The 237129-nt window shown below is 40.2% G+C and overlaps 7 protein-coding genes and 1 long non-coding RNA gene across 15 annotated transcripts; 3 read left to right on the top strand and 5 right to left on the bottom strand.

Annotated features, from left to right (window-relative positions):
* Positions 1 to 12533: 12533 nt before the first annotated feature.
* On the bottom strand, positions 12534 to 14031 carry LOC121630120. Its single transcript, XM_041970206.1, has 2 exons — positions 12792 to 14031; positions 12534 to 12719 (listed from the first exon to the last, which is right to left on the bottom strand). Exons 1-2 carry the CDS (start codon positions 13409 to 13411, stop codon positions 12710 to 12712), a joined length of 630 nt encoding a protein of 209 aa, XP_041826140.1. The 5' UTR covers positions 13412 to 14031; the 3' UTR covers positions 12534 to 12709.
* A 1186-nt stretch (positions 14032 to 15217) lies between these two features.
* On the top strand, positions 15218 to 16243 carry brcc3 (BRCA1/BRCA2-containing complex, subunit 3). Its single transcript, XM_041970859.1, has one exon. It carries the CDS (start codon positions 15299 to 15301, stop codon positions 16079 to 16081), a length of 783 nt encoding a protein of 260 aa, XP_041826793.1. The 5' UTR covers positions 15218 to 15298; the 3' UTR covers positions 16082 to 16243.
* Positions 16244 to 22762: 6519 nt separating this feature from the next.
* On the bottom strand, positions 22763 to 64639 carry LOC121629914 (cilia- and flagella-associated protein 44). 2 transcript variants are annotated; one of them, XM_041969829.1, is made up of 34 exons: positions 64549 to 64639; positions 64063 to 64216; positions 63631 to 63793; positions 62015 to 62117; positions 61711 to 61927; positions 58939 to 59053; positions 58300 to 58464; positions 58024 to 58173; positions 57877 to 57924; positions 57385 to 57484; positions 57192 to 57286; positions 56898 to 57107; positions 54915 to 55025; positions 54672 to 54827; positions 54365 to 54571; positions 51778 to 51920; positions 49453 to 49732; positions 49278 to 49333; positions 48967 to 49129; positions 38291 to 38421; positions 37390 to 37601; positions 37168 to 37312; positions 36877 to 37030; positions 35800 to 36041; positions 35448 to 35676; positions 35135 to 35338; positions 31595 to 31790; positions 31412 to 31513; positions 31141 to 31271; positions 29325 to 29441; positions 26635 to 26836; positions 26396 to 26556; positions 26166 to 26300; positions 22763 to 24154 (listed from the first exon to the last, which is right to left on the bottom strand). In XM_041969829.1, the coding sequence occupies exons 2-34, from the start codon at positions 64191 to 64193 to the stop codon at positions 23909 to 23911; spliced, it is 5220 nt and encodes a 1739-aa protein (XP_041825763.1). In that variant the 5' UTR covers positions 64194 to 64216; positions 64549 to 64639; the 3' UTR covers positions 22763 to 23908. The 2 variants fall into 2 exon arrangements, with proteins under 2 accessions (XP_041825763.1, XP_041825762.1); XM_041969828.1 differs by having other exon boundaries at positions 23691 to 24154; positions 31412 to 31516.
* A 487-nt stretch (positions 64640 to 65126) lies between these two features.
* On the top strand, positions 65127 to 80343 carry pum3 (pumilio RNA-binding family member 3). The gene is made up of 18 exons (XM_041969830.1): positions 65127 to 65230; positions 65621 to 65711; positions 65791 to 65985; positions 66136 to 66322; positions 68506 to 68581; positions 68782 to 68875; positions 68977 to 69043; positions 69139 to 69313; positions 69449 to 69552; positions 69852 to 69930; positions 70034 to 70132; positions 71793 to 71846; positions 71933 to 72013; positions 72124 to 72266; positions 72597 to 72819; positions 76896 to 76983; positions 79687 to 79777; positions 79863 to 80343. The coding sequence occupies exons 2-18, from the start codon at positions 65645 to 65647 to the stop codon at positions 79990 to 79992; spliced, it is 1953 nt and encodes a 650-aa protein (XP_041825764.1). The 5' UTR covers positions 65127 to 65230; positions 65621 to 65644; the 3' UTR covers positions 79993 to 80343.
* Positions 80344 to 83899: 3556 nt separating this feature from the next.
* Positions 83900 to 91308, bottom strand: kcnv2a (potassium channel, subfamily V, member 2a). The gene is made up of 9 exons (XM_041970722.1): positions 91171 to 91308; positions 90102 to 90239; positions 88558 to 88736; positions 88300 to 88471; positions 86212 to 86403; positions 85885 to 86139; positions 84530 to 84646; positions 84318 to 84443; positions 83900 to 84232 (listed from the first exon to the last, which is right to left on the bottom strand). Exons 1-9 carry the CDS (start codon positions 91306 to 91308, stop codon positions 83900 to 83902), a joined length of 1650 nt encoding a protein of 549 aa, XP_041826656.1.
* Positions 91309 to 94112: 2804 nt separating this feature from the next.
* Positions 94113 to 149274, bottom strand: vldlr (very low density lipoprotein receptor). 4 transcript variants are annotated; one of them, XM_041970384.1, is made up of 20 exons: positions 148758 to 149274; positions 141563 to 141682; positions 138035 to 138157; positions 131766 to 131888; positions 126189 to 126397; positions 119558 to 119720; positions 119265 to 119390; positions 117103 to 117225; positions 113767 to 113886; positions 112829 to 112954; positions 112412 to 112583; positions 111800 to 112024; positions 111600 to 111718; positions 111131 to 111270; positions 108343 to 108484; positions 107962 to 108111; positions 99170 to 99229; positions 95764 to 95841; positions 95518 to 95687; positions 94113 to 95138 (listed from the first exon to the last, which is right to left on the bottom strand). In XM_041970384.1, the coding sequence occupies exons 1-20, from the start codon at positions 148828 to 148830 to the stop codon at positions 95103 to 95105; spliced, it is 2598 nt and encodes an 865-aa protein (XP_041826318.1). In that variant the 5' UTR covers positions 148831 to 149274; the 3' UTR covers positions 94113 to 95102. The 4 variants fall into 4 exon arrangements, with proteins under 4 accessions (XP_041826318.1, XP_041826319.1, XP_041826320.1 ...); XM_041970385.1 differs by having other exon boundaries at positions 119265 to 119387; XM_041970386.1 differs by lacking the exon at positions 99170 to 99229 and having other exon boundaries at positions 148758 to 149272.
* LOC121630229 lies at positions 95848 to 96230 on the top strand. Its single transcript, XR_006008494.1, has 2 exons — positions 95848 to 96105; positions 96169 to 96230. It is a non-coding gene; the product is annotated as an uncharacterized LOC121630229 (long non-coding RNA).
* A 10489-nt stretch (positions 149275 to 159763) lies between the features above and the next one.
* On the bottom strand, positions 159764 to 201833 carry sh3bp2 (SH3-domain binding protein 2). 4 transcript variants are annotated; one of them, XM_041970330.1, is made up of 13 exons: positions 201535 to 201833; positions 167654 to 167793; positions 167419 to 167521; positions 166024 to 166141; positions 165390 to 165457; positions 164141 to 164226; positions 163367 to 163438; positions 162572 to 163268; positions 162304 to 162427; positions 162012 to 162067; positions 161633 to 161708; positions 160386 to 160445; positions 159764 to 160277 (listed from the first exon to the last, which is right to left on the bottom strand). In XM_041970330.1, the coding sequence occupies exons 2-13, from the start codon at positions 167787 to 167789 to the stop codon at positions 160149 to 160151; spliced, it is 1725 nt and encodes a 574-aa protein (XP_041826264.1). In that variant the 5' UTR covers positions 167790 to 167793; positions 201535 to 201833; the 3' UTR covers positions 159764 to 160148. The 4 variants fall into 4 exon arrangements, with proteins under 4 accessions (XP_041826264.1, XP_041826263.1, XP_041826262.1 ...); XM_041970329.1 differs by lacking the exon at positions 201535 to 201833 and adding an exon at positions 179682 to 180054; XM_041970328.1 differs by lacking the exon at positions 201535 to 201833 and adding an exon at positions 168157 to 168442 and having other exon boundaries at positions 162304 to 162424.
* Positions 201834 to 237129: the final 35296 nt, after the last annotated feature.

Here is a 237129-nt window from a genome sequence, read left to right as displayed (position 1 = left end):
GCTAATGTTACTGTAGTTAGTTAGAATTCTTTATTTTGAACAAAAAAACAAAACATAAAAAAACATCATTGTAATAAAAGAAAAGTATCACATTGATACGATAATGATCAACAAAAGGAGGAAGTAAATGCTTATCTAATCCTACCTTGGGCCGTTTGCTGCATGTCATTCTCTGTGCTCTCTGATCCCCTTTCCTGTCAAACTATTGTCAATTAAAGGCCACTAGAGTACAAAATCTTATCATTGGAAAATCCAAACATTTTTTCATTGTGTTTTTCCTTGTGGGAACATTCAAGGGTTAAACTTTGTAGTGTTTCAACAAACGGAAAAATACAGATATACATGGACAGTTTGTACCAACACATGCGGTGAAGAAAAACTAATTAATCTACATCAACATATACACAGTAAACAGAATAAATAAAATGGTGAAGACAAATGGTGTTTTAGGAGGATGTGTAGGATGTAAAGCAGATATTTTGGATAAAATAAATTCTACTTTCATGGCTTGAAACGTGTATGTCTGTAGTCAAAATATGAAAATATGGACCAGTTTAAAATCCCAAATCTATGAAAATTTAGACTCTGCGTAAAATGTAAATAAAAATCAATCATTTGCTGATCTCATAAACTCATATTTTATTCCCAATAAAACATAAATAAGCTTAAAGCACTAAGAGCTGTCCGATTGTAGTTCAGAATGAATTTGTTAAACTTTAAGCAGCATAAATGTTCATTACATAAAACACACCCCTAAACAAGGTTTAGAAATGGTAAAGTAATTATTTTAAAGGTTTCATTACCATATTTGTGATGAAATGCTTTTTTTCTATAAAAATTAATGCTTTCTTCTATAAATTTTCAAGCAACGACAGAAAAAATTTAGGAAGCTGAAAATTCTCGCAGCATTTGAAGGCACCACGCTATGAGCGTGGCGGACACACATTTACCCAACCTTTAAAAGACACGTCTTCTGGGTCCTAAAGCCGCAAGCTTTCGTCCTCATTCACACCCTCAACAGGTGGAAACACAACCGGCTGTTTTCATTCTTTTCATGAATAATTACAAACTGAGACAATAAATAAATAAATGAATAAATAAACGAACATGTTTGGAGCAGCTGTTAATGACGCAGCATGTTAATGTTAATGACCCCCGCTAGTGATGCAGCACATTTCAACATCCACTGAGTCTAATTTAAATGGAAACAGATTACAACATCAAAAACAACGAAATGACAATATGAGCAACATATGAACCAGAGAAAAAGGTCTGAAGAGTAAGAGTTAGTAAACACCTTCATTTCCTGTAACTACTTAAAAGTAATAAAACACATTAAAGGAAATAATTGTTGACTTGTTGTCACAGACAGTTGCTGGGAAACCACACCAAGACCTGTTGTTTTTGGAAAGAAAGGGCAACATTTCCAAATCATTAGTAACAGAATATCAGCCTCTCTTTGTTTTGTGTAAGGGACATTTACAAAAGTCAAACACAATAAATGAAGTGAAAGTGAATGTCAGAGCTTTCATATTATGTAGTAGAAGTGGTAAAGTTAAAGTAAAGTGGAACCTTTGTGGGAAGCTGAAGCCTATCCCAACAATTAGCAGGTGAGAGGCAGGTACACCTGGACAGGTTACTAGTCCATCACAGAGAGACAAACAACCACCGTTTGGTTTGACTTGCCTTCAAACTGCACTTAACTCAGGTGGACCCAACTGCATGGACAACGCCACATAGTGAAAACAATTGTTCTCCAGGGGGTGATCCCACTGATCAATAATTAAAAAGCAGAAAGAAGAAGAAAACCGGGTTCCTTGATTGGCCCTGACCAGACGAAGAAATCTTTCTGCTTTTGCCGACTCCAAAGGAGCCAAACATGCAGTCTTGGGCAGAATCCTGCATAGGTTCGGGTACCGACAGGTAACCTGCAAAAATGCTGTTTTGCAGGGGTGATTTACATAGATTAAATATCACGACTGCGACTGACTGAAGACCTGTCCAGGTGTACTCTGCCTTTCACCTGCTGAATGCAGGGTTGGGCTCCTTAATGAACGAAGTGTTGTAGATAATGGATGGATGGATAAATATCATGAGTACAGATACAGGCGGATATTTTAATGCAGGCGTGTGACAGAAGGATGTTTTTTCCACCTTTTCTCTCCTATTTTTGAGGAGAAGAAAAATGTTGGGGTCACCTTCATTGTGAAGCCCTGCAAGAGTATTTCCAACCTTTGTGTTTATTGTGAAGAATTTTCTCGCCATCCTGGAGTCCAGTTCAACCAGTTAGAGAGATTGTTCCACTGCTAGTTATGTGATTCAGGAATGGAGAACACAGCTAAAACCAGGGATGATGGATGATATCTTGTTTATGCAGCAATCTCCCAATCAAAAGAATGAAGCCTTCTAGTGGCAACATGACAGACTATAGGGAGGCAGCCTCGTGGTTCAGTGCAATATGCAAGTAAAAACATGTTAGAAGTAAGTTCTGCTTTAAATAAACCTTCAAATATATTTACTGTGTTATCTTTTCCTTTTTTATTGTAAATGAAAATGATGATGAAAAAACAGCATCACATTAAAAATATGAACAAATAAAGAAAAGTAAAGTAAAAGGACGAGGGGTGTAATGTGTTAATGTGCAGGCTGGGGGTCGGGTCGCGAGTTAGACATCAGCGGGTCGTTTTTGGTCATCCTAACGGACTCTGGTCTTGAGGTTTCTAATTTTACTGTTTACTGTTAACACGCTGTTGGCTTTGTTTTTCCTTCTAACCAAATAATACTCTGCATCACTTCCTTCTTCTTCTTCTTGATGAGTTATTGCGGTTGGCATATGGCACTTTCCTTTTGGTCCACTGGGCTTTTGCAAGTGAACCTAGACCCCCAGACCAGAGATCTCTTCTTTGGTTTGCGGTTGGTGTTCACACTGAGCCAAACGAATTGTTCTATCGGTGGAAGCGGACCAAGGCCCGTTTAAATCAGCCTTTATGATTTGAATCCTGGCAGCTCTGGACGGGAGAAATAGCTTGTAGCCGAACGTGGAAGAATTCAGTGAAAGTTTTAAAAGAAATCTAATCAACCCAAGACAGCTATGCAGCTCCATATTTAGCTGTTATGTACTAGAAACCGAAGATGTCCTTCATTATCCAGCAGAGTTTTCTTCTTCGTTGTAAATCTCATTTTTTCCAGCTGTAATTTTTGTGGCAGCGCCGCCTCTGGCGGAGAGTGGAACTCGTTATTTAAAAGGTCCAATACGTTTGAGTAGTGCAGTGTGAACGCAGTCTCAGTCCGGAGGAATATTGCACCCCCAAACTGAACTGAGTCCCCAATCAGCCCGAGTTTAGCGGACTATCCTGGTGTGAATGCACCCAGGACTGGATAGTTTTTACACACTGTTTCTGCATTTTGATGCAGTATTTTTTTTAATAATGACAGTAATATGTTGTGTTTTGCTTCTGAAATATTTACCTGCTTTTTCAGAGGTGGTCACAGAATGAATTATGTAAATTATTAGTGATTAGATGGTAGGTATGTATTTGAACCAGATTTCACATTGCTGAAGATGTTTTTTGGTCAGTTATGATTTTTAGAAAAAATAAAGCATCTTTTTGACATCCTGACTATTTCATACAGAAATTCCTTCATATATCAACCTACTCTTGAATGTTTTGCTTATAATTTACCGGCAGAAGAATCGAGTCAGAGTAGAACAGGTAGAACTCTCTGCTATAAATTCAACTTGAAATCACACTGAACTTTAGTTAATCCTTCAATCAATTCTTATTGGTTCCTGTTTTTGTCGTCATGGAAACTACACATCACTGCAAACAGGTGCGGTGCCAGAGGTATATTCTTTGTTTAATACCTGTTATACAAGGCTGTAGTAACTAAAGATGACTTGGTGCACGTGTGTTGTATGTGTATTATGCGGATTTGATGTAAGCATTCTTAATTGAATTTAATTCATATGCATCAGTTGTGTGTGTGTGTGCATGACATTGTAAATGTGCAGAAGTAGCCGTGTGCAGGCTAAAACTTTTATCACTGCATAGTGTTGCCATGGAGACATGAAAGTGAAATTGGCGTGTCATGTTCCCCTTTTTAATTAGTAGGGAAATATGGAGACTGCTGGAACCAGGCCAGTGCTAAAGAGAAAAAGAGGCTGAGTCAGATATGAGCCGGAACAACTGTAAATGTGGATGAAAAGACAACAGACTCAACTTTAATTCACAACATCAGTTCCAGAGCCGGCTCTAGCCACTTTGGTGCCCTGGGCAAGATCATGGTTAGCCGCAAACGAACAAGCAAGAGACGCAGCAAAGGTGAGCCCAGGTAAATCAAAGGAAGAGTTTTTAAACTGGAACCACAGACTTTTCTCTCAGAGAAAAAAAAACATGAGAAATGTTTACGATGACGAGAAGAGTTTCTTCATGCTGGCTGTTATTACATGAAGCAGCTCTACTGAGACAAACCGACATCCAGCAGCCTGAGCTTAGAGTCCATGATTTTCTCTTTAGTATTTTATTCCTTTAAATTTCATTTCATTTGTTAGATCTAATGTTCACTTTTATTATGAAGAACTAAACGTGCTCAGGTCCTTTGAAAAGGAACATATTTTACCTGTTTTATTTTTAAAAAGTAGTGGAATAATTACTTTCCAGAGTCATTATTTATTTTTATATGATGGAAGTCAGTTCTGAATTTTAGGAATTTACTTATTCCAGACTCTTAGTCATTTTTCTACAACACTCAACTGGGATGAATAAAGTAAAATATGTTGTCATCATTATCATGTTGTTCATAAAGTCGTGCTGTGTAACCTTCCGACCTCATAACTCAGCGTTTCTTACTCATTTGATGAGGCACTGACATTTATAATGCACATTTCTGGAGCCATCGCAGCCCAGCAGCATCACTATGCTGAGAAACTGCACCTCACACCCGTTTTTCCAGGACGTCGCGTGACTTTACAGCCGAGTTTTGTTTTACACACTGACTCACCGTGTAGTGGGACATGTACACCACCTCAAAAATAATCACAGATCCATCCTGGCCACCTCAATGAAACATTTCTGGCTCCACCATTGCTTAGGAGCGCACTACCTCAAGTTTCTCATATGAGGGTTGCGTCAGAAAGACTTTGTGGGACAAAAATGGAAATTTGGAAAAAGGGCGCCACCTGGTGGTAAAACACTGACTTTACATAAATGCTTTACCACATGAAGCACTGACGTGAAACCAAAAATTTGCAATTTGACCTTATGATTTGCTCCATGGCTGACATGTTTCAGGAGAAATGTTAGTCGGTATGAAGTAAAACTTTAATGAGTGAGTTATTTACTCAACAAATCTTTAATAATCAGCGAGTCTGGAAAAGATAATGAAGTTATCGTGTCCTGCTGTGATAAAAAACTTAAATCAAAACCTTACTTTGCTAATTCAGTGTAGTACTTGTCATAAATAGTAAAATAACTACGTTTTCTTACCACAAAACATCATTTTTGTTCATCATTTTGAACACATAAAATAATAATTTTGTTTCTAAACAAAATCCTGTTAAAGTACCCTCCAGATAATCGACATGACAAAGCTGCTAAAAATGTAGTAACATTACAGCATCAATAGTCGGTTAATCCACTGACGCCTGGTGTCACAGATTTGTGACAAACCACTTCTGGCCTTTGTTTAGCAAAGCATGTCAGGACTTCATGAAACATCAGTCTAATGGCCAAGCAACAAAATTTAGAATTTAATTTTTTAAGATCGTTTAAATTGTTTTTGTTTTTTTTTTGTTTGTTTGTTTTTCATTTTTCTCATTTTCAATTTCTCCTTATTGGAATAAAAAATTGTTTAAAGATAGCCTGTTACTGGTAGAGATATTGCGGTTCTGTTTGCAAATGATCCTTCATATATAGCAGATTTTATTAGACAGTCGCAGGTTTTCAGCAACATGTTCAAGATTTCATTTAATACATTTTCACGACTGTCTCTAATGTAGGACCTGAAATGCATAACGCTGCTGTCAGGCGCAAACCTCCTACGTCCAAAACTGTTATTTTTCAAGAAATGAATAAAACTGTCTGGTTTTTGTAATAATTGGACATAATGTCACCAATCTTGGAATTATGTTTTACATTATATATCTTTGGTTAAATATTTGTAAAACTACAGACATGAAGGATGACCAATAGCACTGATTTATGAAGGAAAAAAAAAATCACGAATTTTGGACATTGGAGGTTTGTGCCCGACAGCAATGATAAGCAGAGTAGTGGTTACAGAGGTGGGCTTGAGTCTGCACCTGGGTTCAGGTCCCCAGGCTTGCAATAGGCCCTTAACCTGCTCCTGGTACCAGAAAAATGGCAACCCATTTTTCTTAATTAAACTAGTTTTGGGTTCAAATCTAAGGACTAATTTTGGTGTGTTTCCCAAGATATATACTGACAAATAAAGATTTCTTCTTCTAGACAATCCTCCCGACAAGACTTCACATCCTCAAAGGGACCTGCAGCCTCAAGAGGACTACTGTGTCCCATAATGCACCTACATGAGGCTTTTTATACACACTTTGTAGTAGCCTTAAGGGGTAAGATTAGGGTTAGGTAAATGTAAATGTAAAAGATAAACTGTAAAGGGGGAAAAAAAAGAAAAACTGTGATTATATTAGCTTCCTTGAAACAGAAAACCAAACATGCCTCCTTACTGAGGAGGTGTGGGCATAGTTATTGCTCCCCAACTTGGAACCTGAATGTTGCGGTTTACCTCAGTGGACGAGAGGGTAGCCTCCCTCCAACTTTTGGTTGGGGGGACGGGTCCTGAGTGTTGTTTGTGCTTATGCACCAAAGAGCTGTTCAGAGTACCACCCTTTTTGGAGTCTTTGGATGGGGTGTTGGAGAGCACTCCTTCCGGGTACTCCCCCGTTCTTCTAGGTGGACTTCATGCTAGTGTGCAATGACAGTGAGACTTGGAGGGGTGTGATAGGGAGGGACAACCCCCCTGATCTGAATCTGAGTGGTATGTCATTATTGGACTGCTGTCTTTGTAAAGTAGTTGGGCCAGTGGAAGAAACAAACTCAGCAGTATTTCTTCATGAAGAGCGATTTATGAATCCAATTTGCATCCAGAGTATAATCCAAAAAGCGAACACACATTCTCCTCTTTCTTACTCTCTAGTGCTCTCTCTCTCTAAACACACTCTAAACCATTTTCCTCCCACTTGGTCTACTCTGGGAAATTACCCACACCTGTAGTTCTGAAGTGTTGGGTTGGCCACTCCCAAACTTCTAGCCTGTAATATGGGTTCAAACACAGAACAATGTTAAACATGAGTATAATGACAGATGCCACACACTGTCTACACAAATAACCCCCGGATATCATATATTGCAGGGTTGCATAAGAGAAAAAGAAGAAATAAAGTCTAAACAAATCGTAGGGACAAGTGGTGAACAACTACAGACTCACCCACTTTGTCATAGTCGTCATCGTGGATCGTCCATAACGAATACCACGTTCAGGCATGAGTGTCCACATGTCCACTTGGCACCAGGACCGACTTTGTAGTCATATCATTGAACTTGTGGCTCATGTCTTGGACACTCGAGTACCCTGTTGGAAAAAGTTTCAACTCCCATCTCCGGCAAAGCTTCAAGCACCTCCTGGTTGAAGCAGGGGACATTGAGTCCGAGTAGGCTGAAAAAAAATCACCTGTAGAGCAGAGGGGGAGACAGAGACGGAGAGACAAGCACTTACAGGAAATGAGAGAGACAGAAACAGCAGAGAAGCACCGAGAGACAGACGGGACAGGAGGAGAGAGACCCTGCTGAGAGACAGTCAGGTGGTAAACGGTACTGTTTAACCATGGCCGACTGCAGGGTGGGTCCCCTTAAAAATCATAATAAAAGGTCTTATTGTCTTCTAGTTTACAATTTCAAAATAGTTAATAATCAGTCAGTTTGCCTGAAAGAAGGCGCAGAGAGAACATCTGCAGTAACAACAATGATGGATGGTCTTTGAGGACCCTTTCACTCCTCTGAAACTGTGCAGTATGGTTTAGTCCACACCCACACCGACTTGATCAACAGTTAAACAGAGAAGCCAGAGGACAAAGTCATGTATTTCAGAGAGAGAAAGAACATCGCGTAAGAAAATGAAGTAAGGGGGCAGCAGCTTCTTGTTTATTTCTTATAGAAGAGAGGTGAGCAGTACATTAACTAAGACAGTTTGAGCTCATATCAGCATGTTAGGGTTAATTTAGGGAGAACACAGATTGATTATGATCAGAAATTCATCAAAGTTAATACTGCAAATCATTTTACTTTTACTTTTTCAGACCAATAAAAAACAATTCAACTTTAAATCGATATTTTAGTGTCAATGTATTCACTGTAATTTCAGGATTGTGAAGATGCCCCTGACATCATGTTATCTGAAAAACTGGATGCACCAGACCCCAAAATCTGAAATGTAATGACTAACTGTCATTTTTAAATTTATCAAAAGAAACAGAGGAGAATACTCCTTATTTAAGGCCATAACGAATTATAAATTAGTCAGCACCCCTACTGTTGGTGCTTTTGAGTCAGATTTAATACCTTATAAAATATATAACCTGGAAAAAGTGTTGTCTTATAATTATTACTGAATTACTTCATTTACCTCATTAACTAGAAAATAAGGCTGTGACATTAATCAGAAAGATGTCCAGTCTACATGTTTTAAGTCACCGAGTAGAATAAGTTTACAGTCAAACAAGAGGTACAATATAAAACATGACTCGTGTGTTTACTGGTGTAGCCTAACAAAAGGTTTATTGCATAACAATCATATAAATTGAACCTTTCGGTACCATTTTAACATTGTAACATCAGTATTAGCAAAGCTTGACATCGTGAACCACATGGTTCTCAGTTTCAGACACAGCAGGTCCATCATATGAGCTCATGCAGGCAGATAAGTTATTTAGTTTACAATCAATCATCTGTAGCTGATTCAACTGACAGAATCTCAGTAACTCTTACGTCTAGTAGCTTTTATTCTATTGTATGTCATCCAATAAGCATGTTCAAATAATCTTGTATCTATTTAGCTTTTATGGGGTCCGTTCTCCTTGTAGCAGAGTGAGACATTAAAGATGCGAGTGAAGAAATGGGAAGTGAAGGTAGTGACTGGACGTCAGACCGAATTAAAAGTGCTGCATGTCAACGCAGCTAGTGACAAGCGGAGCAGTTCATATTTACTATCTTTGTCTTATTCGATGGGAAAAGAATGCATGAGAACTAATAACCATGTCAGCATAGGGCCCAGAATTTTGTGCCCACCCAGCACAAGTCTATTGAAAAGATAATCTAATCAACACTGTGATTTAGTTGAAAAGAGAAAGGTATAAAGACGTCTTTTTCATGACGTAGAAAAGATGTTTGTATAAAAACCAGCATATTCCAACACAGTGTTGCAGAGCCTATCCTGAAGCAGTCACCAGGAAATTTCACATCAGCAGTTAACCCAGAGAGAACCCACACATTACTAGAACATGAGGGCATGCACAACCGAGCTGAGGCTCCAACCTGCAACTTTCTATGTGACAACAGTGCTAACCACTACACCACCATGTACCGGGTCTAATTGTGAAAGGTGAGGACATATTTTCACAACCAAGAAAAATGGTCCTCTTAAGGCTTTTTCAGTAAATCAATGATCATAAAATATAATGCATTTAAAATATTTCAAAACATTTTATACAACTTATCATGACAAACTTTTTTGTTCCACGTGAGACTGACAGTTTTCATTCAGCTGACTGCATCCTCCTCTTCTATATGTCAATAATGTTCAACTGGAACCAGGTCACGTTGGCTGGAGGGGACTCTTCTCACCAGCTGGGATTTCCATGCTGAGGAAAGAACCTGCAGTCATTCTCAAAGTGGCCCAAAGCAGCTGTCTGAGGTCCACTCCTGATAGCTTGCTCTGCTTATTGTTGTTTGCAAAGTATAAGCTGCCGTTTGCAGAAACCCAGAACTCCAGTTCTGAACCTGAATGACAGCAGGACTCTGGGAGAGGAGCAGCCCAGTGGCCGGGATTGTCGGTGAGGCTGGAGATAGGTTAGCTGGGCAGAGGTAGAGATCTGGCTGAGGGTGACATGTTGGTGAAGCAAACATACAAGACTCCTTGTAAAGAGACAAACCTTTCTGTACTCTCAGACAAATTCTCTCCTGGATCTTCACTGGGTGGCTGCTAAATACCAGCCCATACCATTCTTGAATGTTTTCTTTTCCCTCTCAGGACAAGGGGAGCAAAATCTGTGTTGAATCTTGAGGAGCAAGGCATGTATTCATGAGGTAGATTTCTAAAATTCAGATTTATAAAGATATAATTTTCACAAAGATCAACATCAGCATTACCTTGAAGGCCAAATGGTGCCTAACTGAGTCCTGGTCATTGGGCCTGTTTACATGTCGACAGCATAATCTGATGCTTTATCAGACAACGGCAGATTTATCTAATTTATCTGATTTATTTCTTTTGTGGGGAAAAAACAGGTCTTCCGTTAAAAAGACTAAAGTAGCCTCATCACAACATGAGTGGAGCACAAAAGGAAATTATGATGGTGTTACGACCCCTTCTTCTTTTGTGGCTTTGTTAATTATGTTTGTGTGCAGGTGCAGCTGGAGTATTCGGCGGGGCGTATATAAGACCCGCCTACAATCGGCCTGGGCTTCTTTCTTTGCTCCGCTCCCAGGCCGGACCTGCGCCGTTGCACCTCGCGTTTGTGTTTGGTTTAGTTCTACATCATACAACACTGCCTGCATTATATTTGTACACACAACCAAGCACGCCCTGACATTACTGATATTGCAGACAATCACACTTCATAATTATATTATTTTGTCTTAAGTTTTGGTTTAATAAATAATTATAATTGGTTTTCTTGGTTGTTCGGCGTTGTTTTGTTATAACCGTACGGCTGGTTGTAACAAATGGGGGCTCGTCCTTCTTGTTCTCGGGTTTTTGTGTTCTCGTTGGGTGCGCCGTGGTTGTTCTTTTGAGTGTGCGTTGGGTGGTTTGTTTTGGTTGTTCTTTGTTTGGTGTTTGGCGCCTGCGGCTGTCTTTGTTGGCGGAGGGAAGAGCCCGCGGTGACGTCGTTGGCTGGGAGTGGAGTTTCGTTTGGCCGGGGTGAGTTGATTGCTTTTTGCGGCTTAGCCGGTCGGTTGCAGGCTCGGTGCCCCGGTTAGGTGTGGAGACGTTGCTCCTTTGGGCTTCGTCTGTGTTTTTTTTTTGTTAGTGTCGCGGGGACGCGGTTAGTGTTCGCTGCGCCAGCAGTGATCTCGGGGGCACGTCCGCGGGGTTTGAGGGGGTGATCTGTGTAGATTGCCTCGCGTCCCCGCTGGTTTTCAGTGCGTAAGTACCCGCCGCTGGCCTGCGTGAAGACTAGGGTTGAGCTTGGTGTTAGGTTAGGTAAGTTTTGTTAGGCAGGTGTGGTAGCGGGGCATTGGGTCTGCTGCTGTTTGTTGGTGCCGTTTTTGCCGTTTGGCCTGCGGTGTTTGTGTTGTGTGGGGAAATCATGGTGACTGTGTCGGAGTTTTTTCGCTCTCCTTCGCTGGAATTTTTGGAGGAGTGTACAAAGGATCAGCTGCTGGAGATTGGTCGTTATTATGGCGTTGAGATTGATAGCAAACGTCTTAAGGAGAATTTTAAGGCCATCCTGATTGCCAATTTGACGGAGAAAGGTGTTTTTTTGGCTAAGCCTCCGTCGGATTCTTTGCCGGGTGCAGCTTCGCTGACGCCGGGTGCGGTTTCGTTACCGCCGGGTTTGACGTTTGAGCAGCAAAGGGAATTGCTGCACTTACAGTTTGAGATTGAACGCGTGAAGTTGGAGTCAATAAGGGAAAGCAGGCACAGTGACGCTGCGGTGCGCTCGTTGTCGGGTTCCTCTGCTGCCGACACTTTTGATGTTCTTGGTAACTTGCGCCTTTTGCCTCAGTTTCAGGAGAACGATCCGGACTCTTTTTTCCTGATTTTCGAGCGGTTGGCCGACGCACGTAAGTGGGACAGTTCGGCGCGCGCTCTGTTGTTGCAGTGCGTTCTGGTGGGCCGCGCTCAGGAGGCGTTTTCTGTGCTGTCCGTGTCGGATAGCCAGGATTATGTTAAGGTGAAGGCGGCTGTTTTGCAGGCTTATGAGCTGGTGCCTGAGGCATACCGACAGCGGTTTCGGTCTTGCGGAAAGGCCGCTGGGCAGAGTTATCTCGAGTTTGCTCGAGATTTGAAGTTGCATTTCACGCGCTGGTGCTCAGCTGCGAAAGTGGCTGATTTTGAGCGGCTGTGTGAGTTGATTCTCTTGGAACAGCTGAAGGATTCGGTGCCGTGTGTGGTTGCCACGTACATCTGTGAGCAAAAGGCCGAGACGGTGGCTGTGGCTGCGGCGCTGGCGGATGACTATGTTTTGACTCATAAGTCCCAGTTTCTGTATAGTGATGGGCCTTCTCCGGGTAGTGGGCGTGGTGAGTGCCGAGCTGCGTCCGTGCGTCTTGGGGATGTGTCGTCTGACGCGCGTGCCGGGGCGGACGTGTGCCACTACTGCCGTGAGAGGGGCCACTGGAAGGGGGATTGTCCTGTGTTGTCATCTAGGGGGAAAACCTCGGCACAGAATGTTAATCCGACCGCGTTTGCAGATCCGGGTGGTTCTCCTGTTGCCGCTGCTGGAGTGTGCACTTCATTTCCTTTGCATGTCCCCGACGCGCTGGATTCGTATGCCCCTTTTATTCGGACTGGGTTCGTGTCCTTGACAGGTGGCGCGAAGACTCCTATTCGGATTCTGAGAGACACGGGTGCGTATGATTCGTATGTCGTGGGTTCGGTCCTCCCGTTCTCTTCCCGTTCGGCTACTGGTGATTATGTTGTGGGTCGTGGCATGGGCTTGACGACGTTGCCTACTCCGTTGCATAGAGTGGTTTTGGACTGTGAGCTGGTGCGTGGGGAAGTGTCTGTGGGCGTGCGGGCCGCGTTGCCCGTGGATGGAATTCATTTTATTTTGGGGAATGGCCTGGCGGGCGGCCGTGTTTGGTCTGCTGATCCCTTCTTGCTGCGCGCTGCCGGTTCGCTTGTTGGTGACAGTGGTGTTCGTGTGACAGCCTCCCCTGTGGTTGCGCTGTGTCCGTCTGTTCAGGGGGGTGGGTTGTCTCCGCCTCCTAGGGTGTTTCCAGCGTGTGCCGATATGCGTGCTATGTGCGCGGCTTCGCAGGATGCGGTCGCTGTGAGGGAGGACGTTGCTTTGTCTGTGGCAGATTTTCCTCTTGAGGTGTCTCACGAGGAGTTGGTCCGGGAACAGCGTGCTGATCCGTCTTTGACAGTGGCCTTTGGTCTGGCTGTCCCAGGGGCGGCAATAGCAAGCGTGGCGAGTGGGTACTTTGTGCATGATGGTTTATTGTTTCGGAAGTGGACATTTGGGGGCGACCGGGCGCGTGAGGTTGTGTTTCAGCTGGTGGTTCCATCTATATTTCGCACTGTTGTCCTCGGAGTTGCTCATGACGACTCTGGTCATTTTGGTGTGCGGAAAACATATTTGCATCTCCGCAGGCATTTTTTCTGGCCGGGGGCGAAAAAAGATGTGTCTGCTTTTCTTAAAACGTGCCGGGTCGTCCGTTCCGGTGCCGGATGACCCCTGCTGTGTTCGGTCGGGGCGTGACATTGCTAGAGCTGATGCGTTGTCGAGGGCTCCTGTGGTTCGGTCTGTGGGTTCCCTGGTGTGTGGTGGTTGCCCTGTTTCTCACCTTCTCTTCCCCTTTAGGTGCCGGTGGAGGTGATGGTGAGGGTAAATTTGGTTGGGTGTTTGTACACGTTTGTTTTTGTTTTGGTTTTGTTTCGGTGGTTCACGGGGATGACTCCCCATGACCCCCGTTTTTATGGGGGGTGGTGTTACGACCCCTTCTTCTTTTGTGGCTTTGTTAATTATGTTTGTGTGCAGGTGCAGCTGGAGTATTCGGCGGGGCGTATATAAGACCCGCCTACAATCGGCCTGGGCTTCTTTCTTTGCTCCGCTCCCAGGCCGGACCTGCGCCGTTGCACCTCGCGTTTGTGTTTGGTTTAGTTCTACATCATACAACACTGCCTGCATTATATTTGTACACACAACCAAGCACGCCCTGACATTACTGATATTGCAGACAATCACACTTCATAATTATATTATTTTGTCTTAAGTTTTGGTTTAATAAATAATTATAATTGGTTTTCTTGGTTGTTCGGCGTTGTTTTGTTATAACCGTACGGCTGGTTGTAACAATGGCGTGCAGCAGCTGGACATTGGAGTATAAACGGAGTAAAGTAATGATTTCTCCATTAAATGGGAAAATATGATTTGTGTTTTAATTTTTTACTAGACTGATTGTGATCAATTTTACATTATGAATCTTGTCATTTTCTTTGCAAAGTTCCACATTCAGTAATATAAATTCCTACAAAGTAAGATACTTTTTCTTGTTTTGGTTAAATAAATAGAATCATATATTTCAATCATTTCTAAAAACACGAATCCCAAGCAATGAGATCCTATAATGCATATTGTAATGTCTCTTTTTGAGCTGTAGCCATGTTCTCATCTGGTATTTGTTTGCTCTGGTTTTTTTTCCACACACACACACACACACACACACACACACACACACACATATATATCTCATAAAAATACTCTTACCAGGCCAGTCATTGCATATCATTGCATATTAGGACAACATGCTGAAAGTTTGTTGCACTAAGTTATAACTTTGAGGTATTTTTAGTAATTTTGAGGTTTGTATTGTTGTTAAGAAAAGCACTGCACATCCTAATGTCCTATCATATAATTACCAGATGTGATGACTGGAAAGTTAAGTGACCATACACAAAAAACTCTGAAAAAACTTCGGATTGACCTCAAAGCTGTTGTTTTGATGTTACCAATAAAGTATCACAAGTGTTTTCCCCAAATAATGTACATCTTGACATATAATGGCTTTCAGAGTATTTGTCTTTTTTATTAATCCTAAACGTCATTTGAATTAAACGATTAATCAAGAAATAGTATTATATAATTTTTCAAATACAAATAAAGCTATTTATATTCTGTCATTTTATACTAAATATTACACATGATAACAGAAACATCGCCCTCGAACAAATAACTTGGAAGGCGGAACTAAAGAGCGGCTGCACCAACACGGAATATTTTTGTGTAGGACTTCAGAATACGGAAGTGAAGCACCGTTCCTCTTCTGTTTATGTTTTCATCCTTGTTTGGATAAGAAACGTTTCTCTTTTGAAGAAAATGGCAGTAAGCGCAGTTCACCTTGAGTCAGACGCCTTTCTGGTGTGCATGAACCACGCGCTGAGCACAGAGAAGGAGGAAGTGATGGGTTTGTGTATCGGAGAGGTAGAAGTCACCCGCATCGTCCACATCCACTCCGTCATCATTCTCCGCCGCTCGGACAAGAGGAAAGATCGGGTAGAGATCTCCCCGGAGCAGCTCTCGGCAGCCTCCACGGAGGCGGAACGACTGGCCGACATAACCGGCAGGCCGATGCGGGTGGTCGGCTGGTATCACTCCCACCCGCACATCACGGTGTGGCCCTCCCACGTCGACGTGCGGACCCAGGCTATGTACCAGATGCTGGACCAGGGTTTCGTCGGTCTCATCTTCTCCTGCTTCATCGAAGACAAAAACACAAAGACGGGCCGGGTGCTGTACACTTGCTTCCAGTCCGTCCAAGGCCAGAAGGGCTCCGAGTACGAGCGGGTGGAGATCCCGATTCACGTCGTGCCCCGCGAAGCCATCGGGAAGGTGTGCCTGGAGTCGGCCGTGGAGCTGCCGCGGATCCTGTGTCAAGAAGAGCAGGACACTTACCGTAAAATCCACAGCTTGGCGCACCTGGACCCCGTCACCAAGATCCACAACGGCTCGGTGTTCACCAAGAACTTGTGCAGCCAGATGTCGGCGGTGAGCGGGCCGCTGCTGCAGTGGCTGGAGGACCGGCTGGAGCAGAACAAGCAGAGCATCGTGGAGCTCCAGCAGGAGAAGGAGAAGCTGCTACAGGAGCTGGCTGCTCTGTGAGCAGGAGGTTTAATCCTGGATGATATGTTCGGCTTGTTTTTCGCTCTGGACAGTTTTCTTACTCCTCTTTCTGGTGACGGACTTCTTTATTTTTTGCAAACTATAAAAAGCCCCTGAAGTGTGAAGAACAGTTGACATCAGACTTCCAGTCTTTATAAAAATCTATTCATAAAGTATATTATTTTATTTTAAATTGTTTATTTGCAAGAGGAATTTGGTAAATATCTTGTTCAAATGTAAAAAAAAAAAAAGTTTGAGATTTCCTGTAATAAATAATCTTATTATTCTGTTAATGAATCTGTGACCGGCTCTTGTAATCGGAGGTTCGACTCTTCTCAAAGATTCGACTCGTCCGAGTCGTCTCCTTTGCCCGCCAAATGGCTCTTTATTTGGTATCACAGTAGCTATATTTTTATTTACATAAAAATCTACCTACTGTCTAATATATATATATATATATGTATATATGTAAAATCTTTAACAAGCAACTGAACACAGAGCCACACCAAGCAAATCGAGTAAATAAAGGCTGAAACACTAAAGTCTGAACATTAAGACACTTAGGATTTACGAATTTCTCCACTTTTTCTTGGCACACTTGTAATAATCGTCTGGCTCTCTGGTCTGTACCACTACGCTTCCTGTTCTCTGAGAGGAAGAGAGAACTCTTTTATTACTCCAAACGAACCAATAACCAACCAGCCAATAACTTTGCATGTTTCGTCTTCATTACATCATGGTACAGTCTTTCCTCGCATGTAATTAAACGCATGGTGTGCCAATCAAAATAAAGTTCTTCTAAAGATTCGGCTCTCTTAGACAGGGACAATTTCTTCTCTTTCACAACTCTTAGAGCCGGTTCATTCATGAACAGCACATCACCACCAGTGGCAAAAGTCTGAATGCAACCCCTCAGAAAATCTTTGGTCCAAAAGTCTAAAAGTATTTGAAAGAGAAAAAACAAAAGAATTGTTATTTGCAAAACTTTGGTATTATTACTGTAACTAATCATTTTTCTAAATTTCAAACCCTTTGAGCTTTTTTTTTTTTTTTTTTAATTTATTTCGCCCAGTCTGCATGTGCAAACAAGAAATTTGACTCCAGTGAATTTAGCTCTCATACTTTCATCACAAAAAGTGAAGAATAAATTAAAATAAAAGCAAATATAAAACAGACATAGATAAAAACAGAACATTAACATAGTATTTACAGGCTGAGGTAGTGCAGGTATGTGTAAATATGCCTCAGCGTGTTATTCATCAGGATAAAGGCCTGGTGGAAGAAACTGTCTGTTTCTGGTGGTTTTGGCGTGCAGTGCTTTGTAGAGCCTACCAGACGGGAGGAGTTTAAAACGTTTGTGTGCAGGGTGTGAGGGGTCTGACGAGATGTCACTGGCCTGTTTCCTGACTTTGGGCAGGTACAAGACCTGGATGGAGGGAAGGTGAATCCAGTTGTCTTCGCTGCAGACTTGATTGTCCTTTACAGTCTGCGTCTGTCCAGTTTGGTGGCTGATCCAGACCAGACCGTGATGCAGAGTACAGACGGGATGATGGCGGTGTAAATGGTGATCCTGTGGCAGGCTGGGTGAAATGAGTGGTTTCGGCATGGTGTAAAAAGTAGTTCCAAGGTGATGTTCGGCACGGTGTAAAAAGTAGTTCCAGGGTGATGTTCAGCATGGTGTAGCATCCCCTCTTTTTCTAACAACTGTTTGGAAACATCTGGGATGTGAGGAGACCAGTTGGAGTTTTAGGAGAGGAATATTGTCCCATTCTGGTCTGATGCAGGATTCTAGCTGCTCTCCAGTCCTGGACCTTGGTTGCTGGATTTCTGCTTCCATGATGCTCCAGATGTTGTGTACTGGTGAAAGGTCTGGACTGCAGGCAGGCCAGTTCAGCAGCCGGACTCTTCTCCTGTGAAGCCATGCTGCTGTGATGGATGCAGGATGTGGTTCAGCATCGTCTTGCTGAAATCTGCAAGGCCTTCCATGAAAGAGACGTCTGGATGGGAGCAGATGTTGCTCTAAAACCTCCATGTACTTTTCAGCATTGATGGAGCTTCACAGATGTGGAAGCTGCCCACGCCATAGGCACTAATGCAGCCCCATCCCATCAGAGATGCAGCTTTTCACCTGTCCACTGATAACAAGCTGGATGCTCCCTCTCCTCTTTAGTCTGCAGGACACACCGTCCATGCTTTCCATAAACTAGTTCACATCTTCATCCAGGTTTCTGCTTTGCCTCAAACCATTTTAAATGAGCTTTGGTCCAGAGAAGACGGCACTGGTTCTGGATCCTGTTTACATCTGGCTTCTTCGTTGCATGATGGAGCTTTAACCTGCATTTGTGGATTTCAGGGTGAACTGTGTTCACAGACAGTGATTCCTGGAGGTCTTCCTGAGCCCATGCTGTGGTTTTCAGTAGAGTCATGTCTGATTTTAATGCAGTGCTGCTGGATGACCCCAAGATCACCAGCATCTAGTTTGACTTTTGGCCTTGTCCCATGTGTACAGAGATTCTTTTTTATTATCTGAATCTTTTAGATGATATTATACACAAAGAAGTGGAAACTTTAAAGTCTTCACAATTCTATGTTGAGGAACTTTTTCCTGAAATTATTTCACAATTTTTAGACCCATTTTGTCTCAAGTTAATGAACGTCTGTCCATCTCTGAAGACTCTGAAGACTCTGCTTCTCTGAAATGCTCCTTTTACTTGTCATGTTACTGATCTCTTGCCAATTTACCTAATTAGTTGTCAAAAGCTCCTCCAGGCATTTTTATTTGTTCCAGTTACTTTATCAGCCTTTTGTGGCTCTTGTTAAAACATTTTTGAGAAGTGTTTCTGCTACCATATCCAAAATGACCTCACATTTTCCATGAAATATTAAAATGTCTCAGTTTAGTGCCCTGAACCCCAGGACACCACACCAACCTATCAGGGTCTGAATGTCTATACAAGCACTTAAATATATACTTAGAATGCTGTGTTAATGTGTGAACGTGGCATGTTCTGGTAAAGTTGTTTGAGTGATCAGATAAGACATCATCAGGAAGTGTTTCCATGACAACAGCCTCCTCTGGGACTTCCTGTAGTCTGAATTTCTGTGTTGTTTTGTTTTTAACATGCAAATAAGAACAAGGACCGAAAACAATTTGAATACCTGAAGGGTTTCCATATCACATCCACCGTCAGCCAGGAGGAGAAAATCTGGAAATAATTTTACCACTTTTCATCTTGGGTGACTCATTACCTGTCATGTCCATGTTTTACCACCGGGTGTCCATCTTGGTTCAGTAGCAGTTGTTATCTGACACAAGTATGTTTGAATTCTTGAGATTCTTTCATTTTCACCCTGAACAAAGACCCAATCAGATTAATGGATTATGGTAATAATGTATTTATTGATCAGAAAATGGTTACACTGTATCTTTAAATCACTTTTATGAAAATATTCACATTTAAAAAGTCTTTAAAACAAAACAGACTGTAGCCTATGAAAGAGTATTTGGCTGAAATCAACACTTCCATCTCAATGCAGCAGAGAATAAAAATAAATGAAGAAAAACACAGAAAATTTTAATCTACTCAAATTACAATGAGGTTACCCCCTTTTTGGAGTAACAGGTGGGGTTGATCTGATAACAGTTTAATATATATATATATATACATATATATATATATATATATATGACACAAACAAATGCAATAGATACTGTAGATATCATAACAGCAAACAAGCAATAACCTTGTATTAATAATAATGATAATAGTAATAATAATATATAATATATAATTCCTTTGTGTGACTCATACCAAAACACAAAAGCCAAAAAGCTGCATGAGGAACAAGGATGAGTATCGAGGATCTGAAATCAGAGTCAGCTTCGACTGCAACAACTGCAGCTTACGTAAGCTAACTAAACAAAACTGTGGATCCTAAACCTAAGAAATAATATGCTCTAAAACCAGCGTAGAGCGGCTCAGTGAACGTGGTCTGGACTCTGTGGAGGAGAGTCATGGTGTCAGCGACGGTGTAAAAGGAGAGAAGACCTGCCCTGTGGTCCAGATACACTCCTATTCTGGAGCACTCTGGACCTGAGAAGGAAGTGCTGATGCTGTCATAAGTAAATTCATATTTATTATCTAAACACAACAACACCCAGGACTGACCATTGTTTCCAAATTCACTGTCATCTCCTGCTCTGCTTATACTATTGTATGCCACTGCTATGTAAGCACCCAGCCCGCTCCACTCCACCTCCCAGTAATGACGTCCAGTCAGAGCTTCTCTACTCAGGACTTGAGACCGGTTCATAAACCTCTCAGAGTGCTTTGGATGCATTTGTTTTTTACTCACATACGCTGCTTTTCTGTCTCCTTCAGACAATAAAAGCTTCATGTTTACAGTGTTTGGATCCAGCGTGATATGCTGGGCATGCTGTAGGAACTCATCTCTGGTCTTGGGCTCTGGTTGAGGCAGTAACACATCCACATTGGTCAGTGTGTGTACAACTCCCGGCCATTCTTCTCTGAGGATGCTGTGCAGCTTAGCTTTCACTCCTGACACAGTCTTTGTCACGTCCTCAAAGTACTGCAGAGTACGATGTTTGTGGAGGAACAACTCTGCAGACTCATTCGGTTCTGAAAGAAAAGGGAGCATGCGCAGGAACTGGGTGTGATCCTCTGTTTGAAAAAGCTGCTGCAGTTCAGCTTCGTTTGTTTTCAGCTCAGCGATTTCCTGCTTCAGCTGTTGCAGAAGCTCTCTGACTCGACTGACCTCAGTTTTCTGTTGGTTTCTGATCTGCTGCTTAATATCAGAACGTTTGCTTTCAATGAGATGAATCAGCTCGGTGAAGATTATATCATTGTCCCCCACAGCTTTATCAGCAGAGAGATTGATGGCTTCTATTTCCTGCTGCAGCACGTTCACGTCTTTCTCTTTGTGCTGAATTTGTTGCTTGATTTTTTGAAAATTTGGCTCCAGCTGTTCTTGCTTGTCTGTCCTCTCTGCTGCAGCTGAGGCTGTTTTATGGCCATTGTGTTCATTCAAGGAGCACAGAGAACAGATACACTGCTGATCGGTGCAGCAGAAAAGCCTCATCACCTCACCATGGTGAGGGCAGATGCTCTCCTGAAAATTCTTGGAAGGATTGACCAGCTGGTGCTTCTTTAATGCAGGTGTATTATAGTGAGGCTGAAGGTGCTGCTCACAAAAAGAAACCACACACTGCAGACAGGACTTGACGGCTTTCAGTTTCCTCCCAGTGCAGAAATCACAGGCCACATCTCCAGCTCTGGTGTAGCAGTGATCAGGCGGTGCAGCCTGGAGTCTTGTCCTCTTCATTTCCTCCACCAGTTCAGCCAGCATGGTGTTTTTTACCAAATTCGGCCTCAGTGTGAAGGTCTGTCTGCACTGAGGACAGCTGTAAATGTCCTTCCTACTTTCCTCATCCCAATGTCTGTTAATACACCTCATGCAGTAGTTGTGTCCACAGGGAATCGTCACTGGATCCTTCAGTGGATCCAAACATATTGAACAGCAGAGCGCTTCCCAGCTGAACGCTGAATCTTCCATCTCACTGCTCGAACAACGTGAGTGACTGCTGGCAAATGTTAGAGCGATATAAAACAAAGAAGGAAGAACTCCCAGCTTATACTAATTCCAGAAAGAGGAGTGGTTTCTAATAAATCATTTTACTTCCTGCTTTATTAGGGCACCAACAAACTCCACTCCACCATTTTCTTTCTTTCTTTCTGTCTTTCTTTCTTTCTTTCTGTCTTTCTTTCTTTTTCTTTCTCTCTTTCTTTCTTTTTAGTAAAGGTGACAGAAACTGTGGATGGGACGAGTCCTCACTGACGTTGCTAGACTTTTTGCATATCAGCAGGCATTTAATTACATCATCACAAAGTTTTGTTTATCTGTTGAACCAGCTTGGCAAGTTTTCTAAAAAGATACAGTTTCGATTTGCTATCTTTACCATGAGAAGTAATGGAAGACTATGTGCCCATTCATCCATTTTCTATACCACTTAGTCCAGTTTATGTTTGCAGGGAAGCTGGAGCCTATACCAGCAATTAGTAGTGAGAGGCAGGTACACCTGGACAGGTCTCCAGTCCATTGCATGGCAACTATATGACCTTTTGCTCAGAAATAATCTATCTGAAGAGCTTCAGTCAGGATTTAGAGCACATTAGAGCACAGAAACAGCACTGGTTTTAAAACTTGTTCTGTTCAGCATTGTAGCAAACAGAATGATGGTCTGGCTGCTGTGTTATGCAGAACAAATTTGCTGTGCCAAGACAGGCTTTATGGGTATAAGACTCCTCTTGATAATCTCCTTTTTTAATTTCTTTATTTGTATAAATATATTGTTTTAACTTATTTGTTTGGTATTATGGAATTTGTGTAATCTTGCTGGGCCTGACAGTAGGGGACAGAAGAAAGACAAAAAAGGACAGAAGTAAAAAGGAAAGTGAAAAAAGGAAGTAGAGACAAAGATACAGCGAATAGAAGCAATGACCCTTTAATCCAACGTAACACCAGACAACCAGCTGCTACACTTCTACAGAACAACAACAACAGCAAGGTGTATCACAGCAAAAACCAAAGTACCAAAGACACACCAAAATAAATAAGGAAATAAAGAAATAAAAACCCTAAACAAAAATAGCTTGTGTATAAATCCACTGGACTCCAAGATCGGTTATTACATTCTTTGTAATACATAATAGATACTGCATCTAAAAATACATTGTACACTCTTTGACAGTGGTGGAGACACTCCTCACCCGCTTCTGGTCCCTGGCTCTGAGGGAGTCTCTGGTCGAGATGCTCCTCACCCGCTTCTGGTCCCTGGCTCTACTGTAATGGTTTATGGTTTTGGTTCTGACTTTGTGTTTAGTTTTGGTCATGTTTCTAGTTTTTGTTCTTGGTTTTTAGTGTTCAGGGCTTAGTTTTGTGTTTCTTTGGTTTCTGTTAATCTGTTCATGACTCATGTACGTCCCCTGTGTTTAATTTGTCAGTCTGTGTTTTTAAGCCCTGGCTTTTCAGTTACTCCTTGTCAGATCCTTATTTGGTTAACTCCCTGTTATGTGTGGTTCCCTGTGCTGCGGTTTGTAAATAAACCCTTTACTTGCACCGATCCTGCCTTCTGCCCGATTCTGCCTGCATTCGGGTCCTCATCTCCGCTGCCATTCCAATGGCTCGCTGTCAAACGTGGAAGACCTTTGTAAAACAGGGGTGTAAAGCTACAGTCCTTGCGAGCCACAATCCTGCAGGTTTTTGATGTTTCCCTGCACCAAAACCACCTGACTCATATTAATGAGTCATTGTGCAAAACTTCACAGGCTGTTGGATCCATTTAATTTGAGTCTTGTGTGTTGAAGCAGGAAACTGTGAAAACCTGCAGGACAAAGTGGACCGACTTTGGACAACCCTGATGTAAAACTTCTGATAGAAATACAGTCAGTCCAACACCCTTTAGATTCAATGTAGCTTGATGTTTTGCTCTTTTATGTTGGAAACAGAAGTTGTCCTTCATTAACCCTGAGATGAGCAGGTTTTATTAATTGTTGTGTTTCTCGTTTTCTCAAACCCTAAAATGAAAGTATCAAGAAAAACTATTATAACTGTTTTTATTGTATGAGGAATTTTACGAACATAAATTAATCCTTTTTTTCTGGAACTTTCAATCATTTTTCATGAACAATTCAGCAAATTAATATTAATACATCCATGTGTAATAAATATTTGTTTAATTTTAAAATTTTAAATGCATATGAAGTGCATATATTTTCTACTTCTATCCTTGATGAATCCACTCTTTGTCTACTGGGTGAGTTTTGACGGATTTTCTTTCCCAACATCGATGTCGCTCATTGGGGTTGGCAGACGCGTGATCGGGGGCAGTCGTCTGTGGCTGGGGGGCAAGACGTGGCCTCCCTGGTAAGACAAAAGGCAGATCTCTCTCTTAAGAGCCTCAATGTTTTGCGACTGTCGTTTCACCAGTTTCTGGAGCTTCGGTATCTCTTCCTGGTCCATACGTCTCCTGTGGCTGTGGGACTGCTGTCTGCCCTGCACACAAATGGGGAAAATACCTATTCAGTCTTTTCTTACTGTACCATCATGAAAATTAGTCTCCATACAGAATATACATTGTCAAATCAAAGCTGTGTCTGAGTAAAAGCGCACTAAAGTGTTTTGAATACGCACCTGATATTTAACTTAAAACAATGATGTGAAGGAATTAGAATTAGTCTTTTGGTTAAGTCTTTAAAGGTCTTTAACATAAACACAAATCAACAGAGGGGCACTCAACTTCAAGCAGCAGGCAGCCACGAGTTAGCTGCTAGCTGGTGAAGAAAGATGGATTAAAGAAAAGGATTTTTCCAGATTTTTGTCAGGAGTTGGTGGAGCTTAAATTAGAGCTGAAAAGAGTAACACTGGACTAATAAAATGGAAAGAAACACAATTTAAGTGTCTCTAGTTTTATGGATACATACGAAATTACTAACTTGTTAACAACTGAAAACATTCAGTCCAACGTCAGCAGTTATTAATCCCCTAAAAACCCATGTTTAAGTCTTAAACATTTAAAATGTTTGTCTCTAAATAAACTGAATCCGCCTATGTTATGGTTTTAAATCCCAATGATAGCCAAACGCAACAAGTTTCTTTTCCTCCTTTCTCTGTCCTTTCCGCCTACTTTCTGCTACTGTCATTTAGCTTGCTGGCATCAGTTCCTCACAGTATATGCAAATATCTGTACAGACCCACCCAGCACATAGTTAAGGATGCTTCCCAGATGTTCTCCATGAAACTTTCTGAGGTGATGTACTGCTAAATGAAAACAGAGATCCCAGCCTAGGCCCTGATGGCCGTTTGTTCATGATATGTCCTCCGCCATGTAAAAACAGCTTAAGAACATTAAACAAGGTTTAAAACTTGTTTTTCTCAGACAAGGAGTTTAACTTACAGCGAAGTCAGATGGTAAATGTTACTAATGAGTGTTGTGAACAATGTGTCTCGTGTTCTTTGCAAGAAAAATTAATTCCTCCCTCATTCATTCATCCTTTCATCCATCCACCCATCCATCCATCCATCCTTCTAGCCTCTCTCCAGCACCATCACCTGTCCATTTCTACTTTGTCAATCATTCATCTCTGTCATTCATTTATCCAGCTTTCTATTTTCCTCTTCATCCCTCATCCTTCATCCCATCTCAGCTTTTTATTCTCCTTAATTTCTTTCATCCAGGTTCCAACCAGGGGGTCCTAATTTAGTTTGGGTAACTGACATCCTGAGACGGGGGGACAGGGGTGCCCTGGTGGTGGTTAGACTGTGAAAGGAAATAGCCCTCACATTAAGTGGCTGATCATGCGATCAGGATCTCAGTCTCTTCAGCCTTGCCCTTGCTTAATGATGACTCCTCTTTAAACGTGTCCCTGCAGCATTCTGTGTGCCAGTCTTGCAGCAGCTAATAAAATGCTGAGCCCTCAGGTTGCATCCAGCCATCCTTGGCTTGGCAGCATTTCTTGGAGGTGTCTCGTTGTGGGCTGTGAGCTGTAGCTCGTGTGCATGGGGCTAGTCATAAGACACTGCAGGCGTGGAAGACAGCCCACCAGTTAGTTAAAGAGAGGCACAGAGTGGAAAACCTAAATGTTTTTTCTTTTTTAGTTTATTTTGGGAGAGAACCTGGGTGGGAGTTTCATAGGGCGTCGCCACAGTAGAAAGTGGGAGGAACATAAGGATTTTACTATTACTACATCCTCACTATTACACAAGTAAATTTGTATGTTTGTGATGACTATGTAGGGAGGGTGTAAAGAGGGGAAAACTATGTACATGATGTGTATGCATTTACATTTTTTACATCCTTACAAAACAACAACAAAAAGAACAAATTCGGAGAAACTGAGGTCGAATCTGACAGGAATATATCTCTGAATGACTTAAAGGTTGTACTGAGGCGCTGATCTCTGGAAGTACATTTGACAGATGGAAAAGCATGCTAGCACATCAGTTTAATTTAGAATTCATTTCCAAGTTTCCTCCACTTGGAAAGAAGCTACTTCACAGACGTTACCATTTTCTTCTGCCTGTCATTGAGTTTAAGCTTCAGTTCCCCCTCCTGGTCGTAGAGGTCGGTCATCCTGCGAAGAAGCTCTGTGTTTCTCCTGGTCACCTCCATCAGGGCATCCTGCGCCTCCTTAATCTTTGCCTGAATGATAATATAAAACCACACAATCAGATAACAAATAAAAAATAATGATTTTCAGTATTCTAAATGAGCAGGTGAACACACAGCTAACGTACATCCCACTGTTTGATCTCCTTGGCATTGGCTTTTTCTATGAGGAGTTTTTCCATTCTCAGCTCCTCCAGCCTTCTGTTCCCTGACTGCGTCTGCAAAGCGTCCAGATCCACTAGCTTCCCAAACTTGTTCATCATCAACTCATCGCACTGCAGCTCCATCTCTGCATTGACCCAACAAAGTAAATCAGTTGAGATGTGAGTGAATATATGAACATACACAAGCTGTATGTGGCTCTTACTCTGGATCTTGGCGGCCATGTCTTTGTTTTCCTGTATGAGTCTGATGTGTTGCTTGTGCGTCTGACGGGTCAGATCTTTCTGAATGAGCTTCTCCTCCTCCAGCTCCTCGATGCGTTTATGCAGCCTCTGCTGCTCCGTCTCGTCCAGCACCAACGCCTGGCTCAGGTCTGATGGCACTGAGCCGTCAACGACAAACTCAATCTGGTGAACACATGAAGGATTTCTGCTGCAGTAATCTGTTTTTCTGATTGGTCAAATCACCTTCTGTTCCAGGTTTTGAAGCACTGCTTCCCTGTTAAGAATCAATTGTGTGTGTCTGTTTGCTCATGTAATGTTGACTGATATGTTTTTGAGCATTCATGCATTTTTAACGTGAGCGACAGCATCCTTGAACTGTAAGGAATATAATGTATTTTACCATATAATGTACATAATGTCATTCAGTAGACATCAGAAGTATCTGTAGCTTCATGACTTAATAATGAATACTCAGAGTGTACCTAAGTATGATATAATTGCAACGATGTGTACAAATGCTACCTCACATACACTCAGCCACTTTATCAGCGCCACTTGTTTGATTGCATTTTAACACAAATAGCTTATCAGCCAATTACATGGCAGCAACTGAGTCCATTCAATAATGTAGACGTGGTCATGACTGACTTCAGTGCTCATGTGGGCAATGACAGCAAGACCTGGAGAGGTATGATTGGGAGAAATGGAACTCCTGATCTGAATCCAAGTGGTGTTTTGTTACTGGACTTCTGTGCTCGTCATGGACTGTCCATAACGAACACCATGTTCAGACATACGAGTGTCCACGTGTGCACTGGGTACCAGGACACTCGAGGTCGCAGTTCCATGATTGTCTTTGTAGTTGTATCATTAGACTTGCGGTCGCATGTCTTGGACACTCGGGTGAAGAGAGGGGCGGAGCTGTCAACTGATCACCACCTGGTGTTGAGTTGGCTCAGATGGTGGGGGAGGATGCCGGTCAGGCCTAGTAGACCCAAGCGTGTTGTGAGGGTCTGCTGGGAACATCTGGCAGAGTCCCCTGTCAGAAAGAGTTTAAACCCCATCTCCAGCAGAGCTTCACCCATGTCCCAGGTGAGGCAGGGGACTTGAGTCAGAGTGGGCTGTGTTCAGTGCCTCTATTGTTGAGGCGGCCAACTGGAGCTTTGGCTGTCGTGGGGGAAATCCCCGAATTTGTTGGTGGACACCAGCATTGAGGGATGCTGTCAAGCTGAAGACTGAGTACTATCGGGTCTTTTGGGCTTGTGGGACTCCATAGGCAGCTGATGGGTATCAGCAGGCTAAACGGAACATGGTTTCAGCGGTTGCTGAGCCAAAAACGTGGGTCTCTGCTTTTTGCAGATGATGTGGTTCTGTTGGCTTCATCAGCCTGTGATTGCCAGCTCTCGCTGGAGTTATTCAGAGCCGAGTGGGAAGCGGCTGGGATGAGAATCAGCACCTCCAAATCCGAGACCAAGGTCCTCAGGTGGAAAAGGGTGTAGTGCTTTCTCTAACCCGGGTCAGGAATGAGGTCCTGACCCAGGTGGAAGAGTTCAAGTATCTTGGGGTCTTGTTCACGAGTGAAGGAAGGATGGAGCATGAGATTGAAAGGTGGATCGGTGCGGCGTCTGCAGTGATGCGGACTCTGCATCGGTCTGTCGTGGTGAAGAAGGAGCTGAGCCAAAAGGTAAAGCTCTGCGTTCCTACTCTCACCTATGGTCACGACCTGTGGCTAGTGACCGAAGAAACAAGATCGTGAATACAAGTGATGATGGAAACGCATCAGGATCACCCCGGACAAGCTGGTGAATGTTGCCGGGGAGTCTGGGCTTCCCTGCTTAGGCAGCTGCCCCCTCGACCTGACCCTGGATAAGGGGTAGAAAATGGATGGATGGACATGGTCATGACAACTTGCTGAAGTTCAAACTGAGCAACAGACTGAGCAAGAAAGGGGATTTAAGAGACTATGAATGTAGCATGGTTGTTTGAGTATTTCAGAAGCTGCTGATCTACTGGGATTTTTACACACAACTAGGGTTTACAGAGAATGGCAAAAAAGAGAAAATATGTAGTAAGCAGCAGTAGTCTGGACCAAAATGTTTTGGGCAATCCTTTTCCCTTCAAAGGTCTCCTGGTAGCACAGCCAGACTGGCTTTAGACAGCACTTATGCTGGGGAGAAAGATCATTGTAACAGAATGGAAGTCAGCCACTTTGCCCCGTCAGAATAAGGTTCTCTGAGCTAGGCATCATAGCGGCACATGAAGGTATGCATATTAGAATTTTAATCAACTTTCTTTCCTATATTGGTAACCCCGGACACTTATTGCATCTATTTAGATAGAAAATTTACTATTGATACATGTTAATTAATTTCTCTGAAAAGGTATTTCACATGTTTTCTAATTTTGTTGCACTTGTTGCAATGATAGTAAAGTTCTATTCTATTCCATGTCCTCTCTTTTTTCTCTTCTCCATGTACCTTGTTTCCTGGTATTGCCTCAGTCAGCTGCTCATTTTGTTTTCCATTGTCAAGAATTTTGCACATTACTAATTATTGACTCTCTGTTGTTGTCTACGTTCTGTTGGCTTATATAAAATAATAAACGTTTAATCATAAAAAAGAACTGTGAATATATGCTTTCAGTTATGTTGATTCAGTGGACCTCCATTTACCTGGTCCAGTCTCAGAGGAATCACCACATCCAGTTCGTCTATTTTCTGCTGTTTCTCCTTGTTGATCAACTCCAAGTCATTTTCTACTACCTGACGACTCTTCTTTACCATTTTTTCCTGCAAGCATACACACACACACACACACAAATATATATATATATATATATATATATATATATACAATTTCTTAAATGATTAAAATTTTTTTGCACGTTAATTCCAGCTTTCAAATGAATTTATAATAACAACTTGTAACACAAAAATGCCTGCTGCTACTGTACTGTACCAACAGAAAGATATATCTATATCCAGACAGACAGACAGACAGACAGACAGACAGACAGACAGACAGACAGATAGATAGATAGATAGATAGATAGATAGATAGATAGATAGATAGATAGATAGATAGATAGATAGATAGATAGATAGATAGATAGATAGATAGATAGATAGATAGATAGATAGGTTTATCCTTCTCAGATTTAACATCACAGACAGCTGATAGATTTCTTGTGTTTCATTCCGTCTGCTATGGAGACTTTGTGCTGCTATGCAGCTATGGTTTGTGTGCAGTGGTCATGTGACAACAAAACTACATTTGATTGATGAATACACGGCAAATGTAACAATGCCGTAAAAAGGTGTGTTTGAGAAAAATCCACTAACACTAAACTTTGATGTAAAGTAGGGGGGCAGAAAATATCGCTGCGAGTTTGAGACCCATAATCTACTACAGTGTCATTATGTGGAAACTTGCTTCATTCCAGCTTAGCTAGCATGTGGCTGGTACAGATTAAAACTTTTACTGTCAGATAAAACCACATCAACACTGGAACCTTTCCTTCCTCCACTTTTCTGAACTTTCTGCAAGCCGCTCCTGAGCGCTTCGACAGTTGTTAACCTCTGTTGTTAACCACCATAACTTGTCTCTCCCCCTCTCTCATAGCACACGTCGGCTCTGATGGTACATGAACAGCTTTGGTGAAAGTGAAACTCCTTGCAGATTGTGCAGATCGCTTTTCATTTATTGGATGTTCCATCAATGTTCTTTTTATACTCTCTTGTTATATCTTCCATATCCATATGCAGACTTTCATATTGGTATAAATTTATCTATAGATCCATTGTTGGCCTCTATACCTCTTACCTTTGTAATTATATTTCATTTAAGTAACTATTGTCTGCGCTCTAATAATTTCCTTTCAAAGGCAGTCCCCAAAGCTCACACTGAACTTGGCAAAAAACTTTTAAGTTCTCTGCCCCTGCAGCCTGGAACAGCTTACAAACACTTAAAACTGCAAGAGCTGATCTCAGTTAGTTAAAAAAGAGCTTAAAGAGCTGGGAGGCTGACTCAGTAGGTGTCTGTAACTGCTTGTCCAGCCAACTATGCTTTTCCTTTTCTATTGCCCTCTTAGATTTATATTTTATGTTTCATACTGTATGTTTTATGATTTTTTTTAATGGTTTTAATGATTACTGTCTGTAATGAAATTTTTAGCTGCTGGCTCATTTGAAAAACAGGTTTGTGATCAGTGGGAATTCCCTGGTAAAATAAAGGTTAAATAAATAAATAAAAATCTTCCTTCTAAACTTCAAAAACTTTCATTCTCTGCTGTTATAACAGAGCAATAATAGGTCTGGGGTGTGTCATGCTGCACAAGCGTTAAATACGTTAAAAATATTAATGCAATTAATAACCTAAACTGGTTACAGCTGCTAATGCATTATTTTTTACAGCCTTATGCAAAGAGGTGTGTTTAAAATCATAAAGTCATGTTCCAGTGATGAAAACAGAGATGAAGCAGAGTATGACCTTCTTCATGAGGGTATCGCTCTCCTTGTTCAGAGCCTCAGCGCTCTTTTTCTCCTCCGCCAGCAGTTCCTCCAACTCCAGCCGACGCTTGCGCAGCTGCAGAGTGTTTTCAAACAGCTCTGGCTCACAGCCTGAGAGATGAAAACACACAGATCTGAATGAATTCATGCAAGAAGTAAAAATGTTAACGCAGACATTCCAAAATGAGGCAGATCCAACTGATGAGGGCAAAGCTTTGTTCTTAAAGTTCAGAAAAGTTGATTTTGCTGACCTGCTGGGCAAACACTGTCATCCAGAACAACGTCTTCTTCCTCTGTGCTGCTGTCATAATTATCATCCCAGTCATCATCAGAGTCTTCGTCACTGTCCGTCTCTTCTTCAGAAACAAAACAGGCATGAAAAAAGGCACAAATAAAATAACATATTGTGAAAATGCTGAGTTACTGTTCCGTACCATCGCTTCCCGTCTGCTCTTTCTGCTTGATATGTTTGATCTTCTTCTTGAAGACTCTGGTCAGAAATTCTTCAAAATGATTGTGTTCTCCCAGCGAAGCCTGAAAGGCAGCAGTTAGAGCCTTCACTCTCTCCTGCAGCTTGGCTATCTCTCTTTTCTTTTGTTCCAGCTCTTTGTTGCACTGCTCCAGCTTTGACTGTCAGGAAAGAGAAAAGGATGGATGTTCAGTGTCAGTCAAGTGTAAACACCCCCTGTTTTTGTAATGTTAAAAAAGAAGAGACCCCAATAAATAATTTAAGAGCTTTTCCCTCCTTTAATGTGACCTATAACCTGTAAAATTCAACTGAAAAACAAACAAATCTGTTGATTTCAGTGTATGTTTGGGCTCATTGTCCTGTGGAAAAGTAAAATTCCTCTTCCGCTTCAGCTTTCTAGCAAACATTGGAAGTTTTTCTGACAAGTGTTCCAGCTAAAGAAAAGCAACCCCAAAGCATGATACTGCCACCATCGTGCTTCCGTTTGGGTATGTTTTTTAAACCCCTTCTTGATCAAATTCGTTCCAGTGCTGGAGCTCAAGCCAGTTCTAAGTTGGTTCCAGTTCCTCCAATAAATGGTGCATTTTCTGTTTGGACTGAAGTGCAGGTAGACAGTTTGTCTTTTCCCTACAAACGGATGTTACATCACCAGTCCAGTTTTGTTTCAGTCCTTGTGAACTTTCTGTTGACCAGATGTAATTTCAGCATCATTACAGGGTCAAAATAGAGGTCTAACTGTTACGGCTGTCAACTGAGCAACTAATTATTCCATCTTGTGTGAAAAACACCCTGTGTCATCTCCTGGCTGGGATTGGCTGCTCTCCGTCACACCTTCCTCACCTGCTCCTTTGTTCGCTGCCCTCTGGACCAATTGCTGCTGCTGAGGCTTTCTTCCTAGGATAAAAGGTGCTGCATCCCATCATTCAATGGTGGCTGTGTTTTTGTTATGACAGCTTACCTACTTGGTAGAGACTTTGCTGGCTGTTTGACTGACTTTAATAGTAATTTCAAACATTGTATGGTGTCTAACCTCTCAGATCTGCCTTTAAGGCTTTTTGCTTACGGTTTTGTACGGCCTTTGGAATTGTTTGTTGGATATTGGGCTAGTTGGTTCTGTCTACTTTCAGTTTTGGATTGTTATCATGTTTAGTTAGCAGTGCTGCTGTCTGTTGTGTTTTGTTTAGGAGTCAGTGCAGTCAGTTAGGATTTGTTTCTCTGTTTTGACAACTAGTTAAATAGACTGATCGTTATTTTCCACTTATTTAGTTTATTCTGTTTTGTTTGTTTCTTTGATTTGAGCAGCACCACCCGCCCCTTGTCTGATCCTATTTCTTTATATCCACCAGCCACATAGAGAAATAAATTCTCTATTACTCCACTTTACATCTGAGCATTTTTATTTTATGTTGCGTCCTCTTTCCCGAGCCAAGCCATGGTCATAACATTAACATAATATTTTTTTTTCTTCTTTTTTTTTTGCGAAAATGTGATAAATAAGTCTCAGAATAAACACTACTTTTTGTGGCTTGATTGTAAACTACCTGGAGGTGATATAAATGCCTGGACTGTACAGTGATATAAATGGGACCAATACTGAGTGGAATTTACCGCCAGCTGACTATTAAAACAAGCAGCAACATTAAAGCCCTACTACATAACTTTCTGTCCTTAAAAATGTCTTTGATGGCACACTAACATTCATTATGTGTATTTCTAGAGATGCTTTACAGCCGCCTGATTAGGGCTGGGCGATATGACCTCAAATCTAATCACATTTAATTAAACATGCTACTGCGATTACAATTAATTAGCAATTATTTTAGTATTGTTTTATTTACAGCCCTCATAGCTAACTGAAACTTTTTGTTGCAATATGTTCATAATTGAAGAGCAGATAGTGATTTTATAAGAAGTGAAAGGAAGCACACAGTTATATGGTCATTTAATTAATATTTTTAAATATATTTAAGAGATCATAAATAATTGACATGAGCAAGATTACATCGATTATTGGTTCTGACTGTGATGAATTTGATTAAATTTTTGATTAATTACCCAGCCCTAGGCCTGAGCTAAGAAACCGTACTTCACATCTTTGTGTTCAAGGCCGTAGTATCATGTACAGCTGTGTTTTATTTTAGGGCACTGCGTTACACATGAGCTAATAGATATCAACACACTGGTCATTTTAAGCGCACACCCTGATTCATCAAAGAAATGCAAGAAGACATTACTGGAGGAAGAGAGGAAAAGGAAAAGAGAAAGAGAAAGGGACAGAGCAATTAGACAAGAGTCAACATCAGATTGACTTTAAATGGCTGAAGAGATCTGAAAGAAGAGACAAGATGCTAAACGGATGCTAAGACACTGCAGACAATGCACGAGTATAAGTGCAGCTTAAGGAGGAGCTCTAAAAATAGTCCACTTTTAGGTTATGTTTAAGTTTGTTTTCCATAAGGTTCCTGATGTTTCTACAATGAAAATAATAGCATTTATTTGTCAGCATTGTGTGTTTACTCATATTGAATTTTCCAAATGACACAGGTGATCCGTTGCAGTTATTTGATCACCGTGGGCAGCTGCATTAATGGTTGCGCGCTATGACCACTTAATGTGCTGGTTTATAAAAGAACTTTCTGACCCTCTATGAGATGCTTCTGATTATATGCGCTGCATGTAGTAGCAGAATGATTTGGGGAGCAGCCCTGTTTTTGACTGTGTGCTAATAATACTGTATCTGAACCAGCACTGGAACCAGTTCAGTGGAAAAACACCATTCATATAAAATGCAGGTCTACGGGCAAATTGTGAAGCAATTTTACTCCATAAAATCATGACAAATCCTTTTTTGGACCATAACAATTTAAAGAGAAATGTCTTTTTTTCTTATTCTGGTATTACTGAGTGTGAACTTGTAGTTTTGTAGTTTGTTTTCTTCCCTTTTTTCATTTTGTTTCTCTAAATTAAACTTAATAAACGAAACTAAAATAAAATGTGTAATGAATAAATAAAAATCTAATTTTGAAATCACTAAATTGAATGCCTTCAAGAGGAATCTGCCCTGTCTGACTGTGGCCAAACTTGCAGATGAGGGAAAAGTAAATAATAAAAAGTATACTATGGTGTGTGCTAGTGTGAGCTCCGAGCTGGCTGCTAAATGATCTGTGATAGTAATAATCTAAATAATAAGTAAAAGTAAAAGTAAACATTTACTTTCAGGGTGATTTACATTTGTATGGTTATGCAAAGCTGTTCAACTGATCTCAAATAAGCACACCCAGATGAGAGGGGTGGAGTTAAGTGGCTTACTCCATCTCCTTGACTGGCTGCCATAACACAGCTGTAAAGACATGACTGAAAACTGCTGTTGGACTGTTTCTCTGTGGTATTGTTACCAAAACATGACACAACTAATTTACATTCACCTCAATCAGCAAGCAATGGAAATTAAATGGTAAAAGCAACAGAATCGGCTAAATTATTATTTGTTTTGTTTTTTCCTCACCGCGATGTTCTTCTCCTCCTGAATGCATCCACAGAGTTTCTCCTCCAGGAGGCCCTCCCTCGTCTCAAACTGTTTGAGGAGCAGAATCTCCTGGGAGAGCGTCACCAGGCGGAGGTCGGCCATCTTCAGCTGGCGGTCCAGACACAGCTTCTGGCTGTGCAGACTCGATAGGGCCGCATCAAACTGACTAATTGAGCTCTTCATCTACAGATATAAATAAATAAATATTAGCATAAAGATGTTGATTCCTTGTTATTACCCGGTTATTCAACTTCTTGGTTTGATTGAGGATTCATTATTTAAGGAAGATAACCTGTTCCAGCAAACAGTCCTGCTCCTGCAGCAGCAGGATCTCCTCCTCCTTCTGTAGTTCCTTCTCCAGCTTGCTCAGCTCTGCTTCTTTCTCCACTCCTGCCTCTCCTTCTCTTTTTACAGACAAAACAGCCTCTTTTTTTTTCTTCTCCTCTGCTTCCATTTCTTTTTCTAGCTGCTCCAGTAAACTGACAACTCCCGCCTGTTCCTCCTTGTCACCATTCATAAACCTGTTTTAAAAAAAAACATACCTGTACTTTCATTTGGAAAATCTAAAATAAGAAACAATTCAGAAGTTGTTAAATATGAATAAAAAAACATTTACTATCTGCTTTGATTTGAGTCCTCTGTACCTCTGCTCCCTGAGTATCCGGTATCGCTCCAAGGTGGCACGGCTGCACTGCAGCCTTTTCTCTGGGGTTTCCTCACGTAACATGGTGGGCAGGGAGGGTGGAGGGTGGCGGAGATGTGCTGCTAGACGCTGCTGGACCTTCTGCAGCTGCTTAGCCTGAGCAGCCAGCCAAGACACCAGCTGAACCTTAGAGTCGCGCAGTGCAACGATCCATCCATTCATCTCAATCTGTTTCTCATGCATCTGAGGAGTCATATAAAATAAATATCAGTGGCCACGCCAATTCTGATCGGTAGCTCATCAAGTTTGGAAAAAAGTTGCCTTGTTTTATGTGTCTCTATTTCAGCGGCTAAATTCAGATGGTCAAAATTTGGTACCAACTAACCCGATACTGGCAAGGTGTCTCTAAACAAAAGTGGCTGATGAGTGTGAAATGTTCCGTTTAGGTAAAATTAATAAAATATATTGAGAAAGAAAGTATTCCCTCCAATACTAACTGCTTATTTTAAACTAATTGAAACACAACCTATTTTGTGCGATCCTTCAGGACAGTATAGTTATCAATACTTTATCACATTCCTGCTAATACATTGCTCTAAATGTTATTAACACTGGACCTTCGACGTAAGATTATCTAAGTACCTCAGTGGGAATCAGACTGTAAGAAACTGGAAATTTTAGTAAAAAAAAAAACCTGAAATCATCATTTTAATAAGAATAAAATGCATATACATTAAATTATTAAATGATCAAATTATTGATGCACCAGGTTGTGTCTTTTGTTCTGGTCCAGTTTTACTTTTTCACTTTTAAAAATATGTAAATGGGACATATTCCACTTTTTTTTACAGGTCAGATTCGGCCAGATGCACTTACAGAAACTTTTCATCATTTTTACCAGAAAAACAATAAAAAGATTAAGAAATGATGGTATGGAAAAATGGCTGACTTGACATGGAATATTAATTTTTTTATGTTAAACTTAAAACAGGAGTAATGTTAAACTAACAGATTGTGTGTGTCTGTGTGTGTGTGTGTGTGGGTGTGTGTGTGTGTGTGTGTGTGTGTGTGTTTGTACTTTTTCTTCCAGGGCTGTCCTCTCTTCTTTCTTCCTCTCAGCATTCACCTTCAGCTTTTTCTCTTTGAAGACATCCCCGATGTTCTGCCTGGCTTCATGGATGGCCTGTACATCCTCTGGATCCTCCTGGTCCTTGTCTGGTTTCTCTGCGTAACTGAGACATCAACAATCCAGCTTGGTACCAGCATCCAAACAGTTATCACTGATCTGAACTCCTCCAGCAGTTTAAATGAATAACACTGTTATTATGGGATGATTTTGAAGAGAAGAACTATATTTGGTAGGTCTTACATTTGGGCCCATTCCTTCTTCCTCCTCTCTATTTTGGCTCGTGCTTCATCAGCTTTCTTTGAAACCTTTTGGAGTCTCTCTTCCTGACGATATCCCAGCTTAACCATTCTTGGGCGAACCACCGGGGAAGGCAGCACCTCATCCTCTGGAAAACACAGACAGGTGTCAGTGTGGGGCAAGATGTGTCTGACAGGTCAAGTAAGCACACAAATACTTCCCTACCCACTGTTTTGTAGCTGTCTTTAGCAGACTCTTCTCTGGTTTTCTTGCTTTCTAGTGCAGCCTCTTTGTCTCCGTCAGACTGCCTGGCCGTGCTCTGAGGTCTGACCCGAGTATGAGACTTGGCAGATGGCGGCAGATGGTAGGTAGAGATTTTGTGGTTGGAGTGGATAGCAACCACAGTGATGATATTAATCTCCAGGGAGTCCTTGAACCTATAGATAAATAAATAAGTAAGTAATTAAGTAAGTGAATGAAGGAACGAACAAACCAAATAAAAGTCAGGGCTGGAGTCTGAATGGAGGCAGTGTCAAACATAATATACTGTAAAATCTTAGCTTTTTAGTCTGTAAAAATCTTTAACTCGCCCATAAATATCCAGCAGCTCTTCTGTTGACGCTAACAAAGATTAAACAAATACTCAGTTTCATTGGCTAAAAGAAAAAAAGATGATTCCATGAAATTGTTCTCAGTATGTGTACCTGTTCATGGCACAAATATTTAAATTCTTTCCTCTTCTTCTTGTCAACGTGTGACAAGTTAGGACTGCAGATTGGATGGTCTACATAAACATAAATGCATTTTCAATTTCTTTAAAGGAAAGAGGACTAGAGTAGAAATTAAATCCTATATATATATATACCATTTAAACAACACTTCCCACACTGACACCAGGAAGCACTCCTTTCATAACTACATGTTTAATCATCTTGGTTCATCTGAAAATGAATAAAAGTCTGAAATTGCTTTTATGTTTTTAGGGGCAAGTTTGGATCTTTTCTTAACTTCAGTTAGCTTTACTCTATTACAAATTGCATAATCTTTTCCTTAAAGGTCATTCATTCATACTTGGATGCAGCCAGTGTGTGTGTGTGTGTGTGTGTGTGTGTGTGTGTGTGTGTACCATTCCTGCAGTTTTCTAAGTGCTATGGTGCTGCGCTCCTGCTCCCAGGCCATTTCCCGTCTGACCTCCATCACCTTCTGGGCCTTTAGCTTCTCTGCATTTTCATAAAAACGGCGGTCCAACTGCAGCTCCTAAAATACAGACACACACACACACAGGGGAGGAAATGGGAACCACATATCCACAGAAAATGATCAAATATACATGTATATAAATGAAAATAATATAAAAAGAAATGTCCCATCTGTCAATCCTGGTTTAATGTTTGGGTAAATATTTTCATGGTTTTATATGGTCCATCAGGGTCAAACAAAATCTGGGGGAGAGTTTCAGAACTTTCCAATGAAGCTGACAGCAGGCTGATGTAGCTGAGTAAATTTGCTATATAAATTTAATAATCATTTAATTGTATGAACGTTCTCAAAACCTGTATCCTTTATTGTGAAGTTATTATTGTCATGTAGATAGCATTTGCTTGTTTGGTACTGTTGCCAAGGTTCCTAGTTGGCTGTTGTAGCAAGGGGGGGGCTTAATTAGCGACGCACCGTAGCAGTATGTGTGACGTTTTTCAGCCTCGCGGCAAAAGCTGGAAGACCATTGTGCGGGTAAGACGTGTTGAAACACTGTCTCTCTCTTTGTAAGCTAATTACTTGAAAAAGCAGCTTATTTTGGTTTAAACTCCTTATAAAAGTTATTAAATAGCTGCCGAACTGTATTTTGAGTTCTTTTCTTTGCATTAAGTTTTGTTAATGTTATTAAATCCGTCTGGAACTTTCCCTCGCTGCTTTCTGGCCTGCTGTAGGGAATGAGGGGAGACCGTGTTGATGTCTGACCGTGCTGCTGTTTGTATCTAACTGCCCCTCCTGCTATTTGCAGGTGTGTGTTTTATAAAACTGTTATTTTTTTAAATGTTAGCTTACTTGTTGTATTGTGGACTGCACTCTAACCGGAGCTAAATATTTGCGTGGAGAATTAAGAGGTTAACAGGGATCTTCATCTGACCCAAAAATACTAACTATCATTGTATGTTAAGAGGAAAATAAGTACATATTTCTTTCTGTATAACATTTTGATTTACTTCCATATTGACATTTGTTTATGATGGATTAATTAACATTGTTTAAAGTGTACTGACAACTTGAAAGCCATTTTTTTATTGTAGTTTTATTTGTAAAAAAAAAAAAAGAAAAAGCTGGAAGACCATTGTGCGGGGAATGAGGGGAGACCGTGTTGATGTCTGACCGTGCTGCTGTTTGTATCTAACTGCCCCTCCTGCTATTTGCAGGTGTGTGTCTTTAATAAAAGTGCAGATCCTGATCCCTGCTGTAACATCATTCGTCAGCAACCATTCAAGAGCCGCTACATAAACTGGTGCCGTGACCCGGATTCATTGGTCAGCCGCTGCCGATCTCCGAGGGCTCAGCTGTGTGCTTGTGACGTCTGGGATGCCAAGTTGGTCGACCTGTGGATCCTAGGCTATTGAAGTGATTGCTGACATTCCGTACAGATGTATATGTTTAATATCATTATTCAAGAGGACATATAAGTGGTGTAATAAGTTTCTGTGAGATCTGTATTACTGTTTCAATTTAATTTAATTTAAACACTGCCACCTGTGTTGTATGCAAAATGGCAGGTAGAGGTCACAATACTTTCAATGTTTTCACACCGGTTATGGCAAGAGGGAGGGTTTTGTTCAACCCAGACAGTTTAATCCAGGTTAGGGGTCCAGTGACAAATAGTGGTGGACTATTAGAATCAGATGACGTTCCCCCACTTGAACCCCAGTTCTCTACCCCCGTTGCAAACAATGAAAGCACCATTCAGCAGTTACGTGATCTCATTGGTGAGTTAGGGGACCAGATAGGTGAATCAGTAGCCAGTCGCCTGTTAGCAAGTCAGTCCCAGCTCACCTCAGAAAAGCCTTCTGTGACTAAACCAGTTAAAGTTGAGGCATCAGATGCAACAGTTGACTTTTCTAAAATGAGTCTAGTAGTGAGACCTGACATTAAAGAGCCTCCTATGTATCGTGGAGATGGAGATGACAAGTGTTCAGTCCAGGAGTGGATTGAAATGATGGAGCTGTACTTGCAAAAGAAAGGTTCATCAGCCGAGGAGCAGAGGGACGAGGTTCTGGGACATCTTCTTGGCAGGGCCAAAAGTATTGTCAAAATTGGACTAAAGAGCTGCCCATCAGTCAACCCTGAAGTGATTTATGGCATATTGAGACGCTATTTTAGCGAGACACCTGGATCTTGTTTACCACTGGCCGACTTTTATGCCACTCAACCAATAACAAATGAGTCACCAGTAGACTACTGGGTAAGGCTTAATGCAGCCGCTGATGTAGCCGACAGACACTTGGAAAATCGAGGAAACAGAATGAGTCAAATGGATGCTGAGGTGGCCATGATGTTTATCAGAAACTGCCCGGACCCCAACCTTGCTTGTGTGTTTAAGTGCAAACCCATAAGTAAGTGGACTCTTACCGAGGTGCAGGAAGCTATTGATGAGCATCAAAGAGAACACCGGGTCAAATAACCGGCAGCAAACACAGCTAAACCAAGGGTTCTCCAGATGGCGACTGCTGTACCAGTAATCACTTCTCCAGAACCTGAGATTGATCAAGTCCATGTAAATACAGCCAAAACCTCTGCAGCCAGTCCACCCCTGTCAAATGATGCAACCGCTTCAGAACCAAACGCTCTGGAACGTGTGCTAAGCATGTTGGAGAGAGTGTTGGAACGCACCAACCAGCCTGTTCATTCCTCGAACCCTCATCATCTCAGTCCAGCTCGTTTCACCCCTTGCCAAGTCTGTGGTAATAACACTCACTCAACACGAACACACTGTATGAGGGAAAGGAGGTGTTTGGCCTGCTTAGAAGTAGGACATCAAAAAAGGTACTGCCCACAAGCCACCAACATCCAGAGGGGGGCCGATCCATCTGATCAGGGAAACTAATTCACTCACGCTTGGGAGGGCACTGTGTGAGTGATGATGATGAGACCCTCAGTGAAGATATGCAATCAGTTTATGCAGAAAGCCAAAAGTCTGCTCCACCTGGATCAGTTGTACTGTTTCAGAACTTAACAAGGCTTGAGAAAGCTGACAGCCTTTTTTACACTGATGCACGAGTGAACAATAAAGTCACATTGCAAGCCCTTCTTGACACTGGTTCCATGGCCTGCACTATTAGTGAGGAGGCTGAGCTGCTGCTTAAGAATGCAGGATTAGCCTCAGAGCCCAACTGTAGCCACAGTGATATCGTGCTTGTTGGCTGTGGTGGTCTACAGGTCAGGCCTAAGTGCATTCATGAACTTAAGATGGAGGTGTATGGATTCACCTTCAGCGTACCTGTCTTAGTTGTTCCAGGGCAGAAAGATCAGCTAATCCTGGGCACAAATGTTATAAAGTACCTCCTGAAGCAGTTTAAGCAGTCCCCACACTTTTGGAATGTTCTGAGTAAGCCCGAGCCCACAGACACACCTGAGATCGTTCAGTTCGTTAACATGTTGTCTGGCATCCACAGATGGAGGGGCGACACCATACCAGATTCCATTGGGACTGTCAAACTGACCCAGGCAGTAACTCTTCTTCCAAAACAGGAGCACCTTGTCTGGGGTCGGCTGCCTAGCACATCTCCCCTTTCTGAAGGCAGCGCCATTTTGGTTGAACCATCAAAAGCACAAATCCACAAGAAAGACATCATTGTCTGCAGGTCAGTATCCTCCATGAACAGTGACAGGTGGGTCCCAGTCCGCATCCTTAACACCTCTGATAAAGCCATCACTTTAAAGCGCCACACAAAGGTAGCAGATGTGTCCCCCTGCATAGCCCTTGAAGATCTGGAGGTGACTCCTGAGCAACATGCTCCTGCAAAAGTTGGTGCACACCAGCAATCTGTGGACTGTGAAAAAAACAGTAACCCCAGTCCCCCTAGTTTGTCTAGTTTCCACAGCAATCTACAAGACTTAGGACTGAGTGATCTTGATATAGATTCATGCGAAGTGTCAGATCATTGGAAATCACAACTACTGCAACTGATCCAGGAATATGAAGATGTTTTCTCTAGGAGCAAGCTCGATTGTGGATTAGCCAAAGATTTTGTGCACCGCATTCACCTGTCTGATGAGCGGCCATTCAGACTTCCATACCGGCGTGTCCCACCAGGGCAATACCACAAACTGCGACAAGTTCTCACAGAGATGGAGGAGCGTGAGATTATTCGCAAGTCCAACAGTGAGTGGGCGTCTCCACTGGTACTGGTGTGGAAGAAGAACGGAGATCTTAGGATCTGCGTGGACTACCGCTGGCTGAATGCTCGCACAGTCAAAGACGCTCATCCTCTGCCTCACCAGTCAGACTGCTTGGCAGCTCTGGGAGGAAGTGCCATATTCAGTGCCATGGATCTCACCTCTGGTTTTTATAACATTGCCATGGCAGAAGAGGACAAAAAACTGACAGCTTTCACGACACCGATGGGGCTATATGAGTTCAACAGGCTTCCTCAAGGCCTCTGCAATAGCCCTGCAGATTTCATGCGGCTCATGATGAGTATATTCGGCGACCAAAACTTTTTGACCCTGCTCTGTTATCTGGATGATTTGCTGGTGTATGCCCCGAATGAGACAGAAGCACTTAAGAGACTTGAGACTGTTTTCAGTAGGCTTCGTGCTCATGGACTAAAACTGGCTCCCAAAAAATGCCAGCTGCTCAGGAGAAGTGTGAGATTCCTGGGGCATATTGTGGATGAAAGTGGTGTGTCGACTGATCCGGAAAAGGTCCAGGCAGTTTCTTCAATGACAGAAGCTGATGTTATGATGGAGGATGGTGTCACGCCCTCTCAGAAAAAGATCAAGTCATTCCTAGGCATGGTCATGTACTATCAGCAGTTCATACCAGATTGTTCCCGTATAGCCAAACCACTGTTCGCATTGACTGCTGCCCCCAAGGGAGGCCGAGGAAATGTGCGTGGTGCTGCTGCATTCAAAAAACTACACCCAAATGACTGGCAGGAGGAGCATCGTGACGCATTCGAACAACTGAAAAGTGCCCTCCTGGAGACTGTTGTTCTTGCACATCCTGACTTCAGTCGCCCATTCGTTCTGTCAACAGATGCTTCCCAGGATGGCTTAGGTGCAGTGTTATCCCAGGTCCAAGAGGGTGAAAGCAAAGCACGCCCCATTGCGTTTGCAAGCAAAACACTCACCCGTGCCCAAAGCAACTATCCTGCACACCGTTTAGAGTTCCTGGCATTGAAATGGTCTGTGTGTGACAAATTCAGCCATTGGTTAAAAGGACACGCTTTCACTGTTTGGACGGATAATAATCCGTTAACGTATATTCTCACTAAACCCAAACTTGACGCGTGCGAGCAGAGATGGGTAGCAAAGTTATCCCCATACAACTTTAGCATCAAGTACATACCTGGCAGTAAGAATATTGTCGCTGATGCCTTGAGTAGGCCACCCTTTGTTCAAAATCGTGTCTGCCAGAGGCTCCTGAAAGAATCATATGAGATGCTTCTGAAGGAGTCACAACAAGTCCAAGAGGGTTCAGTCCAAGAAGTGTTCAGAGTGAGTGCCAATCACCAGAGTATTCAATGTCCTTCTCCATCGCAGGACTTGGAGTGCTGCTCTCTGAATGATGGTGAAGTGTCTGCAGTTCTGGCTGGCCACACTGAGTGGGATCAGGGGCCCAAACAAAGAGTGATTTCATGGCTTACTCAAGGCTTGGAACAGCTAATTCCACCAGGCCAAGACACTCTACCTGTTTTTTCACTCCAAGAACTCCAGGATGCGCAGAGAGGAGATGGCACTTTGTCTCAGGTTATCCCATTTGTCATACGTGGGAGGCGGCCATCACGACGAGAGAGAGATAAACTGTCATTAAAAGCGCTTAAAACCCTGAAACAGTGGGACAAATTGAAGATGCTTGATGACATTCTGTACAGGGTGTGTAAAGACCCATTAACGGGGAGGAAACGCCATCAGTATGTGACACCTTCCTCTCTGGTCAGTCATGTGCTGCAGGGTGTCCATAACAATGCAGGGCACCAAGGGCAGAGCCGAACTCTGTACTTGACAAGACAGAGATTCTTCTGGACTGAAATGGAACGAGACGTCAGAGAACACGTTAAATGCTGCAAGCGCTGTGTTGTCAGCAAGACACCTGAGCCTGAAGGCAGAGCCCAACTTGTGAGTATCAAAACCACTGCACCCCTTGAGCTCGTCTGCTTGGATTTTTGGTCTGCGGAGGATTCTGGAGGAAAGAGTGTGGACGTGCTTGTGATAACAGACCATTTCACTAAAATGGCCCATGCTTTCAGATGCCCAAACCAGTCAGCTAAGCAGGTTGCACGCCAGTTGTGGGATAAATATTTCTGTGTATATGGGTTCCCTCAGAGAATCCATTCAGACCAAGGTGCAAACTTTGAGAGCCAGTTGATTCAGGAGTTGTTGCATATTTCTGGTGTAAAAAAGTCAAGAACAACACCTTATCATCCCATGGGAAATGGCCACACCGAGAGGTTCAATAGAACTTTAGGTAACATGATCAGAGCATTACCCCCTAGGGAGAAGCAGAGTTGGCCTCAGATGCTGCAGACGCTGACTTTTGCCTATAACTGCACTGCTCATGAATCGACTGGGTACGCACCCTTTTATCTCATGTTTGGACGGATCCCCAGATTGCCAGTCGATGTTATGTTCCATAGCATTGAAAGAGACAATGACATCACAGATTATGACAGCTATGTCAGGAAAATGAGAGATGATCTCAAGGAAGCTCTTAAGCTGGCGCAAGCTAGCGCCACTTCTAGCCAGCAGCGGCAGGCAGAACTGTTTAACAGGAGGTTAAAGGGTGCAGACATTGAGGAAGGCGACCAGGTTCTTCTGGCAAACAAAGGTGAACGTGGTCGCAGGAAACTTGCTGACCGGTGGGAATCCACTCTCTATACTGTGGTTTCCAAAGACTCAAGGTGCCACACTTACCGTATCAGAAATCCCATCACTGGTCAGGAGAAGGTTGTCCACAGAAACCTGCTTTTGCAGGCTAACTTTCTGCCGGTGGATTTGGATCACGAAACGGAGTCCTCTTTTGTCAGTGGTCCTGAATTGAGTCAGGAAGAGGAAGGAGATGTTGAAAGCCTTCTGCTGCCTGACTCTGAGTTTGATAGATCACAACGAACTGCTAGTTGGGTAGCAGAGGTTGCCTCTTCAAATGGCTCTGCTGAGGTTCGTGAATCCAGTCCAGAACCTCTTAATGACCCTGGAGTAACTAACCCAGATTCACAAACTGGTGACATTGCTGGAGAAAACACAAGGGTTAATGCTGAACCAGACGTCTGTGATGGAGAGGGTGCCAGTTATAAATTAGGCTCTCACAGTGAGGCAGACAAAGACTGCGACGGTATAGTGGATGATGTGTGCAGTAAGGGACAGCTGAAACCAAATAGTCATCCAGCAAATCAAGTGACTACAGGGGGCACCACTAGGGAGACCCTGAAGCTAGACAGACCACCAGCGAATAGTTCTGTAGGTCACATTAGAACAAGAGTTGGCAGGATTGTGAGGCCAGTCAACAGACTAATCCAGAATATGACGCAGAAGAACATACAAGGCAGTCGCCTGGTCGGTGGATTTGCCAAAATTATTTCTGTGTAGAGCTGTAGCAGTTGTGTGAAGCTATTTTGCAAATGAGTAAATATATACATTCTTTTTTGAGTAAGTTGAGTATAAGGGTAACAGTTATGTAATCATCAGTATGAGACTGTGTATACGGCACTTTCTTCAGCAAGCAGACTTTTGAAGTCCGGCCAGCTTCTTCATGTCACTTTCCATTTTGTTTTGGAGACACTTTTGTTGCATTTGTGGATGATTGTCATCAGAAATAACAAGTTTTACTGATGTTACCCTCAACTCGTACTCTAACTCACCCAGCAACTGTTTGAGAAGTTCTGGGGGGAGTATGTAGCTGAGTAAATTTGCTATATAAATTTAATAATCATTTAATTGTATGAACGTTCTCAAAACCTGTATCCTTTATTGTGAAGTTATTATTGTCATGTAGATAGCATTTGCTTGTTTGGTACTGTTGCCAAGGTTCCTAGTTGGCTGTTGTAGCAAGGGGGGGGCTTAATTAGCGACGCACCGTAGCAGTATGTGTGACGTTTTTCAGCCTCGCGGCAAAAGCTGGAAGACCATTGTGCGGGTAAGACGTGTTGAAACACTGTCTCTCTCTTTGTAAGCTAATTACTTGAAAAAGCAGCTTATTTTGGTTTAAACTCCTTATAAAAGTTATTAAATAGCTGCCGAACTGTATTTTGAGTTCTTTTCTTTGCATTAAGTTTTGTTAATGTTATTAAATCCGTCTGGAACTTTCCCTCGCTGCTTTCTGGCCTGCTGTAGGGAATGAGGGGAGACCGTGTTGATGTCTGACCGTGCTGCTGTTTGTATCTAACTGCCCCTCCTGCTATTTGCAGGTGTGTGTTTTATAAAACTGTTATTTTTTTAAATGTTAGCTTACTTGTTGTATTGTGGACTGCACTCTAACCGGAGCTAAATATTTGCGTGGCGAATTAAGAGGTTAACAGGGATCTTCATCTGACCCAAAAATACTAACTATCATTGTATGTTAAGAGGAAAATAAGTACATATTTCTTTCTGTATAACATTTTGATTTACTTCCATATTGACATTTGTTTATGATGGATTAATTAACATTGTTTAAAGTGTACTGACAACTTGAAAGCCATTTTTTTATTGTAGTTTTATTTGTAAAAAAAAAAAAAGAAAAAGCTGGAAGACCATTGTGCGGGGAATGAGGGGAGACCGTGTTGATGTCTGACCGTGCTGCTGTTTGTATCTAACTGCCCCTCCTGCTATTTGCAGGTGTGTGTCTTTAATAAAAGTGCAGATCCTGATCCCTGCTGTAACATCATTCGTCAGCAACCATTCAAGAGCCGCTACACTGACATACTTTTCTGTTGCGGCACATTGAAAATGATCCGATCCGATTACAGTGGTCCCTCGACATGTCATGGTTCATCTTCTGTGGTCTCGCTGTTTCACGGATTTTTTTGCATGCAGCACTGCAGTATATGTAAAAATCCTTTTTCAACTACTCAATGTCCAAATTTTACTGTAGGAATCACTGTACTTTGTTTCTTGATTGGGTCGGTAAACATGGTCCATGTACATTCAGGCAATTCATTTTTTGTTTTAAATCAAAGTCGAAAACATTGAAGTACCATAGTTTTTGTTTTTTTTCTTTTCTTTTTACAATCAAAATGGTAAAAATAGAAAAACAGAACCGATTTACTTTTCCTATACTCAGAAACCAAAAATGAAAAACAAAGAAAACCCTAATTAAAAACCTGCCGTTTTTGGGATTTTGACAATTCCCATTTTTTATTTTTGTTGTTAGAATTGAAAGATAAAGACGAAGATATACAGGCGGCCCGGAAGTTGGAATAAATATTTCAAAATAAAAGCCAAGATAAACTCGTAACATGCAAGCACATTGAATATTATAATATACATAAATAACTGTGTTGGTCTATATATAACAGCATTAATATGTTCTTTCAGGCAGACAGTGTATCTGTACTAAGCTGCCATATTACATGGTGGATGAGTCAATGAAATAATATTGAACTTCAATGCTCATGTTTTCTCGAGAACTGTTTAGCCGGTAGCGATCACACTTTGCCCTGTACTGTTTGCACTAGGATGTGATCTCGACTTCTTGAGAAAATATGAGCACTTAAGTTCAATATTATTTCATTGACTCATCCACCGTGTAATATGGCAGGTTAGTACAGATAAATTCTGGGAGTTAAATGTAACTTAGCAGTTTACAGCACTTTGATTACAGAAACGTGTTGTGTTCTTGGTTACTTGTTATCCACTAGGCTTTCATTTTTAGATTTTTTTAATACCTCGGAGTCACTGGCTGCCTGAAAGAATATAAAAATGGTGTTTTATATGGACCAATACAGTTATTTATGTATGTATATTATATTATCCAATTTGCTTGCATGATGCTACGCATTTATCTGTCATGGTTTATGGTTTCGGTTCTGACTTTGTGTTTAGTTTTGGTCATGTTTCTAGTTTTTGTTCTTGGTGTTTTGGTGTTCAGGGCTTAGTTTTATGTTTCTTTGGTTTCTGTTCGTTAGTGCACCTTGTCTGATTACTCATGCATGTCGCCTGTGTTTAATTAGTCAGTCTGTGTATTTAAGTCCTGGCTTTTCAGTTACTCCTTGTCAGATCCTTATTTGGTTAACTCCCTGTTATGTGTGGTTCCCTGTGCTGCGGTTTGTAAATAAACCCTTTACCTGCACCGATTCTGCCTCCTGCCTGATTCTGCCTGCATTTGGGTCCTCACCTCCGCCACCACCCATGACATTATCTTGGCTTTTATTTTGAAAGATAAAAAGATATATACACTACCGTACAAAAGTTTGGGGTCACTTTGCCATGGGAATCAATAGGGAAGTGACCCCAAACTTTTGAACGGTAGTGTATGTATATATATATATATATATATATATATATATATATATATATTATTAAATAAGAAATTAATTTGTTCATATATCATTTTCTCATCTTTACTGAAAAGTCTAGGGAGGGCTAAGCCCTGTTATACCAGCTGGTCCTGGTCTTTACCTCAGGCTTCAGGCGAACGTGCTCTGGCAGACTCTGGTTGACCTTCAGTACTTCTAGAAACGTCTTCTGGAGTTCAGCCAGCTGCTTCTGCGTTTCCATTATTTTTAGTTCAGCCTCCTGATGCAGGTGGTCATTTTCCAGCTTCTGCTTGGCCGTCTCTATGCTGGAGGAAGTCAGAGCGAGTGTTAAACTGATGCATTATCTCGGGTCACAGTGAGAATACGCTGCATCTTCTAGTGTTCTTCAAAAGCACACTGATTTAAAAACGCAATGAAAATTCATTTTGACAGTACAAAAACAAAAAATCTCACCTGTAGGCTGCTGGGTCAACAATGTCTACAGCCAGTGCTTCTTTTTCAAGGGCACCCTGAATGTAATGTTAACAAGATATTATTTCACAACTATTTCTTTTTTATTCTGTTCATTCTATTTTAAATTATCAATAATCTTTTTGTCTTTTGTCTTTTTTGTCTTTTGTGGACTGACCCTGGGTGAGGGAATCTTGGCCCTCTTCCTCTGCAGGCTTTTCTGCAGCTCTTCTGGAGGAAGCAAAGAGAAGGTGAAGATGTTTCTGTCGTCTCCTGCTGTCAGCACGAAGAGATCGTCGTAACTGCAGCGGATGTGTCGCAGGTGTCCGTAGTGGTTGTCGTGAACACTCAGAGCCCAGTAGGCCTGCATAGAGGTGAGCCTGTGGTCTCCAGGCTGCAGAGGGTAAACCCTGATGGATCCTGAGTTCATGCCACAGAGCAACAGCTGCCTGTTGGAGCTATTAAACAGCAAGAAGAGCACTTTGAATATAACCTTAAACAGGTAACGTCACCTTGTTCTATACATACAGTGCTTTTAAACTGATGAATGTAAGTCTGTTGTTCACTCCTTTTTACAAAGTGTGGTTACCTTTCCACCAGTACTGAGGAATACATTTAGCTTCAGAATGCTTCAATACATCCATCCATCTCCACTACAGGAACTAGAGGCTGGTTATTGTCCATCTCTGGCCTCTAGTGAGCCCATCAATGGACCTGTTACAGTTCGCCTATCAGCCTGGTATTGGGTTGGATGACCAATACCAGGCTGACCTAAATCCTACAGAGATCCCTCTCTCAACTACAAAAGGCTGGGGGCACTGTGAGAATCAGCGCTTAAACACCATACAGCCCACGCTTCTGAGAGACAAACTGGAAATCACAGGGGTAGACCTCCATCTCACAACATGGATCCTGGACTACTTCACCAACCGACCACAGTGTGTGAGGACACGAGACTGTGAGTACGACAGGGTCGTCTGCAGTACGGAGGCGTCACAAGGAACAGTTCTGGCTCCCTTCCTCTTCACCCTCTACACTGCAGACTTCACACACAAATCAGCAAACTGCCACCTACAAAAGTTCTCAGATGACTCTGCAGTCGTCGGCCTCCTCGCAGACAGAGATGATAGAGAGTACAGAGAACTGATCCAGGGCTTTGTGGGCTGGTGTCAGCGGAATCGCCTCCAGATCAATGCAGGGAAAACCAAAGAGCTGGTGGTGGACTGTCGCAGGTGTAAACACTCTCCTCCGACACTAGTGAACATCCAGGGAATGGACATCAAGAGGGTACCATCTTACAAGTACCTGGATATTCACCTGAACAACAAACTGGACTGGACAGACAACTCTAACGTACTGTGCAAGAAAGGACAGAATAGGCTGTAACTCCTAAGGTCAGTTCTTTTGGAGTGCAGAGGACACTGCTGAGATCCTTTTTTGACTCTGTGGTGGCATCAGCCACCTATTATGGTGTGGGCAGCAGCGTCTCGACTGACAGGAAGAGACTGAAGGCCAGTACTGTCCTGGGATGCCCCCACGATCCAGTGGAGGTGGTGACAGAGCGGAGAATGATGGCTAAGCCTTCATCTCTGATGGAGAAAATGTCCCACCCCATGCAGGAATTTTTAACAACACTGAATAGCTCCTTTAGTGACTACTTCACCCGCGGTGTGTGAAGGAGAGATATCGCAGGTCCTTCCTTCCTGCTGCTGTCAGACTCTACAGTCTGCACTGTTACCAGTAGCCACAACAGAAAACTACGTATCTATACAGTCGTGCAATTACTTGTGCAATACTGTAAATTCATTCTGTATTTAAGTCTGTACACAGACTTCTATACAGATTTTTTTATATAGCCTTTTTTATATAGATTTTGTTCTGTACAGTTTTTTGTTCTTATCTCTAATGCTGTTTTTTTTACACTGGTTTTGCACTTTGCTGATGTAACAACGAAATTTCTCCACTGTGGAACAAATAAAGAATTATCTTAGCTTATCTTATCTTATCTTATCTTATCTTATCTTATCTTATCTTAGCTTAGCTTAGCTTACATTATCTTATCTTATCTTATCTTAAATGGGGACATATTTTACCCCCAATACAGTATTTTTAAGAGTTTTTGGTACTTTCGGGTTGGGACTGCAGTACACAAAACTTCTGATAGGTTGAGTATTTTCAGCATTTTATTTATTCCACCTTTTCTGGTTTATGTAACTTTTCAGACATAAAATGTTACATAACATTATTTCATTGTGATTTCTTTCTAAAATTTGATTTTGAAAGCAGCTGAAGTGCATTTCATAGCATTCCCAGAATCGTCTAACTCAGATCTGAACAAACTAAGCACCTTGTAAAAAGTCCACTGGTGGTGAAATGTTATGCACTTTAGGTCAAAATGAGACTCAGCGTCCCACTTAGTTGGTGGCTTAAACTAGTTCTGACACCTACAAGCTGAAAATTATTGATATGAAACACACTAATTTAATCATTTGCCTGTGGTTACCTGAAAGTCATGGAGCAAATGGGGTCGTCATCTGATTCACTGACAGGCAGGAAGTCAAAGGGTTCATCCTGCCGCTGGTTCGGATCCTCATCCTGATTCTCAGAGAACTTACAGTGATACAAGAAACCCGAGTCAAAGCCTCCCTGCAGGACAGACAAGACAAAAATTCATCCAGAAAGAAAACAAAATTAATCCTGAGCTTAATGAAACCTGTTTCATAAGCTTAAATTCAATTCAGCTTTATCTGTATAGCACCAATTCTCAAAAAAATTTAATTTCAGGGCACTTTACAGACAAATCAATTCAAGCCAATTCGTAATAAATAACGGTTTAGTTAAGGAAAACCAACGGAATCTTTTCAATCCAATCCCCCATCCTGAGCATGCAAAGGGCGACAGTGGGAAGAAAAAACTCCCTTTTAACAGGAAGGAAAAATCTACCAGCAGAACCCGGTTCAGGGAGGGCAGCCATCTGCCCCGACCAGCTGGGGTGGAGAGGACAGGAAAGAGAGACCAAAAGAGACCAGAAAGACTTGCTGAGAGAGGAGAAATATGTTAATGATGCTGTTAAATGTTTAAACATGGAAGATAAGAAGCAGAGAGATGAAAAGGAAGAACTCAGTGCATCATGGGACACAGCCTCAGCAGTCGAAGCCTATGGCACCATAACAAAGAGATGGGTAGACCACCCCTAACTATAAGATTTATCAAAAAGGAAGGTTTTAAGCCTGATCTCAAAGGTAGAGAGGGTGTCTGCCTCCCAAACCGGGAGCTGGTTCCATAAGAGGTGGGCCTGATAGCTGAAGCCTCTTCCTCCCATTGTACTATTAGAGACTCAGGGAACCACAAGTTAAACCTGCAGTCTGACAGCGAAGTTGAGAATATATTGAACTATAAGATCTTTAATATACAATGGAGCCTGGTCACAGAGAGGTTTAGATGTGAGGAGAAGAATTTTAAATTCTATCCTAGATTTAACAGGGATCTTCAAGCTCAGCTTCCAACTTTTTTTTACCAGAATCTATTGAGGGAATTATACTGGAGATGACAAACCTGGAGGGGAAGCGTGTGTTTGGGGACAGCTGGATAGAATTAGACCTAGTAGACCTCCAAGCCTACATGAGTCTGTTGATTCTATCAGAAAAGGAAGCGCTGTGAGCTCTGTGCCCCTAGAGACAACAAACAAGCCTGCGATGCTGCTTGCAAGTGTGATGCCTATGTTTGCAAGGCCGACTCTGACCTGTGTGTCAAATGTCATGTGCATCAATTCACATACAGACAAGCACACACACAGAGAAACTTCTTTACATTACATGTTCATTTTAGAAAACATTTTCAGTGCTTATTTGTATTTTCACTGCAGTTTTGTATGTTGTTGTTCACTTATATACTATTAAACTTCCTTTCCATACTACATGAGACTCTTCTTGACCAGATGAATGCCATTTCCTTTCCAATCGCCTGGAGGTTTGTTTTTAAGCCCAAAGATGTGATTTAAACCAATTTTTGTAAGTTGTTTTCTTCTGACTGGTTATCTTCTTTTTTAGTGTTGTACGCAATAAAGCTGTCATCAGTAAATGGATTAACCTGTCGGAGTAGAGCTTGGATGGATGTTCTCTGTCATACTGACAAATTGTAGGGAATGCTGATGAAATTGATTTCTTAAATTTGCTAACAACACTAAACTTCTTCTCAGGCGTTGTGTAGTCCAGTAGTTCTGAAACTTTTTGTGCCACGACCCCGAAGATTACATACGTTGGCGTTCGCGACCCCTTGTGATGATTTAGTGATTATTTGTGTGATGTATCAAATGCGTCATTCGTCATGCGAGCATCCTCGAAATGTAAGGCTGGAAAACTAAGGAGGATAAAATGGTTTTATGGTTCATTGTTACAAGGCACCAACATGGCCAAAATCAGCTTTTTTCGTGGTGATAATGTCAAATTATGATTTTTAATATAACATGTGTACTAACTTTTTTCTTTATGCATTAGGAGCTAATTTCAAAGATTTATCTCTTCATTAATGGTTTAATTTTGACAGCATTAGTAAAAATTCCTAATTTATTTGATAAATGTAGGATATATATTTTTTACAATTATCTTGCGACCCCTATCATGGGTGGCCCGATCCCCCGTTTGAGAGCGACTGGTGTAGTTGAGTAAAGTAAGCTCACAAGTTATTAAGAAATGATCAGACAGAACAGGGTTATAAGAAAAATCTGTTAGTTCTATCAATGCCTCATGTCAGAACAAGATCAGGAGTATGATTATGAGAATGAGTTGGTCTGTAAACCAACTGACTTTATTATGGAGTCAAAGCAATATTTAAGCTGCCGTTTTTTATCGTCAGCATGAACGTTAAAGTCATCCAGTACAATGACCTTCAGTATTTAGCACCAAGTCCATTTCCATTTATGTTCTCAGCATAAAGAAAACACACTTGATGGTTTCTGCTTAAACATTTTGATACTGCTGTAGGTTGAATACAGATACCAAAACATAAATTTAGATTCTGTTTTTGTGACCCTTGTGTATGACTAATGAATTACTCTGCAAGAAGTCCATGGTGTGTAGCTCTGTGTGTACCATGGAGAGCCAGAACTGGCCCGGCTCTGCGTAGAAGCCACAGCAGAGTGGACTTGGAGGATCTGGGATGTGGATGGGTGGTAATTCTTTCTCTTGATCCTCTTCTTCCTGCTCTCCACCTAGCAGCTTTAGTTCTTCAGGTTGGTTTTCTCTCTCTTTTCTCTTCTTTTCCTTTAAGACTTCTCGTCTTGCAATTTCCTCGTCTCTCTGAAACACTCAAACATATCAATTAAACTTTTAACCATCTGTTAATGAAATGGTTGCATGTGTTGAACCAAACAAAAGTGTAGTTGGAGCATGCTCAGACTTTGATTTGAGATTTGATGCTTTTGAACCGGAAGGATCTGCTGGGCAGATCAGGTAGCTGGAAGGTTTTGACTGGCTTCTCATGAGCTTCTGGATCAGGACTCTGGACCTCCACCACATGACCGCTTTGACACAAGATGAGCAGCCTGTTTTCAGGCTGAGAAAAATGTAAAACAGGGTTAAATGTATAACTTTGAATGAATATTTGTGTAAATGCTGCAATTATAAATATTTCCATCCTTACATGGGAGTGAGGTGACCACTCTAGTGCCTGTACCGGCCCAGGAACCTGGATAAAACCGATGGGCTTGTATGTTTCCCCGACCGTGAAGAAGAACACAGTGCAGTCTGAACTCTGGAGGTGATGAAAAGAACAATTAAACAAACAGCAAAAACAAAATTAAGGACTAAAGTGCCTCAGAAAAAAGAGCAAATCAACACTCTGAGCAGCAATATTAACATCTCCCATACTGAGCTGTACTTAAAATAACAAATACAGTAAATAAAATCCGGATTTTTGCACCATATTTGATATTTGCACCAAACCAAGCAATTTGCTAAATTACTGAGTTTGTACTTCTTATCTAACTAACTAATGAAGCAACTAAATCTGACGCTGTCAGTGAAACTCATCATAACTCCACATAAACAGACGGAAATCATTTTATGTTCTTTGTCTTGGATTAAAATGGATTAGAAGCACAACGTTATTACTGTGTGTTCATAGCTGTCCAGATGCATGACTACATTTGTTGTCCTCTAACGTTTTCACACAACAAATGAAAAGGAAAAGAGTCATAAAAAGTTTTGAAACTACTGTGAGGTGAATATAACATCAGCTGTTGTAACATTTCCTTCCAGATTAGCTTTTAAAATCGGCACATTTGCTGCAAGTTAACAATAAAACATAAGAGCTAAATGACTTCATCATCTCATGTGCAAACTAAGCAAAAGTAAATATGACGGATGTTGTAGAAGAGGTTTAACATTGTGAGAGAAAAGAAAGTGACTAAAAAACATCAGAATTAAAAGAATCAATGTTATGGTGTGACATATGTTTTGACCTATAAATCAACCTTTTAATTTAATTCTTGTTTTTTTTTTTTTTTTTGTTTAATGTCACAATTCCAACATGGGGGGGCAGCAATTAAAAAAAACTAGAAGCACTTAGAGAGGGCAGACCTATGCCAAGCCACTGTAATTTTTCTTTTATTTATTTATGATTCTGGGCATACGTTTTGAGTTAGTAGCTCTAAAGGCAAAATAATCCCAAGCTCCCCATGGGCAGGCGCAAACCTATGTCACAACCCGGTGGTCACGTGACCATAAACAGCTTGCCAGTGAAACCAAAACCTGCATCATACCAGCATCCGTGTTGTATCATGATAAAAGTTTTATTCAGCAGTCAAATAAATGAACTGGACAAACACGACATGCTTGATAGCCAGTTATTGTGTCTTTTTGGGCTTTTATGTCTTTTCAGTAGTTCAAAGAACCCTCTCTTGTTGTCTGTGGAACAACTAAGTTTATGGCAGTCAACCACGACACGACTATTCAGTATATTTACAGGAAACTCTGGGAACATCAAAGAAAAATCTATGGGGATCGACGCTGAAAATCAAACGGTGTTAGTTTAGCGACCTGTTATTTTTCTGGCAAAAGTCCCAGAGGTGACAAAGTTTACAGATGTTCCCAGATGTTTGTGCCTGCCCTGCACCTGTTAAGAGTCCTTTAAAAAAATTCCTGGATCCAGGCGGTGATCCGGATCATCCCCAAAATCTAATCACTTGTTCCTTATTCCATTTTAGAGATTTTCTGAAAATGCAATCAAAATCTATCCATTACTTTTGAGATATGCTGCAAAAAGACAGATGCCACAGAAAACATAACCTCCTTTTTAGATAAAACTAAAAAGTGGTTAGAGGGGTCTGAATACTCGCTAAATATAATGACAAAGTCGCTACGTTGGTAAAAATTACTCGTTACATTACTGCCACCAACCAGTGTGGAACCCCACAGGTGTTCAGATCACCGGATGGAATAGAGTCTTTCCTGGAAACTAAAACATGTAAACCTACTCTTGCAGATCTTGAAATTAAATTCCTAACGTTTCATTTAGTGTGTATGAGAAATATTTTAATTGGCATGTGTGCTGACTAACATGGTTTTTTGTTTAAACTGTGGAGTTGTACCCATATAAATGAGTGCCATCATTCAGAAAATTTACCCCCGTGGCTAGGATCTCTCCGTTTCGCTCGTATGCCACAGCAGTTACAGGAGCATTATGAGGTTTGAAGGCCTTCTTGAGGCACAGATTGGCGTTCCCTTCAGGGCTGGGACCCGTGTCCACATGAAGGCTCTGAGGGTTGTACAACTCCAGTAAGCGGACCACACCGTCCTCGAAGCCCGCCACCAGTAAACCTCCACTCTGGTTGACCTAAAGGCAAACGTCACAGCAGTCAGCATTCTGCCATCATGCTGTCTGTGAAAGACTAATGCACTTTTTCATCATCACATTTACCAAAGATGGAGCCCAGCAGAGAGTGGTTCCACCCTGATTGAAGTGGATGCTGCTCAGTTCTCTTTTTGCCAGGAAGTCAAAAACTCGCACTGTGCCTAAACAGCATCCAGGAGGCAAATCAAATGTTGTAATTGCTGAGAGTTGTTGCAAAGACTGTAAGTTAGGTGTGAAGGAGACGGGAGTGTGAGCTCACAGTCCATAGAGGTTGTGGCCATCAGATGTGATTTCTTTGACACATCCAGGCCCTTGATTTCCCCGGCATGGAAGGAAAACAGGCGCTCTGGATCAGAAGCCTAAACACATACATTAATAGACAAGAGAAAGCATGGTTAAACAACAATCAGCTCCCCTGAAAATGAAATAAAATGTAAATAACAACAAACTCTACTAATGCCAGATTTTAAAATCATTAAATGCCTGGTGGAGAGGAATTATGACCCTTTTGGTTTTCCATAACAAAAAAAAAAAAAAAAAAAATCCCTTAAAACAAAGGCACCTTTCAATAAGAAGTAGACAATATTACTATTATATATCACTAGCATGAACATAAATGCACACATTCAACTCCATGAAAATAAATATATTGGTATAATATTTTGTCTTATCAAATCAAATTCATCATGTTTTATGTCTGTGGTTTGGAAATGTTTCTATAAAAACTAAAGAGAAGCTGGAAGAAACTCACTGTGTTGGTAAACGAAAGATCCAGTTTCCAGATGGCTCCCTTGGAATCCTGCAAGACCACACAGTAAATAAACCAGGATCTAGCTGAGTCTGAGTCATCTTTTACAAATACTTCTATATAGAGACCTTCAGCGTTTTGCCTTCTGACCTGAGCAAACCAGATAAAAGAGTCGGGTAGAGAGCTCCGGACCACGGAGGAGAGGCAAACATTGTGTCCCACCACCAACTTATTAATAGGATCCATCTCAAACCTGCGACTGTCACTGTTAGTTGTGTTGATTCTCTCAAAGTCCCATCCCTAGAGGAAGGGTTGCACAGTCATAGTGTATATTAAAACATTATATATTACAATAATAATAAACATTACATTCCTTGTTGTTTAAAGTTCACATTTCTGTAAAAATAAGTGTTTATTTCACGTTACCAGGACCACTCCATCGGAGCCAAATGTCCTAAGCTGACCATCTTCCAGGGAAAATGGCTGGACTGTCCCCACATGGCAGGTCTGTTCTTCAGTGCGGGAAATCTCCACCGTGACAGTATTTCCATCCCAGAGCAGCAAGTTCCCCCTCTCTGTGCCTGATATTACCTAGCAGAAAAGGATTAGGTAAGATGGAATCATTAACTATTATTAAGTTTTCTTTATGCTTAGAGAGGATTTTTTTAATAAAATATGTATTTAACCCCTTAATGCCTGAAATTATTTGCAATTATATAAACATGAAATAAATAGAAAAAACAATGGAAAAAAACTGGAAAAAATAATATAGTTTTTAATATAAAAAAATACCAACAAATAAATAAAAATAAATACAAAAATAACAGTAAATGAAAGAAATAAAAGGCCAGAAGTCTTGTGACAATAGGCATCACGGAGGTTAAGGTTAACCTTTGACAGTTACATTAAGATATGTCTTCTGTGAGCACTGTACATATTCAATATTAGCATGTTAGCATTGACAGTATTCATGTTAGCTTGCAGTGTGTAACCTTAAAGAGGAGTAAACAGCTGTTGACTCTGTGTTGTTGTTGACATTTTTAGGTTTTCAGGGTTTAAACACACCTTTCCATCAGGAAGCTCCACGTAGCCCTCAATATCTGTTTCTACAGTCGACTCAAAATTACAACTGACTCCTTGGAGTTTGAGACCTGTGAACGTGGTGGTAATTTTCCAGAACCTGACAGAAGGAAGGAGAGAGTGTTTTCATATTAGGTGACAGCAAGAAAGATCTACTTGTAAATTCAGACATTACATTTGGTTGTTTTTTTTTCTATCTACGTATTATTGCAATGCAACAGGACTCAGTAACAACAGTAACTGGGCTGGAAAAGAAAACTACAACAATGCACTTTAGCATCTCTAACAGAAGGTGTAAGACTACAAAAAGATGATAAATTTGTTGTTAACTTTCAAGTCGAGCCAGAAGCTCAGCTAGTCTTCTTATCAAACTAGCTAACAAGCTAAGTCCCCCCAAAAAAGAATTATGTGATTAATAGAGATAATTTGTTTGAGTTCACACAGCTTTTCGGTGATGTGCTGTCTTTGGTTTGAAATGTTTTTTCAAAATATGCATGTGTCACAAAACTTTGATCTCGACCTCTTCTTGAGAAGGTCTATTTTTTCTGCTTCCTGTCTGAAATGACACCCAAATAAATGAGATATATATTCACAACTACAAGGGCTGTATGTGTAATCTTTGTCTCAAAAGAAAGCTCAAACATAGGAGATTACTACAGAAGTGTCAGAATCAAAATATGTGTTACTGTATCAGGGTGGTTTGACCTAGAACACAACAGAAAATGTAAATGGTTGTCATGATTGCTGCTCTGCAGTGATCACTGTCCTGCAGGAACCTCCACTGCCTCATTAAGCTCATCTGCTCCACCTTGGCATCCCTGATTGCACTCCAGCTTCATCTGCTCCCCGCACTACTTAAACTGTCTCCTGTTTCTGCTTCCCTGCCAGATGGTCAACATTATGCACCCTGTTGATATCTAGTGTTTGTCTCTTGTTTCCAGATTCCTGTTACTGACCTTGCTTAGTCTCCTGGATTTCCTTGTGCCTGTCTCCACGTTGGATTTCTCCGGCCCATTGCCTGTCTGGATTTGACCCATGTTTGGACTGAGCCCTGCCCAGCCCTGATAAGTAGTCTGATCTGTCTTTTTGTGAATGACCCTTGTCTGCCTCATTACTACACCTTTGGATTGTGGATCTCCCCTGTTCATGTATTCTATCCTACAGTCATTTAGCAGACGCTTTTATCCAAAGCGACTTACATTTGAGAGTAAGAACACAAGCAAGAATTCGAACAAGATGGGACATCATCAGGAGACTAAGCAAGGTCGGTAACAGGAATCTAGAAACGAGACAAAATGCTGGATCTCATCTCCTGGAGCCTTTTTCAGGATTCTGTGTCCCAGTGTTTCAGGAACCCGCTGCCATTCTGTCAGGCTGCATCTGGATCTTTCCCTGCTTCCCCCAGTTCCACTAAAATGCGTGTTAAGTCATCACTGTGGGGCTGAATTTCCAGGTCCTCTGTGATAACTCATTAGAAATGGTTTCTTCTAAAAGGAAAAACTCATTGCTGTCAGTGAAAAACATAATGTAGAAATTAGTCATTTCTGAGAAACTGTGCTACAGTAGAAGGTAAAAAGTGAACCTGAGCAGTTTTCCAGATGTTTTAATGGAGGTATTACGCAAGGAAAAGAAACCATTGGCTGATGATGATGGACACCTCTATCAATGGTCAGTCAGGAGAATCCAGGGGTGGCCCCCAAATTCACCTGAGAAACACCATGAGGATCCAGAAAGAAGTGAAGCCCAAGATAGTCTATGATATGACGTGTGAAAACTTCACTATAAAACCTTCATCTCCATTGAAACTAACAGGACCTTCGTGATTCATTTCAAAGTCATAGGAGAACACATTAGATTTTTTTTTTTTTTTTTTTTTTTTTGTTTTAGTGCTGGAATCGGACTTGTCATCACAAAGCAAAAGTAAGACATGATTTCTGATTCTGGCTGCTAGCTCCGAGTTTTTGTCCCACAATGATCTTTGTAATCAGCAGTCTCTGCTTTCATGACACCTTGTTTGTTGGGTTTGCTTGTAGTGGAGAAATTAGCAGAAGCTCTAAAGTGCCGTTCTCATGTTTTTGTTACATTTCCATATAATCTGTTATAATTTGGTTGCCAATGTTTGGTAGAGCCTTTTAGCTGAGTTTCTCCCTGTGATTTTTGGTATGTTACATGTTAGGTTTGACACTTTCTACTGTGTGCAAAGATCTTCTGTACTGCATGTGCCTCATGCTGCTCCCTGTACAGGGGGCTGCCGTCAAGAAGAGGTTAATAGGGGTGTCAGTCACAGGTTTGATTAAGACACAATATTCTAATTCAGTGGATAAAGACTCAATGTTCAAACGTTCAAATCAGGATCCAGCTATCAATAAAAGACGATATCACAAGCTGATTTAAATCACTTCCATTCATGTCAACTCAGAGAAATCTGATTTTCTTCCTGAGGTCAGACATTTAAATAAACTCTGTTCTTTTAACAAAAATAGAGTAAACCACATTCTGTAGCTTGAACTTTAAAATATAAAAGCAAACTGAAGGAATAAATTTCTGTTTGTAGACGTCAAAGCAGAAAATGTGTAAACCTTACTCCAATTCAGAATCTCACTCAGTATACTTTTATAACTTAGTTATGATAACCAGTTAGTACAGTCTGACTTTTTCATACACAGACTACACCGTTTCTATTGCAGTAATTTCCCTATGAAATCAAAATAAGAAATGTTGTAATGACTGAGTTCTAGGAGTCAGTTGGCCCTTCACCTGATGTGTCCCAATCCGGAAGTGGTGAGCAGTTCTGGGTTGTACGGGGAAAAGCTGACCCGGTACACCTCCTTAGAAATTGCCTTGCAGGTCTGCATGACCTCTTCCTGCCTCCAGTCCCACAGAGTCAGTAAGTATTCAGGTGCACTGTCCACACTTGCCAGCAGGTTCCCGTCATAGCTAAAGTCTACAGAGACATACTTCTGCTCTGTGCCATCTACAGACATAAAAATTAAAACAACATCAAATAAAACAATAATGATAAACAACAAAACATTGCTCAGTGAAACTTGGTCACATTTACCTCTGAGGACGCGGTAAGGTCTTAATGAAGGGTATTCGTAGACTATGATGCTAGGCTTGTTTCCCTTCTCTGCCACAGCAAAGTACTTCTTGGTGGGATGCATCTTTACAAACAGCAACACAAAGACAAAAAACTAGGAATACATTTTGGTAGTAGCCTGTATTAACTCCATTAAAACACTAAAACTAAAACATGTTTCATAAACAGTATGGTTCATGACAGCCAGGAGAGAACAGAAGCATTTATGATCAATTTAGCATCAAAAATATAATTTTTATAAAACATATTGTACAACTGATTAATGTATCTACATTGAGATATGTGACACGGAGCCTGTAGAAACTAAAAATATTTAAACTAACGGATTCAGAATCAGTTTCACCGGCTGTTGTACAAATGCAACAGAAATAAAAAGCAATAGCAAGTCAATCCCTATAAAGGAATGGTCCTGCAGGTGGAGGCCACAGACCATTTCCCTGTGTTCATCCTTTTTGGCTGATTTTTGGTCATATTTGCGTTTTAGTAGTGCCCTCATCGCTGGAGGTAACATGAGGTGGTGTCTGCAACCCACAGAAGTTGCTTAGGTTGCGCAACAGGATGGCACATCAATGCACACAGTGGCGAGAAGGTTTGCTGTGTCTCCCAGGACACCAGGAGGACAACAACCCAGCAGCAGGACCGCTATCTGCCCCTTTGTGCAAGGAGGAACAGAGCCCTGCCAGAGCCCTACAAAATGACCCCAGCAGGCCACTAATGTGAACATTTCTGCTCAACCTGTTAGAAACAGACTCCATGAGGGTGGTGTGAAGGACCGACATCCATGAGTGGGGCCTGTGCTCATAGCATCTGTGCTCTGGGAGTAATCATTTTTTTCTTTTAAACTTTATTTAGTCAAATAATGCCAACAAGAAGTAATGTTTGACTGACATTTTCAGTCTCACACACCAGGTAGAGGAATTTAAATCATCTCTTCTTTACAATCTTACTTAAGTTCATTGAGGTTTGAGGCAGCCCTGTGAAGGCCATGTCACAGCATTTCATTCAGGATGAGCCTGGACTTTGACTGACCATGTCAACATTCTGTTGTGGATCTGCTGTGTGTTTGGGATCATTGTCCTGTTTCATGGACAAGCTTTAGCTGTCAGGCAGATGGTCTAGCAATCGACTCTAGAATATTTTGGTATCCAGAGTTCATGGTCCACTCTGACTGCAAGGTTTTCAAGTCCTGTGGCCGCTTAACAAGCCCAAATCATAAGCCCTCCCCCACCGTACTCAGCTGTTTGTATGAAGTCTTTTATCTCATGTAAAATATTGGGGTTGCTGTGCATTATGACCAAACATCTCACCAGAAGAGTACAATATAAGACAAAATGGTAAAAGTTTTAACTTCCAGAGGTTTTTACTTGAAAATTAGTAGAATTGTCTAGAATACATTCTCACAGTGTATCACTGTATTTAACCTTGCTATAATCTTTTCTATTAAACAATTTCCCTGTAAAAGACATCATCTTTAAACATCGTCACAGTTGTCGGCGTGTAGATGTAAAGTCACTGCTGAGTCAAACACATTGGATCCAGATCCTTTCTTACATAACATGATTTAGTAGCTGCCTTACCGCAATGGCTCCAATTCCTCCTCCACTGCAGGAGCGCAAGAATCTCTGCTCCTTAGTGGAAATATCCAGCAGGACGAGCAGGTTACCTGCTATAAAAATCAGGGTCTTTTCATCCAGCAGCTTTAGGTTTCCTCTGCGCCCGCTGTCATACCCAAAGGAGTGACTGGGTGTATGATGAAGGATCAAGATTCACTGACACAAAAGATTCACTTCAGATAATTCTATTATATCGCCAAATAATAATAATAATAATAAACATTTTCTCATTTAGTCGTGAAATCTGAGGTAGAACAACAAGATTAACATTTGCAGAATGTTGTTTAGATCTGTTTTACTGGTATTAAGAGAGAAAGTACAACATTTTTAACAGAAGTATTTGACAATGAATGAATGAATGAATGAATAAATAAATAAATAAATAAATAAGGATACGAGAGGTGCAGGAGGTTCACTGGGATTTCAGAGTCAGGTGTGATAAACGGTCTGGAGTGAAGATCCTCATATTTGTAGTACATGTCTGTAGGGAGCTGTTTCTTTGCTTTGTCATCAAACTCTTGCTGCATTGCTGAGGGTTTGTCAGTACCTCCTGTTAGGAAGGAAACCATTTAAAGCTGTTCTTAATACTTCCACGTTATCAAAAATGCAACTGTTCTACCAGTTGCATCTTAACTGACACATTTTTTAGCTTTACGTCTTTTTAATGTTTTAAATGCACACCTTGATTTAAAAAGTACGTAATTACTTTCCGTGTTTTTCTGTGAAGGTCTTTGTGTTCTCTTAGTCTTCTTTTTAGCCGACATTTTCTAGTATCATTTGTTGATCTGGCTTATTACCGGTCAACGGTATTTTAAACTTAGCCAAACTTTCGTTAAACTCCAAATGGCAGTAAATGTGACATAAAATTAAGTTTAATGTTACCAGTTGTATTTTCTGGTAGTCTGTATCCCAATACTCACCTGAACCGTTTTTAGGTGCAAATAAAGTTGTGGTAAACGCAAGCCAGTTATTTTTCACATAGTTTAACAGTCCGTTTGGTATGTTGCCTGGCAACTTGTATCAGCCATTCACTGCAAAGCATTGCGGATAATGTAGTTTCTGCGTATGTGTGGCCTCTATTTAAAGTGGATTGCACGGGTGTAAACAAAACTAAACAAATACACAAATAAATAAATAGAACAAGAATTTAATAATTTAACTCCAAAAAGTATTTTAAAACAATTTAATTTGAGATTTACTTTAGCAATTTAGTTTAAGTTTACCTCGTAACAAGGGCAACGAAGTCTGTCCCTTTAAATGTCACTTGTAAACAAATATGGCGTCTCCAGAAATCGACAGAAACAGAAGAACATTGTGCTCGCAATGTTGCATTCTGTATATATTGATTGTATTGCGGTGGCATCATCTATACAATTATCGGAATATTTAAATGTGATTATTTATAAACGTTTCAAATTAACATCACGCTATTTTTCATAAGTAAAGCGTTGTCGTAAAACCACGCGGTTTGTGGTAGCAAAGTTTCAATCCGATTGGACGCTGTGCGCCGTAAACCGTGGTGGTATTAGAACACATGGGCGCTAGGACAGCGTGCTGCTGAAACGTAAGTTAGTCCTGGAAAAATGTCCTTTACGTGTTTATTTTTCTATATAATGTATCGTATTGTTCATTGATAGTATCTACTATTAATTATTTATGTTAGCTTGCCAGCTTTGGATAATTAGCCCGAACCAAGCTAAACAACACTAAAATAAACTAAAAGAAAATGTCGCAGTTGATTGTCAACATGAAAACACCTCCAAATAAACTACTTTGCTGATGAATACATTACTACTCAAGTTACCTGATCCTGAAATTGACAATAATGAAATGTTTTTGTGCATCCACGGCTCAGCCATACAAATAAGCCTGTAGTTACATGGTTTAAGGGGTATGTAAAGGTTTTTGTGACCAAGGTTTCTTTATCCGTTTCTTTTCGATGTCTTCGTTCCAGTATTTCTTTGAATCACAGATTAATATGGAAGCCAAACACAAGAAGACTTTCTCTCCTAAAACTGGAAAGAATCTTACCCAGAAAGGAAAAGGTAAAGTATGTGTCACATCAATCAGCTTTACATACGATGTCGCATTAAAGAAGCTTCATTAATGTTTCACTCTGTCCAGATTCCACAGGGACCAAATTTGGTGGGAAACAAAGCAGTAAACCAGGTGGCAAAAGACCTTTCAAATCACACAACAACACAGAGAAGAAAAGCAAACCTGGGAAGGCCAGAGATGGTGGAAAGAAAGAACACAAACCAGCTTTTCAGAAAGCTGGGAAAAGACCACAGGGGAAGCGAAAACATCCAGGAGATGAAGGTGAGGAAAATATCAATATTGCCCACAATGAATCATTTAATTGTTGTTGATTTAGTTATAGTTGCTGCTCTGTGGGTCATTTTGTTACATGCTGACCTCACAGGTGTATGCAGAAGTTGTGACTCCTGTTGTTTTTGCATCTGTGATCAGGTCCGATGGCTAAGAAGGTGAAGAAAGGTGAGTTTAAAGGAGAGAAGAAGAAGTTGACAAAGGAGGAGCTTAAGTTGAACAGGCAGCAGAGGAAGAAGGACCTGAAGAAGAGCAGGCAGCAAGCAGAGAGGAAGGACATGTTTGAGATCATTTCTCAGTCCAAACATGTGTGGGAAAACCTCAGGAGGTACAAACGTGTCTTAAATACACATAACTTTAATTTTATTGTGTGATGTTTACAGGCTCACATATCTCTGATAGACATGGTGGTGGTCAAACAAACTAAGAGAGCTGCTGTTGTCCAAGACATCTGAGTATTTCCAAGTTTAGAAACAAATTCATGCACTAGATAAGTTGAAAAATGTACCTATGATGATGTAATTGATACCTAATCCAACAAAGACTTACCCACCACTTCAACCCCAGATATCTTAAATTATATGCTGCTTCCGATGAGTTTTTGCACAGCCAAGAGATGAAAACAGAAAATGTTGGAAGTCTATCACTTCCTTGTGTGAATAGGTGAAAGTGGTCGGGACTCAGACCCTTCGTGACAAATCCTGTAGTTTCTGCTTATTTGATGTGGGTTTTCTTTGTGTGTGTGTGTTTAAACAAAGCATGACCACTCTATCGGGGTCTGGATTCTTTGTATGGGCCAAATCTGTTGTCTTCATCATAAATATTGCTGGGACTCAAGTTAAAATGAGTTCAGCTCGTATGTCTATAACTTACATCCTGGAGACTGAACGAGACGTTTGAGGACATATGGACAACCTTCATGTATTTTTTTTCTCTTCTTTTTTCTTTAGCTGCAGTTCAAGGCTGGGACACATTACAGGGTTCTTCAAATCTTCACAGATTTAGACACCACACACTAGATGATAATAACAGACAGACTACACAAGATTTCTTCTGATCTTATAGTGTGGGGTGTTCACTATGAAGCACACCAAACTAAGGCTATGTCCATGGTACCGAAGCCGGTTCAGGTGTGAAAATGGTGGCAAAAACTAGTAGAAAGGCTTCAACATCCCCACGACTCCGCTGTAGTACATACTACAGGCTGTGGGTGGTGCTAAAGAGTGATACTCCAAAGCTAGAGCAAAACAACGCATGCACAGATAAAGGCTCACTGCCAAGCAAACGAGAAACATTTATTTGGACTAATAAATAAGTTGAGCTTCTTCTTAAAAAAATGCTTGACTATAAAGCAAAAAAAAATTAAGGAAGGGTGGATTGGGAATTGGTGCATGTTCATCACATTGACGTCATATTCTCGAGTTCTGTGGCTTCGCTGTACGCACAGTACCGCAGATGGTAGAGGACTCAAACCTATCCACTTTAGTACCTGGCTTCAGACGTGGTCGGTTTCATGGAGGCTAACCCCTGGCTTCGTGGGGATGAAAGGGTGGTTTCCTAAAATAGTTTTACGGTTTTGCTGCAATCCGGCGTCGTGGGGGCGGCCCCCAACCGATTCTTCAGCAGAGTATCAGGTTCTTCATGCTCAATATTCCAAATCTGGCGTAGTCAAACAAGACTTCAATGTAAACAAACAAGGTGGACGAACAGGAAGAAACAATGATGGGAATGATGGGAATAACTCCGTTACTGACAGCGTTTCTTTTTTCAGTAACGAGTAATCTAGTTGATCACTCTTCCATGTCATGACGCTGTTACTGCCACAATGCAGCGCGTTACTATGACTAAAGTTGTTTTTTCATCAGACCATCTAGATCTCTAGCCGAGGAGCCTGTTTATGTTTGTTTTTACTTCCTCTTCCATCAGTCAGCTGGGTCAGCTCGTGTCTCGATTGGCTTTTTTCTGGTACACGTGACCTTACACACTGGGCATGCTCAGAGCACTCCACACACTACAGGGTTTCTAGCCGCAAATAATAAACATGTTTGTTATTTACGATCTCTCCTTCCGAGCGGATCAGACTGGACAAAATCACTCTTAACACACCACAGGAAAATCAGACACAACATCCGACAGTCGGGTCGTTGCTGGCTTTGATTTTTAGGGGGAGATTAGGACAAAAATCGGTCCGATTATCCTCTAGTGTGTACTGGTCTTCAGAGGACAGTTTCCATAATCTCTGTCAGTTTATGAGTATAACAGAATTTAACTTATACTAAATACTAGATTACCACTTTGACTGTGGAGTTTCTTCTTTTTTGTTTTGTTTCATGCATTTTATGTCATCTTTGTGTATTTTGATGTTACAATTATCAAGGAATTGTGTATGTTGGAGAAACATATGGCTGCATTGCTTTAAATTCAATCGAAGCTGTTGTTTGTAATGACGGCTCAGCGTGAAACGCATGTAGAAAAGAAAACGACTAACAGAGCTGATGCTTGTGTCAACAGGAAGAAATGTGATGATGAGACGAAGAAGAAACTGATGAAGGAGCTTCATAATCTGATCCGAGGGAAGATCAGGCAGGTGCGTCCCGTCTGCGTCGTCATTTAAAAAACACTTGTGTTTTTACGTTTCTGCTGCAGCTGCATGTTCAGTGGTGCAGCCGTTAAAAAGGTCCCACCTGAAACACTGTTTAAACAGCAGCACGACATCCCAGCTCTCTTTAACAGTGTTTACACTCAGATCTTTTCTCTCGGTTTTGATGATTTCTCTGGTTCTTGCAGATGGCGTTTGCCCACGACTCGGTGCGAGTGCTGCAGTGTTTCATCCAGTTTGCCAGCCATAAACAGAGACTGGAAATGTTAGAGGAAATAAAAGGTGAGAACCTTGTTTTTTATCCTTACCTACTGCTTTTTTACTCGTTACTGTTCTGAGTTGTAGTCCAGGATGTTTACCGTCTCTGGTTTTGTCTCCTGTAGATAGCATCCTCTCTTTGTGCAAGTCTCAGTACGGCAAACATGTTGTAAAAAAGCTCCTCATGTACGGGTGAGTCGCCTCAAACTAGTTTCTTCTTCTTTCTTTTTAAATTTAACTGGAAACCAATGTGAGACTTGTATATTTTTTCTTGTTTTCCTCTACAGGAACAAGGAGCTGGTGGCGGCTGTGATCCAGACATTTAAGGGTCACGTGAAGCAGATGCTTCGTCACGCCCGCGCCTCGCTCATCGTAGAATACGCCTACAATGACAAAGCCGTGCTCGCTCAGAGGCTCCTGATCACTGACGAGCTGTACGGGAACACCTACGCCGTCTGCAAGGTGAGGACATGAAAACAAAGCAAAGCTGGCGGCTTGAGGGAAGTTTTTAAAGAGCATCTGTCTGTTTTTGGCCAATCCAGGATAAGAAATGTTTCACGTTGGTTTTTGTCTGAACGTTTCTCCATCTGTGTCCAGTCAGTAGAGCGAAGCACCATTGAGAAAGTGATTAATGCTAACCCGGACAAGCGGAACAGCATCCTAGATGAGATGAAGCAGATCATCACCCCCATGGCGCAGAAGTAAGATTAACATCTCATTACTAAATGTTGAAAGAGCAGTCAGGGTTGACCTCATCAAAATGATTAGATGAAGATTTTTCTGATCTCATAGTGAGCTTTGACTTGATTTCCTTGCAACAATTAAATATTTTCTTTGGTGCTCCACACCTCATGAACTGAAGCAACATTAGAAACCATAAGAGAGTGATAACAGCCTAAAGAAAAGATCATTTCTGATGTTATAATTGCAGAGGAGGAGTTTTTCTAGACTTTTATTTCCAGCTGTTTTAATGAAACAACCTGTGTTGCTGCTGTTTCAGAGAACAAGTGATCAAACACTCGGTGGTCCACAAAGTCTTCCTGGACTTCTTCCTCTTCGCCCCCGACAAACAGAGATCAGTAAGCTGCTTGTGATGTTTACTGATGATTAGAATGATGAATTGTGATGAAGATTGATCCGTCCTCCACTGATACGCTTCTTCTCTTTGGTGTGACGGAGCAGGAGATGATCGAGTCCATCAGAGAGGCCGTCGTCTACATGGCTCACACACACGACGGAGCCCGAGTGGCCATGCACTGTCTGTGGCACGGTACAGCCAAGGTGTGTCTGCACACTCGCACACACTCAGAAACATGTATGATGGTTCATTTGTTAAAGAGCTGATGCTCATAACGTGCTTCCTTAAATTACGCAGATAGCTACTAGAGATGGAAGAAATACAACAAGCAGCTCTTTGTTTTCAGCTAATAGCTGGTCGCTAACATGGTCATTTACGTCGTGGCTTTGGTGTGTTTTCCAGTCGAGTACGTATTGACGTGATGTAACGGACGGATCTGTTGTAGCTGTCTCCATCAATCTGGTGACAGACATCTTTTTAACACTACAACATCATCAGATATGGACCCGACGTTAAAATATAAAATATGACGGGGTGCTTTTATTTTAACTGGCGCAACTTTTGCAGCCTTCACAGTAGCAGTCAGGAAACACGCAGACCAATCGCATGTGAGGTAAACCATCCCATGTGATGCACTCAGCCAATCAGTGTGTGAGGCTCCCAGCATGACGGTAAACTGACAGCTAGATAGAGCAGATGACTGCGCCAGAGAAAGACAACAGAGTTGCTAAATCTGCCTGTTATCAGCGACTTTGGGCATGTTTTACTGTTAGGTCTCTTGCAAATATCATCAGTTGCGGGTTTTTTGGGCTCGTTTTCCTGACTGTAGTTGTTTATTTGGGCTGGTCCTGTTACAAAGCCTCCTGATTCTCTCACAGCTGTCCACAATAAAGTAGTAACTCCTTTTTCATGAGCAGTGTCAACAGCTATTTCCTTGGTTACCGCGGTCGTCCGAACCGGCATGCGCCTACCTGCATACACGTTCAACTTCACGTGACAAAGCAACAGTCAACTCAAAGAGTAGAAAAGAAGAGTGCGTTGGAGGGCTCTTCATGCAGCCCCTCTAAAAACCTTCTTACATGAAACATGTTTCCTATCTTGGTAAAAGTTTTAAAGCTCAATTCATTCAGTGTTTTCATTGTACATACAGACTGTATATATATTAGTTCTGGGCAATGATTAAAATTTTTAATTTCGATTATTCGCATTGTTACGTGCAAAATATCTCTTTCTTTAAAAAAAAAGGCCTACAGCTATATAAAGAAAATGCAGTAAGTTTTGGTTTACAAACACTACATCAGGGGTCTCCAACCTGCAACTCTGGAGCTGCAAGTGGTTCTCTGGACCTTCCACAATGTCTCTAAATACGTGGCTAAAATATTTTTTTAAATCTATCTTTCTTGTCATTAGGTTGGAAACCAGGGACTTTTTTTTTTTTACTTTACATAATTTTTCACAAATATCTACATCCCTTAGAAGGAAGTCTGTCTATCCTATGTTTAAAAAGGTTTTATGTTTTTCTTTATTTTAAAATCTAAGAATGGAAATAAAAATGTGGTTTTTCAAAAATAACAAATAATGAAAATAAATCTAATAAATAAAAAGGTTCTTTTTGTCTTTTGGAAGCAGTACATATATATATATATATATATATATATATATATATATATATATATATATATATATATATATATATATATATATATATATATATATACACACATACATATAGTCATTATGATCTCCCAAACCTTGGCTCCAAAAGTTTTTCTCTAATTGGACCTCTTTAAATTTTAGTTGAATACCCCTGATCTATAGTAAAGTCTAATAATGTCTTTGTTTTAACCCCCCCCCCCCTTTCAGGACAGAAAAATCATCATCAAAACGATGAAGACGTACATGGTGAAGTTTGCCACGGTGAGTTGACAGCACCACTTTATTTATTCATGGATGGAAGCAAACTGTCATCATGTGGTTGGATTGACCCCGTTTACTGTCCTCAGGGGGAGTTCGGTCACCTGGTTCTTCTGGCCATATTCGACTGTGTGGACGACACCAAGCTGGTCAGACAAGTAGTTCTCTCGGTACGTGTGTCACGTGACTTTAACCTCTCCTGCTCTGATGGACACCATGTGTTTAATTGAAAGGAAATCTACCTAGCTAATAAAAGATGATCTGTGTCCTGTGCGTTCAGGAGATTTTATCGTCTCTGGATGAGGTCATCAATAATAAGTATGGTAAGAAGGTCCTCTTGTACCTGCTGAGCCCCCGAGACCCGGCTCACCTGCTGCCAGAGATCATCAAGATGTTGGAGCAAGGAGACGGAAACGCACACAGGTAACATCACCTGTTTGAGTCCCACTTAAAACCCCTTTTCCTCTTTCTGATGCTCAGTTTAAACTTCAGCAAGACGTCCTCCCCACATCTGCGTGACTAGATGTGTTGAGTTGCTGCCATATGATTGGCTGGGTAGATATTTGTGATGTTCGTTCAGTTATCTGAGAACCTTTAAGGGTTTGCTGTCATGAAACCAGGTGTTATGGATGGACTAACTAAAACGAATCCGTTCCTAATCTGCTCACATCACAAAACAACTGTAGAAAAGTTAAATTTTCTGCAGCTGAGTTGTTTCCAGTTTGTAAACGTTGGATTTCTGCTCCTCGTCAGTAAAAAAGACCAAAAGACTCGAAGGAAAGAGCTTCTGGAAGCCGTCTCTCCTGCACTGCTGGATTACCTCCGCGAACACGCCGCTGCCATGGTGATGGACAAAGCAACCAGCGTCACCATCAGTGACATCTTGGCGTCGGCCTGCGGGGACCTGCGGCCCGCCATGACGGCCGTGGCTCAGCTGGCCAATCAAAAGCTGGTTCCAGGAGGGACCAATGGAGAGGTGAGCGGCAGATTTTCATTTACATGTGATGTCATTGTTCCTATGGTAACCAATGACTGAACGCCATCACTTTAAACCTTACTGGTCATTAAGGACTTTTTTTGTCCTTTCAGGTAATTTTCCCCTAAATATTTGGCCGCCATCGTGGTTGTATGGAACGGTTTTTTGTAAGAAAGTGTTTCTGTTGAACTTTGAAATTCCAATTTCAGTTTTTCCTCAAAGGTCAACAGGACACTGAGGACAGGTTTACTTCCCTAACAGGTCATAAGTGGACTGCTATAAAAACATAACAGATTGATATTTCTCCCACTTTCCCCCTCCCCAAATCTTTCAGTCAACCTCAACCCTAATAAAAGATAAATAATATATAATTATTCACATTAAATAAACCCTTAAAATGCCAATTTGATCACATGATGTCACTTTTTATGGGAAAAACAGAAATCATAGTGGCCCTTATTTAACAAATGAACGTACAAACCATTTCTACGCAAGTTTTAACATTTAGCGTGAGCGTAGGATACGATCAAATCTCACAACAGGTCTGAGATTGTGTACAATGGATTAGAATCAGTGTGGGTTAGCAGCTCAGCAGACCATGAAAATAATTATTAAACTGTAAACCTTCACCTACTCAGAATAAGCAGATTTAAATGGATTCCCAAAACAAATAAAATGAGCTTACTGATGTGCTTGGAGCAAACACCGACACACTTCAAATGATTTTGGAAAATAAATATGATAAACAGTCTAAGCCCACACATGACAATTACAACAGCTCAATTTTAATGAACAGGCCCATAAATTATTAAACACCAAAATTTGAAATATTGATAAATACAAACAAATCAGTGTTTTCAAACAAATTCGTACCCATATTCACTCTTGAAGCATCTCATCACCCTGCTGGTAAACCCTGCCACAGAGCATGAGCGCAGGTTCAAGAGTGCGCACGCACACACACGTGCACGATGGAGCGCTGCTTCAGGTTGCTGAAGGGCAGGTGGATGTGTCTCAGACCAGCAGGGGGTGGTGCTGCTGTATTCTCCAGAGAAAGTCTGCAACATAATTGTGTCCTGTGCAGTCCTGCACACCATGCTCTGGCTGATGGAGCCTTTTGATGCCCCGGCTCAGCCAGAGGAGCAGATGCTCGGGAACCGAGTCCAGCACGGCCTCCACTGGAGCCTCTACAGAGGAGACAGTCGATCCGTCTTTTCTAAAAACGTAGTCTAGACCTTCAAGTTGTATAACTACTTTATTTAATCAGTAGGCTAATGTTTCCCATGCTGTGCACTAAAATGTGCAGTTCTTCACTGGACAGATGAAAATGCTGGAGGCTACCAGTTTCCTCTTTAGGATGCTATAAAACGTGGCTTCATATTACAGAACCTTGAACACAATAATGCTTAGGTAATGCAGGTAAACACAGATATTTAGCAGTTTGAAGAAGCAGTATTCACTGTTTTTTTAATGTTTTCATTGATCTTAGTGTGTCGTTTATATTTTCAAGTGCACAAAGTAAAGAATTGTGACTTTCAGCTACCAGGCATGGACTGTTATCCAAATTAAAAACAAATAAAACATTAACTATGGGCATACATAGGCTACATATTGAAAGTTTTATTTATACATCAGCCTGAATACGTTCAACAACGGCGAGGCCATTGACGGTCTTCCATGTAGCGGTTTTGTGCACACCTTTGACTCCAGTTTTTAGGTTACCAAACAGCACCTCTTTATTCTTTTCCACCTCACAAGTGAGGCTTTTGATCTCTGAAAAGTTTATTTTTTTGGAAAAACGTCTCCTCTCTGTGGTTTGACCTCACTGGGCCAGGCCTCTGGACCATTAAGGACCAAAAATAATAAACTTTGTTCTATTTACATTCAGCAATCACTTATTTATGTCAAACCAGTTTTTAGTATATTTAGCTCCTTTTCTTCTGTAGTCAGAGCTGTTCTAAGTTTTTACCGGAGTGATAGAGAGTGGTGTCATCAGCAAAGAAAGAACTTTAATTATGACAGAAGTTGATTGAACGATCTGAGAAAATAAAGAAAAAATGATTTTTGTAGCAGTTTTTAGGAGAGGACATTTCTCTTAATGACCAAAAGGGTAGTAAATTATAAATCTGAAACTTTAAAAATGAAACTAACTATACATAAAAATCCTTTGTTTTAATTTTTTTTTTAATTCTTTTTTTGTATATTTAAGACTTTAAAATAAAATCCCAATCACCTAAAATCTCTTATATAAAAAATATGTTTTCCCATTAAAAACAGTGACACCATGTGATCAGAATGGTATTAAAAGGTTAAAACAATTTGAATAATTATATATTTGGAATGTTTGATTAGGGTTGAAATTAATTAGATCTGAATGAAAGAAATATTCTTATTTAACACTTTCTTCTTTACACAACTGAATGTGGTGACAACAAAATCACACAAAAATTATCAATGGAAATTAAATTTATTAACCCATGGAGGTCTGGATTTGGAGTCACACTCAAAATTAAAGTGGAAAAACACACTACAGGCTGATCCAACTTTGATGTAATGTCCTTAAAACAAGTCAACATGAGGCTCAGTAGTGTGTGTGGCCTCCACGTGCCTGTATGACCTCCCTACAACGCCTGGCCATGCTCCTGATGAGGTGGTGGATGGTCTCCTGAGGGATATCCTCCCAGACCTGGACTAAAGCATCCACCAACTCCTGGACAGTCTGTGGTGCAACGTGGCATTGGTGGATGGAGCGAAACATGATGTCCCAGATGTGCTCAGTTGGATTCAGGTCTGGGGAACGGACAGGCCAGTCCATAGCATCAAAGCATTCGTCTTGCAGGAACTGCTGACACACTCCAAACACGTGAGGTCCAGCATTGTCTTGCATTAGGAGGAACCCAGGGCCAACCGCACCAGCACATGGTCTTACAAGGGGTCTGAGGATCTCATCTCGGTACCTAATGGCCGTCAGGCTACCTCTGGTTAGCACATGGAGGGCTGTGCGGCCCCCCCAAAAAAATGCTACCCCACACCATTACTGACCCACTGCCAATCCGGTCATGCTGGAGGATGCTGCAGGCAGCAAAACGTTCTCCACGGCGTCTGCAGACTCTGTCACGTCTGTCACATGTGCTCAGTGTGAACCTGCTTTCATCTGTGAAGAGCACAGGGCGCCAGTGGTGAATTTGCCAATCTTGGTGTTCTCTGGCAAATGCCAAACGTCCTGCACGGTGTTGGGCTGTAAGCACAACCCCCACGTGTGGACGTCGGGCCCTCATGGAGTTTGTTTCTGAACGTTTGAGCAGACACATGCACTGCTGGAGGTCATGTTGCAGGGCTCTGGCAGTGCTCCTCCTGTTCCTCCTTGCACAAAGGCGGAGGTAACGGTCCTGCTGCTGGGTAGTTGTTCTCCTACAGCCTCCACCACGTCTTCTGATGTACTGGCCTGTCTCCTGGTAGTGCCTCCATGCTCTGGAAACTACGCTGACAGACAAAGCAAACCTTCTTGCAACAGCTTGCATTGATGTAGCATCCTGGATGAGCTGCACTACCTGAACCACTGGTGTGGGTTGTAGACTCCGTCTCATGCTACCATTAGATTGAAAGCACCGCCAGCATTCAAAAGTGACCAAAACATCAGCCAGTAAGCAGGAACTGAGAAGTGGCCGTGGTCACCACCTGCAGAATCACTCCTTTATTGGGGGTGTCTTGCTAATTGCCTATAATTTCCACTTGTTGTCTATTCCATTTGCACAACAGCATGTGAAATCAGTGTTGCTTCCTACAGTTTGAATTCACAGAAGTGTGACTAACTTGGAGTTACATTGTGTTAAGTGTTCCCTTTATTTTTTTTAGCAATATATATATATATATATATATATATATATATATATATATTACACATTATATTTTTACAATTATCTCATGACTCCCATGGGGTCCCGGGCCCTAGTTTGAGAACCACTGCCTTAAAGGTTAATTAAACCAGTAATGTTCTGTATCTCATGTCAGAAAAGAGCTTTATAGCTTAGTTAGTTCATACTAAAACTAAAGTACTGGGTTGTTTCTCACGGCAGCTTCACATCGCAGAGCATCCAGCAGGACACCTGGTGCTCAGATGGCTCATAGAGCAGGACGTCATGTTGGCAGAAGCCGGCAAGGAAGGTAAGTAAACATGACCACATCCTGTAGAAAGATCAGATCTGCACTGCAGACCAGTTCTCCCACTGTACAGTTATTTCTCAAGCTTGTTTCATCTTTGCATTAAAAGAGTTTGTTTGCATTGCACAAGAAAATGAATTAAACTATTTTTTATTTAGACCAAAACTTCAAAAAGGCCAGTAACTGTTTAAATGAAACCAAATCCAACCACCCAAAACCAAACTAACAGCCATATAAAGTAGTTAGAGCTGCATGAATCCACTTGTTAACACAGTTTTTAGGGAAATCGAACTTTTAGGTTCTTTGAGTGTCCAACACGGCTTAAGAGGAAGGGCTGGATCGCCACCCCAGTAAAGGCAGATTTATGCTTGCGCGGCGTACGGTCGGTTATGGCGTAGCTGATGTGGGTGAGTTTGCTTTCGCACTCGAGCGTATGGGGTGTGCATTGTTTTGGTGTCATGTTGCAGTTTCTCCTTCTAACCTGAAGGTGGCGGCAGGGGTGGTTTCAGCCAGTAAACTCACCAGGTCAGCGTTCTTTTGATGGTTCACTTTAGTTCAGTAGGTATTTTCTGTTTTAAAACAACAACGGCGTCCAGTATGGTTCCGTGTCTTTATTAGCTTGTGAAAGAAAACGAAATAATTCGATCAGCCTCTCATCAGCTTGATCCACTGGTTATTGTTTTTAAAAACAGATCCAGATATCCGACAACCCTTGATCCCAAACTGACCAATCACAAGGGAGAACCGCCTTGTAACCATCTGCATAGCAGGGTGCACGTCAGGTCTGGAAGAGGAGTGCGTTGAGCTTTTGCAGAGCTACGTCGAGCCTACGGTGGTAACGCAGACAAGCTTAAATCCACCTTAAGACAGGTCTGTGTCCGTGTGTCTAATGCATGAGCTAACTGTCCAGCAGGGACGAGGTGGTATATGCCAAACGGGGACAGAAGACAGTCTTTTGATCTGTAAAGTCATATAAAGCCGTTTCATGAAAATAAAAGATCCATTCAACTTAAATTTGCATCAAAATAACATTTGACTGTATTTACCCCAAAAACCTGAAATTTACTGGAAAGTATTTTCTAACTTGAACCCATATTAATTCATTCGTCTATTTAGACCATAAATTCTCTATTTAACATTTTGTTGACAGCACACAAAAAGGAGGATAATGTATATTTTGAAGGCCAGGCTGCACGGTGGTGTGGTGGTTAGTACTGCAGCCTCACAGCAAGGAGGTCACTGGTTTGAGCCTCAACTGGGGGGCGGTTACCTTTCTGTGTGGAGTTTGTATGTTCTCCCCATGTATGCGTGGGTTCTCTCTGGGTACTCCGATTTCTTCCCACCATCCAAAGACATGCATGTTAGGTTAATTGGTCACTCTTAATTCTCCCTAGGAGTGAGTGTGATGGTTGTTTGTCTCTCGTGTTGGCTGTCCAGGTGTACCTGCCTCTTAACTGTTACGTGCTGGGTTAGGCTCCAGCTTCCCCACCACCCTTAATGGACGAAGTGGTTAAGATAGTGAATGAATGTATTTTTTCCTTAAAGCTCATTTATTAAACAATATTTAACAATAGTTTTACCATCAAGAACAGGGGCGGATCTAGAAAAATATGGATTGGGTGGCAAGGGAGGGGCAGGAAATTTTCAGGGGTGGCAACAGTAGCAAAAGCGTCTGTGTGTGTGTGTACCTGCCTCTCGACTGCTAAGTGCTGGGATAGACTCCAGCTTCTCCGTGTCCCAGAAATGGACTGAGCAGTTAGGGAAATGAATAAAATGAAAGTTGGATCATGTATGCAGAAGATTTAATTTAATTTAGCATCATCTGAGACACTGGCACAAAAAAAAAAACAAAAAACATTGTATTAAAATGTACCAAAAAGACATATGGACAGAACTGTCCATAAATGCATTATATGTAAATAAATTTCAGCTGCAATGAGGAATGGAACTTAGCAGTATTGAGGTATTTTTTTCAGATCTGGAATGAGAATAGAAACCACTGTCTTTCATTGTTGCCTTTTTCCAATTATTATACCCCTCGAGTGAGGTGCAAACAGTCCTCGGAGCATTGGGAAGGAAAAAATGCCTACAGGCAAAACAATAAGCTGCATCTTTTAACTGTTAGTACTCCAGCTAAGGGTTGGATTGGTACCAGTCACTGTGGAAGCTTCTTCTGGCCCCTCCTTGAAAAAGTTTTTGGGAAACTCCCGTTTAGGTTGTGCGGGCCCCTCCCACCAGGACTTGGATATGTCTGTAAGATGGACAATATAACAATAAATAAAAACAGTATTTGAAATAATCATTGGTTAATTACTATCAGGCTGAATTCGTGTTCACTCTATAATATTTTGCCCTATGAAGACATTTTTAGGTAAATTTGTTTAATCATGGAATTTAACTTAAGCTCGGTTTCCATACCTTGTGGACCAGCTGGACTAGAGATGTTTGACGGCTCAGATCCTCTTTTGACTCTCTGAGCCTTGTATGCTGTCTCCTCTCTCACTCCCTCCTTCCTCATCTAGGTGCAACTCTCCCTCTTCCATGTGCAGTGATCTTCCAACTCCTCCTCCTCTCCCTCATCTTGGTCTTGTATTATCTCACTGTTACATTTGTGTTGTTCTTCCTTTCCTTCTACCTCATCTCCTCCGTCAACCTCGCTCAGTTCATCTCTTCTTCTGTTGATGTTTACCTCTCTCGCCCTCCCAGAGCGGTTCGGCCGGATTCTGGTGGACACGATTGGAACGGAGACGATGAAGAGCTGGGTGAAGGTCAACAGAGGAGCCTTGGTGCTCTGCAGGTCAGGGTTTGACCAACACGTTCACTCTTAGAGAATAATAAACTTAAACTAAAATCCTATAACACTCATGGATGTTTGTTTGCAGCCTGCTGAACAGCTGCGACAAGTCTGTGGCTGCAGAGGTGAAGGCGGCGTTGGAGTCCATCCGATCAGAGCTCAGCAGCATCAGCGGCAATAAAGGAGTTGAAATCCTGCTGGAGAATCTGAACAAGTAGAGTTTTTACTTCTAACAGACTGATGGTGGTAAAAGCATCACTGTATCTGCTGCAGGAAACAGAACCAGGATACGTCCACGAGGAAGAACCTTTCAGGAAGTCGACCTGAAACACTGCTGTGGGGTTTCATCCTCTGAGAATATTTGGCAGAGAGACTTTACAGGATCTGTTTAGTCATTTTTATATTTGCAGAACCAAAATATTTCAGTGATTAAACTGGTAGGCCGAGTTCACGTGTTCACAAAGTCGTTATCCGGTTCAGATCTTTAAAATTTTCTATGTTGGTGATTAAAAAATGAAAAAAATTCATCGGAAAAAAAAAAAACTATTATAAAATAAAGATTATTGTGATGAGTAAATTTGAGCTTTTTCTGTTTAATATGTTGCTAAACCAGAAAATGTGAGGTGTGATGTTTGGTCTCGTCCTGGTGGAACATGTCCAAAAATGATCCCAGGTATTTTTTTCTTTCTACACCTCTTTATCGGGCCCACCCTCTAGTACCAGGTTGGACCTCCTGTTTCCTTCAGAACTGCCTTAATTCTTGGTGTGATAAATTCAACAAGTTGGAAACATTCCTCAGAGGTTTTTCTACGTATTGACATGACAGCATCCCATCCAGTTGCTGCATCCATGATGAGAATCTCCCGTTCCACCACATCCCAAAGCTGCTCTACTGGACTGAGATCTGGTGGCTGTGGAGGCCATTGTCATGTTCTAGACCAGCAACGTTTCTCCATCTTCTATTGTCCAGTGTTGGTGTGTGTGAATTGTAGCCTCAGTTTCCTGTTCTTAGCTGACAGGAGGCACCCGGTGTGTCTTCTGCTGCTGTAGCCCATCTGCTTCAAGGTTGGGCGTGTTGTGTGTTCAGAGATGCTGTTCTGCAGACCTTGGTAGGAACCAGTGGTTATTTGACTTCCTGTTGTCTTTCTATAATCTCCACCCAGTCTGCCCATTCTCCTCTGACATAAACCAGACATTCTGGTCCAGACAACTGCTGCTCACATGATATTTTCTGTTCTTCAGACCATTCTCTGTGAACCCTGGAGATGGTTGTGTGTGAAAATTCTAGTAAGTACTCAGACCCACAACCATGCCACGTTCAAAGTCACTTAAATCCTCCTTTTTCTTCATTCTGAGGCTCAGATTGAACTTTACAAAGTCATCTTTATGATATATACACGACTAAATGTGATGGGGGGGTTTTTCATGAAGATGTGGTCCACTTAGTAGCGTGACCAGGTTCATTTAGTCTATTCCAATTATAGTTGTAATAAATCTTTTTTTAAGGAGTTGTCATTTTACCCTGACCTGTTTCAACTGGAACTTTAGTCTTCTTCAGAAACATCCAACACGTGATGTGTCTTGACGTTTCTGAAGAAGACTGAAGTTCCAGTCGAAACATGTCAACTGTAGGAAGAACCTGCTGTGATTATATTTTCAGTGTGTTGCAGGTTTATATTTTGTATGAAAACTTTAGCTGCAGCTGGTTCAGGACCAGATTAGATCCATAATTCAGTGTACGGAGTAAACTAGCTTGCAAATCTTCAGAGGTCAGAAAGAACAAGGATTTGCTGCTTTCATCAGTCACTGCTTTATATAAAGCACTTCCCTCAGCAGAGAATCTGCAGCCCAACCACGATGATATTCCCCAGGTGAGGACAGCAGGCGGGGCAACAACAACCCACATTTTAACCTTGGAAGTCTGGGGTTAAACCTGCTGTTTGCTTCACGTCCTGCTAAAACACAGATTCAGTGCTGCACAGCTGTATGAAGGCAAGATGAAGAGGTTTAGTACAGAGAGACACATGAGGGCAGATAAACAGGTCTATCCGTGGTCCAGATGGTGGGTCTTTAACTTCTGATTTATTTCCGTATCGTCCTTCACTCCTGAATCCAGGATTACACGTGACCTTTACGGACTGATGGACAGAGTGTAAAAGGAGAAGACTGATGTGCCGGTTTAACGGATTAAATAAGCAGAAGATGCTCCAGATTCACACCACTGATTAACTGGATGGATGAAACCCCTTCAGGAAGAATATGGTCCTGGTGCTGGATGTTACAGAGACAAGCCAAAGTTTTATCAGCCACTTCGTCTCATGTTTCATAACGATGTTAAATGGTCATCACATTTATTTCCAGTGGTGTTGCATGCACAAAAAGCAGCTTGCATAACAAATACCTGCAGGAAGACCAGGTAAAATCCTGGTACAATGAAAAAAATGAATGAAATATCTTGTGTGGACAGTTTATTACAGGAGATGAGAATTTTATCGCTGATCTTGCTAATATTAATTATCACTCTGTTGCTTCAATGACTCCCAAATTGTTTTTTTTTCTTTTTACAAAGAAAAAAAAAAACTAACAACAGTAAAAGGATGAAGCTTGTTTTTTTCTATTTTCTGATTATAGATTTTATATTTATATTCTTTCAGATTATTCTCTCATACAAAGCAAATGAAGTGTGATGCATTGTTAATCAGAAAAGTATCCAAAAAATATCATCTCTGCTCAGTAAAATGAGATATCTAGAAATCATGCACATGAATCTTTCTTTCATAGCTCAGGTACTTCAGGTAAATGTGAGTTTCTACTGACTTCTTTCCCCCTCCTCTGTGTTGTATGTGGACGTCATGGTGAAAAGGGCTGAGCTCAACTCTGGTGTTTCTTAAAGCCCCAGTATTGAACTTTTCAGACTTCCAGACTGTGACACAAGCCAACGGCGGCTAATTCAGCATCCGTCTTTCATCTTGTCTCTTTGAGCTTTCTCCAGTCAATAAAAGTCAGCCCAACGTCAACTCTTATCCTGTCTTTTGTTCTGTCACTTTTCTCTTTCTTTCCTCACATTTTATTTTCTTGCGTGTTTGCTGAATCAGCCATGGTACGCGTTCAAAACGGCGTGTTGACGTCGGGTTGCTTTGCAGTGCCGTAAGGCGAAGAGGAACTGATGATTTCTCAGCTTCACCACACTGAAGGGCTACAACAGCCCCAGAAATGTACATAATACATGACAAGTGTGCCATCAAACAGGTGAAAAGCACAGGTTTTAAGGTTGGAAAGTTACGTAGTGTCACTTTAACAGCTTCTGCAAACCTGACCATTTCAGCTTTTTATGACCACATGGAAGCGGTGCTCAACATATGGAACCGCTGGGGACTCTTGTTTTTATTTTCCCTGTTGTTGCTGTTTCTTCTGACATTAGCTTTGGTGGAGAAAGAGCAAATACACTTTATCCTGTCTGTTATAAATTCAGTAGTTGTTAGCCCCAGTCAGAGCTTAAAGGGTTGAGTTGACTTTCAGCCAATCAGCTGTGAGGACTATGTTTGTCTTATTTCCACTGAAAAGGACCTAGAATCATTCAGAATCACAATACAATCAGTTTGAGGTGGAAATGTTTAATCTGGGGTTAAAACGGTCCAACTTTTCTCAAAAACTACATAAATAAATAAATAAATGAACTTCGATTGTAGTTCTACTGAGCAATATCAACAAATTTACTTTGAAGTGAGTTTTTCTACTATTGTCTACTATTATCTAAATGAATATTTAGGTGGAGAAAGACTGACAACACCCACACAGCCTTCACCTGCAGCCAAATCACTAAATCCTTATTTATCAGGATGCTTGTTTATAGAAAGCGGATGCACGGAGACTTTTAAAAAGCAATAGTGAGAAAACTGTTCAGGTCGGCCCAGCTGATGCAGTCCAGTGAAAATTAGAGGTAGTGTGAGGAGCTCCTGAGCTCCGTTCTTTCCTCCACATTGTTGGCAAACCACAGTTTGAATCTGAATACGGGTTTTGAAAAGCTACAAGAAACGTGGAGCATCCCACAATCATCATCCTGAATGGAGGTCAGACAGAAAATAAATGCCAGTTTTTGCAGAATCCATGTTCAGGAACCTGGTTTTAGAACCCAGGTGGTCCGGTTTTTAACCCTTCGTATACTTGAAATTTCTCATGCTGACCTCCTTCCTGCGGCCTCGGCTGCACAACGTCGTCGCAGCACTCTGCAAACCTCTTTGCCGCCCTCTTGATGAAGCGCACCTTCCCGCGGGCCTTGGACACCATGGCGTACTCGTGGGACTTGAGCTTGGTGTAGTAGTCGGAGAACTTGTTGTAGAGGATGGAGATGGGCATGCCGTTGAGGATGATGCCGAATGAGATGCAAGCGAAGGCGAAGACGCGGCCCAGGTTGGTCTCGGGGAACATGTCACCGTAGCCCACTGTGGAAATGCTCACCTGGGAGGGAACCAGGAAACAGCACATTTAAAGACGTCAGAGGGGAAACTTCATTTGTTGTTTGCATTAATGTTTGTCAACTCACAGTTGCCCACCACCACGCATGTGGCATGGAGGTGAAGTTCGTGCTGTAAACGTCGTACTCCACGCTGTACACCATGGCAGAAAACATGAAGATCCCCATGCCGATGAAGAGCAGCAGACAGCCCACCTGCAGAGACATTTTCAGTACTTTTTCTTTACTCCTCCATCTGAGTGAGGAATGAAAAGATGACTGAAAGCTCATGTTTGGCTGACCTGCTGGTAACACTGTCTCAGCGTGAAGCCGAAGGCTCTGAGGCCCGTCGAGTGACGAGCCAGCTTCAAGATCCGGAATATTCTCATCAAACGCATGATCCTCAGGACCTGACCCACCTACACAGAGAAGAACCAGAGAAGAAGAACCACTAAATGCAAAGAGACTGGTGGATTCTATTAAACTAATCCTCTTTTAGTTTTAAGGATATAAAAAAATAATCATATGGCCATAAAAGGAGATAAATACATTTTGTCTGGTGTATGTATGTGTTAACACAATGCCAGGGAGGAAAGACATCAGCAATGAGCTTAGAAAAACAACTGTTGCTGCTCATCAATCTGGTAGGAGTTATTAAACCATTTCCAAACAATGTGGAGACCATCAGTCTACAGACTGATCATTCAGAATTGGGGAAAAAATCAAGCTGCCAATCTTCTCAGGAGTTTAGAGGACTTCAGTCCCTCTGTCAGGCTCAGAGAAACTGCAAATAAAAACAAGAGCTACATCTCAGACTCACCTGGCCCCAAGTTCAGGACAGTACATTCAGAAAATGACTGAACAAAGGTTGCAGGAGAAAGCTGCTTTTCAAGGCAGCGCAGCTGCACATCAGCACGAACACCTCATACCAACTGTAAAACACGGTGGTGGAGGGCTGATGATCTGGATTTGGGACCTGGCCACTTTGCAGTTAATAAGCTGACCATGAACTCCTCACATGAGACTAGTAAACTGGTATAAACAGAGTCTAGATGTTGCACAGTCGGTCATGTCAACACCTTGGTTCTTTTCTTTTTCTTTTTCTTTTTCCTGCTGCGTTTGGGATCATTGTCCTGTTGTACAAGACAATCTCAACCAAGCTGTTGCAGTGATCCTGTCAAAGTCCAGACCTCAACCTGATTTAAATAACATACATGTTTAGGAGATTCCATGCAGTCGGACATGTTGTTTAACCATCATGAAAAAGGCTGATTTGGATGACGACAGATAATAACTTGGATTATATTTTAATTTAACTGGGCTTGTTTATTCTGTGTTTAGTGTATTCACATGTGGACCAAAATAGACCAAATTAAATTTAACCAGCCTGAATTAGACTGAATTAACTAAACCAGACTGAACTAAATTGGACTAAATTAATTTAGAATGGTCTAAGCTGAACTAAACTGGGTGGAATTTAACCAAACTGGACTGAATTAGACTGAACTGAAAAAAATTAAATCTCACTGAATTGGAGCAACGCTGTAAAGAAAAAAGGACCAAAATTTCTGCACAATCACGTAAGAGGCTGGAGAAAAGGATAAATTCCAGGTTGTAGTTTCTTTTTTCTGTGACTCTGCCCACGTCCTGCTTTCACCTTTCCAACACGAGCGACGGTCTCGATGTCCTCAGAGTGCTGGTGTGTGTCCTCGTCCTCGAAGAGCTCCAGGATCATCTGCAGGTAGTGCGGCAGGATGGCGATGAGATCGACGGTGTTCAGCACGCTGCGCCCGAAACACTTGATGTCAGGGGTGGAAATGAGACGCAGCAGGTACTCCACGGTGAAGAAGGTGATGCAGAACGTCTCCACGCTCTCTCCGTAGAATCTTCCGCTGGGTTGGCCTGACGGTGTCTGTAAACACACGATACACAGAAATCCTGTTTACCTGCTCAGCACAGTCGGCTGGGAACACGTCACACACACCTTGTACTGCATCTCCACTACTGTGTTGAGCGTCATGGCAACCAGGGACACCAGCACAAAGAAAGAGGAGGCCACACCCATCAGCTTGGCGGTGATTGAGGAGAACGGCTTCTCCATCAGGTTCCAGATTCTCCTGCGGGTCAACCCGAAGGCCATGTGATCGTACACCGCGTCGTTCTCCTCCATCTCCAGCTGGAGGTCACAGGTCAGACAACACAAACCACAGATATGTCATTATTACCCAAGAGAGACACAAAACTAACACGTTTAAACCGAACTAAAACAACTTAGTTTAAAAACAAGACAAGACAAACATGGATGCAGTGATGGAAACATCTGTCTGAGTCCAGAGAAATCTGATTTCCCCATCTGTCAAGACAGCAGCGTGATTTATAATGTAGGTCAGATAGACACGGGTCAGCCAAAAGATTACTGAGGAAGATCTGTGCTCAGGGAGTACTGGATATTTTACTCTATAGCACTTCAACACGTAAAAACAATGAGAAAATTCATCATGAGAATGTTTGAAAACTGTCTGGATGAATAAAAGAATGGTTAAAGCTGTGGATCCAATAACAGCCAATCTTTTAATCTTTTAAAGAGCCATCAGATAAACCTCAGGAGTCCAGAGATGAGATTAAACTTCTTTCTTTAACTGAAGAGTTTTTTTTTTGTGTGAAATATGAGAGATTTTTCTTCCTCTTTTATGACTTGCAAAGAGTCTTGCATCAGAGCTTGTAGTTATATCTTATCAGGAGAGGTTAGTTACTGATCAAAGGACAAAGATCACTGATTTATTTTACTACTAAAGAAGCCTTAAACATGTTAAGTTTCCCTCAGCAAGTTCTGGAGGTTGTCCTGCAAAAGGACTTTAAGATCAGGCTTCAAATTTCCTTTTTGATGGTTGATGACCCTCAGCCATCCCGTTAGCCTTGTAGCTGTGAGATGCATTAATTGTTTTCCAGCTGAGAAATTTAGGAAGGAAATGTGTTTTTCAATAAACATGGAGATGAATGAATTTCATCCACATCCACTGTATTTTAACTGAGATGTTTTTGTAATGTCAGTACTGTTAGATACAAGATTAGCTTTAGATTAAAAAAAAAAAAAAAAAAAATGCCTGTTATTTTCCATTTCACTGCAAGAAAGCTGTAAAAGTTTGGGAAAAAAAAATCACAAAATTGCCTTTTAGCCCCTCCCTCACTGACCTCTGTGGTGACCTTTTGGAACAAATTGGCATCCTTGTGTAATTCTATCAATAAACCACAGACATTGAAATCCTTGTGTAATGCAATGCTGTTTTGTAAACTCGTATAAATATGATATTACTCCTCATAAATTTTTTTTCTCTTCTTCTTTCTCAGTAGACAACTCTGGCTTAGAGTTATGATGCTTGTTGACACCTCTTTCCTTCCTCTCCTCCCCCAGCCAGTCTAGAAAGATGGCCTTTTATCCCTTATTTTATTTTATATTAAAAGGTCATTTTTCCTCTCCACTGTTTCTTTGTGCAGCTCAGGATGGAGGATTTTATCAGAGATGATTTTGTACCAGCTACTGGTTTTCTAAGGTAGGTTATCCTTTTTTATTAATTAGTTCATATAAATTTTATGGTTTAGTTTTTAATGAGGAAATGACGGATGTCAGCCCCAACATTTCCCTACTACAGTACCTGAGTAATTGTACTTCGTAATCTGTATAAATTAAGATGTAAAAGAACCTAGCCAGCAAATTTATCTCATAAATATACATACTTTTTTCTTTTTTGCATCAAGATCACTCGACAGAACAAATCAGGAAACTGTCAAAAAGATTTTAGGCTACAGATGAACAGCTGTGATATTCCATGTTGATAAATACTGTAGATTACATTACTAGAAAACTAATAACGGGGAGACGCAATATTCACTGTGTATTTACTCAGGAGGAATAAATACTTTGCTAAATGTTACACATCAGTACTGAAGTCAGTGTTTGTTACTTCTGTTTGTTTTCCTGTTGTTTGGAAGATGCTTTCTTATTTACTTACTTTTTTGTTGTATTGTGATAATCTTTCAAATAAAAAGTAAGTAAAGCCAGCAGGACTCCCACCTCAGCCACCAGCTGCTTCTGTATCTTCAGCTGCTCGTTCAGCTCATCCTGCCTCTCTTCGAAGGAGATGCGGCAGCAGCGTTGGCTGTATTTGATTCTGACGCCCCAGTAGTGGATCTCCTCCAGGAAGTTGTGGGGACACAACTCATCTTTAATGCACAGCACTCCAGTTCTGACGGAGAGGATTACAGGATTATTCCAAGAGCTCATAACAAAGACTGAAGCATAGCTCTCTTTGTTTCATCTCATGTGTTTGACCTGTAGAAGTTAAAGATGTTGTGGAAGATTTTTGGGTCTCGGTCAAAGAAGAATTCGTTACTGTGAACGACGTAGTCGTCACACAGGTCCAGCTTCCTGCTGTGGTCCGTGTACGTGGCCAACCGACCAATCCGAGTCTTTGGGTACTGGACAGCTAACCTGTAGGGCAGGAGGTACACCTGGAGGAAACAAATGTTCTGTTTAAGTGTTTCTAGTGGATTAAACATTTAGAAAACATTGAGAACTGTCCACTGGTGTCCCCAAACTACAATTCCAAACAAGTTATGACGCTGTGTAAAATGTAAACAGAAGTAATGCTTAGCAAATCTCATCAACCCATATTTTGTTCCTGTGAGAACATAAACAACATGTCAGATGTTAAAGCTGAGACTTTTTATCATTTCATGGAAAGTATGAGTTTATTTAGAAATTGATGACAACACACATGTTGCATCATCACCATGCTGCTGTGATGGATGCAGGATGTGGTTCAGCATCGTCTTGCTGAAATCTGCAAGGTCTTCCCTGAAAGAGACGTTGTCTGTATGGGAGCAGATGTTGCTCTAAAACCTCCATGTACTTTTCAGCATTGATGGAGCTTCACAGATGTGGAAGCTGCCCAAGCCATAGGCACTAATGCAGCCCCATCCCATCAGAGATGCAGCTTTTCACCTGTCCACTGATAACAAGCTGGATGCTCCCTCTCCTCTTTAGTCTGCAGGACACGCCGTCCATGCTTTCAAAAATGATTTCATATTTCGACTTTTCTTTTGATCATTTTAAATGAGCTCTGGTCCAGAGAAGATGGCAGCATTTCTGGATCCTGTTCACACAAGGCTTCTTCTTTGCATGATAGAGCTTTAACCAATATTTGTGGATTTCAGGGTGAACTGTGTTCACAGACAGTGGTTTCTAGAAGTCTTCCTGAGTCCATGCAGTGGTTTCCAGTAGAGACTGACTATTTTTAATGCAGCGCTGCATCTGCATCTGTACAGAGATTCCTCCGGATATCTGAATCTTTTGATATTATACACTGTAGATTGTGGGATGTTCAAAATCTTCACAACTTTATGTTAAGGAACATTTTCCTGAAATTATTCCACAATTTGTAGACAGTTTGTCTCAGATTGGTAAACCTCTGTCCATCTTTACATCTGAGAGACTCTGCCTCTCTGAAATGCTCCTTTTATACTCTGTCATGTTTATGAAATGTTTCCAATTAACCTGATTAGTTATCAAATGACTCTCGGGTTGTTTTTATTGGTTGCAGTTACGTTTTCAGCCTTTTGTTGCTCCTGCTCCAACCTTTAACAGACGTGTTTCTGCCATCAGAATCAAAATGATCATATTTTCCATCAAATGATCAAATGTCTGTTTCAGCATCTGATATGTTGTTTATGCTCTACTGGGAACAAAATATGGGCTGATGAGATTTGCAGATCAATGAGTTATATTTTTATTTACATTTTACACAGCATCTCAACTTTTTGGAAATTGAGGTTATGAATGTAACTTAGGTGTATAACTTAAAGCAGAGGATCTACCGTTCCTCCAACGTTGATGTTGAGGGTTAAGTGTTTGGTTGGAGAGCGTAGCACACGCGAGGGCGACACCGGCAGCCGATCATCCACCTCCTCACGCTCATACTCAGCATAAAGATCATAGATGTCTCTGCTCAGGTCCTTCACAGGAAAATATCTGGGATCAGTTTCAGCTTTTAAACAATGTGAATGACACAGTATGAAGTAAAATATGTTTTCAGGATTTAATATTTTAGTTTCTATTTGCAGTCAGTACACCTGGATCTAATGTGATGTATGGCAGAAAAAATGTCTTGCAGCCAGAGAATCATTCAGTTGTCAATGCTGGACGGGACAAAAACCAACAAAAAACAAACAACCGCCCCCAAAACACACCCTATTCATATGGGATGTGACGGTGGAGTGACCACGGTAGAGATTGTTATTGTTAGAATCATTTAGACTATTTCACTTGTTTTTGTGTGTGTTTTTATGTCAGGTATTTTTTTTAAATATATGGTTTTGTAAAACTGTTCCTACTCAAATTAGATGCTCATTCATTTATAATTTAGTCTGGTTGTATCCTCCACAACTCATCACCTGTGTTATTTTCTCATCAAATCTTTTTTCTTTCCAAAAAATAAATAAGAGTTGATTCAGTTACTGAGTAAAAACTAATTTCCCATTTTAATAATTAACTTTTTTAAAATTATACATAATTGTATATAATAAAATTATATATATCCTGCAGCTTCCACGTGACCCTGAAATGGACTAAGAGGTACAGAAAAAACTGGATGAATAAATGAATGAATTTACATAAGCAAATGCAGATTCTTGACAATTTCCCAATTCTCTCCCATTTTTTAGTTTTTCTTAAGGGAAAACTATGTGCAAGTCAAATTATCAAAAATGGAAACATATGAACCTCAACTGGATTAAGTCCTATTTTTTAAGGTTGTGTTTCCTTTTTGTTCAAGTAAACTACATCAGACTTTGCAGAAGCTTGTGCTCTTCATGTCGAATTTAAACAAAAACAACAGTGTAGTGATGAAATACCTGAAGTTCCAATGAAAAATCAGAGTGTTGATACCTGCATGGAGTTCCATGGTTTAACAAAAGTGTTGACCAGGTCCAGGTGTTGATCAGCTTCTTGGACCTTTTCGGTCTGGCTGCCGGGTTTGTAGCTGGAGAACAAACTCCTGCTGCGAGCTCTGAGGTGGGTCAACATGGTCGCTGCTCAGTGTCTGCAGTCTATTCAGCTGGACATGCCTGCATCGCCGACACCATCCGTCTCACATTCAGAGAATTCATCCTCATGCATACCGTGAGAAGTAAAAACCCACAGAGTGATGAGGTAGGATGTGATTCTCGTCATCTGATGCTGCTGACTGAGATGATCTGGGTGCTTAAAGTTTTAAGTACCGTTATCCTCTTCAGTCTGACTCTTTACATCCCTCCTTTATCTCCTCCCGACTCCAACATCTCTATTACAAAGCTGCTAAATTGTGTTTACAGTGACATGTTGACACCAATGGGTTTTTTGCAAGCTTTGTAGATTTTAAACACTTAGATGGATTATCAGCTGGACGTTAAACTGTAAAATTTTTGCAGATATGCATGTCGAATTAAACCCGCTGACCTTGCAGTTTCAACCCTCTCAGGTCGTCAGATTAAATTTAATATTTTTACCTGCACGTTGTCACGTTGCTGGATGAGAAAGATTTAGTGTGTGTTGCCAGGTTACAGTAACATCAGCACCAACATCCGTTAAGATGCAACTAAACTTGTCGCAGATACATCACATAGGAACAGAAGCTTTTCCTTAATGTACAGAGACCCGTCCCATCTGACATCATGGTCTTAATCCAAGTGTGTGAGACATGTTCCCATGATGACTCAAGCAGTCAGAGAAGTGGAGATTAATCCTTGCTGCAGCTAAACAGGGATAATGAAAAGATAGAGCTCAACTCATTCTCAATAAAACAGCTCATTAACTCTCCCACGGTCTTGACCTGCTTCTTTGACTTGGCAAATGAATCGTCTTCTGTCCGTCCTCAAGCCGTCCGAACCCAGCTGAGACATGATGGACAATTTCCTGCAGACATTAAACAGCTGGATGCAGAAGGGAGGAAAACCTTCATGGAAAAATGACTTGACATATCAATTCATCTCACAAGCTACCACATAACAGATATTTGGCTTGAACCTCTGCTACATGAATAAAACTAAAGACTTTTTTCATCACCAGTTTTAAATTTAAGTAATTGAGGCTTTATCTAAAATAAGAGCTCCCAGCTACATATAAATGAAATGCTGTAAGCAACACATGAAATCACATGAAGGCAGATCGATGGCTTACATCTGACCTCGATGACGGCAAATGTCATCTACATGAATTTAAATCCTTGTGACCCCAGTTAGAAGCTTGTGGGTTTGGACGTGAGAGTAGGCCTGTTTTCATTAATCCCTTATACACAGTAGCCACTTCATCAAGCCCACCTAGCTAGGTCTAGGTCGGACCCCCTTTTTCTTCAGAACTGCCTTAATTCTTGGTGTCAGATTGAACAAGGTGTAGGAAACCTTCCTCTCAGGTTTTGCTCCATATTGACATGACAGCATCACACAGTTGCTGCAGGTTTGTCGGCTGCATCCATGATGAGAATCTCAAGTTCCACCACATCCCAAAGCTGCTCTGCTGGACTGAGATCTGGTGACTGTGGAGGCCGTTGGAGTCCAGTGAACTCATTGTTATGTTCTAGAAAGCAGGTGGAGATGATCTGAGCTTTGTGACATGGTGCATTATCCTGCTGGAAGTAGCATCAGAAGATGCTCCACTGTGGTCATAAAGGGATGGACATGGTCAGTAAAAATACTCAGGTAGGCTGTGGTGGTTAATCCACGTTGGTACTAAGGGGGTCAAAGAGGGCCAAGAAATTACACCACCAGCAGCCTGAAGCACTGATAAGGCAGGATGGATCCATGTTTTTATGATGTTTCCACCAGATTTTGAGCCTACCGTCTGAATGTGGAGCTGAAACGGAGACTCATCAGACCAGCAACGTTTCTCCATCTTGTCCAGTGTTGGTGAGTGTGTGGGAATTGTGTTTTTCCTGTTCTTAGCTGACAGGAGGCACCCGGTGTGTCTTCTGCTGCTGTAGCCCATCTGCGTCAAGGCTGGACGTGTTGTGTTCAGAGATGCTGTTCTGCAGACCTTGGTTGGCTTATTTGCACTTTGTTGTCTTTCCATCATCCCGAGGAGTCAGTGCCTCACCAGCCATGAACCCCACCGCATGTCACTGATCTCCATCAGCATTCTTTGTTCAGCTGCTGGGGGGGGGGGGGGGGGGGGGGGAGTGCTCTTTTTCTGCAGCTCCTCTTTTCCACCATCCACTTGTCAGCGCTTCCTATGTTCCTCAGGACTTTCTACATAGCCAGGCTATGCCAGCTTCGCTTGAATTGGCCTCAGGTAGATGCAGCTGAAACGTGTTAGAACAGCTTGAGCCTTAATTTAGATACGGTGTTAGTTCAAGTGAAGCTTTCCCGATACAGCCTGGCTTTCTTTAGAGACGTCCGTGGAAAACCCCCCCAGATCTGGCCATACTGGTTACTTTCATACTGCAACTTGTAAATGTGAAGCGCTATTTCTGAGGACGTGTACAGAGAACGCTTCAAATAAAAACTAAATGAGGCAGAGCAGAGATCCCAGTGTAATTAAAACAAGCCTTTCAGTTGCGGTGAGGCCTGATCCACAGTTGAAGGTCCAGTTCATCAAACATGTTTTTTTTTTTTTTTTTGGTAGTTTAAGTACAGGCAAGTCAGCTGTAAGATCATACAAAAATCCTCTTCACGGACAGAGACTTCACTGTGGTTTTACACATCTGTGTGGGTAACAGTCCTTTTTTCTGTCAAGTACCAGGTAGTAGTCAGAAAAGTAGCTGCACAGTAATATCAAGTATTCATCAAGTATAAATTATTCTAAAACCACAAGCATACAATGATCACATCTGGAACAAACCAGAGAGGACAACGTACTGTGAACAACACTAGATTAAGTTTTAATTTCAAAGTGATTTTGTGAATCAAGTTTCTTCACAGATACAGAGCTTTTAAACTTTAATAGTGTCCCTTCCCTCACTGTAAAGGGCTATAAAAAGTTCACAGCAACAGCACACAAACATACAAAATAGTTTTTACCAAATTCAGTTGTTTCTCCTCTTTTTAAATACATCTGAGCTCTGGTGAGACCCCCGGCCATAGCAAAAAAAGATCAGTTTCAAGTCAATGTATACAATCTTATTTACACAAGGAACATTGATCAAAGTGCATCGAAGAGTCCTGATTGACAGTCATGTCTGAGGGATGAATATTTACACTGTTTACAAATGCTGTAAGCATTAATAATAAGCAATAATAGCAATAATAATAATAATAATAATAATAATAATGGTTGAGAAAACGGCCTGTAAGAAAGCACTCAGGAGAAAGTGCCGTCAACATTTAACAGAAAACTTATATTTAGCTTTCAAAACAAGAGCATACATAAATATTCACATCTGAACCTGTTAAGTTTAAGGAAGTAAAGAATGAGTTAAAGCCTCGGCTCTCGCCGCCCATCAGCCCTCACACAGTCCTCAGTGCTTCAGAGTTGGGTCCTGAGAACTCAGTTTGACTAGAGACAGCACATTCCCTGGTTTTACTGTCCAGTCTGAACACAAAGCCTCAAAAAGGGCCAATTGGAGTGAGAAATTCATCTGAGGAAAACATCTGTCGCTCAAAAATAATGAGAAAAAGAAGAAAATAAATCCTGAATACTTTGGCTGCCGAGTGGAAAATTGTTGACAATTCGTTGAATCACAAATAACATTTCTTCTTCACCACTGATTATGACATAATGCACTTCAGAAGGCATGTGGTTGCACTGTAAGGGCTGCTGCTGCTACGGACAACCGTTGGCATGGTAATGAGGAGGCGCCACAACGCTACAGGCAGCCATGGGGGGATGAGACGAAAGCTTCGACAGGATCAGGATAAATCGTCATCTGTGCTCACTATGGAAATCTGCAGACAGCAGGAGAAGGAGGTTTCAGATTAGTCTGATTCTAAGACATGAAGAGCGAAATGACACGATGGCGAGGAAAACAGAGCGTCTGTAACGCTGCTCACACTACCAGTCAAAGGTTTGGACACTTTCTCATTAGATTTAATTGGAACGCATGTCCAAACTTTTGAATGGAACTATATGTAAGTGTAAAAATGGTTTTATAAGCATGCAGCTGTGAGGGGGGTCTGGCAACGGTTGGCGGTTATCTTGTGACTGAGAAGGCTTAAATTAATCTGTTTAATCCCAGAGATGCTCTGCTCTGCCAACAATGCACTCAGGATTACTACATGCCACAAGGGGAGCGAGCGTGGAGGTCATTAACATGGAGAAACTCACCGCAGGGTAGGTGTGACCCACGTTGGCACCGTGCCGGGTGATATCAATGTTGAGGTCTTCTTCTGTGGTCTTCAGGTACACAGGGTTGTCAAAGTTCATGCTCTTCTGGTTCTTCAGCTGCCAGTTCCTCCACATCAGGTATCCGCCTGCTCCGGCCATGGCCAGCAGTACTGCAGAGGGAGAGGAAAGGGTCAGGTGAACCAGAGAGGCTGCAGGCTGAGAACAGATACGAGTGTTTGTACTCACAGACTGGCAGTATGGCCCAGGCAGCAGCAGAGCCCTTGGCTGTGGAGTCCACCTGAATGGATGTGCTCACATTTGCCTCTGAAAGACAACAGAGACCCGATCAACACAAGCTGCCACAGCCAACAAAACACAAACACTGATCTTCAGACATGCAAAGAACACGCTTTGTGTTTAACGTGCTGCAGAGGAGGAAGAGTTAGTGTGGCTCCTGATACCTCACTTTTATATCAGTCACCTAAAACTCCGTCAGTGGTTAGAACCACTTTCTGCCGTCATACTCAAGTCTCTGGGCAGCTCTCTGAAGGTGAATGCTAAACTTCCTCACAGCAGAGTGTGTGAGGGGTCTACATCACCCTGTTTTAGAGTGGATGGTGTCAGTGACGAGGTGAGCGACATGACAAACAGCTCGGCCGAAGGCAGCAGAGCGGGACAAAAATGAACTCATGTGAAGCCATGAACGCTCTCAGGATAAAAACAAAATCACAGAGCAGAAAAATGGATGGGAATAAAAATGATTCCTCAAGCTGGCCAGCAGTGTGTCAGTCACATCAAAACAATTCTTCCAGGGTTTTCTGTAAAATTCCTGGCAGAGCAAACAATTTAATAAAAATTAAACCTCTGGACTCAGAGCATATCCACACTCATGATGTCAATGACTTCATTTAACTATTGCTTGCAGTATTAAAACCACGATTAATTAATTGTAAGGATTCCTAAATGTTGCCACTTTCCAGAAAAGGATTAAACCACAGATCAGCGTAAGTAAAACATCTAGAAGTTGCTGCTCAGCGTCGCTTTTTCGTTGTGCTGGAGTGGAAAAGTATGCCAGAGGAAGAGTTATTCTCTCCAAGAACAAACAAATTACATCATCTTTATTGGATTTCTTGTGTTACAGGAAAAACGATTAAAGTGGAACTGGAGGACGAGTCGTAGGCCTGTAAAGTATGACATGAAAAGTTGCAGGATAAAAACCCAGCTTTGCAAACGCACAGTAACTGGTTTAAATGACGTTAATGTTTGCCTACCCATCCATCTCATCCAGCTTATCCAGGGTCGAGTCGTGGGGGCAGTAGCCAAAAAAAGGAGTGCACAGACCCGCTTAGCCAGTCATGCTTGGCCTAGGCGTTCCCAGGCCAAGCAAGACGTTGTCCCTCCAGCATGTCCTGAGTCTTCCGTGGTCTCCTGGTGGGACATGCCTGCAAAACCTCACCAGGGAGGCATCCTAAGCAGATGCCTGAGCCACCTCGTCTGGCTTCTGTGGATTTAGAGGAGCAGCAGTTCTGAGCTTCTCACTCCCTCTCTAAGGCAGAGCCCGGCCACCCTGCAGAGGAAACTCATTTCAGCCGCTTGCATGTGCGACCTCGTTCTTTCCAACCACAGCTCATGACCAGAGGTGAGGGTAGGAAGGTAGAGATTCACATTTCAGCTCAGCTTCACCCCAACAGACCGATGAGTCCGCATCACTAAATCCGCCACATTACATCCTCCTGTCGATCCCACTCAACCTTCCCTCACTCGTAAACAAGCCCCCGAGATACTTTAATTCCTCCCTCCACTTGGAGCAGGATTCTCGACCCAGAGAGGAAACTCTACCCTTTTCCAGCTGAGGGTCGTGGTCTCAGAATTAGAAGTGCTGATTCTCACCCCAACAGCTCCACAGAGTTGGAGATCACAGCCTGATGAGGCCAAGAGAACCACATCATCCACAATGAGCAGAGACACAATTCTGATGTTTACCTAACGCAACTACAAAATACAAACGATGCAACATTTTAATCATGTACGGCTCAGGCTGAGTTTCAAGCTCAACGTGACGAGTTGAGCACCCCATTATACGGAGGAGAAAAACCCGTCATTTGTTACGTTCCATCTACATTTTATGTTGACAATGATAGAAAAATAGAAAAGACCTCTGAGGGTTTTATTTTTACACATTTATAGAGTTAAATTTGCACCAATAACATGGCAATTCTGATCATTTCTACAACAATATTTGTGACCGTGTCCACTCAGAGCAGCTAGTGTAGCTGCAGACTGGCTACTTTAAAGGGGAATAAAACCCCAGCACACAAAATGCTACAGCGAGGGTTTGGACGAGGACTAGCAGCAGAGATCAAATTCCTCCAGTTTTAGGACAGAATTTAAAATTCACTGCAGTTTTCATTTACATCAAGAATCCAGGCTGAACACAATCATTTCAGCTCCATTTAACGTCTCTTTCTGGTGCTCCGCTGTTCTTTTACCAACTCATTTATTTTGGTGCTTTACAGATTAACAGCATGCTGTTTTCCCCCAAAGTGTGAGAATACAAAGCTGAGGGCAGTGTGGAAAAGGTGGAAATGGAAATGAGATCTGCAGGTTTACATTTTGTTCTTCCATAATACAATTCCCAGATAACCTGAAAGATTTAAGATCTGTCTTGACTACTTCATCTCCAACATGACAGTTGTAACTTTGAAGAAATTCCCCTTTTCTGCCACCAGGTGCTGCTCCAGAGTCGTGCTGTAGAGGTTCAGTGTGCTTCAACAAACAGCTGAAACACTAACAGAAGTAGACTGTATGAGTCACGCCATCAGGGCCATCCCAGAAGGAGGAAGAAAAGCCGAGCAGATGGCTTTCACCAACAAGGGTCAACCTGAATAAATGTCACATGAAAACCTCTGTCATTCAAAAACAGGAATTCAGTGCTCGCCTCTGCTCCTCGTGTTTCTGATTAGAATCCCTGCAAACACTTTGTTTTAATCTCAGGAATGTCTGAATAAATTTAATTACTCAAACAAGTTCAGTCACGTTTTTAATGTCTGAAAGGTTAGCTTAGACATCAAACTACTGAGGAATTTACACTCAGCCTCCTTTAAAACCAAGAATCAAAATCCCAGAAGAAAGAAGAGTTAACAGCCTCCAATTTTCTCTGAAACAAAGTTACTTACATTTTTAGGCATTTCATATCTTTAGAAAATGGAACAAGTAAAATTAGCAGGTTACTGAAAATGAGTCCCATTAAGTTTTAAAACATTGGCGCAGATATGAGGACAGCAGGGGTGGAATTACCCTTTAAATACCTCCGGCTACGCAGCCATTCGTTACAAATTAACTTCTCCAAGTCAGTTATCTGCAATGCAGCGAGGCCTGAAAGACGTCTGAAGGCGTGTTACCACAGAACAAACAAAGCATTACAGACGGGTTATACAGAGAGCCAGGCAGGAGACAGGCCTTCAGACCAGGATGTTAGAGCTCCACTCAGCACCATGGACACATGAGGGAATCATGCTTATAATGTGGCAGAAGAGCATAAAAAATAAATAAAAGACCTCTTGAGTCCATGGGGAGGGAGGAGAAAGTTCAACATGCTTTAAAAAAAAAAAAAAAAAAAAAGTCAAGCTCAGTGGAGATGGTTTTGTTTTACCTTGAGGTGGCTTTATTAGAGCTTTCCTACCATCCTCTGAGGGACCTTTGGAAGAAGCGTCTGTCACAGAAAAGAGCTCAGAGTCACTTTAAAAACATCACAACATCTTTCACTTCGAACAGAGACATGGAAGTAGGCTTTCTTTGAATATAGACCAGATCCCAGGAGACCAAGCCAGTAAACGTTTGTCAGATGAAAGCAGGATCCACTTTTGCCAAGAAAAAAAAAAAAAAAAAAAACACTGCAGAATTACGTTTTCATGAAGCCAAACCTGAAGTTTCTGTTGGTTTTAAGCAGGTGCTCAGTATTCAAGGATGATGCACACAAAAGCTGATCATGCAAAGGGATGACACTAAGATCTGCAGCAGTAAAGCACATCGCCTGGAGGTTCAGTCAGCACCACCAGCAAAGAACAGCTGCGACAGTAAAAATCCTTACAGCAGGACCAAGACTGAGCAGCAGTGAAGCAGGAAATCAGCTCATTTCATGATCAGAGCCAAAAAAATAATCCACATCAACGCCAGAAACCACAGCTTTCCAACACCTCTTCTCCTGAGCAGCACTGATGTGTTTGAGGGAGGATGCTACACACAAGTTTGAAATTCCAAATAATATTAATTTTAGTTTCGTATTCTAACATCAAGCAGCTGGAGAAAAACTGCTGTAGATTTACCAAACCAGTAACTGCTCAGTGAATAGGGATGTCAGTTACCCAACTTCGGTGTAAAATCATGATATTAAACGTCACAATTAATCATAAAGATCCCTGATCACATCTTATAAAAGATTACGTCTGAACCAAATCAGCAGATCAGCACAACTTCCACGCTGAAGGAAAACAAAGTTACAGCCTCACGTTGCTGATTATGTTTGTTTTGTTTCCAAGTGAGTTGCAGAAGAGGCGTGTTGGAGTGGGACAGTACAGCAGAGGAAGAGCTATTCCCTCCAAAAAACAGATCAGATCATTGTCTGATTTTTATTATAAAAAAGAAAGACCGTCATTGTGGAGAACTTACTGGCCTGTAAATCATGACAAACGTTGCAGAGAAAGAAAGAAATACACTGAAAGCTAAGCACCAGCTTCTTATGCTAAAGTAAACGTTCAGTCATTAGATAAAATGACCTTAATTTAACCAAACATACAAACACTGAAATTAAATGTTATGTCAATTGCAGTTTTGTAATTATGTATGCTTTACTGGACCACATGACACATTTAGCAGCGTTTACTGAACTAGCAGACTAGAAGAACTCTAGACTTGGATACTTAGACTGTTTAATCATAACAGACTCTTCCTGAGATTTATGTCTGTTGGTCGTCGGTGTGAAATGGTCTGTAGAAGAAACTAATAGCAAATATACCACCAGTCAAATTTACTGGTAAAGTGTCCAAACTTTTGACTAGTAGAAAATATGGTCTTGTTTCTTTTTTTCCACCGTTCCAGTATTAATGTGTCAAACAGCAGCTATTCTGCTAAAGAACAGCTGGAAGTCAAAGCTAGCTAGCTAGCTCCATGTTTTTCCTGCATTTTTAAATTCTCTACTCAGGTTAAAAAGAAATGTTCAAAATCATTTTTATTATGTAGTTTCCAGAAAGAAGCCTCCCAAGTCCCGGTAGAGCAACTGTAGGCTTTTCCATCCATTTGTTTGGAGAGAAATCAGAGTTAATATGTAAGATTTATTTATTCTTTTCACAACAAAGGGGATTTAGTTGGAAAGAGATTTCTTGGTTACTTTACTTTATATTTTGTTGACATCAATAGATAGAAAAAAAAATTAAAGATCATTTTGCACAGATAATCGTAATAATGATAAAATCATGGATTATTTGAGAAAATCTATAAGTGTGACGTCCCCATTTTGCAAACCTTAAAACCAAGGGTTTCTGAAGTTTTTTTAAGTAAAATATTTGTTATGCACATCCCTGGGCCTGAAACTGTGCCGAGTGCCTGGGGGGCTGATGCCACGTCACACACCAGTGACGATTGTGGTGAAAGTGTTGGTGTGAACTAGCAGGGCAAGAACCGACTGGCTCTTTCAGAGGAAAATGAATAAACCAGGATGACAGATAGAGAGTTAGCTTGTTTTCACCAGTAAATGATTCGCTCTTTTATTCTGTGTCAAGTTACTGATGTTCAGGTTTATGAATGTGATCATTTCTCCCTCTGATCTGTGTAGGGCTGTAAATCAGAAGGGACTGAAGCTGTGCCAACTATAATCAAAACTACAGAAACATGTTCATATCCTCCCGACATCAACTTTAGCACCATGAATCACAGCCAATAGGACATAAGATTGTTTACCTCAGAGACGAAGCCTCAGTCACACACGAAGAGGTTCCTCTCATGTTGAGTTTTTGAAGCAAGCAGCTCTTCCAGAAACGTTCGCTGCATGTTTGTCGCACATAACTAAATATGTTGCATGATCAGTTTCACACATTTTTATTTGAATGCAGTGAAAGAAAAATAAAAACATTTAAAACTTTCCATTTTCTTAGTTTGTGTCACACAAGATAGTCTTTTTGTTAAAGTTTTATTACGCGATTTCTGGCTGCCTCGTTATGACAGTGGTGTTCTAACTTTAGGGGACTTGGCCATCATTTCAAAACTGCTCCATAACATTTATCTTTTTGTTCTTGGTGTCTATAGATATGTAGGGCCCTCAGGATATATTACCAGAATCAAGCATGTGGTGTCAGTAACTATGTCTGAGTAAACTGCAAACAAAAAGTGAAATTTTACTAACAAAATTTCTAGAACAATGTTTGCAGTAAAACACTTCCAGTGTTTTGTGAACATTAAGGTCTTTATAAGGAGCGATCGAGCTTTAAGGGTCAGTAACAGACTGGGCTGTACCCTGTACAAAAGACCAGGGATTTGCTCTAAAGAATCCAGGAGGGTTTAAATTTCAACCCCCTCAAAAATTTGCACACTGCAAATTAAGTGTTGAATAGTTTCTGCTTTTCTTTGTATCAGAGAAGGAGGTGGTTCTGATTGTAACAGCCGTTTACACTAGATGTAAACAAAGCTGTTCATGATTAGCTTCAGAGTTCCATCAAAACTACTGGAGTAAGTCCAACCAACAAAAAGGACTTCAGCTCACAAAACCGAGCCTGGAAACAGTTTTACTGCAAGCAGAATACTGTAGCAATCAAAGTGCAGTCTAAAAACACTCCAGAGGCAGCCTCAAGAATCCCTTGTTGGTAGTTTAGAGGTTCAGACCTGAAGCGAGGAGAGCTGCCTGTTACTGTCTCTCACTAACAAGATTAGAGCTGGTCAAAGCTGCAACAACAATTCTATACAGATCCTTTCAGTCCAGCTGAGACGGCTGGAAAATGGGATAAATATGTTGGCTGCTGGTGTAGCAATGAGCAATGAAGCTTTAGTAAAAAGGCTCAAGTTGTAGGAAGGTGGAGGAACTCTTAGAATGACAAGCGCCCCTTTCAACCTCCCTCCACAACTATACCTATGGATGTGTAAAAAGGAGAAATGTGCAAAATGCCTCCATTACTGAGCAGCACCTAAGCCGAGCAATTTATGGAGGTCGCACTTCATAGATCATACGAAAAAAATACAAGACTATTAAGCTGATAAAATGTACAAAAGAACATCTAGACTAACCCCCACCCCACCAGTCCGGGTGGTTCATTCATCGGTGGCTGTGAAGAGCCTGGAGGCAGCTCCAGATTCCCAAACAGCCTGTAAGGAGGCAACTCAGGCTGCAGCAAGGCCGCTGTGTTTCTGCAGAGCAGGCAGGTTGTAAAAATCATTTCACTGCGGCTCACCCCACCTTCTGTTCACTGCTCTGGTTTCTCTTTGAATCTTTGTGGCTGTTTCAGCTACACACTGACACCGCTTCAAGATGCAACTCTCCACTCATGGAGACAAAAAAAACTAAACAAGATAATTAAGCCTTTTCAGTCCATCTTTAAGAATACGTCATAGAGGAGGTTCAAACACTTTCCTCTGGACGGCTCAAACATACAAAGTGATCCTGTGAGCAGGAAGAAGGAAACAAACGATTTCTACTCTTTAGCAGCTTTGCCAAAAGTCTAAAATGCTTCAAACAGTAAAATAAAAACTTCTAAAAAAGTAAATGTACACAAATTTTGAGCCAACAGCAGCAGCAGCTTATCTGCATGTCAAACAAATCAAAGTAAATAAAGTATTAAGTATTTAGTATCGGAGCTGATGACGGCAGGTAAGTGTGTAATAATCTCAGGATTAAATTCTTCCGTTAACCTGAACATCTCCTCAAATCTGATGACAATCCTTCAAAATAAGACATAGCTTAAAACTACTAAGTGCATAATGTACAGACATGTAAAGATGGTCCTTAAACTGACTGGATAAAATTTCAAACCAAAATCAGCCAACGTGTTGGTGTTAAACATCAGGCCCCTGAACATTTCAACACAACTTTTACTGAAGTTTTTACCTAAAAGCTGCTCGTGTGTGTGAAGTGGAATTCAGCCTTGAAATTCTTCTGCTGCTGGAGCCGATTGCCAGAGAAGCTGCTGAACATGACGGGAACTTTGTCACCCTCTCTACACAGCACAGCGAACAAAGTGTGTTTTCTCAGTTTTCTCATCAATTTATGAACACATACACAAATTTAGTCCTTTTTGGGAAATTTTCCATTTCTACCACCTGTGATAAAAAAAAAGAAAAAAAAAAGAAAAGAAAACATTTTAGAAACTACTTTTACAGGCCAGTTTCTACCACAACACTTAATATTTGCTATGAGAAATTAAAATGTTATCCAGTCCAGAAGGAGATTAATTTAAAACTTGGAGGAAAATATTTACAAATAAGTTTAGATGAATCCCTGTATTTGAGAATATCTGGATTAAATATTCCAAACTAACCAGTCTTTAAGACAAAGTTGAACCCTAGACCATGATCACAGTAACAGGTTTGAAAACCTTTCTAAACACCAGAAAAGAAATAAATCCCAATCCCATATAAAAGTGGCTCCAACTGAATAAACAGGCTGTGATAGCTGGACGTTTACTTTAACTCCCCTCCTTTTGTCCTGCTAGTGTTCACTAGTAAAGTGATCAAGGACAAAAGTTCTAGTTTTCCACTGGGACTGAATGTCAAGCCTCCTGCACCCCCTCTCTCTTTCAGACAATATCACCGATACAAGGATGAAGCAAAGACATGAAAAAGAAGGTAACAGCAAAGTTAGAGGATCACTACAGAGAACAGGCTGCAGAAAGCCTCGCGCTCCAGTTAAGAAGAAAACTAAACAGACTTTACTCTGGAGGATGGCGGTGCAGAGTTGTCAGGGAGATGCTCCTGGACTCTGAATACCAGTGTCTCGTTCTTAAGTTTGAGTCCAATTAGGTGGGTATGAGCAGTGAATTCAGCTGTCAGGTTTCTATCTGACGCTGCTTCAGTTTGAAAAGGCTAATCTGTGGGAGAACAGAAAGGCGCTGGACCGCTGGAGACGAAAACAAAGAGGCAGCCGGCAGCGTTTCCAAGCAACCTTCTCCCAGCGAAACGGCATAATGAGGACAGGACTCCAATTTTCATTTATATTCCTTCAAAAACAAAAACACTAAATAAATACTGAATGACTAAAAACCAATACTTCCCAACTGCACGCAGAACCTAAATCCACTTGGTATCAATTAGATTTTGAAAGAAAAAGCATTCAAGTTGACGAAGAGCTGAGAATGGAAGAATACACACAGAACTATGCCAAACGTATTTCCATTTGCTTTCAACATTAAAGCAGTTTGGCCCAAAACGTCTTATAAAAAAGGAGGCCTCCATTCTTGGGCCTCCTCTTTTGTTCTGAATGGCCCAGATTAAACAAAAACAAGTTATCAGACCATAACTGTGTCCACAGTGCAACTATATAACAAACACCACAAACACACTGCAAGCCCACAAAGTCCTGGAACAAGTGATTATATATCCAACGTTTGGACTCAGTCCCATTTCAGACTTGCCATTTGGAAGTTAGTTTGGCACCGCTGCAAATTTCCAAAACTTAGAAAAGGCTTCCTAAGTTTTAACGTACCTAAAAAGGGACTATAACCTTACAAGTGTACTTAATTGTCATTTGTTTAACCTAGAATGCAAATATAGTTTAAACACTTGTATATAAATTTAGTTAAAAACTATTTTAAACATTTACATCAAAGCGGCTTTTGTAGAACTATTTACAAAACAATCAGGTGTCCCCAAAAGATGCCACATAAATTATTTCTTCCAAGATTTGTTCCAGAAGACAGGACATCACAGGTCTGATGTTTCCAGGGTGTGGAAGTCCTCCTGTCCACTAGGTGGCAACACCTTAATCTGCTTTTGGTCACTCCCTCAACACTGCCTCTTCCTCAGCAAAAAAATGCATCAGTGATCTTTTATTGGTTGATGTGGTGCATGATTTGGATGTTCCAGTTTCAGATCTGAAGCTGGCCATGCCGGGTTCTTGATGTGGTGATCCTCTATCCAGATCTAGGTTTCCCTGGCTGTGTGGCCTGGAGGAAAATCCTGATGGGAGCACAGTCTTAGTGTAAGGAAGTTAATGTTTTTCTTTAATCTGTCTGTTTGCCACCGTTTAAAATGAAAATATACTTTATCTCAGAGGGAAATTACATGACGGTTTCTTGATGTCAGCCTTTGTTCTTGAGCGATGAGTTTGTGGTCATCACTTGCAGTTCATAGTTTTTGCCTGCTGCCAGACTGGAGCTTCGTTGTCCTCAAAGAAGAACTGCGCTTGTGTAGGAAATTTTGTTTTTGGTAGTAATACTCAGATGTGGATTGAAGAATAAATGGCAGTCGTCTCTTTACTCCAGAGATGTATGAGTTCGCCCACATGGAGAAGCTGCTTTTTAGATTTTATTATCAGTGTTATGCTCTTATCTCCATTTTACTTTGTTAATATATGTATACTTACACCTAGTCGCTTAGTTTTAAGCACTTTTGTCTTAAAAGTTCTATAGATAAAGTTTGATTGAAATAAAAAGGAGCATATTGACTAATCTGGGATCATTTCCATGTTCATCTGCTTTACTGAATTCAGAAAAGCAATGTTCAGCTGGAGCTCAGTGCGGTTATAAAATGCTGGTGGGCAACAAGTAGATCTAAATTCTTTGAATATTACAATACAATGTTCTAAGCAGACCAGACGGCACATTACTCATTACTACCTAGTAGTAGCTTGCAACTTGACCAAATTACTTGTGAACATCTCTGGTGCAGTGTTTCCAAACAAGGATAGTATTTGGAAAGCTCAATTCATTCACATTGTTTGCTTTAAAATGGCACAGTGCATCAAATCAGCCACCTGCTTCTCTCACACAGTCCATCCCGTGTTCGTATGTGTTAAACGCAAAAAGATTTCCTTATTTTTCAGCACTTTTAAGCCATTTTTAAACCCACCCAGAGAAAAGTTACTTTCTGTGCAGACACCGTCTCTCCCACCTCATTCTACAGCAGGTACAAAGAAAGACCAGGACAGCTGAATAACTTCATTCTTTGGCAAATGCTTGTTATGGGAAACCTCATCCAAAAGTTGGTTTGACACCATTTCAACATGATTTTGCAACATGAGCCAAGAGTCTGATACATGAAGGCACACTTTTCCAGCCTGGTGTGGGGAATCTGACAGATCCGAGACAAACTGGGACAACCAGAAGAAACTCCTGCTACACTGCACAGTGTCTGCTGGTAATGGGCCAATGGCCACGGCTTTGAAACAACAGACAGTTCTAACAGTCAGATTTTAGAGTTTTGAAGACGGCACACACCAACACTGCGGCTAAAAGGTGGCACAGCAGCAAACAATTAAGGAGGATCAAACTCAAGAACTGACAAAGCAACAGTAGGGATGGAGCAGGAGAACATGGAGCTGCAGCTGAGGTGTGACGAAGGGCTCTGACTTGCCAAAGAAAAGAAGAAAAACTGGATCACATCAAACTGACTCAGCTGCTGTTAAGTTGTCAGACTACCAACACAAACAGCTGGGTTTGGAGCTGGCACGGACACAGACGGAAAACAAGAATTCGTACAGGAAACATACACAACACGGAAGCATGCCAGAGCAAGCACAGGGAAAGCCAGGGACTGCCTTTAAACAGATTGTATATTATGTACAGTATTAAACACCAGCTGTACTGTATGTTTAAGAGCCAAAGTTATGAAGTGGATAGATGGATTACTGGTCGTCTCCGCCACTGAATACCTGGAACTTATAAACCTCACTGTGTTCAACAAATTTACAGACATCAGTGATGTGTAACAAGCAGTCAACTTCAGTCCAGTTAGTATCTCAGTTTGGATCAGGACTCCAGATTAACGTGATTTTTGATTAGCAGCCAGTGTGACTGGTATTTTGTCTAAAGATGCCAACCAATCAGGAGATCCTGAAGATGGTTTGGGAATCCTGAGGGTCTCAAATTGTAGGTTTATGAGCACAGCTAGCTGGGTGGAGGCTCCAGGGCCAGCACAGCACCCATGTCCAGCAACCTCCTGCGCCACCATTCTGCTTCTATTCATGTCAACCTCCTTAAAGCTTTTAACTTCAGTGCTTTTCTCATACATATTCTGCCCAAACCGCATTTTTATATAAAGAAAACACTAGAAAGAAGTTTCGCAAACTAAAAATTTGTCAGAAAATAGGAGTATTCTGGTTCAGAGTTTAACCTAAAATCAGATTAAACATCTTATAAGCTCAGTGGCCTATTTACAATTAGTCATGCATGCAAACTGCATGAGTAATTCAGATGTTTGTGTGTGTGTGTGTGTGTGTGTGTGTGTATTTTACATGCTGCGACTCACCTGGTCTGCATCGTAAGCCATCAGCAGCCAGCTCCTGTCCCTCTGGACACACGCAGCTGTATTTGGGCGAATGCTTATTGATCTGTGGTGCTGGCAGACACATGTAGCTGCAGCCTCCATTTTCACCTCTCTCTGTGCACCAGTTAGTACCTGCACACAAGAGCTCTGGTTAGCTGACCATGCACAAAGAAAAGAAAGTTAAAAAGTGCAGAAACTGAGGAACATCTTAAAGCTGACCTACTTAAGTGACTCCACGGGATCAAAATCTTCCAAAACAAAATGTTTTAAGCTGATCAGCCTTTTTTTTGGGGGGGGGGGGGAGTTTCTCGGCCAAACAAACTGTTAATATCGTTCTGCGATTCCCACTCAGCAAGTTCTTACCAGACAGCTGAATCAGCTCGTGGTAGACGATAATGTCCTGGGGGTCATTCAGATTGCTGGCCAGCGTCACCACATCAGAGCCAGTAAACTTGTTGGCACCGTAGATGGCTTCATTTTCTCCATCCGTCCAGAAGACTCTGTCCTGGATAAAGAACACACACGATCCTTTTCTATTCCTCACTATAAAGCACAAGTCTCTGTACAACATGACAAAGTCCAAAACACACAATGAAACAGAAAAGTTCACAGGCTGGACCAAAGGTGTTCATATTACTGTAAGCACTGATTCTAAAAGGAGTTATTCAGCATAGCTGTCACATTTAAAACTAGTTTCAAACAATCCGATTAATTAAAGAAGAATCTGGGCGGCCATGACAGTTTAACTCAATTTAACTTAGTTTAACTTAAAAAACAGGTTCTCGCACCACCTTTTTCCACCTACGTAATATTCCCAACATGAGAAACATCCTACCTCCAGGTGATGCAGAAAAACTCCAAGACTTGTCCAAGTCTTGTTACTCCAAGACTGGACTACTGCAACTCCTGATCATTGTTCTGACCCATTAATGCTCTGAAAGGCATCCAGCTGATCCCTGTTTGGGTTCAGCAAGCAGACACCTTCTCTACATTTAAGATGGTTTGAATCTTTCCCTTTTGATAAATCTTAGGGTTGGCTTGGTGAACCTTAGCCTATAGCAGCAGAACTACAAGGATGACTTAGACTACTGGGGGACATACCATGATGCACTCGTCTTTTCATTCTTTATCTTTCATGTGTAATTACTATATATGACATGTTCATTTATGTCTCCCTTTCTCAGCAGACATAGTTGATATAAAAACGGACAAAAGTGGACCATAAGCGATTTGTTTTGATTGGAATATGACTACAATTGCCTCTCACCTGTTAATGCTGGGATAGGCTCCAGCTTACCCGCAACCTGTAATGGACTAAGTGGTACGAAGAATAAATGAGTGGATTATGACTACAATTAACTGGATTGTATCTATAAAAGTGCCTTAAGACTTGTACTATAGAAATAAATTTGAGTTGAAATCTGAATCAATATTAATATAGTGTAAAGACTGCTGTATATAATTAAAGCTTCCACACGCCATGATTAAAGCAGTTATATCTTTGGAACCACAGCATCAACATCACCTCCTTAATGTTCAAATTGTTCACACATGTACACACAGTGCTTCCATGACTGCATGAGGAAAGATGTTTCATATGATCCAGGTATTAAAAAACAGACTTCATTCTTAATTATCTTAATTATCAGCCTCGTTAAGATTATATTTCCTTGTTCTAGAAACGATTCTTTAAAGACGCACTACAGAACTTTTGCATCAACGGCTAATCCAGCATCCATCCTGCAACATACCGGTACTTGGACCTCTTCTGTTCAATATGTATATGCTCCCTTTGGGTCAAATATTACAGAACTTTAGCATTAATTATCAAAGTTATGCAGACGATACACAACTTTGTGTCTGTCACCAGATGACTGCAGCCCAACAGACTTATTGTGTCAGTGTCCGGAGCAAATAAACACCTGGATGAAGGAGAATTTTCTACAATTAAATGAAGACAAAACTAAAATTATTCTGTTTGGTAGCAAAGAGAAGAGGGTCAGCATTGGTAAACACATGGAGACTCTGGCTCTTAAAAATCACCAACCAAGTTCGTAACCTTGGAGTGTTGATAGACTCAGATCTGACGTTCAGCAGCCACATCAAAGCTTCACTAAGAAGCTTTTTACCAGCTCAGAAACATCAACAGAATTAAAAGTTTAGTCTCCCAGAAAGACCAAGAGAAACTCATCCATGCATTCATCTCCAGTAGGCTGGATTCCTGTAATGGTCTTTTAACAGGACTTCCTAAAAAGAGCATTAAACATCTGCAGCTCATCCAAAACGCTGCTGCTAGGAATTGAACCAGGACTAAGAGATCTGAACACATCACACCAGTTCTGAAATCTTTACACTGGTTTCCAGTCAGTCACAGAACAGATTTTAAAACCCTTCTGATTGTTTACATCCCAGAACGGTTAAGGCCCAGAATACATCTGTGATATGTTCAGAGAATATAAACCTAGCAGAGCTCTTAGATCCAAAGACTCTGGTCAACTAGTCCAGACCAGAGTCCAGACCAGAGTCCAGACTAAAGATGGAGAAGCAGCATTTAGCTGTTATGCTGCAAACAAATGGAACAAACTGCCAGTGGAGATTAAACTTTCACCAAAGGTGGACATTTTTAAATCCAGGTTAAAAACATTTTTCTCATGAGCACATGCATGAAATCTTACTTTTTAACTTATTATTGCTTTTAATGATTTTAATGTAATTATATTATAATTCTTGCTATGTGTTGCTGCCTTTTACTATTTAATATCTGTAATGCATTTGTTTTATGTAAAGCACTTTGAATTGTCCTGTACATGATATGTGCTGTACAAATAAACTGCCTTGCCTTGCTATGATCTCTCCAGCCAGTAAAAGAGTCATCTTGAATCTAGTCTTAATCTCTTGCTCTGTCCCACTCTTCCTCCGATAATGCCTTCTTGATTTTCTTTGCTTAATCAGCTATGATGAGTGTTCAAAAACGGCAGGTGTGTGCTGACACATTTGGATTTTTTAAATTATAGAAAACATTTTTACTTTAACACCGATTTGAGACATTATAGCTAGCACTTTAACCTTATTCCATCCTGTGATTGGCAGCCATAAAAATCTGATTAGTTTATATCTGAAGCATCCAAGCGTGAGCGTAAGGCTGCAATACCTCAAAAACTGTGAGAGCAAAGGGATGAGCCAGGTAGTCTGGAGACTGCAACACTTTCTTCCTGTTATCCCCGTTCAGATCAACACTGCAGAGCATGTGCAGCTTGGAGTCAACCCAGTACAACCTGCCTTTGATCAGATCTGGCGGCAAGATGGAGGAAAATTAAAGAGGAAGATTAATAAATAAGAGGTGAGAATAAGAGAAAAGAAGGAGAGAACAAAGTAGAATGGGCAAAAACTAAAGAGGGAGAAGATGAGAAAAGTAAAATCAACATTTGGCTAATCAGGACAAATCAATTATTTCTAATAGGATGAGCGATGCCGGTGCAGAGATCATCCTCTCAGTCACTGATAGATTAAATTAAATTAATGCTAAATAAACACGTTGAAGAAAATTTGGATGTAAAAATAGTTTAAACTTCTGATAACAGATCAGAAGAAGAAAAAATCTTCAGTGTTTATGTTCTTACCCAGTGTGATCCCATTAGGCCACTGGATGTCAGTTGCTACCAGAACCCGTCTGTCCACTCCATTCATGCCAGACTTCTCGATCTTGGCAGGCTCACCCCAGTCAGACCAGTACAGAAACCTACAGAACCAACACACACACACCTTTACAACTGATCTGCAAATGTGCACCATCAACTATAGAACGAGATTTTCTACCCACCCAGACAGTGGGTCCACAGCGATGGAGGCTGGTTCTTTCAGGCCTCTGTTAAACAGAACTTTCTGTTTGGTTCCATTAAAGTTGGAGACAGAAATGGTTTTGGTGGCGAGGTCGGACCAGTACAAGTTCTTGTAGATCCAGTCCACTGCGACTCCCACTGGAGTCTGGACGTTGTCTATCACTGTCTTGTGTGTCCCAACATCCCCACGTTTATCCAGAACAGTGCTGATGAGGAAAAGAACCAGGTCAACAGACATTCGCAGAGGTTCAAGCAAAAGATTATCACTGTATGTACAACATCTAAATATGCTGTACATGCTGAAACTATTTTAATTAATTCCCCCCCCCCTCTCTCTCTCTTTGTGCTGTCTGAACAATAAGTTTAAGCTTTAACAGCAGTTTGCTGAATGGTGAAATCCTCTCCCACTGTGCTCATTTCAATAAATATTGGAATATAAATCAGCCTAAATGATATGATAAATACTTTCAAGTGCTTTTGAAAAAATAAATAAACTAAAGAACTACAGCAACTTTTTATGATAGCTGCTGCAAATTCTGGCAATTTAGATGCCAAACACAAAAAATCTACAGAGGGACTGACTAGTAGTCTACCTGAATATGGCCTTCTGGCCCAGGTCAGCCCAGAAAATCATCTGCTGGTTAAAGTCTGCATCTAGAGCCACGGTGTTCCTCTGCTGCTCCACAATCTGAGTGTACTCCTTCCTCTCCAGACCCAGACGACGAATATCACGGCGGTTGGTGAAGATCAGGCTTGGCTCCTTACCTGTGGACAGGAAAGACTTTCTAAAGTGAGACAGTCAACTGGACAACATGATCTGTGGAAACTTAACATTTTATGGACCTGCTGCCTCCTTCAACTTTAATCTCACACAAACCTGTTAGAACAAGAGTTTGCAGTGCATGACAAACAGAGTCCGTTTCAGAGGTAAAACAAAAAAGCATCATAGGTTGGAAAACATTTCAAGTGGTGTTGCTTTCACATTTTAGGGAGTTAAGATGTGGACTCACCAACAGCCTTGCAGACACCAGTAGCTGGATCCATCTGGTAGCCGTTGTGGCATTCACACTTGTATCCTCCTTTCAGGTTGATGCAGATCTGACTGCAAATGCCAGGGTTCATACACTCATTGATGTCTGTGCACACAACAGAAAAAAAAAAGGAGGAATGAAAACTTGACATGCAGCACAACAAAAAAGGTTTTTAGGTAAAGCCTATAAAAGTTTGATATAATTTGTAAGAATAAATTTCCCCAACATTCCTAGAATTCCTAAACTCATCAGATTCAGACGAAATTAACACTTTTCTGCTGAGCAGAAATATCTGAGATTATATTAGCGTGCTTCAGTGCAGCCAGTAGGGTTCATTTCAGATGAGATTACACACATTAACCAACATACCGAGCAGCGTTTGAGGCCAAGATTGGCTCAATAATCAGACTGTGCTGGATCAGCACCTCCTTAAAAGAACCTGGAGGATTTCAGTTTTTAGGAAAAACAGATTACAGCGGCCCAAAGTCCACAATAAGATTAGTCTGACAAACACCAGCTAATTCTGGGATTTCTGGGAGACTGAGAAAGCGAGGCATCTGTGTTGTCTGTGTGAACAATCACAGGCAGGTGCAGGTCTTATGCTGCACAAGGACAAACAAAACGTTTAAATTCTGCAGTATGATGCTTTGGTGTTTCAGTTCAGTTTTAAGTACCTTTCCTATTTTTGCTGATGATCTCAGATTTCTGACAAGCAAAAACCACTTTACTGATTACTTGAGAATCTTGTTAGAAACCAAAACCATCAAGAAAAACAAGAATCTCAGAAAGGAGAGGCTATAATCTGAGAAAGTTTTGAGTTAGCTGGTATTTTTGCACTAACTGGAACACTGAAGTCCTCAGGATTAAACCCGACATGCCATCTTTAGGTTTCAGATCAGACAGTACAGATCACACACCTCCACAGGTCTTGTGGTCAATAAGCTGGAGCCCAGGTGTGCAGTCACACTCGAAGCCGATCGCCATGTCCTTGCAGATGTGAGAGCAGCCGCCGTTGTTCATGAGACACTCGTTCAGATCTGGAGTGCAGAGGAGAAAACAAGAAGACATGTCGGTTCAAAAAATGTGATGGATCAGTTTAAATCCAAGCTAAATTAAAATGTGGAGACCAAATGGTACAAAACAGGTGCAGTCAGATGATCTGAACATTTTATGAGCCTACAAACCAAAACCTGCTACTTTTCTCTGGTCTGTTAAAACCTCCCTTAGAGCCTCCATCTGAGCAGCTCACAATACCAGAAACTTAATTTACTCCGCTCAGCTGCTCGCCTCACCCTTACTCAGCAGGAAAGCCCAGTCATTTAGAAAGCAAAGATTTCTGCCAACTGAAAGGTTTCTCACATGGACTAAGTTCAAGTGAAGTTTAAGTTTAAAAGCAAGCAACTAGTTATTTTTACAATTTACATGTCCTCATCAATTCTTTCAGATATGAGTTAGTGGTCTTCCACTTCCTTGTTTTTTTTAATGATGTTGAGCGTCCAGGCAGCAGGATAAAGCTCATTTCCTGACTCAGACTCAGCCAGTGTCTGGCCTGCACCCAAACACCACATGGACCAAAATAACTCAAGTCACTGCTGTGACTTTGTGGATTGCAGGCATTAACCTTTAATCCCTAAATTAACTCATTTTAGGGAGCAGGCCAAAGAGCTGAAGGAGGCACTCAGGACAAAAAGACAAACAAAACAGAACAAGAACCATCAAAAAAACTAACATCCATGAATGGGAAATATTTGGCAGAGATAAGCTCCAAAATCAGATCCAACGTAGTTGTGTGGAATAAATGGGAAGAAACTACAGTCAGATCCATATATATTTGGACGCTGAAGCTTTGTCATTTTAGCCATTTACCAAAACAAATTTAAAGATTGTTATATAAATCATTGTGGACTTCCAGCTTTCACACTTTACAAGGTGAGGAATGATTCTGGAATCACGGCTCAATATGTAGCAGCAAAATGACTTTGAAAGGGAGAGGAAAGGGAGAGACCTGCAGATGACCAGGATAGGCCATTACGTCTAAACGCCCCCCCCCCTCCAACAAGAACAAAACAAAAAAAAAAAAAAAAAAAAAAAACCTACTGTTGTAGGCAAAAAAGCTGTTGGAAAATGAAAGGAACCTAACCTGGATTAATACTGGCCTTGTATTTCCAAAGTGGAGAGCACCGCAAGAGCTATGGAGGCTACAATTTGACTTGGAGCTAGCTCTTCTCCTGGACAGTACTTAACAAAAACACGAGTTACTTCAACATGTTACACAGAACAGTGATATTGTTTTGCTCAGTGTGTTTGCACTTCCGTTTGCAGACGAGGCGATTTGGGGATGGGGAAAGAGGTAGAGGGAGGTGCAGCGCACTGTTTTGGTTTACAGACTGAAATGATTTTGCTTTTTGCACCTTTAAAAATAACCCATCATGCTATATATCAGCCCAGTCAACCTACTGTGGATTAAGTCGACTAGGTCTCAAGATTCAGATGACAAACTTAATGACAATTTAGTCATTAAACAGACAAAAACTTCAAACAGACCCGAGTTCACCACAAGCCAAAGCTTCTCAGAGGAACTGACGCTGCAGTCTAATGTATTGATGTGATTGTCATGTCACATGTTAAATCATTAGATTTAAGAACAAAACAGGCATTTTAGATCTATTTGGATTCTTTTCTGTAAAGTTTCAGCATGTTTGTATGAGTCAGTGTTGTTGAAAACATGAATTTGCTCAAAGTGAACAGTTTCTATCACCTCTGACTGGACCAGCAATTATTGCTCCCACTCATTTTTGTGTAAAGAGTAATTTCACATGTAAATTACAGCCATTTCTCACCATTTCAGACAAATACTTTAAGTGTATCAGATCTAACCTGCACAATTTATTCTGAGGTGTTTAGAAGTTGGATAAATTGAAGTGGATTATGTACATGAAAGGGATTTTTCCTTTTATTTAACAGCAGTAAAATTCCTACAGGCATTTTATTTTCTGATTGTGGAAAGCATAACATCTAGCTGAGCCTTTTCATTCATAAGAGAATTATTTAAAGCTCAGCAGTTTGAAACCAGCCTCTTAAGATGTGTAGAGTGGGATTTACATATAAAATGGCTAATAAACAGAATGTCATGATTAAATTGTTGGAAGATGCTCCAGCTACAGGTCGACATTAGGGGCAGATCATCTTCAGTATCAGGTTACTAATTTATAGTCTAAAGATCTTCATTGTACTAGTCTACAAATACCACAAAGATTTATTTATGTCCATATGATGATTGAATTTTATTGTTGAAAAGATGTCAGGATCTCAATACCCCAAATTATGTTAGACAATAGTCGCACCACTGAGGCAATTTTTGCCACTTTGAGCATCAAGCTCACAGTTACTGGTGAAAAGTGGGGTTCTCCTGGTCCAGGCTCTGGTCATTTCACGCATTGACTACTGCAACTCCTTACTGGCTGGTCTGCCTGCAAGCTCAGCTAAACCTCTGCAGATGATCCACAACGCAGCAGCACGTCTGGTCTTCAACCAGCCTGAAAGAGCTCATGTCACTTTGCTGCTAATTGCTCTTCACTGGCTTCCAGTTGCAGTAGCATCAAATTCAAAGCTCTGCTTCTGGCTTACAAAACAATAACCCAAACGGCTCTGGTCTACCTTCACTCCTTAATCCAGAGCTACACTCCCTCTCCACAGTTACGCTCTGCCAGTGAAAAACGCCTAGTGCTCCCACCACAACGTGGCACAAAATCAGTAGCTAGACTCTTCTCCTCCGTTGCTCCCTGGTGGTGGAACAATCTACCAAACTCTGTCCGATCTGCAGAGTCCTTATCCACTTTTTAAAGCTAAAGACTCAGTTGTTTAAGGAGCATCTCTGCACTAAGCTTAACTCTTCTACTCAAAAGAATGAGTTAGAAAGATTTGTCCAGCTCTTTGGCTCAACCAAGTACTGAAGAAGCTGTGTGCACTTATGCCCAAGATGAAATTGTTCGATGAAATCGTGATCTTGAATTTAAACAAAATTACTTAAAAAAAAAAAAAAAAAAAAAAAAGCACTGCCTCCAGCACTACATGACAGCACCTGGGTCCAACTGGACTCACTGTAGTCTGACTACAACTTAATTTCTTGAATTCTTTGGATAAAAGCGTCTGCTAAATGACTAGAATAGAATATTTACAATAATTCCCTGCTGAAAACTGTGGGATCTTACATAAACTGCTTTAAGTGAGCCTTGGACGTTTTAAAAACTCACTGCATTCCTTGATGGGCTCGTCACTCCAGTCGGGACAGTCCCGGACCTTGTTGCACACTTTGCTCATCTCGATGCACTCCCCGCTGCGACACGTGAACTTCTCTGGCCCGGTACACTGAATTGCTGCAGACAGACATTTACATGAAGCATCATTTACATTTTCGATTAAATCTAATATGACACACACACAAAAATAAAGATACACTCCATCCACAAAAGAGTCACCACCTGGACTTAACTAAGCAAATAGTTATGAGCCTCTCGTTGGACGATGTTTCAGCTGGCGACATGTTTAACTACCTGATGCAATTAATAGCTTCTCATTCCTTAAACAACCATGTTGGGGAAAAAACTGAAAAAGATGTTATTCTGTTTCAGAAGGGTTAGATTATTGGCATCAAACATCTAAAGAAATGTTTAAACTACTAAAATTGGATTAAGAACTGCCCTACATATTATTAAAAACTGGAAGGATAGTGGGAAACAGTCTTCCAGAAAGAAACGTGGTAGGAAAAAAGCATTAAAAAAGATCATTTAAATGTTTGGGAAAAATCAAATGAACAATGTTCAAGGGAACTCAAGGCATTGGGACAGAGCAGCTGTATCGCCATAAGAAAACCACTCTGAGGATATGCAGGATATTCAAATTGCTTGAGGATAAAGATTAGACTCTAGAGCAATTAAAGAAGGTCATGTGGTCTGAAGAGTCCAGATTTACCCTGTCCCAGAGTGACAGGAGCATCAAAGTAAGGAGAGGAGGATGAAGTTTTGAAGCCATCTTGCCCAGTGTCTACTGTGCAACTCTTTGGAGGCAGTCTATGATCTGGGGTTGCTACAGTTGGTCAGGTTTAGGTTCAGGTTCAGCAACATTGTGTGTCCAAAGATTGAGGTCAGCTGATACCTGAATTTACTGAAGGAGAAGGTTATTCAATCTTTCCAGGTTATTCCAAGATGTAACGACCAAAGCTAAAGGTGGTTCAACAAAATGTCCTTGACAGTTTTGGACAGGGAGCATGTAATGAATATGAATCCATCTGAACGCAGTCAGATGAGCCAGATCAGTCCTCACAGTATTAAGTCGTTACTCAGCTAAACTACTGAGTATGAAGTCTTCAACTTACTAAACAATTTAAATCTTCATAACTTGCCATATCATCCATCTAGAAAAATAAAGCTGTTAAGGTACACGCTGGATTTTCATGTCAGCCATTTTAAGCTGAACAGAGACTCGTCCTTTGGTTTGAGAAACTTAACTACTGACAGCACATTTTAACTGAAAAACAGATTTCCAACCGAGAATCTGCACCGTAGTCTAAACTTACAGCATGCGGACTGTATATTTTTGGCACCACGTAAAATAAAACTAACATTTAAAGTCAAACCCACAGCGTCTTCTCTGGGTTAGGAATGAGATCCTGGCCCAAGAGGAGGGTTTGAGTACCCAGGGGTTTTGTTCATGTGTGAGGGAAGGACAGAGCAGGCTATCACCAGGTGGATTGGTGTGGGTTTGGCTAAAGCACTGCTTTAATCATCAGTAAGCTTAGAGAGTCACATTTATTTTCATTCAGTCAAGTTTTAACGAAGATCTTTTCTTGATAGTTGGAGTTGATCACTTTACATGGTTTTCAGCACATCCAAAGACTCTCAGTGGGGTTTACATCTCTGACAGCTGATCGATGTGAAAATCTCATGCTCACAAAAACTTTCACAGTCCGAAACTATTGAGTCTTCAATCTTAAAAATGTGATTGTACCATCAGGAGGAATATCCAGTGACGGTAAAACCTGGTCATCTGGTGTTTTGTCAGTCAGCTGACCTCTATTAGAACAAGATGCTGCTGAAACCAGACAGAAAATCAGCTTTAATAAATATTTTTGGTTGTGCACTTGTTTTTAAAATATGCGTTTACACGTTCATCCTGTGTTTGAAGATTTTGCATATGAACATCCTGAAAATTACACACAAAAAGATGGTGATACATGTACAAGTATGTCAAAAATGACCCTGAGACTGTTGCCTACATGAGCACAACTTTAAACACAAGCTACATTCTCTGCTTTACGGTTGCAAAGCAAATCAAAGTCAATGCACACCTGCAGAAAAACAACCCAAACTAAAAGTAGCGTTTGGTTAATTAAAGCAGTCATGTGTAAAGCTCGTACCGTTTTGGCAGCTGACTTCATCTGATCCATCTGCACAGTCTCGGATGCCGTTACACTGTCTGCTGCCCAGGATGCAGCTTCCATCGTCGCATTTGAACTGATCCAGCCCACAGGTACGTACAGCTGCTGAGGGCACAGGACATTACTTCAGTTACACTGTAGTTACAGCAACAGTCGATTAACATCCTCAACAAGCACATCAGTAGTGGTTCATGTTGACTCAAGTCTGCTGAGAAATCAAACTAAAATCTGCCTGGTTGAGATGTGTTATTAGGAGATGTGAGTGTACGTACGACAGTTTGCTTCATCGCTGCCATCCTTGCAGTCAGAATCTCCGTCACACCTCCACTTCTTATGGATGCACTCTCCTGAGCGGCACTGCATTTCACTGGCCGAGCATTTGGCGGGCGGTGTCGGGTGACGGCCGCAATGAGATGGAGACTCATCGGACTGATCCTTTAGGAGAAAGACTGTTTCAGAAATTCCTTCCCTTCCTAATCTTCACTTGAAAATGTTATTTTTGGAGCTAGTGCTTCCCCATTGTTTTACAGTGGCATGCAAAGGTTTGGGTATGAAAATGGGGAAAATAAAATAAAAAAAAAAGGCACGAAGTAAAAATGACAGACCCTTTAACATTCTAAGTAATGTTATTGCCTAGTCGGCAGCATCTGGGTGGGAGGTGATGGGCGGTGGCTGGGGGTGTGGAGATGTGTGTGTGTGCTAGGATGAGCACACACACGGCGCCCTCAGGTTGTCTGGGGGGCCCTGGTCCTCCTAGGCATGTTGCGGGCCCTCTACCTTTGGGGGGTGGGGGGGCCGCCTCTGGGCTCCTGGACCCTTCGCTCAGGCAGCCTTGGATGGCTAGTCCCTGGCGGGGCCGGCAGCTACTGATCTTGGCCCACTGGGGCCTGTGCCCCAAGACCGCGGGGGGCTCTGGTTGGGGCTCTCCATTGCCACCCCCTGGGTGGGGCTGGAGTCGTCTTTGGGGTGGGGTAGCTTGGGTTGGTGCTCCGGGGCTGCCACTGAGGGCCCGGGTCTCTGGGCTGCCCTGGTCTGCCCCTGACCTCCGTAGAGGCGTGGTCGCATTTGCACAATCACACTCACCACTCTTCATCACTGATCACTCCTTATTCCTCATCCTCGAGTTGTCCAGTGGGTTTATATACTACAAGATAATTTCTCTTTTTCCCTGTGAGCTAGTATCTGGTTTTTGTTGTGCTACTTTTGTGAAATGTCTTTTTGATTTTGACTTTTTGATTGATTATTTAAGAACTCTTAATCACTGGCAGCTCTGTTTTTCAGTAAAAGCCGTAGGAAATTTTCTGGTGCGTTTATGTACAAGTTTAACAGTTTGTTGTCTGGTGATGGTGTGGATTGAAGGGTCGTTGCCTTCTGTCTGTGGTGTTTTTGTCTCCCTTCTTTCCCTTTTGCTTTTTTTGCCATCTTCCTTCTTTTTCTGTCCCCTCTGGTCAGGTCCAGCAAGACTACATAGATTCCATGATACAAAGTAAATAAATAAATTAATTAATCAGATTATCAAGAGGAGCCTTATACCCACAAGCCTCCCCTTGATCATCATTTTGCTTGCTATGATGCTGGATAGCTAAAAAAAAAAAACAAACAAAAAAAAACATTCTAAGCAATATTTAGTGTATTTTTTGTATTGTACAGTTTGAGGGGAAAAAACAAAGCAAAACAAATGAAAGCAGCACCACTCACAAGTATGGAAATCCTATGAAATTTAAGCTCTCACAACTTTGAGGTCTCAGATGTCAATCAGCATGAGCCAGCATTATTGCTCGTTTACAATCAGGTAAGCTGATGCAAATTTTAAAGCTTTATAAAAAAAAAAAAAACAAAAAAAAAAAACACTAAGACTCCTCTAACCTTATCCCAACAATCAGCAGCTATGAGTTCCTCTAAGTCTACTGAAAATGAGGACTGTTAAGAGAAACCTTTGTATCCTCACCATAGTCAGTATCAGAAGTTTGCAAAACAACTTTTAAACAACCCTGATGCATTGTGGTAACAACTCCTGTGGGCCAGTGAGGTTAACGTAAAAACACTTTGGCTGCAATGTGCAAAAGATACACCCTCGTGATATCGTGTTTAACAGTTGGACACCTGTCCAACTGTTAAACACGAGGGTGTATAAATCACACTTAAGGGTTGTGTTGCAACCAATGGCACAGGGAGCTACAGAATAGAAATTTTAACTGGTATAAGCATTATTATCTAACACCCACACAGATTTTCAGCTGCAGTCATTTGATTACAGCTTCCTTTATGGTCAGTTTATTACCTCTTACAATAAAGTGACTTTATTGGATTATCTTATTACCAGAACCAATTACCCTTCTTGTCTGATGGCCTCAACGTGAACAGAACATGAGTAAAAAGACACGTTTACATTTGCAGGAGGGTTGGCCATTTTCAGCTTATATTTTAGACAAATATGTTTAGGCAAACCGAGCACTTCCTGGATTCCTGCCATCTGCAAAAATTACGGCCAGTTCACTGCACCCAGATAAGTTATCCCAGGGGTGTCCAGCTCCGGTCCTCAAGGGCCACAATCCTGCAGGTTTTTTATGTGTCCCTGCTCCAAAACCACCTGACCCAAATTGATGAGTCATTGTGCAAAACATAATAGGCTGTTGGATCTAGTTCATTTGAGTTAGGTGTGTTGAAGCAGGAAACATTGGAAAATCTGCAGGGCAGCGGCCCTCAAGGACCGATTTTGGGCACCCCTGAGTTATCCAAACAGACTCATTTCTCCAAAACTACCATCATCTGCTGTTCAAGTTTGAGCTGTTGGGTATCAAGTCTGGTAAGGCTCTTATTGTCATTGTGTAGGTATGGTAGGGAGTTAAATGTTTTGATCCACGTCAACAGAACCAAACGATCACAAAACTCATTTCTCACAAATAAAAAGGCAGTGAGGGACAAAGTCTTCACATATGGCCCCGTCTCCACCACATGGGCCTGTATTCCTAAAGAGTCGGAGGATCCTCTAGAGAGCTCCTAACTTAGCCTGCAAATTCCTATCAAGGAGTCTTAGCTTAGGAGTGATTCCAGAACATTCTTTGAGAACTCTGAGCAAGGAATGGACAGAAATCCCTATCTTAGTGTAGTAAGGTTGACCCCATTGCTAGGTACGAGTCATCATTAGGGCAGAGTTAAGAAAAACTCTGTTAAAAGAAAACTCTGCTCTCTGTATCACGCATGACCCGATAAACACACACACAAAGCATGTTGCATTGAACCTCTAGTCTGAAACGGATTAAAATATTTTCTATGGAAACAATCTGCTGATGATCTGCAGCTTTGAATTTGAACTCTCTCGAAATAACTGAATCACCAGCTCCTTTTCAACAACTTGCGTCTGGTCTGGGTCCTTCTGCATGTTGCTGCTACAGGAGTGACTGGTGGGGATGAGGTGGGTTGTGCTCATAACTTGCGATGCACGATAACTTTTTTTTTTTTTTTTTTTAAACAGATACTGATAACTTTCAGCTACTTAAGGTAATATCGATAAACGCACTTATAGTGACAATACTAAACAAAATCTATCAGACTTGTTTATATGAAGACTTTTTTTTTCCAGTGAAAAACTTTTAGCATGCCTCTCAAACATTTTCTAAAGATATCAAACAGATGTATTTGATAAAATGTGTGAATACATTTGGTGATAGCATCACATTTGGATGGAAGGCACACATCAGCAAAGTAGAGGCGGCTTGGCATCGTAAACCGTGATGAATTAGACAAGAAAAGCCTCTGTCCTCGACGAGGGTAAAGTGCTGGTCGTCAAGCACCATCATGTCCATGATTAAATCTTTAATAGCCTTAGCCCGTGGGTCATGTCTGGCAAATTTCTTGGATGTCTCAAACACCTCATGGATCTCTGTCAGTCCTGGTGGCTTCTTTGTGGTTGGCTTTAAGTGTTTTTGCATCATCAGCAGCCCAGGCGTCCTCATACGCTTTCAAAGCTACTTTTCCCTCCTTATGGAACTTGTTTGGAACAGTTATTACAATAACCAGCAAACTGTCTTCTTTGGAAACTGAAGAATTCCCACTCTACCAACGCCATGTTCGCAGTTGTCAAATGTAAGCAAGCTGTGCTGCATGCTGGTGGTGCTATGTTTGCTAGTCATGCTTCCAGCCTTTTCCCGTTCACGCTTCTATTGCAACATGTTGAAAAATACACTGGATGTCTGTTTAAGTCAGTAACTCAGTCAGTTTTCTGGTTAGATAAATTAAAAAACTACCAAAACTATGACCGAGTTTTAAAGAGTTATCTTCCAACATGAGGGTTATTCTTACATTTTTCCCAGTCAGAAAGTTTTTTCTCTTTTTATGCCAACGTCACATGAACGCAGCATTCACTGCAGACCATTCAGGTTTCGTAGTATAAGCGGAGCACTGCTGTGCTGACAAATATATATACGTTATCGGGGCAAGACATTACTATATCAGACTTATCGGAATGACGCAATAATTTCCTGTTATCGGCCCGATAGTTATCGTGGATCCCTACTCACATCCCAAAGTTGTGTTACAGTCAAGGAAAAGAGAAATGGGCAACTCAAAGACATTTTATGATAATTCTAACTCAACATTATCTTTATAAGAAGATATAGGCAAATTCTACATTTACTGTCAAATTATATTGATATTAAAAATCTTGAGTTATCATTCAGATGGCAGATGATTAACTCCCTTATCTGAAATAAAAAAAAAGTGGCCCATCAGGTCAGAATGACATCAAGAGGAGCAGCAGGAAGGAGTTTCTCACACTTTCATCATTTCAAAGTCACCAACTCATGGGAACAAAATAAAGGAGCACAAGAATGTGTGGACCGGTGCTTAACAGAAGACTGAGTGAGAGGAAATGAAACCATCATCTAGCATTAGTAGGAGCTGGCATTTGGATCCATCCTCACCATCAGTGAGCACAACTCACAGGTAGTGTATGGAAATGGTTCATCAGTGAAACCTGCTCTACACTGAATTTAATTAACTGCTGTAAAAACAACCACAGAATAAAACTTCAGAGTAACTACAATATAAACACACCAACATTAGTAGTTTAAAAGATGATAACGTTAATAGTTCAGAGTGTAATAAACATCTATAAATAATCTAGATCAGGTTAAAAAAGGAATCATGAGACAGTTTCTAATGCAGCCAGACATCTGCATTTTCCCTCTAGGGCACTTTCTCTACCATCACACCAGGGGCCGTGTGCTTTTGTCCAAGGACATTTCAATGCATATGGGGGGGGGGGGGGGGGGCAGTTCTGATGAAGGGTCACTATGCAATCTGAACCACAGCTATCTCTCCATCTTAGTGTATAAAGCAGGTTGTAAAACACTGACTGGATGTCACACAGACAAGTTGAGCTATAGCAGTGATCAGGTGGAACAGATTAGGTGTCCTAAATAACTGACATGACTGTACTTGCTAACTCAGCATTAAAAAATACTTTCAAGGGTTTTAGACAAACATTTCCACTAAAACTATTGAATTTAGTTTGGTTAAAACAAGTCAGATTACACTCCGTGTAGTGACCATGTAGCCGTTCCTGCCACACAATTCACTCCTAAATCAAAATTACAGAAACGTAGAACACACTTCTTCCTCAGCCCAGACCAGAACGTCTGGCATAAAACATAAAATGAAACGACTTGTTAAGAGTATCTGCAGGCAGACATGCAACTAAAATTATTCAGATTTGTTCCAAAACTCAATCTTGTCAGTATTGATTGTGTTCTGAGTAACTTTTAGAAAAGGCAAAATGGATCTGGTCTACTGTGCCCTCAAATTTACTATCTTTGGTTGTCATTTTTAGGATTTTAATCCTTTAGACGCCCGTTTATTTAAATTATTGTATATAAAACAAAACAAAACAAAAAAAAATACCATACAATAAATATCAGGGGTCTGGTGCTGCATTTTCATGTTGCACTTTTTGATTCGATCAAACCTTATCAGGAACAGGGGAAAAAAAAAAAAAAAAAACCCAGATCATTTCTGTGGTTATGTTCTTTCTGCACATGCTTGAACCAGCTGTGGGTTGGGTGATGTGACAAGTTTCAGTAAGACTTGTGGTCGCATGTTTTTGTTGAAAACCCAGAGTTCAGGATTACCAGGCGTCTCGATGTCTGTAAGACTGGAAACATGTTGTTTACGCGGGTATGTGATCACATTTGATAAACTTCTTCCAAAATTTCTAATACTTTTGACATGCACAGTTTATACCATTGTATTAAATCTTATCCATTAAACACAACTGATCAGATCACAACCTAACACACACACACGTAAACATGGCAGCTGGAATCTTTGATCAGATTGAAATTAAATCAAAAAAGATATTTCCATGTAAACATAGCTAATAGGGCATTGTTGGCCCCCAAGAGGAGTAGCTTATAGGGCTGGGCATCATGACTTAATTCACAATAACCTGAATTTAAATTAAATCTGATTCCATTTAGATTCATTTACAGATATTTCTGCAAAAGACATTCTCAGATAACTATTTTTTATAAAAACACCAAGCCCATTTGCATGAGTGATCAGACTACTGTAATAATCTGATCTGGCACATCCACATGCACTTCTGAAATATGATTCTACGATCGTAGGCTAAAGAAGTAAACCTGCCTGAACCACTTCAACCACTTGGTTTGGGTAATATTTAATCATATTTTCTATTAATACTAGATCATCATTAACAATTATTATTATTGTTATTATTAACCATAAGCCCAACCATTTGTTAAAAACATTGATTTTTCTTATTGTTGCAGGGAAAAAAAATACAAAGAAAAAAATGAAAAAAAAAATATTTTTCTTCTTAGTATCTGTACTTTGATCCATTTAAATTTCAAACTGGGCTGTTTGTGTTTGGCATCATCTTACGTGGCAGTCAACGTCGTCATCGCAGACCCAGCTGGATGGGATGCAGGATGCATTTCCACACTGGAACTCACTGGGTCCACAGGAGGAAGGACTGCAGTCCAACTCATCCGAGCCGTCTCCACAGTCATCCTCTCCGTTGCACACAAAGTTACGAGAGATGCAGCGCCCGCTGATGCAAGTAAACTCATTCAAGGCGCAGGTGACGTTACCTGGGTGGAGACAGGAATACAAACATTTTTTTAAGCTGCATTATACAAGTGTCTGTCTTTGTTACCAGCTTTTACACAATGCTGTGACCTCAACTGCATTTAATGCCACTGGATTGATCTTCAACACTAATCCTCATCATTGCTGAACACTAATGCTTTTGTGGCTAAATTAAACAAAGAAAAAAAAAAAAAAAAAAAAAAAAAAGCAGCACCCAAGGTCCAAAATCCAGTGGAAAGTCTCTAAGAGCCTTAAGGGCACATTAAATATGCCATGTGCATAAAAGCACTGAGCTCTACTTGGGCACTGATCAAAAACAGGCGTGCTAACTGATCAGACTGTTGCTTTGTTCCTGTTATATATCCCACAACTTCACCAAATCCGACCATTTGACCCATCGGTTCGTCTCTGGAGTCTTTTCTGCAAGTCTGCTTTCCCTGATAAAAACATTGCTGGTGAGGGGTTGTGGGTGGATGTAACTAGGAGGAGGAAGGAGAGAGTGTGGAGCTTGGTATAAGATTTTGATTTACATGCTTCTGTGGCAGCTCAATTTAAAAAAAGAAGCCAGTGCCTAAACAAATGCACCACACTATATGACATTAAATCCTCTCAGCACAGCTCAGGAAGACGGGTTCAGATTTAATGTGGAAAAGAAGCGACTCCTTGTTCTCTGCTGCCAGAAATAGATCAGCATCTTCCATTGGGGACTCCAGTTTACATACCCATACAGTCTGTTCTGATCAATACATGACAACTGAAACTGAAAAATGTTGAGAAATCTAAAGCTGAACAAGTCAATTCTACCAAAACTTTACATTCAGCTCTAAATACACAAAAATTAGCAGGAGGTTAAAAAAAATAAAGACAATTTACTGTCATGACATTCATGCTTCATGTGGAGCGTTACGCTCTAAAGAGAAAGCCATTAACATGTTTATGTTTGGGAGAAACCCCTCAAGGATGAGAAGTAACTCATCAAGAGTTGAACACAAATTAGATTTTTCCCAATAAAATATTTTGAGCAGTGGTCATTAACCCTTGTGGGTCTAAAAAACTGCATAATTCTACAGTGGTGGTGGTGGTGGTAGGGGGGACACCCCATGTATTTGTGAACTATTCCATAAAAAAAACCAAAAAAAAAAAAAAAAAACCCAAAAAACCAACTTAAGGCCCATCTATGCACAACACAGAAGATGGATACGCAGGAGACAGTTTAGTACCCAGAAGAAAATTGAAGACAAGCACAACAACTACCAAAATTGTGCAAGCTTTTGAAGAAAGGATGTGCGAGTGTTTTAGTGTTGGGCGGTTGGAAACAACTTTATAGCGATGCATTACTGCCATCAAACGGTGTCTGAATCGGACATCAGTTCGGGGGACTGAACTTTGAACTTCACACTGCCCACTAGTGGAGGAACTGACTTAACCATGGTAATGTAAAAGACACATGGAAGTATGAAGATGGCAACGCATGACAACATTTGAAACGGACATGCCTATTTATGTATGCAAGGGAGCATAAAAAGATCTTTCAAGTGCAATGTCTTTTAGTGCATGTTTATGTGGAATAATATTAGGGCTGAGCGAGTAATCGATAAAATCAAATTTTCCATTTCTGGAGATTTATTTTAATGAAAATCTGGATTTTTTTTCCCATAGATAGCTGGCAGCAGACTTAGCCCTCCCTCCACACCAGAACGGTGTTTGACAGATTTTCAGTAAAGTGACCCTTCACTCACGCCTGGGATTTAGCTGTGCGTATAACTACAGTGAGAAATGCTGCTCTCTACGAGATGCAAAGTGAAATTAACCCACAAACCCTAGTTAAGATACAACCTTCATCAGGGGAATAATTTCTGCAGTGGATCCTGTATGATAAGGATCCAGATGGAAAGAGATCACGGATGCATTGTGTCGCATATTTCTATGTAAGATATGAAGTCGTTTATATGGTGGAAAAGCTATGACATTATATGCTTTGTTTTTGCTGGCATTCATCTATATAAACAAGTAAAGTAAGTAGTTTTTAATAAGTTTGTTTTGTAAAAGAAAAAATACAAAATCGATATATCGCCCAGCCCTACTATATTTCTATTTTACCTTCTCATGCCCTTACAACTCATATTCACTTTTCCAAGTTCAAAAATAACAAGTTTGATTTTTATTGCCATAAATAGTCAATTTTTTCCAATTCAGATTTGATATGTGCATTTTTGGCCCTAGTATGTATAGATAACTCGATAATATTTAAATGTGATAGAGTGATGCGATAGAGGGTTGATGAAAAGTTCAATACAAAAACACCATTTCCTTACCTTTTTCATGTACATTAATATGTCACTACTTCCTCCCAACCAATAGCAAACAGACGCAGGCACGCTCCATAATCAAGCCTCCACATATCTCAAACCACAACAGAAAGCATGTGTATTGCAAAAGTTGTCACAGCAGAGAAAGGTGGAACATTGTCACGGAGACAGGGTGGGGTGAGGAGAAAACCGATAGTGATGCTAAGCTAAAGGCTGAGTGGACTTGCCTCCAGTTTGTTTTGTTCTTGTTAAATGGTGTTAACATAGCCTAGTCCTACTAGTTTCTGAGCTACCTAATGGCCACTTTCCACTGGGTTTGTGAGTGCTGAGTTCCGGCTGCGCTGCGGATTCGTTCCAAACTTCGCAGCACGTCAACTCACACCGGAGCGTGTCGGATGCAGAGAGCCAGCGAAGGCAGTCTGCATATCTTGTGATCTTGTCAACTTCCATAATAAAACACTGGTAAACTTCTTATTATTTTTTTAAATGGCATATCAAGGGCTAAATCTTTCTAAAACTAATGCTGGGCTTACACCAGTAGACTTAATGATGAATTAGTTTTCTATTCTTCTCTTATTTGTTAGATGATGATACTGTAACATAAATAATCCACAGCAAACATTTACTTCTTAATAACCACCCGCTCCAGTCCACTGCAGATCCAAGACTAGGGAAAGATTGACGTTAAACAGCACAGATTACCAGCTTAAACTTAACGACCAAGATGACGGAAGCGCGCTGTGACGGCAGTAAAACTCCTCAGATTTCCTAAAGACTTCCGTTAGTCTGCAACCGTGAAAATCGTTTGGTGTGAGCCCAACATAAGTTGTAGAACTGGAGTTTTAACTATTTTGAGCCACCAAGTGTAATATACAGATCAGATCATACAGACAATGCTGGACTCTGCTAATAAGGTGAGCTCTACAAGCAGCTTATAAAGCCATGAGTTACTGCTTACACTGGCGATGACAAGACTGTCATACAGGAAGTTCAAGATAACATTTTTCCATCTAAAATGAGCCAAAGACACATGTGGAATCTACTTTTGGCCCCTTAGGCTGGTGGTTCAAGACCCCAGACTACACAACTAAATAAAAAGCAGAGGAGAAAACAATGCCACAAGGAAATTCTTTAATCTTATTGTCCTAAATCATTTCCATTTGTGATGTCAAAATGTGACTTAATTTTAACCACATGAAAACTCTTTAGACTTCTTTGAGTGATTTGATGCACATGTTGCCTAACAAGTCAGCAGCTATCAAATAATTACCATCTCTATCAAATGCCTTCCACAGAATGGCGTTAATGGTGGATTAGTGAAAAAAGCAACATTACAAATCAAATACGGTGACTGGATTAGTCCTGTAACAGAAAAAACATCCTGTTGGGAACACTTTATACATCTGCTCATTCTGTTACACCAAGGCCGGTTGACAAAGCTTAAAAATAAAGAGACAAGGCAACCTCAGCAAAATATTTCCAGCTTAGTAGTTCATTCCTTGGGTGAAAAATTTTCAGTATGCGAGAAAAGCCAAGCTTCTCTAACACAAACAGGCACCATGATCTTTAGCGATTTGCAACATGACCACATACACAACCTCCATCCACTGGACCCCTTTCTCACACAGTATGACCTGAAAACAGCTCCCCTAATGTGGGTCGTCTCCTAGTGGGAGTGTGTGGGCTGCTGTCTTTTCTGAACTGAGAACAGCATTTCTCCCACTCGGCGGTACGAATTTGAGGTAGGGCTGGATGCTAAAATCAGTTTTTATAACATACATTCTCAATTACAGTTTATTTAGATTTATTGTTATGAAAATAAGGATTTTTCCCCTTTAAAAATCTCTCTCCTTAGGCTTCTGTATTTAACAGCAGGCTAAGCAAAACAACATGGCAGCTAGTGAGGAACAGCTCATTCCTGATGAGGCACCATGTTATGTTTTAAAATTGTTTAGTTTTGTGGCCTCAGACTGAACACATAATACATTGTTAAATGAGTTTAAAAGGCTGTTTCTTTAAAAAAGCAAAAAAAAAAACCTTAGATTAATTGAATTAAAGTGGAAAGCGATCATGGATGCGGTCGTGTTGCATATTGCTAAATATAGTACCATGGCAGAAAAAGTCAAAGTTTACGTTTCCCCACTGTTACTTAGAAGTCAGTCATGTGAAGCATGTACTGTCAGTGGTTCCCAAACTTTTTCTGCAGGGCCCCATTTTTATCCACAATACAGTAATGCAGTATTACTCTTTATTAGTAAAAAAATAAAAAAAATTTAAAAAGTGTTCCAATACAATAGAACCTGATACCAATGTGAAAAAACTAGGGTTGTCAAAATTAACACTTTAGAAACAGACTAATCTGAAGAATTAACCTTAATTTGTTATATTAGTTATTACTCATGCCATATTAAAAATCTGAATTGGCATCATCTTTGTTAGGAGCTCTTTTTAGCATGTAGTCACAACTGTGGACCGAATCCACCAAACATCACTTTATCCTCCTTATTTATGAAGATTCTGACCTTTAAGTCTTACATTAAGAGGATGTCTGCAGTAGGACCCATTTGGAAATGACCCATCTGTGCCCATTAGCTGCGCCCCCCCGACAAGTTGTTTCACTTGGCAGTAACAATCATGATGCCACTGCCTAGTCCCAGTCGTGTACGGCAGGTTTGAAAAACCCACAGAAATGCAAGCAAAGATCAATAAAAACCCACTGGAATATGAAAGTACTGCATCCAACCAGCCCACCAACCAGTCCTTCTGCATCTTTACTTAACAGCACTTTTAGGCAAAGTTAATTCTTTGTAGAAACAAAAATAAAGTTTCAGGTCCTCAGTTTTCTAAAAGGACACAGCTTTCTTAGAGGATGTAAACGAGTCAGTAGGGAGAGACTGGATTCAGGACCCCTGGTCTACACATAGAACGGCTCTTAAATTTGACCTCGTTTAGCTTCCTGTGCTTCACAAATAAGTTTAATTACAGATTCATCAAAAGGTCAACATCTTAAACTCTAAGTAAAGAGGAAAAAATAAAGACTTTAAAAGCTGCCTCTACTTACCACAGTTGACCTCATCCTCTCCGTTGTCGCAGTCCTTCTCTCCGTCACATTTCCAGGACACGGGGATACACTGGGTGGTTCCTGCTCCGCAGCTGAACTCGTTCACACGGCATGTCCTCATGTCTAAACAAAACACACACATGGTTGATAGTTTGTCCATTTTAGCTTATTTTACTTTATTTTGAATTTTAACATTTAAGTAAAAGAAATCTGCCCAGAAGGGTAGGTTTCTGCGTAGTGCTAGAGAAGCAAACAGAACTGATACCTAATGCTGGAGCTGCAAAGAAAATCTGGTTTATGACACCCTAGATACTAATTATGGCTAAATTTAAGTTGTTATTCTAGTGGGAGAAGGAAGGAAAGAGTATGTCAGTATGTCAGTGTACTTTAAACTCCAGTTTCTGTACATCAATCTAACATGTTCTCAGGTTCACGTTCTTACAACCCAACATGCAGCAAGTCAAATAGAAGTAATCAGGAAACCAACTAAAGAGGCAGGAGTGACTGAACAGTGCAAGTAGGGAAAGAAAGTCATGTCACAAAGCTCAGATCATCTCCACCTGCTTTCTAGAACATGACGATTAGACAGACACACACTTTTAAGGATCAGCAGCACATGTGCATTAAAACAGCTGACAGAAATTAAAAAAAGTACGTTTATATTAAATTAAATGCTCCGAAAACAAAATTAAAAATACTTTAATGACCATAGCAAAAATACAGCTATACAAAATGCAAAAGAAAAGATTCTTTTAACTCAAAACAAGATATCTCGATATGAACGATATTCCCTCCTTCTATTTTGCGTCTGATAAAGTCTCGATATATTTGAAAATCTCGACATATTGCCCAGTCCTGCTCCAATGTCCTCCACAGTCACCAGATCTCAGAGCAGCTTTGGGATGTGGTGGAACAGGAGATTCTCATCATGGATGCAGCCGACAAACCTGCAGCAACTGTGTGATGCTGTCATATCAATATGCAGCAAAATTTCTGAGGAAGGTTTCCAACACCTTGTTGAATCTATGACACCAAGAATCAGAACCATTCTGAAGGACAGGAGGTCCAACCTGGTACTGGCTAGGGGTGGGCCGATTTACTTTTTAAAATAGATTTTAATGGACGTGACGTGCCTATTTAATTATGATTCGTAAATGTTTAACAAGTCATTATTTTTCATATTGACAGAAACACAGCTGCCAAGTGTGGTAAGAACATAAGTGGCGCATGTCGCCCGACATTAAGGAGACAGACCGGTCCATCCCCCTGAAGTGCCGGACGGCAAACAGTAAACAGATAGCAGAAGGCAGCAGCTGGCCTTTCAGCCACAGTGTGAGATTTACTCATCAGGTTTGAAGGCAAGCGTTAGGAAACATTTTAGCTTTTATGGACATGAGAACAGACAAGGCATGGACAAAACGTATTCCATATTCAAGCTGTTTAAAGCCAAAATAAAATAATGGTACAAACTAGGGCTGGGCGATATGGCCTAAAAATAAAATCTCAGATTTTTTATAACCAAATCCGATTTCCGATTTTAATCGATTTTTTTTCTTTTCTTTTACAAGCATAAACTTATTAAAAACATTTACTTGTTTATATAGATGAATGCTAGCAAAAATAATGCATATAATGTCATAGCTTTTCCATCATATAAACGACTTCATATCTTACATAGAAATTTGCGACACAATGCATCCGTGATCTCTTTCCATCTGGATCCTTATCATACAGGATCCACTGCAGAAATAATTCCCCTGATAAAAGGTCGTCTCTTAACTAGTGTTTGTGGGCTAAAGATGACTTCTGCATCTCGTAGAGAGCAGCATTTCTCACTGCAGTATATACGCACAGCTAAATCCCAGGCGTGAGTGACGGTCACTTTACTGAAAATCTGTCAGACAAACACAGTTCTGGTGTGGAGGGAGGGCTAAATCTGCTGCTAACTAACTATGGAAAAAAATCCCGATTTTCATAAAAATAAATCTCCAGAAATGCAAAATTCGATTTATCGATTTAATCGATTAATCGCCCAGCCCTAGTACAAACATTCGGCAGCAACTCATGTGTTCCCAGCCCAGGCTGGAGGAGGAGAAGCTGTCGGTGTTGACGGTTTGACATAATAGCAGCATACCATAGCCTTGTCTGTCGGTTTAAATTACGTCATCAAAATGGCATCAATTCATCTTTGATAGGCTAAAATCCTATTTAATATTTTATTTAGCACTAGTTATTTCAAAGTTAATCATTACACGTTCAATCTCAGTTTGGGAGAGAACAGTGGACGCTAATAACTTGATGCTACAAAATCTGTTAAAATGACATTACAATCTCAGTTGCCAAAAGATTAAACAGAAAAGTACAGTTTTATACAATTCATCTGAGCTTTTTATTCTATTTCTCCTCAAGTTTTGTCAGACAAAAAATGCTCTGGAGCAACGTGCAGTTACAGTGCAATATGATACACTAAACTAACTTATGGCGTCACAGTCAACAGTTTTTGAGTAGTCTGTGCTGAATTTATGGGTCATTTGCAGTTTTCCGTGCTACACAAGTGCATTAACCAATGGTAGCTATTCTGACAAGGTATGTCAAACCAACAGAACACCTACTGTTGCTCTTAACTATTGCTAACACATCTTTCCTGTAGAATCCACGAAATAATGTTGGATATGTGCATTAAGATCCTGATAATCTTAATAATTGAACCCAGGCACCCTGATTTGTAATCTAATAGTGAGGTAGCTATGACTGCACACCCCTAGCACTGGCAAGATGGAAACACTGGAAAAACTTACAAGAACAAAAAGCTGCTTTTATAAAAAGTAAAAAAAAAATCTTGTTTACAAGAATAAAACGTAGTTGACACTGAAGGTTAAAACTTTCATTTTATTAGGTTGATATTGTTTAAATTACTGTGGGCAATTTGTAAAGTATTTCTGTTGAAATTAAACAAATTGTTAGTCAGCACCTCAGGCAATAACTTTTACCCAAGTAGAGGGCTTACACTGCATTTTAAAATTAACTTAGAATTACTTCCTCAACTTGGAGGAAAATACAGCTTCATATAAACATGAAGGAGACATGAACATTCAACTCAGTTTCCTGCTACCACGTCAAATGTTAACAGCTGCTCAAACAGCAGTGACATAACAGAAGCTGGGCTGACTGACACATACACCAGTGTAGCAATGACTGGAACTTAGAACCGCCCCACACCCACACCCACGAGGAGGAATGCTGCTAGAGACCTTCAGATAACCGACACCTTCAGTCCAAACGGCAACATGTCCACATACAAGTATAACAATAAATCTGCAGCAGCCCAACGTCAGGCTGCACAGTCAATCTGGACTCGGTCAAGATGTTAAACAGGAAAATTCACTCATGCAGAATTTCAGAAAAAACGTGGATTTCAGTGTGGAAGAAGTTGGCTTCTACAGAACAAAGCTGGAGCCTCATGGTGCTGTTATCAGATAAAAAACATTACTCTGCTATAACCTGGACATTAAAGCTGATAAATACAGTCAATGGGGGGGGGGGGGGGGGGGGGGGGGGGGGGGGGGGGGTGTTTTACCACTAAACACAATTTCAAAGCAACTAATGGTGCTTTTCTATAACATGATGTGGAAGAGCTCACTTTGAGCCGATAGCATCCTTTATTTTTGTTCTACCGCAGCTGAGGTTCTGACCGTGGTGAGCCAATAAAGTACAGTCACATTTCTCTCCTTCAACAAGCCTGAACCAAAACTAAAAAACACTAAAATGTTTAATTCATCAGTCTTTGTTGGACTGTTTTCTGTCATCTGTGTTTGTCAGCATTTAAGTCATTTATGGAAAATTAGCCTATGATGAGGTTTGAAAATGTGACTTCACAGCAGATTGCAGTCGTCATGTGATGTTTAAATGACTTAACTGTTGCAAACTGTGGTGTAAACTGGATGCTGCAGGTGTAAAAATGGATCAGGCACCGTGTAACATGAAAATTTGTTGATGTACTTCTGCAATTTGCTACTTGTAATGTTTATAAATGCAAGTTAAAATGATTAATCATTCAGCCTTAAGCTGCACACAAGTCCTGTTTCCACCGAGGTGTCCAAGGTTGGTACAGGACGCGTGTTTTCTTGCAGGCAAAAACTGGGAAGGGTGCAAATATATCCAACTTTTTTTGCAACCCTTCCACTGGAGTTGCAATCCCACCCTAAAGACTGGAGCTTGATGCATGGCAATCCATCGATTGGTTGAAAGAATGATCACTTTTCCTGCAACTCAGCAGTAAGAAAGTGGGAACAGCACCATGTTTAAATATACCAGTCGCTTTGTTTAAAAACCACATGTCAAGACCACCACAAAAATCTGGATGTCCACTATACTGGTCCTTAATTTGTGTCATATTCTTTGTCATGACTCAAGGGAGGCATCGCGCCACTATGTTGTCACATTGTGACGTGACAAATGCACCTATCACCATTTGGCTTATACCCTGCCTACAAGGTAATGGTTAGTGTTGGTTGTAGAGAAGCAACAGAGATCAGGGTTTATTGAACCACACCATCGCATCCTGAGCTGGACTCCTGTATGGAAATGGGACTAAACTGACACTTTGTCTCATGAAGTCATATTCTAACTTTCCAACTTCACTCTTCAGAGCGTGAACTAACCAGTTAGTGCTGGCAGTGGAAAAGACCTTGATCAGCTTGTTTTAGTTAATGTGTTTAAACAGTACAATTAAATGTGGGAACAGTGTTGGTGTAAACATCTAAATTTAAACAGTGGTTTAAAAAATAAAATATTTACAGACAATACCCAGTACAAGCCAGATTGCTTCCGTTTTCAAATCAGACCATTTTTATAATCGACACAGACCAATTAGCCCACATTTTATCCACTATAATATCTATGAATAATTAGTAACAAGGATGTGAGTCCATGCAGGCTGGAAAACCCTTTTAGGTTGCTTTCTTTGCAGTGAAGAATACTAGTTTCTGCTACGGGGGAAGAAGAAAAAAAAAAAACAAAAAAAAAGTTCATTTATAGCCATGGAGATTTTAGCATATAGGGAGCACATGTATACAAGACGAGTTCTGGTTTTATTCCCTGATGTTCATTAAACATTAATCTCCATTATGTGCCTTGTTACCAAGCTAAATGCTGAATGGAGACATTTTATCAAACTAATCTATAAAGAAAAAGGAGCTGCTGACCTCAGTACAGCAGTGTTTGCAGATGCAGCCAAAATAATTAATCACAAAGTAGGGAGCACATTTCTACAGCACTATAAAGACTTCAGTTCTGGGGCCTCTAATCAATCCGTCTCTCAATTTGTCTCCGACAGACTCCAGGGTTTCCTCAGGGTTGTTTATAAAAGGGCTAGCAAAGAAGAGGCAAAAGCTAAAGCTAGGAAGTGTTGACAGCACCCATCCTTGCTGAATAAAGTGGGAAATGCTACAGCTCATTTTCAGATGGCTCTTTAGAAAAAAGTGTCCAATAGCCTGACAGATTAGTGCATTGAGATTTGTTTGAATGATGGGAGGAAAGCATCAATACCCCAAAAGTCCCAAATGCAACTCTAGGAGGCACATTTGTGCATTTAAATAATAATAAGTCTGTTTATAGTTAAAAACGTAGCATTTTCTCCTTTGCATGTGTCCAGTCCTGCACTGTGGTTATGCAGCGATTAGAGCTGGGTGGTGTGACCAAGATTATATATCATGGCCTTTTACTAAATTACCAGTTTTTCTGCGTCAAGTTTAACTTCAATGTCTGCTACAGCTTCACTGTGAATGTTGTCCATTTTCACCACTCTACATTTCCAACAACACAGCTATTCTGCTGCATGTTTAGAGGTGCAGCAGCTAAACATGCAGCAGGTTTTGTGGCACAGGACATAAATAAATAAAAATAAATCAGTCTTCAGTATGAGCCGGTAGACCACCCAGTATTCACAGTGATACTGAAAAACCACCAAAACTAAACTATTCAGCTGTTCCCGCAGTCCAGAAATCAAGCAGTCTACCAGTACAGAATCTGTCAGTTTGAAACAGAAACTGAAACCAGCAGTTTTGAGTGCAACAAGACTGATATTCTTGTGACCATTTTATCCTGTAGCTGCTTCTCACGGTGTACAAATTGATGTTTATTGTTGTCACAAGTCTTGAGATCCAGTTAACGGAAATTGATTTTAAATAATATCTGACCACATCATTACGTATATGATGGCAAAACATTCATACTTGAATTCGGTAGATGGGGACAAAAATTCTACTTACGGCAGATTTCTAAGCTTTCATCAGAGCCATCCTCACAGTCTGGTTCCCCATCACAGTGCCACCGCTTTGGGACACACTGGCCATTGCGACACACAAAGTCCACTTCTGCACATGTCTTTCTGACTGGAATTTAAAGAGGGAAGAGAGGATGATTCATTATACTGTGTGTGTAAAGAAAACCATCAAATCAGCAAAGACCAGAGTCCATGAGAACAATTTGATTTTCTAGCCTGCACCTCCGATTTAAGCCGACTGTTAGTCTTTTATTTTTAATGAAACATGAAGGATTGACACAAATGTACTTTAAAATTCTGACCATGTATGCTTTAGAAATTATTTAACTTGTGGAAATGTGTCAGCTTCGTGCATTTTAAAATGCAATTTAAAACCAGACAAAAGATGAAAAACATGTCAAAAAATGTTTCAGATAACTTGACTTGGATTTATTATGTCCAGTTTCTGACTGGAATATTAATGTGGTTGACTTTAATCTGAGCCACAACAGAAGCAGGTTGCAGTGGGATTCATTATCAATGTTTTTTTTTTTTTGTTTGACAAACTTAAACTCAAATTCTTATTCTTCACACATCTGTGCTTCTCAATTCTTTTTGGGCTGAGAGTTGAATACGTTCTGATCTCCAAAGACAGTATGCTTTCAAAAAAGCCGCAAGACAGTTTGTATATGCATGAAGCACCAACTTTGAAGTAAGTTTCCAAATTTTTCATTCTCCAAATAAAAAGAACCAACCAAGATTCAGATACAGTAAATGAATGAAAAACATCCTTTGCAGAAAGTTGACAAACTGTTCAGCTGGAGACTGAACAGCTGGATGTTTAAGAGGTGAGAAAAAAAGTTTTGCAAGATACCAAATCAATGCCAAACTGCAATGTATTTATGAGAGTTGCATAAATTTAATTATTCTAGGTCATGATCGTGGTACAGCGCATGTCTCCACGTCTCCAGATGACTGATCCATTCCATCTGAAGCTGAATTTGTGGCGATATGCCCAATTACAGCTGCCTGAACAACGCCAATGCTGAAAGGTGGCTGAGCAAATGAAGCAGTGGAGACTGCTGGCTACAAATCCAACGCTTTAATTAAAACACCAACAAAATAATGGGACTGTCCTCTTGGGCTCTTATAGACAAAGACTGAGATTTTGTCTATAAAAAAAAAAAAAAAAAAAAAAAAGCCGCATTTGCCTAAATTCTCAGCCCATGTGGTCATTTTTCCTCTCTGACATGTATTTTTGGGCTTTTAAGTTAAACTTTGTGTTAAACAGCTGTGAGAGGATGGATAAATTATAGAAATATATAATTCAACACCATTTGGTATAATTTAAAGGGGAGAAATAATCAAAACACTAAATTTTCTTACCATTTGTGCAAGTTTGTGTTTAGGAGTGAACTGTCTTTATAAGTTCAATATAAAAATGGAAATTAACCACTTATTCCATCAACGCAAAACCCAAAAACTTCTTTAATATCAAAGGCAGCCGTATAAATCCAGTTTAGCTGATGGCGGGGGTCTGAGTTTCAGGATTTCAGCTTCTATTCCCCTACCTTTCGGTCTTCTCATTCATTTCCCCTCTCTTGTTCTTTCCTCCCTCCCTACTCTATAAAATGACCCAGATGAAAAGTATTGGACACGCAAACATTTATATTTAGCTCTGCTCTATGTGCCACCTTCAAATCACCACATTGCATGTGTCCCGAGGGATTCTGGGAAGTCCTGTGGTTATGATAAAACTACACTGTAGGTTTCCTCAAAGCAGAGCTCGAGTCATGAATCCTACCAGAGATCTAACTGAATTAAATGAAAATGGTTGTTATACATTTTTAATTATTCCTGTCTACAGCAAAACTTTCATAATTAAAGACTTCAGCATACTTACATTATTAATGTAGTATTCAGTTGATTAAAAAACAGAAACACTACTAATATTCTAAAAACCAAAAAAAACGTATGAGAGGCACCAACACCACCTTCTACACCTGCTGGAGTCTGTAATGCAGACTACAGAAACATGGTTCAGTAAATACTGCTACCATGTAGCACAGGACGCTATTAAGGCCAACCCTGAATTTTCAGTTAGCTCACCGGGTAGGCATTTCAGTTTGATATTAATATTCATTTGCATAAATATTCATCAGTAGCTGAAGGGTGGCGCTGGAGTGAGAAAGATTCAACCAAAGTGCCAAGTTGTTCACTTTATCCGCTGAAACATGTGACCTTTAACCAGCGCTTACTAAATCTTTGACTAAATAAATCTGATGGTGGTGGACTCAGACTTTCTTGTTCATTAGTGACCAAATAAATATTTAGGCAGGGTTTTCACTGGGCTGAAACAGAGCTGGGATGGGGGACATACGTTTTATTACTAGTGTCTATAACAAGTACAGGAACAACTCAAATATACAAGTACAGATTCAGTCTGCAAATCAGACAGTACAAATACATTTTAAGTACAAAATACTTGTCCCACATTTTCCATGTCTACTCAAGAACCAGCTTTCTATAATCAGTCAGAGGTTAGAGGTCCACAACCAAGTTTTATGTGTGGAAAAGTACCACAACAAGGCCAGTCTGACCATCATAGCTTCCTAAAAAGTAAAAATTCTGTACTTTCCTTCTGGAGATGGAAAAATCATGTCTACAGTGAATTCCACTAAGAGTTCTTAAATGTTTTATTTATCCGTAAACCTTCTTATCTTTAAGAAGCTATGAGAGTCAGATGTTCATAGCGGTACTTTTCCATACAGTGTAAAGTTTGGTTGTGGACACGGGACCTCCACCCTCCTCTCTGTGACTGACTAGCAATCACAAATCTGTTGGACCTTGAGTACGCATGCAAAATGTGGGACAAGTGTTTTGAACTTAAATCTACTTGTATTTCTGACATGCAAAATTAATCTGTATTTGTAGAATTTATTTGTACCTGTACTTGTACAGTTTTAATGGAGATACACGTTCCCTTTATAGCTCCGTAGATATACAGTTGCAACATTCCAAAAACTACACTCCAAGGTCAGTAAGTGAGGGAAAAGCATTTCTTACAAACCCTGCAATCTATCAGTCAATATTTTCACCAAATGGCTTCATGACTAATCTTTGTAAGAGGCCTAATTGAGCAATGGCTGTGACTTATTTTATAGAAATGTCATTGAAGAAAGACAAAGTTTTATATGTTTGCAAACACAAAGGAGCTTGATGGAACAGAGGTATGGGGCACATCAGCATTAAAGATTATGTTTAAGTCGGGGATGGGCGACTCCAGTCCTCAAGAGATGCAATCCTGCAAGTTTCCTGCTCCAATACACCCAATTCATTTTAAATGGTTGTCTTCAACAGCTTGTTATCAGGTTCTACCCAAGCATGTTGACCAGGTAATCTGAATAACGTGTGCTGCAGCAAGAAACATCAAAAACCTGCAAGACAGTGGCCCTTGAAGACAGACTTTGGACACGACTAGTTTAAGTTCTGCAGATGATAAAGTTGACAGATGAGTAAAAGAAGTGGTTCTTACCACATGAGCTCTCGTCACTGCCATCGGTACAGTCCTCGTCTCCGTCACACTGCCACACGGACTGGATGCAGCGCCCGTTTCCACATTGAAACTGATTGGCTTCACAGTCAGTCTTGGTACCTACAGAGGAAAACAGGCACACGTGAGGAAAACAAAGTGGACCTGGCAAGATCCGATCAGCTCAGTTTAAGTTTGGGGAACCCCTAGATTAGCATTTTAACCAACTCCAGGAGGGTTCCTTTTCAAAATGAGGGCCAACTTTCCTTTGGGTACAGCCTGCAGGACAGTGGCCGGAGATGTCTAAAGTTGGTGATCTCTGTTCTAATTTATCGGATTGCTAAGAAGGTGGAGACTTGAGAACACAAAACCAGTGGAAAATGCTGCTTACAGCCAATACTGACAAAAATGCTGATTTCAAGCGTCACATTACCTCAAATCTAGCTGCACATGTTTAAACCTAAAATCAGCAACTGGGGAACCAGCGCAATAGACAGGACTAAGCAAATGTACGTTCAGTGGTAGAGGGGAATCAGCCAGAACACTTTGTCTTCGGCTGTTTCCAGCTTCTCATTTCAGCCATTTTTCACAGCAAGCGCCAAATCTGTACAATCCCATCCAATAGTCAGGATACGGTCCCTACAGTCCAAAAACTGCAAAAACTTCAGCTTTTAACAAGGTCACATGATAATGTGCACTCTAGCTTCACTTTAAATATCATCTGTGGTGATCATCTCCATAGCTGCAATAAATATCTCTCATTCAGCTGCAACTGAGTTTCACATCAAGAGGGAAGCTGGTCAGTATTTGAAGCTATAAAGTTCGATGCATTTATAATCCATGTTTTTTTTGTTTTTTTTTTTAAATGAAAAGTCTATTGTAAAAGAGAAAAAAAAAGACATTAAGAACACTTCATTATCTTCTTAAGTTTCACTTATCTCTAGTATCACTGTTTAAAGCTGTGATGCCTAAACATTTTCTGCAAGCCCCCCCCCCCCCTTTTTTTTTTTATATATAAACAGTGTAAACCCTCCCCCCAAACATTTACAAAAAAAAAAAAAAAGTATAAAGAAATGCAGCACAAAATAATCTTAGTGATACTGTCAAGACACTAAGATTTTGAGACGTACGACACTGAGGTCTCGCTTCATTACCTACCATTGACCATTACTAGAATAATTATGTGGTCAAGACCAGGGCGAGATATGCTCGTCATATTTTCATCTTTTTTCCCCCAGTTGTTAAAAATGTCCTTGTTTTACAAGCAGTGCAAAAAGAATGTTTTATTTAGCCTAGCTGCTCTCCCCCGTCAGTCTGGGCCCCTAGTTTGGGAACCAATAGTTTAAAGTGTCCTTTTATTATAAAAAGGTGGAATTCCAATTGTCGTATTTTTCACTTAATCAAAACTCTAATAACTAAAAATAACCTTAAATTTGACAGAACATTGGATGGTTAAGCCTGTCGGTAATGTAGATTAAGTTGCTCATTTTCCCCCCATTTATACTAGTTTTCATTTTCTCCAACTTGTCTTAAGTTGTTCAGCTTCCTGAGTTTTTAGGCAAAAACATGGAAAAACATTCAGAGCCAAAAATCGACGTAATCGTGTTCATGTCAATTTAAGTTATTTCTCTTAATATTTTAAAAATATTCCATAAATGACCATATATAGTTAAACTGTGTGGTTCCTTTCAGTTTTAAAAGTAATCTGCTCTTTTATTATGAAAATATTTGCAACAGAAACTGTTAGCTATGAAGGCTAAGAATAAAACTATACAATAATTACTAATTAATCAAGGTAATATGTTCAATTAATTGTGATATTGATTTGAGGTCATATTGCCCAGCCCTACTCTCAGTCTATTAAAAACTGAAACAACATGGCCACAAACAGTGATTCATTTTACCTTCAACACATGAAACACAGAATTCCCAGACTCTGAAAAGCAGAAAGTTGTTTTTCCGCCAGTGCACAGCACAGTTCATCATACTGGAGATAATAAACTGCTTTTCTTAAAATAACAGTTCGACCTTGAGCTTCATTTAGTCTGGACTGGTGCAGGTGGGTAAAGGGAGTACAGTGATGATCGAAGCTGAGGAGAGCTCCCAGCTAAATCCCTGCCACTGAAAACACGAAAAGTAAGAAAATAGTGACACTAGATTTATACTCCGAGTGTAGTTTTAAAGGCCTCTTCCATGCTGACAGGCTGTGTGAAAATTACATCAAGTCATAAAACAGATGGGCTTTATGGACCTGCCATGTAGTCATGGCCATTTGAGAATTTAATCTAAAACTAATGTTTAATATAAAAACAATTTAATAGTACAAAGTCAAAGTTTCTTTTTGAAGACCTGGTCAGCCACCTCTGGTCATGCAGCAAGCTTTAATAGACTTTAGAGACTCAGACTTCACTGTGGTCAAGGAGGGTTAGCTTAAAAATTAAATGAGCTGATAACCTGAGAAGACAGGGGGATTAGGTAAAAAGGATGACAAGGATATTCTAGTCATAAGACTGGTACAAAAGAAATGCAGACTGACCACAAAGCAAGAAGCAAGCATAGCAAAAAGCTTTCCTGGGAAAGGAGAGCAAATGAACCAAGCACATGTATAAAGATTTCCCTTTTTAGAAAATTTTATATAAAAAAAAAAAAAAAAAAAAAAAAAAAAAAAAAAAAAAAAGACTGTTCTGTTAACACAGTGGTTAAGATTATATCTGGGGAGTCAGAAGATTCTTTCAGTTTGCTTCCTGTTCTGAAATGTTGCCCACCAAAGTTGTCCAAAAAATAAATAAATGCTACATGGCTCTAGAAAGAAAAAAAAAATGCCTCAGTTGTCTCAAATTTTCAATTGAACTGCTGAAATTACAAACACCTAAAAATCCATGATTAAATCTTGAATTCTAGATGTGGAAAATCCACTCATGAGGATGTGATCCGCTTTCCCTACTAATCTGAGATTTCCACAGCGTCTGAACCACATGAACAAGATGACATACAAACACATTTTGACTGCTGCAGCTTCCCGTCTGTGTGATGTCACAGTCAGCCAGCGGTGGCTAAGAGACCAACAAAACACTAAAAATTTATGAAAATCTATCATAAGTGGCTCTAGCTTAAAAAAAAAACAACTAAAGAGCTGCCTCTATTTTTTGTGATGCTTTACACAAACAAGGATGAGCGTTGTCAGAAAAAAAGGGCAGCCTCTTTTAGCTGGACAGCTGTAGGCATTCCTAAAGAAGATCCATAGGGAGGAGAAAAAAATAAATAAATAAAACACATTCAAAAGCTACAGTTGTCAATAAAACTACTTGTAAGAGAGAATTGAGCCCTTTACTGTATGTTATCTCTTTCTGACCCCCCTTTCCTGTCCAGCAACTAATAACATCGTTAAGAAAAGGATATTAACTGTCAAAACTTAAGGCATCCACCACACGATTAGACATATCCCCCTCGAAAAAAATGAAGTTGCATAGTTAAAGTATAGAGAGAAAAACTACATAAAAATTGGGGGAAACAAATTGGATTTCATTGGGTCCTAAAGTGACATAATGAGGAGACCTCATTGCCATAATGTTGTGAAGTCTTCAGAAATGTTAAATATTCTCAGTAAGAATACCAAACAGTAAGAATTGGCTTAAAATATCACAGTGCTAATGTGCAATAGGTCTGGTTAAGCACCTTCAGGGCTGGTCCTCTACGACTATTGGCCTGCAAGTTTTAGACGTTTCCTTGCTTCAACACACTCAACTCTAATAAGTTATTGTGCAGAACTTAAGCGGTTGGGTCTATCTTATGTTAATCAGGTGTAATGTGGCAGGGAAACATCTAAAAATTGTAGGAAACTGACCCTGAAGAACTGGAGCTTGAGATCCTTGTTCTAGAGCAAGAACAGAGTGACTGTGTAGCCCGTTCTGTCATTGTGAGAGAGTTTGTTTTAAAATTGGGACTTCAGGGTAACTAGAAGCTGCTTTCAGCTGGTCCTGGCTTTCCTCACATGGTAGACGGATGTTAATTGCCTTTTTATTTGCTAAAACTTTAAACTGATGTTTCTGATTTTGGTGAATTATTTTCCAGATAACATTTAATAGCATTAGTTTTCACTGACAACTGTACCATAAAAACTAACCAACTAGCATTTTTCCAAAACTCTACGTGGTTTCAGGGACTTTTCTGCCACTTCAAAATCTAAAAACTGAAGTGACAAGAATTATTTTTATGTTACTGATTTGATTGGTGCTGCTGACAAAACCCCTTCACACACAAACCTACTGATGTACAAATATGTGGCTTTCCATGCTACTGTGTGCATGATGTGTAGCAATACAGATCTGCCGGTCACCAGTTATTGCCCATCACGCTGGAAAGGGAAGGGGAAAGAAAAAAACAAACATCCCTACTATTTACATTTTAACCTCCAGGCATCCCATATAAAAATGGCTCTCAGTGCAATAAACTCAATTCTACATAATGTGCTGCAGCAAATTACTTCAACTTTCTCTCCACTTTGCATATTGGCAAAAAATAACCAGTAAAGAGTAAACAGTAACTCACATAAGGCTACCATTTACTTTAGACTTTAGTTTTGCATGCATACAGCTGCACACAGAGGAAACGTAATAATCCTTACTCATCAGATCAGCCTGACCCACTGCTTATGTACATTTGATGCTGACAATGCTAGAGTCATCATACAAAGACCCTTATGTACACCAACTCTTTGATGTGTGTGTTTCACTTTAAAAACAAAAATTATGTGAACTAGAGAATTATGAAGGTACAACAAAGCTTTCACCACAAAAAACAAAATACAAGAAAATTACAGTAAATCATTTGTTGGATCTAAACATCAGAATCAAAAGTTTATAACTGGGCGAGGATGCAGACAATTTTGAAGAAATCAGGAGTGTAGTTTGAGAAATGGGTTACACATGTTTAGATACAGGATGAAACGTACAAAACCAGCAAACGAAATAGGAAATTATCTAATCCAGCATTTTGCTTCCTTAGCAAGATCCCCCTGGGCTACGTTACCAGTGTCTACACAGAACCCAATTGACTTGCTTTCAGAAAACAGCACAGCCTGCACTTCAAGTCAGCACAACAGACTTTAACGCCAATCTCAAGCAAACAAACCCGCATGAGCAAACCCCCCTTTTCCCTGTGGTGTCACACTCAACTTTCAGACGGCACTTGAAGTCTGAATACTCTACACTGCTGCCACAGGGTGAGGAAGTTTAACAGCTATACTTGGAAAAGCCTGCTTGTACTCATTTCCCTACTTTTCCAGTAATTTTTAGGCACAAAATATAGCTGTATTCATTTATAATGACTGAACCCCAGAATAATCGTGACTGACATTTAGGTGGATTTCAGCTCCATCTTTGTGCAGACTGGCCTTAAATTACTTTTATAAAATATAAGCAAATAAGTGTAAAAGCATGCAAATGTTTTGATTTAAAGATTAATAACTAGAATATAGATACACTTAAAAAAATGCACAAACTTTACACGGCAGCTTCTCATAAAAATCACTTAGTAGTACTCATTTAACTAAAAAAAAACAAAAAACAAAAAAGCCCACACGTTTGACAGGCGTGCAGATGCAATGAAGCGTCTCCCACCCGAAATAGAAGATCATTGTGTTCTATATAAATGCTGTCACACTGGGGGTCATGGTAATGCAGTTTTCCCCAGTAACAAACGGTTGCAGCATACTCCTCCTCCTCCTCCTCCTGTCCACCACTCCGCCCACTTTGAGAACCGAGCGCACCCCCACACAGCAATGGCTGAGGATCTAGGTCTAGTATGGCATCACAGTAACCATGGAGGAGGAGGGAAAGCAAAGACACACACACACAAAAATCCATTTTTAATCAAGCTGCTGCTCCTCATGTTGCTGGCTAACATGCATGAGGTTTTTATTCAGAGTCAGTGTGTGTTTGAGTTTTTGTTTTTTTTCCCCCCTACTGAAAATAAAAAGGGAAGCTGTGATGCTGGTGAGCGTGCGAAGATTGCAAGCACTACTTTTGATTCAGCACTTTCCCCTCTTAGGCCATTTTTTTGTTTCCAGGAGATTGAGGAGAACAAACTGTGCAAGACAAGCAGACAAACTGATCATTTTAGCTTCTGGGAGCCATTGTATAATTCAAATTGTGAGCAAAACTAGTTAAATTGGCAAAATAATCTCCATATGAAATACACTTATTCAGAAATGTCTGCAACTAAATCTTACATGTACTAATCAATCACTCTTGTTAGTAAGTGAATAACCCTTAAAATTACTGTTAAGACCAATTTAAGCTAAACATTTCTTTGCAGTAATGCAAGGGGTAAAAACGAGATGTGGTACTGAAAAAGTATATTAGGCATTTAGTTAACAAAAGTTATGTTGATGAACTACCTTATTAGTGATTAAGCACAAATAGGTGCAGGGAAAGACAATAAATCTATTAAAAACTGCTCCACAAGTATAACCAGCTGCTAATAATAGCAAACTTGGCGACTCTGATCATAATTAGGCCTCATTTGGCACCTCAGTGGTTGGTAATTGGCCTCGGCCACTCCTCTGTCGTCATTCCCTCAGCGGCTGCCAACTACCCCATTTTCTTAAAGGGGGATAGAAAATCCGTTTTTTGATGTTAATATACTGTTTCCCCCCTTTTGCCCCTCTTTCGTCGGCTTTCAATTGAGGAATAAATTACCATCCTCGCTGGGGGTGGCGGTGGGAAGACGAGAATCCCACAGTGGAAGTAAATAAAAGGCAGAACAATTCCAATTTTCAGGGCGAAGTTAATTGACCGCAGGGCTAATTAGTCAAGTAAGCAGCGAGAAAACAAGTGACTCCAACCGAAGGGGCCCTCTTTATTACACCCCTTTATTTCTCCCGTTTTTAGAAACATAATGTATGGAAAAACTGTAGCTAAACAAACCAATAGTTGCAGTACATAAATACAAAGCTAATTATTAAAATAGAATATCGTTTAACTCCCCTTTGCTAACAACAGAAAAGCAAGGCTGATTAGCCCAAGGTGCAGCCAAGCCACGGTCATTCCCTCAAGGATCAGCCAAGACAGGTGTACAGCTCAGTTAATGTTAGCTAACCACCCAGTACACACTCTCCTCCAAAACCACACATTAAAAACAAAAGAAAAAAAAACGAATAAATATTTGCACGGACATAAATACCGGATTAAACACTTACTGTGAACGTTAACACTGTGCTGGAGACATATTAGCATCGGCAGCAGAAGGATCCCCGGTGTGGACGTGACCATCTCTGGTAGTGAAACGTACAGCTGCTAGCTGAGCGCTCGCGAGCTGCCTCACTGTCTTCCCTTGCTAGCTCGCGCTGACCTGCTTGGTCTTTGATTGTGCCGGTTGATTCACGCGCAAAATACACAAACATACATACATACAAAAAAAATAAATAAATAAAAAAGAAAGAAAAAAAAAGACTCGCTCGCTCTCTAAATAACACCTTCAACACTACCGAGTAAATCAGAGCAGCCGGTTCAAAGCGATGGCACAGAGACCGAAGTGGCATGCGCCACTGAAGACTGCGTCCAGAAGAAATGACGGCTGCCACCGCGCAGACCACGCGCCCTTTTATTACGTTTTTCAATCACGCGCCGATGCGGTGCGCTGCGGTCTGTATGGGTTTCCGTTATGTCCTCCCGACCCAGAAATCCATTTCCCAAATATTGACGGGCAACCAGCCGTCACCGGTTAGCGCTACTACAGCAGTGGCCGTCTCAGCTGTGTCGGCTTTTTTCCTCCTTCAGTGCGTCTGAAGCAAAAGTTTAACCCTTTATTACCCCCATGTGTCAGTAAACCTTAACATAAATACACTTTATGCCGATTAAATATATATATATATATATATATATATATATATATATATATATATTTGAAATGTTACAGATAATTATTAATATCAAATCATAAACCACTATTAGAATTATTTCAAATTATAATTTTTTACTTAAAAAAAATTTAAATCAGTTAAAATATATCAAATTTATACTAAATTTTGCATTTGTAAATCTGTTGAAAACATGAAAAAGTCTCTCAAGTACAATTTCCGCAGAAAGTTTTGTAGTTACAGTTTACTTCAACTAATTAAATCTCTTTTACATTTCTTAGGTGGTTCCACAAAGAGCAGAGCTAGGGGCTGAAAGCCTAAAGGAACCATCCATAAAGGTTACATTTCTTAGAAGATCACTGAATTCAGTTAAAGATGCAAAACAACCACAAAGACACAATGCATGTTTATTCACGATGAACAATTTAATAAGGAATAAGATTAAATATTAACTGCAATTTCCACACATTTCTTTGTAGTTACAGTTTGATATAACTAATTAAAGCTCTTTTGTACGCCATAGTGGGCCTACCAAGAGAAAGGTGAGGGGCTGAAAGCCTAAAGAATCCTTCACAGAAAACTTAATTTCCCTAGAAGATCCCTGAATTCACTAAAAGATGCAAAACAACCACACAATTATTTGATAAAAAAAAAGAAGGAACACACACAAAAAGACAACCAAAATGACTAAAAAGAGAAAAACATGTGCTTATAGAAGCAAAATAAGCAGCAGACATGCAAACTAAATACACTGTGATCACAAAGAGCTGCAGAAAAATTACCCCAAACACACACAAAACAACTACACAGATGGGACAAATACATCCAAAACAAACACTGTATTCTTTTGCACTTGTTGCAATGACAAAGTTCTGTTCTATTCTAAACTACTATTAAAGGGAATAATCTCATAATTTAAATGTCCCCTTAATTCCCACAATGTTATCCAAAGGAGACACAAAAATATTATAAAATCACATTAAACAGCTGCAGCAGATGGCTCCAAAGACACACATAGCCATCCTGCAGACACAAAATGACTAAAAAAGACTTTCATCCTAGACCAAAACAGCCAAAAATGACACAGAATAATTCTAAAGACAAAAAAATAACATACACGCACAGAGCCTTCCAAAGACAGTAGTAATGTATTGTATTTAGCTGCAAAACGTCTTACAATGAAACAATTTCTGAAGGAAAATCCAGTTAAAAGTTGAGCAGAGGGCTCTCCTGTCCTCTTAGTCTCAAACAGCCTATTTGCAGGTTGTTCAACAGTGCCCTCTGTGGCCACTTGCTGTAATTACAGGTTTATTGCAGCATAGAAGCGCTTTGTTTGCAAATTAAAAAACAGATTTTATTGACTGTATTTCAGGCTCAATTATGTGCTGCATTCAAAAAAAAAAAAACAAAAAAAAAAAAAAAAAAGTTATCTGACTTTCATGCTTTAAATTATCTCATTCCTGAAGATCAAATTTATCATCTTGGCAAGAGTGAAAGCACCAACCATGTGCTGATTTGGTTTTGTTGCCAGCTATTTTATTTAAACAGATGACTCATGATTTCCTCCGTATCTCTGATTATTTTCTTCGTTTTGATCACTAAGCCTTGGGGATTTCCAGAGGGCTGCAGACCAGTTCCACACACCCTCACACGCTTCTTATCACAGGATTGAACCACATCTTTGCTGATGGCTGCTGATGCACCCAAAGGCTCTTTCTGTCCCAGATTTTTAAACTCCCTGAAAACACACACATACACACAAACTCAAACACCACTGTATAGTCATGTATTTATTTTTCTGTGGATGTTGCTTCCTTTTTGACTTTTGTAAACATACAAAAAACTCTATGTGTTTCATCGCAGTCTTTGTTTCCTTCTTTTAGATCGGCAACTGTGGAAGATCAGTGTTTGTAGGTCTTGTAAAGTGAAGACAATTAAAAAATCTATCATTTCATTTTCATAGGATGAACAACAGTCGCCATGAAATAAAGCAAATACGTGAACAGTATCTGGAAGTGGTCTCCTCAAGAAATTAAGGAGATCACTTTTAGTCCAAAAAAGAACAAATTTAAGTCAAAATAAATCATGGTTGTTTAAAACAAAAATTTAGTAAATAGTAAATATAGTAAATAAAACAACTATATTTTTGTCTTTAAAACTTATCTTTGAGCTATTTTTAACATGCCTCAAGGGTTTTACAGTTTAATTTTTCCAGTTTCCTGACACTTTTGTACACAGTGGCTCATTGAAATGAACAAATATGTTAAAAATATCAAATCAGCCAATCACATGGAAGTAACTCAATACATTTAGTCACATAGACATGGTTAAGACCACTAAATGAAGTTCAAACTGAGCATCAGAATGTGGATTTCAGTGACTTTGACGGTTGCAGATGTATGCAGAATAGCATCTCTGAACACACATATCCAACCTTGAAGCAGAAGTGCTACAGCAGCGGAAGACCATTTGTCTCATTTAGTACCAACGTGGCCTGGTTTAACCAGCACAGTCTACCTGAGTATTGTTGCTGACCATGTCCATCCCTTTATGACCACAGTGGAGCATCTTCTGATGCTACTTCCTGCAGGATAATGCACCATGTCACAAAGCTCAGATCATCTTCAGCTGCTTTCTTGAACATGACAATGAGTTCACTGGACTCCAACGGCCTCCACAGTCACCAGATCTCAGTCCAGTAGAGCAGCTTTGGGATGTGGTGGAACGGGAGATTCTCATCATGGATGCAGCCGACAAACCTGCAGCAACTGTGTGATGCTGTCATGTCAATATGGAGAAAACCTCTGAGGAAGGTTTCCACCACCTCGTTCAATCTATGAAACCAAGTATTAAGGCAGTTCTGGAGGAAAAGGGGGTCCAACCCAGTATTAAATAAATAGTAAATGTTCAGTAGCACACTAACAGAGAAAGACAGAACAAGTGCTAAAAAAAGAACTCCTGAATTGTTTATCAAACCATGCCCCAGAAAAGTTTGATTTTTCACATTTTCGTCTCATCATGTAAAATTATGAAGCTACACTGAGTGTTGATATCTAACAGGACACATTTATAAAGCAGAGGGTTTCACACAGCCTGAAGATATCAATACATGCTCACACTAAACAGCTTTATCATCTCCCCAGAAAGCTGTGGGAGCTTACCACAAGCTGACGGCACATACTTAATCACAGCCAGATCTGGGCCAAGTTTCTGAAGATGCTCGTAGCCGTGAGGGAGCATCTTTATCTCTTATGTGAGGGAAGAAAGCTGGGCAGAACGCAATCTTCAGGATTATTTTTCCCTCTCCTGAGCTCCTTGAAGAAGAACCAGAGAGGGGAAGATAAGATTTTTTAACATTTACTCATTAGAACAAATTACCTGTTGGCAAACTTGTTATACTGTGAAGTAATCAACAGCAAAATCGTCTTTAATTTTTAAGTAAATCAGAATAACCACCAGTTATAAAGAAGGGACAGATTTGGAAGAAAGAAAAAAAATTCCAATGTATTGCCAAAGAATCATTTGAGGACAGATGTTTTGGCACAAACTGGTGAAAAGTTTGGAAACCTGCCATGTATGTGGAACCGATGAGCAGTTCAGGACCACAGACAGCGACAGTCAAGCTGCTTAAGATGCTGGAGGAACGGAGGATTACAGCCCATATACTGACACATTTATAACACTTGATATTAATTTTGATCATCTGCTGCTTCAGCTAACCTGCCTCAAACAGAGAAAAGCTTTGAGGAGAGCAATAATTAAACAGTGGGTCTTGGGGCATGCATACTGAATCTAAATATCTATGATCTCTTTCTCCATATTACTTTGGTTGAAATCACATTCTGTGTTTAAGGCCAGAGACCGAAGAGGCAGTACAATCCACTATTGATTTAAAGGTGCAGTGAGTAAGAATTGCTGACATCTAGTGGGGAAGATGGGCATAAAAAATTATGTCAAATGGCAAACATGGGTGTGAATTAACGGTGGCTGTCAATGGGCAAAATTCTTCCAGACATAAACATGTTTTTTTATGTGTGAGTGGATCCAGTGGCCTCAGACGCAGCGACGACTGCTCTAAACATTGTGTACATGTGTACTGTCTTCTTCTTTATCCTTTTAAGGTGCTACTTATCCCAAATGGTGCTCTAGCTCCTATCAAACAAAGCTGGTTCTGCCACTTTAAAGCTCAGATAGTTTTTACTACACACAGAGACTCTTTTGTCCGTTTAGAGACACCATAGCAAAAATTATGGCACTAATTTGGCAACTGCCATGTATACGAAGGCCTGGCAAGCAGATATAAATGGCTAATTCTAAAAGAATATAAACATTACATTTATATTAGTAAAGTGATTAGATACCAATAGAAACACTGTTTTCAATTATATATCAATTCAGTTTAAATTACTTTATTTATCCTTGATGGACAAAATATAACATCACCATGTCATCCAGGACGAGTCGGTGCAACAGATCAGGTCACAGGAACAGACTGAAGGTCATCAGTAATAAAAAAGAACATTAGGAGAACATTTATAGATAAAAAAAAGTAAAAAAATAGATAATAACTACATGATAATAAATAAATGTTAACAGTAACCTGAATCTGAAAAATAATGCTACCTTCATTGTTTAGAAGCTGGATGATAGAAGGAATAAAAGCGTTGGAGTATCTGTTTGTTTTTCTTGGTGGAGCAAATTACCACGTCCAGAGGACATTAAGCAGAAGTTCTCTGACAGAGTGGGTTCAGATTGGGTTTCTTCCAGATGGAGCTCAGATCTGTTAGCTGGACTCCACTTCATAATGTTATTAAGGCAGTTCTTGTCTATCATAAGCCATTAAACCAGGCAATAAACGAACATGTTAATTATTTTCAGTGAAGGAATAATAAGAATTGTATAACATTGTTTCAGAAGAATTCAACTCATGCATCAAGTGGATTTTTTGTTGACCTTGTTTAATAATAAAACGCTGTGTGTGTGTCAAACTTGAGCTCAGAGTCAAAAAAGTTCCCAAGTACTTGTAGCTGTCCACAATTTCTGCTTTTTCTCCATGGACTATGCTGGGCTGGTTACAGGTCTTCATATAATCAAAAAAAAAAATAAAAAAATAAAAATATTCAGAAATTGATTTAAAAATTTAAATAAAATTAAATTAAATAAAATAAAAGTGGGACAATAACACTTCATTTTAATAAATCAGTAATTGCATTAGAAATGAAAACACCTAATATACACTATTTAATCTGGTCTGGAACTTTTGCACCAGAGGCTCCCCTTCTCCATCTTTTTCTCTCCACCTCGGTTGCTTTAAACCTGACAGCAAACACTCGGAGAAATTTGCAAAAACGAAACCTCAGTGGATTAAAAACTGGAATAATTGATCGATCTGTGGAATAAAGGTGGCTCATCCAAAGAGTTCACCTTGACTTTGTTTCTTTTAATTTTCCTTTGTTTGTCTTTAAAAACCTTTCTTTCTTAGAAACTCTTTCAACAAAAATGATCTTAGAAACCTCTGTGTAATATTTCATTATTAAGCCAAAGAGAGCAGCATTTTCCCAGCAGATGAAGATAAAATGATGTCTTTTGTACAAACAGTAGTGCCCTCTACTGGTTGTTGGGGTGATGACCATCAAGCAGCTAAAGCACAGGAAATGAGTCGATTATAATTTGGTGCATCAGAATGAGGTGAAGGGACTCAGGTTCTGCTGAAAAAAGCCAGTTAAGATGAGGTTATTTAAAACCATATTTGAATTTTCCAAGATAAAAAGATTGAGGAAAATGATTCTTGTGTGCATTCAACAATACAGGATGTGGTGTGTTGACTGTTTATGGTACAAGTAGCGAGTGTAATACGCAGCAATAACAAACTTAACTGTTGAATATTAATTAAATGTGACATGCCATGCATGGAAACATGGCTTAATGTTTTTATGCAATAGCAACTCGTTGGTATCGATGTTTTCTGCTTGTTATATTCAAGTTTTCTTCTTGGACTAACAATTAAATGAAGACAGCTGGGAAATTGAATTATAAGTGGGTCAATCCATCCGCGGGTCAATGGTATTTTTTCTGTCATTATTACTAATGAAAAAGATGATGATGTTCCTTTCTGGTTCCAGACTGGTCAGACACTTCCAGTCTGTTTTGAATACGATGAAGCTATCTGTGGTGAATGAATTTGTCAGGATCTGTGAGTTTTCTGTGTGTTTATGTCTAGTTTTTCCCTCCTGCTCCTGCCTTCCCCGTGGCATGTCTGGCTGATTACCCAATCAACTCACCGCTGACTGCACTGACATCCTCCTGTTTATAAGCAGTAGGTCTGCATTCAGTGTGGTATACTCAACACTTTGAGTCTAATGTTCTGTAAAGATTATTTGTGAGATAATCCTGTTTTATTTTTTCTTTAATCCTCCTCTGCCTGTTTCCGGGTTTACGACCAGTTTGGATTTTGGATGTTCTGTTCGTTTAAAAATGTCAGTCAGGATTTGAGCAACCCATGGCTCCTTCACACATTTTCCATCATCAGTCAACTCTGAGTCAATCATCTCCTCTGAAAGGTTGTTCTCTGCTCTGAGGACTCACCTGTTTCCTTCCTCTCGTGCAGTCTAAATGTTGAATGTGTGACGTTTTACTGTTTCATGTGTGATAGTAGCTTATCTTCAATTTGATGGCAGCAACATCTCAAAAACAAAGTTGTGACAGGGCAATAAAGCATGATTAGGTACTAAAAAAGCACTTTAAAGATTCAGCATTTCTCAGAAATAAATAAGGACAAAAGCTCAACAATATGCTAAAACCTGTTTCTACTAAATGTGGAGCATTTAAACAAAAACATTCCTCAATATAAACAGCAGCAGCCATGAGGAAAACTATTTTCCTGCATGATCAGTCCAAAACATTTCAAATATTAGGAATGGTTATACCAGGTTTTGCTCAAAACCTAATTATATCAGCTCTACAGCGAAGCATGGTGGTGGCTGAAGGATGCTATGGGATCGTTTTCAAAGGCAATTATGAGGTAGCCAAACACATAAAGGTCCTGGATGACAACAGAGCTGTACAAATCATACAGCTGGAAACTGGAGTGGTTGAGGGAAAAAATCACATCTGTGGACAGAACTTAAAAATAGTTCATCTACACTTCACATCCACATAGACAAATTTTGAGAGGTTCTTTCAGGCAAAGCAGGATTTCCTGGTAGTGTGAAACTAAATACCAAACTAATAATGGTACATTTTTAAGAAACAGTATTTAGATTACAGTAATCCAAATGTGCAGCAAGAAAGTCCGACCGCTGTTCTGAAGTGATCCTTTGACCTTTAATTTTTAATCTTTGCCAACTGTCTCAGCTGTAAGAAGCCAGAGTTCGCCACTACACTGATTTAACCAATCTAAAATCTTGGACCAGGGATCTCGTTTGTCAACCGTGCGTACGCACAGAAGACAGACGTGTGCATAATGTGTGCGGCGCAAAGTATGGAATTTATCAACTTGTATGTGTAGGAAAATGTGTAAATTTAAGCACAATTCTACCCATGTTTAAGCACAAAACCTACAGGTTGAAGAGTAAAACTACAAGTAAAACGCACAGAGTCACAGTGTTGAGCAATCTCAAATCTCATGTTACCTAATAAAAGTTCTCAATTAGTGAGTAGCTTTTAATTTGAATAATTGGTGTAACAGGTTACAAGAGACAGCTGTGTCAGGACAACCTGAAAAGAAAACTAATGCTCCACGGTTTATCTTGCACCATGGAGCTTTTGGAGAACGGTGAGCTGGCAGGAAGCACGTTTTCAAAGAGTGTGCTGATCTGCAGCGAGAGCACAGAGTGGCTTCTCAGCAGGTGTCGCTTCCCCAAAAATATCCTATTGAATCTGCAACCCACGTCAGAAAAGAGACAAAACGCACCACAGCCATCCCAGTGCACTTCCAGCTCCCGTCTACCCTGGGAACATTTCAACGGGAGTTGGAGATATATGTGAAAATGAAAGGTTTTTATTCCGTTAATGTCCAACTAATCTGCGATCCACATATGTCTCTGTTAAACTTTGTTTCCTGGAGGAACGCGCGACTCATTTATTCTGCAGAACTGCTCTGTGGGTGTGCGCCTCCAAGCCAGAGCTGTTGAGGATGGCTGGCTGATTAGTGAGTGTTACAACACCTCAATGTTAATTTCTGTGCTTCAAATAGTTTATTATAGTATTTCTATAGCCGCGGCTCATGACCCGCTTAGCCAATCCGTGGACCCCACAGGAGCTGCTTGCCATATATGGTCAATTGGAGGCGTTTCTGAATGCAAATGACAGATAACATGCACTAGCATGGTTATTTGGAACAGGTGGGATTTATCAGCAGAAAGTACTTACTGGTGTACGTATGTTTGATAAATCAGGATTTATTGTATGTTTACATATTCAAAATTTCAAGAATTTGACCTATATGCATTGTAAGGCCCTAGGTTTGTGACAATAAGCTTTCCATAGTTCCCTGAGGGCCCACATGTCCACAGAATAAACCTACTTCTTGTCATGGTTTCGGGTTCTCACTGTGTTTAGTTTTGGTCAAGTTTCTAGTTTTTGTTCTTGGTTTTTTGGTGTTATGAGCTTAGTTTTGTGTTTCTTTGATTTCTGTTTGTTAGTGCACCTTGTCTGGTTACGCATGCACGTCACCTGTGTTTAATTTATCAGTCCTGGGTTTTCAGTTACTCCCTGTCAGATCCTTATTTTGGTTTATCCCTGTCATGTGTGGTTCCCTGTCCTGTGTTTTGGTAAATAAACCCTTTACCTGCACTGTTCTGCCTCCTGCCTTGACTGCCTGCATTTGGGTCCTCACCTCCAGCGCCACACGTGACAGAAGGATCTGACCAGAAACGGACCCAGCAGGCAGAATGAGCTGGCCACATATATGTTGGTATCTCACAGAGCGTGAACATTTGGAGGACTGTTTATTCCTGGCCAAGGACTCCTACCTGAGTGGTCTGGCGGGGCCTTATCCACCCTTTGTACGGGTGGCAACCGCTACCAGGTTGGTGAATTTGTGGACTGAGTAGCCTACCTGACCTTTCCTGGAGCAGCTGACCTACGGTTAGAGGCCGCTGTTCGAAAAGCGAGGGCTGAACTCCGTCTGCCAACTCCACGCTTCACGTCTCCAGAGTCCCCGCCGGCTCCACGCCTCACGTCATGGGTGACGCCACCGGCTCCACGGTCAGATTCTCTGGTTTCGCCACCAATTCCAAGGTCCACGTCTCGGGTGACACTACCAGCTCCACGGTCCATGTCACAGGTGTCGCCACCAGCTCCAAGGTTCACATCACGGTTGTTGCCACCGGCTCCAATGTCCTGCCCAGCGCCACAGTCCCACGCCGGCGCCCAGGATCCGTCCAGTGCCTCAGCTCTCTCCTGTGCCTGAGGGTGTCCCTAGAAGGGATGCTCCTCTTCTTGTCCTTGCTTCTGAGAAGGTCCCTGAGGGAGAGCGCTTCTCATGATGTTCTTGTTCCCGAGGGGGTCTCTGGAGTGGACGCTTCTCTTCATGTCCCTGTCCCTGCTCAGTCGCCGGAGATCCAGCCTGCTCAGCCGCTACTCCCAAGCCTGCTGTTTGCTCAGCTTCAGGGCAGACCTCCCGAACTGAGCCTGTTGTCTCCTCTGCCTCCTGGCCGCTCCTGAACCTAGCCTGTTCAGATGCATCACCAGGCCGGGTGATGCATCTTTGACTCCCTGAAGTCATTAAGATTACATTTTCAATATTTAAACAAAATAAATTACTATTTAAAGTATTTTCAATAGTATTAAAAATGTAAAATATTAAATATTTAAATGTTTAGTCAATCAAAAATGGAAGCAAAAAACCCAGGAGGCGTTTTATATTTTTTTCAACATGTATTTCTGTAGAAAACAATACATTTACATTTTTACAGCTATGCTTTTATACAGTACATACAAAATTTTAAATATAAATATAGATGCATTTTACAGATTATCAGTCAGTGCTGTACAATAACATTTGCAGATTTTTTATGTTCTGTTTAAGATGGTGCAGCAGTTTTCCCTGCGCAAACAAAATACATTTTTAAAACATTTCCAAGTCTTTCCATGCAAACTACAAAGCCTGCAAAGTGCAAGGAGCTGAGCCTGACGTTCATTTATTCATTCCTACAGCTTCCGAAATCCAGTGCATCTGAGGTGGCTTATTTCTGTGCACCTGAATCCTTGTCATGCATTTTATAACTGCAGATTTATCCGTCATTGTGGCATTTTTTTCTCTTTTTTAATAAGCTTATTTTGAATAAACTATTAATAAATATTAGGCATATTATGGGACTACAAATAAAATATGTATTTCAAGAGTACACATTAAAAAAATCTGCATCTGATTAAAACACAAATACACATGTGCACATCCATGAGGCTGACCAGACCAAAGAGTTTTCAACCTATCGGCCTGAAGCTGCTCCCCAGCGGACAAAATGCATTACAGCCATTCAACTTCCAGTCAGATTCTGCTTTATAATGTTCATAATTTCATGCTAATTCTGCACAGTTTGCACACAGCAGAAGGAATGTCTCCAAACCAGAGCAGATGTCTGATTATTTATATATGTAATTAGTAACTATTAAGAGTCCAGTTTGTCAATGCCCCTCTCCAGGATATATTTTTGTGAAAGTCAATGATTTATTTTTTTGGTGTTCAGTTGTGTTTTAGTTCGCTTCTTGTATATGTTTTTAGGGGCTCTATGTCTTCATGTAAGGCTTCTGCAGGCAGAGTGAGCTATGGTGAGGAAGAGGATGGCTGTAGTAGTGTTCAATCAGATGAGACAGGTTGGAGAAGGTCATATCACTTTCCAGAAATATGCAGTCGCTCTGTTGACAGTGAACAAGAGACTTTATTACGGTGGTGTAAAAGGTTTGTTTCTGCAAAAAATGACTGAAAAGTCAGTTAGCAGGTGGAGAGAGAAGCAGGTTTCTTACCTCTTCGAAGAGTCTGTAGTTTCTGGCTTTGTTTATACTGACATCCCAAACCACCAGCACCTGCATGATACAGAACAATTATTTCATTCAGACTTTTTGTTGTTGAGTTCAGGTTTGTTTAGGATATTTAAGAGTGGAGAGAAGCAGAAAGCATGGGAAAAAAATGGAAACCTGAATCAAACACAACTTACTGTCTTTTATTATTATTATTATTATTATTATTATTATTAGTAGTAGTAGTAGTAGTTTCAACTGCACCGACTTAACATTAAACCCCTTTAGCTGATTTAATTCTTATGTTATCAGACATTTAGTTTAATCTGATAACATAAGAACTAAATCAGCAATAATAAATGAGATACAATGAACTTTATTGGATTATTAGACCCCCTTTTCCTTCTGCTTAAACACTATGTGTGTTACTTCTTTTTGTCATTTCTTTGTTTTATATACCTGCTTTTTAAAATTAGTTTGTTAGATACCATTTAAATTTTTTTTAACTTTTTATTTTTGTTTTAAAATATTGTATTTACATGCTTTTTAAAACCTAATTTGTCATCTTCTTTTTAACATTTTTTCATTTGTTTTTAAAATCATGCATACATCTGCCTTTTTTAAACTTATTTTGTCATGTTCTCATTTTCATTTCTAAAAATGTATTTTTTCATATTGTCATGGCTATATATGTATTTTCACTTTGTCGTTTTATTTTAAATTTCTTTAAAAATTAAAAATTAATTTTGTTTAACTGGTTTAAAAATAATGTAAATGTCTGATTTTACAAATTAATTTGACATTTTCCCTTTTTTGTACTTTTTTTTTATATAACAATGTCCTGCTTGATCAGATTTCCTACATCATGCTGTACTATTCCAATTTTTTAGCTAATATCTGTCAAACTGTTTTCTTTGGTATTTTTATACATTTAACTAAAGAAGTGGAAATAAGTTACATGTTTTTGTGAGAGGCTGCTAGTAATAATACAAGTTCAAATTAGTTTGGTGACTTGATTTATGTAATTTGTTATGTTCGAACTATTCATTTAGTTTGAAGTGGCTCGACTAACAAAATTTGTATTTAAAAACATTTTAAATCTAATATTCACATAAGTGTTTGGTAAAGTATTAGAGTGTAGAAAAAAGACTTCTACTGCAGTCATTTCTGTCCAGCACTGTTAAGGTGATCTGCAGTTTTTAAAAGTTTTTTTCCTCTTTAGATTAAAGACAAAGCAGCTTTTTATTTCTTACCTTTGCTGTTTTGGTTCCAGAGTTTCTGATGCCATACAATCCATCCTGTGGATGAATGGAGCTCTCTCTGAATAACCTGTAAGTATGAACATCACAGGTTACAGGTCATGAGAAAAAAAACTGTCAAAGATGACTGTAATGATGCATCTGTTACAAAAAGGAAGAAATAATTTAAACTGATGCTAACGAAAGAATTTAATTTAACAGGGTGTAATTGCTATTTTTAGCCACTAGGTGGCAGAAACACTCCACAAACCATGTCTGCTGGCTCTACTGAAGAACTATTTCAACTCTCAGGTCAATTCACACAGTAAGTTAGTCATTCTTACAAAAATGAACTATAAAAATATTTTTTAAGAAAAACAGGTGGATGTCATACTTTTCTACAAAGCTGGTTTCGGTTGAATCAATGAAGACTGAGTCCGGCAATGACACCTGAAAAGAAACAACCAAATGAAAATGTAGATTTTGACTTTATATTTACGTTTTCTAGTGGTAATTCATTACAAAAAGCTCTAAAATAATATCTAAATATCAAATAAAAAACATCTAAATAGATGAAAGAGAAAAACTGGTTTTTATTTATCGTTAGCAACATGTGTTCAGATGCTAATCCAACAGCCTGCAGTGAAAGTTAACATCAGGTGACACATCATTCTGGTCTCTCTTACGTTCTCATAATCGTCATCAGAATCATCATGTCCGCTGAGTATGGCTGAGTTTCGTTTCTTCCTGAACTCGGTGACCGTGTCGTCCCCCAGTGAGCGGAAGCTCTGGCCTTCTGGAGATGCTCTTCTGACGAGAAAGCATGTTTTACTGGGGCAGTTTTTTAAAAATGATTCTCACTACTTCAACATTTCTACATCAGTTTGATTAATCAATTAACAACAATCAAAATTTTGCTCATATCTGAAGAATTTTAGAAATATTTGAGCTTACTGAAAAGGTGCTCCTGGCTTGGGTTTAGTTGAAGGTGGTGTTGGTTTGCCTGTTGGTGGAGGTGGTCTAGGCATCCCTGGTCTACCGTGTAGTTCAGCTTTCAGTAGCGGAGACAGTGGAGGCTGGTCTGGTAAGGGTGTATGGTTGGGTGCTAGACAGGACCCTCCAGAGCTTCCAGATTGTGGAAGTGGGACACTTGGCTTGCTGCGAACACAGTTGTTTCCCAATGACAGGGTCCCCCCAGTAGTAAGGGAGCCGTGGGCCGGACCATTCAGAGCCAACCTGGTCTCTAACTGGTCGCAGATGGGCAGAGTGGCAGGCGTATGGATAGTCACTGTTGAATGAGACCCCCAGTCTCTTCTGTCATTCCCGAAACCCCCAACAAATGTTGTCCTACTTTGAAGTGTTTTCTTTGAATTAGGAGGAGGAGGTACAGGAGGCGTGGTATGTGAGGTCTTCTGCAGAGGGGGGGTAAAAGGTGGTGGAGAGAGCAGACTTTTACTTATTTCCTTATGAAGTGAAGAAGGGGGAACAGAAGGTGGAGGCTTTTTGGGGAGCGGGCTAGTTGGGTTTTGGTGCTGTGGCGGGATGGGTGGAGGCACGCCCTTTTGGAAACTTGGACTGGAGTCTCGACGGAGTGGGGATGTCGCTGGCACCGGCGGGGGAGGGTAGGAAGGGGGTGGCCCCGTGGGTCGACCTGCAGAGGTTTTTAAAAAAAAAAATGACAAAGTGAGACTTTTTCTTCTTACATCTTTCCACTTTCTCAGATTGTGAGCAACATGCTTATATCTTCACCTGCAGATGCTGGTGAACTTTCGCTGTCTGGCTTCAGATAGTCTTCCTCATCGTCATCATCATCAACATAATCTTCACACAGAAAGAGGAAAAGATAATCCACATATAGAAAAACAATGCAAACTTTCTTTAAATTCTATTTTACATATCAGGGCTGCTTGAAATATCACCTGGTTCTTAAACAGGTATTGAAATGAATGGACCTGGTTATTATATGTAAAACAAGGGTATGACCTCTATAAATGCAGAAGTTTGGGCAGTTTGCTGATTTGGAGGATTCAGGTGTGTGTTAACATGATGCCAAGGAGGAAAGACATCAGCAATGATCTCACAGAAACCCCAAGAGCTACATCTCAGACTCTCCAGACCTTAGTTAGCATGTTAAATGTAAAAATTAAAGACAGCGAAATTCGAAAAAGTACGAACATGTATGGCTTGTTATTAATCCTGCAAGCCTAAATAAACTGAAGCATATTGTAAAGAAGAAAAGACCAGAATGTGTAGAAAATGATTACTTCAAGATAACTGCCGTTAAAAATCAAGCATTTCTTACACTACTTTATTTTCAATAAATAACGACAGAGCAATATATAATATGTCCATCTGATCTTCCCAATTTCTGTAATGGCCCGAATCATAAAACTGAGTCTGTTAAGAACAAAAATAGAACTGAACTTTTCTTCTCCAAACAACTGCAGCTTGATTACAATGAAATAATTATTGTAACTGGATTTAATGGGTCTCTTAATAAGCTTGTTTAAATTCTGCTCTTACCGTCTTCTGTGGTGTCAACAGGATGTTTAATATCCATGGGCCTCTCAATCGTGCCATAAAAGCTTTCTGTATCTGAATCTGAGTCACTGAAGCGATAAAGAAAAAAAAAAAAAAAAATCAATATGGTATACTTTAAGAGCATCTTTTTTCTGCTGTAATTTCATGAAACTTCCACATGGCAGCAACATTAGCCTCCACTAAAGAGATAGCTTGATTGGTGTGCAGACTAATGCTCACAACACTAATAGAAAAATAGACAAATGCTCTTTTTCAATGGTTATTTTTAAAAAAAAACTTAACACATCTCATAGGCCTAAACATGTGAGAGGAATCCCATCTCACTGCTAGAATCGGGTGATCTTAAAGATAATCATGATAATGACACAATCTCTTCCTGCTGTTGTTGTTATGTCATGAAATACTTAAAACAGCTGGTGTGATAGGTGACGAATAAAGTGTAAAAATGTGGGTGATAGGTAAGACAAACTGAACGAGCAGCATCTATAAGGGAGTCAAAGCCCTTTTAAGGCCAAGACCCAAACCTCAAGCATGATATGTGGCATTTGACCGTGTGGACAGATGCAAATGTGTCCACATTCAATCCTACTGCAGTATGAAGAAGAGGCCTACTTCCCACTGATCTTAAAACATTTTATTCAATTTATATAATCTAAATAACACAACTTTTCCTTTTTAGGGCAAAGATGCTAAAAAAACATTCTGACATTCAGTCCACTTCCAGTCTGGTAGAGAAGATAAATTTTGACCAAGTGTCTTTTTGTTTAGTCTTTGTCCCTTTATAAAGCAACATAAATGTCTTCACTGTGTTCCTGATATACTGTTCATGGTCCTCCCCAGTGTTAAAGCCACTAGGTGGCTCTTCTTCCAGAGCTTCCCAATATGCACAAATAATAAATAACACAAAAGATTCTGCTTAGTCCCCTGCCATGTCGTCTAAGGAAAAATAAATTACTCCAGTCCACGAGAGCTACCATCCTTCTGCTTTTAGATGCAGCGCTTCTCCAACACACCTGACAGTAACTCTGGAGGACCAGATCTGTGCACCCCTGCTCCGATGGATTTCTCATCAGTATCTGGCTGCTGCAAGATGACAAAGAAACTGATCCTGCTGAACCTCCTGACACCCTACACAGCTTGTGCAGTTCTATGATTTATTTAGTTATGATAAGTGTCATTAATTTTAACGACACAAAGAATAGGGATCCTGTGTAATTTTTACTGAGCTTACCTTGGAAGGTGAGGCTCCTTTCTGTCATTATAGTGATCTATTTCCCTTCGTAGGTATCGCATCCATTTCTGTAAAAAAACAAAATATAACCCTTTTACAAATGTCTTCTGATATCCCTGTGAGGATTAAAACTGTATGAAAAAGCCTTTAAATTATATAAATGCACTTCATGAAAATGTCGTTTAAAAGTAAAAAATATATATGTATTTGAATTTTAACCAATTAAGGCCCAACCCATGAAGTAATGGTAAGAAACGTCCAAGTTTTTAAATATGAGGTCTTTATTTGTCCCTTAAACAAAATGTAACAAAAGAAATAAAAACATTTTTGGGAGGGGTATCTACCATTCATTAGCATGTGATATATTAAAAATATTATATGGTTTTCTGCTTCTAGGTATCTATTAGGGGACAGAAGACAAGTATCAGATTGTGTTCAACAGGATTTTGAGTTTATATCATAAATTGAAGCAAAATGTCTCAGAAACTGTATGTGACAAATACGTCACGTCGGGTTCTTATGGGTTAAATTGTGGTGAGTTACTTATAAAGTCCTCCTTTAAGAGGGATTACAGTTAATTCCACCTCCTATCTCTGTGAATATGAAGCCTGAGCACCGTGTGTGCTGTCCTCACCCTCCTCTCGTCCTCACTGGCTGCAGAAAAGAACCATGTCCGGTGTTTCTTACTGAAGTGGACAATCTTAAAAGGAAAAACATTACTGGACGTTGTCTCCTCTGCTGCTCTCATCACCCTGTGGAAATAAAAAAGAAATAAGGAGTTACGCTCAGAAATGTTTCTATTCCTTGGAAAATATGGAAATTTAGACTAATAATGAACTACTGTACAATAAACAGCCCAATACCAGCTAAAATATAAATGTACACAGAAGAAAAGAGTTTAAATATTTTATTTTGACCAGTGATGGGAAATGTTAACTAGTAATCCAGGAGAGTGATGTTTAATATTTTTCTAAGTGAGCCAAATTGGTAAAACAATGACAACAGGAACTACTTTTACCACAAAACACAAAAAGGGAACCACAATATATATTGTATAACCTATATAAATGATGTACATTTGCTTGCAAACTAAACATGGCTGGGGTCAGTTTTGTTTTAATTTCCTGTGTTGATCTTGTATAGCTCAAACCTTTAGACCCGTTCAAGTATCAGTAATGCCCTATCAGAATCTTTAAAAATCCTTGCTCTTCTTCCTCAGTATTTCACACATGCCAAACAGACGTGCCTCAGGGCCACGGCAATGTGTTATTTCACATATTTAGTCAGCTTAGCAGAATCAGCAATCATTTCTCTCAGACGTAGGAGCACTTTACGTCTCTCCACATGATTTTTTCCCCTTTGTTTAACCCTTTAGGATCAACGAGAACACTGGCACTCATGTCGGTTCTAAAACTTTGGATGCTGTTGTTGCATATTCAATATTGCCAAGTTGGAAATAGTTACCTTTCTTTAGCAATAATTAGAAACCCAGATCTAAGAGAAAAACGTTGTCTGCCTCAAATGCAGTATGCTGAATTAAATATCTATATATCCCTATAATATTTATCTATCCTATCGATGATAGCCTTCATATAATCACACAGTCTATTATTATTATTATCTATTCACCTGTCAAAAAGCAGGTGCCCCTGAAATCTAGCAACTCTGAGCTGGTCATAACAGTTTTTTTTAACCTATTCCTTCTGCATTTAGTTGAAATGATTAGCTGCCCTGCAGTGAGTAACACTCCCGTTGTCCACTTAAATGCAAGTAAATTCACAAAATTTGGCTTTGTGAGACGTGTCTGAATAATTCTTTCTGTATTTTAACACACATGGCTGAAAAAAATGGCTCATTAACAGGCTTGCAAAGAACATGATGAGCAGTCCACTTAATCTGAATCGGGTGTGTCGACGGTGGGTCCTAAAGACCAAGAAGGAGAAACAATGGTCTAAATTTCTTACTTTCAGTGAGAAGCAAGTTAAAAAATGACCAATCAAGAATTCTTGTTATGATGAGTTATGCTAACCTGTTGTAACCATTGAGAGAAAACGCCCCCTGTGGTGCAGGAGAGGTACTGCTCTTAAAGTAGTACAAACACCCCTTGTGGATGATGATGTACCTCAGTGGCCCTGTAAGACATACAACATTTATATAAAAGATTAAAAGTTTTTTATTATGCTTCATATATAGTATAAATAAAGATAAAACAACCAGATCTTTTTTGTGCCTGTTCCTACCCACTCTTTCTAAAATGTACTCACATTTCATGAGACTGAACTGGCTTCCTCCCTTTTTGTGGAGATATCCTGCATTGGTTACACCTCCTGGCATGGTGAGGAGGTTCTGAGCCCCGATGGCCCTCATTGGCACCGGCCAGCACATCTCTGCAGACGTCATGGTTCTATAAGAGGAGGGGATAACAGAAAGAAGAGTGAAACTGTGAAAATAGTCACAGAAGATGATGGGAATGAAGAAATTAAGACCAAACACATGCTGACAGTTTCAGACAATCCAGTAAACCCTGATATTAAATGAAGTTGGTGACATTATATGTCCAAGATAAAGGATTCAATATGCAGCTCGGTGAGGATTTTTCTGATCCTGGATGACGAGGATGATTCGGTGGAGTCATTCTTTGCCCGTTGTGCTTCTCTACAAATCCCTTTTGATTTGGTTGGTCTCCATTTCCTTCATTTTAGTTGTCTTTTCTTTCCTTAACCAGCCTGTAAATGACTCAGATGGGACTCACTCAGGTTTTGCCTACCTCCCGTTGAGTCTCTTGTTAATGCTCTGAACAGCAGGTCTCTCCCTCAGCAGACTGACTGTGGAGGACAACACCGTAGACGCTAAAGTTGGCAGGACGTCCATGACGGAGACGACAGGCAGGCAGGACTTTCTTTTCTTTCTGTCCTGTTTGGGTTTACTGCTGCACCTCATATGAGCCAAACTGAGACGGATAAGTCCGTCAGATTTTCTGCCTCCTCTGATCAGACTCACTTTCCACGTCCCTCTCCTTCGCTGCTCACAGATTCTTTTAAAGCCGCTTTTCTCTCTCTCTTTCTCTCTGGCTGCTTTTGTTGATTTTTATCTCCCTCACTCTCCCCCCACACATAAACACTGTCAGGCTGAGATAGTAGATTCATGCATGAACACACTTTTGTTGAGACAGGAAATGCATGGCATCCTGAGTCTTTTAACTGGAGTTCAAGACATGGTGTAAAAATATGAATGTGTGTGTGTGTGTGTGTGTGTGTGTGTGTGAGCAAATACGAAGAGAGAGAAAAAGTAAACAAGCTTAATAAAGGTCTTCATCTTCATGTAACTTCCAGTTTATCAGCAGCATCAACTGATCTCAGACGGAAAGGGGGTGTGTGTCTCTGTGCGTGTATTCGACGTTCAAGGCTGAAGAACTTAGTTGGATTTAAAAAAAATCCAATTTTTCCCAGGGAAAATGCTTTGTAACCCAGTGGTTGAAATCTGCTTAATGTTTTGGTTGCAGCCTCAGTATATTTTAACTGAATTAGGTAATCGTTTTGGACAAGGGTTATTTAAACTGACATAAAAAAATAAAGACAGAGAAACACCTGCCCACTCAGGAGAGTCATTTTTCTTAACTTCCAGTATTTTGCACAGATGCAGCCCCCCACTGATTCCACTATCGGAAAAAGACAATCACTTTGAAGCAGGTTCAAGCTGAGAAAAAAACTGCATTTTCAAATGCAGTAAGGCGTAAAGTAATTTCATTACAATTTACAGACGTAATGAGTAACTAGTAACTAATTACTTTTTTAGAGTAATTACCCCAACACTGGTCACGACCCAGAAGTCATGGCTTACTGATGAAAGCAAACTCTGCAACGTACCAGCGTCCATGTTAGAGTTTGCCACTGGTTCTCATAGTTATTAGTTTTCTCTGTCGGTTTTTCATAGAAAAGTATCCACAATGTCCTACAGTTATATTGACAGCCTCGGTGTCAAGGCTAAAAAAAGGTATGAGATGAGACCTGGTTAGGGCCTGGATATACTTGCTGTGAAGGGAAGCGTACGTGTCAATGTTCTGCTGCGGTTGTGTTTATACTTGCTGCAAACGATGAAAGCACAGCTCAGCTAAAACACTCTGTACTAGAGGTCACTACTAGGGGGAATACACAGCACTTGTACTTCGAAATAGTGACAAGGTTAATTTACTGGTCACATTGTTTTTCCAGGTCATCAACAAAAACGCTTCCAATTTGTTGCCAGCTGTTAAGTTACGAGTGTTTATCATTGTGCAACTGGGAGGAAAAAATCATACAGATGCAGGTCGTTGTGGACAAGGCCCGAGAGACTCTCTCTTTGAAACTATCCATTGTGTTTTACCTCAGATCTGTCGTGTTCATGCTCTTGTTTGCATGAGCGCCTCAAGTGTTCAAGTCAGTATTGCAACTCGCACATTAGACATGTTACCTCACGTCAACGTGAGCTCCCTACGTGCCAAACAAACGCTAGGTATATGGACGCATTGCTAACAGTATATCCCAGCCCTTAGACGAACCAAGGATAGATGTTCAGTTTCCAGATCTTTTCATCATGGCCGTAGCTATCATTGAAGACTACAAGGTTCGGGTCTTGGCATTTTTCCACTGTGTATGTAATAAAATTAATAAAATAAATGTCTTTGAGCTATTAGTCTATCTGAGAAGACAAGTTAGCAGTGACTGATACTGAAATATCATTTTCTCCCATACCAACTATTTATATTCTCGAACGGATTCTCAAACCAAATCTCCTTCTCATACAAATAATTATCATTAACATGAACACAGTGGAAAGTAAATTATCAGGATAGGTAGGAACTACTTCTACTTGCCATTGTCCATTTATAAGGTGAAACAAGGACAGGTGCTACTATAGAGTGAGACAGACCTCAATCTGAAGTCCTTTGGTGCTGCAGGCAGTAATTTCCATCTGTCTGCTAGGTTTAAATTTTTCTACTGATGATCAAGAAGAAGTTCCCTCCAATCTTAAAATTAAGGCTTTGCAGTAATAAATATGGTTTTGATATAAGTAATAAAAGAATTAAATACTACAATAAAAAAAGTTTGTGAGTTCAGCTTTGAGTGACAGGTCTGTATGAGCATAGTAATATGTCCCTGAGATACGGTCACATCATTTGAACAGGCTGATCATGAAAGTTCCCGGACAAGCGCCCCTGCCCATACTTGCTTTTCTTTATATGCATGTTAATCATGACTGCCATGTGTATTTTCAGTTTGAAGTGCCATTTGTCCTCAGAGATTAACGCCAATTGTTCACAAAGTGCAAAGTGTGAGTATTGTAACTAGTAGGGTAAGTGTAGGGACCAATTTGACCAGATGTAAGGTAGGAAACAGAATTTGACAGCAAGATGATCTGCTTAACAGACAATATCACTATGTGTTGTGGTGTGAAATTAATGGACTCATCTGACTGAACAACTTACTAAAAGTCCTTGCAAACATTTGACAATGACACATATCAACATTTAAGGTATCAACAGGCAAAACAAGACAGATGTACTCATCAGTGCCATGACATGCTTGGTTTAGGAGCCTTATGTCATCTATGAAATGACTGCAGTCATCTGCTAACCTCCTCTATTGTTGTCATGTTCATTAGTTTGTTTACTAATGATCAGCAACTTAATTTGGGCTGAGTTCTTTAATGTGCCCCCCAGCAGTGTTTCCAGATCTTGTGAGAGAAACAAGCAACCAGCTCGATGAAAACAACCCAAAAGAAGTTACTTGGCCCAACAGTATGGCCAAGTTGTACCAGCATGTTGCATGATGAGCAGAATGCCTCCCACCTGCCAGTCCTCCAATGCACTCTCTTTCTCCTACTCTCTATATTTTTTTCCATTTTTCCTTATTATCTGGTATTGTCACTCTGTCATGCTGTCAGGTGAAGTTGTATGTGTGTGTGTTGGTAGTGGACGAGTGTGGTAACCAAGGAAACATGGCTGTGGACACTATTTTCTGAAATAAAACAACAATATAGTTTCCAGATCATTAATAAGGGATTATTGCTTTATTGTGGACAGCTGAGAGAGAATCAGGATCGGGTTCATTAACGGAGAAGAGGAAGCCTAAATAAAGAAACTAAACTGAAGAAAACAAGCCCAAAACCCAACAGATGGTATTTCCAAGCTTGTTTATGGAAAAACAAGCCCAAAGTAGCAACACTGCCCCCTAATGGAATCCCCCGATAACAAGCATAGTATGCCTTAACTTCCGGTCATAAGTTTTGGGAAACTTTTCCACTCGATTTAATGGGAAAGTGTTCCCAAACTTATGATAGGTAGTGTACACAAGCAAGTATCTGATCAATGCCCATGACAGAGTAACCAAACATGAGGTCAAAAAGCAAGTATACTCTCTGCTTAAGGGTTGCTTCGACCCGTTATTTAATAATTCTCAAATGTTAAAGCTTTTGCTATTACCACATTGGATGTGAAGTTTTTAAAAGTCCCACTTCAACCTGTTTTGGCTGCCTACAATTCATACTACACCTGAAAACTCTTTAACCTCAACTACCACTTCTGATTTTTGTTTTGTAAGTCGCTCTTCATAAATTAGATAAGGAGAGGGAATCTGGGGCACAGGAATCTGGACAGCAGTAAATCACCAGGGTGGAACTTCAGCTTGTTTCTGACCTCACAGTCATACTGAACATGTGAAAACTTCAAGAGGGAATCCAAAGGCTATGATGTGGTTTATTCTCTCACTCATGCAGTATTTACTGATAAGCAGCCAAAACAGACCCACGCATTGATAAGCACATAAATATCTACAATAACTAAACCTAATCTAAGTATGTGCAAGGTCATGACTGCTTATCACTTACATGAGGATTTCCTCAAGTCTCCATCTGCACCATAGACACAAAGCTGGCAGGCAATACTGAAACAACATTGTGGTTTCGTACTTTTTCTGGTTTTCTAAGTAAGTGTGCTGCCCACTGACAGAAGAAAAGATTAGGTTCTGATGAATTTAAGGGTGGGACCAGGGGTATTCTCACATCCCTAATTCTGACAATTCTAAAACAGTTGTATGCTTTTCTGACGTTATCCAAAAGGAATGTGTTTCTAAGCTTTGAACCTACTTCACCTCCTTCATTTATATTTATTTATATTTTTTTCCTTCATTCTTTACTCTGCTTTACTTGAGCCAGAGATGCCTATCAGCGAGCTGCTGTTTGACAGGAAGGAAAGCACAGGAGCTGCTCACGTACCAGACTCATTCAAACATGCTTCCTCCCAGACACACACACACACACAAACACACACACAAAGTCTGGGCTGCAGTTTCATTCTTAAATGAATTTTGATGCCAATCTGCCGCCCACCTGAAATAAACCCGAACAGCAACGTCAGTTATGGGTATGGAGGGAGTTTCAGATTCAGACTCAGAGCAGATGATTTCTTGTCTAGATGACTGATGATAAACAAGGGGGCAGGAATTTCACCAAATGGAGGATGAAGGGAACTATAAACAGAAGCTATCTAAAAGAGAAAATGACAGATAATGTGGCTTTCTTTAGGAATTTCTTACGTAATGTCTAAATCAGCCATTTTATGGGAATCTTAGTGTGCAAAAATGACTGATGACTGGGCATGATATGGAAAGCTTTGAAAATATAATATCTAATCTGGTATGTTAACACATGTAGATACATCACTTCGGTCTCTGTAAGAGGCCACAACACCTGGAAGATTTTGAAAAATCCAATCCAATCCACTTTATTTATAAAGCACATTTTAAAAACAAAGAAAAGTCTCCAAAAAACCTTGATCAAAACAAAAAGGAGAGCAGCAGACTAGAGATTGAAGATGATGTATCTGAACAATGAAAAAAACCCCAATAATTCAAATTTCAGAGCAATATTCCTTTTATATCATGTTATTATAAACATAATTGTCTGAAAAATTTAGTATTTAGAATTAGTGCATGTAAACCATGTGGGTAGTAGTCTGACAGTGTTCAAAGGTACTAAAACTAATACCAACAGTAGTTTATTCTACCGGTAATTAATGCCTGAAGTAGGTTGTAAACTTTAACTGAAAAAGGAAAATAAAACATAAAAGAGGCTTTATTGACGGAGTTGTTGACAGTAAACCTGCTGCATATAGCACTGGGACAATTTCAATATTACATTTAGTCGTAAATACATCTATATGATAACGTGTTAGCAATATGCTAGTGAAAGCCCTTCACTAGCTGAAGTTGTTAGCAGAGCTGTGTGTCATCAACTTATGAAAGATTTGAAATGTTGAATTGCTGAATGATGGACTCTTGTTTATATTTTCACTACAGGCTACTAGACTCAAATCAAAGAATTTTATTACAAGCTTACGGCTGTAAGATCATGAATCATAAATGACTCTTTAAGACTCATTTCCAGGGGACATGCTTCAAAACCTTGACTGAAGCAAGCTGCACCCCCCCCCCCCCCTTTAACATTGTAGTAAACTGAGAATACTGGAAGAATATGGTGCACATCATAGCTTTATGTGGCTTAAAAGCCAATGCAAATAATAATAATAATAATAATAATAATAATAATAATAATAAAAAAAAAAATCCCAGTCAGTGTTAGGTATGCTGGTAGTAAATGTAGACTAACTAAAGTTTAAATTTTACTGAAAAATAAAAAAAAACACTCAACAGACAGACAGACAGACAGACAGACAGACAGACAGACAGGTGGAAGAATTGTCACCATGAACAATGCAAATATGAATATCAGAATAAAAGTAAAGTTCCTGTGACGAACGATGTGGTTTCTGCAGAGACCTGTGATGGACAGATGTTTAGTAACCAGAACATGGGTTTTTGTTCAGAAATAACCTGCAGGCCCCTTAAGAGTTGTCCTTAAGTGCAAACCATTAGCGTAAAACTGTTTTAGATTTCCATGTGCACATGTAACAGAAGATTTTTAGCATCTGGTGCATCATGGCACAGATTTCCACAGATGTCAGGTGTCTGCTTGAGAAAATGGAATGTGGCTAACCAATGCCCCGACAAAGTACATGATTTAGACTCAGATCTAACGTTGAAGCCTGCAGTCCTTCCCTCAAGACACTTACAAGTGCACAATGTAAAGGTCATAGGTAAACCACCAACCCAGCTGCAGCAGATCCTGTCCGTGAAACAGACATGCAGCGGCGTGTTTGTACCTGTAGCTCATTTCCTGTTCCCCATCACCCGACCACAATGGTCGCTAAAGTTTCTTTTTCTTTTTTGTGAGACTTCAGTGTGCAGGTGTAAATGCATGAATAGAAAGTGAGGGTGAGGATGCATTAATAAGTTTATCTTAGGTTATCAGGTTTCCTTTTCAACTTCAGTCCACTTGTCCACATGAGAGCTACCAACATCAAGTTGAATGTAAAACTCAGTGAGCCTGTTTATATGGATGTTTTATTGTCAAGTGTTTATAATTATATTATATATATTATATATTTTATTTATAAGATTATGTTAGTTTGACAATCAATTCAGATTGAAAACATGCCAGAAGTGCCTGAATAAGATTTTCCTGTGGTATGAAATTTGTTCCAGCCTTCTTCTCCAGGATGAATTATGAATGATTGTTTTGTCTATAACTTTTGGAGTCCTGCTCTGACACACTAATCAATAACCTGACTCTTACTGTGTATTTTCCAAACATCCTTTAACCCTTATAGGTTATTAAGGACCTTTTTTGTCTTTTCACGTCATTTTTCTCTCAACTTTTGGCCACCATTTTGGTTGTGTTATCACACACAAGGTGATATTTTAATGAAAATGTTTCTCTTATAAAAAACCTCAGAATTCTAATTTAAATATTTCCTAAAAGTCAAAAAGACCCTAGGGATGAATTTGCTTCCCATTTGCATCCCTAAAGGACAAAAAGTCCTCCCCAAAACTCCAAACCAAACAAAAACTATCAACTGACATAAAAACATTACATATCAATAATCTTTCACCTTTATTTTTCTGCTCAAATCGCTCAATCCACTTAATTCTTAATCTAAATGACCCAATATGTAAATATTTTAATTATTCTGATGTCTTTATATGCCTTATCTTTATTTCGTGTAAAATTTTTATTAGAAAAAACTATAAGATAAATAATAGATATCAGGGGGGACGGGACTTTGTTTAAAGATCAAAATCAATATTTTTACTAATTCTTAGTAAATTTAACACGTTAAGGCCCAACCCATGAAAAAAATGGAAAGAAAAATCCAATTTTTTAAATATGAGGTCTTTATTTGGTCCTTAAACAAAATGTAACAAAAAAATTGACATTTTTTGGGGGATATCTACCATTTATTACCATGTGATACATTAAAAATATTATAATATGGTTTTCTGCTTCTTGGTATCTATTAGGGGACAGAAGACAAGTATTAGATTGTGTTCAACAGGATTTTGAGCAACGTTTATATCATAAATTGAAGCAAAATGTCTCAGAAACTGTATGTGACAAATATGTCACATCGGGCTCTTATGGGTTAAAACAAGTAAACAAAAAGAACTACCAAACTTAAAGTTTTTTGAAGAAAAACTAATTTTTTGTTCTTCTTTTCATAAAAAGAGTGACATCATATTTAAAATGGCATTTACAGGGTTAAATAATTTAAATAATTATATATTCAGTCATTGACTGAATGTTGATTGAAAGTTTTGAGAAAAGAAAAACAGTTTAAAATGTTTTAATCAAAATTGTTTTTGGGAGACAACTCCTTTGTCCTCAAATGACCCAAAAGGTCAGTAAATTATAAATCGGAAACAGTAAAAAACAAAAGAAAAAGAACAATGCATCAAAATCAGTTTGGTTACTTATATTTAAGACTAATTTTTAATAAAATCCCAGCCACACAAAATCTATTATATGGACAATAATTCTAATTAGGACTGAAGTTGATTAAAATAGTTGAGACGACTTGTTTTTATCCTCTAATGGCCCAAAAAGATAGCATGTTGAAGCAACCATCAAAGGTTAAGGATACTTTTAATTAAACTGAAACTGTGTTGCAAAGAAAATCTCACACACATGCGCATGGGAATAGTTTCACAAGGGAACAATACACATCAAGCCTGAGACAGAACTGTTCTCTTTTTAGGACCAGTTGTCCTGAATTTGTGCAGCTGATCAGCAACAGTCTTCAAACTCTAGAAACAAAACCTTGCTTCTTGCTTTACTTTGCTTTGGAGAGAAGAGAGACACACTCAGGTTTCAGCTGTTCTTTGTCACAAATGACACTGTGACTAGTCATTTGTTAAGTAAAATGCCCAACAGCACGTAGGATTATGTGGTTCCTTGTAATATAGAGAAAATTACAAAAGCAGAACCAAAACAGAAAGTAAACTTGGACCTCGCATGCATACACACTCCCCTGCACTAGTGTACTCATAGAAATCTAGAATACTAACAGCAGGTTCTGTTATTCTACCTTCCTGTGTCCAAATATGGCAGAGCCTGTTAACACACTCCCATGATGGCTGCAGGAAGGACTCTTCTGAGACTTCAGAGACTAAACACACCCATTACAAAAAAGTAAAAAAACATTAGACTTGTTAAAACATTACATTAGTACTGTTGCCACATTTCCTGTCTAAAGTACCAACCATGCACACACACAGACAGTGAGATAAAGAGGCAGGAAGAGAAAGCATTGAGATGTGGTTCTCTACCCCCCAGCCCCCCCTCCGAAAGAAAAAACAGGGGTCGACAATGAAAACTCATTTCCTGTAAAAAGCTCCTGTCTTCCTGCTGAGAGCATTTATGCTTCTTTTATTTAGCAGCTTTTTCAGGTCACTGGTGATCCAGCGGTTATTACTGGGAAAACACCTCACTACCCTTGCGGGGAAGATGCTGATGATGCTGTCCACAAAAATGCTGATGTAATCTGTTGCACACTTAGTCATGGTATTGATGTCTCCCTGTGGTTCACACATTTAGTGCTACCAGGTAAAATATAAACCACTACCAGAATACTGCATTAATAAGTGGTAGATAACCCTCCCAAATTTTTTTTATTTTTTTGTTACATTTTGTTAAAAGGCCAAATAAAGACCTCATATTTTAAAAATTAGACTTTTCTTACCATTTTTTCATGGGTTGGGCCTTAACGGGTTAAACTCTCTGGGTAGATAATATGGAGGAAGACTCACATTCATATTATCAGTTTGATGTCCCATGTAAAGAATTCTTCTCTTTGACATGTCCACACCATTTTATCCAGGCTTTTTAATGTTCAATGAAAGTTTTAATAACAATTAAATTACCTATAAACATGGTAAGGACCTTCACCAGTCCCTACACAGTCCACCTCTTTAATATCTAGGCCAACACTATATGTATTTCTAAACACAATGTAACAGTATAAATAAATTCACAGTAAAAAATAACACATTAATAGTGTTAAACTTAAATTTAGGTGCACTGGAGTACCTCCACCTTTAACTTAACACTCACTGTGATGCCCCCATCTACTCACACTGTCTTACGGCAGTGTGAGAGACTGGGATATATTCCTGCAGCCATGTCTTGGTGAAACAAATAAAACTGCATTGTCTGTATTCCTTTTGTGTCCTTGTTAGTGATTTAAGACAGTCTGTTTTGTTTGCTTACAACCTTATATTTCCTATCAGAAGAGTTAGAAGAAGTGGTTTAAATTTGCCTCCGTCCTGCATTCTTTTGGTTTCTGCTTGGACTCATGGGATTTGGTTTACTTTGTCTATTAATGGGCTCTCAGCTGATTGGAGAACTCATTTAGTTGATCCCGTTGTATACATATATATATGTAACAAAAAAAACAAAACAAAACAAAAAAAAAAAAAAAACTGCATTTGACCTAATTGTTGCTCTTACAGTATCTGGATCGCCACAGTGAGAACTGCGTGTGTGTTTGTATAATGTTTACAGCTTTGTTTCTGTGGTGAAGTGCATGAGGTGACTGAATGAGTCACAATCAGATTCAATGTCTACATAAGCCCAGATTTCAGGACTGCAGTTAGCCCAATAAACTACTTAGAATTGAATGTGTCTGAGAGAGTAAAATCCCAGAAGATTTAAAATTAAAACAAGATTTTTCTGCCCCTATTTGTCACTGCAGAGCAGGTCTAATTGTAGAGTCAAAAAGATGTCTGATTTTGGCTTAAAATTCTAGGTCTCCTTAGATTTAGGGGGCATTCATTTGGAACAGTTGCAGTACTTTATAAGTTTAGTTAACTGAAACAGTTAAGTTGCTGGAGTTTAATGCATTGATTTGGTATGCTACTTATTATTTTGAGAGATGTCGAGTTTTATTCTTGTATAATCACAGATGTACAGCAGACAGAAAAAACAGAGGTGTAATGAATCATTCACTTACTTTGAAGGACTAATAATAACCCTAATCCTTGATGACTAACATTGATGTATCCTAAAAAAAGGACATGACCTGCAGCAGAATCTACTTTGGTTTCTTTTGCAATGTTGTTACACCATGTTCAGCCTCAATAACCAAACCAGACCTACTGATTAGCACACATGATAACTCTCATGTTTCCCACTCCGGTGTTTGTTTTTCTTTGCTTCATAGTTATTCTTTTCTGATCAGGAAAAGTTGATTAGAATAAATATGACTTCCCCATGATTTTTTTTTTATTTCTAAGAATATGTTGTGCTGTTTGAGATGCACAGCAATGACAGTATCTGTTGTTACTTCCACTGAAGTATAGGTGTTGCTCTCCAGAGTACTTAATATAGACTTTATGCATATTTCCAGTAAAGTTTCACATCTGCTAAAAAGTGAGAAAATGCTAGTACTTTAAAACATGTTGTATTAAAATGCTGATTTTTCTGCATCACAGAAATACAAATCTGAGACTACAGATATGAGGCTACAATTGTCAGCAACATATCAACTGTAAATAAAAACATAAAAACATAATATGTTTTGTACATTTTAAGAAGCAGGCAATGCTGGAGGGAAATCTGACCATTGCTTTTCTGGCCTGTGACACGGAAGAAACTTTACTAAATCACACACCAACCAATCATAATGTAACCAACCTCTTATTTTAGATGACAGCCATGTTGATAAAAAGAATAACTAATTTCAAAGTTTCCATCCTGATGAAAACCCTAAAACCAAACAATTAGATACTATTTTACTCATGCCAGTAAATCTTAGCGCTGATTTCTAAAGCAGGACTGTAAAAAATCCATGAGGGAAAATAACATGAACAAGATAAAAAACGCTGCAACAGACTCAGGATAGACAAGGTAACACAAACTTACATGAATTCCCTTGGTTCCCGAATACACATCCTTGTGCTTGGTTTGGTGCTCCGTGCAAAAGATTTCTTCCTTAACGACGTAGCGGACATGCCAGTGACTGCAGCAGCACGGTGCAATAAACCACCATACTTTTCAACCCCCTATCGAGATGGTGGATGGATGTATAGTGGGTTAACAGCGGATCAGATTAAGTCACAGATTTCAAAGCAGAAGAGTATCTAGATACAGAGGCGTAGGACTAAAGAAGGAAGAACTGATGTATAATCGAATTATTGGAAGTTGGAAAATGAAAAAATAATAAAAAAAACAACCACATGTAAACTAAGACAAGCTGATAGAACTAGATAGAACTAAGGCTGTGTCGATTAGGAAGTCTGTTGGTGCTCTGAACCCCTGATACTCCACCAGACGTTTCCTGAAGGGGCCTCCACCTTCAGGCTTGGCTTCTGATTGGTCGGCTGAGTTTCTCATGTTCCTTCCTGCTTCCTCTAAGATAGTACGCTATTGGCTGCCAGATACAGCCCACACCACTACACATGCTTCACACATTCGGACACACAGGACCCATGAAAGAGGTTAGGGGACTTTCCATCTTATCAGACTGGAAACATTTATTGTTCAAGCCCTCACATTCACAAACAAACTTCTCCAAACTGAAATGAAACCGAGCTTATCCTGTGCGAGGCTGCAGACGTGCTTTCCACCTTCTATTTTTTTTTTTTTATTTTTATCTCAGGTGTGCAACTACACTGCAAAAGACCACAACTTCCTTATGCTTAAAAAAAAAAAGTACAAAAAAATCCTATGTGTATTTATTTCAACTGAAGTGCTGAATTTATAAAAAGAATTCAAATTTAATTAAAACTAATAGCTTTATCTTTTTGGTTTAGAATTTCTCTTTGGACAATTAATTTTTTTATTTCTGATTAATAATAATGAATGCAACCATGAATAATCATGACAACAGGAAATTGATTTAATTTGACTTTAAGTCATCTTAATTCAGGCATTGTCAACGTGCATTTTTTATGTTTAGGTTTCACATACAGTTAACCCTTAAGGGGCCAGACTTTTTTAAAAGAAAATGTTATGTAATGTTAAGGCATACTATAAATGAGAAAAAATGTTGAATATGAACCAGAGTTTATGATGAAAGAAAATTAACCAGTGTTTCTGTCCTGGTGCAGGGCAGTGAATGTGTTGGATAAATCCCAGAGAACAGTTGAATTCTGCAGGAGCTTTTCTAGGTGGTGTTGTTTTGACTGACCGTGGGTTGGATATGAAGGACAGTTTGTGCTTTTTGTGAGTAGAAGTAAAGATGGCTGCATTTACAACGTGTCAGTTGGATGAACGGGATGATGAGAGAACAGGTGAGGTAGTACAACTGAGAATTCATGTAGAAGAGGTTAGTGGCAGCAGACTCAATAAGTACCTGATTTTAAATGCAGCTGTACTGATGTGGATGAACATCTCTTTGCTCCACCAGGTTATTATGTTTGTTCTCTGATGTAGTCCCAGTGTTGTTCTGTCAGGCATTCAGTCAATTTACTCTTTTCAGATATTTCAGAGTAGATCTGCCATCAGATCCTGTAAAGTTTTGTGTATATTTCATTGTTCATTGTTTACTGAGAAAGCCGCAGTAACTTCTTTCTCTCGCTCTCTCTGATATATATATACACACATATATATATATATATATATGTGTATATATATATATGTATGAGATACATTGTGCTGACTTTTACTGACTGGAGAAGAGCTCAGAGAAGAGACAGAATGCAAGACAGATGCTGAATTAGCTGTCATTAAGGAGCATCTCAGTGAGACAATCTGCCAGAGTAGTGGGGTTTGTTGTGGAATTTTTAGTTATCAAAGATCACACACTAAGTGAGAATCGAACAAAGTAGTTTTATTAAGAGCCGGCCGGCAATGAGAGTCACACAGTCAAAGGAGTTTGTCTGCGAGAGTCTGCCAGATACAAGTGAGCTTGGTTAATATACCAGGCATGAGCTGATAACATCACAGTAGGAGGTCATTGTTTTAAATTTTCTCACATAGCTGTTAACAAATGTTACGGAGTGAAGGGTGCAAAGGAGGAAGCTCATTAAACTCTCAACATCTGTTGAGGGGATGAGAGAGGGGGGGAAGGTGTGAGAAGGAGTTCTTATCTAAATACACAGACATACAAAGGGGATGAGAGAGAGGGGAAGGTGTGAGAAGGAGTTCTTATCTAGATACACAGACATACAAAGTGTAACCTACAAACTATAAGGGTATATATTGTAAATTTTCCATTACAATCCACCCCTTTGATTAAAATGCAACATATTAATCACACATAAAGAGGTTAAATTTTCCAAAGAGATTGATAGATCTTCCACAGTCCATGCTAGTTCCCCAACCCCCCACCAGGGCAAAGCCATCATAAATCCTTTCATCTGTGGAGAGAAGATACCGCGTTTAACACGATGGGGGTGATGAAAGGGTTCAGGAAAAGGCCGCAATGTACCATTTGGGGTTAGAGTAAACGCAGAGACATCAGGGAGCAGATAAGCCAGATAACATGTTCCAGACCAATTGACAGGAAGGTAAATATAAGAGTGTCTGCCACATGTCCAAACCATGTTCTGAGGACATCCAAAGCCGGTATCTGATGGGATATAAGACCAAATGGTGTTAAGAACAGAATTATTGTACATAGGAAGGTCAGGAAAAGGTAAGAGAGCTGTAAGGTTAAACACAACAACTCCTGAGGCCCACTCTGTAGAGGGAGAACTATCAGGGAATAAATCACGAGGATTTAAAGTGAACGGGTCAGAGCGTTTGGGGCAAGGTGAGGATATACATGAGGCTGAAATGATACGCTGACAACCTAGAGTGTGTCCTAAAAAGAATAGTGCATCTGTCCCATTTCGCTGAAAACAAAGAGGTGGAGAAGAATATGGATTTGTACGATCCCTTAAGCGGAAGACAGTTCTGGATGAAACACAAGTGGAGTTTGTGTTGCTGGAAAACTCAGCTGGTCTCCTCCAGGAGAGGGGAGGGCGCTGGTGTGGCCAAGTAATGTTCCTAGGGTGTAATCTATTACCCATGATCAGAGTCCACAAAGTGGTATTCAAAGGGACTGGATATGGAATAAAAACTGATTGAGTGGGTGTGGCATGCGGCACCAGTCCACAAACATAGCAACTGTCATTTGTCAATTTATGAGCAGACATATTGGCAACTTGCCACCAAAGATTCTCAGTGTGATCATGATGCTGAAGGATGTGGTTATCTCGGCGGTGCCTCCTGAAGGAGGGTGCTTCTGTCCCCTGCAGTCGTCTGGCGGGTTGGGACGAAGCTGGGGTGCGTTGTGTCAGGTGAGGTCCGGTTGGATCCAGGTACCAGAGGAGGGAGGTGATAAGGATGAAGAGGATGACGCACGACCATCCCCTCACGGCAGTCTGGGTGTACTTCATGTTGTCCCGTGGAGAATGGACCATCTCGCACGGGGCTGACCTCAGGGATTATTCTGCCCTGTGGTTGAGAGGTCAGCTGGAGTTGGGGTACTTTGAAACCTTCTACAGTGGGACGCGTGAATCCACGTGGACCTTTCAGCGACCTTCACGGCTGTATGAGTGACCAACAGGACCTGGAAGGGACCCAGCCACCTTTTAGACCGCCAGTGCTTTCTCCTCGTCTCTCGAACCAAGATCCAATCTCCCGGAACCAAGGAGTGAAGCAGATCTGATGCTGGGCGTGGCAGGGCCTCTTTCACCACACTCTGCACCTGTGAGAGAACTTTGGACAGATTTTGACAATAAGCAAGCATGTTACTTTCACAGTATGTGGTAGACACGGAGAGTCCTGGAGGATCCAGACCAGTGTAGGGAGGTCTGCCAAACAGAATCTCAAATGGACTAAGATTTGTCCGGGCACGTTTCCTCATTCTCATGTGCATAAGAATGAGTGGGAGGGCTTTTGGCCAAGACAGTCCTGTTTCTTCACAACATTTAGCCAACTTACCTTTTAAAGTGGCGTTCTCTCTTTCAATTGCTCCGCCTGATTGCGGGTGATAAGCACAATGAGTCTTAAGCTGGAACCCCAATAGTCCACTTACCTCTTTCAGGGCCGCATTTACAAAGTGTGAACCATTGTCAGATGAGACCTTAACTGGAATCCCCCATCTTGGAATGATTTCGGTCACCAGAGCCTTAGCCACGACTGAACTTGTGGCATGCTTTGCTGGAAAAGCTTCAACCCACTTTGACCACATGTCTACCATAACTAGACAATATTTCTTACCTTCTGCAGGTGTTAACTCAATGAAATCCATCATCAAATGATCAAAAGGCTGATTAGGTGGTGTATGACCAGCTGAAGGGCAGGCAAGAGGGCGGGCGGTGTTATAGCCTGCACAGATCAAACATTTTTTACAGTAATTTTCAGCCACCACAGTGAAGCCTTTTGTGAACCACAGAGATGTTGTGGAAGATACCATCCCCCCTTTTGACACATGGTCCAACCCATGTGACAACTTAGCAAACCAGGGGAAGAAATGGCGAGGAAGGCAAGGTTTTCCATCAACAGAGCGCCATACACCTGCAGAATCAGGGGTGCAGGAGTTAGCCTTCCAGACAGAGCGTTCCTCTGGAGTAGAAAAAGACTGGATGTCCTGTAGAGAACAGGGAGGAGAGTGATCCTCTTCTGTGAGAGGAGAAGAGGTGAGAATGTGCGGCGAGGCTGACAGAGCTGCCTGCTTAGCAGCCTGGTCGGCCAAGGCGTTGCCACGGGCAACAGAGGAAGTGTCATTAGTGTGAGCTTGACATTTCACTACAGCGACATCTGAAGGAAGAAGAATAGCGTCAAGGAGAGCCGCAACCTGTGTGGAGTTCAAAATAGGCTTACCATCAGATTTCAAAAAATTACGGTGACGCCACAACGCACCAAAGTCATGAACTACACCAAAGGCGTAACGCGAATCGGTATACACAGTCAGGGACTTACCTTGTGCGAATTTACAGGCCTCAGTGAGAGCAACAAGTTCAGCTGTCTGAGCAGAGAATTGTGAAGGGAGGGAGCCAGAGAAGAGAACCTGATGCTCATCACAGACAGCAAAACCCACTCTGTTCTTACCAGAATGGTCTCTGAAGGAGGAGCCATCACAAAAAAGAATGAGATCAGAGTTAAGAAGAGGCTCATCAGATAAATCTGGTCTCGGAGTGCAGATTTCAGACAGAACAGTCTCACAACAGTGATGAACACCATCTTCTGCGGTAGGAAGAAGAGTGGCAGGGTTAAGTGATGTACACCGTTTCATAGTGATGTTAGGCATATCGAGAAGAACTGTGGTGTATCTCAGCCATCTAGCTGCAGACAGATGAGAAGTCTTTTGTTCGAGCAAAATGATGGATACAGAATGAGGAACAAAAACAGTTAGTTCACTGTATCCCACAATGTCACGTGATGCAAGTACAGCCTTCTCACATGCAGCCACAGCTCTCAGACAGCCAGGAAGCCCCGCAGCAACAGAGTCGAGCTTGGAAGAGTAATAGGCCACCGGGCGCTTGTGAGAGCCGTGCTGTTGAAGGAGAACAGAAGACATGAAACCATGTTTTTCATCAACAAACTGAAAGAAAGGTTTGGCTGGTTCTGGCAGAGCCAGGGCTGGAGCAGAACACAGCGCTTGTTTCACAGACAGGAAAGCCTGCTCAGCCTCCGGGGTCCAGACGAAATGGTCATGAGCAGATAGATTCTTACCATGTATACAGGAAGTCAGGGGGGCCTCAAGTTCAGAAAAATGTGGAATAAAGGCCCGACAAAACCCTACCATACCTAGAAATGACATCAGCTGTGTCTTGGTAACAGGTTTTGGTGCTTTCTGAATGGCCTCAATCCGTTTAGGGGTCAGGGCCTTGGTGGTGGCAGAAATGTGATGCCCTAGAAAGATGACTTGAGGCTGGCAGAACTGTAGTTTACGCAGACTGGCTTTATGACCCTCAGAATGAAGATGGAGGAGGAGGGCCAGTGTGGCTTCCTCACACAAGGAGGCAGAAGGACAGCAGAGCAGAAGGTCATCAACGTAAGTTAATAAAACTACGCCCTGTGGAAGCTGCAAAGAAGAAAGAGAATCTCTTAGTACCTCATTGTAGATTGTGGGGGACTCACAGTACCCCTGGGGAAGCCGGGTCCAAGTGTATGGTTTCCCATTGAACTCAAAAGCGAACCAGAATTGGCTGTCTGGATGAACAGGAACAGACGTAAAAGCATTTGCCAGATCTATCACGGAGAAATGTGTAGCAGTAGGAGGAATCTGCGACACGATGGTGTGGGGGTTGGGCATCATAGGGGCCCGTGAAATAACTGCTTTATTGACAGCTTGGAGATCTTGGACAAAACGCCAGTCAGGTTTGGCTGGTGGTTTACGTGGTTTCATGATTGGGAAAATAGGAGTGCGAACAGGTGAATTTGGACAAGAAACAACAATACCACTCCTAAGATGTGAATTAAAGACAGGTGTAATACCCTCCAAAGCTTCAGGTTTGAGAGGATATTGCTTCTGGCAGGGGCGGTAGTCAGATTTCGGAGTGATGACTACTGGGGGGCAGTTCTTAACCAGGCCCACATCATGGGGAGAGGTAGCCCACAAATCAGAGGGAACCTGAGAGAGGGCTGGGGGAACAGGTGGCAAGGGTGAGTCAGCAGATAAACATGTCAGAAAATCCTCATCTACCAACTGAACACTTTTCTGGCAATGAATCACAGAGAGCATGCTCTGCTTAAACACACCCAGCCTTGGAGAAAACAAAACTGCTGAGTCATGAGTGGATTGCCACCGAGACTCTCTGAGAGCAGTAGCAACAAAGGGGCCCAAATCCTTCCACTCAGTCGAGTGGGACTTGGAAAGAGACACGTGTGGGTGTGTGTGAAGTTTAAACAACTTCTGTTGGTCAGAGGTTAGTGAGACAGACAAAACACACATACTTTCATTCCAAAACATACATGTCACAGTCAGTTTGTCAGAGCAGTCCCTAAAAAAGATTTTTTCATACTGCTGATCTGGCCCATCAGGACAGATGTAGGATGTGCAATGTAATTCCCTCTCCCCCATCACCTCTGCCCCAGGGGAGACTCTGGCTCTGCAGAGGGACAGCCAGTGTGAAGAAAGAGGGGAGCTTCCCATTTTCCACTGATAAGCATAGCAGGGAGCTCTTGGGTTATATTTAACCATCATTAAATCTTTTTCCTCAGTGTCAGAAGATGAACATGATATGGTCAGCCCCTGAGACCCAGAGGAAATCTGAATTCCCAGTTTGCACATCAGATCACGGCCCAGTAAATTTACAGGACAAACTTTGGACAAAAGAAAGGAATGTGTAAATGGATGCTCACCTTGTACTGAGCAGGTTAAAGGTACCGTGAATTTTTCTTTGTCATGATGGCCTCCAGCAGACACAGAAATAACAGTCTTACCACTGAGTGGTGGAGTGGGATTTAGGGTGCCTGTCTTAAGAACTGAGTGAGTTGCACCACTGTCAACCATAAAAGAAACTGGTTGATTATTTACAGACAATGTAAACAAAGGAAAACGTTTATAAGCTATAGCAGCTAAATGAGTGTATGTGTGTGTGTATGTGTGTGTGTGTGCATTTCACTTCCCTCAACAGTTGCTGCAGCGAAAACTGTGGTAGGTGGAGAAAAAGGCTCCTCTGGAGTCCTGTCTCCCGGGTCCGCCCCTCAGTCAGCCTGCTGGTATTCCTTCTGGTGGGTGGGCCCATTATCCTGAGGGCAGTTATCCTTCCAGTGTCCATATTGGCCACAGCGATGACACGGCCCATGTCGTTGTGGGCAGTTATCCTTCCAGTGTCCATATTTGTCACAGCGATAACATGCCCCACGCTGTTGTTGGTTGCCGCCCCTCTCTCGTCTTCCTCTGCCCCTTCCTCTGCCTCTCCTATCTCTATTGGATTGTGGCTGATTTTGGGAGGTGAACAGAGTCAGGGCTGTTGACATCTGTTTGTCTTTCTTGGATTCAGCTTTTTTCTTGTTTTCATCCATGACATCTTGTGCATGTTTAGCTTGACATTGGAGCTTAGCCAGTCTGGTCTCATGTCTCATCCCCACATACTGTCTCTTCACCACTTCCAACACATCTCTGTTCATACCTTCAATGATGGTCTGACAGAGAAGGCGTTCCCATGGTCCTGGAGTGTTCCCCAGTTCTCCTGCAGGGCGCTCCAAGCCAGAGTGTCTGGTGAAAACAGTTTCACAGCGGTGTAGAAAAGCCTCCATGCGCTCATCTGGGCCCTGTATCAGATTTCTCAGGGCAGCCAGGCTTCCTCGATTAGGGAACACAGTCTTTATGCCATCACAGAGTGTGGTGATGGCTTCTCTGTAAGGTCGGTTCGGCTCATCGTCCCAGTTTGGATTTTTCAGGCCGGTGTCATCAGGAGGGAGGTGGGGACGGATCTTTGCCAGATCACTAGCAGTGAGCATTTTAGCAAGAATTTTTCTCAGTTCAAGTCCAGTGGGGCGGTGTTCACGGCAGAAAGCTCTCCACTCCTCGCTAGCTTTCTCACCATCTTCAGTGGGGTCAGGAAGATTTTTAGCATGTTCCATGATTTCAGAGGGGGACCAAGGGCGATAAACCAATATGGGGCCGGTGGGTCCTGATACTTCCACCATGGGGGCACTAAAAACCTCAGTGTCTTCATCTTCAGCAGTATTTTGTCCCAAAAATAGGCCCTTTGCAGTCTGTCCAAATTTGTAGAAAGGGGAGGTTGCTGACACCTCCGGTCCGTAGATCTTCCCGGACTTGGTACGTGAAGGGCTGGTCATGTCTGCTGACGGTCTTTCGGTTCCCCCTGTAGCTTGGCCATGGTTGGAGTCAGCGGGACCCGATGTCTCATCTCTCCGTCGGTCCTCTGGATGACGCTGCTGAGGCTGCTGGGGCTGCTGTAACACCGGGGGACAGGAGTCCAGATCTGGATCCACCTTCAGCGCCTGTAATCGTTCCTGCAGTGAACGATATGGAGAGGGTTGTGAATGTCCTAAATTATTATTATATGGTGGAGGTGCACTAGGCAGGGATGCATTATCCCTCCTGTTTCCTATATCTCCAGTCATATCTAATCCCCCACCCATTTCTTTAGTATTAGCTTTCCTAACCCTACATTCACTCTCATTTTTCCACATTTCAATGCATTTAGTATGCCGTTCCCACTTCTCTACATCCGTTGCCTTGATTTTCTTTTTTTTCTTTTTCTCATCCCAGTCCTTCTGTGCTGCCTCATTCAGCTTATCTAATTCCTTCTTACTCAAACTCCCGTTCTCTGGAAAACCATGTTTCTTTGTCCAGTAAGTCATGCAGTCCGTGTAGTCAGGTCCATATTTCTTTTTCATATCTCTTAAAATTTGGGAGTCTCATTTACTCTCCTTCCCCGTCACAGCTGTGTTTCCCATTATGCAGCTAGGACGTCTCCTTGCTGGATTTTTCTTCTTCGAGGAGCCCAAACTCAGGCACAAAAATTGACTAAAACGCCTATTATTACCACCGAAGTTTTCACCTCAGTGCCGGACTAACTCTACTCTACCGCAATAGAATAGTAATCTACCTTGCCTCACAAGATAGCGGGACCCTGCGAAAAGGAGCAGTAAATGGGAGTCTGATATGAAAACTTCTCACCGTGTGTGATTCTGGATGCTGCTCCACATGCAGACTTCGTTCTGGATATCAGTGGTGCCTGAACGGAGTTCCTCCGCCGTCCCCTGATGGTTAAGGCTGACCCAGGGGCTGAAGTATCCTTCAGGATGATCAATCACGGGTTCTGGTCCTCCGGTCAGTCACTCAAGATATCCTGTTCGTGACGCCAAATTGTTGTGGAATTTTTAGTTATCAAAGATCACACACTAAGTGAGAATCGAACAAAGTAGTTTTATTAAGAGCTGGCCGGCAATGAGAGTCACACAGTCAAAGGAGTTTGTCTGCGAGAGTCTGCCAGATACAAGTGAGCTTGGTTAATATACCAGGCATGAGCTGATAACATCACAGTAGGAGGTCATTGTTTTAAATTTTCTCACATAGCTGTTAACAAATGTTACGGAGTGAAGGGTGCAAAGGAGGAAGCTCATTAAACTCTCAACATCTGTTGAGGGGATGAGAGAGGGGGGGAAGGTGTGAGAAGGAGTTCTTATCTAAATACACAGACATACAAAGGGGATGAGAGAGAGGGGAAGGTGTGAGAAGGAGTTCTTATCTAGATACACAGACATACAAAGTGTAACCTACAAACTATAAGGGTATATATTGTAAATTTTCCATTACAGGTTTTAAAGGTAAATTTATACCCAAAATAACAGGGGAGACGGGGGAATATCTTAAGATGCATTAACACCTAATAGTCCGCTACACCCGGTACGGCTGGGGATTCATTTCATTTGGAAGATGCAACATTCAGTCAGTTGATTTGCTTTCACCCTGTACTTAGTCAAATGAAACAAACCTTTTGGATATTATCCTCCTTACCAGAGGTGACGCTGCATCAAGAATTACTGAAGAGAAGACAATAAAAACAACAAATAATAAAACTGCCCCATCTGTTTAATGGATTTTTATCAGAGATTTGATTTCATTCACACTCATGTCTGACCTCAATTTTCCTGACTATCCTTTTACACACACATATGTTTTGATTGTGATTCGCCACAATACCATGGTAGTCCACTACCTGCATTTGCTTCACTTGAAACAAACCAAGATTTTTAGGTGGACCAGAGTTCATATCTTTGATCCACATTTGAGCTGACTGCACATTCACACCCCCAAAATGACGAGACTTTCCAAGCCAACAAACTAATATTTGATTGAGAAGGGCTGGTGTGAACACACCAGTAAAGTAGCATCTCACCTGTAAATATTAAATACTTCTAATTTCCCAAAGACATTCCTTGATGATTTATTCAATCATTGAGCTTCAAATTGCTCTGCTAATGGCTAGAAAGTGGTTTTAGGCCAATTTGGACTTAAAACCACTAGATTTTAAGTTTAAAACATTGTAGAAACTTTTATCTAATCTTAACTGAGAGGAAAAACTTTTTTCTTGAAAGCTGTAATATCAGTCGAGCAACAGTCTCCCCATCCTGTCTTCTGAGAGACTGCCTCCTTCTTTCACATAATGGTATGATCCTAGTCTATCCTCGCGTTTGATTGGCCACACGGTACTAATCAAAATAAAGTCCAACTCCTTGTAACGTTTCAGCTCTCCCTGACAGGAGTCAGCTCATCTACTTTGCTACACTTAAAGCCAGCTCATTCCTGAATGACACGAGCACAAAGCTCCAGGAAATCCTATATAAGCTTCCTCACTCATTTAGCATAGCCACATACTAAATTGACAAAAACTAATTATAATAAATGCCAACAGTTTGATATCTGTCTCCTCACACTGAGAAACTCACACGAGTCACAACAATGAAAAAACAATCTGGTTTGAGTCACGTTTGGTATTAAGAATGTACCCTGATGAGCTAATGAGCTACTTTCGGTCACAATTTCGAACTTATTATGCTGTCTAACAAAAGAAACTGAATGGATGTAAATGAAAACAGCTTCATAGAGAATTCATCTGGATGAAGACACAGTATATGAACATATAAACAATGGTAGAGAAATAAACATGAAACAGGCAGAAATAAAGCAGAATCTAAATGTGATGAGTTTTGAATATACTTATTTAGCAACTTTTTCAGCAGCCTTTAGCTAAATTCCTCTGAAAAAACCTGAAAACGCTGCACCCACCTTGTGTAAGCAAGCAAACCAGGCAGCATTCAGATGTGGAGATAACAGACTGGTGGAGACTTTTTGTTAATTTTCTTTTTCATTTTCACATTCTGTTTTGCAACAAGTTCATGTTTCCAAAGAGCAAAATGAGTTTAAAACTCATACTGTTACGCTATAATATGTGGATGCTGATGACACACACAGAGCAGCAGCTCTTCCTTGAATTCTTGGTATTTCTCCAGTTGTTATGTTCCTTTTTCCTGATATTTCCATAGTTGGGGATGGCTACATCCATCACTACAGCTTTCCTTATCCATGATCACAATGTGTGACTGGTTGGCCACCACCATTTTGTCGATCTGTATCTGGAAGTCTGTACAGATGTTTCTGTACACTATACATACATACATACATATATATATATATATATATATATATATATATATATATATCATGAATAATCGCACGGCATGTTGCGATTAATCACATTGTTACGCGATGTCTCTTCCCTTTAAAAGAAGGCCTACGGCTATATAGAAAATGCAGTAAATTTTGGTTTACAAACACTAAATCAGGGGTCTCCAACCTGCAGCTCTGGACTTTCAACAATGCCCCTAAATACATGGTTAAATTTTTTTTTAAATCCATCTTTCCTGTCATTAGGTTAAAAACCAGGGACTGGAAATAAAAATGTGGTTGTTCAGGGTGAATTTAAAGCTGTGAAGCTGCTTCCTTTTAAACACAGAAGAAAAAATATGTGATTAATATCAGCATCAGGCGAACAGACAGAAAGCAAGATTAGAATATCACAGCTTCTAGATGGTGAGAAGAGAGAAATGTTCACAATATGCACAATAACTTCCATCCATGCACCTTCAGTGCTTCATTATCCAGATTTCTGGCCTATAATTTCTCTAACCTTTCATTCTTAGCTTGACTGTTTAGCTTAACACCTCTGCACCTGCAGCCTCCGCTACAGGGGTTAACATCTCGTTTCCGGGTGTAGCGTCAGGTCTGTAAATGCAACTATAAACATGTGTGGTATCCACAGAACGTCCAGAATCTCAGCTACCAGCTCAGCGAAACCATTTCTATCACCAACAAACACAGTGAAGACAATAATAATTAAAAGACCAGGAATACAAAGTTAGAAAAATATGTAAACATAGATGATGTCTCCCCATGAACGTGAACAAACGGCTCCTCTACTGAAAGCTCACATCACACAGATTCCACAGCTGCAAGTTTTATCTCGCTACGACCAAGATTCACCGAACCAGAGGCAGATAAAGGCCCGATTTATGCTTTACGTTTGTAAAACAGTCAGAAAACATGTCTTACCTTTGCTATCTTGCCTAAATCAAAACAACATTTATTTAACATCTTTTGGTTGGTGTTTTGGTGTTAGAGCAGCAGAACGATCAGCCGGAGCTGGCCGGCTGCATACTACATCGAGTGAAAAAATGCAGATGATCTTTGCTGATAAAATAGGAACAAGTGTTTTGATGTCTCTTTATAAACGTTCCCTAAATGGACAAACTGCGGTCAACTGCAGCAAAAGACCCACTCCAGAAATACAATAAAATTAAATCAGCATAACTAGACATAACTCAAATACGTATTTGTGAAACATCCAACTCATTTAAAGACACACTCATTACTGTCGTCTGACTTCACACAGCTCCACATAAAACCAGAGTTCAAACATGATCCCTTAAAAACAATAAAGAAAAGTTTACAACCTTCGAACAACAAACAGGTCTATAAAAACCCGTAAAGCACTCTAAAACTCAGATCCACACCCTGCCGTGATACATCGACATGGGAACACTCAAAGATATGGGTGTAAACTGAATGTATGCATTGCCAATTAAAACCAGGCATATGTTTTACATTAACTGAGCAATAAAAAAAACCTTCTTGTGTGAGGTCTGAGTAAAGCTGGGCTGTACTGGTGATCTTTATATCAGGTACAGAAATGAAGGCTGGGAGATGTGGAAGATCACAGGTAAATTTTAAGCAACTCAGAATATGGTTCTTTTGAGTATGTCTGGTTGTAGACTTCAAAAGTATTATTGGATATTGAAAGGTTTGCACCAGCTGCACTGAAGTACGAAAACTTAGAGTAAACATTGCAATGACTCCATCTTCTCCTTGGGCTCATGTGGTTTAGTTGTTGTGTATATGACATGTGTTACAGTCCTCAGGCTGGTCAGTACTAACAGTAGCTGGAGGAGGTAAAGATGGGAGTATAAATACTGGCCAAAATATCAATAGTCAAAATATAGGGTTTAATAAGTTTTTAAATATTGTGATACCACATACAAAATTTACTATTTATTTTCACTTCTGACAGTCTTAGGCAATAAAATTATAGGCAAAAATCAGCTCTGGTGGTTTCCTTCCACATCATGTGATTATGGTAGCCTATCAGATGTCTTAATGACGATGATGATGATAGTGTTAGTGATAAAAATGTTGTGCTTTAATGTTTTTCTAGTTTAATACATTTTGTTCTTTCAGTTTAAGAAATTTAATTTAACATAAATTTGTAATCTATTTTTAATATGTTATGTTGTTATGTATTTAAAGGATTTAAGGAATTCTGCATATATATATAAAATATTGGTGTCGCCACTCTATACACCAGGGGTCTTCAACACAATTTTACCACCTTACCCACCACATGAACAGTTCGGCGCTGCAACACCTATTTGACTTCTAAAAACAACTTAAAAATAAACAAAACTGTAAAGATTTTATTGTTTTTTAGAGGTCCCGGGTTCAACTCCCAGACAAGCCCCCACTTGTTACGACCCGACTCAGGGGTATGGAAGGGCGCAACAAAGAACACGGCGTGGACAGGTGGTAAATTATAATGAAAGCACATTTATTTACAGTTCCTGTGAAAGTGATGGACAAGTTTCAATCTTTAAGGGAAAGTTTGGAATATAGCCAAAAGCAGGTGGAAGCTCTTGCTACGGAGAACAACATCCTCAGAGACTCGGTGAAAACCCTCACCGAAGGAGTAAGCCAACTATCAGTGGAAAATAAAAAAATGAAAGAGTTAGTCCTAGATCTACAGGGCCGTAGCATGAGAGATAACCTAGTTATTTCAGGGATCCCAGAGCAGGTGGAGGACGATACAGAGGCAGCTGTTAAAAAATTCATCAGAACCAACCTTAAACTTCCAGAGGAAAAGGTAAAAGCCATCTCTTTTCATCGGGTTCACCGCATAGGGAAAAAAAACCGGAGGGCAGACCCAAGCCGATAGTAGCTAAATTCGTTCTCCACAAAGAAAAAGAAGGATTAAACTGGATTAAAATCTTATACAGTTCTCCTAATGCGAGTGTTAGAACAAACGACCAGACCTCTCCAAGTTTTAATCTACAAAGGGGTACCAGACAAGGTTGTCCACTACCTCCCTCACTTTTTGCTATATTTATTGAACCGCTAGCCGCTGCAATTAGACAAAATAAAGCTATTAAAGGCATTCAGTCCAAAAATATATTTCATAAAATAAGTCTTTATGCTGATGACGTTTTACTATTCCTCCAGAACTCACAAACCTCTCTATCTGAAACAATCTCACTAATTAATAAATTCTCATCACTGTCGGACTACTCCGTTAACTGGTCTAAGAGTACAGTTCTACCCATCAACTGTAGCTTTCAAAATCTACCCAGCATCACCTTAAAATCAGGTAACATTAGATACCTAGGTGTAAATATTCCCTCCAGGCTCTCAGAACTAACAAAACTTAATCACACTCACCTTCTTAAGACTATAGAAGATGATCTTGCTCGCTGGAAATCTCTACCCATTTCACTCATGGGAAGAGTTGCCACCATAAAAATGATGGTTCTACCCAAAATCAACTATTTGTTTTCTATGATTCCTATTAAACCCTCCTCTACCTGGTTTAAATCGCTAGAATCACACATCTCCCGATTTCTCTGGAAAAATAAACCACCCCGGATCAGTTTAAAAACTTTACAGAAGCCGAAAGATAGAGGAGGATTAGACTTGCCTAACTTTCAACATTACTTCCTAGCTAATAGATTGCAATATGTCCTAAAATGGCTCAAACCTAGTCCACTAGATGACCTGTGGATAGACATAGAACAAACATTTTGTGACAATTTGGAAATTTCTGATATTCCTTTTTTCAGCTTAAGTATAAAAAAGCAAAAGTGCTTTAAAAGTGTCAACATCAGCACTTCTCTGACAGCCTGGTGGGAATTTCTCAATAAAACCAACTCCTCAATAATACCATGTAAACTCACACCCATCTGGAACAATCCTGATATTCTACTAAACAAAAATATGCTAAACTTTAACCAATGGATTAACCAAGGAATTAAATACTTTGAACATATTATCCATAACAGAAACATTTTATCTTTTAATACACTCTCATCACAATATGGGATTAACAGCAACAGATTCTTAGAATATCAACAGCTCAAAACCGTAATACACACAAAATTCCCCCTTCACCGAACAGATCTGGAACTTCCTCCAATAGTAGCAGATTTTATGGACCTCTGTACCCCCAAATTACTTTCAAAAATATACAGATTAATGTTAAAAATAGATGACTCAAATTCCCTACCTACTTCAAAATGGGAGATAGATTTATCCATCAATCCTAGTCAACCATTTTGGTTACAAATATGTCTTAATGCCTTTAATATGACAGACAGCCCAAATTTACAACTCATACAATACAAAGTCCTCCATAGAACGCATTATACAGGACAAAGGATGTTCAAGATGGGTCTTAATCACTCCGATATCTGCACACAGTGCACAGGTAACACAGCAGATGATTACTTACACGCTTTATGGCTTTGTGCACCTGTCCAGAAGTTCTGGAATAAGGTCTGTGAGGATTTATCAACATGGGTTAGATGTAACATTCCTGCATGTCCAAAACTTTGTTTACTGGGTGACCTAAGTGACATTAATATAGACACTAACAAAGCACATATGGTCCTCATGGCCTTATGTATCGCAAAGAAAACTATTCTAGTGAACTGGAAGTCTAAAAACAATCTAAATATTAACCAGTACAGAAATCTCCTGTTGGATCACATCAGTCTAGAGTCTGTATCGGCATCCATTAAACACCAATCAGTTAACTCTCAGTCTTCCTGGACCCCGCTGATTAGTCACATCACGTAGTGGGAAGGGGTGCTGGGGTCTAGTCGGTCTGTGGGGGTCAGGGGTGGGGCTGGCTGGGGGGCCTTGGGGGTCTGGGGGCTGCCTCCCTCCGGCTCGGTGGGCCCTTCCTGGGCCTCGGGGGGGCTTGGTCGCCCTGGGCATGCCATCGGGGTCGGGCTGATCCGATGGCGGGCAGGTACCCTTGGGATTACAATGTGTCCGTTGGGTCTAAGGGAGGGGTAGGGGGTAGGGGGAAGGGGGGCGGCGGGAGTCCTGGTGGGCAGTGGGGATGGAGTCTGCTCTCCTTCTCGCTCTCTCCCCTCCCGCCGGGGGCTCCTTCGGGGAGGATGGGGGCGCTGTGCCTTGGACCCGACCAGGATGCGTGTGTGCGGCCTGGGGCTCTCTGGTCCCCTGGTGTGGTGGCGTGGGCTGCCGGGGGTGGGTGGGCGTCCGGGGCGCTCATGCGCTGGGCTCTTGGCGGGGCCGGGCCTTTGCCCCTCTTCCCTCGGGTGGTCTTGGGGGGGCGGGGGCGCCTACAGCGGCCAGCTGGGGAGTTGGCTGCCTGGGACGGGGATCTCCCTCCCAGTTGTGCCCCTCCCCAAGCCCCTCTCCTCCCCCGCCACCCCACATCACACACACTACACATAGGGCACTGTGGGGCGGGTGGAGGCGGTGGGTTTGGCTGGGGGGTCCCCATTGCGGGATCCCCCGGTGGACCCCTGTGACTGCCCGCCCCACTAGATTTTAATCACAACCTAGACATCAATATACATTTAGGGCCTCGGGGGGATGGGCACATGGGCTGTGGGTGGGCGGAAAGGAGCCACCGAGGTGGCCCTTCCTCCATCCCCTCCCTTTGTGACCTCTCTCCCCCCGATTTTATTTACATGTTAGACACTACCACATTTAACAGTACTGCACTACACACATAACACACACTCACACACACTGAGGGAGTCCTGAGGGGGTCCTGCTGCCTGGCAGCAGTGGGACCCATCACCATCTCATGGCTCCTTCCAGTTTTTAATTGCATTATAAATAGCCCATACTCATGCACACACAACTCAGGCTGGGGGGCAGGGGGGCCGGGGTCTTCCTACGCCCTCGTGTCCCGGGATGCACTCGGGGCTGCGGGGGGTGGGGGTTCGGTGCCTGCCTGGAGTCCTGTGTGGGGTGCTGCTGGGCGCCATCTGCCCTGGGGGCTGCCCTCGGTGCCGCATCGGGGGGCTGGTGAGACCCCGGGGAGAATGTATGTGGTTGTGTGTATGTGGAGAGGGTCGGGTCTGGGGCCCACCAGGCCCTAGACTCCCTGGGGTGCCCCTGGTGGGGGCGGGGGGGGGGGGGGGGGGAATGGGTAAGGGTTGGGGTAAAGAGGGTTCTTTTTTTTTTTTTTTTTTTTGGGGGGGGGGGGGGGACCTGCGGACATGTTCTTGTCCCTGGGGTGCCTAGCCTTGGTGTTGGGTTGGCGTGGCCCACGGTGGTTTTGCCTGGGGCGGTCGGGCCCCTTCGGGTTCCTGGGTGGGGCTTTGCTGGGGGGAAAGGGTGGCCCTTGGGCCTGTGGGGTGCCTGCCCTCCGTGCGGCCCGCGCCGCAGCGCCCGGCGCCCGCTGGGCCTGCTCACCATCGCCCTGGGCTGCCCGGTGCCCCTGCCCCGTCGAGCCGGGGGTTCCAGTCTGGGGACCCCTCTGCTCTGGTCCGGGTGGGCCGCTGCTCTGTCTGCTTTGGCTGTCCCGGGCTTGGTACTCTGTGGATCTGCTTGGCCTTTGGGGCCTCGGGCTCCCCCCGTCCCCCGTCCCCAGCTGATGCTTCGGGGTGCGGCGTGATCGCGGCCCCCTTGCGGGTACACATTTCCTCCCTGTTGCATGGCCACACATGCATATTAACACGTGCACGCTCACAAACGTGCTCGTCTCTCCATCCGCTTCTCACTAGATGTAGCTGATGTTTGTGTGTTGGTACGTTTATCTGCAGGTACGTTTGATGACTATTGTAATTTTTCATATTATCATCATTCTATCTTTCTTTCGGTATCATGTAGTACTGTGGTAGTTTATGTTGTTGTTTTTTTTTTTTTTGTGATATGTTCTGGGCAGCATAGACAACTGTTATTTCCACATTTTAATCCTGTCCTTTTCTCCCTTTTTTTTTTTTTTTCTCTCTCTCTCTTCCTCTATCTCCCTGTCAGGTTCGGCACTGACATATAAGACTAAAGAAAATAAGATTACAATAAAAATAATAAAAATATCAAGGGCAGCCATGTATATAACATGTCTCCCTTGGTAGAGCAAATCTGTCAAGCAAAATATGGCACACAGACCACCGTTCTGTATGTTAGGATGCTGGACAGGACAGGGTAAAAAAAAAAAAAAAAAGAAAGAAAAAAAAAAAAAGAAAGTGATGGACAACCTGTAAAACAACATAAAGATGAGCTGGGGTTAGCGGACCTGCAGAAAGAAACAAACAAAACCCTATACTAAACACACACCGAGTGCAAACGAAACACACAACTGCAACTCGGTGGTGAAACTAAAACCAAACAAAAAGCAGCAGATCCATAAACTAAGGTGACCGTCGTCACAACATAACACGCTAACCTAGCCCAACACAGAACTAATCACAATTAAACTTAAACACCACAACACACACCCAGTGCACAACATGGGAGGGAAAGCGGCCTGAGCCATTCTGGCTCCCCCCCCCCCCCCCCGACTGGCTTCTGCTGCAGCCTGTTCAGCACAAGCTTCTTCCAAGCTGCAGCCTGATTGGTCCGATGGTTAACCAGTCAGAGGGGAGGATATTGAGGTGTGCCGGCTCCAGCCACTCCAAACAGAGCCTCCACACAGGCAATTAATGGCAGCAACGAGCTGCAGCTGCCAGCAATTGGCAATAGCCATAACAAGTGTCATGAAATCAAGAGAAACACGCCATCACACATCTACATAGCAGCATTGTCTGCTGAACATCGCCAACGGTCCTGTCCTTGATGGATTTGGAGACATATCTCTAATTTTCTAAATAATTACAAATTTGCTCCATGAATAGATGCTACAATATTTTAATGAATGATTCGTGTATTCTCCATTTGGGAATTGTCTTACCGTCTCCTGAGCTGCCACAAAACACGGCAAAGTTGAGTTTGAGGACCTGATCCACTTCGTAAAAGTATGTTTACACTGTTCAGATTCCCACAGAAGTTCTGAAATCACTTTTTTGCTCAGCTTGGTAGTTTTTGGCAAATGCTTTGTTTGTTCTGGGAATGTCTTCCAACGCTACATTTTTGCTGTTTGCTAATTTCCTGGCACAAATCATGCACATGTGTAAGTCAGTATCGTTGGCTATGAGTGTAAATGAATCTTTCTATGTAGATTTACACTCCGTTTCCCTTTAGAGACAATGGAAATGGGCTGAAGGTCGTATGCAGCATGCAAGAGCTGTAGATTGCAGACCTTTGCTATTACTTATAATAACTACCACCTCTTCCGCGGTGAGCGTCTTTAGTTGTCTTCTAAGCAACCTTGTGTTCTTTATTTTATTTTCTTTATGCTTATTTTTTTTGGTCATATTTACTATAATTTCAGTTTTGCTAAAATAAATATATTCTCTTAAGTTACTTCCTTATATAATTTGTTGTTGTCTAAGAGCTGCTCCCATTCATGCTTGAAAAGCTGAAATATTTGCAAGATTATATTTAGGCACAAAACAACAACAACAAAATGTGTATTATATGGTGAAAAAATAAAAGAAAACCTCTGTGTTGCTTGTGCTAATTATGGTTCATTGTCTACAATAAACATCTGATCAGTACCACAGAACAAAAAGTAGACTAACCACACCTCTACCATACAATGCATGTGCACAGCCCCCTTCTGCTTCCCCTAACTAGCTGGGGAAGAAAACTACTGTTTGCTGGTGATAAAATTGACTTTCTGTTACAGTCAGCTAAATTCACCAGCACCAATTAAAAAAAAGAGAAGCTGCTCTTGTCTACTTCTGTGTGAAACTAAGGACCTGCTTTTGTAGTTTATAGTATGAAGTTTGAGTGATACAAGTGAAGCCATCTTCTCTGTAAAGAAGTTTAAAGCAGGACTGTTGGATGGATCGCTGCTTGCACCATGTTGATATATTAAACTCCTAAAGACAGTCAAATAAATCTTCACACTACAAGTGTTGCCAGTGTTTTAATCCTTAAATGTTCCTTTCTTCTTTAGCTTTGAAATGAGATATACAATATTTTGTGTGGAAAAAAAGAAGCAACATCTCAAATGCAATTTTACAGCAACATAATGATCTAAGCAGTTACTAGAACAGGAGTGCCCAAGTCTGGTCCTCCAGATCTACCGGCCTGCAACTTTTAGATGTAACCCTTCTCCAACACGCCTGAATCAAATGACTGGCTCGTTACCAGGCCTCTGCAGAGCTGAATGACATGCAGATGACATCTGATTCAAGTGTGTTGGAGAAGTGTTGCATCTAAAAGTTGCAGGACGGTAGATCTCGAGGACTGGACTTGGGCACCCCTGTACTAGAAAGAAAGCTGCAAAGCTTTTATAACCACAGTCTGTGCTATTAAAATGTTTTGATTCATATTTATCTGAATAACTTGATACATGTGCCTGTTTTTTATTTGAGAAACAAAAATGTGTTAACTAGTTTTAACCCATATTACTGCTTGAGCTTTACTGTACAAGCTTTTTCAGAATGTAGCTCATGTCTCTGGCCCCATGAGTCAATTTATTTAAACCAAGACATACATCAAAAGAAACTGAGAACACAGAAACCAGAAAAAGCTATCTGAATGACTTAGCAATCTGAAGAGAGCTGCAGCTTTACATCAACTCAGTCTTACTTAATGAAAACAGCAATGCAACTTTAATGTTTTAAAAAAGTTACTAAAGCATAAAGTTTTAAAATATTTGAATAAACTTACCCATGAATTGCTGCATCAGCTGTGCGCTCCTCTGTGTGTGTTTTTAGCCCTGCACAGCTCCACTTCAGCCCAGTTCACTTCCTGACCTGGTTATTCAGAGCTGCTGCTTTAAGTGTCACACCACCCTCCCTTCAACCACATAAGAAATTGGCTGCAGCGCTCATTCAGACAAGACCGACAGACAGAGGCAGTGTTTAAAAAAAGACGCATGAGCAGAAACCTGTAAACTGGAAACTGCAGCTATAACTGTTTCATGGTGTTAGCTCTGTTTTTGCATGACTGGAAGTTTTAGCAGTTTGAGTCATTACTTTCAACGGACAAAACTGTGATATCATCTAATGTGTGTCATGTGTAACTGGTTGAATGACTTCAGCGAGAACCTCGTGTTCAACTTCCTCTTTATGATATGGCTGGAGCACTCCTTTTAATCAGCAAATACATGTCAGTACACAACCTAAAGCCTGCTGCTACATAGAATTTAGTTAACAACTAATAATAGTTAGCATATGTACTGTAAATTGTCTCTTTAGTCAAAATATATGATGGTTTCTGGAAGCAGCTTTTAAAATGGAAATATTTTTAATCAGTTTAATGAAAAGTTTGAATGTCCTCTCAAGGCTTGATAGGATGGAGTATTAGGGCCATATTAAGAAAAATATTTTATATAATATAAGAATAAAGTTGTTTTATTTTACGATAAAAAAGTTGGAATATTAAGAGAATAAAGTTGTAATTTTAAGAGAATAAAGTAATATTTTAACCTGTTCTTTTAGAGGAGTGTTGTTAGAATGAGGACAGTGGAGCATTTTGTGAAGTTATACTTCAGCACAGGTTAAACAAACCAGGAGGCACTTCTTTTGGCACATCAGCACCACAATCTCATTAGTTTCAGGACGTTGAAAAGAATCTGCAAGAAAATTAATCTGTTCTGCTGAAAGAAGCAGGTGGACTTTGAGGAAAACATTGCTTTTGTGGAGGGGGAAGTGGCTGCAACTGGTTCAATTATGACTTTATTCTCATAAAATTCCAACTTTATTTGCACAAAAGTACAATATTCTCATAATATTATGACTTTATTCTCATGAAATTATGACTTTTTCTTGTAATATTCTGAGTTTTTTTCGCGTAATATTACGACTTTGTGACTTTATTCTTGAAGCTTAAATATTTTTCTTCATGTGGCCCTAATACGCCGTCAAAAGATGCAGTTTTACATGATACGATTATTAAAAAATAAAACGCTTATCTAACACAGCCATTTCTGATGCTTTATTATCTAGCATTTTGGATGTTCTCTCAACATTCAGAAGAGAATGCTATATACACATTAAAAATCCTTATATGTTATATGTTAGGAGTATATGCTCCCTCTCTGTGTGTAAACAGGTACATCCATTTCAGACATTTCAGTCAGTTTTAGACAACAGCAAACATGGCGTAGGGGGAGAAGATCATGATAATGTACATTCTCAGACAGAGACATAAAAGGGGGTAGACTATGGTGTTCTGTTTAACTACATCATGGCGGCTTCTTCTTTGTTCCTTCTGTAGGTTGCATATCAGTTATACTGCTCAACATGGCCCCTGTGGTAATACTCCATACTCTGAAAACAGACCAAATTATGCATGTTAATGATGTAGATGCTCAGTATCCATTTTTTTTGCGCAGCGCATAAATGGGCCTTAATGATTTTTTTTCGCCTATTGGTTTCAGTTTTTTTTTTTTTTTTTTTTACTTTTTAACTTTTTATTGAAACTCCAGCAGAATCCACCATGCTGGGGGCTATGCCTGCTCAATGCGGGGTTTTGCACTGCAGCCTGATGGTCGTGGTGTGGGACCCGGCCGGCCATGATCAGGCTGGTTCCTGGTGCGACTTCTGTGTTCAAGTGTGGGGCGGCCCTCGGTGTGGACGAATCCCCAAGATAGAGTTTGTCTGTGGAAAATGGAATTGTTGGTGGTGGTGGGAGGGGGGCGTATGCTTTATGTGTGAGTATCATTCTGTTTGGTTATATACTTATGTATGGCTTATTTTTAATTTGACATTTAATTATATTGTAAAACACTTTCTTTGCTTTACACGTGCTGCTTTTTGTAATGAGAAGTGCTGTTTAATTTTTATTTATTATTTAATTTGATACTACTTATGAGTTCAATGGTGCGCTCCAATTATCTTGTAATTCCAAGCGCTTGGCAGTCCCAAGTGAGATGTAATTTTGAGTTCTCTGTCCTTGACAATTTTTTTGGTGATGTAATAAAGTTATCTTTTATATAAGTGAGTTCCTTTTTATATAAGTTTGTTGTGATGTAATAGATTGTCCTGTGACTATAACCCAGGAAATGTGTCTGTTATTGTTAACCCAGAAGAAGGGTCTGTTAAGGCCTACAACACCAGAGCTAGGTCAGTTAAAGATTTTAACTCAATAAAAGAGTTAGTTAATGTTGATTATCTGGAAAAATAACCCTTTGATAACCTTTTGTTATTGGACGTGATTGTTAGCTTTAGGAGTTAAAACAAATACATGAATAGGTTTGCCTCACACTAAGAGGGTTCTTGTATTAAAATTCAACTGCATCATTTCTGTATGGTTGTCTCTTGGGCTCTCACTTATCAAACATTCTTATGCACAGATTTGTGTGTATTTTGTGCATGAAAACATTTTAATGTGAAGTCTGAAATTTCCTATCATTTAATTATGTACCATGTGTAAACACAATCTAGTAGTAGAACAGGAAAAGGGCATTATTTTTGCAGGTGTCACACAAATATCAGCATCCTTCTGCTTTCTTTATTTTGTTGACATAATAATTATTCAATTAATAGCCTAATATTTAAGGGAAAAGAAAACCAAAAGCTTAATTGGTTTCAAAATTTCCATCCATCCTTCCTTCCATCCATCCATTTTCTACCACGTATCTGCAGTCAGGTCACGGGGATCAGCTGCCTAAGCAGGGAAACCCAGACCTCCCTTTTCCCAGTGGAAAATGCCCCCTCCAAGACCCCGATGTTGTAGAGCTGGTCCACTATTCCACGACTGGGACAACAACCACACTGCTCCTCAATCCAAGGTTTGACTACTCGACGGACCCTCCTCTCCAGCATCCCTGAATAGGCCTTACCAGGGTTGCTGAGGAGTGTGGTCCCCCTATAGTTGGAGCACACCCTCTGGTCCCCCTTTTTGAAGAGGGGGCCCACCACCCCGGTCTGTCAGTCCAGGGATACTGTCCCCGATGTCCAAGCGATGCTGCAGAGGCGTGTCAGCTAAGACAGCCCTACATCATCCAGAGCCTTAAGAAACTCTGGGCGGACCTCATCCACCCTTGGGGTCCTGCCACCGAGGAGCTTTTTAACCACCTCAGCAACCTCAGCCCCAGAAGAGCCCACTTCAAAGAGGTTTTTTAAGTATTCCCTCCACTGACCCAAAACGTCCCGAGTCAAGGTCAGCAGCCCCCATCCCCACTGTACACAGTGTTGACAGAGCACTGCTTCCCACTTCTGAGTCGCCAGATGGTGGACCAGAATCTTCTTGAAGCCGTCCGGAAGTCATTCTCCACGGCCTCTCCAAACTCCTCCCATTCCCAAGTTTTTGCCTTAGCGACCACCAAAGCTGCATTCCGCTTAGCCTGCCAATACCCATCAGCTGCCTCCTTGAGTCCCACAAGCCTGATAGGACTCCTTTAGCTTGGTGGCATCCCTCACTGCTGGTGTCCACCAACAAGTTCGGGGATTACCAACATGACAGGCACTGATGACCTTACGGCCACACCTCTGGTTGGTCGCCTCAACAATAGAGGCACGGAGCACAGCCCAATCAGTCTCAATGTCCCCTGCCTTACCCAGGACATGGTTGAAGCTCTGCCGGAGATGGGAATTGAAACTATCTGACAGAGGACTCCACAGAGGACTCCACCTCTGTCAGATGTTCCCAGCAGACCCTCACAACACACAAAGTACAAACAACAGTCAGGACCCGTCTCCCCATCTGAAGGCAGGTAAACCACAACATACAGGCGACAAGTTAGGGGGCAATGAGTATGCCCACACCTGCATAGCACAAAGCAGATTTACATTACAAAAAAAAAAAAAAAATGAAACAAAATTAATAAATAAAATATAATTTTTGTCTGTTTAAACACAAGAAAGCACTGCAGGTTGGCTCAGACAGCACTATGTGATCTATTGGAAAAATTGAGGACTAATTTAAATAACATAAATAAACAATTGGAAGAAATAAAAGTGGCATTTGAAATAAAGATAAAAAAATGCATAGAAATTTTGTGAAATGTGCATTTACTGAATTATCTCAACACATCTGCATATTTGCATTACTTATCAATTTTATAATTAAATAAATTTATTTGCATGGCAAATTTTACTTAACTATTTATACATTAATAGATTATAAATGTTAAATCTTTGCCTGTGACATGACACAATGAGACATGGGTTGACTGGGTTAATAGAGACAGCCATACTATGTCCACACCCAGACAAAACAATGACCACAGCTGTTTCACAAATGTGAAATCACTAAAAAAACATACAAGTTTCAGGGCAAGGTGCACCTCGAATGCCCATTCTTAAAAGTTCATGACTTTCTCGTCATCTTTTGGTCACAAACTTGCTCCATTGTGGCTTTCCACATTCTCTCTGAGAGACAGTATTACCACGAAGATTAACTATTGGTTTCTGCAGACTGTTGCGGTTTAAAGCCTGCTTAAATTTAGCCTCTATATTTCCAAAACAGCTGCACAGCGGAGTCGATACGGAACACAGAGTTACAACCAGTCATTATAGAGCCAACTCTGAGTGTATATCCTTACATAAATCTCACTGGGTCAAAATGCATAGAAAACTACTTTCCTCAATTTTAAAGTTTCTGTTGTAACGTGCCTGCTTTTGGCATCTGTGGGGAAACTGAATATGCAGTATTTTTTATTGTTGCTATTGCCATGGTGTCAATCATATACAGCCAAATATAAAGTTTATTAAATCCCTTATCTTGGTATTATCTACCAGTATTTACAAAAAATGTAAGTAAATTAATTAACAGGATAAAAACTATCCATGCAAGGTAATAAAACTTAAACTGGCTTTAATTTTTAGATCCAGAGGCCAGAGGTATTTAAACCATGCTCGTGGATATTTGTGTTAACAAACAATTGAAGAGGTATATATAATGAAGTTGCTGGTGAGTGCACATCTTTTATACACAAGCCATCATTTGTTTTCTGTACCCAGAGTAAATTATTTTCTCAGTAATCCAACTTTTCTTTTTCTAGTTTCTGCAGAAATTTGGAAATTTGCATCCCCTTACTGACAGTAGAAGCAGCTCGGTATACTTGTGTTAATATGAAATTCACTTTCTTACTGTATGTGAAAATATGGGGGCTCTGCTGTTACAGTATGCAAACATGTTATTTGAAACAATTTAACATTTCTGTGTGGGAGACAACATGCAAAGAACCATTTGCATGTTGCAGTTTTCTTCAGCAAAAGCACCTTGGAAGAATGAGATGAAAGAGAAGGAGAAGAAAGGTGTAGGTGTGTGGGCAAACATGCAGCAACCTGTGGGGAGGTGGGTGGTAAGTGAAGACTAGGTGTAGGAGGGTAAATGGGTAAGAAAACTGCTCTGGTTTCTCACTCTTTAACAAAAAGGGGAAAAGAGAAACATTTTTTTTGTTTAGAGACCGCCCACACATACCGTTTTGCCTATTTTTGTTTATTCACTTATGGAAAATTTGACTTCACAGGCACTTAACCTGAAATAGTTCAGTCATGGTTTAAAATCATCCTAGTTCAAATAATCATGAGTCAGATTATCTTTCATTCAGTTTAAATGAATATACGATCCTGCTTACAGACTTCAGATCCTAAATGCTGTAAATAAAATGCAAAGTGCCAAGAAATTATTTTCATTTTCTTTGAAGCAATATAATATTTTCATCCAAGCTTAGCTAGCTTTATGCGAGGTTTTTGCTCACATTTCAAACATCATGATGGACTTCAGTGATCTGTGTGTTTCCATGCTTCAGTTTAGTATTTTTTCTTAATACAATGAAGTATGCAGAAATCCAAAGTTGTACCCTCCCAGATCACCTAACATGACTCCTGCTATATTTTTTTCTTTTATTAAACCAACATTTTAATTTAAAAGTAAAGTCTCACACAAAAACTCTTAAAACATACATTTATCTGGACAGTAAAATATAAAACCTTTAAAAAAAGATGCAGGTTGCTGTTTTTTGTGGGGGAACATCCAGTATGGTAAATTTATTCCTTGGATCTTAAAATATGTCTCACCATGTGTTTAGTAATATTTAAACTTAATCATGGGCTTTTAAGTCCTCATTGCAGTCATTTCTAAATGAGAGCAGGGTATCAATTTGAAAAAAGACTGTATTGAGAGGGCTCTGATTCCCATGATATGATGCAAGGCAGTCAACAGATTAATGTCATCCTTACAGTTTTTCCCTAATTGCCTCTGAGGCCATGTTTGTCAAACAGAAGGCTGACAAATAAATGACTACCTCCAGTAGTATTGGGATACTGGGAATGCATTGGGATTCCTTCGTTGTTCAGCATCATCACTGACTAACTGTATTACACACACACATGTAAAAGTTAACGATAATAGCATTAGCATAATTTTTTCCTACATCAGCCATTGCCATGTAAACAAAGGAGTTAACAGCACATACAGATTTGTGATACAACTCAGATGGTGGTGCATAATCTGACAGTGCAAGTCAAAAATGATGGTTATTGTGCCCACATACACTATAATAGACAGAGTCAGATTATTAAAAGATCTTTACCCTGGAAGATGTTTTTCCTAAAGTTCATTGTCAATGCTCCAAATCTGCATTTGAATATGAGCAAAAGATACAAATGCAGAAACAAATCTGCATTTTTGCTTGTAAAATCTATCTGCTATTTGAAAGCTTGTGTTTCTCACTAGAGGACAGGTCAAATTTTAAGAAGTGCTTTTGCACCAGATAAATATTTCTTCTGTTCTCATGATGTACTGAGGTAGGGGGGTGGGTGGGAGGAGTGTACATGTGCTTTGATTGTGTGTGTGTGAGCGTGTGTGTGTGTGTGTGTGAAAGAGACTACAATGAGCTGTGTTTTTAAATTGCTGTCATATACTCTGGTGTGTGCAGACTTTATATTTTGTTTTAATCCAGATAATGTTTTTTTATCATGTAAAGCACGTTGTGTTGTTTTGTGTTGCTTTGTTATTGAAACGCTTTATAAATAAAATTTTGTATGATTTCATTAAAGTGAACCACTTTCATAAATTTTGAATGTTATATGTTATCAATCTTCACATTACAACATACGCTGTGGGAGCTATTTATGATTTATATTTCAAGGGCCAATCAGCTGCAAGGACAGTGTTTACGTCAAAGAAGTTCTCACATTATTTAAAAGTTGTGAGTGAAAAAGAGAAGAGGAATTATGATGAAATTCATATTATGCCTGCATGAATGGTGATAAGTGTTTTGGTTGTGAAGAAGCACCTACAGACTGATCACAGTAAACCAGAAAAGTTACTTTTCTAAGTAATTAAACTCCTCTTGAATCTCTAGAAATCTAATTAATTCTTTTTAAAGGCTATGTGACTACACTGGTCATTGTTTAGGTAGAGTTCATGCAGCTTAGAATAAAACCAGACTTATGGGCATAACACCTCTGCTCATATGGTTATAATAATGTGCATTTGGAGCATGTTGTATGCAGTAAAAAAACAAAACAAACAACAAAAAAACATTGTTATGTTGGGTTTTTCTGTTCCAAAATGGCTAATCTAAGTAAGTTAATAACAACAACATAAAGTGGGCTATGAACATAGCCTGATAGGGAGCAGGGTTTGTTCAGGCTATGCCCAACATATCTCCAACAAAGAGAAACTAGCTGTTTGCCTCTCCAGTGCAAGGTGATCTAAAAAGTTTAGTTAGACACTGAAATTACTACCTTGGTAGCCACTGCTGGCGGCTCAGCTAATATCATGGTGTTTCATTGATCCACTCAGTAGCTTACTTAGGAATGAATGAATGAATATTTTATTTAAGTGTCACTTGCATGCATAGCCCACAATATGATACTATTTAACATTCAAAACAAGAATGATGATGACCAACATACAAAGTATAAACTCATCTCAATTACAATTACACAAAACAAGGTCCTTTTAGTTCAGGATATGGAGTCCTTTGTCTGAGTTTCCATGCCTTTTCCAAGAATCTTGCCAAACTAAATATTTCATTTCCAAATAACCAGCTCAATATATCCTCATTAATCATCTCAAACCAAACAGTTCTGATATCACGATATAAAGGACAATAAAACAAAAAATGACCATCATCTTCAACAATCCTTAAGTCACGCAAAACACACAACCTCTTCTGGGACACCTTTATAGCGCCCCACCTCCACCTGCAGAGGCAGTACCTCTACTCTGAGCTGGGCACACACACCTCTGTACTCTTCTTACATTACATTTAACATAGGATTCTGTGGAGAAATAATTTTTATAGTGACTATAACTCCTTAGTTTGGGCTTATTTAACATTTCCATTGGTCAAACAGAGTCTCTCTGAGCTGAGTTATCTTAGCTAGTAAATTATTCATAAATGAATACAGTGCATTTGCTGAAGAGAATATTTCCAGAACCTCCTTTGACTAGAGATATTTGTGACCATTATTCCAAAAAGAATAAAGAATAAAGATTTTTAGAGTAAGTCTATCTTCTGGTAAACAGATGAGACGATTCCATAGTCTAATCACTGCTGTCTCTTTGTTTCACCATACAGGGCTCCCAGCCCCTGCTGCCTCCCTCTAGTGCCACTCTAGCGGTGTACCCATACACGCCAAGAAAGTACCTTATGGCTCTAGTCTGAACTCTATTGCATTCAGAAGCATCTTCAAAGCCCCACAAAGCTTCAAAGATGCTTACTTAGAAATGGATAGCATCCTGTGAGAATGTAGCCACTGGGGCACAATCTTAATCTTGACCCTTGTACTAGTCTATAAAATACATAATACTGTCTGACTTCTAGTAAGTACATTTTGTAGGAAATAGTGTTTCATCACCAGAGGAGCCGTTGATCAAAAAAAAGTAGGTTTAAGGAACTTCTCATTTGTTGGCGCTTGTCTGTGTTAGCTGTACTGTCAAATTCAACTTAACACCAATCACAGCAGAGAGCCCCTCTCATTTTGTTTGAGTTTCTAATCTGGTTTAGCATCCAGAGGAACATTGTTTTCGAGCAAAAGTGTAAAATTGTGCACTGCTTGATAATTTATGCACAGTTCTTTGACACCTACATGTCTGTAGACGTGTCTAAGTTCAGTTGTTATCTGAATAAGTAGGCACAGTCTTGCCCTCAGATTAAACTCTAACACTTGGAGTGAAGGAATATCTGACAAGAGTTTGTTTAAAGATCTTGACGTGGGTTTAAGTAATGACGTTATTCTTGGTTTTAAGTATTTTCCCAAAACAATAAATTTGGTGCCGACATGGCTATCTGAAGGTAATTTCTGTAGGTGGGGGAGGCAAGTTTATACATAAATGCGTTTGTGGTTGTGCATGTTTCCATGTGCACAAAAGGATGTACAGCAGAAGTGACAGCTTCCTGTAGGTTTGAAGAACTAATTTAAAAGGAACTGTTGTGTTATTTTCTGACCTGAAGGTCACTGATAATATTTCCATTTGTCCTTGATAATTCAATTTGTGTGTTTCACAAAAATGAAATCATTCATTTAAATAATTCATATTATGACAGTGTTTCTAATTACAGATACAGAAGTACAGTACATACAGAAGTGACTGTACTACTGACAAAAATAAATGTTGCTGCTAACTTGTTATATATACCAGGCTGCAATAATTAAACCATAAATGATCCAGTTTGCATAAAGTATATTGAAAATAAATTCATTTATGAGATTTTAGTAATAAAAAATGGAGTTGCACAATGACAAAAACTTGGCAATTTAAGAGTTAAAAAACATTAATATTTAATAAATGTGGTGCTGATGCTACTGAAATTTTTTTTAACTAAATACAAATTTAACCAATAAAAGTCAGACATTGCTTTTCAACCATGCTTCAACAGAATTATTTAATAAAATAAACTCATGAAACAGGACAAAAATTATGATGCCCCTAGAAAACACTGAAAATAATGTGACCACAGTGAATATGTTAATCCAAGGTGTGTCCACTAAATAGCATCACAGGTGTCTACAATCTTGTAATCAGTCAGTGGGTCTATATATAGGCTACAGGTAGTCACTGTGCTGTCATGGTGTGTACCACACTCAACATGGACCAGAGGAAGCAAAGGAAAGAGTTGTCTCAGGAGATTAGAAAGACAATTATAGACAAGCATGTTAAAGGTAAAGGCTATAACACCATCTGCAAGCAGCTTGATGTCCCTGTGACTACAGTTGCACATATTATTCAGAAATTTAAGATCTATCGGAAAGCTTGGTCTCAGTCGCAGGTCATGGGTCTTGCAACAGGACAATGACCCAAAACACAACTAAAAACATCCAAGAATGGCTAAGAGGAAAACGTTGGACTATTCTGAAGTGGCCTTCTATGAGCCCTGACCTAAATCCTATTGAGCATCTTTGGAAGGAGCTGAAACATGTCATCTGGAAAAGGCACCCTTCAAACCTGAGACAACTGTTATCTGTTAGGCTGCAGTGCTAACCACTACACAACCATGTTGGTTTAAACAAAAAATATATAAATAAATAAAAAAATAATAATAAAAACAAAAAGAAAAATATATTTTTAATGACTTGATATTTTTTCTAAACACATTTTTTTTCTCTTTTGGCAATTAAAATCACGTACATTCTTTTGCTGTAAATTTTAGGTGACAGTTTGATATTACTTGATTCTGGTGCTTTTCTCCTGTAGCGTCTAATGGTGCAAGCATATATATTATTATACATATGGTCTGTATTTGCTCCAAGATGAAGTTTTGCCACCACTTAAAAGTAACTTTTGTTGCTGTATAATTTCCACAACAGGATTTAGACTCTTTTTAGATTTTTTAAAGCTATTTCTTTTCATTAGTCATTTTGTCATACACAATGTGATAAAAAGAATTTTTGTTCAAAGAATAGATAATTTTTCATTAAAAAAATATTTGATTAAGCTCAAGAATAAAATTGTACTCTTTTCTAATTTATTCTAAAATATAATTATATTTTAGTTGTTTTTTGTGATTTGATATTAATGGAAGGCATTTTCTGGAATTAACATCTGATTATTTCTACAACTGATCATTGTATAATTGCATTTTGATATGTTGGCAAAAAAAAAAAAAAAAAATGTAATCAGTATATTTATTTTATTGTAATAAAATCTGTGATTTATCACCAAACTTAAATGGGTAATAGTGAATAACACAAAATTATATATATACATATATATATATATATATATATATATATATATATATATGTATATATATATATACAAACTGGAAGGGAAAAAGATAAATAGTCTGTTAGTGTGTCAGAGCAGAGAGCCAATGTGGGTGTGTTTGTTAAAGTCTGAAGGTTCATTAAAGGGGATGTTGCCGTTTCCCCAGTAGTGACAGTAACAAGTGGCCATCCCACGTCACAGCTCTGCTCCTCCCACGCTTCTCACAGACAGGAACCCATAGAGCTATTATTGTCCCTGAAAGGAAGTACGCTGCACAACACGAGCGAGTCTCTGACTAATCTCTTCCTTTCTAATGTTAGGTTAATGCTTCTCTTTCAACTCCATCTTTCTCCCTCTTTCTTCTCCTTTCAAGCCTAGTAACTTTCAGTTTTCTGAAAGTTTTTCTTTTCGTTATCTCACCCTGTGCATTTTGTCTTCCTGTTCTTGCTTGGCTTGCAGGTTTTACTAGTTGAAGGAGCAGTTCACTAAAATTCCCCTGATTTTCTCACATCTGCAGTTTCACCTTCTTGCTTATCAGCAATTATGCCTCTGAAACTTCTGAAACACATTATAGTCACTAAGTTTTATATAGGACAAATTATAAAAACTTTCCAAAGGTGTGACAGCTGTGACATTGCCTAATTTACTGGTAGAAATGCTCCAGTTACGGACAGTGTTTTTAAAAATCATAAAGTAGATTAAAAGTTTTACTGGACAGAGTTAATAATTAAATTAATGGCACAGGAAGGATGTTTGCTGGGAATTTTAAAATGGCGCCAAACAAATTTCCAGCCTTAAAACTTGCATCTGATTAGTTTTGATGGCACATTGAAAATCATTATCTACATTCCTGGAGGCGCCGTTGCCCTGGAGCATCCTAATGCAGAGAAACTGCTTCACAGCTTTTTTCCATCTGTTGCATCTTGTCATGGCTGTGTTTTGTTTTATGGCCCTACATCACATGCCAACAACTGGATATCCAGTTGTTATTTTTTAACAAAAAAAAGAACATACGCTGTGGTTGATTAATCAATGAAATGTAAGAGGACAATATTTGAGGAAGAGAGGAAAAGAAAGAGAAAGGGACAATGCAAGAGATAAGACAAGAATCAACGTCAGACTGACTTTTACTGAATGGAGAGATCTCAGAGAAGAGACAGGATGTAAGACGGATGCTGAATTAGCCATCATCAAGGAGGGTCAAAGTGTGAAATTCTGCTAGTAGTTCAGAAGTTCAGTATGAGGGCTTTAAAGAGTAAAGTCTACAAAAACAAAATGTAAAACTGTTTCATGCACAAACATTTTGTCATTTTGTCTTTTTCTACAGTTCTTTAGGATGAATATTATTATCTTTCTGAAATGATGCAGCTGTAGCTTTAAACTTTTGCAAACAATATGTAAACATTATCTCTGCAAAGGTCAGCTCATACCCATCAGCTGCCTCTTGAGTCCCACAGGCCAAAAAGGCCTGATAGGACTCCTTTATCTCGACAGCATCCCTCACTGCTGGTGGTCCTGCATTGAATTCTGCAGAACCTCTCTCCAGAGGCCAGCAGGGTAAACCATCTGTGGTGGGGGTGGAAGGAGTCACTGAAGAGCCTACCCCGAGACATGCAGCGTTTCTGAGCACAGTCCTGGATGGAGGGGAGAGGGGTCTGGATGATCCTCTCTGCTGTCCTCACCGCTCGCCTCACATCCTTCCCAGCCGGAGGCACTGCAGCCTCCACACCACACAAAGAAGCAGCTGGTAAGGATGCTGCTGTAGAATGTGGTGAGGATGGGTGAGGGCAAGTGGGCTCTTCTCATCCTCCGCAGGAAGTACATCTGCTGCTGTGCCCTCTTGGCCAGTGATGCAAACTTCACAAACCAGGTGAGGTCGTTTGTGATGTGCACCCCCAGGAACTTAATGCTACTGACCACCTCCATGGCTGTGTTACTGATGAGAAGTGGGGCGTGGCTGGGCTGGTACTCCCTGTTGACAATGATCTTCTTGGTCTTATCCACATTCAGGATCAAACTGTTGTCTCTGCACCAGCCCACCAGTTGCCCCGCCTCCTCTCTGTAGGCCAGGTCGTTGTTGTCCTTGTTGAGGCCCACCACTGTTGTGTCATCTGCGAATTTCACAATGCGGTTTGTGGCATATCTGGGGAAGCAATTGTGTGCCATCAACGTGAACAGCAGAGGACGCAGGATGCAGTCCTGATGGGCGCCTGTGCTGAAGGTGAGTTCAGGTAGGTCACATTTGTGAGATTTCAGGGTAAAGTAAGTTTGGCTAATTTGTGGAAGCTTTAACGTTTTGTGTATCTCCTTCAGCTGAATCAGTTCCCTTCTACAGCGGCACTTTTAAGTTCATGGCGCATACATTGTAGATGTGTGATGTGGAGATGAGACATCTTGTTTGTCTATAGGCCATACTTATTCCATTCCCTAAAAAAATCCCACAAATATGGGCAACAGTCTGCTTACTGTATGAGCAGACTCTTCTTCTTGACGTTTCTTGACAAGAACTTTTACAGTTTTCTTGTGATGTGATTCTATTATCCTCGTGTAAATAACTGGTAATGCAGCTTTCAGTGTGGGATAAATCTCACAATGTAAATCCATCTTAGCAGCACTGACTGTCAAAAATAGCCATATCTGTTAAAACTTTTGTAAGTTCAATTTAACGTTTACATTTTTAACTTTGCACTGTTTACGTTCTGTTATTGCACCATTAGTGCTTTGCTCGAGCAGTGTTTTGACTTTTCTTTGCAGATTTGACTTTTTTTACACTTGTAATCTTTGTTGTTTTTTCCATATAACCAACCTGTTGGTATGATTGATTTCCTGTATCCAAGTTATGTTCTAATTTATTTTGTCCTCACAACACAGGTGCTTCCTGTGTTGGCATTCAAGCACAAAATGAGATCAAACAGATTAACTTCTCAGAGAAAGGCAGAAAAAAAGAATAATAAATAAATAAATAGAAAATAATAAAATAAAACCTTTTCCAGTTAATGAAAATTCCCCTTTAAACACTTTCATGCAAGAAACATGACAAAAACTAACACTGCATTAACTCAACATGCATGCTGGGTACAGAGAGAAACACAGGAGCTACAGGGAGACATACTGCCATCTTGTGTTAAATAAAATGGAAGGTCTAAACAATGTAGTAAACATCAAAAATTAAAAGCCTACAAGTAAAACAATGGCTCCATCTAGTAATCAGCTACAGGAACTGCAAACAGCTGTCCATATATTCAACACAGAATCCACCTTGAGGACTTTTCTGTTAAAGTTATTCCTTCTTTGAAAAATATTAATATTAATAATATTCACATTATATCAATTTCATTCATTCATACATTCATTTATTCATTCTCTGTACCGCTTGGTCCATTACGGGTCACGGGTAAGCTGGAGCCTATCCCAGCATTAACAGGTGAAAGGCACGGTACACCCTGGACAGGTCAGGGGCCAACACATAGGGGACAAACAACCATTCACACTCGCACTCACTCCTAGTTAAAATTTAGAATCATCAATTAACCTAACATGCATGTCTTTGGATGGTGGAAGGAAGCTGGAGTACCCGGAGTGAACCCACGCATACACGGGGAGAACATGCAAACACAAAAGGGCCACTGCTCTCAAGGTTCGAACCCCCCACGCCGAGATTCGAACCAGTGACCTTCTTGCTGTGAGGCTGTGGTGCTAACCACCACACCACTGTGCAGCCCCATTCTATTAATTTAATATCTGTAATCTGATTACTTAAGAAAGGTTAAAAAGATTTTACTGTGTTATTAATGTATAATCAAAGGCATATATATATATATATATATATATATATATATATATATATATATATATATATATATATATATATATATATATATATATATATATATATAGATTGAACAAGGTGTTTTGCTCCATACTGACATGGTAGCCTCACACAGTTGCTGTAGGTTTTTGCCATGAGTTGTACTGCTGGTTTATGATAAATCTCCAATCATTTATGATTTAAGTAGCTCTAAAGCTAATTTGAACTTTTGTCTTTTATCTTTATTTCTTTTTCTTTCCGTCGATGTGTGTTCCACCGCAGTGTGTTCATAAATATTTTTTTAAATCTCACCCCTGCTAAAGAAATCTTTATGTAAAGCAGCAACAGAACAAAATAAACAAAATAATGTCAGTAACAACTAGATTCTAATGGATTAGTTAGTGAACTTAACAAGACAGCGCAAACACAATGCTTCTTAAAATCTTTCAAAAAGCTTAAATACAGACGGCGTCACTCTGCATTTTTGTTCAGAGGTCATTTTTATTCTAAAATCCTGTCCTAAAGAGTCCCGAAGAGTCCTGTTAATATTGATTCCACTACATAAAAATACTAAGCTGCTCAATACCTTTTATGTCTGCTGTGTTTTGCATTTTCGTTCCTTTCTCATGTCTCATGTTTCTTATGTTCACTCCTTTGTTACCCTCACTTGGTTTTTTCCTAATCAGATCTTTACAAGATTTGCTATAAATTTTCAGGAAATGGAACAAAGCACAACTAGAAAGCTATAAGTGGTTAAAATAGAAGCACTGTGGAGCCAGAATAACATCAAATAAAATTGGAAAAACCCATAAAATCCACCAAGAAAAGACAGTGTTTCCTCTTATGAAACTTTACCATGCTGAGTTAATTCTGTAAACATCATAACAGTGTGTGAACAAATGAAATGACTCTGTCTCGTGCTCTGAAGGGCAGTCTGAAATGCTCTCACTCTGCGATGGAAAATAGATGAAGGATTGTAAAAATGAAATGGTTGTTTTAGTTAAGTAGCTCTTACAGTATCAACATTGATTTTAAATAATATGGCTCTTGCACTTTCAATCTCTCGTACACCAACCTGACATAAAAGTGAAAAAAAAAAAAAAAAAAAAAAAAAAAAAAGCCCTGCTGTGTTAATCAGGACATATAATCGATGCCTGTGTAAGAAGACCTAAATCGGGTGCTGTAGTGCTGTTGCTTCCCCTGGAGAAATTAAGAGAAACAATTAGAAGAGACCACATAGTACATGTTAAGTTAGCCGTTAGCTTTCTGTCATAGTTGCCCCCCTCTCCCTTTTAATACACACATTTGCTACCAGCTATCAGAATGTTCACTAACCAATACACAACAATACCTCATATTTTTACACTGTATCAAATAGTTTTTAACTGTTTGCTAAATAGCCTTAAACAACAGCAATAACAAAAAAACAAAACAAAACAAAACAAAACATATATATATATATATATATATATATATATATATATGTATGTGTGTGTGTGTATATATATATATGCAGGGATGGAGAGAGTTTTAGGTAAGTTTTGTGATGAAATATGGAGCCCTTCCACATTTAGAATCAGAATGTTATTGTTTCGTTGTTGGTAATTATTTAAAACACCTCAGGTTTGCTATTAAGTATCATTGTTCTGATTAAGAGTAAAATCTGTCTGATTGCAGGGCTTGTTTTGCTCTTTTAGTTTTTCAGATTTTCTCAGTATCAACGGCTAATCCCGCATCCATCTTGCATCTTACCTGAACTGTGAGCTCTCCTGCCAGTAAAAGATAGTTTTATCTTGACTCTTGTATTATCTCTTGCTCTATCTTTCTTTTACTCTCTTCCTCCAATTATGTCTTACTGCATTTCTGTGCTGAATCAGCCACTGTGCATGTTTAAAACAGCCAGTGTGTTGATATCCGGTACCTAGTATGTAATGTGGTGGTAAAGAATAACTCACCTGCAACGTCGCCCTGCGTCCTGGAAGAAAAAGGTAGTGAAATGGTGATTCTCAACCATGGGATGCTGCTGGGCAATAACAGCTCCAGAAATGCACAAAGTCTAGAACGCAGAGTTTTAAAGTTGTAAAGTTACATTGTAGTTTTTAAAATGTGAAATGTAATGAAATATCAGCAAAAATCGTCTGTGGACACAATTCATTGGATAAAACTTAAAAGACTGGGTTAAAAATATTATGCAGGTTGCCATGAACCTAAAGCCCAGTTTTCACCAAGGGGTCCTGCTCAGGACAAACTGGTTTGGTGCACTTTGGTTTGATCTCTGTTGCCTTTCCACAGCTAACCATACCCTAACCTGGTAGGCAGGGTGTAAGTTGAATATCGATAGATGCATCTGCTACATAGACATAATGCCTTGATGTCATCCTTAAATTACAACAAAGAACACAAAAACAGAAAAAAAGACTGAGAATGAGAAATGTCCAGCAGCTTGTCTTCTTTCTTTTTGTCACGTGGCTTTAAACAATAATAATATGTGAATTTGTTTTGAATCTGTTTATATAAATGTATTAAATGAGCAAACTTTGCAAACTGAACTAATTTAAACACAACTAGAAACTCGTGTTTCTTCTTTTCTTTATGCAAAACAGATCTGAACAGACCTGAATCAGTTGTATGAAGAAATGCTCTGAAGGTTTTGCCTGGTAGAAAGGTACATTTGTTGTGGTTCATCTGATTAATCTTGCATGGATTTGCAATGCTGCATACTTCCTATGAGCTTAAATAACAGTAACTGGACTTGTATATTTTGGTTCTTGAAGACGTTTCACCTCTCATTCTTGACTAGAACTGAAGAAGCCTTTCGACTGAGAGACGAAACATCTTCAAGAACAAAGAAATACAACCCCAGTTTCCCTTATTTAGACTCTTAGGATTACCATGACCTGAGCGAATCGGCATAAACATTTTAATAATTCAACACGAACTGATCCAAATAAAATCTGAATTAAGTAAAAAAGAGATTAAACAGCAGCAGGTATGCATCTCTGTCTCATCCCAACCTTTTACTGTATCTGCTGTGAGCTGATATGATTCCCCCCAAAAAAACCAAAAAAACAAATAGCTTAGGAACTGTTTCTTGAAATGTAGTCAAGCTTTACTCAACAGGATATGGAGCAGAAAAGTGCGGCCATGTTTATACTACCTAACTTCATGGCAAACCTTGAAACCGTCAACCTAACACTAACTTGTGGCAGGGCCACAGCAATACTGCTAAATTGCCATATTTTTCTGGTGTTTACAATAACTTTTGCAGAGCCACATGACTTGTCAACATTGCGCCTCAACTCTGTTCTTTCTTTGCTCTACAAATAGCACATTTAGAAACCATAATCCATTCTATACCCTCAGACTGTAAGTTCAGAGTCAAAATGAGGTTACTGTAGGTCAGAAGACCAATGATCCCCAGAGGAGGCTTTTGGGCTACACATGAGTACCCATGTAAGGTCACTTCCTTCCCCCAAAACAGGGCCTCTTGGCTGGGTTTACTGGCTGGGAGTGCAAACCTCTGCCCCATAGTCTGTAATTACTGTAGGTGGGTTCAAGAAGGGCTGGAATTTCAAGAGAACCATGTTAGTGTTAGTTCAGATGGAGAGGAACATCCTGCAAGCATGTTTCAAATTAGAGCTAAAACACATGTTTCTTGACAAGTAATCACATGTTCATATGTGACCAGGAGGCGACATTTAAACAGAGTATGCTTGTACTCGTCCACGCCTTATAAGAAATCAAGCGCCTTTGCATCTTAGATGTGGATTTTCTCCGTTTTAACAACGGAGATCTTTTCTGATCCCTCTCCATTTGTGACATTGAATCTGCTTATGCATGTGGAAGTAAAAAAGATAAAAAATGTTTCACTGTCATGTTGGGATGTGCTGACTGGCCCTCAGAAGAGCAGCTCAGCAACATCAAAACAGTCACTGGTGAATGACAAAGCATGGATGAGGATTCCTCAGACTGTTTTTAATGCCACTGATGCGTTTACAGCACAAAATGTATAAACCTCCCAAACCATGGGACAGTACAGAGACCAGTGGGGTAAAAGCTGAGTCAGTCTCTAACTGTACTGATGGTTTTACAGTAATTTTCCAAAATTGGCCAAGACAGAGTTTTGGTATTTGAGGGAAGTAAGAAAAAAACAAAAAAAAAACAAAAAAAAAAAAGGATGTGGGGAACGGTTAGGATTTTTTCCATATACTTCCATAATTTGTATATATTTACATAGTATGTAAGGTAAATTGATACATACAGCAGCAGTTAAAAGTTTGGACACACTTTTCCATTAATGGGAAACATTTCCAAAGTTTGGACTGGTAGTGTATATTTGCACATTCATATTATGCTTAAAAAGTGCAATAATCGAAAGTTATCTTTTATCTTAAATATAAGACACATAAGCCTTTATGTGCAGAAGTCCTTAGAATGAAAATGACAATACTACAAATGAAAGTCATAATACTTTTGTTTTTTTGTTTTTCTCTTTTATTTGTTCATCTGGTTAGGATGCCTCCTGGACGCCTCCCTGGTGAGGTGTTCCAGGCTCCGAGGAAGACCAAGGACATGCTGGACGGACTACATTTCACGGCTGGCCTGGGAACACCTCGGGATCCCTCCGGATGAGCTTGTGAATGTGGCCGGGGAGAGGGAAGTCTGGGTTTCCCTGCTTTGGCAGCTGCCCCTGCAACCCGACTCCGGATAAGTGGATAAATGGATGAATAGTTGTATTGTTAGTAAAAACGTTGTTGGCTTTGTTTTTCCTTCTAACCAAATAATACTCTTCCTTCACTTCCTTCTTCTTCTTCTTGATGCTTTATTGCGATTGGCATACAACACTATCTTTTTGGTCTACTGGATAGTCCATTTGCAAGTGAACAGAGACCCCTGACTCTCACGTGGACCAGATTCCACTTCTTTTGTCTGCATCAGAGTGCGGTTGGTGTTTACACTGAGCCAACAAATTGTACTATCAGGGCAAAGCGGACCGAACAGGTGCAGTGTGAACATGTCTTTAGTTTGCTTTCATAGTGCACATTACTCAAGTGGACCAAACCACCTCAACACCATCATGTAGTGACAACACCTGCTCACTAGTGGCCATATGCCCTGAAATAAATACACTGACCAAGAAGGAAAAAAAAAAAAAAAAAAAAAAAAAAGAAAGACTGGAGGAGGAAGGAAACCCAGATCATTGATGAAGGAAATCCTTTTCCATTCTTGGAGCTTCTTTTTTTACTTTGGTCTTCAAACCTAGAGTTTTCATAAAAATCTTATTGAGTATGAGCAGCAGGAGAGGCAGAGAGTTACCGAACATGGCGCTCTACACCACTCCCTCTTTTAGGTTCACTGGTCCATTCGCTTTCACACTGAAAGTGAACCACATCAGGGTTTACTTGCAAGTGAACTGATATCCAAGCAGACCAGGGTTTGCTTCTTTGGTCTATGAAATGAATGGGCATTCAAACTAATCAAAACAAAACGCATTATCTGTGGAAGTGGACCAGGATTAGTTTAAAGCAGACCAAGCAGTGTCAGTTAGAAGTGTACAGGGATGCCATTCACATACAATATCATGAAAACATGTGGGACAATCATATACCATGAACACAAGCACAAGTAAACTATATTTTTCAATCATTTCGTTAATTTCTGACAGTTAAAATATCCACTTCCAGTTTGGCTCCAACTTTGGAACACATGATCTAACATTGTCTTCAACCACTCTTTACTACAAAGCAAATTTCATAGTTAAATCTGTAGCAGCAGCCTGCCCACAACCAGCCGTAGACAGTGACACATACCCAACGTATTGTTTGGTTTGTATCACACATCACTGCTGTCAAAGAAACCCCCACACCATTGACATTTTTATTATTTTTTTTTTGCCCTACAACATAAAATCTAAAGAGATTTGCTTGTGGGGTTTGCCTCATTTGATACCTACTTGTTTGAAGGTGAATATGTTTTCAATTTCAAAAACAAAACAACGTGCAACAGAAAAATAGAGAGAAATTACGCTTGCAGAGATTTGAGCTTACCTGCAGTTTCTCAAGTCCCCTAGTTTCAATCATCCCCCCAACATGATACTGCCACCACCATGCTTCGCTGTAAGGATGGTGTTCTCAAACCTATGAGTTTTCCTGGATGGCACAGAATATACATTCCGTTTTAATATTATCTGAGTCTTCAACACATCAGGTGAATTTCAAACATTTTTTCTTTAATCTCCTTTTTACAAGCAGAAAGCATTTTCAACTAATCTAACAAAGGGGAAAAAATAAAGCTAGTTACAGGAAACTATGCAAACAATGCATCCACTGATATGTGGCAAGTAATGTACATTACAACAAGTGATATAAGATTGGACTTGTTTTAAATGGCAAAAAATTGCTCATAAACTCATTCTTAGTAGCTTCGAAGTTGGTTCCCTCATCAAACGTCCTCTCTGATTCTCCAAATGCGATTGCTTTGAATGTCGTTTACTGCATGGAGGAAACTAACTGCTCATGAGAACAATACACAACCCTGTTTTGGGGAAGAAAACAAGGAATATTCCTTTAAAATGGTCCCATGGACAGATGCTCAAAACCAGTCTTGCAGCTACTTCCGAGTTATATTTTATCTCTGATAAAGTTCCTTGTTAGTTCTATGAATTTTGGTGTGTTTTTTTTTCCACATTAGTTTTAGATTCCAAAGAGAAGCAATTAATCAAAAAGTTATTTTTCCATTTAGTCAAAGTTAACTGGAAAAACTAGGTCATAATATAGAACTCCAAAGCAAATGTCCATGTCCACAAAATACTTCGTTTTTTTTATTTTTATGTTAGCTATTAATATTTTTTCCTTTTAATTTTCACTCTACCACTTTGAACTCAGTTAGGGCTATTTTGTGTAAATATATCGATACAATATATATCAATCTACATATCAGACTAAAGAACCTTTTAAAAGCTGAGGTGAGAACAAATGAATATTTTAGAGACCTCTGTCAAACGTTCTATATTAAAGCTTCTCTAATTTTGTTCTTCCTAACTTTTTCAAAGTTGGCTTTTACTGAGGGAATGATCACATATTGTTTTATGATCTGATAGAGGTTTAGAGCTACAGTCCAAAGGGATATTCAGATTAATTCTAAAAGTATTTTTTTTAGGTGAGCCCGATTTTTATGTATTCATTTTTTTTATTTATGCAATGTGCCACCTTCATTTGTTCTTTACTCATAACACATACACTGATATTTATACATCCTAATAAATGTCCCAAGTGTTCCTTTTACTATGACTCTAGAAGGTCTATTTCTCTAGACTTGAGAAATAGACCTTGTGTTTGCAGAGATATACTCGTTATGGAAATGCAATTTCCATGCAGAGGTCTAAAAAATAGGGACATGGCTCCAATTCAAAAATATAAACAATACATTTATAAATAATAAATAAATAAATATGCAGATCTTGTGATGGCATTGTATGGATTTTACATTCTTTAGTAACAAATTTATATAGTATATTTTACTGCAGCTGGATAGTTCAGTATGGTGATTAAAAGACTGGAAGCAAATCAAAGTCTTGACACCCACTTACTTAAAAAAGTATAACATAAACCAAACAACCTCTTTTCCTGAGTTTTAGATGTATATTTAAATATTATAAATAATTAAGGCTGTTTAGAAAAAATGGTTAAGATACCATATTAGAAAAATATTGAACACTCAATAAAATATATTTACAGTCATCAGTTAAATCAGTAAAAACAAATCTCAGATCTCTTCTGAGTATCCAGTAAAATGTAGTTTTTATTTTTGTTTCAAAGATAATTAAACAGGCCTACAATGCAACATCCTTTTCTGGTAAAGACTGAGACTGTGTTCTTAGAAGTACTTGTGTCTGATTTCCTCTGAATTTAGTGGTTGTTTCAGTGTTTCATGGTCAGACATTCTGCATACGCTAAGCTGAAACCTTTTTTTGGCCGTACAGGAAGTTTGCCGGAGTGATGTGTGGTTTATCTAAGGTCAAAGTCCAAAGGCAACTTCTCCCTCACTTCTGGTAATTTTTTTTTTAAAGATGATGCATACACATTGTAGTGTATGAAGGGCCTTTGTGGTCACAGCACAAATTCTTGAGGCATCAGTGAGCTGCACTAAACATATAATGCGCTTTTTGTGTCTGTATGAAATGCCATGATTACGGTGTCTGCATTCCCTCTGCCCTTCTGTTTGCACAAAAATGCCAACCCTAAACTGGTCCACAAAACATGTCTTCTCATCTATCAACACTGTTTGTACAGAAGATCTGACCAAATGTATCACTACTGTGCTTGCTTGTCACAAAAAAAAAAAAAAGAAGTCGTTTGTTCACACATCTGTCACATGTCAGTTTTAGTAAAAAAATAAAGACGTCTAAACTCCACTGATCTCTTAAATGGTTATTAAAAAGGGAAGAATGAGTGACAGTGGTTTAGGACTGCATTTGCTAGTCATTCAACTTGCAACATAAGATAATTTGTCAGGTTTAAGGTTTAAAACAAGAAAACAGAACACTCCTTAATCCGAGGTTCAAGTATCCAACAAATAATCCTCTCCAGGACCCTCTGAATAGACCACGTGGGAGGCTGAGTAGTGTGATCCCCCTGTAGTTTGAATACACCTTCGGACAAAAAAGAGACCACCACCCCAGTCTGCTAATCCAGAGGAAATCTAATTTTATGTTTCACATGAACAATGTATGTGTTTCATATGTGTTCCACTTAGGTCTCTCATGTATCATACAGGATTTCACATTTTATCATCACAGATTCTTCATGTGATTATTATGGTTTAACATGGGAATCTGTACTTATATGTATTTACTATGAAAATGTTCCAAAGCCATGTTTCACATGTACAAAATATGTATTTGTCATGTGTATAAGTCAGGTGACTTGTCTCCTGGTTTCGTAATATGTTTTTGTTAATTCAATGTCAAACAACAATTCTTCTGCATGAAACAAATCTGTAGGGGAACCTCTTGGCTCAAATTATTATCAGACTTTTAGCTTTATGTGAAAAGATTATGTAAAATTTTGGAATAAAAAAGAGAATCCTTAGGCTTGTTATTATGTGACCTTTGACTACGGTTAGGAATCCTGACATTCATTTGTTTGCAATTAAACCAAAATGTTTATAGGTCGCGTTTATGTGACTTAAAATAAGTTCACTCAGTCGTCCACATTTAAACTCTACAAAGATTTAATTAAAACGTGTTTCTATATCTGTGCTCTAGTGGGTTTAATAGCAGCTACTGTAAATGAAGACGCAGCTGACAGCAATAAGGCTACAGAGCAGCTGAAAGCCTGTAAAAATCTAAAAAACAGCACTGGCTCAGATTTCATCTCTGAGTTGCATGTGGTTGTGTCATCCACTTCTTTCTATGGGAAAAAGTCTGTTCATACCACAGAGTAAGAAATACAAATAAGGATCCAAATCTGCTGGAATAAAATCTTTAGATTTTGAATGAGACCATTTTAAGAAGCAAAAAGTTACTTTTATTTTGCTTGCTGCAATATTTTATTTAAGTACATGCTGTTATTTTGAGGAAAAAGCTTTTCAAAGCTTAACTTTATGTAGTACAATGTCAGAAACTAATACCGTTCTTTTAATTCAGCACCAAATCCTCTTTGTATGGCCATTGGACCTGGGCTTCTATCTATAGAAATGAATGGACCTGGGTCAGATAAATTCACTGTGTTTTTCTGACTACATAGCACTCCAGTAACTTTAAAAATATTTGATATTTTAAAGTTAAAATATGGCTGCCCACATTTTAGCACATTTTAGTAATTGCTAATATTATTGAAATTTCTGAACGTTCTGGCTGATGAAGGGTAACCCATGTTGACTGTGTCTCTTAAATTGTATCTTAAGAGATACAGAGAGATTTAGTTGTTCAATCATGTGCTTGTGTTTTTAGTTTATGAGTTCTTAGGAAACACTTTCCATCTATTAGACATGTATGATGCAATTCAGACGTTGGATTTTAAAACTCATGTGGTCTAAGCTCAGCATTGGAGCACTTCCACTTCATGCAGCTAAGTATCACTAATGGTAACAAGGCATTAATGAGTCATTGGCTTATTTGAGATGCTGATCTGCTGATAAACTTGAATGGGGAGCTCAGAGAGGGAAGCAGAGACCAATTAATATGTTCTTTCACTGCTCAGACACACACTCTTTATTACTTAAAGCACACACTCTTTATTACTTAAAGCACACAAAGAGTTCACAGTAACATGCTTTAACTGACTCCTCTAGCCGACTAAACAGCTTATTCTTCATTTTAAATGTACAACTGAAAATTTCTTCAAAGCAGTGTGAAACTGATTGTCTGTTTCTTCCTTTCTTAAACCTATATTTGACAGTGATCAGTACTCTCTCAGTTTGAAGAAAAGAGGAGGAATTCTGACAGGGGAGCTAGGGACATGCAAGTCAAGAACGAATAGTTCAGTACTCTAGAATCACTTTACTGACTCGTTTATCACAACTCCTCGTCTCCATTGACTTATTTACTGAATCATCCCTGCTACTTCTAGAGAGCTAACCGCAAAGAAGGAGCCAAAACAACATATCACCACTGTGCAACTGCTATTCTATGGGCACTTGTGTAAACATATCAAGTTAATTAACTGTATTTACTCCATGTGGCTGCCCAACATATCCAATAACTAACCCTTAACTTAGTTTGCTAGCATTTGTTGGACTTGTTGGATAGCTTCTGCTGGGCATTGCTTTTGCAAATATGTGAAATTTAGTAGTCAAGAAAATTAAAAACATAGTGATAAAGTCAACTGATGCAAAAACAAAGCCATGCAAATAGCCACCAGTGCTCATAATCCTGAGATAGTTTCGACATGCAAGTTAGATGGAAAAATATGCTAGCTAAAAGCCTAACCTGCTAACAGCTAGCTAAACTGGTATCTAGCATGAAGGAGTTTAAATGCTGAAGCTTAAGCCTGGTACCTACATAATGATTTTTGGGCTGTTTTTGTCCCGATTTTGTCTCTTCCAGACCTCGGATGGCAAACGGTCAATCATCGTGAGATTTTCCTGTCCAATCATCATTTGGTCTGTGGTGTGTTATGAGCCGTTTTGTCCCAATAATCCGCTCCGAAACGACAACTGGAAAACATTGAACATGTTTAATATTTCAGTGCTGATTTCTGAGGAACGCCGACAACTCATGCATTGTGACTGTGTGGATGCTAATGTGGTACGGAATGTAACCAATCAGAGAGCGAGCTGGCTGGGGAACAAGGAAGTAAATAAAGTCTGTGTTCACGCCGTCTCCAGTCTGTTATTTTTTTCAGTTCTGGCTTTTTTTGTTAACAAGAGTCCCAAGACCACCATCATTCCCTCATCCTATATATCCCCTTTCATGCTGTGTGTTGTGTTTTCCGATTGTTACTATGTTTCTTCTTCTTCGTTTTTTGCCGATTGTTACTATGTTTCTTCTTCTTAGTTTTTTGCCGATTGTTACTATGTTTCTTCTTCTCCGCTTTTTGCCGGTTGTTGCTATGGTTCTTTTTCTACGTTTCAACATTTGTCCGGCTCGGAGGTCTAGATTGTAGATGAGTTGCTTGACAGCATTGTCATGTGTGTGTTGTTTTGCGATTACATTTTCGGAGCACACCATACACAGTACAATAAAAACAGATTTTTTATCTTCATGTGTGAGTTCTTAACCAGATAAAAAATCTCATAAGGTTAAAAAAATTGTTATGTGTGTGCCAGGCCTTAGTTTACCGACCCAGGTCTGGTCCTCAAGATCTATTATCCTTCAACTTTTTGATGCATTCCTTCTCCAACACATCTGAATCAAATGAATGGCTCGTTACCATGCCTCAGCCATTTGATTGAGATGTGTTGGAGAAACGTTGCATCTAAAAGTTGCAGGACAGTAGATCTCGAGGACCGGACTTAGGCATACCTGGTTTACAGTCTAACTACCTAGCTGTCTGACTAGCTCGCTGTTGTTATTGTTGAAGCCTGGCTAGCCCTTAGCTAACATTTAACAGAACTACTCCCTGTGTCTCCAAACCAAGAGTACTGTGACCGCTCTGTTTACTGCAGGATAGCTTCTTCACATTTTTTTTTCCATTTTCCAACTTTTTAAACCAATGATACCTGCAAGAATCCTTGTATGATTTTCTTGCATTCAAATATGTCAAATTTTATGTCTTTTTCTCTCCTCATTTCAGACATCAGAAAACCAATCATTTTATATATAAAAGCATTCTCAGCCCCCCCTCCTCTTTTAGGACCCGCCGTTTCTTCATTTCATTTTCCACCTTTCTGTTCATGTGCTGCTGCAGCCACTTACTAACTGCTGTAACACGTTTATTGACTGCTTTGATTTGTCAGGGAAATAGCTTCCACAGTGCGTAGGAGGCATGATGTTAAACAATAAGCTCTCGCTCATGAGCTATGCCCAAGACAGTTTAACCTTCAAAACATAAAAGCAAAAGTAAAAAGACTTGTTGTGAAACATAGTTGTAACAGAGCTCAACCCTACGATGCATTACAGCACCAGTTCACTGTTTGCTTTCCAGCCCACAGCTTTACTGTTTTGGTTTACTCGCAGCTCTCTTCTTGTTAGTTTTGGCCACAGCAGACGGTGGTTGTCAGTTAAACAACTGCAATAACAATGTTGTATAATAAGACTCTCATAGAAGCAGAGTAGCATTTAGCAGCTGTTTTTTTCTTCATTTTGCTGGTAGAAAAGCTGACCCCTACTGTCATCAAAATCTCGGTTGTGCCCTACCCATGCACAGCCATACATAATCATCGTGTCAAAAGACTGTGTAAGGTAATGTTCAGGATCTAACAAGAGGAAGACCGCATCAATAGTGTGATGAACAAACATACTCTTGAAAGAGAAAAAAAGAAAACAATGATTTATTTTAGCTTTGTTGCTGTACAGTTTGATGTTACATTATTGAAGTGTCAATTAATACTTAGTGTACTATTACTGCTGTTACTGCCATCTAGTGGCAAAAACAGACATCACCAGAAAGAAAAAGCCTGCTTTGATAAGAAAGTGACTTGTTGGAAAGACATACTTGTTATTAAATCATAATAACTAAAATGGCACAACATTTGGCCTAAAAATTTAATTTTAAGTAGTATTAACCCAAACAGAGCCATCTTTTGCCCAAATTTTATATAATGAAGATATTACGCATGTTTGACAAATCACCATTATTTATTGGTTAACCCAGCAAATTTTTATTTTTCAGAATGTTTTCATACTAAAAGCAAACAATTTTCACACTGAACCCACTCACATGCACACCAAAAATATGATTATTATCCAATTTCTGAAGTTATCAGAGTATTCTGTGATGATGTAAACAGCATCTTGCTAGTCCTCCAGCATAGAATAAGACTGTGATCTCACTCCATTTGCCATGATGCTATTGCCATTACAGTCCTCAGCACAGAATTTGCTCCAGTAAAAGTACATTTACTACAAAGAGTGGTTGACATTTAGTGAAGATATTACATATAAACAAGTTTATTAGATATTAATGAATTAGTGGGGTCAGGGTCTGATGGGAAAGCATTATATTAGGAGTTTCAGGATCATACTGGAATGGAAAGTAAAGATGCTTAGGAACAAAATGGTAATGGAGAGAGAATGCATGAGACATTAGTCTAACTTTTTGAACCATTTTGTGGTTTATTTAAATAATTAATAGATGTGTCTGCTTGATGAAATTCTTTCCAGTAGAAAATTATTTAAAAAATTTTATATTCTGTAGGTCACTGGTGGGGAACCCTAGATCTCAATGGCCAAGTTGTATTAAAACATTATCTCTACCTGAGTCTTTTCTGGGGAGTATTACTTACAAACTGTCCCTGAGGAATTTGTCATGATGGTGCTCTGCTCTGGTGACCAGGCTCCTGATTGTGCCTGTAGTGATGGGAATTTCAACTCTTTGCAGAGAACTGGCTCTTTTGACTCGACTCCCTAAGAAGAGTCGGTTCTTTTGGCTCCCAAATGTATCGTCATTTAGTATCATTCAGAACTTCTCTTTTAGTCTAATTTAGCAATTATGAGTGGCTTGTTTGCTGATAAACATTTTTTAACATAAGAGCCTATTTTTTGTGGTTTTATTTTATTAGAAAAGTTTACATTTTTTATTATTTTAATCAAACTTTTAAACAAACAACTGAACACAGAACCACAACAAGCAAATCTAGTAAATAAAGGCCAAAGTCTGAACATTATCACACTTTAAATTGGTTAATTTATCTCTTTTTTTTCTGACAACTTTATTATAAATCTGGCTTCCAGCTATCTCTGTGTACCTGGTCTGTATCACTACACTCCCTGTCTTCTAAGAGGCCCTTCCTTCTTGACATCTTTAAGGGTTACTTTAATTATGTGCACTAGCTAAAACATTTGTTTACATTTTGCACTATTTACGGAAGTCTGATTCTTCTTTGACGGGTAATATAAGAAAACATGTGCACTGGCTCAGAAATAGTATAAAGATTGGTGAATATGTACATTTTGCACTCAAGCTTTTATTCAGATTTCTACCTCCAACAGTTTGAGATTTAAAACCAGTGTACTGAACAAAATTATTTTTATTCAGTTTTATTTTATTCTACAGTTTATTATTTAAATGTCTCAGGGCCTTAATTGTGATCAGTTTGTTTACTTTTTTTGTTTTGGGTTGTAGTACTTACCTTTACAAACATTTGCATGTTTACAGTGTTGTTCTTAACACTTTAATTTTATGTTAATAAACTATATCCTAGTCTCAACTAGTGAATCCTTTTGTGTCTTCAGGATGATTGACACATCAGCCGCTTTGTTAGGTCCATCTTGTTAGTACCAGGTGTACCCCCTTTCCTTCAGAACTGCCTTGATTCTTGGTGTCATAGATTCAGTTAGGTGTTGAAAACATTTTACTCCATATTGACATGACAGCATCACGCAATTGCTGCAAGTTTGTCGGCTGCATCCATGATAAGAATGTCTCGTCACATCTCTCGTTCCACCACATGCCAAAGCTGCTCTACTGGACTAAGTGCTCGATGAATGTATGCCCACGATTTGTTCTTGTGGAATTCACATCATTTTAAGACTTTCTTTATGTGCCCCTCTTTTATTTTTTGCAAGATAAAACCAGGTGTCTAACTCCTACCACTGCCTGTAAATGCACATCTTTTATGCATCGATCTAAGAGAGAGAATGGGAGAATCCACCAGCTGTACTTAGTTTGACATTGATGTAGAAATCGTGCATTCACTTTTAACGACCTTCATCATAACTAAATGCAAACCTGTGCTATTACTTCAATCCAGGGCACTTTTAATTCAATACAGAGACATGTGCACCGATGTAGCTATATATTTCAAATCAGTAAAGCTTAATTCATATTTTTTCATCTTTACACCCTTAGCAATTGTTCATACCAAAACTGTCAAACCCTGTGCCATTTTGGTTGATTTCATGACCTCAGTAAATACAGCAGGAGTGTAAAGAGAAAGAATGAAATAAGAAAAATGAAAAACTCTCCATGTGGCCCAAGACAGAAAAATCAGAGGATGTCTTACCAAAAATATTTTGGGAATAAATCCAGAAGTAAAAAGGCCAGTCTGTCATTTAAAATGTTTGCCCATGTGACAGCAGTTCAACTGTAACCTCCAGATACACAGAACTTCTTTTGTCAACTCACGGTTTGTTGTCTTTTTTCTCCAATTTTCCACAACACACCAGCCTGTTGAATCCACAACAGTGGGGTTTTCCAACAGTAGCTGCTACAGTTTACATTGTAGGTTTGAAGAACAATAGATAGGAACCTGTGGCTAACGTAGAGTTTGCCACAATGATACAGAACTGAACATTACAAACAGGCTGTGTTTGTCAAGAAGTTGGCTTGTTAGTGTAAGAAACCAAACTGTCAGGCTGATTCTAACAAAGTCGCAGCAGAAAACTACATTTAACACATTTACCAGATGTTTTGAGATGTAGTGCCTTTACTGTAACTACAACTAGCTATATAGAGAAGCTGCTGAAGTTTCTTAAGGATACTGAAGTACTTGATTCTTTCTTCTCCTATGCTTCTTCCACATATTGAAAAGAGACAGTTGAGGTGATATGAGCCTCAACTGCCTTGTAGAGATGCGTCACTGGGAGAACATCTTGGTGCAAAGGTAGAATTTAATAAAGAGAATATACCATATCTCTTTTGTGTTCTGGGGACACTTTGGTTTCCCTTCAGTGACTCTTTAGGTATCACAACAAAGGGGTCTAAATTAACACCCAAATGCGGGTTAAAATAAATTTGTCAGGTATAAATAAAAACCTACCAGCCACTTTGGTGGGTGATGAATTCATGATGTGTCTTTGTAGTGAATGAAACAATCTGACTCCTGACAAGAGACAAATCAGCAGGAAAGGGCAAGACTTTAGTTTGATGAGGACACCATCATGCAAGGACAGACTTGGATGATGCCATTGTGTGGAAGAAGGAACAGGGCAGATGCTCCAAAGACAGCCGGTGTTGTTTGACAGTTCAACGTCACATAATAAGAGAAATTTCAAATGCAAGCATGTCAGGAAAAAAAAAAGAAGAAGAAATAAGTCAAAACTGAAAAATAGCAGAAGATGGCTGCATTTCAGTCACAACAGAGATGTAAAGCTGAAGCAAAATTAGCAAAATAAAAATATCAGACACTTTATCTAAAGTGTCATAATGTTGAGACTTTTGCCTAATTAGGCAAAAACAGAAGCTCAGAGTAATACTCTAAACCGAGAACCTTTGGGAACCACAGACTCCTCTAGGGAGCTGAATCTTTGAAAACAGCTGGGCTCTCATCACTGATGAATGAAGCAAATCACTGCATATTGTCATAAACATTGTTGTGATAGCTACTGACAAAAAGTAACTATTACTAGTTACTTTGTGGATTACTTACACCAAAAAGTAATGTTACCTTTTTAGTTACTTTTGTAAAAGAACATTCTTAAAGATTCTCCCATTAATATCCTTATAACTAAATTACAATCTTGTACAAAATATATAACAAATTCAAACACAAAATAATTTTTCTACACTAACTTAAATCAGGTCAGCAGCTTACTTGAAAAATGTTAAATGAATAGATAAAAAAATAATATAACAGCTGCTCAAAAATTAAATCTATGCTGCATGTTGAGCCTCCAATTTCTCCTACTTTTTCATTTTTCTATACCGCTTCTTCCAGGTAAAGGTCACAAAGAAGCAGGCATCTATCCCAGCAATTAACAGGTGAGAGGCAGGGTATACCCTGGACAAGGCAGAGACAAACTACCATTCATGCTCACTCCTAGGGAGTGATTTAGAGTGACCAATTAACCTAACATGCATGTCTTTGGACGGTGGGAGGAAGCCGGAGTACCACGCATACACAGGGAGAACATGCAAACTCCACACAGAAAGGTCACTGTTCAAACCTCCCCCCATCCGAGGCTCGAACCAGCGACCTTCTTGCTGTGAGGCAGAGGTTTTTAACCACCACACTGGCATTGTCACAGTCTCTCTGTCAAGTGAAGCTTTGCGTGTGTGGGTAGGGGCATGCCGGTTCAGACATCTTCGGTATCCAAGAAAACAAAACACTATGGAAACAAAACACTAGTTCCTGATGAAGAAGGACTGTTGTGCTCATGTTTCCTGCTCCTCATCCATGGCTTTACTGTGGACAGCTGCGAGAGAATCAAAGGGAGCAGAGGAAACCCAAGTAAGCAACTACACTTAAGAAAACAAGCCCAAAAACCCACAAATGACAACATTTACAAGTAGCCCAGGTCATGCTGCATCACTGCTGTAAACAGGAAGAAGCTCACAGCTGCTGGCTGAAATGTATTAATTTAGCTTGTAACACAATAACACATCCTAGAAATACTGACAAAAGTTACAGTGTTACAGTAACGCCTACCCAAGACTGGCCATGAATACTATGATGTATCGTCCATCCATTGGTACATGCTTACTTTAATGTGTGTGGCGTAATTTAAACTCTTCTGCCTGAACAAAATGCTGCTGAATGAGGAGAGAAATTTAAAGAAAGTGACCAGTGGCAAAAAAATAAAAAGATTTGGCTGTGGTTGGACGGTGTAAAGAACGAGGTTCGTTTGTAAGTTTTTTCCTTGCTGGAAAAGAGACTGTTGAGAAAATGTTGTTGTTTAGTATTTCACGAAAAAAACGTAAATAAAACCAATTTAAAGAAACATGTTTGACTAAATGAATTTGGTTGCAATTATTATCTCTATTATCTGGAAACGCAATAGGCTTGTGGGGATTCTGGCTGAAAACTTTAGGAATCAACAAGCCACAACCAGCTAAGTTAGCTGAGACGGGCCATGATTAATTTACAATAACAAGGGTTATTTTGTTGTGAAAATTTAATAGTTTATGTTTTGTTGTGAGTAATGGCTTAATTATTTCCAAATAAAATATCTTTGTTAAAGTTCTGGAAAGCCACTGACAGGAAGCAAAGTGAAAAATCCATGCATACCTGATTTTACCTGTAATTGCGCAGATATATTTGCTGTTAGCGATGCGTCCGTGTACGTATTATGGCTTCCAGGCGTTCCTGGCATTCGTTTGGCACGTAGGATGCTAGCGTTAGTGTGAGGTAACATGTCGCATGCACGACTTACAATATTGACTTGAACGCTCATTCAAACAACAGCATGAACACAAGGTCAGAGGTTAAGACAATGGCAGATAGTTTTTAAAGCGCCCCTTGTCGGACCCTTGTCGTCAACTACCAGGATCTTTATGATTTTCCTCCCTATTGCACAGTGATAAAAACACGTACCTTAACAGTTGGCAACAAATTTGAAGTGTTTTGGCGATTGATGATGGAAATTGTCAATAGAAGTGGAAATCAATGCAGGATTACAATGTTTCTGCAAGGCTGAAAATTCTGGAGAAGAAGAGCAGATCAGAAGCAGAAGATCTCTTCTGCCCAGCTATTTTAAAACACCTGAGCTGGCTTTGTGTCTCATCTTAGCACCGAATCAAACTTCCCTCGGAGTAGTGTAAGTGGTTTATTATTATTATTATTTAAATATGTGTACACCTCCGCATCATGTGTGTTGGCACAGCTTATGGCTATATAACTAATTTGTGTGTAAACAACTCTAAATAGAAAAGGGCAGGAAAACTGTTTTTGGTAGATTTTTTTATTTATTTATTTATTTTTTTGTATCTATTTTTTGAATGGGACAATGCAGTTAATTGACATGAAGTTCACCATGTAAATATACCAGACTGATCTCTTCAGGATCATTTTCATCTGTAGTCACATGACAGCCATTTTTCTTAGCCAAAAAGGAAGTTTTGCATGAATTCTATGTAGAGGAATATATTCTAACAAAGTAACCATTTGGGTGTTAATGGTATGAAGACTACATGTACAGTTAAATCAAATTACCAACCAGCATGAATAAAGTATATCCCAGCCCTTAGATTCTTTCCTACTGTCCAAATGAACGATGAAAGAGTGCAAAATCTCCACCATTTACCACCTGCATGAACCTACATCACCTAACAAGGGACTTTCACAGACATGGTTCTAGTTCTGGTTCTCGCTCTGTTCTCGAGTTTCAGAACCTTGCTTTCTTGTGTACTGGCAAGTTTAACCAGAACCAAGGTGGGCAGACTTTACTAAGAGCCATGTTAACATAAAGATGAAAACTTGTTTATTGTTAAAACCTTTATTAGACTACATCCCCCTTCTGTGTTATCTTCTGCAATGACAGATGGTACATTGTTTCTGACTATTGGACATGAATTTTTTTAGTGCCTTTTAGCTCTATTTTGTTTTGGTTTTTTTTTCCCCACAGAAACTGATGACATGAGGAGACCTGTCTGTGGCCTATTAGTAGCCGTGGCTCTTTACAATGATTTGATGTCTAAGAGTCTGCAGAGATTTTCCTGGCCCATCTACTTTATTTTGATTTGTCATTTTGGTTTAATGTCATATCCCCTCTGTTCTCCCCTTTCCACCTTTTCACCTCGTTGAGTAATTGTCTGGTCTGATGATAGTCTGACCACAACATGACCACAGTTGACCGCCTTCATAGACAAAAATACCCTATGCAACCCCACCCTCACACAAATATAGTACAGAACACACACGCAATTGCAGGGAAGCAGACTGCTTTTTGTCCAAAATATACTTCACCACCATATAAACCCAAATAATCTGACATAAAAGTAAAATCAGGTGTGGTATAGGTCTGATAATTTTAACAATTAATGCTGATTATTTGTTTGGGTATGGAAGGAAAATGTTCCTTT

This window comes from Melanotaenia boesemani, chromosome 19 (genome assembly GCF_017639745.1).
Source record: "Melanotaenia boesemani isolate fMelBoe1 chromosome 19, fMelBoe1.pri, whole genome shotgun sequence".
Taxonomy (NCBI): Eukaryota; Metazoa; Chordata; class Actinopteri; order Atheriniformes; family Melanotaeniidae; genus Melanotaenia; species Melanotaenia boesemani.
The sequence above is the reverse complement of the archived record's forward strand: the minus strand, read 5'-3'. Positions and strand labels throughout refer to the sequence as shown.

Excerpts from the sequence above, each read along its gene's own strand:
- LOC121629914 (XM_041969828.1), bottom strand. The coding sequence starts at position 64,193 with ATGCAGCAAGAGTTTGATGACAAAGCAAAGAAACAGCTCCCTACAGAC. Across the intron at positions 51,921-54,364 it reads GCCAGTTCTGGCTCTCCATG|GGAGGCTTTGACTCGGGTTT; the intron begins GTACACACAGAG and ends TCTGTCCTGCAG. Across the intron at positions 37,602-38,290 it reads CTTAGAAAACTGCAGGAATG|GTTCAAGGACTCCCTGGAGA; the intron begins GTACACACACAC and ends ATTTATCTATAG.
- sh3bp2 (XM_041970327.1), bottom strand. The coding sequence starts at position 168,329 with ATGAGGTGCAGCAGTAAACCCAAACAGGACAGAAAGAAAAGAAAGTCC. Across the intron at positions 167,522-167,653 it reads CCAGTTCAGTCTCATGAAAT|GGCCACTGAGGTACATCATC; the intron begins GTGAGTACATTT and ends TATGTCTTACAG. Across the intron at positions 163,269-163,366 it reads AAGTTCACCAGCATCTGCAG|GTCGACCCACGGGGCCACCC; the intron begins GTGAAGATATAA and ends AAACCTCTGCAG.
- brcc3 (XM_041970859.1), top strand. The coding sequence starts at position 15,299 with ATGGCAGTAAGCGCAGTTCACCTTGAGTCAGACGCCTTTCTGGTGTGC.
- LOC121630120 (XM_041970206.1), bottom strand. The coding sequence starts at position 13,411 with ATGCACAAAGTACCCACTCGCCACGCTTGCTATTGCCGCCCCTGGGAC.
- pum3 (XM_041969830.1), top strand. The coding sequence starts at position 65,645 with ATGGAAGCCAAACACAAGAAGACTTTCTCTCCTAAAACTGGAAAGAAT. Across the intron at positions 71,847-71,932 it reads ACATGGTGAAGTTTGCCACG|GGGGAGTTCGGTCACCTGGT; the intron begins GTGAGTTGACAG and ends TACTGTCCTCAG. Across the intron at positions 72,014-72,123 it reads TCAGACAAGTAGTTCTCTCG|GAGATTTTATCGTCTCTGGA; the intron begins GTACGTGTGTCA and ends CTGTGCGTTCAG.
- kcnv2a (XM_041970722.1), bottom strand. The coding sequence starts at position 91,308 with ATGTTGACCCACCTCAGAGCTCGCAGCAGGAGTTTGTTCTCCAGCTAC. Across the intron at positions 88,472-88,557 it reads AACATCTTTAACTTCTACAG|AACTGGAGTGCTGTGCATTA; the intron begins GTCAAACACATG and ends CCTCTCCGTCAG. Across the intron at positions 86,404-88,299 it reads AGAAGCAGCTGGTGGCTGAG|CTGGAGATGGAGGAGAACGA; the intron begins GTGGGAGTCCTG and ends TGTGACCTCCAG.
- vldlr (XM_041970384.1), bottom strand. The coding sequence starts at position 148,830 with ATGGTCACGTCCACACCGGGGATCCTTCTGCTGCCGATGCTAATATGT. Across the intron at positions 138,158-141,562 it reads CAGTGACGAGAGCTCATGTG|TCAGAAAGACATGTGCAGAA; the intron begins GTAAGAACCACT and ends TTTAAATTCCAG. Across the intron at positions 112,584-112,828 it reads TGGTGTCTGCAAGGCTGTTG|GTAAGGAGCCAAGCCTGATC; the intron begins GTGAGTCCACAT and ends TCCTGTCCACAG.